This window comes from Pinus tabuliformis, chromosome 5_2 (genome assembly GCF_031772625.1).
Source record: "Pinus tabuliformis cultivar Carrire ecotype Pingquan chromosome 5_2, CPIR1, whole genome shotgun sequence".
NCBI lineage: Eukaryota > Viridiplantae > Streptophyta > Pinopsida > Pinales > Pinaceae > Pinus > Pinus tabuliformis.
In genome coordinates this window covers 331917143-332205500 of record NC_142306.1, presented here as the reverse complement: position 1 = coordinate 332205500, position 288358 = coordinate 331917143, and positions in this window count along the sequence as shown.

Sequence of the window (288358 nt, the reverse complement as noted above, 5' to 3'; positions counted from 1 at the left end):
GGCAAACAATGAACAAGAAGATATAAATGGCTACATACTGAAGAGGCTAGAAGAAAATAGATGCAGTAGGAAAACTGAAACAACTCATAAGAAAAGATTTAGAAGTGAGTCTCTAGAGAGAATTGAATCTATAACTTCGAGTGAGAGTCAAACACCTAAGTTTAATGATTAAATGGAAGAACAAAACTTTGGAACTAGTTTTTCTATGTCTTAGAAGAAAAAGGTTGTATCTACTTTACAAGGTGAATTTAGGATGATCATACCTCTAAACTTTGAAGGATAATCTGAAGAAGGGATGAAAGCTTGGCTTTTGAATATATCAAAATATTTTGAGGTTTATATTTACCCTAGTAATTTGAAGTCCAGATTGGATACATATAAGCTGACTAGCAAAGTAGCTATGTGGTGGGAAGAAAAGAAAGAAATAAAGAAAATTAGAGGTAAAAATTTGACTTGGAAATTATTCAAGAAGGAATTCAAAATTAAGTATTTAACAGAGAGGTACTTTGATGAGAAATCTATGGAGTTCCATGAGTTAAGACTGGGTCAATTTAAAATGAATGAATCCATGAACAAATTTATGATTTTATTGTTATATGTGTCGTATATTAAAGAAGAAAAGGAAAAGGCTAAATGGCTATTAGGTGTTTAGCTTTTTCCTATAAGGAGAGGATTAAATTTGAAATTTGAAAATAATGAAAGAAACAATAATAAAAGAGAAACTATGCTACAACCAAAACAAGCAGAAAAATGATAATTCTAAGAGTTGTGTAGCAAAGAAAAATGAAAAAGAAATGCTAAAAAGAAAGAATTTAAGAAACCTGTAGAAATTTTGAATAATATGACACTTATTCACAGAGATTATCCCGATTATACACTATTGCTGAATGCATGCATAATACATTACCTCCTCTACGTTGATCATCAATTTGCAGAATGAAAACATTCGCATGTGCACATTGAAACACATCAATAACACATATCAACACAGTATGTAACTGGGGAAAGCATACAACTGAAAACCCCTAACTATCTGTATATTATATTGATTGAGAACATGTAACAATACATAGTACAATACTACTCACAAGTACTCAGTACTATCTCCACCTGTTACACACAAACTAGCTCAGATCTGAATCAATCACAGGTTCAAATCTCCTCTGCTGCTTGCCTGCCTACACTGCGCAATCCTGCATGAGAATAGATGAGAATGGTTGATCCAAACTCGTATTTCCCTTGGATGAACCATGCAATCCTCACTGGTGGTACTCAATCCATTGATTGTGCAAATCTCATGCACAACTATAGTCACAACTGACATCTGTCTTTCCCTTTCACTCACCTCGAACACTTGTCTCCACTGAATTGTCCATGCACTGAGTTAACTGATGTATTCTTTAGTTGCTTTATGAGTTAATGATTAGTGAATTAATTAATAATTAATTCACATCGCTCATCACTAGTGTATTCTGTAGTTAGACTAATTACAACTAGTTCAACCAAGTCAAACTGAACACAACTCCATCAACTCCTTAATCAACTCCACCAAACTCAATCACTTGAGTTCTAACTGAATTCCATCATGCAATAGCTCAAATGACCCATAAGAAAAGCGTATTTCCTTCTGGCAGTTGCATGTGCCACATCTGTAGCTCGAACTGAAGTGCTCCAAGAGGATAAGATATTGTTTATAGTCCAAATATTATTAAGAGCTAATAATATTTGACTGTTCTATTTTTAGCCTGGCAGTCTAAAAATAGACTCTGCCCATATGTCTAAAAAATAGAAGTCCATCTATTTTTACCAACATGACCAATCATCCACAAATAGCATCCTGCAACTCATAGACCATGATCCATATGTCTAAAAATAGACAGTCTAAAAATAGACTTTGTGCCAAAAATACCCTGCAGGCCCACTTAGTGAAGGCGACTTCTTTTCACTAAGCTCCATCATCTTGTTGCATTTTCAACACTCCCTCTCAACAAGATATGGATTATCTGCAACCCCTATCCTACAACTCTGGAATGTTCTGCATGCAACACATTTGTTCGGTCCACTTGCTCCAAAAACAATTGGAACAAAAACAATCCCAATTGACCACTCTGTTGGGCTAGGAACATACTCTGATGTTGAAGCTCTACCTGCTGCTGACAAGAGTTCCCTCTCTGACATTTGTGCTACTGCAACATCTCCATGCATCTCGCACCATTGCACACCTCTCTATGCCACCTAGCACTGTGCAAAACACTTGTGCCTCTCGCATTGCTGCAGCCTGCTAGCTATGTGCTGTCCTGGGAATCCCTACACTATCGCTCTCTCCACCGCTCCATTTGCATCTGTCTCTACCCAATTAGTCAGTTCCTGCTACTCCACATTGGGGCTCCCGTAGCAAGGTCTCATCCAAGAGGTTGGGTACCTCAAGGATCCTGCCCCTCCTCCTCGGGACAATCAATCTATATCGCCCCACCTCCTACCTGGAGGTATGGCTGCATGTGATCCCTCAGCCCACCTAGCTCGAAGTTTCCCCCTAACGGAGGTCTCTGCATGAGTAGATGTCTTTACTCAATCTCCTCTCAGCTTCCCTTGTTGTGGCTGCTCCACAACCTCCTGAAGCTGTTGTACCAATCGTGGCTCCTCCACAATCGTCTGAGACTTCTTTTGGCTTTGCATGTTGAGAGGTAATATACACCCCCTCTCAACCACCAAGTCTCCATCAGTTGCCTCACTGCTTAAGGCTTTGCATGCATCTTGAACCTCAATAACATACAGGTTCTTGACCCGTGAACCAATTTGCTTCACCTGTCTAGTGATGATGTGTCTAAGGAAAACCTTTCCCTTACTGAAGACTACATCATAGCCTCTATCTTTCAGCATCGCGATCGACACCAAGTTTCCCTTCAGTCCTGGTACATACTTGACATCGGTCAAGGTAAGGCGAGCTCCATGCTCCCTCTGAAAAATAACCATGCCTACACCTGAGACACTATACTTCTCATCATTACCCATTGCTATGAGTGTCTGGAGATCTTTCTCCTCCAAAGTACTGAAAAAACTCTTGTCATCGGTCATGTGGAAAGAAGCTCCACTATCAAGAAACCAACCACTTCCCACCATGGATGAAACCATGCATGCGAAGAGTGTGAAATCCAACTCAAACTGTGAAGCAAGTGCCTCACCTTCAGATCCTTCCCCGGATCCCTTCTTGGATTTCCTTCGTGGACAATTTGAAGCATAATGGCCCACCTCATGACAATGAAAGCATCTCACCTTCGACTTGTCAACCTTCTTCCCATCATTGGAAGAACTGTATTCAGAAAGAGAACCCTTCTCCTTCCCCTTCTTTGCTTTGGCATCCAAAGCACAATTTTCTTCATCAGATGCCTTTGATGAAGATCCGTCCCTGGTATTCTGCCTGATCTCCTCTTGCACAAGATCTAACCAAAGTCTCTCCCATCCTGGCAATTTCTCCTAACCATTGACAGAGTCCTGATAAGAATGCCAACTCTTCGGAAGACCAAGGAGAGCCAAGCTCACCAAGTCCTCATCATCGACAATCACCCCCACACTTCCCAGCTCATCTCGACAATGGGTGAACTTCGTGAGATACTGGGGCATACTATCTCCCTTCTCACACTTAATGTTTCTGAGTTTATCCTTGAGCGCCAACTTCCTCTGGTCACTCTTGCTTTGGAATAGATCTATCAATGCTTTCCACATCAAGTATGGAGAAGCCTTTCCATGCAGGCTAGACACAATGTGATCCTTCATGCCCTCCAACAGAATCCTTCGAAACTTTGTTGTCTTCTTTTGCCACGCATCAACTTGCGCAGTATCAGTAGGCTTTGGGACCTCAGCCTCTATGAACTCCTTCAACCCATTGTCATCTAACACTGCCTCCATCCTGTCTTTCCATGCAATATAATTCGAGCTGCCCTCAAGAGCATACTCCAATCGCAATCCGTTGAAAGACATTTCAACTTTGACACCAAGAAAACACTGCTGCAAATTCGAATTCCACTAGCTCAAAACTCAACCGCTTCTGATCTAAAATTCGTGAGAACAAAGTATTTCTCGTACAGAGATTGACTGTATGGGCTTTTACCAGATATCTCACCTTCCAAAAGAAGGATGAATCAAGAGGCTACCTAGCCGGATTACAGACTCTGCCTGAAGAAATAAAATGTAAACACTTTCTGAATAATAGATCTGATGATCAACTCTGTTCTGATACCATGTAGAAATTTTGAATAATATGACACTTATTCACAAAGATTATCCCGATTATACACTATTGCAGAATGCATGCATAATACATAACCTCCTCTACATTGATCATCAATTTGCAGAATCAAAACATTCGCATGCACACATTGAAACACATCAATAACACATATCAACACAATATGTAACCGGGGAAAGCATACAGCTGAAAACCCCCAACTATCTATATATTATATTGAATGAGAACATGTAACAACACATAGTACAATACTCCTCACAAGTACTCAGTACTATCTCCACCTGTTACACACAAACTAGCTCAGATCTGAATCAATCACAGGTTCAAATCTCCTCTACTGCTTGCCTACCTCCACTGCGCAATCCTGCATGAGAATAGATGAGAATGGCTGATCCAAACTCGTATTTCCCTTGGCTGAACCATGCAATCCTCATCAGCAATTCTCAATCCATTGATTGTGCAAATCTCATGCACAACTATAGTCACAACTGATAGCTGTCTTGCCCTTTCACTCACCTCGAACACTTGTCTCCATTGAACTGTCCATGCACTGAGTTAACTGATGTATTCTTTAGTTGCTTTATGATTTAATAATTAGTGAATTAATTAATAATTAATTCACATCACTCATCACTAGTGTATTCTGCAGTTAGACTAAATACAACTAGTTCAACCAAGTCAAACTGAACACAACTCCATCAACTCCTCAATCAACTCCACCAAACTCAATCACTTGAGTTCTAACTGAAGTCCATCATGCAATAGCTCAACTGACCCGTAAGAAAAGCGTATTTCCTTCTGGCAGTTGCATGTGCCACATCTGTAGCTCGAACTGAAGTGCTCCAAGAGGATAAGATACTGTTTATAGTCCAAATATTATTAAGAGCTAATAATATTCAACTGTTCTATTTTTAGCCTGGCAGTCTAAAAATAGACTCCGCCCATATGTCTAGAAAATAGAAGTCCATCTATTTTTACCAACATGACCAATCATCCACAAATGGCATCCTACAACTCATAGACCATGATCCATATGTCTAAAAATAGACATAGTCTAAAAATAGACTTTGCGCCAAAAATAGCCTGCGAGCCCACTTGGTGAAGGCGACTTCTTTTCACTAAGCTCCATCATATTGTTGCATTTTCAACAAAACCTAATTTTCCAATACTTTTAAAAGTGTCCAAGGTGGGGGGGGGGATTATAGTAGGAAGGTGAATCAAGAGAAGAAAATGAGTTAGAGAAGTGGGAAAGTAGTAGGAATAGGGAACCGAACCATTGGTGAATCTACTAGGCCACCAATCAAATGTTGGGCATGTAGTGAAATTAATATTTGGAAGGATTGGACATGAAATATTTTGAATAGGAATGTAATAATGCATAATATTCAGGAGGCATATATAGTAAATGATTTTCCTCGCAATATTCCAAGGATTAATGTAGTGTTGGATGATACACAGACTAACCATCAATCCACGATGGTGGAGATCTAAAGTAAAATCTTTGAAGAGATTGTAATCATGTTAATAGATCCTACATATACCTTGAGTTATATTTCTACTTCCGTGATTAAAAAATGTGGTCTCAAAAAGGAAAAACTGTCTAAACCTTAGTTAGTGAAATTAGATACAAGAACTAAAAGAAGAGTTACTGATATTAGTAAAAACTATTCAATAGACTTAAACTTGGGTTGACCACTAGACTGAAATTAAATATTCCACCTTTGGGATCATATGATGTCCTTCTTGTCATGGATTGGCTAGAACAACATAGGGTAATATTGAACTGTTTGGAAAAATATCTCACAAATTCCAATCATGAAGGGAAGACTTGTAGAAGAAAAGGCATTCCAAGAGTCATTTCAGTGAGTCAAATATCTACCTTACAGTTAAATAAATGTTCCAAAAAGGGATGTCATTTGTTTATAATCCATATTAGAGATCATTCTAACTACAATAAAAACCCTTCTATGGAAGATTATCCTATTCTAGAAAATTATAGGGATGTCTTTCCCGAGGAAATCCTAGGACTACCTTCATGAATGGACATAGCTTTTACTATAGATATTGTCTGTGGAGTAGTTCTATCTTCTAAAGCTCCATACAAAATGAATATTCCAGAGTTAATGGAATTAAAGATACAACAACAAGGGCTATTAGACAAGAAATATATAAGACCTAGTGTGTCACCTTAGGGTGCACCAATATTATTTGTTAATAAGAAAGATGGAACCCTTAGGATTTGTATAGACTATCAACAACTCAAAAAATGACAATCAAGAACAAGTATCTCTTAACCAGGATTGATGGCCTATTTGATCAGGTCAAAGGAGCTATTATCTTCTTAAAGATTGAGTTAAGATATGTATATCATCATATTAGGATCAGAGATAAAGAAATTCATAAAACACCTTTTAGGACATGGTATTGGAATTATGAGTTTGTCGTACTTATTTTAAGACTCTCTAGTGCATCAACCACTTTTATGTGTCTGATTAATAGTGTACTCAAGCCCTATCTAGACAAATTTGTCATTGTATTTATTGATGACATCTTAGTCTATTTAAAGAATAAAGGAGGAACATGACTAACATTTGTAGATGGTTCACCAACCACTTAGATAAAATGAATTATCTCTTAAGTTTAGAAAAAGTGCATTCTATCAAAAATAGATTTATTATTTAGGGCATGTTATATCTAAATAGGTGATTGTTGTAGATCAAAAGAAGATAAACGCCATTATGGAATGGCTAGTACCTAAGGATGTGGCTGATATCAACTCTTTCATGGGAATCATAGGATATTATAGGAGGTTCATGTAGGGTTTTCCCAAATTATCTTATCCAATCACTTATTTATAAAGGAAGGGAAATTATTTTGATTGGAATCATAAGTGCCAAATCAAATTTTAAAAAGTCAAGCATTTATTGAATACTGTTCTAATTTAAAACTAGATGACCCCAACAAAGACTTTGTGGTATGTACTAATGCTTGTAAAGAATGTTTATGGGGAGTAATAATGCAAGAAGGTCATGTGGCAAGACATGCATCTTGAAATCTTAAAGGCCATGAAAGTAATTATGCTACCCATGATCTAGAACTAGTAGCTATTTTACATGCCTTAAAAATGTGGAGGCACTATTATATAGGGAGGAAATTCTAGTAGAAAACCAATAATGTTAGTTTGAAATATTTGTTTGATCAACCAAACTTAAATGCTAGGGAAGCTCAGTGGTTTGCATTACTCAGTGAATATGATTTTGAACTATTACACATTAAAGGAAAAGAAAACAAAATAGAAGATTCTCTCAGTAGAAAAATAAATCAAATTTATATTAATTTTGTAAGTAGCTGGGAAACAAATTTGACTGAAAAAAGTAAAGAGAATTGAAAATTTGGATAAATAAAATGTTTAAATAAAGGAGAAAATTCAAAAATTAGATTATATAGATGAGGAAGAGAATGGATTTTTAGTTAATTATTAGGATTTGTTGATGTATAGAGATAAATTTTATATACCCAATGACCAAAACATGAAAATGTTTGTCTTTGATGAACTACATAAAAAGCCTATACTTGAACATCCTGGATATCATAAGCTAATAACCATTTTGAGAAAGGATTTCTATTGGCCTAATATGAAGTCATAATTAACATAATATGTAGAAAAATGTTTAGAATTTCAACAAGTTAAAGCTTCCCATCAATACCCAATTGGATTATTACGACCTTTACCCATTTCATAATGGAAATGGGAGGTAAAATCTAGGGATTTTATCACTCGTTTTCCAAAAAAAGGAGACAACATGACTCTATAATGGTTATGGTAGACAAACTTAGTAAACCAACACATTTTATATTGTAAATTATACTTTCAAATCCATTAATATAAACACAATATTTATGAAGGAAATATTTAGATTACATGGTATGACTAAGATTATAATTTCAAATCACGATGCAAAATTTACTTCTAAGTTTTGGAAGGGATTATTTGAAGGAATGGATGCAAAACTAAAAATTAGCACAAATTATTATCCTCAGTGTAATGGTCAAATAGAAACGACCAATCAAATCTTGGAGGACATGTTGAGAATGTATGTCATGGATAGGACCAATAAGTGGGAAGACTATCTACCGTTAGCTGAATTTGCTACAATAATGGTTATTAGACTTCATTAAAGACGATTCTTTTCAAGCTAATGTATTGGAGACAATGTAAAATGCCTTTAAGTTGGGGTCATCCTAAAGATAGGGTAGTTTTAGGAGAAATATGTTGAAGGAAATGGAAGAAATGGTTAAGCTCATGAAACAAAATTTGAAAACAACTCAAGATCGACAAACGGATTATGTATATTTGAATAGAGTTCAAAAATAATTTAATGTGGGTGACCGCATTTATCCGAAAGTGACAGCCAAGAAAAACACTCTTATACTTGGTAGTTGCACCAAGATGTCCCCTAGATATTGTGGACCCTTTGAAGTGTTAACAAGGATAGGCCCAATTTCTTATTAGCTTTCTCTACGAGTAATGATAAAAGTTGATGATGTGTTTCATGTGTCTTTATTAAAGAAATATGTACATGATAGAAATCACATAATTAATCAGATTGTTGTATAGGTAGAATGAAATGGAGAGTTCCTCGTAGAACATCTATGCGTCCCATACTAGAGGGAAGTTATGCTACATAATATAATAAAATCCCAAGTCAAAGTTCAGTGGAAACATTTCAGGGAGAAAGAGGTAGCTTGGGAATTAGAAGATGATTTTAAAGAAGCATATCCATCATTATTTTGCAAGAATGGCTTGAAATCTAAAGTAGACACTAGGATGATGTCAAACTTAAGTAGGGGAGTGTGGGATATCTGCTGACAGAGTGTTTATTTGTAAAATTGTATATGTCATTTTTACTTGTGGTTCTGACATTAGGATAGAATTGGAACTGGTTTATTAGTATTATGTCACTGATAAATATTTTATGTAAATTTGTTTTGTTAATTTGTTAATAAAAAAATATGGAAAATAATTCTGAAACTACAATTGGCCAAACAGAAACTATGGGCTGCAAGTTAATGATGGAATTTAACTACCGTTGATGGAATAATGCCTATGTATCTAATTTCAGGATTATATTATTAAATTATCAAAAGTTAATTGTCAATAACTCTCCCAATAAGATAGGATGGTATCTAAGGTGGTTGGGGAAAGTGAGGCTCATTAATGAGCCAAGTAACTACCTGCCACTTGGTGGATAAGGAGCATGTAGTTACTAACTAGCAACTGATTTGGAAAAAGGGTATGTTTCTTTTCCTATAGGGGCTATAGACTCACATTGTGCTGAACTAAGGTGAAAAAGGTATAGCGAAAAGAAAAGAGAACGATGTATTAAAATTGACTTCCAACCTATTGAAGCTCAGGAGGACTCTTTTAGGAGAAAGATTCAAGGTTGGGTAGTTCTTGGTAGCTCCAACTTCATTTTCCAGAATAAAATGACAAGTCAGTACCTTGATTATCTTGTTATTTTAACAATATTTCATTTTCTAAAGTGTTTTTATTTTTGAAGTATTATGTAGATGAAATTTTTTGAGTAAACATGTAAGTAAAAATAAAAAGAATAAAATTTCCCTCTTTGAACATTAAATATGGTTCATTTATTTTATATATTTAGAATAGTGAAATGATTATACATATCTCTATATAGAGATCCATTTTTATTATTGTAGACAAACTATTTGTGGTATTTTTTTTATTTTGAATAGACAGATCATGAATCAATTTAGAATGTAAAGTATAAGCATTTGTAAATAGAGACTAATGTGATGAAAATTGAGTACAATATTGTTAGAGTAAAAAATTCTAGAAAATTCTTTCCTTTCTGTGTAAGTTTGGTTATACAAGAGTATAACCATAATACAAATGGAAAATTAAATATATGACTAAGAACAGTCTAACATGACAGTAAAGTAAAGTAAATACTGGTATTTACGTAGAGCTATTACAATTGAGAATGATATATTTCTGAGACATCTATAAGAAGTATAGAGGGAGTGTTCCATTTTTGTATGGAAGTATGGTTAGGGAAAATTTTCATAAATATATAGTGAATCATAACAACCCTCGTTAAAAATTCATGTAAAAAATATAAGACCAAGGCCAGGGGACACATATTCCAAGTTGAATGGTGGGCAAAACATCCTAATGGGTGTTCATTTGGTTTATTATGGATGAAAGAAATTGGAAAAGGAAATGGTAAAGGCTTTGGAAAGGCATGAGGCATTAATTGACATATTATTTATTAAAATAATGGAAATTAGGAGAAAACAAGTTGAAAGGTCATAGGTTTCATGTGAGGAGGAAATTGAAGGAAAATAATGGAAAATTAAGAAAATATAGGACTCATTGATCAAAGGGTTTCTAAGGATCAGTCGGTAACCTTTTGTTAGTTCTATGGTGGAGCTCTCTTCTATTCTCTTTCTCATACTCTTGGACACTTAGAGTTTCTTGGAGAAAGATTGGAGGAGTGTGGCATACATTGGATTTGGAGAAAGAAGGAAAAGGAAAAATAAGAAAGCGCAAGAGGACATCTAGATCAACAACTACAATAGATTTACTTTGCAGGTACTGGGTTGTGTGTATGATGTACTTGCTAGTTTTTGCATGCATGGCACATGCATGCGATTTGTTGGTTATGGTCTACCATTGGCATGGAGGATTGCCTAGATTGACAGTGGTTTTTCCTAGCCTTGCCATCTCATGGATCACTATGGTGTTCTGGGTTTACCTCTATTTATGGTTGGTGCTCATGTTCCTTATGGTTATGGGTTGAGTTATTAGTTCCTCGAACCCTAGTTGGATAAACACTCTAGAAGCCCTATAATAGCTTGGGTTGAGTTACTATCCCTAGAAAATTTGGTTGGACAAATGCTCTAGAAGCCCTATAACATCTTGGGTTGAGTTACTACTCCTGGAACTCTTGGTTGGGAAAACACACTGGAATCCCTTGTTGGATTGAGTTACTAGTCCTGGAAGCCTTGGTTGGAATAAGACTCTAGAAACCTGACGACGGTTGTGGGTTGAGTTACTAGTCTTGGAAGCCTTGGTTGGAAAACACTTTGGAATCCCAATGAAAAATATGGGTTGAGTTACTAGTCCTGGAAGACAGGTTGGAAAAATGCTCTAGAGCCTTGGAAAACTTAGGTAGAGACTGACTTGGTGATGGTTAGTCATGTCCGACCATGAGGTGGAATCACTAGTTGAGGGTTGAGGTGGTTTGGCCCTCTAGAAGCCCTGGCTTGGTTTTGGTTGGTTTATTCCATGAGATCCCACATTCATGCTTGGAATATAGCACGGGGGTGACTGGATGAAAGAGATATGTGGTTTAGCCTAGTCTATGGTCAGGTGGTATGTGGAAGTCCCAGACCTGGCTGGGTTTTCATTTTCCATAAGTTAATAAGGGTTTATTTGATCTTGTATTTAATGGGTAAATATACTTGTTATATGTGGTTTTTATGGCTGTTATATCACTCTTATGTCTATTGTTTATATACTAGTTATAAGCATGTTTTATGACAATTATGATGTATGGATGTAATCATGTTTTGATTAGTATGTGAAACTATAAGGAATAGATGACCTAATAGATGATAATGCAGCTACTATGAGAAGGCATCAATCCTTCTTGACAATTCTCAGATAAGTATTAGAACCCTATGCTTAGATATGTTATTATGACTTGTAGATTTCATATTTGTGACATGCTTGAAAAAATTCTTGTCATGGTTGGGCTTGGTTAGGTCAATTACTTGATTAAGTTTTGTGTTATAGTATTTTTCTTGGTTTCATTTATTATCTGAGAAAGTATAATCAAGTTCTGAGCAGTGGTTTGGAGACTAGCCCTAGAAAAGTGGCTTAAATCTCATAGTCTCTGGCACAAAATTGGGTGAAAAAGACTAAAATCTCTCCCTTGAAGGCATTGTGGGAGAGACTAGAGGGTCCTAATCACATGAATGCCCATGTCATGGGAGAGACTAGGGGCTTAATTCATTGAAAGGCTAGGTTAACTCAGGGGTTGGGAACCTAGAGTGGTGGATTAGCTCCTTGAGGTCCTGTAGCACCTTAGGGAGGTCTGTAAAGTGTTGGTTCTTCGGTTCCACTTCCTTAAATACACTTAGGGAGTTGAATCATATCATAGTAACTCTTCCTCACATATTTACCCTGGTAGATTGGTAAGTGTGGGAGGAGGGTGTTATAGAGTGGTACTAGAGCATGGTTGAACACATGGACTGGATGAGTAGAATGTGTTTGTCATGCATGCATGTAGGCTGTATATGTTCTTGTTATGTATGCATCGTATTATTCATTTCTACAGTGTTGTTTTCATGTAGGACTTGATGATGTTGTTGTTGGGATGTATTTTTCATGGATTCATTTCAATGGTATATCCATTTGTTATGCATGTCAATATCTATATGTTGTTATGCATGCATTATCATGGCTATATTTGTGCATGTATAGTAGGTCAAACATGTATTGTGAGGTAATTGTATGCAATTAGGCCATCATGATGCTATTGTTATGTTATGATGCTAATGTGTCGGTTGAGATAGAGTAGGAGATGCAGATCATGAAAGCGAGGTTGCAACACTACACTTTGGGGTAAGAGGAAATCATTATATATATTTGTATGTTGGGAATGTAGGTATGTGGTTAATGGTGTTATAAGAATTAGGGTTACTTATTTACTTTTCATTCTACTGCTGTGCTAGTTACATGCATGGTAGATGCTAGTTGATCAGTGTAGTCATATGCACATGGGTTGGATAGTCGTGCATGTGTTAGGCTTTAGAATTGATACATTTTCTTACCTTATTTTATGATATTTATAATTATTTTCCTAATATTTTTGTGTGTAGAATATGACAATTCATGTGATATAGATTACAGATAGGAGTTAATGGATTTTCATTACTTTATCTCTTTAATGAATCAATTTAAAATACAAAAGGTGTTGTTTACTTACGATTTGAACCGTTAATTGAACAGAGATATTTGATATCAGATGATGTTCCCTGGAATAGTTGAGGAAGAACCTATTATGAGGAGTTGTTTGGGTTAATTATAACTAGTTGAACGCGATCAACTTCTATAGTGGATGGATCAGTTGGAGAAGAGATCTTAGACCTACTATTCCGGGGAAATGTTGAAGATTTTGTAATTTGAATAAAACATCTTGAGAATATTCATATTCTCAGGATCGCTTTTCTATTTGAAAATAGTCTCACTTGTAATATAAAAATGAGGAATTGAACCTCAGTGGCAAGGGGGAATTTCGAGCTATAGTCATTTTGATCTATGTTATAAATTTTTATAGACAATCCTTGTAATTTACTCATGATAATTTAATGGAGACTTTTGCGGCTTGAACTTAAATTATTGTGCTAAGTTAGCTACGAGGCAGTTTAATTCCAGCAATGCTGGGCCCAATCCTGGAACTACCACCATCCTTTCTTGTATTATTGTGTTATGAAACCAACTCACAGAAAGATAGAAAAGATAGATTAATGACTTACAAAACAACCTCTTTGAGGGGGCAACCTCCTTTACATTACACAAATGAACAATTCTTGGATGATACAAATGAGAAAACCTCATTTTTATATATAGGAGTCTAAGGGGTCACAATATAACCGAAGCTGACCTAGCAATAATAATATAAGGACACAAAAATAACGATAGTGGGATTCTATGGGGCACAATAGGGGAACAACAATAACAATAAGGGATACAATGACAATAGTAATGGGGGAATCACTAGTATTATAGGGACCTAACATATTGAATTTTTATTTGTCTTTTAGTCTCTGTTCTATAATTATTCAATTGTGTTCTAGATCTAATTGTTGATTATCAAATTTGTTGTTACAATATGAGTTTTTGTAGTAGGCACATTGGAATATCTTAGAGTCAGATTTATTGTAATTGATTCTTTGAGTGTTGTCTTTCCTTGTTGTTTCCCGTGATTAGTGTAGAATTGTTAATTCTGAAGATTTGATATTATTTTTGGCTGATTCATTTCTAGTCATAGTTTTGTCCTTTCTTGCAGACGCAATGTCCTAGGAAACAACTTTGTATTTAGTTGAATTACTTCACTATTTTTTGTAGGAGACTTAATTCTTTGATTCTTTTAGCATTCTTGATTATTTAAGATTGAAGTCTAGAATCTATGATTTATTTGTTTCTTTTAGTAAGTCCAAGTGGTTCCTTTTATTCACATGTCCTTAATTTTCATTAGGATCATGTATATTAGATATTATTAGCACTACCTCTTACAAAAACCATGTGGACAACCTTGAAATAAATAGAAAAAATTTTGTGTTGATGATTTAATGTGTAGAGGTCATTTGGTCCTTTAGGAGCAACTAAGCGCCCCAACATTTTGGTGCCATTGTCAGGGAGGTTGTGAAAGAAGTGCTAACCATATCTCTGAAGGGTTGGGTATTAAATACAGAAGGTAAGAACCTTCACATGAATTGAGTAAAAATCTTGTGCCAGTGCCTACCCTCGGTCAATACATTTAGATTTCTTAGTGAGTATGAATAGAAAAAATTGTAGGACTACAAATCTGATACTTATAGATAAATAAATTACCTCAAAAACCACCAAAGCCCAAGGTCAGCCTGGCCTTGGAAGACCTACCTTCATAGATGAAATCATTCGCAAAACAAAGACTCAAGCATCGGTAGGTCCCTGAAAAATATCTGGGAAGGGTTCTACTATTGCCCCTCGAATAGTAGAGTCATCCACTATAGCTCACACTGAGATTCATGACAAAACTGTAGGATCTGAGAAAATCTTTCAAGATACATCTAGTAGGAATCTCACTCCTTCTAGTAAAAGTGAGGGTCACTCTTGCAATTTAAGGGAGGGGGATGCTGAAATAAGTGAGACATACCCATGACTTTCTAAGCCATAATTTCTTGCAACACTTTTTGTAAGGAAAGAACCTGAAGCTGTTGATCTGAATAGCGCCATGAGGCCTACTCAAGATCCGAAACCCTGCCAACATATTACTTTCATGATAGTACCTCCTGATCATGAAATTCCTGAGGATTGCTGACATATTTTTAACTAAATGGAAAACACGGCACCAAGAACAAAAAAATTAACCATAGAATATCCTATTGTTGATCAACATGGAAATGAACATATGAAGGCTATCCCATTACAAAATCTTCCAAATTTTCATGGAATGGCTTCTCAGGATCCTGACACATGTCTGTTTGAGTTTGATTTTTTATGCCGAGGTTATGACTATACCACTGACCCTAAAAAATTGAAACTATTTCCTTCTACCTTAAAGGGAGAAACGTTATGCTGGTCCACGGGACTATGAGGCGGTACCATAACCTCATGGGATCAAATGAAAGAAGCCCCCCTTACTAAATATCAAGACTATTTCTAATCCAGAAATTTAAAAGAAAAAATATTTAAAATGATGTCAAAAGAATATGAAACTTTGGAAGAATATGTTGAAAGGTTTCAATATAATTTGCAAAGATCAACTTACACTACCCTACATAGAGAAGTATTGAAAATTGCTTTGATTAAGGACATGAAATATGAATGGATAGAAATGCTTAATATAATGGGAGAAGATGATATTTATAAAGAAGAATACTACAATATCATAAAATTGTGTATGAGGTGCTCACGAGGAAGTACACGAACCAAATCTGGAATTCAGGATCCTCTCAGCAAAACTAGTAGAACTCTAGGCAGAGGAGTAAGTCAAGCAGAAATTGGTAATCTCTTAGAATATTTTAAAATTGATATTTTGAGTACATTAACTACACAATTGGATGTCCTATAGGTAAAGCAAAAACAAACTGATGCAGAGGAGGACTTGGCTATTTTTTATCCTCGTTGTCGAAAGAAGCACAACCGCAAACAGTACCTGTTCGAGACAGTTGAAATATGTGCTATCTGTGCTAAAGATCACTCAACAGAACATTGTACCTCACTCCCTAGACTGTAAGTTGTATTAAAGGAAGCTAAGGAAGATCCAGAGGCAACATATCTCATGGAACTAAGAAGGAAGTGACAGACTATTCCTCCAAGTATGATGTAGGATCCTTCTCTATTTTATTCCTGACAATATGCTCAACAACTGATTCCTAGATGAACGTGTCAGGGTCAGCAACATTTTAATACCACTTGGAAATATGAGGCATACTCCGCAGCACCCTGGATAAATCATCCATTCGCTGGAACCTTGTGGAAAATTCAACAATATCCTACATATTAATAGAAAATCCCATCGAATAACTCATACCCTTCACATTGGGCAAACTCATATACAAAGGGATGAATGTGGTCTTAGAACTAGAAGCGTCATGTGGGATCAATTAATCCATCTGTCAGAACGCTACCTCAGTCAAAACCACCATTGCAAGCTCCACTTAAATTTCCCTGAAATGTTCCACCTCCATTGCATCCTCAAGTACCTTCTCAGCCGAATCCTAATCCAAATAATAGACCCGTCCAATATTTGGAGTTTTCTGAAAACCCAGTTTGTAGTTCTACTTCCTTTGAATGTAATGAGCCATGACTGAGATCTAGATGGACTATCTTTCCAGAAGACAGTAAAGCAAACTGAGAGTAGGAGGACAATGAAAATCCTATTGAAGAGAAACCTTTAGTAGGAAACTCTTCTCCCACCATAGTTGTCACTGAAATAGAGTCACCTAACAAGCCAAACAAACAACAAGAGCCTATTAAAACTACGGATGTTGCTTCTCCATTCCCCAAGAGAATTACTATGTTCAAACCATTGGTCTATTCTGATTTCAATCTCGTAAGGGAACTAAAAAAATTATGTATTAAAATCCCTCTTCTCCAGGCTATTGAGGGTGTCCTGATCTATGCTAAAACCATCAATGAACTATGTGTCAAAAATCCTGGGAGAAAACCAAAAGACTCTCCTAGAGTCCATGTTCAAGGGAGACTTTCTGATCTTATTTTAGGGAGTAAAATATCTATTAAATATGATGAACGTGGAAACCTAGTAGTTACTATTCAGATTCAGGGTCATAACTTCCCAAATACCATAATGGACATAGGAGCCGTAATAAACATTTTGTTCATAGAAACCTGTGGGATCCTTGGGATCACATCATTGAAACTAAACGCCATTATGCTGGAATTAGCTGACAGATCGGTAGTAAAACCATAAGGAACTCTGGATAATATTATTGTTTTTGTAGATTCCTGGGAGTACCCAGACGACTTTCTGGTTATCAATCCTGGAAATAGGTTGGATAGACACCCTATGATATTAGGGAGACCATGTATGACAAGTGAAAATGCATATATAGGATGCCAGAGAGGGAATATGACAATTGAAAAAATGAATGCTATTAAAAATCTCATCTTATATCTACCTGCTAGACCCAACCCATCAGTAAGAAAATGATCAATTATTCCCTCCCAAATATCAAGAAGAAAATTTTTGTTCTCCTCTTACTCTGGATGAAGTTTTTATTTTCAAAAGGAAAATTGAGGATGATGTAATTAATGGATTTATTAACCAACTTTCTACTATTGAGAATCCAACATGTCAAATGTTAAAAGATATTCTTGACAATGAGGCCTAGGGAGATCCACTGGAGGTTATGAGTAATGATCATATACCCACAAATGTAGTTGATAACAGTGTTCCCATCGAAGTTAAACCGGGTAAGACTTTGAACACCAATGCTAATATCGATGACCTGCACCGTAGGAAATTAATTCAAATCCTCCAGAAATATAAAAAAACGTTTTCTTGGGAATATTCTGATATGATAGGCATTGATCCTCGATTGTGTACACATCACATTTATATAGAAAAAGACGTTCATGCCATTCACTAGCCTAAAAGAAGACTAAATCCACACCTTAAGGATATAGTAAAACAAGAGTTGCAAAAGATTCTTGACGTTAATTTTGTATATCTGATCTCTGACAGCTAGTGGGTTTCATCACTAATTTTGGTCCTTAAGGAAAATGGAAAATGGAGAATCTGTGTGGATTACAAAGAATTGAATAAAGATACAAAAAATATCACTTTCCCCTTCCTTTCATAGATAAGGTCCTCAAAACTCTTGTTGGAAAGACATTTTTCTCTTTCCTGGATGGTTTTAGTGGATATAATCAAATCCAGGTTGCTCCCAAAGATCAGGAGAAAATGACGTTCACCTACACATGGGGAACATTAGCATACAAAGTTTTACCATTTGGGATGTGCAATGCACCAACCACTTTTCGGAGGGAAATATTGAGTACTTTTTCTGACTTAATCAGTGGAATTGAACTATACATGGATGATTTCACTCCCCTACAAAATGTTCATGAACAATGCATTGCTACCGGATTATGCCTTAATAATGAAAAGTTTCATATGATGATGAAAAAAGGCATACTTTTGGGGAATTATATCTTTGCTGCAGGAATCCAGGTAGACCTAGAAAAGTTTGAGGTAATTCTTACACTACCTACTCCTCGTACACCAACTGAGGTGCGTAGTTTCCTTGGCTATGTTGGTTATTATCGTCGTTTTATAGAATTTTTTTAAAAAATAGCAGCACCATTGTATGTATAGACAGCAAATGTGGAATTTGAATGGAGTGACAGGTGTGATGCTGCTTTTGTAGATCTTCAAAAGTTGGTCTCAACAACCCCTGTGTTACGAGGGCCAAACTAGAATTTTCCATTCAGCATTTCATCTGATGCATCAAACAAAACAATAGGAGTTATACTTGGATAGGAAGAAGACAAAAAGCCTTATGCCATCTATTACATCAAAAATATCTTACACCGATAAAGCTAAACTATACAATGATGGAAAAAGAGTTCTTAGTTGTTGTTTATTCTATTAATAAATTTCGTCACTACATAACATGATACTCAGTCTCTTTATATAGTAATCATTTTTCCATTAGGTATTTAGCTAATAAAGCTATTACTAATGGTTGAATAACTCATTGGTTACTATTATTACAGGAATTTGTTATTACCATAAAGGATCGATCGGGGAAGGAATATCTTATTGCAGATTTTCAGTCCACAGTTCCGATAGTGGTTGATTCTTTACCTATGGAAGATCAATATCTAGATGAACATCTATTTTTGTGACAATTAAAACACCCAGGATGTGGCCAATTGCCTGGCAGCAGGAAAATTGCTAACATATTTACCATCCCGGGAAAGGAAGCTTATTGTTCAGTGTCGCACAGTTCTCCTGGATTGACGATTACCTTTTCCATACAGGGTCTTATTTTCAAATTCGTAGATACATCAAGGAAGATGAATTTTATGATATTCTTAAGGCTTTCCATGCCAAACCCTACAATTGTCACTTCTCTGATCAAATAAATGGACATAAATTGTTACAAATGGGTTATTACTGGCCCACAATATTCAAGGATAAAAGGAAATATGTCCAGAGCTATGATATATGTCAGAGGATGGGTCACACCATTCAAGTTGATGAAATGCCCCTGCAGCCGCAAATTGTACTCAAACTCTTTGAAAGATGGGCGTTAGATTTTGTGGGCCCCTTCAACCCTTCGTCAAATCAGAAGGTGTATATTTTGGTTTTCACGGACTATGTAACTAAATGGTTGCAAGCAATAGCTATCTTAAAGGATACAGAAGAGGAAGTTATTAGCTTTTTGTTTGAACTATTTGTGTGGTATGGATTGCCTAGAGAGATTGTAACATATGGGGGATCACAGTTCACTGCCCACAAAATTTCTACTACCTTGCATAAATATCAAATGAAACAAAAAATTACTTCCCCTTACCATCCTCAAGCGAATGGACAAATGGAAAGCACCAAGAAATTTCTGGAGAAAATTTTAACCGAAACAATATCTATGAACCACTAGAACTGGGTTGCCAAACTCCCTGAGGCCTTATGGGCCTATTGAACAACTTCGTGTAACACTACTCACTATTCACCATAACAATTTTTTTTTAGTAAGGAGCCCATTTTTCTGATAGAATTCGAAATTGAGACTCTCAAACCCACAAGGGAAGTATGATTGGATTTTATAGAAGTGAAAAAACAATGCCTACAATAGCTTAATGAATTGGACAAAATGCGCTTATCAGCCTTGCAACGTACAACTGTTATTCAGCAACAAAGGGGCAAATGGAATGATTGGATCATAAAGAAAATTTTTTTTTAGAATGGAGACTCGGTGCTATTATATTATTCCAGATTTCAATATTTTCTAGGGAAGATCTAGACAAGATGGCTAGGACCATACAAGGTCACCAAAGTTTAGGACAACGTACAATGAGCCTTATTATAATTGATGGTTCTAGCATCTCTTTCCTTGCCTATGGACACTAAATCCACTTGTATCACCATCCACTCACACAAGAGTCTTTTCTTTGCGAGGTAAGTAATGATTCCAACCTGCAGGTTATAGTTGATCGGGGAGGTAACCACACAACTGCAACCAGCTGAAGTGATTTTTAAAATTTCTTTCATTCTGTACATAATGTACATACTTTTGTGAAATTTTTTAATTGAAGTTACGTTTAAAATAAAAATAAAAAATAAAAAATGGGTTTGTTATTTCCTTAGTCGCAACTTCTCTTCCCTTAGTCATAGTTGTTGTTCCCTTGGTCGTGGTTTCTATTCCCTTAGTCACAACTGTTGTTTCCTTAGTCACAACTATTGTTCCCTTGGTCGTGGTTGTTGTTTACATAGCCACAACTACTGTTCCCTTAGTCACAATTGTTGTTTCCTTAGTCATGATTGTCTTTTTCTAGCCATAGTTGTTTCTTTAGAAATAGTTACTCTTTTAGTTTGATTTTGAAGCTCTTCTTTGATATCATGGTGAGATAATTAGTTCGCCCAAATGATTGCCATAACATAATGATTTATAAGAATTTTTTAATAGACTTATAAAACTACTAAAACTTTAAGAACCCTGATATTGTAAATACATAAAGATATTCATAATACATTTCTTCAATCACCAGCAAATGATTTTTTCTTTCTTTTTAGTTTCTTCTAATTCTTCGATCTCCTTGAAAAATATTTTTTTGGAAGAAAAATGGAAAGCTAAAGAGGTAATGATTACAATACATTTGACACCATCCCTAGCTCTTAAGGAGTTGATGAGCCACCCCATTCACTAATATTTTGTCATAACAAAACAAGAAAAAAAAAAAAATTAAAAACAGAAGAAGAGAATCAAACAAAGGATAGGAGGTCTGATCAAGAGTCAGGATACCATGATCATAGGAATTAATGAGGTGACATTATCACTCTGATCACCAATCCAGGGTAATGGCCTTCGATATTTGGGTCGAAGGAAAATAGGTCTCATCACGAGCTGTCTTGTTTGTCTCATCAGCTCTGGTGAATGGCATTGTTATCAACTGGTCACCACGATAATCAAAACATAAAGTCATGAATATTTTCGAGTAGAATGGGATATTGGCATATACATGGGTTAAAGGACAACCCTGTTGAGGCTTTAGATGCCTACTGGCAGTAGAGGACATGCCTATGGTATTAAAGTACATTTGAAATTACCATCTAAAATTAGCTATTTTTCTCTCCATTAGAAATAATAAAGGAAAGTCATTGGATTGCTATGGAAACTTATTATTTTTCCTTGGAAAGTGGTAACAATGAGTATGTATGAACGACTAATTTAATTTTAGATATCAGGGATGTAATCCATTTTTTAAAAGCTACTAAGTGTATTTTAAATTTCTTTTATTGTTCTCTAAGGGTAATCTTTCAGCAAAATTTGTCATATCCATGATCGGAGTTTAAAATATATCCACATGATTTTACTTCACTTTAATGATTTAGGTTCCGTAAATATCTAGTCCCGTTAGCATGCTTTCTGATTAATGCATTCAATAATTATGTTGCATGCCTCAGCTAGTATTTCTACTTTTTGATGGTTGCTCCATTATGTCTAATTAATACATTCTTATCTCATTGGTCATGTCAATTGTCTTAACAAATCAAATGCATGATGGAAGGTCATGGACAACATCTAATTTTATCGGGGAGGAGGGGGGGTTGAAAGGATAAACACATAATTGGATTCTTAAAATCTTTGTAACATCATTTCATGATATGGTTATTTGAATTTTCTACTCTGTGGAGTGTTTCTATCCCTGTATCTGCTGAACTTTGCTATTTCTAGCTCCAAATTTCTCCCTGTGGAACAACCAAAATGGGTAGCCATTCTGTACGTAGTGAACCTACCTAGTTGTGGATCTCTAAACAAGCACACAGTATTCTAGACCAAGTATGGTGGTCAGAGTGTTTCCTGTGAGTGCAAGGCTTTGATAATGAAGTTTCCTTGGAATTTACAAGGAATTTGAGCAATGGAATAATATTGGTAAAGGGTACACAAATACAAGAAAATGAAGAAATTTTAACAGAAGTGGCATGCCTTTCTAGAGAAGGCAAGAAGTGGTTCAAAATACATACTTTGCTACATAGCGCAGTGTCCCTATTTGTGAACCTTGGAGAGGAGCTGGTCAGAAAGGGAAAATGGTACAATCCTACCTCATTTCCAGAACCATGGAATGAGTTTTCATGCATCATCCAGAGGTAAATTACTTGTGATGGTTGGTACAACGTGGTAAGAGGATGAAATTTGAAGTTAACCGCGACATTGATATGGAAGGTAATCCCAAACCTGCCATATTTTCTAAATTCGTTACTACATGAAACTTCTTTAAGACTCAAAATATCTAAGGACCAAATCTCATTGGTGAGTCACCATGGGCTAAAACAATTGATAGTTTTCAGAGGTTTGAACCAAGAATAATTGACCTGGGAAGAATTCTTAGGAAATCTCGAGGCTCCACCAGAAACTGAGTTACCCGTTGAAGATTATGGAAACATCATACCTAATAATGAGCATCCAGAAGAGAATGAGGAGGAAAATATAAAATAAAACGTTACAGTAGAAGGTAACTTTCTAGGAAAAGCACAAAATACAACCCCCTAATAATTAACTAGGGTAGAGAAAATAATGACTTCCCTCTTGGCATGACTACCTAGAAAAAGGAGAATATTAGATAGGTTGGATACGTCATGAAATTCTATAGACTCCTATGAATAGTTGCTGGAGGAAAGTGGAACTTAATAATTTCTTGATACACAAGAAACCCATCAGGAGAATTCTCCTCAAGAGGAGGAAATGGAGGCAACCCAAGTTCTGGAAGGATTGGAATTTTTTTTGAATTCTATGAATTTCAAAGAAGCTGTAGGTTGCTCAAGAAATCCTTCTAACTAAAAGACGTCGCCCGATTCTCCAATATCCCCTCCTAATTCCATAGCCACTATAATTTTAGAACCCTAAGGAGAACTTGAGAATACTTTTCTTCAAGAACATTCTACAGATTCTATTGCATCTCTCCTGGAACCCTCATCCCCTAAAGAAGTAGCTTTACAGTATCCTTTGAAAAAAATTGGACAAGAAGTCAATATTGACTTTCCAGTTGAACCCCAAGTTGACAAGACCTTGTGGAACCCATAATTGATGCCACAATTGAGTCCACCAAGGAAATGATGATTGAAATACCTGAGGCCACAACTTCCATTTCGCTTTCCTCTTCTCCACTTACTCTAGCAAAAAAATTTACACAATAGATTAACATAGGATTGAAGGATAAAATGAAAATCAAGACCAGTAAAGAAACAAAGTTGTTGAGAAAGGGGAACATGAAGATAGAAAGGAAGGTATGACAACAAAAGAAATGGTTGTGAGATAGTAAGGCCCAAAGGCATAATGAGGAGATAAATGATAAGAAGAAGGAAGTTCTAGCGAATGAAAGTCATACTAAATTTGAAGACTTTTTTGTTACATTTACTGTGGGAACTCAAAATGAGTCAGACATTGATGTTCTGACTTCTGAAACATGGACCCAACTAGATTCTCAAACCCTCATTGTGAAAAGTGGCCAAATTAAACATGTGCCTCCATATAATCCTTTAATTATGGAAGCCACCATTAGGTTTCGAATAAAAAGTTGGAGGAACAATAAGAAACTTTAACAAGACATCGGAAAGAGGTAGTACCTCAAAAGGAGCATCAAGAAATGGTTCAAAATTTTAAGCTATTGATAGTTACAGAGGATGAAACTTATGCGAAACTGAGAGCAAATAGGAAAAAGGTTCAGTCTCTAAAAGGTTAACTTGAAAAGGCCACAAAATAAATGAAAGAAGTTTGTTCTATATATTGTGATACTCTATGTGCAGATCTCTAGCCAAAAATTATGCTTTATTTTTGTTAGAATGATATATATTTCTTAAAGTCGAGCCCATTCGGTCAAGGAAACCATATGAATTCAAAAACGTTTTAGATTTTGTTAATTCTTTTCATAAGTAGGATGATAATACAAAGTACTTTTTATGCGAACTATACATGCACAACTTCTTCCTAGATGAGCAAGTAGATGAGAACCATATTCCTTTTATCAGGGATGTGTAGTTTCAAGATTTTATATCATTCTCTAGAAATCAGATAAAGTGGGATAAAGCCTATAATATATTTCAAAGAAGAGAGCTTGGCCTCAACCTCTGGGTTAGAGCAGAGCCACAAAGCCTTATCTACACTTATTTGTCATAAGAGGTTTATGGAAAAATATGGTGTTGTTGATGCTTTGGCACCCATCCACAATGATGTTCTACAGTCAGGACCAAAGTACTTGGAAGATTTCAGGGTTGAAGCTATCCAAGGATCCAAGTAGAGATGACAGGCATCATCCAGTGAAATTAAAAATAGAGAACATTTTAACTTTCAGAATTTCTAGGGTTCAATGAGAAGGGCATGGGATTATGCTCATATGGTGTTGGAAGAAGGTCCTAGCTGGATTGGGTGCAAATACATGTGCCCCATAATCTGGTGTCCTCAAGATGATTACAAATATGAATATGAATTGACTGAGGCAGGTAAGTATGTTTCTTTTCAAGAAATCCAGAGTAGAAATGGATTCCCTCATTATGGAGAAAATACTTACCCAACCTATTCCCTAACTTATCTTCATGTAAATCACTTGTTTTCATGAGGTGATGCAAATAGGTAAGATGGTGGGTGATGTTGGGCTTTAGAATTGATACATTTTCTTACCTTATTTTCTTATATTTATAATTAGTTTTCTAAGCTTTTTGTGTCTAGAATATGATAATTCATGTGATATAGATGCTAGATAGGAGTCAATGTATTTTCATTATTTTATCTCTTTAATGAATAGATCTAAATAACGAAAAGCATTGTTTACTTAAGATTTTAACTATTAATTGATCAAGGATATTTGATATCAGATGTTGTTCCCTCGAATAGTCGAGGAAGAACATATTATGAAGAGTTGTTCGGCTTAATTATAACCAGTTGAATGAGTCGACTTCTATAGTGGATGGATCAATTGGAGAATAGATGTTGGCCCTGCTATTTTGTGGAAATGTTGGAGATTTTTTTAATTTGAATATATCATCCTGAGAATATTCAGATTCTCTTTTCTATTTGAAAATAGACTTATTTGTAATATAAAAATGAGGAATTGAAGCTCAGTAAAAAGGGGAAAGTTCAAGCTATAGTCATTTTGATCTATGTTATATTTTTTTACAGAAAATCCTTGTAATATACTTATGATAATTTAACAGAGACTGTTTTGGTTCGACCCTAACTTATTGCACCAAGTTAGCTACGAGGCAATTGAATTCCAATGATCTTGGGCCCAATCCTCGAACTAATACCATCCTTTATTGTTTTATTAAATTTGTATTTTGATTTCATTCTTTGTTCTACAATTATTCAATTGTCTTCTAGATCTAATTGTTGATTATCAAATTTGTTGTTACAGTATGAATTTTTTGCAGTAGCCACAATGGAATATCATAGAGTTAGATTTATTACAATTGATTATTTGAGTGTTACCTTTCCTTTTGATTTCCTATGATTAATGTAGAATTGTTAATTCTAAATATTTGATATTATTTTTAGCAGATTCATTTCTATTCATAATGTTGTTCCTTTCTTGCAGATGCAGTTTGCTAGGGAACAAATTTGTATTTAGTTGAATTACTTCACTATTTTTGGTAGGAGACTTAATGATTTGGATTCTTTTAGAAGTGTTGATTGTTTAAGCTTGAAATATAGAAGTTGAGAGTGAGTTTTTTCTTTCAGCATGTTCGTGTTGTTCTTTTTATTCACATGTACTTACTTTTCATTAGGATCATGTAGATTGGATAATGTTAGCAGTACCTCTTGCACAAACCATGTGGAAAACCTTGAAATAAACATACCAAACTTCGGGTTGATGATTTAATGTGTAGAAGCCAGTTGGTCCTTTAGGAACAACTAAGCACCCAAAGATCACGGTAGTAACTTGTTTTTTTTTTTTTTTATGTTAGTTAACTTGAGGATTATGTTATATGTTGTGGATGAGTATGTTAAACGTTAAATTGTTGTTGTTATATGTTAGTTAGCTTGATGATTAGGGTTATTTCATTTAATATCTAGATTTTATATGGATAGTGTTAAACTGGATTGGCCTATGCATATGCTTATGGTTACGATATTTAGGTATGAGTTGAGATATTTGTGATATTGTGTTGTATGAATCTAGAATGACTGTGAATATGTGACTATTATGCATGAATGATAATTGTTTATGATTTTATGATGTGAACATGTTTTCTATTTTGTATTATAGATATCATGATCTTATTTATGTTTGAGCTGATGTGTTGTGAATTTATATCATGGTAAAATAGATTGATTATGCAAACAAGATAGCCTCCCATGAGATACATCAAGGTATGTGTTTGATTATGTCATCCAGTTGATTTATTTAACATGGTATGTTTTCTAGTTGTTTAAATGATTGATTACTTGCATGATATGAGTATGTGTTTATAAGATTGCATGAAGGATTGATTTCATTTTAAGATGGTTGTACTAACACATATGTGCTGAGACAACTGATATGCGCTTGAGTGTAAGTAGGTGTTTGTTGTAGTAGTATGAGTAATGACTGTTAGTTGATTATGACATGGTTGTCAGTCTTGGCAAAGGTTGATTTCAATTAATAGATATGGTGTCTTTATATTTGGAACATATGATTGACATATGTGAATAGTTGTAGAGAAACATGCTTGGCTTGGTATTAGCACGACAAGGTAATAATTGATGTGTTTATATAACTAATAGTTGGATGATGTGATAGCGGATAATAAGACTCAATTGCAGCAAGATAAATGGTAAAATAAAGGAATTGGGTAACAATTCATTTGGCTATATTTGGAAACCATAATTCCAAATGAATGATTTCTTTGCATGCAGGAAGTCTTCTTAAGCTTGATTTTGTATGACATTATGTGGATATATGTTGTATTCATGAACATGTACTTGAGATGTATATTATCAAGTTTCTATTTATATCTAGGTATCTCGAGGTAATTAAAGTCCCTTGAAGAATGGCATGGATGTGTTCAGTTACAGGTAGTGAGTTTGGCACGACAAGATAAGATAATGGTATATTGTTATATTTGTTTATACACTGAAATTTATGTGTTTATGGTAGTATGATATAGGGAATTGCATGGCAAAGAGACTGCCATGAAATCTTGGAGAAGGCTCAGGTTGATATTTACCTTGGAAGCATTGGTAACCATGGGATTGAGTCATGGTATTTTTTGCTAGTTGTGTGCTTTTGGTGTTTTGTGATTTTCTTGAAATTGATTTGTAGTTTTGTTTGTATCTTGTGCATGGCCATGCCACTTTGTTTGTGCTGTTGTATTGCTATTGGTTTTCATGGTTTTCTTCTTGTTTTCTTTTTTCTTTCCTTTTTTTTTTTCAAGGTCTTGGGAGTTAGTTTGGGAAAGAGAAATTTAATGGAGTTCAGGAAGAGTTGAATGAAACCCAACAATTATTGTAAGGACAGGATGAACCTCAGTGCATGTGTAAGGGTAGTTGAAGGAAAGAATATGACAGTCGGTTGGACTAGTTGGGTCCATTGTGGTAAATGGAAAGTGGCAGTACAAACATGAGAAAAGTAATTAGGAAAGGTAAAGTAAATGGATTTGAGGTGTCATATGCCTAGGCTATGTTGGGAACTGTTGTTCTCAATGTTGTGTATGTTGTGCACAAATAATGGGAGTTATCATGGCCTAGACCTTATGATATTTGGTAATTATGTTGTGTTGATGTCTACATATGTATACATGTATGTATGTATGTCATTGTATGACAGGGTCGCTAGAAATCATGATTGTTTAATGCTAATATTTATATGTATATATGTATTTATGTATGTCATTTTCTGACCGATCATGATTGTTTTATGCTAATGTTTGTATATATGTAAGTATGTATGTATCTATGCCACTATCTGACAGTGTTGTCAGGGATCATTCTATGGAGGAATGATTACTTATGCAAGTGAAGGGCATGAAAGAAGTTCTTGGTCTTATGAGGAATCAAGTGGGAAGAGTAGCCTTGACAGATTTACGAGGTCAATATCATGTGGATACAAGTTGATATTATGTATTTATACCATGCGTATGTTTACGTTATGGATAGGTAATTTTGAGAGATACATAGGCAGAATGAAAGAAATATGATTTGCATCATGCTAGGATAAGCATAGATGACATAGATACACTAGAAGCAAGGTTGCTTGGTAGAGATAGTGTTGTTTTAGATGTGTAGTGCTATGGTTGTGTATATGTTATGCATATTGTATATTCAGTGATTGTACTTATTCTGTTGAATGTCTATTGTATATATGGCGTTGTGTGCATATTGCACATGTAGTTCTCAGTATAAGTGGTGTTATGTACATATTAGATATGTGGTGTTTTGTACATATTGTACTGTGCGCATGATGGATATGGAGTGTTGTGTTCATGTTGGATATGTAGTGTTGTGTACATATGGTTCTATGTACATGTTGTATATGTAGTGCTATGTACATATGTTTCATGTGCATGTTATTGATGTGGTGCTATGTACATATGGTTTTGCATGCGTGGTTGTATAAGTGGTGTTATGTGCATATGGTGTCTTGTACATGTTGTACATGTGGTGTTGTGTGCAAGTGGTGTTGTGTACATGTCGTGCATGTGGGTCATGTACATTTTGTGCATGTGGTGTTGTTTACATCTAGTGTTGTGTACACATTCTACAGATGATACGATGTACATGTGGCATTGTGTACACGTTGTGCAAGCGGTATCGTGTACATGTGGCATTGTCTACAGATTATGTACATGGTGCTATGTACAGGTGGTACTGTGTACATGTTGTACATGTGGTAATGGTGTACATGTGGTATTGTATGCATGTCGTACATGCTGTGGTGTTGTTGATGGTGCTAGACCCGCTAACATGTCAAAGGGATCCCCTCAGTAAGAAGTCTTAATTAGACCTCAGACCATTTGGTGTAGGAGTCCTAGCAGTGGGTCGTAAGGTAATGCCTTGACCATGATGTCACACAAAGGAAAGTAAGATAACTTTGTCAGTAGCAAGGGTGTGTTTGATGCAGTGAGTCAAGAAATGGGTATGAGAGGTTCCAACACTTCAAAAGAGGAGGAAGGTGAAGGTGAGTTCCAGGTTGAAAGGGATTAGTCCCAACTTGGCTAGGAACACACAACACAAAGGACATGCACAAATTCTAGTAGAGTAGTCAACAAAGATGCAAAAGTCCCAACATACAAGGTAAGATAACATGAACAACACTCACGGATCAGTCCAAGACGAGTGTGACAATTGATATAACAAGGTTCAGAGAAAGGTATGTCTGGTGTCCGATAGAGCAGTTGACATGGATGGTGACAAAATTAACAACATATGCAACAAATTAATAAAAACATTCATATAATTTCATGTGAATCAGTTTATACACAAGTACGTAAGTTAAACAACATATATCATTAAGGAAACCAGAGTAGTCCAACAAAAATAACAACATATGCATGAAAATGTGCTGGCGCTTATTATATAAAGAAGTGTAAGTCACAGTCATACAATACACCATGTAAACCTGCTAGTGCCATCAGTAGAATGTTATAGCCACATCCACCTACTCCCGAAATAGATGTACTATCTCCATGCACTGGAGAAGCCAAGGCGCATTACAATAATGTCCAAGCCTTCTTCAAGATAGTCTTAGTAGAAGCTTGGATCACCAAAATCCTATACAATGAGTTATGAGGGACTTTTATAGCAAAGGGTGGGGTTACCCTTGACATTCCCCTTTGTGACAGTTCAACTTCCCTCATCACTCTTCACCTACTCTATGACTGTTACATCCAAATGTTGACACTCAACTTACACTTGACATGATTCAAAATTACAATGCACATGTACTCATGTGAGATAGCATGGCTTGATAAAGCCTTGCAAGACATCACCGACACTCAGTCCGCTGTGGTGAGACCAACACTTTGACATGCTTATGATGGTGAAGCTGGTGAGATGATGCCAAGCTTGGTCATCCATGATGGTCTGCATGCACCTCATGGTGACATCTTGCTGAAGCGAACTCTTGCCTTCGTTGCATCCAGTGCATTGGTTCAACCCCTTCATCCAAATCGCGTGCTAACATTCACATGGTCTTCTTGGGTATGGTTGAACTGGAAACACACTGATGCATAGTGTCCATGCTAATCTTCAAGTGTGTGTTGGTGGTCATGCGCATCAACTTGCCAAAATGCATGTTTAGCCCCAGTTGGACTTGCTTCTTGTCTTCGCCTTGGTGAGTGTGTTGAAAGGGTTGGATTGCATGCGTGGACTCAACAACATGCATGCTATTGGATCCTTTGCATGTGATCAACAACACTGCTGACCATGTTTTCTCTGTATCATCCGCTGGGATGGATCCTTAACTTGTACTGGCTCAGTTTCATCCATGAGTGCATGTTGTGCCCATTGTTATTCCTATTCCTATTGCAACTCATTTGATTGTCTATGCATCATCATGTTGTTCCTAAGTTGCTTCTTCAACACATGCAACTCCTTCTTTGTTGCATCTTCTACCTTCTCATGATTTTCATGTCATGTCATCACTTCATAGCCTGAGTCTCCAAAGTTTCTTTTATTATTAGTGGGTCTGCTTGATCTTGCAACTTTTCTCTGCCTCTATGTTGTTAACAACCTTCCTCTTGCACTCATTGCGTTCACTTCATTTGCTACATTTGGTATGCTGACTTCAGCTGTTGTTCATGATGCTGCTCGATGTCCTTGTCCATGAACAACCTGATGTCTTCATGAGTAGGTAAGCCCATGGACACTTGATCGACTGCTTCCCCAAGCATGCTTTGAATGGTGTCTTCACCTCTACTCTCTTGGAAACCATTTTACTTGTACACCTGTGATACTTGGAGACATGGAAAAACTCATAGTAAACAATCTGTCAGTCGAAAACAAAAATGAACATGAGGACTAACTTGCAACATACATAGGTGAATGATGATGAATATTGTGCAATTTCGGTCGGGAGGTTGGGAGACCAACTGCCAAGACTGTAGAAGGCATAGTTCAGGCTGCTGAGAGACTCACTAACTGTTTGAACTATACCATACATAGTCTAGTCAGGCAGTTGGCTACTGGGATTGTGTAATGAGTAATTCTAGCTCGGAAAGACTGCTGGCCCAGTGACAGATTTGCACAATTTTTTGCACCAAGTAGCCACTCACATCCAGAAATGCATATATTAGTCTAGGAGGCTAGTGTTGGGACAAAATGTGAAAATCTGGAGAGGAAGGTGAGCCTTCCTTCTCCAGATTGCACAATGCAGCCTTGGTGAAGGCAGAGACTAGGCCAAGGTTGGCCCGACTCACTGACGGGCAACTGAGAGCAAGTAAGTTGATTGAAATGCATGGCAATGCTAAGTGATAGTAGAAGTGATAAACATTGCATGAAACACATGAATGGAGGATTGAGCAAACAGATCAACATGCATGTGGGTGAGGTCATTTTCTGGTTGGGCGAACGTCCGTACAAAATAGTTTCATGCATGTGATAACAGTGAGATAGAAACGAAAATTGAAACAAAGCTAGGAAAAGCTAGAATATATGTAAACAATAGTAGGCATTCAAAGAAATCAAGAAAATAGAACTCATACAAGCGAAAACCCAAAAAATGACAGAAATGCAACAGAAGGCATGGGAAGCGAGCTTACCCCAAAACAACTGATCTGAATGTGCCGACTTCCCCTAGATGTGATCTGGGATGTCAAAGCTACAAGGTTGATGTAAGGAATGAGCTCTGTAGTGTCCGGTTGATGAGTTTTGATGACATCGAGGTTGTGACACGCATGCCACGAATCTAGGGGAAGCGAAACTTGGAGGGAGGTTTTTGAATTGTTCCTTGCATGTAACCTCCAACTGCTAAACATAGATCCCTAAAACAAAGGATGCCTTTGCATGCTGCCTTGGGAGAATTAGCCTATGAATGCAAGTCTTTTTTGCTCAGTCATGTAGGGAACTGATTAACTCAGCTACACATGCAAGCGACTGCTCTACTATTGGACAAAAATGCGCATTCCTGATTGTCAGCTGGGCTGACTGCCCTAGGGGATTGCATAATTTCTAGGCCCAGTAGATGATTGCTGCCCATATTTGCACAAATCTTGGGCTAAACTGTCTGTTGATGGGAAAAATTGCGCAATTCCTGCTGGGAGGGTTGGCTGGTAGGATTGCGTAATCCAGGACGCCAACAAGCTGTCAGAGGGAATTGCATGATTTGTGGATGGAAAGGTGGGTTGCCCTCCACAAGTGTGCAAATTTCACTAGGAAGCTGCTCATCTTGTAGCTGGACCAAGTTTGGATGAGCAGCCTATGAAGGGAAAAGATCAAACTGTGATTGATAGGTTGCCTTTGAGCAAGAAAGACACTGAAGCTTGAGGACTTGACGAAGCAAGGCAAGCTGCTATGAATGTTGGTAGGGAGGCTCCAAAGCAGGCTAAGGAAAAATTTTGGAGGGTGGTTGAAGCCGCTACAACAGGTGTGTACATGTAGAACTATGTATGTGCATTGTGTAGTCGTGGTATGATGACATGTGTATTTGTTGTGTTTTACTTTGTGTACATATATGTATTTTGTTGTACACTAGATGTAGGTGTATGTGTTTTGTTGTACACCGAGTGTAGGTGTATGTATTGTGTTGTGTGCTAGGTGTGGTTTTATGTATTATGTGGTGTGTATGCCATGTGTGGATATATGTGTTGTTATGTACTTTGCGTTTATGTGTATATGATTGAAGAGAAGCAAAGGAACTCGGTGCTTTCCGTGTGTGGTAATTGATACAGTCGGTGTGTAGAAAGAACAAAGGCAGAAGTAAGAATCGATTGAAGGATAAGTATCAATATTTTATTTTAGTTTTAACTATGCATGTGATCTATGATTATGGTTTATAATGGTTACATGTCATATATGATTATGATTTATGATGGCTAAGTTTGAGCTAACTAGATGTGATATGTTTATACAAGGTGATTTTATCAAACAACTAGTTTGACTTGTTGTGACATGAAGTGAATAGGATTGCAAGTGTACCTTGTTGATGAGCTACCAATGAGGTATGATTTGATTTTATTTGAATTCATTTTGAGTTAATGGGAATTATGTCCTTGGTACAGGGATCATGGAAATGCTCAGTTGTGTGATTGGAAATGACTGCAAGAATTAGAAGCAACAACAAAAAGGATTTGAAACAGGGAATAATATGCTGGTAAAGCACTTTAGGAGCAGGGCCATCGTGTGACACTAGTACCCAATAATGTCCATTGATTTCCATGAAAATTTTATGATCGATATGATGGTTTTGAGGTAGGTATATGCCTTGGTTTTTTGTACCTTCCGATGCGAGGAAACCTTGCCAAGGAAGGGGTTTCCCGAGGGACTGTGTAACAGAGAAAGGGATTCCTATGAAACTTGGAAGGTGTGTGAATACATGGAAGGGGGTGACCAAATTTCCCGCAGGATTGTTTAGGAGAGAAGGGAAGGACAAGGACTATTTTTTTTGGTCATTAGCATTGCCAAATGGAATCAGATGCACATTGGGAGTGTGCCCTAGAACAATGAGTCGGTAACTGTTCACTGGGAGGAAAAATTGGAGAAGTATTATAGTGTTGGACACTGGATGTAGTTTGAATTTGGCAGTGGATTCTGGAGTTCCTTAGAAGGAAGTGAATCCTGACATTACTTTGAGGGTGGAGGTGTGAGGATCTGTATTCCCTTGTTGTGGATGTAGACATTGCATGCTTTTATTTGCTAGTTGAGAAAATATGCAGATATATATATATATATATATATATATATATATATATATATATATTCTCAACTAGAAAATAAATGGATGCAATGCCTGCATCCGCAACAAGGGAATCTAGATCCTCACACCTCCACCCTCAAAGTAATACGAGGATTCACCTCCTTCCGAGGAACTCCAGAATCCAATATATATATATATGTGTGTGTGTGTGTTTGTGTGTATTATTGTAAATATTATATCGATCTGGATTTATAAAACTCCATAGACAGTATTATTATTTGTTAGTTCAATAAAATGCGCATAAGTATATGTGGTTGTTATTGTAAATATTGTAATGAGCTATGTTATAAAGCTCCAATAAATGGTATGGTTTTTATGTTTTTAGCAATGGTCATTGTAAATACTCCAACGAGATGTGCTATAAATCTCCATGGGCAGTATGTTTTGCTTTCACCAGTCTTGTTGCTTGTAGGTTTCATTGAACACCGAGAACGGTGTTCCCCCAAGGGGGAGGGTTCTGTAACAAACCTGATGAAAAATTCATGTAAAAAGTATAAGACAAAGGTCATGGGACGCATATTCCAAGATGAATGATTGGAAAAACATCCTAGTGGGTGTTCATTTGGTTTGTTATGGCTAAAGGAAATTGGAAAAGGTAATGAAAAAGGCTTTGGAAAGGCATGAGGCATTAATTGGCATATTATTTATGAAAATAATGGAAAATAGGAGAAAAGGAAGGTGAAAGGTCACAGGTTTCATGTGAGGGGGAAATTGAAGGAAAATAATGGAAAATGAAGAAAATAAAGGAATCATTGATAAAAATGCTTCTGAGGATCAGTTGGTAACCTTTTGTCAATTCTATGGTGGAGCTCCCTTCTATTCTCTTTCTCATACTCTTGTACACTTAGATTTTTCTTGGAGCACTCATGGAGGAGTTCGACATACATTGGATTTTTGAGAAATAAGGCAAAGGAAGTGTAGGAAAGTGCAACATGACATCGGGATTAACAACAACAATAGATTTTCTTTGCAGGTACTGAGTTGCATGCATGATTTCCTTGGTAATTTTAACATGCATTACAGATTCATGTGGTTTCTTGGTTATGACCTGTCATTGGCATGGAGTATTTCTTGGATTGATAATCCTCTTTCCTAGCCTTTTCATTTCCTAGATAGCCATGGCATTGTGGGTTTACCTCTATTTCTAGTTGGTTCTCATGTTCCTTATGGCTATGGGTTGAGTTATTAATTCCTAGAATCTTGGTTGGACAAACACTATGGAAGTCCTGTAACAACCTACGTTGAGTTAGTAGTCCTAGAATCCTTGGTTGGACAAACACTTTGAAGTCCCTGTAGAAGCTGGAGTCGAGCTAGTTGTCCTAGAAGCCTTGGTTGGACAAACACTTTGGAATACCTCGGTGGGTTGAGTTACTAGTCCTAGAAGCCTTGGTTGGAAAAATTCTTTAGAAGCCCGATGATAGCTATGGGTTGAGTTATTAGTCATGGATTCCTTGGTTGGACAAAGGCTCTAGAAGCCCGACGACAACTATGGGTTGAGTTACTAGTCCTGGAATTCGGGTTGGAACAAACGCTCTGGAGCCTTGGACAACTTGGGTAGAGACTGATCCGGTGATGGTTAGTGATGTTCGATTGCGAGATGGAATCACTACTTGAGGGTTGAGGTGGTTTGGCCTCTAGAAGCCCTAGTTTGGTTTTGGTTGGTTTATTCCATGATATCCCACATTCATGCTTAGAATATGTCATGAGGATGACTAGATGAAAGAGAGATTTGGTTTAGCCTAGTCTATTGTTGGGTGGTACATGGAAGTCCCAGACATGGTTGCATTTTTCATAAGTTAATAAGAGCTTATTTCCTCTTGTATCTAATGGGTAAATATACTTGTTTATATGTGGGTTTTATGGATGTTATATCCCTCTTATTTCTATTACTTATATGTTGGTTATAAGCATGTTTTATGACAATTATGATGTATGGATCTCATCATTTTTTTATTAGTACGCAAAAAATGAAGGAATTTATGACATAATATATGATAATTCATATGGTGTGAGAAGGAACCAATCCTTCTTGATGATTCTCAGATAAGTATGAGACCCCTATGCTTAGATCTATTGTTTTGACCTGTAGATTGCATATTTGTGATATGTTTGACAAAATCCCTGTCATGGTTGGGCTTGGTTAGGTCAATTACTTGATTACGTTTTGTGTTAGAGGCTTTGTCATGATTTCATTTATTATCTCAGAAAGTCTCATCAAGTTCTAGGTAGTGATTTGGAGACTAGCCCTAAAATAGTGGCTTAAATCTCATAGTCTCTGGCACAAAACTGGTTGAAAAGGACTAGATTCACTCCCTTGTAGGCATTTTGGGAGAGACTGGAGGGTCCCAGTCACATGCATGCCCATGTAATGGGAGTGATTGGGGGTTTAATTCATTGAAATGCTAGGTTAACGCAGGGCTTGGGCAGCTGGAGTGGTGGATTAGCTCCTGGGGGTCCTATAGCAACTAAGGGAGGTCTATAAAGTGTCGGTTCATCGATTCCACTTCCTTAACTTCACTTAGGGACTTGAATCATATCACAATAACTCTTCATCACATATTTACTTTGGTGGACTGGTAAGCTTAGGTAAGTGTCGGAGGATGGTGCTACAATGAACATGATTGTATGTAAAGTTGAATTGACTCGAGATATTAGAAAGGAACAAAGGTTGAGAAACCGTTTAGATAAAATAAAATATAATTAGAAAAAAGTTAATTTGGACAATAACATTGTCTAAGAAAACCTTGAGAGGTTACATAATTCTCTACAGGAAAAATTTGACTAGGCTCGGAAAATATGTAAATAAAATAAATAGGAAAGGTAGTTAACCTTTAAAATTTAGGAATAAAAGGTAAAGAATTATAATAATGGGTATTGTTAACCTATGAAAATAAATCCAATATTCCATTAAGTATAAAATGGAATAATTTGTAAACAAATAGAAAAATATTTTGAGAATAGCAGTTATAGACAAAAAAAAAAAAAACACAAATTCCTGGAACAATCTTTAATTAGCAACAATATAAATGAATAACGTTCATCATATTTTATAAAAGAGTACATAATTGAATTCTAGTAATGGTCAACCAAGTTTTTAGTGACAATAATTAACACCATCTGATCGAAGGATTTCAATCAAGGTCATTCTTTTTATAATTGCATGAAATGCGTGGTGCCTTTAAAATACAAACCTCCTCTTAAGAAGTGTTCTGAAAAGTGTTCTTGGTTACTAAATTCAAGCAAATAGATTCCTGGTAATTTTCCACACCAAAGTTTAAGTAAGGCCTAGTAATAAAATAAGACAATAAATAAATTCTGAATGAAGGATCAACTAAGGGCTTAAATGTCAAAATTATCTAAAGGAATAATTCTACTCGAGAACCGATTCTCTATATTTGTAACAAATCATATATTGTGAAAAAAATTAGTTGGAATTTAGAGAACTACCATATTAATGTAATGTAACTTAATTTAGGGAAATAAACCCTACAAATGGATATTATAATTATGTAAGGAAAAACAATAAAACATAAATTTTATAACCACGATTATAATCCAAGGATTTAAATACGTGTTAATAGTGGCTAGACAAGTCGTGATAGGTTAGGGTTTTGGTTATGAAAAACCTTGAACTTAACCAAAAAATGTCGTAAGAGACAACTAAACAATAATAAATATGAAAAAACAGATAATCAAAGTATACATATGCCTATAGGGTTAAAATTTAAGTAATTCAATAATCTTTGTAAGAGAAATTTTCATTGCGGCATGGCCAAACATAGATGGCCGGGGAAAAATAAAATAGCCAGAGCATTTAACCAAAGTAGAACTGATCTATCAAATTTGGTTTAGGGTTTTAATTTTTAAATCATACTCTATAAACTGTTTATAAAATTACCAGGAAAAATGAGTAAAGGTACCAAATTCCTTTAGAATGAAAGAAGGGTAAAACTATTAGAGTCAATGCAAAGCTTTGTATACATCTTTGCTGAGAGCACATTCCACCAATAGAACCTAGAAGTCATACTACTGCTTCACAGGGAAACTGCACTCCAATGAAATGGAGTTTAACAAGCAACAACTCAGTGCGCTGCGTATATCAAGACCATTCGAGACCAACTGGAGGGAATCTGCGCCAAGATTGCCACGCCAATAGAGTGACTCGATGGCAAGTCACGATGTTTGTGTTGGGGGCCTTTTGGGCATGTAATCCCCCCACAACATGTTTTGGGCCTCAGAGCCCAAGTTTTGAATGATATTATTGTAAACCTCCGCAAATTACAAGTGCGAAATGTATGTTAAAGTCATAGGGATGTCCACCCTAAGTTTGAATGTAATGTTGACATACCCATGGTCCGCGAGCCATGGGATTGTATAAATAGAGAGAGACTCTAAGTTGTAAAGACATCATTAGATCATAGGAGAGAATATAATAGATAGAATGAGATAGTGGAGCATAGAATAAGAGTCTATGAGATCCCACATTCATGCTTAGAATATGTCATGAGGGTGACTAGATAAAAGAGAGATTTGGTTTAGCCTAGTTTATGGTTGGGTGGTACATGGAAGTCCCTAACATGGTTGCATTTTTCATAAGTTAATAAGAGCTTATTTCCTCTCGTATCTAATGGGTAAATATACTTGTTTATATGTGGGTTTTATGGATGTTATACCCCTCTTATTTCTATTACTTATATGTTGGTTATAAGAATGTTTTATGACAATTATGATGTATGGATCTCATCATTTTTTTATTAGTACGCGAAAAATGAAGGAATTTATGACACAATATATGATAATGCATATGTTGTGAGAATGAATCAATCCTTCTTGACGACTCTCAAATAAGTATGAGACCCCTATGCTTAGATCTAGTGTTATGACCTGTAGATTGCATATTTTTGATATGTTTGACAAAATGCCTGTCATGGTTGGGCTTGGTTAGGTCAAGTCCTTGATTAATTTTTGTGTTAGAGGTTTTGTCATGATTTCATTTCTTATCTCAAAAAGTCTCATCAAGTTTTGGGTAGTGGCTTGGAGACTAGCCCTAAAAAAGTGGTTTAAATCTCATAGTATCTTACAAAAAACTGTGTGAAAAAGACTAGAGTCGCTCCCTTGTCGGCATTTTGGGAGAGACTGGAGGGTCCATGTAACATGCATGCCCATGTAATGGGAGTGACTAGGGGTTTAATTCATTGAAAGGCTAGGTTAACTCAAGGTTTGGGCAACTGGAGTGGTGGATTAGCTCTTGGGGGTCCTGCAACAACTAAGGGAGGTTTGTAAAGTGTTGTTTCATCAGTTCCACTTCCTTAACTTCACTTAGTAACTTGAATCATATCATAGTAACTCTTCGTTGCATATTTACCCTGGTGGACTAGTAAGCTTTTGTAAGTGTGGGAGGATGGTGTTACAATGAACATGATTGTATGTAGGTTGAATTTACCTGAGATATTAGAAAAGAACAAAGGTTGAGCCACCATTTAGATAAAATAAAATATAATTAGAAAAGAGTTGATTTTGACAACAACATTGTCTAAAAAAATCTTGAGAGGTTACATAATTCTCTACAGGAAAAATTTGACTAGGCTCGGAAAATATGTAAATAAAATAAATAGGAAAGGCAATTACCCTTTAAAATTTAGGAAAAAAGGTAAAGAATTATAATAATTGGTATCGTTAACTTATGAATATAAATCCAATGTTCCATTAAGTATAAAATGGAATAATTTGTAAACAAATAGAAAAATATTTTGAGAATAGTAGTTATAGACCAAAAAAAAAACACAAATTTCTGGAACAATCTTTTATTAGCAACAATATAAATGGATAACATTCATCATATTTTTATAAAAGAGTACACAATTGAATTCTATTAATGGTCAACCAAGTTTTTAGTGACAATAATTAGAACCATATGATCGCATGATTTCAATCAAGGTCATTCTTTTTATAATTGCATGAAATGCATAGGTGCCTTTAAAATACAAACCTCCTCTTAAGAAGTGTTCTGAAAAGTGTTATTGGTAACTAAATTCAAGCAAATAGATTCTTGGTAATTTTCCACACCAAAGTTTAAGTAAGGCCTAGCAATAAAATAAGACAATAAATAAATTCTGAATGAAGGATCAAGTAAGGGCCTAAATGTCAAAATTATCTAAAGGAATAATTTTACTCGAGAACCCATTCTCTATATTTGTAACAAATTAGATATTGTGATTAGAACTAGTTGGAATTTAGAGAACTACCATATTAATGTAATGTAATTTAATTTAGGGAAATAAACCCTACAAATGGATATTATAATTATGCAAAGAAAAACAATAAAACATAACTCTTATAACCACGACTATAATCCAAGGATTTAAATAGGTGTTAATAATGGCTAGACAAGTCTTAATAGGTTAGGGTTTTGGTTATGAAAAAGCTCGAACTTGACCAAAAAAATTGTAGTATGAGAAAACTAAACAATAATCAATAGGGAAAAACAGATAATCAAAGTATACATATGCCTATAGGGTTAAAACTTTAAGTAATCCAAAAATCTTTGTAAGAGAAATTGTCATTGTGGCATGGCCAAACATAGATGGCTGGGGAAAAATAAAATAGCCAGAGCATTTAACCAAACTAGAACTGATCTATCACATTTGGTTTAGGGTTTTAATTTTTAAATCATACTCTGTAAACTGTTTATAACATTACCAAGAAAAATGAGTAAACGTACCAAATTCCTTTAGAATGAAAGAAGAGTAAAACTATTAGAGTCAATGTGAAGCTTTGTATACATCTCTACTGAGAGCACATTCCACCAATAGAACCTAGAAGTCATACTACCACTTCACATGGAAACTGCACTCCAATGAAATGGAGTTTAAGTTAAAAGATTGGTTACCAAGCACAAAGAATTATATACATAAGAAACAATAAAATAATTTATATATTGAAGTAGATGCCCTAAATAATACTTGAACAAGGAGAAACAACCCTCATAGCAAATTTCAAGGAAGAACCACGAGAAATTTAAGTAGCAAATGAAATCTCACTAGTAACATAGACATAACAAAGGCTCTGTAATCTCCCTATTAATTTTGAAAACATTAATTAGAACTAGTGGTGAGTTTGTTTCAAATTATATATGAAATACAAAGTAGAAATAGATAAATCCTACTTTAAATCTTAATACTTTGCAACTTACCAATCACATAAGAGAATATGCATAATAGCACCACCAAAAGTGAGGAGAACAAGCATGGAAAATAATAAAAACTTCCATTAAACTAAATTTGGTAGAGCATAGATGTTAATAAAACATAGTTGGATATGGCCATGCAAAAAGTACCAATTTATCTAGAAAGAAAATGTCGATATGGTCAAAACTCATCATCGTTGGATATGGCCAAGGTCGATATAGTCATCCTTGGATTAGAAAGATAAAACCACAAGGATTGATTATAAGTATTCGAGTTAAGAAATGTATGCATGTGAAGCCATGTGGGCTACCACATCCTGAACCAATGGAATGGCTCCACACAACTAGAGTTGGTCCACATATCAGTCTCAAATGATGATGTATGTATTAAACAAAAACAATGTTAGCTAGAAATCAAGTTTCTATGGTATGATGGCATTATATAACAAAATAAGGTTTGGCAAATCTTGGTTCGAATGACCCCGTTACAATATTAATATTATACTTCATATTGTCATCTTAGGAATATAAGGCATATCAAATATGTAACATATGTCATATGGCTTAATCTTAAAAAGGGTTAAACCCTAATTTTTACATACTTTGAATATTTATAAGTCTATGATGAATCGAAAGAGGGTTAAAACAAATTGTTTAAAGAGACAAGGTGAATGAGTAAATTCCATGATGTTTCAATAAAGTAATTGTGCAACAAACATCATGGATTGATTATGATAAATATAAGTTTGACGATCGGAACAAAAGGAAATAGTTAATTTATGAAATATTCATGTTTTAAATATCCCTGTTTTGGAAATTAAAAGTAGTTGTAATTGTTATAAGATATTAATAAAGAGTGTCTTCCATGAGAATATGGTTAGGAAAAAATATAAGAATTTATGAAGAAATGATCTTTTGATAAAATGTAGCAATCAAGGGATGATTTAATCCATTACATAGAGAAAATTTCTTGGTGAATGGGTTAGTAACAAAGTATGGAATTAGTTATAAATATCATATATATATATATATATATATATATATATATATATATATATATATATATATATATATATATATATATATATATATATATAGTGTGTGTGTGTGTGTGTGTGTGTGTGTTTGTGAGGTTCATTACAGGGAGGGAGAATCAACCAGAGGATCGAAAGAAGAGTCTAAGTTTTCACACATAAACCAAATTTTACCCAAAACCTATGACCAAAGTTTAAAATAAAATCCATGTTTTGAACAAGGGTAAAGAAAGGGATCTTCTTTTACTTGAGGCTTTCAAGAGACTAAAATTCATTTACACAAATAAACTAAATGAGGTTAGAAATGGTTGAAGTGAAAAAAAGAAAATATAATGGTAGAATGGCTCCTAAAAAGCATCATCTTCCATATTCCACAGGAACAATGATTATTACTGTAATGTTTAAAATTATAAAATAAAATAAAATAAAAATGAAAGAAACAATCAAACTAACTCACCATCCACTTGATATGAATATAGGATGGCAAGCCTAATGCGAGAGCAAACCCAACTAAAAGGTGAGGTCTATGCTCTACTCTAATTTTCTTAGTCATGAAATGTAAGTGCAACGAAAGTGGCGCTCAATATGGAGTTGTCGTGGACATTGTGGCTTTAATAGCCACTTAAAAATATTCTACTTCCTTTGTTATGTGTCAATATTCCATTTCTATAAGCTCTTCTCAATTATGGAACAATAAAAATACTGAAGAAATGGAACCCCTTCTCTTCCTAGCAACCCAATATTCAAGTTTGATAGTTTTTAAAGGTTAGGGTTAAGGAATTTGTATATCTACATCAACTAGTGTTATGATTAGGAATTAATCTTAAAATAGGCTATACAAGCCAATTATTCCAAAATTTTCTCTGAGAAAGTACCCATATAGATGAAAAATGATATAATGATGGCATTTAGGATGGATTTTGGTCCCCCAAAGTTGTCATTGAATGAGGTGATGATATTATTCTTCCCTCTTCTCTTATAGTACCATTTGGATTTTCTTATAAGTTACCCTTTCAGCGCTATCAAAACATAATTCATGTTGCACATGTATAATAGTTTTAGAATATTTTTACAAAACTATATATTCTACCAAATTTTCCTATGTCTTAAGCCATATTCTATGGTATGTAAAAGTTGCTCCTTAGTTTATTGATTCAACATGGAAGGCTCATAGAGTTTTAGGTTTTTCACATTCAATATTGAATGAATGCACATATATGTGCATACAATGAGTCATTAGAAATATCAACTTGGGACTTATTCGAAGAAGTGTGGATCACTCTATTATAAGTGTGTTGAATATCCTCTTGATTACTTCTATTTTCCCACATATTTTTGGAAGTAAAGTTGTAAATCTCTTCAATTTAGTGTTCATATTATCTCAAATTTTAGTCTAAAGGGCATCTAGAAATGTAGTATTGTTATTAGATATGATTCTCCTAGGTATCCCAAAATGAACCCGAACTTTGTCAATGGAAATTTTTGTTACTCAGAATCCTTTTATGGTCTTTCTATAAGACATAAGAATGTACATTTACTAAACTAGTCAGCTACAACAATTTGATAGTTATCTCCCTTCCTATTTGTTGGAAAGCCACCCATAAAATCCATGCAGATTTTATCCCAAGGTCTAGTGGGTGTAGGTAAGGGATGGCATAAAACTTGTTCTCTATTTCTAAGATTTATATTAAAACAAAGTATGCATCCTCTAATAAACTAAGCTACATCCCATTTCATTTTAGGTCAATACAAATGCCTCTATAGGTTTCCAATTGTATTATGAACTCCAAAGTTTCTTATAACTTTGGAGGTGTGATCCTCTTTAATAAGCTACATTCTTTAATCTTTAGGAACACAAATATTGTTGCGTTTGTAGAGGAATTTAATATGGAGATGATAGTTATCCTTACTATCAACTTCTTCTACACAAAATAACCTTGTAATTAATGAAATTATCATTAAATTCCTCATCTTTAGTGTTTTGATCTTTGTATGCGTAATGGGAGAAAGGATCCATGTGCATAAGAATATATAGACTTGTGACATTTGATCTGGGTAGTCTTGAAATTATGTATACCAACATATGAATGTTCCATTTCTTACATATGATGACTAGATGAGATTACTATAAAAGCACCATCTACTTATAGTGTTTGGCTTGTTGAAGCTTACTATAGGCTTGCAAATACTATATTTTCTAGTGATCAATGTGAATAACGGTTTCCATTCCCACTAGATTGTGCTTCCACTCCTTAACTATTAGAGATGGGGTATATATTTACTTATCTTGTGCATTGTATTTTAGGACTCTACCCTAAATCTTTTTAGAATGATATACCCTAGGTCATTCCCATAGCATATCCATTTGAATTTTTCTCCACTTCAATTTTTTTTTAAAAATAACTTGATGTAATAAGTAGGGCATGATTGATCTTACATTTGAACTCATCAATATTTTTTACTGATTCATTCCCCAACAAGAACTCATCATTTTTATTTATGACATAAAGTATCATAGTTACAAATGAAAATGATGATATAAACATCCCTACCATCTCATTGTTCTAAGAAATCTCCTAAATTTAGTGAAATTCGTAGGAATTGGTCACTTAAGGATGACCATCATCTTCAAAATATATATATTGAGTTTCACTCCACTAATTACATACCCTAAATACAAGAAGGAAAATGAAGCAACCTCACATTTTCAAAGGTTAGAATATCAAATGCTTTCATTAGAATCTCTACCACTTACATGAGATATGAGATATGATCTTCCAAGTAGAGATATAAAAGATATATCAGAAGTACATTATCGCAAATGAATATACAAGGGGTTTCATTACATCATTCATCAAAGACATAAATGTAGCTAGTGCATTGCATAAACCTAAGGACGTACTTTGCATGCTAAAAGTGATCTAGAAAATGATTGATGCTAGGAGAGGGTATGGATTCTTAAGCGTGAACTTGTTCAAATATTGGTTGTCAATCCAAATTTTCCAAGTCCCATATTTATTGGATACTGTGATGATAGGTGATCCACAAGTTATAGTGTTTGGTAAAATTAATTGCTAGAGTCAAGAGCTACTTCAATTATTTATACACTTCATTTTCTTTTAGGATGGATTTTCTTTATAGCCCAATATTTTGGAATAGGTATTAAGGAAACACGTATATCTCATGCTCCAATTCCATCTTCAGTAGTTGTTGGACTTCCAAATTGACATTACTTTCGTCACTTCTTCACTTTTGATGTCCCATATTTACTCTATCTTTCTACATTCCCATCAACCTTGTTGCAATGTTATTTGATGCATAAATGCCATACAAGGAAAAATAATTATGTTGTTGAATTAATGCCTAATTCATTTTTTTTTATGAATTGGAGATGCTAAAAAAAAAATTGTTACTAACAATGCTTTTTTCCTAGTCAGTTTTTGTAACCTATATGCACATTCAGAAACCAATGTTCACATTCGACATATTCGCGTGACCCTATGGAATATTCTGAGACATATTTTTGTTCCTAGCATTGTTGACATGGTTCCATTTTTCTTATTTCACATCTAGGTTGATTCTATAGGTCTCCAGGAAATAGTTAGGGGTTATGACAACCCATTCAAAGAAGAATCATGTCATCGAATTTCGACGTGATTTCCGATCAAACAAAGAAGAATCTAAAAAATATAAAAGATGGGTTTTTCTCAAGAAATCCCCAACTAGTTACACATGAGGATTTTCTCTATAAAGTACACATTTTGGGATATTTCGAAGCTCATTTCAAGGGAAAATCTATAATGAAACCAATGTTCAGTTGTGTCATGGAATTAGTTAGAAAATCAAATTAGATCCATGTTACCACTGAAAATACCTCCTCATTAGCTCAAAGGAGATCATTATGCCTTTCATCAAAGTTCACCCTTTTCTCTGGCCTAATTTTAACTGTAACACACACTATTTTCTAAGAATAATGCTCTATAATGCATGTCACTTACTATTTAGACAAAATTACCCTAGAATATAACACATTTTCTATTCATCTAGCTCGTTACTACTGAAAGCTCACCTAGTCATGAGAGAAAAATCCCAAGTTAAATCATTGTGACACTCTCCTTCATGATTAGAAACTCTTATACGTTGGAATGTGATCACCTCGACCTCATGCTTATCTTTTTCCTATACAAACAAAGAATCTAAAAGTAGCTCAAAGCGATTTGTATCAGAAAATATCACCCAAACAAAATTTTTGCCCATGTTATATTGGAGAGAAACAGACAATGCCCATAGCCTCCATTTACCTATAAATTGAGGGCTTGGCCATTGAGAAAAGGATCAAAATTTAGGATGTTGTTATGTTGACGAGATCATTATTGAGAGAGAGTATTGGGGCTAGGAGTGAGAGGAGGTTTTTCAATGTTCATTTCTATTATGTTTAACCAAAAATGATTTGGAAGCTTGAGTTACAGTGATTCATTCAACAATTTATAGTTGCTTATTCATTATGGTTTTGATTCATGGAATTATTATGCTGTGAAAACATTTATCTAGTCTTGTGTATGTGTAGGACCATCTTTTGGAGCTATCTAGGAGCACTTGTTGATTACTTTGACAAATCCAACAGATCTTCACATGAAGACAAACAAGTTCATCCTTCGCGTAATTTTTTCAATCTTCAATTTTCTCCTTGTATTGTTGAATGAGTCATGTCTTAGAATAGTTGATCCCTTGTCTTTTCTGTCTCGAGTTTCCAAGAAAACTTGAGAGGGTGCTTATTTTTTCATTTGAGAAATATTCCTTATAGAAGAATTTGTGACTCCATCAGGGAGCATATAAATTCCCAGTTTACTTTGTTTCCTAGATCCCATATCTCTAATCTTGTCACTATTTGCATTTCTGTCTTTTGCACACATATTGGTTTAATTGATTTGAGTTCTTGATTTTGAATCAGACTTCCTTTTTCTAAGAAAAACTCATCTACCAATTGCTATGAGTGGAAATAAGTTCATTATAATGCACTCTATCCTTTGTGTCTAATGTTCTACCATTGAGTATGACACAATGTCTCCTTCAAATCACTTAAATTTCTACCCTATTCCATGTTTTTGATATTTGTTGTGGAATTCATGTTTGTGGTTTGCCATGTTCTTTCCTTGAGTCTCTGTTGTCGTGAACTCTGATTACTTTTGCTACATTCATTTCTTCTTCTGAAGATTATCTTAGCTTACATTGCTTGCATCCTTACAAGGAAGAGGGGAAAACATTTCTTTCCTTAGTTGCTTGATTGTTCATTTTATAGTAGTGTGCATTTAGTTTTAAGTGAGATTGTCTTCATTTATTTAACGTGTTGGAATTTGCATTTTCTATTTTACTTTGGGAAATGTTGACTGTGCTGGACCCACCAACATGTCAAGGGGATCTCCTCGGTAAGAAGCCCCAATTAGACCTTGGACCATTTGGTGTCGGAGTCCCAGTAGTGGGTCGTAGGGTAATGACCTGACCACGATTTCGCATAGAGGCAAGTAAGATAACTCTGTCAGTAGTAAGGGTGCGACTAATGTAGTGAGTCAAGGAATGAGTATGAGAGGTTCCAACACTTCAAATGGGGTAGGAAGGTGAAGGTAAAGGTGAATTCTAGGTTGAAAGGGATCACTCCCAACTCTACTAGGAACACACCACACAAAGGACATGCACAGCTTCCGACAGAGTAGTCGACATGGATGCGGCAGTACCAACATACAAGGTAAGATAACCTGAACAACACTCACGGATCAGTATGAGATGATTGTGATGGCATGTTATAACTAAATAGGGGATTTTTGTAGATCCAAAGAAGATAAAGGCCATTATGGAATGGCTAGTACCTATGGATGTGGCTGATATTAGGTCTTTCATGGGAATCATAGGATATTATAGGAGGTTCATGGAGGGTTTTCCGAAATTATCTTATCCAATGACTTATTTATAAAGGAAGGGAAATTATTTTGATTGGAATCATAAGTGCCAATACAACTTTGAAAAATTCAAGCAATTATTGACTACTTCTCTAATTTAAAACTAGATGACCCCAACAAAGACTTTGTAGTATGTATTGATGCTTGTAAAGAAGTTTTAGGGGGAGTAATAATGCAGGAAGCTCATGTGGTAAGATATGAATCTTGAAATGTTAAAGGACATGAGAGGAATTATGCTACCCATGATCTAGAACTAGTAGCTATTATTCATGCCTTAAAAATGTGGAGGCACTATTATATTGGGAGGAAATTCTAGTAGAAAACTGATAATGTCTGTCTGAAATATTTCTTTGATCAGCCAAAGATAAATGTTAGGCAAGCTCAGTGGTTGGAATTCCTCAGTGAATATGATTTTGAAATATTACACATTAAAGGAAAAGAGAACAAAATAGAAGATGCTCTTAGTAGAAAACTAAATCAGATTTATATTAATTTTTCAAGTAGTTGGGAAATAAATTTGACTGCAAAAAGTAAAGACAATTGCAAATTTGGATGAAGAAAATGTTAGAATCAAGGAAAAAATTAAAAAATTAGATTATATAGTTGAGGAAGAGAATGTTTTTTCAGTTAATAATGAGGATTTGTTGTTGTATAGAGACAAATTTTATATACCCAATGACCAAAACATGAAATTGTTTGTCCTTGATGAACTACATAGAAATCCTATACCTAAACATCCTAGCTATTAGAAGCTAATAACCATGTTGAGAAAGGATTTCTATTGGCCTAATATGAAGTCATAAATAACATAATATGTAGAAAAATGTTTAGAATGTCAACAAGTTAAAGCTTGCCATCAACACCCAATTGGATTATTACAACCTTTACCCATTACATAATGGAAATGGGAGGTAATATCCATGGATTTTATCACTAGTTTTTAGAAACAAAGGAGACAAAATGACTCTATAATGGTTGTTGTAGACAAAATTAGTAAACCAACACATTTTATATTGTAAATTCTACATTCAAATCCATTAATATAGAAACAATGTTTATGAAGAAAATATTTAGATTACATGGTATGACTAAAATTGTAATTTCAAATCAAGATGCAAAACTTACTTCTAAGTTTTGGATGGGATTATTTGAAGGCATGGAAAAAAAAACTAAAATTTAGCACAAATTATTGTCCTCAGTCTAATGGTCAAATAGGAAGAACCAATCAAATATTCGATGACATGTTGAGAATGTATGTCATGGATAGGCCCAATAAGTGGGAAGACTATCCACACTTAGTTATATTTGCCTACAATAATGGTTATCATACTTCATTAAAGATGAGTCTTTCTGAGGTAATGTATGGGAAACAATGTAGAGTGCCTTTAAGTTGGGGTCATCTTGAAGATAGGCTAGTTTTAGGAAAAAAATATGTTGAAGGAAATGGAAGAAATGGTTAAGCTGGTGAAACAAAATTTGAAAACAAATCAAGATCGACAAACAAATTATGTAGATTTGAATAGAGTTAAAAAATAATTTAATGTGGGTGACCACATTTATCTGAGAGTGAAACCAAAGAACAATACCCTTAGACTTGGTTATTTCACCAAGATGTCACCTAGATATTGTGGACCCTTTGAAGTGTTAATAAGGATAGGCTAAACTTATTATCATCTTTCTCTACCAGCAATCATATTTCCTAATGTGTTTCATGTGTCTTTATTAAATAAATATGTACATGATAGAACTAACATAATTGATTAGAATGTTGTATAGGTAGAACCAAAAGGAGAGTTCCTGGTAGAACCTCTATGCATCCTATACTCGAGGGAAGTCATGCTACGTAATAGAATAAAATCCCAAGTCAAAGTTCAGTGGAAACATTTCAGCCGGAAAGAGGCAACTTGGGAATTGAAAGATGATTTTAAAGAAGCATATCCATAATTATTTTGAAAAAATGTCTTGAAATATAAATAAAACATTGGGATGATGTCAAACTTAAGCAGGGAAGGGTGGGATATCCCTTCACAAAGTGTTTATTTGTAAAATTTTATATGTAATTTTTACTTGTGGTTATGACTTTAGGTTAGAATTAGAACTGGTTTATTAGTATTATGTCACTGATAAATATTTATGTAAATTTGTTTTCTAAGTTGTTAATAAAAAAATATGGAAAATAATTTTGAAAATAGAATTGGCTAAAGAGAAACTATGGGCTGCAAGTTAATGATGGAATTTAACTACTGTTGATGGAATAAGACCTATGGATCTAATTTGAGGTTTATATTATTAAATTATGAAAATTTATTTATCAATAACTCTCACAATAAGATAGGATGCTATCTAAGGTGGTTGGGGAACGTAAGGCTCATTAATGAACCAAGTAACTACATTCCACTTGGTGGATAAGGAAGACGTAGTTACTAACTACCAACTGATTTGGAAAAAGGTTATGTTTCTTTTCCTATAGGGGCTATAGACTCCTGTTGTGCTGAACTAAGGTGAAAAAAGTATAGTGACAAAAAAGAGAGCGATGGATTAAAACTAACTTCCACAAAAAAGAGAGCGATGGATTAAAACTAACTTTCAACCTATTAAAGCTTGCGGTGACTCTTTCATGAGAAAGATTCAATGTTGGGTGATTCCTAATATCTCCAATTTTATTTTCTAAAATAGAATGAAAAGGATGTACCTTGATTATCTTGTTATTTTAACAATGTCTCATTTGTTAAACTGTTTTTATTTTGGAAGTACTATGTAGATGAAGTTTTTGGAGTAAACATGCAAGTAAAAATAAAAAGAATAAAATTTCCTTCTTTGAACATTAAATATGCTTCATTTATTTTATATATTTAGAATAGTGAAATTATTATACATATCTCTGTATAGAAGAACCATTTTTATTACTGTAGACAAAATGTTTATGGTATTCTGTGAATTATTTATTTATTTATTTTGAATACATAGGTCATGAATCAACTTAGAATGTAAAGTATAAGCATATGTAAATAGAGACAGATGTGATGAAAATTGAGTACAATATTGTTAGAGTAAAGAACGCTAGTAAATTCTTTCCTTTATGTGTAACTTTGGTGGGAAAAACATCCTATTGGGTGCTCATTTGGTTTATTATGGCTAAAGGAAATTGGAAGAGGAAATGCTAAAGGCTTTGGAAAGGAATGAGGCATTAATTGACATATTATTTATGAAAATAATGGAAATTAGGAGAAACGGAAGTTGAAAGGTCATAGGTTGCATGTGAGGAGGAAATTGAAGGAAAATAATGCAAAATGAAGAGAATAGAGGACTCATTAATAAAAATGTTTATGAGGATCCATTGGTAACCTTTTGTCAGTTCTATGGTGGAGCTCTCTTCTATTCTCTCTCTCATACTCTTGCACACTTAGATTTTTCTTGGAGCACGTTTGGAGGAGTGTGGCATACATTGGATTTGGAGAAAGAAGGAAAAGGAAAAGTAAGAAAGAACAAGAGGACATTGGGATCAACAACTACGCCGGATTTAAAATGGAGGTAGTTGTGTGTATGATTTCCTTGCTATATTTGGCATGAATGACACATGCATGTCATTTATTGGTTATGATCTACCATTGGCATGGATGATTGTCTACAGTGACAATGGTTTTTCCTAGCCTTTCCATGTTCTCGATAGCCATGGTGTTGTGGGTTTACTTATGTTTCTGATTGATGCTCATGTTCCTTATGGATGTGGGTTGAGTTATTAGTTCCTGGAACCTTGTTTGGAAAAAAATGTAGAAGCCCTATAATAGTTTTGGTTGAGTTACTAGTCCTAGAAGCTTTGGTTGGAAAAAAAACTTTAGAAGCCCAGTAACATCTTGGGTTGAGTTACTACTAATGGAAACCTTGGTTGGTAAAACACTCTGGAAGCCTGATGATAGTTTTTGGTTGATTTACTAGTCCTAGAGGCCTTGGTTGGAAAATGCTCTAGAAGCTCGATGAAAACTGTGGGTTGAGTTACTAGTATTGGATGCCGAGTTGGAAAAACACTCTAAAGCCTTGGACATCTTGAGTAGAGACCGATATGATGATGGTTAATGGTGTCCAACCATGATGTGGAATCACTAGTTGAGGGATGAGGTCGTTTGGCCCTCTAGAAGCCTTGGTTTGGTTTTGGTTGGTTTATTCCATGAGATCCAACATTCATTCTTAGAATATGGCGTGGGGGTGACTAGCTGATGTTGTGAAATAATACTGAGAGGGGGGGTGAATTAGTATTATGAGATCAATAATGTTTCTTTTTCATAATCAGATTTATATACGCTACTTCAGACAGGGGAACTAGCGTGTATCTGCAATTGTCTTTAAGGAAACCAAAATTTATGCAGTAAACTTGTGATTCAGTTAATTTATCATATGTTGATCTTTAGTTAGTGCATCAGTACTTCATCAATCATTAAACAATAACCATGTGCAGTATAAACATAATAAACTATTACACATAAGAAACACACATGAACAGCAAGATTTAAGGTGGAAACCCAAGTGGGTGAAAACCACCTATTGCTGTCATCTCTGTCTTCTTTTAATAATAAGAAAATCTGTTTACAATCTTGTACTGGTGCATAATCATACCAGTACGCAGGCTTCTACCTGCAGAAGGTTACAACCTTCTCTCATTCTCTAGCTTCTACTAGAAGGGAGCTACAACCCCCTAGCTCTTGTACTAGCCAATATGTTTACTAGTACATAGGTTCCAGCTTACAGAAAACTCCACTCTTCCACTAGGGAGCACATTTCATGAATTTTCAGACTGGATTCTCCTGGCACATATCAAGACATGTGAAGACCTTGACTCATCAATAACCCATTAGAAATATAGAAACTCAAACTTCATCAACGAACATGTAGTTAATCTGAAACAATCAGATCACTGTCATCAGAACATTGTGTTGAACCCAGAAACCTGTATCAACATTCAGAACCAACTGAAACCTCAAAAATTTGTGTGTTAGACTGTATACGCTACTTCAATGAAGAAAACCTCCATGTATATGCTACTTCCTTAATCCCAACCTGCGTATACCTCTAAAGATTCTGAATCATAAAATCTCTTAATCACAAACTGTACCAACTAGCAGCATACTAAACATCTACTATCAACTTACAGAACTTTACACAGGTAGGCAACAGAAAACACTTCTTCTCACTTATACAATCAATCAAATATCAACCTTCTTATGCATTCAGATTTACATTCAGATCTAAGAAGACTTCATTTACAGACAATAATAAAATAGCAGTAGCAATAAATTAGCAATACTGATATGATAGATCAGTCATCTCTGAACATCAAGCCTTTCTTTTGTATACGCTACTTGAAGGAACAGAACCTGTGTGTATACGCTCTTTTGCTAAGATGAACCTGTGTACAAATATGAAAATATTGACTCAGAACTTTGTTGCAATTCCAAACTTTAGACAAACCAATATCATGATAGATAACGAATAAAAAAGATGCAAAACATCAGATCTAGCCTCAACCAATATCAGATCATTCAAGAATAAGTCATTTCAGGTCTCATGATCCTGATCCAATATTGAACTCAAGAAGCACATAAATATTTCAAATCTAGTCCCAAACATAACCCTTCAACATAAAATATACTTCAGATAGAAGTATTCCTTAGAATCTTATTCACTTGCACATCTGGCCTTATGATCGTCTCTTCTTTATATGGTTTTTGGCCTTTCTTAATACCATGGACCGAATCCACTTAGGACCAATACCTTGGTTCAAATACCATGGAACAAATACCTCAGACTAAATGCCTAACGTCAATATCATGGTCCAAAGATACCTTGGACCAAATACCTCAGACCAAAACCATGGTTTTCAACATGTACATTCTTTGCCTTTTGTGGAAGTGCATGTGTATGTTATACATTATTTATGTTTTGAGTACCTGCGTGTATACGCTACTTGGACTAAGTGAAACTGCATGTATCTCTTAAACTGGTCTTACATCATATTCTTCCTTAAACTTCTTTATTCTAATCAATAGACCTTAGTTCCATCTTCCTGATCCTCTGTACCACTGCCCTATTACCCCTGAATATTCCTGTTAGCCTCTTATCAAAACTGAGTTGACCTATAAAGTTTCCATCAAGGACAATACTTGTATCATAATGCCAACAATCTCCCCCTTTGGACTTGATGGCAAACATGATGGTGTTGACTACTGCAAGCTGTAAAGACTGTTAGAGATACCATACAACATCAAAATACCAAAATAATCTCCCCCTTTGACATCAAGGGCAAAGGGCGGACCACTCTACTCTCCTCTTTGCATGATGCTATCCATACTCCCCCTAAGTACATGCTGAGTCTACAGAGAGATGATTCAATATAATAACTTGACACTATAACTCAAAAAAGTGATTATGACCTCCCTATGACCACGAACTCATACATACATCAATCACCCAACCAAGTGGGGATACACCATATTTGACTCATCTGCCTAACCAAGTGGGGATATACCAAAGTTTATACATGACAGAAATACAACAATTATTACATCATCCATCCCAAGGATATTGGGGAAAGAAATTACATCATATGACCAATAGAACTCATTGAAATATAGACCATGATAGAAGAAGTTAAATCACACTAATGACTGATACAACTAAGAAATAGTTGAGTTCAACAACCATAATGCCAACAATTTGGAATGTGAACGCTCCCCCTAAACCTATGCTACCACTTTATTTTTTTGTTAGAAAAACATATACGTGCTTTCAGCCAAGGCAACCCGCATGTAACCACACATATACTTCATGAAACTAGTGTGCAGTAAACCTCTGAAAAACTAGATTTAACGGCAGGATGATGCAACAACAACTCCCAACTTTTGTCTGAGATATTAAAATGTTTCTCTGGTAGTGGTTTAGTGAATATATCAGCAACCTGTTCTTTGGAGGGGACATACTCCAATTTTACCTTTTGTTCAAGCACTTGTTCTCGTAAAAAATGGTACTTGATGGGTATGTGCTTGGTCTTGGAGTGCATAATTGGATTCTTTGAGATATTGATGGCTCTTGTATTATCACATAGAATGGAGATGGGTGGAGTACATGTGATCTGAATGTCTTGCAAAGTTTGCATCATCCAAAGTAGTTTTGTGCAACAAGATGCAGCAGCCACATATTCTGCTTCAGCTGTAGATAAATAAATTGAATTGTGTTTCTTGCTGAACCAAGACACTAACTTGAACCCATATATAATGCACCACCACTAGTGCTTTTTCTATCATCAACACTTCCTACCCAATCTACATTTGTATATGCATGAAGAGTAAGATCTACATCTCTAGGATACCATAGTCCAAAGTCCTGAGTTCCTTGAAGATATTTGAAAATTCTTTTGACTGCCTGAAGGTGTGATTCCTTTGCATTTGCTTGGAATCTTCCAACTATTCCTACTGCATGCATGATGTCAGGTCAGGTACCTGTTAGATAAAGCAGACTGCCAATCATGGATCTGTAAGTTGGTTGATGTACTACTATTGATTCATCATTTGAGCTGAGACTACATCCTGTTACCATTGGAGTACATACAGGTTTGGAATCTTCCATTCCATACTTTTTCAAGATCCGCTTAAGATATTTGGTTTCTGAAAGAAAAATACCATCTTTGGTTTGCTGAACTTGTAGACCAAGAAAATAGGTAAGTTCACTAAGCAAGGACATTTCAAATCCTTGCTGCATTACTGAAGCAAAATTCTGACTCATGGATTCTTCATTGCTACCAAAAATGATATCATCAACATAAACAATAATAATTAACAATTTATCATTTTCAATCTTTATATATAAATTGCTATCCGCAAAACCTTTTGTAAAACCTTGTTGGTGTAGATATTTGTCAAGGCGGTAATACCAAGCCCTTGGAGCCCATTTCAGACCATAGAGAGCCTTCTTGAGTCTGCATAAAATTTTTGCATCATTTCCAAGAATGAATCCTTCTGACTATTCAATATAAACTTCTTCTTCTAAATCTCCATTAAAGAAGGCTGATTTTACATCCATTTGGTATACTTTGAATTTCTAAAAACTGGAAAGAGCAAGAAACATTCTTATGTTTTCAAGTCTGGCAACAGGTGTAAAATTTTCTTCAAAATATATACCTTCTTGTTGAGAATACCCTTTACAAACAAGTCTAGCCTTGTTTCTAATGACTTATCCATTTTCATTTAGCTTGTTCTTGAATATCTATTTAGTTCCTATAATATTTTTATCATGAGGTCTAGGAACTAATTCCCAAGTGTCATTCTTTTCAATTTTCTCAAGTAATTCATCCATGGCCTTGACCCAACATTCATCTTTGCATCCTTCATTTACATTTTGAGGTTCAGTGGAGGATAGTAATGCTAGATAGCTTGAGGTGCCTGTAATAGTTCTTCTTGTCTGTATACCAGCCTCCCTTTCTCCTAAAATTTGAGTTTCTGGATGTTTTTTCTGAACATACCTGGATGGAGTCTTTTCTTCTACAATTATATCTTCTTTTGGTGCTTCATTGGTTTCTTCTTCAATATAATTTTGATTTGATGTGGGAAAGTAATCCCCATCTTCCTCATTGTCATAATCTTCTGTTGATTTTATCTGTTTTGGATTTCTGCATGCTTCATCAACTACAACATCAATGCTTTCAACAATTTTCCCAAGTATTTTATTATAACATTTATATCATTTACTTATGGAAGAATAACCAAGAAGAATCCCTTCATTTGATTTGGGTTAAAACTTACCAAGTTTTTCATCAATCCTTTTGATAAAACATTTTCTTCCAAAAAATTTAAAGTATTTTACAGTAGGAGTCTTACCATACCAAAGTTCATGTGGAGTTTGAGTGCTATTTACCCGAACATTTTCTTTGTTGAGAATATTCACGACAACAAATGCAGCTTCACCCTAGAAGGTTGCAGGAGTTCGAGATTCATCTAGCATGGCTTGAGAACTGTTCTGTTCATCTTTTCTACTACACCATTTTGCTGAGGTGTTCTTGTAGTGGAGAATTCCCTTTTTATCCCATGTTGTTCACAAAAGTCAAAGAATTCATCCGATATAAATTCCCTTCCTTGATCAAATCTGAGGCATTTGATTTTTCGATCTGATTCATTTTGAACCAAAGCTTTGAAGGCTTGGAACTTTTCAAATGCTTCATATTTATGCTTTAGAAGACCTATCCAACACATTTTGGAAAAATTATCAATGAACAAAATAAATTATTCCTCTCCACGAGGTGACTTTTTCCTTGTTGGTCCACATAAATAAATATGGATAACTTCAAGAGGCTTACTAGCTGACCCTTCTTTTTCCATGAAGTGAACTGTGGTTTCCTTACCGATTTGACATGGTTTTCATATTGTATTTTCTAGGATGTTGTTATCTAGAAGATCACGAATAGCATTGAGTTTGCATGCTTTCCTTATTTGAGAAAAGCTTAGATGTCCCAATCTGCTATGCCACAGCCAATTTTCATCATTTTTTCTTAGATAACACTGTTTTTGTCCTCCTTTGAGTATGTATAAGTTGTTTGGAGTTCTTGTACCTTTGATCACAGTCTCTCTTGTATCAAGTGCATGAACTACACATCTGTTTGGTCGAAACACCACTTCATTTCCTTGATCACACATTTGACTAATACTCAACAGGTTATGTTTTAAACCATCTACATACATAACATTTCTAGCTTTAACCTTTTCTTTAAAGAAAACATAACCTTTACTTTTTATGACAGCTGGAGTGTCATTTCCAAATGAGACATTCTTTTCCTTTTCTAAGGAATTATATGAGTGAAGTTTCCCTTTGTCACCTGTCATATGTTTGGAGCATCCACTGTTGATATACCATTGATTTTCTTGTCCTTCTACATACAAGGCTATACCACATCTTTCAGTTTGAGATTCTTTCCTTCTCCATATCTTGGGATTTAATGGCGTTTGCTCCTTTTGAGGTGTTTGCCGAAATTTGCTCTTGCATTTAGATTCTTCATGACCAAAGTTGTTACAAATTGAGCATTCTATTTAATTTTGAAGAGGAGAATAGTTATTATAGGAACTTCTCTTGATCCCTGTTACAGTCCTTTGATTCTGTGCTTCTCTAGTCATGATGGTATTGTAAACAATGCATTGAGAAACTTTGTGCCCAAAATTATGACATGAAAAACATTTCACATTAAATTCTATGACTATCAAATCTATTTACTTGTTGTTTGTAGTTTCTATTAATATTCCTCTTTAGAGCAAATTGAGTATGATTTGCCTGAGGTTGGTTGTGGCTTCTATTGATATTCATCCTTGGAGAAAATTGAGTATGATTTACCCAGTGATCATCTTTATGCCTTTGCTGACGATTGTCATATTGTTCACTGGTCTTTGCTGCATCAAGATAGCTTTTGGTGGAGGTTGATGGCTTTTGTGATTGAGATGCTTCTTCAGTATATCCATGACCTGTCTTTATCAGAGGAGAATGCTGAACTTTGATAATTTCATTTAAAGTTTCTGATCCTTTAGCAAATCTAAGATTGAGAGATTTTGTTTTCTCAAGATCTTTTCTTAGACCCACAATTTCACATTCTAGTTTTTCATTGTGTTTTTCATTTTCAGCAATTTGGTATGTCAAGGTATCTATGATCATATTCTTTTATTCTAAACATATTTCGAGTTTAGATATTTCTTCATGAAAGCTTTCCTCTTCTAAAGCATCACGAAAATCATCATTGTCATAAGCCATGAGAAGTCTATAATCATCACTATTAGATGAACCATCACTATCCTCTTCTAAACTATCCCAAAAAATCATCGCTATCATAAGCCATGAGAACTTTGTAAGCTTGACCAGTTTCATCTTCATCACTATTAGATAAACCATCGCTATATTCATGAGTATAGTAACTCCTATTCACAACTTGTTTCCTATTCCCTTTTGCATATTCCTTTCGTTTTTCATATTTATCTTTATGAGGACATTTGGTAGCATAATGACCGACTCTACCACAAGCAAAGCATTTGAAAGGTAGCTTACCTCTGAACCTTCCAAAACCCCGTTGAAGCTTCTTGAAAAAATTTACCTCATCTTCTTCTTCTGAAATGTGTCCTGATTCATTGTGTTCTTCCTTTTCTTTTCCTTTTGTTGAAGATTTAAATGCATCTTCTTTCATATCTGATGGACCTCCTTTTCTCATCTCAAAAGCAGTTAGGATTCTGTGAAGCTCTATCATAGTGATATTTTGCAGTTCCTATTTTTCTTCTATGGAAAACACTTTTGATTCAAATTTAGTAGACAAGGATCTCAAATTTTTCTCAACTAAGGTAACTTCCTTTATTTCTTCACCCAGATTCTTCATAAAATGAACAACCTCATCTATACGTAAGAAGTAACTAGCTATATTCTCATCACTATGCATCTTAAGAGTTTCATACTGGATTCTGATAGTTTGAAGCTTAGCACATTTTACCTGAGCATCTCCTTCGTAGCTCTGAATGATTTTGTCCCATATCTCTTTGGCTGATTTGAGCTGCATGACTTCGACAAACTCTGATTGTGACAAACTTCCTAATAAAGTATTGATAGCGTTGCGATTAGTTTCATATTGCTTTTTACCTGCCGTGTCTGTAGGAATTGTTGTTGGAAATTTATATCCTCCTTCCACAATCTCCCAGATGTCTGTTCCAAGAGATTGTAGATAGGTTGTGGTTCTTATTTTTGAATAAACAAAGTTGCTCCAATGGAAGATTGGCAGTCTGATGGATCCCATGCTTTCATGATTATTCATCTTGATGGATCTTCCTTCAACCGATCAAGCTTGTTTTTAAGAACATGGCTCTGATACCAATTGTTGTGAAATAATACTGAGAGGGGGGGATGAATCAGTATTATCAGATCAAGAATTTTTCTTTTTCATAATCAGATTTATATACGCTACTTCAGAGAGGGGAACTAGCGTGTACATGCAACTGTCTTTAAGGCAACCAAAGTTTATGCAGTAAACTTATGATTCAGTTAATTCATCATATGTTGATCTTTGGTCAGTGCATCAGTACTTCATCAATCATTAAATAGTAACCATGTGCATTATAAACATAATAAACCATTACACATAAGAAACACACATGAACACCTAGATTTAAGTTGGAAACCTAATGTGGGTGAAAACCATCTATTGTTGTCATCTCTGTCTTCTTTTAATAATAAGAAAATATGTTTACAATCTTGTATTGGTGTAGACTCATACAATACGTAGGCTTCTACCTGCAGAAGGTTACAACCTTCTCTCGTTCTCTAGCTTCTACTAGAGGGGAGCTACAACCCCCTAGCTCTTGTACTAGCCAATATGTTTACTAGTACTTAGGTGCCAGCCTACAGAAAACTCCACTCTTCCACCAGGGACCACTTTTCATGAATTTTCATAATGGATGCTCCTGGCACATATCAAGACATATGAAGACCTTGAATCATCAATAACCCATTAGAAATTTAGAAACTCAAACTTCATCAACCAACATGCAGTTAATCTGAAACAATCAGATCACTATCATTAGAACACTTTGCTGAACCCATAAACCTCTATCAACATTCAAAACCAACTAAACCTCAAAAATTCATGTGTCAGACTGTATACGCTACTTCAATGAAGAAAACCTGCATGTATACACTACTTCCTTCAGCCCAACCTACGTATACCTCTAAATATTATGAATCATAAAATCTCTGAATCACAAACCGTAGCAACTAATAGTGTACTAAACATTTACTATCAGCACACAGAACTTTAGAAAGGAAGGCAACAGAAAACACTTCTTCTCACTTATACAATCAATCAAATATCAACCTCCTTATGCATTTAGATTTACATTCAAATCTAAGAAGACTTCATTGACAGACAACAGTAAAATAGCAGAAACAATAAATCAGAAATACTGATCTAATAGGTCAGTCATCTCTGAACATCAAGCCTTTATTTTGTATACACTACCTGAAAGAACAAAACCTGTGTGTATATGTTATTTTTCCAAGACAAACCTACTTACAGATCTATAAATATTGCTCAGAACTTTGCTACAACTCCAGACTTCAGACAAACCTAGATCATGATAGGTAACGAATAAAAGAGATGAAAAACATTAGATCTAGCCTCAACCAATATCAGATCATTCAAGAATAATTCATTTTAGGTCTCATGATCCTGATCCAATATTGAACTCAAGGTGCACATAAATATTTCAGATATTGTCCCAAACATAACCCTGCAACATAAAATATACTTCAGATAGAAGTATTCCTTAGAATCTTATTCACTTTCACATTTGGCTTTATGATCCTCTCTTCTTTAGATAATTTTTTGTATTTCTTAATACCATGGACCAAATCCACATAGGACCAATACCTTGGATCAAATACCATGGACCAAATACCTCAGATTAAATACCTAGGGTCAATATCATGGTCCAAAGATACCTTAGACCAAATACCTCGAACCAAAACCATGGTTTTCAACATGTATGCACTTTACCTTCTGTGCGAGTGCCTGTGTATGTTATACACTTTTTCTGTTATGAGTACTTGCGTATATACGCTGCTTGGACTAAGTGAACCTGCGTGTATCTCTTAAACTACTCTTACATCATCTTCTTCCTTCAACTTCTTTATTCTGATCAATAGACCTTAGTTCCATCTTCCTGATCCTCTGTACCACTACCCTGTTGCCTCTGAATATTCCTATTAGCCTCTTATCAAAATTGAGTTGACCTGTAGAGTTGCCATCAAGGACAATACTTATATCATAATGCCAACAGCTGAAAGAGATATTTGGTTCAGCCTAGTCTATGGTCAGGTGGTAAGTGGAAGTCCCATACTTGGTTTCATTTTGCATAAGTTAGTAACGGATTATTTTCTCTTGTATCTAATGGGTAAATATAATTGTTATATGAAGTTTTTATGGCTGTTATATTCCTCTTATGTCTATTGTATATATGTTGGTTATAAGCATGTTTTATGACAATTATGATGTATGGTTCTCACCATGTTTTGATTAATATGTGAAACAATAAGGAATGGATGACCTAATAGATGATAATGTAGCTACTGTGAAAAGGCATCAATCCTTCTTGACGATTCTTAGATAAGTATTAGAACCCTATGCTTAGATATGTTATTATGACTTGTACATTTCATATTTGTGACACGATTGACAAAATTCCTATCATGGCTGGGCGTGGTTTGGTCAAGTCCTTGATTAAGTTTTGTTTTATAGGTTTTTTTTTTGTGTCATTTATTATCTCAGAAAGTCTCATCAAGTTTTAGACAGTGGTTTGGAGACTAGCCCTGAAAAAGTGGCTTAAATCTCACAGTATCTGGCACAAAAGTGGTTGAAAAAGACTACAGTCTCTCCCTTGCAGGCATTATGGGAGAGACTGGAGGGTCCCAGTCACATGCATGCCCATGTCATGGGAGCGACTAGGGGATTAATTCATTGAAAGGATATGTTAAATCAGGGGTTGGGAACCTGGAGTGGTGGATTAGCTCCTTGGGGTCTTGTAGCACCTAAGGGAGGTCTGTAAAGTGTTGGTTCACTGGTTCCACTTTCTTAACTACACTTAGTGAGTTGAATCATATCATAGTAGCTCTTCCTCACATATTTACCTTGGTAGACCGGTAAGCTTGGGTAAGTGTGGGAGGAGGGTGTTACAGAGTGATACTAGAGCATGGTTTAACACTTGTATCGGATGGGCATAATTTGTTTGTCATGCATGCATTTAGGCTATATATGTGCTTGTTATGTATGCATCATAGTAGTCATTGTTACAATTGTGTTTTCATGTAAGCGTTGATGGTGTTGTTGTTGGGATGTATTTGTCATAGATGCATGTCAGCTGTATATGCATTTGTTATGCATGTCAATATCTATATGTTGTTATGCATAAATTATCATGGCTATAGTTATGCATGTATAGTAGCTAAAACATGCATTGCGAGGTCGTTGTATGAAATTAGGTCATCATGATGCTATTGTTATGTTATGATGCTAATGCGTTGGATGAGATAGAGTAGGAGATGCAAATCATCAAAGCGAGGTTGCAACACTAGACTTTGGGGTAAGACAAAATCATCATATATATTTGTATGTTGGGTATGCAAGTATGTGGTTAATCGTGGTTATAAGAATTAGGGTTACTTATATACTTTTCATTCTATTATTGTTGTGGTTACATGCATGGTAGATGCTAGTTGATCAGTGTAGTCATATGAACATGTGTTGGATAGTCATGCATGTGTTGGGCTTTATAATTGATACATTTTCTTATTTTTATAATTAGTTTGCTAAGATTTTTTGTGTTTAGAATATGATAATTCGTATGAGATAGATTCTAGATAGGAGCCAATGGATTTTCATTACCTTATCTCTTTAATGAATCAATTTAAATCACAAAAGGTGTTGTTTACTTACGATTTGAATCATTAATTGAACATGGATATTTGATACCAGATGATGTTCCTTGGAATAGTCAAGGAAAAACAAATTATGAGGAGTTGTTTGGGTTAATTATAACCAGTTGAACGAGATCAAATTCTATAGTGGATGGATTAGTTGGAGAAGAGGTCTTGGCCCTGCTATTCGACGGAAACGTTGAAGATTTTGTAATTTGAATAAAGCATCTTGATAATATTCATATTCTTAGGATCACTTTTCTATTCAAAAATAAACTCGTTTGTAATATAAAAATGAGGAATTGAACCTTAGTAACAAGGGGGAAGTTTGAGCTATAGTCATTTTGATATATGTTATAATTTTTTATAGAAAATTCTTGTAATTTACTCATGATAATTTAATGGATACTTTTTCGGTTTGACCTTAACTTATTGCACTGAGTTAGATACGAGGCAGTTGAATTTCAACAATCTTGGGCCCAATCCTAGAACTACTACTATCCTTTCTTGTATTATTAGTTTTTTATTTTGCTTTCAGTCTCTGTTCTATAACTATTCAATTGTGTTCTAGATCTAATTGTTGATTATCAAATTTGTTGTTAGAGTATAAGTTTTTGCAGCATCCATAGTGTTATATCATAGAGTTAGATTTATTGTAATTGATTCTTTGAGTGTTATCTTTCCTTGTTGTTTCCTGTCATTATGTAGAATTGTTAATTTTAAAGATTTGATATTATTTTCTATAGATTCATTTCTAGTCATGGTGTTGTTCCTTTCTTGTAGACACAATTTCCTAGGAAACAACTTTGCATTTAGTTGAATTACTTCACTATTTTTTGTAGGAGACTTAATTCTTTGATTCTTTTAGTAGTCTTTATTATTTAAGCTTGAAGTCTAGAAGCTAAGAGTGAGTTGTTTCTTTTAGTAAGTCTGAGTTGTTCATTTTATTCACATGTCCTTAATTTTCATTAGGATCATGCAGATTAGATAATATTAGCACTACCTTTTACACAAACCATGTGGACAACCTTGAAATAAATAGACAAAATTCTGGGTTGATGATTTAATGTGTAGAGGTTAGCTAGTCCTTTAGGAACAACTAAGCACCCCAATATTTTGGCGCCATTTCCAAGGAGGTTATCAAAGAAGTGTTAACCATATCTCTGAAGGGTTGGATATTAAATATGGAAGGTAAGAACATGCACATGGACTAATTAAAAATATAGTGTTAGTGCCTACCTTCAGTTGATACATTTAGATTTCTTAGTGAGTATGAATAGGAAAAATCCTAGGACTACAAATCAGATAGCTATAGATAAAAAATTACCGCGAAAACCACCAAAACCCAAGGTTAGCCTGGCCTTGGAAGAATGATCTTTATAGATGAAATCATTCATAAAATAGATACTCAAGCATTGGTAGGTCCCTGAACAATATCTTGGAAGGGTTATACTATTTCCCCTTAAGTAGCAGGGTCATCCGTTGCAGCTCACACTGAGATTCACAACAACACTATAGGATCTGAGCAAAACTTTTAAGATACATCTAGTAGGAATCTCAGTCCTTCTAGTAAAAGTGAAGGGCACTCTTGAAATTTAAGAGAGGGGGAAGGTGAAACAAGTGAGACATACCCATGACTCTCTGAGCCATAATTTCTTGTAACACTTGTTGTAAGGAAAGAACCCGAAGTTCCTTATCTGAATAGCACCATGAGACCTGCTCAAGCTCTGAAACCCAACCAACATATTACTTTCATGATAGTATCTATTGATCACGAAATTCCTAAGGATTACTGGCATATTTTTAACCAAATGGCAAACTGAACACCAGGAACAAAAAATTTGACCATAGAATATGATATTGTTGATTAACAAGCCAATACACCAATCAAGCCTATCCCATTACAAAATCTTCCAAATTTTCATGGAATGGCTTCTAAGGATCTTGATGCACATCTATTTGAGTTTGATTTTTTATGCCAAGGTTATGACTATACCACTGACCCTCAAAAATTGAAACTATTTCCTTCCACCTTAAAGAGAGAAACGTTACAATGGTTCATGGGACTAGGAGGTGGTACCATAACCTCATGGGATCAACTGAAAGAAGCCTTACTTACTAAATATCAGGACTATTTCTGATCTAGGGATTTAAAAGAAGAAATATTTAAAATGATGTCAAAAGAAAATTAAACTTTGGAAGAATATGTTGAAAGGTCTCAATATAATTTACAAACATCACCTTACACTACCGTACCTAGAGAAGTATTGAAAACTTATTTTATTAAGGGCATGGAATATGAATGGATAGAAAAACTTAATCTAATGGGAGAAGATGATATTTAAAAATAATATGCCAATATCATAAAAATGTGTATTAGGTGCTCACAAGGAAGTACACGAACCAAATATGGAATTTGGGATCCTCTCAGTAGAACTAGTAGAACTTTAGGCAGAGGAGTAACTCGAGCAAAAATTAGTAATCTCTTAGAATATTTCAAAAGTGATATTTTGAGTACATTAACTACACAGTTGGATGTCCTACAGGTAAAGAAAAAAAAGCTGATGTAGAGAAGGCCTTGGCCATTTTATATCCTCGCTGTCAAAAGAAGCCCAACAACAAGGAGTACCCATTGGACATGGTTGAAATATGTGCTCTCTATGCTAAAGATCACTCAACAAAGCATTGTCTCTCACTCCCTGGATTGAAGGTTGTATTCAAGAAAGCTAAGGAAGATCTAGAGCTAGTATATATCATGGAACAATGAAGGACGTGGTAGACTCTCCCTCTAGGTATGATGTAGGATCCTTCTCTATTTTATTCTAGACAATATACTTAGTAACTGAGTCCAGGATCAACGTGGCAGGGTCAAAAACCTTTCAATACCACTTGGAAATATCAGGCATACTACGCACCACCCTTGATAAATCATCCATTTGTTGGACTCTTGTGGAAACATCAACAATATCCTACATCTTCATGGAAAATCCCATCAAATAACTCATATCCTTCACATTGGGAAAACTCATCTACATAGGGACCTATGTGTTCTAAAAAATGGCAGTGTCCTATGGGACAAGTTAATCCATATGTCAGAATGTTGCCTTAGTCACAACCACCATTGCAAGCTCCACTTCAATTTCCCCCAAATGTTCCATCTCCATTGCATCCTCAATTACCTGCTTAGCCAAATCCTAATACAAATAATAGGCCCATACAATATTTGGAGTTTTTTGAAAAATCATATTGTGGTTCTAATTCCTTTGAATATAATGAGCTACGACTGAGATCTAGATGGATTATATTTCTAGAAGACAGTAAAGAAAACCGAGAGAAGGAAGACAATGAAAAACCTATTGAAGAGAAACCTTTAGTAGGAAACTCTTCTCCCACCATAGTTTTCACTGAAACAGAGTCACCCGATAAGACAAAAAAACAACAAGAGCCTACTAAAACTATGGATGCTTCTCCTCCATTCCCTGAGAGACTTACTGTGTTCAAACCATTGGTCTATTATGATTTCGATCTCATAGGGAAACTAAAAAATTTATGTATTAAAATCCCTCTTCTATAGTCTATTTAGGATGTCCCGATCTATGCCAAAACCATCAAAGAAATGTGTGTCAAAAATCCTAGGAGAAAACCAAAAGACTCTCATATAGTCCATGTTCTGGGGACACTTTCTAATCTTATTTTAGGGAAGAAAATACCTATTAAATATGATGACCCTGGAAAACTAGTAGTTATTGTTCAAATTCAAGGTCATAAATTCCAAAATATCTTAGTAGACTTAGGAGCCACAATAAAATTTTGACCATACAAACTAGTGGGATCCTTGGGATCAAAACATTGACACTGATCTCCATTATTGTGGAATCAACTGATAGATCGGTAGTAAAACCAAAAGGCACTCTGGATGATATTATCATTTCTATAGATTCCAGGGAGTACTCCGTGGAATTTCTAGGCATCCATCCTAGAAATAGTTTGGATGGACACCATTTGATATTAGGGAGACCATGGATGGAAAGTGCAAATGCATATATAGGATGCCAGAAAAGGAGTATGAAGATTACAAAAGGGAATGATGTTAAAAATATCATCTTATATCCATTTGTTAGACCTAGCCTATTAGTCGGCAATTACAAATTATTCCCTCCCAAATATCAGGAAGAAAATTTACATTCTCCTCTTACTCTGGATGAAGATATTATTTTGAAAAGGAAAAATGAGGATGGTGTAATTAATGGATTTATTAACTAACCTTTTACTGTTGGGAATTCAACATGTCAAATGTTAAAACCTATGCTTGACAATGAGGCCCAGGGAGATGCACGGGAGGTTATGAATAGTGATCATATAACCACAACTGCAGTTCATAATAGTGTTCCCATTGAAATTAAACCTTGTAAGACTTTGAACATTAATGCTAATATGGATGACCTACAATGTAAAAAAATAATTTAAATCCTCTAGAAATATAAACGAGATTTTTCTTGGGAATATTTTGATATGAGAGGCATTGATCCTCAATTGTGTACACATCACATTTATATAGAAATATGTTCATGTCATTCGCCAGCCTCAAAGAATACTAAATCCACACCTTAGGGATATAGTAAAACAAGAGTTGCAAAAGATTCTTGACATTAATTTTATATATCCTATCTCTGACAGCCAGTGGGTTTCACCACAGATTTTGGTCCTTAAGAAAAATGGAAAATGGAGAATTTGTGTGGATTACAGAGAATTGAATAAAGCTACACAAAAGTATCACTTTCATCTTCCATTTGTAGATAAGGTCCTTGAGACTCTTTCTCAAAAGGATTTTTTCTCTTTCCTAGATGGTTTCAGTGGATATAATCAAATCCAGATTACTCCCAAAGATCAGGAAAAAACCACGTTCACCTACGCATGGGAAACATTTGCATACATGGTTTTACCATTGCAATGCACCAACCCCTTTTTAGATGGAAATATTGAGTATTTTTTCTGAATTAATCATTGAAGGACTTGAAATATTCATGGATGATTTCACTCGCTATGTCAATGAATTGACCAAGACTTACAGAATCTAGAAAAAATTCTTGAAGATGCATCACTACTAGATTATGCCTTAGTAATGAAAAGTTTCATATGATGATGAAAGAAGGTGTAGTTCTGAGGAATTATGTGTCTGCTACAGGCATCCACGTAGACCTAGTAAAGATTGAGGTAATTCTTACACTACCTACTCTTCATACACCAACTGCGCTGCATAGTTTCCTTGACTATGCTGGTTATTATCGTCATTTTATAGAAAAAATTCCAAAAAAGCAGCACCATTGTATGTATTGATAGTAAATGTGGAATTTGAATGGACTGGTAGCTGGTCTTAACAACCCCTGTGCTATTAGGTCTAAACTGGAATTTACCATTCACCATTTCATCTGATGCATCAGACACAACAATAGGTGTTGTACTTGGATAGGAAGAAGACAAAAATCCTTATGCCATATATTATATCATAAACAATCTGACACCAACAAATCTAAATTATACAGTGATGGAAAACGAATTCTTAGTTGTTGTTCATCTATTAATAAATTTCGTCACTACATAAGAGGATACCCATTATTTTTATATATTGATCATTACGCCATTAGGTATTTAGCTAATAAACTTGTTACTAATGGTCGAATAACTCATTGGTTACTGTCATCACATGAATTGGATACTACCATAAAGGATTGAGTAGGGAAGGAGAATATTGTTGCATATTTTCTGTCCAGAGTTTTGATAGTAGTTGATTCCTTACCTGTGGAAGATCAGTATTTGGATGAACATTTGTTTGTAGTGATAGTTAAAAATCACTGGTATGCTGATGTGGTCAATTACCTGGTAGCAAGAAAACTTCTAGCATATTTACTGTCCCGGGAAAAGAAGATTATTATTTAGCATACTGCACGGTTCTCCTAGATTGACGGTTACCTTTTCCATACAGGGTCTGATTTTCAAATCTGTAGATGCATTAGGGAAGATGAAGTTTATGATATTCTTAAGGCATGCCATGACGAACCCTGTAAGGGTCACTTCTCTGATAAAGAAACTGGGCAATAAAGTGTTACAAATGGGTTATTACTGGCCCACAATATTCAAGGATGCAAGGAAATATGTCCAAAGTTACGATAGATGTTAGAGGATGGGTCACAACATTCAAGTTGGTGAAATGCCCCTACAACCCAAAATTGCACTCGAACGCTTTGAAAAATGGGCATTGGATTTTGTGTGCCCCTTCAACCCACCATCAAATCATAAGGTGTATATTTTGGTTTGCACAAACTATGTAACTAAATGGGTGGAAGCAGTAGCTCTCTCAAAGGCTACAAATGAGGCAATTATTAGCTTTTTCTTTGAGCTATTTGTGTGGTATGGATTGTCTAGAGATATCATAATAGATGGGGAATCATAGTTCCCTTCCCACAAAATTTCTACTACCTTGCAAAAATATCGCATGAAATAAAAAATTACTTCCCCTTACTATCCTCAAGAAAATGGACAAGTGGAAAGCACCAAGAAATCTATTGATGAAATTTTAATGAAAAAAGTATTTGCGAACCGCCGAAACTCGGTTTCCAAAATCCTTGAGGCCTTATGGGCCTACGAACAACTTGGCACAACACTACTGGCTATTCACCGTAACAGCTTGTTTTTGGTAAGGAGCCCATTTTTCTGATAGAATTCGAAATTAAGACTCTCAAAACCGCAAAGGAAGTTGGATTGGATTTTATAGAAGTGAAAAAAATGCCTATAATAGCTTAATGAACTGGATGAAATGTGTCTACTGGCTTTGCAATGTACAACTATTATTCAGCAGCAAAGGGCCAATTGGCATGATTGTCTCATCAACAAGAAAACTTTTCAGAAGGGCGATTGGGCACTATTATATGATTCTAGATATCAATATTTCCAGGGGAAGGTCTAAATAATATGGCTGGGACCATATGAGGTCACCAAAGTTTATGAAAATGGTATGGTGAGCCTTTCTACAATCAATTTTTATGGCATATCTTTCCTTTTCAATGGACATCGACTCCACCTGTATCACCAACCACTCACATGGGAGTCTTTTCTTCGCGAGGTAAGTAATGGTTCCAGCCTGCAGGTTATAGTTAACCGAGGAGGTAACCTCGCAGATACAACTAGCTGAAGTACTTTTTGAAATTTCTTTCACTCTGTACACAATGTACATACTTTTGTGATTTTTTTTTAATTGAAGTTACATTTTTAAAAAACGGAAAAAATAAAAAAGGGGGTTGTTGTTTCCTTAGTTACTTGTTGTTCCCTTAGTCATAGTTGTTGTTCCCTTGGTCACGGTTTCTATTCCCTTAGTCACAACAGTTGTTTCCTTACTCATAGCTCTTATTCCCTTGGTCGTGTTGTTTCCATAGCCACAACTACTATTCCCTTAGTCAAAATTGTTGTTTCCTTACTCATTATTGTTGCTTTCTAGCCATAGTTGTTTTTTTTAGAAATTGTTATTCTTTTAGTTTGATTTTGAAGCTCTTCTTTGATATGATTGTGAGGTAATCAGTTCACCCAAATGATTTCCATAAGAGAATTCTTTATAAGAATTTTTTAATAAACTTATAAAGCTCCTAAAACTTTAACAACCCTAATTTGTAAATACATAAAGATATTCATAATTTATTTTTTCAATCACTGCTAGAGGAGTTTTTTTTTCCTTTTGGTTTCTTATAATTCTTCGATCTCCTTGGAAAATAAATTTTTGGAAGAAAAATGGAAATCTAAAAGGGTAATTATTACAATACTGTTGACACCATCCATAGCTCTTAAGGAGTTGATGAGTCACCACATTCACTAATATTTTTTCATAACAAAAAAAGAACAAAAAAATAATAATTAAAAACAAAGGAAGATAATCAGACAAAGGATAGGAGGTCTCATCAAGAGTCGGCATCCCATGATCATACGACTTAATGAGGCAACATTACCACTTTGATCACCAATCTAGGGTAATGGCCTTTGATCTTTGTTCGAAGGAAAAGAAGTCGCATCACGAGCTGTCTTGTTTGTCTCATCAACTCTAGTGACTGACATTTTTATCAAGTAGTCACCACAATAATTGAAAAATAAAGTTATGAATATTTTCTATTAGAATGGGATACTCACATATCAATGGGTTAAAAGACAACCCTGTCGAGGCTATGGATGCCTACTGGCAATAGAGGACATGCCTATGGTATTAAATAACATTTGAAATTACCATATGAAATTAGCTATTTTCCTCTCCCTTAGTAATAATAAACGAAAATCATTGGATTTCTATGGAAAATTATTAAATTTTTCCTTGGAAAGTGGTAACGATGAGTATGTATGAACGATTACTTTTAATTTTACATATCAGGGATGTAATCAATGTTTTGAAAAGCTACTAAGTCTATTCTAAATTTCTTTTATATTTCCCTAAGGGTAATCTTTTGGCGAAATTTATCATATCCATGATCCGTAAATATATAGTCTCGTCAACATGCTTTACGATTAATGCATTCAATAATTACATTGCACACCCCACCCGCTATTTATATTTTTTGATGGTTGCTCCATTATGTCTAATTAATACATTCTTATCTAATTGTTCATGTTAGTTGTCCTAACAAATCAAATGGATGATGGAAGGTCATGGACGACCTATAATTTTATCGAGGGGGGGGGGGAAGGCTAAACACATAATTAGATGGTTAAAAACTTTGTAACATTATTTCATGATATGGTTATTTAAATTTTCTACTCTGTACAATGTTATTGTCCATGTATCTATTGAACTTTGTTATTTCTAGTTGAAAATTTCTCCCCATGAAACAACCGAAATGGGAAACCATTTGCTTCATAGTGAACCTACCCAGTTGTGGATATCTGAACAAGCACATAGTATTCTAGACCAAGTATGGTGGTTAGACTATTTCCTACAACTGTAAGGCTTTGATAATGAATTTGCCTTGGAATTTACAAGCAATTTGAGAAATGGGATAAAAGTGGTAAAGGGTAGAAAAATACAGGAAAATGGAGAAGTTTTGGCAGAAGTGACAGGCCTTTCCACAAAAGGAGATAAGTGGTTCAAAATACATACTTTGCTACAAAGCACAACGTCCCTGTTTGCGAACCCTATAGTGGAACTGGTCAGAAAGGGAAAAGGGTACAATCCTGCCTCATTGCCAGAACCATGGAAGGATTTTTCAGGCATCATCCAAAGGTAAATTATGTGCAATGGTTGGTACAATGTGGTAAGAGGACGACATTTTAAGTTAATGGAAACATTGAGACAAAAGGTAATCCTACACCTTCCATATTTTCTAAATTCGTTATTGCATAAAAGTTCTTTAAGACTCAAAATATATAAGGACCAAGTCTTAGTGGTGAGTCACCATGGCTCAAAAAATTAATAGTTGTCAGAGGTTTGAACCAAGCACAATTGACCTGGGAAGAATTATTAGGAGATCCTGAGGCTCCACCAGAAACCGAATCACCCATTGAAGATTATGGAAACATACTACCTAATAATGAGCACCCAGAAGAGAATGAGGAGGCCAATATAAAAGAAAATGTTACGGTAAAGGGTACCTCAAAAGGAAAAGTACAAAATCAAACCCTCCAATAATTAACAAGGGTAGAGAAAAGAATGGATTCCCTCTTGGCATGCCTACCTAGAAAAGATAAAAAATCAAATAGCTTGGATAAGTCAGGAAATTCTATATATCCCTTTGAATAGACGCTGGAGGAAATTGGAACTTGATAATTTCCTGATACACAAGAAACCCATCAGGAGGATTCTCGTTAAGAGCAGGAAATGAATGCAACCCAAGTTCATGAAGGATTGGAATTTTTTCTGAATTCTATGAATTTCGAAGAAGCTGCAGGTTGCTCAAGAAGTCCTTCTGACTAAACGATGTCACCTGATTCTCCAATCTATCCTCCTGATTCCACAACCACTATCATTTCAGAACCCTCGGGAGACCTTAAGAATACTTTTATTCAAGAACATTCTTTAGATTCTATTGCAACTGTCCTAGAACCCTCCTCCCCTGTAGAAGTAGCTTTACAGTCTCCTTCAGAAAACATGGGACAAGAAGTCAATATTGACTTTCCAATTGAACCCCAGGTTGACAGATACCTTTTGGAACCCATCATGGATGCCACAGTTGAGTCCACCAAGGAAATTATGATTGAAAGACCAGAGGCCATAGTTGTTGATTCCATTTCTTGTGCTCTATTTAGTTTAGTAAAAGAATTTACACAAAAAGATTAACATAGGACTGAAGGATAAAGGAAAAGAAAGACCAGTAAAGAAAAAAAGTTGTTGAGAAAAGAGAACAACAAGCTACAAAGAAAGGTATGAAAACTGAAGAAATGGTTGCGGAACGGTAAGTCCCAAAGGCATCATGAGGAAAGAAATGATAAGAAGAAGGAAGTCTGGGTGAATGAAACTCAAACTAAATTTGAAGAATTTTCTATTACCTTTATTGTGGGAACTCAAACTAAGTTGGACATTGATGTTATGACTACTGAAGAATGGACCCAAACATATTGTCCAACCATCATTGTGAAAAGTGTACAAATGAAACATGTGCCTACATATACTCCTTTAATTGTGGAAGCCACCATTCAGGTTTTGAATAAAAAGTTGGAGGAAGAACGTGAAACTTTAACACGATATTGGAAAGAGGTATACCTCAGAAGGAGCATCAAGAAATGCTTAAAATTTTTAAGGCATTGACAGTTAGTGAGGATGAAACTTATGCCAAGATGAGAGTAGCTAAGAAAAAGGTTTAGTCCCTTAAAGGTTATCTTGAAAGGGCCACATAATAAATGAAAGAAGTGTGTTCTACATATTCTGATGCTCTGTCATGCAGATCTCTAGCCAAAAATTCCAGCCAATGCATTACAAGATATGGTCAGATTCATTTCTTCTTTTTATAGGGTTTGTTCCTAGCGTATATCCTCTTCTTTTGACATTTCTTTTTCCTTTTCTTCCTCCTCTTCACAATCTATGTAAAATAATTTCTTCTCGGCACACTTATGACCTTTAGTGTATTTGTTATAACAACTGTAACAAATCCCTTTTTCTCTTTTTTCTTCCAATTATTATGGTGTCAATCTTGTAGGTTGTGGATCACTAGGGGCAACAACACTTCCATATTTATGATTGCGAGTGCTAGGCTTCCTTGTTGCCATAATGTTGCTTTCCATTTTTCTTGCCACCCCAAATGCCTTCTCCAATGAATCTGGTTCCCAAAGGCGAACCTCATGCTGGATGTTATCTGTTAAAGTACCTATGAACACATCAATCCTATGCTCCGCTAGAATATCTTTTACCCTTGTATTCAATTTTTTGAAGTCCTCAATGTGCTCCATCATTGAACCCTTTTGTTTGAGATTTATCAATTGGCTAAAAAAAGTGTTTCCTTTGTATCCTCATAATGTGCTATCATTTCATCCATAAAAATGGACCAAGTGACAATTTGTTTATGAGAGCAAAGCCATCGATACCATATAAAATGATTTGGTTCCAAATATAAAGTTGCAATGCGCACCTTTTGTGTGTGTTGCACATTATGGAGATCGAAAAATTGCTCCATCTGTAGTATCCATGTTCTAGGATCCTTGCCATCAAACTTCCTCATATCGATCTTTGGAACGTGGTGGTGTTTTGATCCAACATTAGAGTCTATGAAAGCATGATTAACATTTGTTTTGTTCTCATCATGAGTTTCCTTTACTACCCTTTCGCCATTAGTAAGAATTTCTTGTAGAAACTTTGTCAAATCTATCTTCAAATCCTCCATGCCTTTCTTTAAATCATCCATCTTAGCTTCCACACCATCCACCTTAGCTTCCACACCGTCCATCTTAGCTTTCATGTCATTCATCTTAGATTCTACACCTTTCTTTAAACCATCCATCTTAGCTTCCATGCCATACATATTAGCTTTTATGTCTTTCTCTAAACCATCCATCTTAGCTTCTGCTACTTTTTGTGCGAGTGAAATTTGCACTTGGTCTCGTAATTTTTATATATCATGTTGCATTTCTTCCTCTTCTTCACGATTCATCTTAGAGCTTTCAGGTTTCTTACTAGGTGTTTCCATTTTATTTCTTTGGGGCATCCATTATCGATAATAATGCTTCACTATGCCCTTTGAATTCCTTCAAACTAATTTTTCAAACCAAGCTTATGCAAAAATTTAAAAAAAATTACACACCTTTTTTCACTTTGTAGGAGCTCGATATTGGATCTGATGTACTTCTATAATTTTGAATTTCCAAGGTCTGAAGTTTCTTCTTGCGGTAACCGTCTAAGTAATCTTTCAAACCCTGCAAGTCTAATCAAGATTGAATTCCTCAATGAAGAGTTATGTCAAATCTCCCACGATGACCTGATTATATACTGGTTTAGTAGAGCGAACTTGCATGACGTGCTGTGAGTCACTATTTCAACCTTAGGTTCTAAAAATGATATCCAAAAAAATACCGTTTATCCTCTTTCTGCAACTTCTTAGGAAAATTCAATCTGATGCTCAGAGTGAAAGTTATGACAATTTTCCCAAGGTCACCTATTTGGAATGTAATTCGGGGGTCTGGAAAAAACCCTAACTTCCTTAGATTATATCTTAGAAAATATAGCAAGACAATATCTGAAATTTGAGCCCAAGGTTCAGATCGATTCCATCTCAAATGTTTTTTTTTTTAGATTTTGAAACTTTGTAACAAAAAAGCTATAGTGAAAATATCACGATGACCTATTTGGAGCAGCGAAACCCTAGAATCCAAAGCTCTGGTACCAAATGTTATGAAACCAACTCACAAAAGATATAAAAGATAGATCAACGCCTTAGAAATAAGCCTCTTCTAGGGGGCCACCTCCTTTACATTACGTGAATGAACAATTCGTAGATGATTCAAATGACAAAACCTCATTTCTATATATAGGAGTCTAAGTGGTCACAATATAACCAAAGCCGGCCTAACAATAATAATATCAAGGCACAAAAATAACAATAGTGGGATTCTATGGGGCACAATAATAACAATATGGGGACAATAGGGGCACAACAATAACAATAAGGGATACAACGACAATAGTAATGGGGGAATCACTAGTATTATAGGGACCTAACACTATGTCATCTAGTTGATTGATTTAACATGGTATGTTTGCAAGTTGTTTGAATGATTGATTACTTGCATGATATGAGTATGTGTCTATAAGATTGCATGAAGTATTAATATTATTTTAAAATGGTTGTACTAAAACATATGTGCTGAGACAACTGATATGTGCTTGAGTGTAAGTAGGTGTTAGTTCTAGTAGTATGAGTAATGAATGTTCGTTGATTATGACATGGTTGTTAGTATTGGAAAAGGTTGATTTCAATTAATAGATATGATGTCTTTATCTTTGGAGCATATGATTGACATATGTGAATAGTTGCAGAGAAACATGCTTGGCTTGGTATTAGCGTGATAAGGTAATAATTGATGTGTTTATATAACTAAAAGTTGGATGATGTGATATTGCATAATAAGACTCAATTGTAGCAAGATAAATGGTAAAATAAAGGAATTGGGTAATAATTCATTTGGCTATATTTCTAAACCCTAATTCCAAATGAATGATTTCATTGCATACAAGAAGTCTTCTTAACCTTGAATTTATATGAAATTATGTGGATATTTGTTGTATTCATGAACATGTATTTGACAAGTATATTAGCTACTTTCTATTTATATCTAGGTCTGTCAAGGGAATTGGAGTCCCTTGATGAATGTCATGGACATTTTCAGTTAGAGGCAGCGTGTTTAACACAACAAGATAAGATAACTGGTATATTGTTATATCTGCTTATACACTAACAATTATGTGTTTATGGTAGTATGATATAGGGAATTTCATGGCAAAGAGACTGCCATGAAATCTTGGAGAAGGCTCAGGTTGAGATTTCCCTTGGAAGCATTGGGAACCATGGGATTGAGTCATGGTGTTTGTTGTTGGTCTTGTGGTTTTGGTGTTTTTTTATTTGCTTGAAATTGATTTGCAGTTTTGTTTGTATCTTACACGCAACCATGCCAATTTGTTTTTGGTGTTATATTACTATTGGTTTTCATGGTTTTCTTCTTGTTTTCTTTTGTTCTTTCCTTTTTTGTTTTGAGAGTCTTGGGATTTATTTTGGGAAAGAGAAAGTTAATGGATTTTGGGAAGATCTAAATGAAACTCAATAGTTAATGTAAGCACCGGATGAACCTCGGTGCATGTATAAGGGTAGTTGAAGGAAATAATATGGCAGTTTGTTGGACTAGTTGGGTCCATTGTGGTAAATGGATAGCGGCAGTATAAACATGAGAAAAGTAGTCACGAAAGGTAAAGTAAATGGATTTGAGGTGTCATATGCCTTGGCTATGTTGCAAACTTTTGTTCTCAATGTTGTGTATGTTGTGCACATATAAAGGGAGTTCTCTTGACCTAGACCTTATGATATTTGGTAATTATGTTGTGATAAGTATTACGTTGATGCCTATATATGTATACATGTATGTATGCATGTCATTGTCTAATGCTAATAATCACCTAATTGTTTAATGCTAATATTTATTTGTATCTATGTATTTATGTGTGTCATTTTCTAATAGGATCATGATTGTTTTATGTTAATGTTTGTATATATGTATGTATCTATACCACTATCTCACAAGGTCTTCAGGGATCATTTTGTGGAGGAATGATTGCTTATGTAGATGAAGGGCATGAAAGAGGTTCTTGGTCTTATGAGGAATCAAGTGGGAAGAGTAGCCTCGACAAATTTATGAGGTTAGTATCATGTGGATATGAGTTGATATTATGCGTTTATACTATACCTATGTTTAGTTATGGATAGTAATTTTGAGAGATACATTAGCAAAAAGAAAGAAATATGATCTGCGGCATGATGGGAAAAGCATAGATGGTAGAGATACACTGGAAGCAAGTTTTCTTGGTAGAGACATTGTGGCTTTGGATGCAGTGCTACTATTGTGTATATGTTGTGCATATTGTATATTCAATGATTGTACTTATGGTGTTCAGTGTCTATTGTATATATGATGTTGTGTGCACATTTCATATGTAGGGTTGGGTATAGATGGTGCACATGATTGATATGCAGTCTTGTTTGCATATGGTGTTGTGTGCATGTTGGATATGCGGTGATGTGTACATATGGTGCTTTTTACATATGTTGTTGACGTGGTGCTATGTACATATGGTGTTGCGTGCATGGTTGTATAAGTGGTGTTGTGTGCATGTGGTTTCGTGTACATGTTGTATATGTGGTGTTGTGTGTAGGTGGTGTTGTGTACGTGTGATATTGTGTACATGTTGTAGTTGTGGTAATGGTGTACATGTGCTATTTTATGCATGTTGTACATGTTGTGGCATGTACATGTAGAACTATGTCTGTGTATTGTGTTGTCATGGTATCATGACATGTGTATTCATTATGTTGTACTCTATGTATGTATATGTATCTTGTTGTACACTCGATGTAGGTGTATGTGTTGTGTTGTACACTGGGTCTAGGTGTATGTGTTGTGTTGTGTGCCAGGTGTGGGTGTATGTATTGTGTGGTGTGCATGTTGTCTGTGGATGTATGTGTCGTGATGTACACTGCGTGTATGTTCACATGATTGAAGAGAAGTAAAGGAACTGGGTGTCTGCTGGGTGTGGCAACTGATCTGGTGTGTGTACAAAAAGAACAAAGGGGGAAGTACGGATCGATTGAAGGATAAGTATCAATATTTTATTTCAGTTTAATTATGCATGTGATCTATAATTATGGTTTATGATGGTTACATGTGATCTATGATTATGATTTATGATGGTTACGTTTGAGATAACTAGATGTGATATGTTTATACATGATGATTTGATCAAACAACTAGTTTTACTTGTTCTGACATGAATTTAATAGGATTTCAAGTGTATCTTGTTGACGAGCTACCAATGAGGTATGATTTGAGTTTATTTCAATTCATTTTGAGTGTATTGGTAATTATGTGCTTATTACACGGAGCATGGAAATTCTCAGTTGGGTGATTGGAACAGATTGTAAGAATTAGCATTAACAAAAAAGAGGAATTGAAACATGCATTAGTATGCTCGTAAAGCACATAAGGAGTAGGGCCATCATGTGGCACTAGTACCTAATAGTGTCTATTGATTTCCATGAGCATGTTATGACTGGTATGATGGTTTTCAGGTAGGGATATTCCTTGGTTTCTGTACCTTTTGGTGTGAGGAAAACTTGCCAAGGGAGGGGTTTCTTGAGGGACTATGTAGTAGAGAAGAGGATGCCTGCGAAACTCGGAAGGTGTGTGAATGCATGGAAGGGGGTGACCATATTACCCGAGGGACTATGTAGCAAAGAAGGGAAGGACAGGGATGGATCTTTTTTTGGTCATTAGCATTCCTAGATGGAATTAGATGCACATTCAGAGTGTGCCCTAGAACAATGAGCCGATAACTGTTCACTGGGAGGAAAAGTGGAGAAGTATTGTAGTGCTAGACATTGGATGCAATTTGAATTCAGCCATGGATTCTGGAGTTTCTGGGAAGGAGGTGAATCCTAGTATTACTTTGAGGGTGGAGGCATGTGATGAGCCTCAGTATTGCAACAAGAATGATGCAAATCCCAAGGCTACAGAATTTAATTATGAAACCAGGGTGCATACAAACTTAAGAGGTGTTGGCACTATATGTGTAGCATACAATGTGTCCTTCCTTTGTTGTCATGATGTAATAGAGTGCATTTACTCAAGTCAAATCCTAAAATAATTGCAAAAAACTGAAATGTTCAAAATGGAACCTTGACCTATTGCAAGAAGGAAAATACAAGGAAAGAGAATGAAATCAAATGCTAAAACACACCATTTTCTAACTAACTGCTAAGAGGTTTTCTTCAAAAGAATGCTAAGTTAACATGTATGCAATCCTATTTTCCTAAGCGTGTAGATTAAAACCATCAAACCTTCTACTACTATGCAAGTAAATGAATAAAATATATTTGATTTTCTTTTTGTCTTTTTTTCATGTGAGAGTGTGAAAGCTAATCACTTTTGGTGATGTGGCAGGTGGATTGGTCATGATGGTGACTGATAGGAAGGTTTGGGAGACAAGTAGGGACCATTTTCTATATTCCTATAGGATCTTTCCTCAATTCAACCTCAAAACAGTCTTTCCTACAGGATGCTACAGTGATTTCTTACAGGATCCCCTGATTTCCTACAGGATGTACAAATTTACAATAATTCATCGAATGACCAAGAAAATCAAATACAAATTGGATGGGAAAAATTTTGGTATTAACTAGGATGTACTAGGTCCCCATTCCAAGTGGAATCACTTAAAAAGACCTCTGTTAACCCATGCAAAAAAAAATAAAAACATTACTAGTCGTAAATCTAGAAATTCGAGAACTAGTGAGCTAGTAAATCTAAAATATGCCTAACCAAATCAAGTGAAAATGAAATGGGGTGATTTTTGTTATAAATTAGAATGTTTTTTTGATCTGATTAAAGTGGAATTAATTTGATTGAAGCTCGTTAGCATGCTCTAAAATATATCATAAATTTATTGTTCTTATTTAAAAAGGAGGTCCAACAATCTAGATTTGGGAATAAGAAGACTAATCCAAGCAACTCAATGATTATTATGAACTTAAAAATATTTTCCAATGATGAAATAGTGCTTTTGATCCTGAAAAATAACTTACTTCAACTATTTAACTCAATCCTACAATAAGAAATCATTAATACTAAATGCAGAAGTAGAAAGAAATAAAAACTAGAGATGCATGTGAATAAGCAGTGAAAAGAAGGAAAGAAAATTATACAAAAGGGCTCTAAGGTTCTTGGGATGGCAAAGCCCAAGTAAAATCAGAGATCTATGGAGGAGAACAAGATTTAGAAGTTGAACATGACACCAATCTTCATTATTTTCATCAATAGAATTACATCCCTGCAAGAAAATACAATGGAGCTGCAAAAATACAAGCTCTCTCCATAATCACACTAATGAAAACCCCCCCTAGAGGAAAATTCGACTTGGTACTTATAAAAAATGATTAGGAATCATTCCCCATGAATGGAGGAAGCTTTCCCCACCAAAATCCCTTGATTAGTGGATCTAGTCCCTACTACTAGGAATTTACATTAAATGGCAGGGAACACATTCCTAGATTTTCTCAATCATTCCCGAGAGGAAAATTCGACTTGGTACTTGTACAAAATGATTAAGAATCATTCCCCACGGTTGGAGGAATATTTTCGTGCCTAAATCCCTTGATTAGTGGATCTAATCCCTTGATTGGTGGATCTACTCCCTTGATTAGAGGAACACATTCCTAGATTTTCCCAATCATTGGAGTTCCATAATTTGTGCCATAATTCCATAATATCTTGTTGACTTATTATTTATTATTGATCCTCCATTAGTAGGGAACAAGTCCCTAAATTATCTCCTCCTCCAACTCTTCATAATCTGCCCAATATTCTCATAATATTCCACAAAAAATAAATAATATTAGGCACAAATATTCAATTATTCATAAACCTTCCTAATAAATATATTAAAGTTAAAAATAAATTATCTAATGCAAAAAGAGAGGTTTAATGTGTTGAAGGATGGCCATAGGTCTTAATTTATGTTTTAATTTAGAGGCACACGCCTTAATTTATGTCTAATTTAGAGGCCCATCAGCGTGAACCTCTAGATTCCCTTGTTGGGGATATAGGCATTGCATCCTTTTATTTGTTGGTTGAGAAAATATGCATATGTATATATGTGTATATTATTGTAAATATTGTATCGAGATGGATTTATAAATCTCCATCGAGAGTATGACTATTTGATGGTTGAAGCAAATATGCATAAGTATATGTGGTTGTTGTTGTAAATACCATAATGAGCTGTGTTACAAAGCTCTAGTAAACAATATGGTTGTCATGTTTTTAGCAGTGGTCATTGTAAATACTACAATGTGATGTGTTATAAATATCCATGGTTAGTATGTTTTTCTCTCATCAGTCTTGTTGGTTGTAGGTTTTATTGAACATTGAGGATGGTGTTCCCCCAAGGGGAGGGTTTTGTAACAACCCTGGTGAAAAGTTCATGTAAAAAATATAATACCAAGGTCATGGGACACATATTCCAAGCTGAATGGTGGGTAAAACATCCTAGTGAGTGTTCATTTGGCTTATTATTGCTAAAGAAAATTGGAAAAGCAATGAAAAAGACTTTGGAAAGGCATGAGGCATTAATTGGCATATTATTTATGAAATTTTGGCTTGTTGGGGCTTGACCCAGGTTCAGAGTTAATTAGCCAAACAAATCCCTATACTACTAGCCCTTTAGACAATAGTCCACAGAGCACGGACTGGGGTCTCACCCTAAGTAGTATGAGGGATGCTGGAACTAGGTTTCCGCACCCTTGAGATGTCTGAGGGGTTGATTTGGTCCAACGGAGAGTCTCTTCGCACACTTCCCTAGCCTTTGCGCAATGATATATTCGCCTTTGCGCAACCCTAACTAGGGGATGTGGGGCTTTCGTGCTATTGGGGCAACAATCTGCACTATTTCCCTAAGTCCCACTTGAGATCTTTACCTATCTTCTTATAATAGTTAGTTATCTTCGTGTAAACAGATGCCTTGTATTATATTTACTTATTCAACACATTAACATGAGTTCGCACAGTGAATAAACAATAAACTTGCAATTCATACCCAATAATACATAAAATAGGAAAAGATACACAGAAATATGGTAAAACTTCTCTTTTATTAATGCTTCCAATGGTTATAGACTTGACCTGCCCTGTGAACTTAGCTGCGAACTACTAGGCCTCTACGCACTCAACTGCGGAGCCTTCTCCTACTCTACAACCCAAAGACATGACTTACACTTAACTCACTGCTTCATCAATTCCTTAGACTCATCATGTTTCCTTAGATTAATTGTTTTCTACACTTAGAGCCTCACTTTATTTATACAATCCCATGGTCGCGAACCATGGGTAGATATTTCAAACCAACATTACATTACAAAAACAAGGGTAGAAAACCCTATGGCTCTATTATGACTCCACGCTCCACGCCCACAATTCGTGGAGTCTTTACAGTGGACTTAGTCAAAACTTGGGCTTTAAGCCCCAAAACATGCCTTCGGAGGACTCCACGCCCAACATGAAAATAATGGAAATTATGAGAAAAGGAAGGTGAAAGTTCAGATGTTTCATGTGAGGAGGAAATTGAAGGAAAGTAATGGAAAATGAAGAAAATATAGGCGTCATTGATAAAACTGCTTCAGAGGATTAGTTGGTAACATTTTGTTAGTTCTATGGTGGAGCTCTCTTCCATTCTCTCTCTCATACTCTTGGACACTTAGATTTTTCTTGGAGCACTCTTGGAGGAGTGTGACATATATTGGATTTGGAGAAAGAAGGAAAATGAAGCATAGGAAAGCACAACAAGACATCAGGATCAACAACTATAACATATTTTCTTTGTAGCTACCGAGTTGCATGTATTATTTCTTTGGTAGTTTTAGCATGCATGGCACATGCATGTGGTTTCTTGGTCATGATCTATCATTGGAATGGAGGATTTCTTGGATTGATAGTGGTTTTTCCTAGCCTTGCCATTTCTTGGATATCCATGCCATTGTGGGTTTACCTTTGTTTCTGGTTTGTGATCATGTTCCTTATGGCTATGGGTTGAGTTATCAATTCCTATAGCCTTTGTTGGACAAACACTATGGAAGCCTTGTAACATCTTGCATTGAGTTAGTAGTCCTAGAAGCCTTGGTTGGAAAAACACTTTGAAAGCCCTTTAAAAACTAGGGTTTTGTTACTTTTCCTGGAAGCTTTGGTTGGACAAGCACTTTGGAAGCCCTTACTGGGTTGAGTTACTAGTCCTCGAAGCGAGGTTGGAACAAACATTCTAGAGCCCTAGACAACTTGGGTAGAGATCGATTTGGTGATGGTCAGTGATGTCTGAATGTGAGGTGGAATCACTGGTTGAGGGTTGAGGTGGTTTGGCCTCTGGGAGCTCTGGTTTGGTTTTGGTTGGTTTATTCCATGAGATCCCGCATTCATGCTTAGAATATGGAATGAGGGTGAAAAGTTAAATAAGATATTTGGTTCAGCCTAGTCTATGGTTGGGTGGTATGTGGAATTCCCTGACTTGGATGTATTTTTCATAAGTTAATAAGAGCTTCTTTACTCTAATATCTAACAGGCAAATATGCTTTTTTATATGCTGGTTTTATGGCTATTATAGCCCTCTTATTTATATTTCTTATATGTTGGTTATAAGCATGTTTTATGGCAATTATGATGTATAGATATGATCATTTTTTTTTATTATTATGTGAAACAGTAAGTAATGGATGATCTAATATATTATAATGCATATACTATGAGAAGATATCAATCCTTCTTAATGATTCTTAGATAAGTATGATACCCATATGCTTAGATACGTTATTATGACCTGTAGATTTCATATTTGTGACATGTTTGACAAAATGGATGTCATGGTTGGGCTTCGTTAGGTCAAGTCCTTGATTAAGTTTTGTGTTAGAGGCTTTGTCTTGGTTTCATTTATTGTCTCAAAAAGTCTCATCAAGTTCTGGGCAGTGGTTTGGAGACTATCCCTAAAATATTGGCTTAAATCTCGTAGTCTCTGGCACAGAACTGGCTGAAAAAGACTGGAGTCACTCCATTGTAGGCATTGTGGGAGTGACTGTAGGGTCCAAATCGCATGCATTCCCATGTAATGGAAGCGATTGGGGGTTTAATTCATTGAAAGGCTAGGTTAACTCAGGTATTTGATACCTGCAGTGGTGGATTAGCTCATGGGGATCCTAGAGTACCTAAGGGAGGTCTGTAAAGTGTTAGTTTGTCGGATCCACTTCCTTAACTACACTTAGAGAGTTAAATCATATCATAGTAACTCCTGGTTGCATATTACCCCCGGTGGACCGGTAAGCCTAGGTAAGTGTGGGAGGATGGTGTTATAGTGAACATAATTGTATGTAAGATTGGGTTGACCCAAGATATTATAAAAGAACAAAGGCAGAGCCACCATTTAGATGAAATAAATTACAATTAAAAAAAAAAATCAATCTTGCAATAACATTGTCTAAGGAGATATTGAGAGGTTACATAATTGTCTACAAGCAAAATTTAACTAAGCTAAAAGATTATGTAAATGAAATAAAGAGGAAAGGTAATTAACCTTTAAAATTTAGAAAAAAGGTAAGTAATTATAATAATGGGTATTGTTAGCCTATTAATATAAATCCAATATTATATTAAGCATAAAAAGGAATAATTTGTAAGAAAATAGAAATTTTTTATGAGAATAGTAGTTATAGACAAAAAAACACAAATTCCTGGAACAATCTTTTATTAGCAACAACATAAAGGAATAATGCTCATCATATTTTTATACAATAGTATACACTTGAATTCTATTGATGGTCAACCAAGTTTCTAGTGACAATAATTAGCACCATCCAATTGAAGGATTTTAATCAAGGTCACTCTGTTTATAGTTGCATGAAATTCATAAGTGCCTTTAAAATACAAACTTCCACTTAGGAAGTGTTCTGAAAACTACTCTTGGTAACTAAATTCAAGCAAATATATTCTTGATAATTTTCCTTTGTCAAAAGATTCAAGAACAACCAAATTAGCAACTAGGAGTTTACAGACACCATACCTAAAGATTATGAGTTGAAAATCTATTAACTATTGGAAAGATCCATAATATATTTACGAAGGAAAAACTTTCAAAATTTACCATAGTTTTATTATATCTGTGAATGTCGTAGAAACCAAACTTTAAGTAAGGCCTAGTAATAAAATAAGACAATAAATTCTAAATGAAAGATCAATCAAGGGCTTAAATGTGAAAATTATCTAAAGGAATAATTTTACTCAAGAACCCATTCTTTATATTTGTAACAAATCACATATTGTGACTAAAACTAGTTGGAATTTAGAGAACTACCATATTAACATAATTTAATTGAGGGATATAAACCATACAAATGGATATTATAATTATGCAAAGAAAAATAATAAAACATAACTTTTATAACCACAACTCTAATCCAAGGATTTAAATAGGTGTAAATAATGGCTAGACAAGTCGTAATAGGTTAGAGTTTTGGTTATAAAAAACCTCAAACTTTGACCAAAAAAATGTAGTACGAGACAACTAAACAATAATAAATAAGAAAAAACAGATAATCAAAGTATACGTATGCCTATAGGGTTAAAACTTTAGGTAATTCAAAAATATTTGTAAGAGAAATTTTCTTTGCGCATGGCCAAACATAGATGTCGGGGAAAAATAAAATAGGTAGAGCATTTAACCAAAGTAGAACTGATCTATCACATTTGGTTTAGGGTTTTAATTTTTAAAAACATACTCTGTAAACTATTTATAAAATTACCAAGAAAAATGAGTAAAGGTACCAAATTCCTTTATAATGAAAGAAGGGTAAAACTCTTAGAGTCAATGCAAAGCTTTGTATACGTCTCTTCCGAGAGCACATTCCACTAATAGAACCTAGAAGTCATACTACCGCTTCATATGGAAACTGCACTCCAATGAAATGGAGTTTAAGATAAAATATTGGTCACTAAGCACAAAGAATTATATACCTAAGAAACAATAAAATAATTTATATATTGAAATAAATGCCCTAAATAATACTTGAATGAGGAGAAACAACCTTCTTAACAAATTTCAAGGAAGAAACACAAGAAATTTAAGTAGAAAAGGAAATTTCACTAGTAATAGAGATATAACAAAGGCTCTGTAATATCCCTATTAATTTTGAAAACATTAATTAGAACCATTGGTGAGTTTGTTTCGAATTATATATGAAATACAAAGTAGCTTACCAATCACATAAGAGAATATGCATAATAGCACCACCAAAAATGAAGAGAACAAGTATGGAAAATAATAAAAACTTCCATTAAACTGATTTTGGTAGAGCATAGTTGTTAATAAAACATAGTTACATAGTCGAGTAAAGTTGTGTTAGAATGCCATGCAAAAATGACCGATTGATCTAGAAAGAAAATGTCGATATGGCCAAAACTCATCATCGTTGGATATGGCCAAGGTCGATATAGTCATCCTTGGATTAGAAAGATAAAACCACAATGATTTATTAGAAGTCTATGAGTTAAGAAATGTATGCATGTGAATCCATGTGGGCTACCACATCCTGAACCAATGGAATGGCTCCACACAACTAGAGTCAGTCAACATATCAGTCTTAAATGATGATGTATGGGTTAAACAAAAGAAATGTTAGCTAGAAATCAAGTTTCCATGATATCATGGCATTATATAACAAAATAAGGTTTGGCAAATCCTGGTTTGAATAACCCCGTTACAATATTAATGTTACACTTCATATTCTCATCTTAGGAATATAGGGCATAACAAATATGTAACATGGAGAGGAATGAACTATATATCTATATATGTATGTATGTATGTATGTATGGCTTAATCTAAAAAGGGTTAAACCCTAATTTTTACGTACTTTGAATATGTCTATGATGAATTGAAAGAGGGTTAAAACACATTGTTAAAATACAGAAGGTGAATGGGTAAATTCCATGATGTTTCAATAAAGTAATTGTGCAATAAAAATCATGGATTGAGTATGATAAATATAAGTTTGACGATATGCACAAAAGAAAATAGTTAATTTATGAAATATTCATGTTTTAAATATCCCTCTTTTGGAACTTAAAAGTAGTTGTAATTGTTATAAGATATCAATAAAGAGTGTCTTCCATGAGAATAAGGCTAGCCAAAAATATAACAATTTATGAAGAAATGATTTTTTGATAAAATGTAGGAATTAAGGGATAATTTAATCCATTACATAGAGAAAATTGCTTAGTGAATGGGTTAGTAACAAACTATGGATTAGTTATAAATAACACACACACACACATACACATATATATAGTGTGTTTGCGGGGCTTATTACAAGGAGGGAGAATCAACTAGAGGATCGAAAGAAGGAGTCTAAGTTTTCACAAATAAACCAAAGTTTACCCAAAACCTATGACAAAAGTTTAAAATAAAATCCATGTTTTGAAAAAGATCAAACTCAAATATAAAATAACCCTTTGAACAAGGGTAAACAAAGGGATCTTATTTTACTTGAGGTTTCAAGAGACTAAAATCCATTTACACAAATAAACTAAATGACGTCAGAAATTGTTGAAGTGAAAAACAAGAAAATATAATGGTAGAATGCCTCCTAAAAAGCATCATCTTCCATATTCCACGGGAATAACGATTATGGGAGCTTATTGAAAAAGAGATGGGCATAATGGGGAACATTCTACACAATATCATTGAAAGAAGATTTATCCATATTACCAATAGGAGGAACAGATACAAATATGCAAACATTAGCCATATTGGCAACTGAGGAACAAGATCTGTGCAAATTTTCTTCCGTAGGATTCCAAAAGTCACAAAGATAACATTTTTAGTGAGAAATGGGAGAAAAAAAGATGGGGGTCATTAGGGAAATTGAAATAGATGTCACCATGCTTGGAACATAACTGATAAGGAGGAAACCTCCACAATAAATTGAAGCCCAAGAAGAGAATGTAAGGAAAAATGATCTCGAAGAAGAGAGCGAGACCATACAAGGATAGATCGAAGCATGGGACAAACTACCTCCTAAGAAAAGGAAAAAACTTAGCTACAACAAAAAATCCATGTGCCAACATTCTTTCTATTAAATGCTTCCCATATTTTATTTTCTTACCGTAAAAAAGGCATCGAATTTGTATCACAATTACTATAAGGTTCTTTGGAATTTGGCCAATCTATGTAGTAAAATATATATTAGATTGGTTTTGTTTTTTTAAATATTGGGTTTGTGTTTATTTTATATTAACTTTTACATTATTATTATTGAATATATTTATTAATTATAGTTTTAATCAATTTTAATAATGATTTATTTCTGTTTCTTTTTTCTTAATATACTTATATTGCATATGAAGAATATACATGTTTCATGTCCTCAAGGTACTACTTACACAACAAGTCTTTAAGCCATTAAAAGAAATACCTATTACAAGATCTTATAAATGATTTGTATATTATTATGTATATTTGACTAAAATGGTTTCTCACAACATAAATTGCTATATTTTAAAATATTTTATTACATATGTTATTACTTTAAATACTACTTTTATTATTATTAGTGTAACTTTTAAAATTATAAAATAAAACAAAATAAAAATGAAAGAAACAATCAAAATAACTCACCATCCACTTCATATGAATATAGGATGGAAAGCCCAATGCGAGAGAAAAACCAACTAAAAGGTGAGGTCTATGCTTTACTCTGATTTTCTTAGTCATGAAATGTATGTGCAAAGAAAGTGGCGCTCGCTATGGAGTTTCGATGGAAATTGTGGCTTTAATAGTCACTTAAAAATATTCAACTTCCTTTGTTATGTGTCGATATTCAATTTCTATAAGATTTGCTCAATTATGGAACAATAACAATACCGAAGAAATGGAACCCCTTCTCTTCCTCGCAACCCAATATTCAACATGGCTTGATAGTTGTTAAAGGTTAGGGTTAAGGAATTTGTATATCTACATCAATTAGTGTTACGATTAGGAATTACTCTTAAAATAGGCTATATAAGCCAATTATTCCAAATTTTCCTCCCAGACAGTACCCATATAGATGAAAAATGGTGTAATGATTCCATTCAGGATGGATTTTGGTCCCCCAAAGTTATCATTGAATGAGGTGATGATATTTTTCTTCCCCTTTCTCTTATTGTACCATTTGGATTTGCTTATAAGTTACCCTTTCAACCCTATCAAAACATAATTCATGTTGCACATGTACAATAGTTTTAGAATATTTTTACAAAACTATATATTCTACCAACTTTTCCTACGCGTTAAGCCATCTATGGTATGTAGAAATTTCTCCTTAGTTTATTGATTCAACATGGAAGGCTCATAGAGTTTTAGGTTTTCCACATTCAATATTGAATGAATGCACAAATATCTGCGTACAATGAGTCATTAGCAATATCAACCTGGGACTTATTCAAAGAAGTGTGGGTCACTCTATTATAAGTGTGTTGAATATCCTGTTGATTACTTCTATTTTCCCACATATTTTTGGACGTAAAGTTTTAAGTCTCTTCAATTTAGTGTTGATATTATCTCAAATTTTAGTCTAAAGGGCATTGGGAAATGTAGTATTGTTATTAGATATGATGCTCCTAGGTATCCCAAAATGAACCCGAACTTTGTCAATGGAAATTTTTGTTACCCATTATCCTTTAATGGTCTTCTTATAAGACATAAGAATGTACATCTTACTAAATTAGTCAGCTACAACAATTTGATAGTTATCCCCCTTCCTATTTATTGGAAAGCCACCCATAAAATCTATTGACACCTAATCATAGGGATTAGGTGAACAACTATAATTAGTGTAAATAAATAATAGAGGAAATGGAGAGTCATCGAGACATGAACTGAGTAGTCACTCGCTCTTGTATATAATAACAAACAACTTGAATGAATAATACAATTGAATTTGAGGAGTTACCTCTTGGTCTGACATGGTATCAAAGCCAGTGCCATTTTTGGCTTCCCTCTCTTCATTGTAACTCCCTTCTGCCTATTTTGCTTATGTTCTACCTATTTTGCAGAATTGACCTCCTGCAACCACTCCACAGGTGTGCCTCTATCAAGATTTTGATAACCCTTTTGCAAGTTGTCCCCTCTCCGGCAACTGTTGCAGACATTCAGCTAGTTATGTGAGGAAACTACTCCATGGTGTTGGCCCTCCACCTTCCCTAAACAAAAATTCATGGGTACTTTCTTTGACATCGAGTTTTAGACTGTGACTCTCAGATTAAACGTGAAGAAAACCTGTAGATTACATGCCTTATTATCTATTTTAATATGTTTTTAAGTGGGTTGTATTGGTGAATTTTGAAAGAGGAATTTTATTTGAGTCCAGTATAGGATGTTTTTAAGTGGGCTATGCTGGTGAATTTTGAAAGAGACATTTTATTTTGTCAAAAATGTGCTTGTTTTCATCAAAGATACAGGTCCTGAATGTGTGCTTTGTTGATAGTTAGACATTGAGGTTCAATTTTTGTGTGGACCATCTCTAAATCGAACCTTCTGAAGTGGAAGCCTTACATATGTACTCACCTGTTGGGTTTTGTGAGCATGTCCATACCTTTTTTATATTCATTAAAATTGAAGTTTTTTTTTACAAGAAGAAGTGCAATTTCTTACAGCTTATTGGTAGCAGAAGTATATTAAAAAAAAAAAAATGCACTCATTAATATCTATTGTGGGAGTGGTCCTCAATGGGAAGGAAAATTATCCTAAGTGGTCTCAGAAAATCAAACACACTCTCATTTTTAATGAGCTATGGAAAGGAGTGTGTGTTGGAAATGGAGATAAAGAGCAAGAACAACCTACCTTAGATAAGGAATTCACCATTTGGGAAAATAAGAACAGCAAGGCTTATGCATTGATTTCAGGATCAATAAATGAAGAGGTGAGTCGCCATATTTTTCCATTTTCAAATGCTTTCGAAGCATTAAAAAAACTGAAGGAACTCTATGACTCACACTCTGCACTTGAATTTCTTCAACTCACGATTAAATTGTTTAGCCTTGAATTACAAAATGATGATCCTCTTGCTCTTGCATCAGAAGTAAAATCTATTATGCATGTATCAAAGTCACTAATGTTGAACTAGACATTCCTCTGATAGCTTTTCTAAAGGTACTTTATACCACTTACTCAAATTATCTTAAGTCATTGCAAGCAAATGGAAACCTCAAAGATATTACATTTGACTCCCTTGTTAAAAAATTCACTAAAAGAGAGAAAGATTTTGGGAAGAAGACAACTCCTCAATCTTCTGAAGGGGCTATGTGCCTTGCACATAGAGAGAAAAATCTTGCTCAATATTCTTCCAGAGGAAGAGGTGGTCAAAGAGGAAGAGGAAGAAATTTTAGAGGCAGGGGGGGCAAACACTCTCAAGGAGAAAAGTTAGATTTGCACTACATAAACTACAAAAGAGATGGACCACATGACGCATCCACATGCAAGTTTCCTTTGGACAGAATTGAGCATAAAAGAAACCAACCTAGAGTTAAAAATAATGACAAAGAGAAAGGTAAAGCACCTGAATCTGCTCACTATGTTGTGGCACACTGTAATATTGGAGTAAATGAAGACTTATTTAATGCTTCAATTGCTTCTTGGAAAAATGATTGGTTGCTTGATTAAGGAGCAACTTTCCACATGAATTTTAGAAGAGATTTTTTTGAAGAATTTACTGACAATGTTGATGAAGCAGTATACTTTGCAGACAAATCAAAAATCAAGCCATCAGGGCTTGGTACAATCAGGCTTAAATTGCGTAGTCTTCCAGACTTTCTTTTGTATCATGTTTTATAGCTCCCATAACTGAGAAAAAACTTCTTGTCCTTGGTCCACATTTGCCAACAAGGACACTCCATTCATATGTTTGATGGAAATCTTGAGGTGAGAAAAGCATCAGACCACCTTCTCAAGCTGCAGGGTACCTCTGCTTGTGCACAAAATTTCTCATACAATTCTCATTAAGAAGAAGGTACATTTCCATCAAGTTTATTATGGCATGCTAGATTTGAACACTTGAACTATGACAACCTCCACTTGTTGAACAAAAATGGTGTTACTGGTTTCCCTGCAATTCCTAGGAAACTTAAGCAATGTGATGCTTGCATTATAGGAAAGCATAGCAAACAATATTTTCATGATTCACATTCCAAAGCACATAGAAAACTTGAACTCATTCATTCCAATTTATGTGGTCCAATGCGTGTTCCTTCTGCAAATGGAAATAAATATATGAAGACATTTATTGATGACTACACTAGAATGTGTTGGGTTTATTTATTGAAGAACAAATCTGATGCTTTTCAAAGATTCAAGAACTTTCATACATGGATTGAAAATGATGCACAATCTCATATTGGCTCTATTCGCACTGATAATGGAAAATAATACACTTCAAATGAATTTGAAAAATATCTTCACCAACATGGGATCAAAAATCAAACAACTGTGCCTTATAATCCCCAATAGAACAGAGTATCTTAATCAATGAATAGGACAATCTTAAATATGGTGTGCTCCATGATGTTTTTCAAAAATGTAAAATTGATGTTTTGGACTAAAGTCAATAAAAAGTTTGTTGTATCTAGAGATGTAATCTTTCTTGAATCATCCAAAACTGATAATGTTGTTGAGAGAGAACTTGATCGCTTGGATAGATTCACAAATGCAAAATCATTTCAAGAATTTGATAATCAGATTCCACATCTTGAAGGGGGGATTCCTATACTAGATGAACCTGTGGAATCTTCTTTTGAAGCACTCTCTCCCCCACATGAGAGACCAACAACGGAGGATACTTTGAGTGATGTGATTGACGGAATTGGGAGACTCAATCTTGATTCAGTCCCAACTGAATCAACGAAGCAATCTGCACCATCTTAGAAAGGTCCCCCAAACTAGATGACAAAGACACTTGAAATTCTTCATCTTGATGAGGTTGGAAAGACAGGAACTAGAAATTCAACCCAGTAAAATGGAGGTGATGTAGATGACTCTGATTCACCTATTGATATGGATGTTTTTTATGATTGTGAATTGAATTTGTCTATAGATTTTGAACCAAATTCCTTCAAAGAAGCTTCTTCTCATGATGAATGGAAAGAAACAATGCAAAAGGCATATGATGCCTTGATAAAGAATAGCACTTGGAAGCTGGTTGATCCTCCATTGGGAACCAAACCAATTGGCTGCAAGTGGGTCTACAAGAACAAGTATAAAGCTGATGGCTCATTTGATAATCACAAAGACAGGCTTGTGGCAAAAGTTTTTCCACATAAGGAAGGGATCGATTATGAGGATAATTTTTCCCCCACAACAAAATGGGCTACCATCTAGACACTCTTTGCCCTAGCAGCTTAGAACGGTTGGAAAGTCCATCAAGTGGATGTAAAAACTACTTTCTTGAATGGAGATCTAAAAGAGAATGTTTTTATGTCCTAGCCTAAAGGATTTGTTGTAAAATGACATGAACATAAAGTATGCAAACATGTGAAATCCTTGTACGGCCTCAAACAAGCATCGTGAGCCTGGTATGAAAAACTAACTAAGCATCTTCTGAAACTCAATTTCAAACATTATGATCTTGATGATGCAACTTTGTTATCAAGAAGGTTGACAAAACAATTGTATATCTTGTGGTGTATGTAGATGATCTTTTGATCATAGGGAACAATGAGAGCTACATTGCATCCATAAAGAAGGAATTGAGGAAAGGTTTTGAAATGACTAATTTGGGCTATGCTCATTACTATCTTGGTATTGAAGTAACTCAACATGCGAAGTCCATATTCCTTTCTCAAAATAAGTACATTGGGGATCTGTTGAACAGATTTGGCATGACTGAATGCAATCCTCTGACTACTCCAATGGAACAAAACTTAAAGCTCACATCCATTGAAGGAAAGGAATTTTAGGATGCAACAAAGTATAGACAACTTGTAGGAAGTCTCAGATACCTAACAACTACTAGACTAGACATTTTTTTTGTTGTTGGAACCCTCTCCAAGTTTATGCAAAAGCATTTTGAGGGACATTGGTCTGCTACAAAAAGAATTCTAAAGTACTTGAAGGGAACTCAATACTTTGGAATCAAGTATACATAGATGGGCAACTTCAGCTTGATTGGATACTCTAATTCAGACTTCGATGGAGACAAAGAAACTGGGGTATCTACTACAGGTTATGCTATAAGTCTTAGATCAGGAGTTGTCTCCTGGAGATCATGCAAACAATCAGTTCCAACAGATTCCACAACAAAGGCAGAATATGTGGCAACAGCTAAGGCAACAAAAGAAATTGTGTGGCTCAGAAAAATTCTTAAATATTTGCAGGTAAAACAAGTACAATTGACTCCACTAATGATTGACAATACATTGGCAATAAAGTTGGCCAAGAACTTGTTGTGCTCTACAACAACCACCCATTTCATATAAATTTTTATTTTCATAACTATAGTATGGAATGGGTCCCTTTTCATTTAAAATTGGTATCAACTTATTTTTATTCAAAAACGTCCGAAACGCAATAATACATTATAAAACCTTTTTGATAAAAATATTAATTGGTCTTATAATAAAAATGAATAATATTTTATCATTGCGATAAATTGATCGCAAGATCGCATATCGCAATGACAAGGGAGGCATGGCTTAAAAGACCCATTGATTTTCCCTGACGCGACAATGCACAAAAGGCTATCGGATATCGGGAAGGTAAGCAATCATAGCAAAGGGCCCCTCTTTGCTCCGATGCGATATCGCTATCGGCGATCAGGGATAAACCATGCCTGCATCTAAAGCCCTCGCTCAAAACTCCCGATGCAATATCGGCAATATCGCTATTGGCAATGGAGGATTCCGAAAGGAACCAATATAACAACTTAAGCTTTCCCCCGATCGCCGATTGCGATAAAGATAAAAGCGCAGATTTCAAAAAAAAGATTGGTAAAGTCGGGATATTTTATGGTTATTTAGTATTAATGGCCTTTCTTTTCCCGATAGCGATTCACTTGAACTAAACCGCCAAAACATCAAAGCCACGCTTAAATGAATCATTTGGCCAATAAACGACATAATGAGCATTTAAAGGATTGACAGGTTTAAACGGCCATTTAATGAAACAGTAAGTCTAAAATCTCTTCAGAGATTGCATTCGTGGCCACCTTGATTTAAATCCTCCACTATTCCTTGATTAATATATCTCGTTCTTCTTTGGTTTGCGCTATCAATTCTCTGCATTACGTTCACTTTCACTCCTGTGCAGAGCTCTTCCGAAGCAGTAAATTCAAACAAAATGGGGAAGAAATCTAAAAAAACCGCAACAGTTTCCGCTTCGCCAGCTACAGGGAAACCCACTGCCGATCCAGGAATAAACAGAAAGGGACTGATATCCGACACTACATGTCTAGGACTCGGAAAAACTACTTGGCTAAGCACTTATAATTTAATTGAGGCTGAAGAGCCTGAGGTAACAACAGTGCAAGCCACAGCAGACACGACTCAGAAATCTGATGCTAATCTAAAGGATTTAGCCGACTCTTTCCTTCATCGGATAGCAACCCGGGAACAAATTCTTCCATATACAGATGTGGTGAAGTGGGAAATTGAAGAAATGCCAATCACAAATAGAACATTTTGCACCATGGACGGGAGAGTCTTCGGTTCATTTCAACCTGATGATTTGAGGCAAATGTACCATTTGGCTGTACCGGAGAAGAAGTACAACAAGGCATTCTTGGAGAAATTCAGAAATGAGAATGAAATTGAATCTGAACCCATTCGGGATTGGAGGCAAAACCCGACAAATCACAAGCATGAGTCTTCGGGTAAGTACTCTGTCGATTCTTTGTGTTCTCCTTATTGTTATGCCGGGATAATGATGTGTAGATTGTGGGGGTTACATAATTCCACAAACTTCACTATAAAGATGGTTCCATTGATGGAGGCGGCATGCAATAGTGAAATAATGGATTGGGCAACTATACTCTTTGATAAGCTAGCAACCACAGTCCTTGAATTTAGAAATAAATCCCGCATTACTGAAAGGGTCATTCCCCCATTCTACTATAGTGCCTATATCTTGGACACCCTGTGTTTTAATTTTGAATTTCCTATGCTTGGATGGAGATGGACTCCACAAGACCCCATGCCCATTCATATATACCATCATAAGTTATGGAAAGCCCACTATAAGCACCATTTATATCAAGTTTGCAATGGTTTTATGTTACCCATTCACTTTTCCATTTTTGATAAACCTGCTCCTAAGATTTCCTACCAAGCGGAGGTTGACTTGACATCCGTAGGAAGATGGTTCGGAGAAGAAAAGTTCGAAGAAGAGTTTTCGGTAGCCAAGCCAAGCCTCATGTCCTACCTTTGTACATACCCGATAAACTGTTAGCCCCGGAGGTAGCTTATCGGATTACATCCGAAGGAGTTACACACACTCTAAAGAACAAAAAGAAGCAGGTTTGGACTCCTTTTCCTCTAAGATGCAGTGTCTACGCTCTCCATGACTTTAAACATGCAGAGAAAGAGGCTGATAAGATCAGGGCACTAAATCTAGCCACTCTTCCTAATAGGCGATTTGATCCAAACAAAGTCGCCTACAATTCACTTGAACAGGCAAAAATTAACTAAAATTGACCATAAAGAAGATATGTTTGATGACCTGTTCTCCTCAGCCAAGTCAATATTCCAAGTTAAATTGCTGGCCAAAATGAAATATCAGGATGACGGGTTAGCTGAATTTAACAGACTTAGAGAACAGAGGTTGCAAACTCTGCCTCTAGATCTGTTAGCAACAACCCCGATGACAGAGTCAAGCGAGCCTGAGCAGCGACTCACTAAGGAACCTCCTGCTACGTCAAAAGAGCAGGAGGAAGTGCAGGGAAAAGAGCAGGAAGAAGTGCAGAGAAGAAAGCAAGAGGAAACCCAGGAAAAAGAGTAGGAGCAGAGAAGCACAGAGCTGAATGTAGATGCCCAGATTGACCCGAAATTGCTCCAGGGATGGCAACAATTCGACTCAATCATAAGCAATCTTGAGAGCTCAAAGGAAGCCGAAACATCAAAAGCAGCTGACACACAGGATACAACATCTAAACAGGTTCCAAGTGGAACCAGCGACCTACCTAGTTCTATAGGAACAGAGATAATTCCTAAGGATCCTTCCGATTAGATTGTTTTGCAAGTGGAAGAAAAACCTCCATTGGATGTCTTTTACAGCCCAATGCACAGGGCTATAATAAAACGACAGCGGAAAAGGAGAATGACTGATCAACCTTCCCTATTCCCGGAACAAATAGTGACAGCCAATGTGGTCTGGAAAGAGGAATTTAATCCTTCTAATGACCTTACTAAATTGTCCCAATACGCTAGAGCCTATTCAGCAGCCACCATGGACAAGGCATCAGAAGTGACTAATCTGCTAAGAGAAAAGGACCAATCAATCACCTCGCTACAAGTACAGTTATTGGAGGCACAACAAAAAGCAGAACAAATGGAGCAGCAATTGTACACACAACAACAAATAAACAATCAATTGAATAAATAATTGCAAGAAGAGAAACAGAGAATTGATTAGAGTGCAGTTCAAAAGCAGAAAGAGCTATCGGAAGCATTGGCAAAACTAAAAGCAATGAATGAATAGATGGTGAAGTCGAAAGATGAGAAAATTTCTCAATTATCAGCACAAATAGAGAAAACCAAGAATCTTCCATAGCCAGCTGAATTCAGAGCCGAGGCATTACAGATTAACAAGGCATTGGTGACACAAATAAGGCTGTTATGTCAACAAATCGCCCAAGGAGAACGTCTATGTGCCTTAACAGCATCAATAAGTGATAAATTGGTTGATGCTAGAACAAACTTGGAGCAGGCCAATGAGACCTTGAATAATTTTCTTGAGTGGCAAGACACTGATGAGGGACAGGCAGCTAATTTGCCAAAAATCCTAGAATCACATAAAGAGATATTATTTATGGAATGGCAGTCCCAGTTAATGAAAGCAGAGAGAGCAGTTTCCAGATGCAAGTTAACCACAAGTAATTTGGTTGAATTGATTAATGATACTCTCTACTTATCTAACATGATCTCTCAATGTACCCCAGCTAAATTTCTATCGGCTAAAACATTAGAGCAGTCATGTTATCAAGAGCAGGAGAAAAATGGGAGATTAATCGCAGGAATTAACATTTTTACATGGGACACCTATTGGTTGTTCCTAGTCAAACCATACAGCCAGAGAGCCGCCCTCAAGTTCCTCACAGATGCAATCGGGTGTATCATTCTTGATATACAAGATGCCACCTATGCTGCCCAACTCAATTCTCGTCTCAACCGACCACCAGCAGTGGAACCAATGCTTGCAATATGCCAGCTCAGGTCTAAAGGCAAATAGCCTAAGTGATGAATCATGCTGCCGACTGCCAGATTGCCGTGAGGAAGATATTCCGAATCAAGTTGTACCAATCAAGTAGGATTTTAGTTTCATAGTTAGCTAGTTTTAATCAAGTATTTATAGACCCTTTCATGTATTTAGAAAGGGTCATAAGTTTTTGTATATGACTTAAACCTGAAGTTGCACTACTGTACTTCAGGCATATTCTTTTATAAAGACTGGGCCAATTATTCCAATTTTGATAATGAAGCTTTTATGTGAATGTGCACTACTGCCTTTGTTTAAAAGAATTTCTGCATCGGAAGAAGGAATCCAAATAGTGATTAATATTGGGAGTGATTTGTAGTTCATATGGTACTACTATCTATGTCTCAGTTCATTCCTTTTATGTGAATTGTTGTTAGATCGCTCTTGCTATTATCAGATATATGCATGTGTTTTTAACAACATTCTTTATACTTTCCACTACTGGATGTTTATAGCACGCTTTTCTTTTAATCATACATGTATCGGTAATATAAAAGGATAAGTGTAACAATGTGTTAATCACTTTGTTCAACTATTTGAACAAAGTAATCATTAAGTAAATAAATGTCTATGTTTATTGCTTAGAGTCATCTATATGCCTATCAATGAACATAGATCATCAAACGTTGCACTTCAAAGAATAAAAGGCTCCCGGGATAGAATAGTTATTTATATTTTCACTGATAGATTAAGTCATCCATTCATTATCATTTATTAGAAACCAATCACTCATCCATCCCCTTTTATTCATTATTGGGAAACTGGTCCCATTATATCCAGTCGGAGCCACCATTCCAAATGGAAAAGGAGTTGTATTAAGGTCCGGACCGGGTGGTTATCCCCCAATGTTGATACAACGATTTTCGGGTCATCAACATTTTTGGCGCTAGAAGGAGGGCCTGAATTATGAATGGTGAGCAAATCCAAATCTACAGACCATTCTCAGAGTAAATCTCCCTCCACATCACCTCGTACTTCCAAATTGCATGCTGGTTCTCCAGTATTCAAGCAAGAAGAAGAGGAATCAACTACCATTGCTCAAACCCATCATACTCCAGAACGATTAAGTCCTGAGTCTCCTGAAGTTCAGTTACTCATCCAAAAACTTCAAGGCTTCTCGATAACACCACATAAATCTGAAGTATCTCAAAGCAGTGAGACTTCACAATTCAATTTACCTCATCCCCTCACTAGACTTCAGAGCGGAAAGCTCGGTATTGAACCTACTGAGTTCCCTTTACCTAAAAGAAAAAGGGCCAAGAAGAACACTGAAGGATCTGACAGTGAAGCACTTTCATCCACATCCTCCATCTCATCTTCCCCTGTGTGAAGTCAACCATCCACTCCCTCATTACATATTGTTGTTCATCAGGGATTAGGAACTTCAACATCCCAACCTGCACAATCCTCAATATCAACTCCTTCCTAAACATCTGGAATTTCAACATTAATATCATCCACTACTGGTGTTACAATGGCAGATCCATGGACCAGGCCTGGTGCGGTCAATATGCCTGCACCATTACATGCATTACCTGATGCTCCTGAAAAATGGCTACCCAAGTTTAACCCAAATGATGGAACACAAGCTGAGGAACATATTAATAACTTCACGTTATCAGTTAATCTCAAAGGAGTAACTGAGGAAGATGTTGTAGTTAGGATTTTCCCCTATACTTTGCAAGGATCAGTAGGATCCTGGTATTTTTCCTTGCCATCTAGTTCCATTACTAGTTGGACCACTTGCTAAGAACAGTTTCTCACTAAGTATGGTGATGATAGATCTTTAGCCACATTAATAAATGATCTCTCCAATCTTAGGATAGAGCATAGGGAATCGATTAAAGAATTCAATGCACGATTTAATAAACTCTTGAATAAAATCCCAACGGCCTCCAAACCAAGTGAACAAATCAGAAGCGAATGGTATATAACTTCCCTACCTGCCAATATAGTTATTTTTGTAGACAGGGCAGGAAAACCAACTTTAGCTGAAAACATGAAAGAAGCACTTGCTCTGGAGAAACGTATTAATGATCTAGAAAAGAAAGCTACTCTTGAAGATAGAAAAACCAAAAAAGTTTCTTTTAAAGATGATTCAAAGAAGAAAACCCCAAAAGATCCATATGACATGGAGGGTCTACAAAAGGTCCTCAAGACTATGTCAAATGAAATGGTTGAAATAAAAAAGCAAGTAGCAGAAACCTCAACTAAAAGGCCCTTTAAAACTTTCAATAAAACTGAATCAAAACCACAAAATGTTATATCTAATGCAGATTCAGATCCTGAGGAAGAAGAAGAAGAGGAAACAATCTCACCAACTGATGATGAAGAGGAAGTTGTTGAATGCCATGGAATGTGGGATTTCATACTGCCTAACTCCGATACAGAAAATGAAGAAGAAGCTTTTCCTGTCACCACTAGGAGTAAAGGTACCCCTGAACCCGTCCAGGCAACTTCAAAGAAAATAAGTGCAAGTGCTACAACAACAAAGGAAAAGGTATCCACAAGGAAGCCAGCTGCTACGGTTCCCCAAAACCAACCTTCAACCTCAAATACACCTTCAACATCTAAAACATTGGTAGTATCTGATTCAATGGATTACAATATTGTTGATGATATGAAGAAAACAAAGGCAAACATTACTATGTTTGAACTTAGTAAACTAAAACATCAGCAGGAATTGCTTCTCAAAGAATTGAATGATGTTCCTTCTTCACCTCTTCCCAGTGCTAAGGCTGCAAATGATTCAGGACAACCACCTTCTAGTAGGATTGAAGCTACTGATACGATTCTGATTGGAGACAGATCCAATTCCCATACTCCTCCTTTCCTATTAACCTATGAGATTTATAATCGTAATCTGCACAATTGTTTGATTGATTCAGGGGCATCCTCAAATATAATGCCAGCTTCGGTTTGTTCCAAACTGAACATTGAACCCCAGAAATCTGCAATTCACATTGTACAGTTAGATAGAACCAAGGTACAGGTTGTAGGAGAAATTAACTCTGTAACTATCAGGTTATCGGCCGATCCGCGAGTAGTTCAAAGAATTGATATCCTAATCGTCGATATACCTGAATTTTATGGTTTAATCTTAAGTAGGGATTGGTCTGAGAAGCTCCATGGGTATATTTCTACCGATTGGTCCCACATGTGGCTACCCTACCAGGGAAAGCCAAATCAAATAAAAATCAATCGGGAAAAGCACATGACCCACATTGTCACAGAGTTCGAATAGGAAAATCAACCCATAGAATTTAATAACAACATCTTAGGGAATTATTCGTCAGAATCATTCTTTGGCAACTTCATAGCCCAATCATCTCCTTTCTCAGTAAACAATTTTATATCTCAGATCGAAAATTATTCACAAATAGATAGGTCAAGATGTTTTAATGATATTGAGAAAACTGTAAATAAAATTGTTGATAATTCTTTATTTTGGTCTTTATATTTTGATGGCTCTAAATCTAATGAAGGCTCGGGAGCAGGATGTATCTTGGTTAGCCCGCAAGGAGAAAAAACAATGCTGTCCTGTAGGTTGGAGTTTGAATGCACAAACAACACAGCCGAGTATGAAGCCTTAGTCCAAGGACTGTGCAAAGCGATTGGCCTTAAGGTGCAATATTTGAAAGTGTTCGGAAATTCTAAAATTATTAGCAAACAGGTGAGAAATACGATTCATTGTCTTTCGAATCACCTCAAGTATTATCAATCGCTGGTGCAATAACTCACCTCACACTTTTCAGCATTCAATATCTCTTCCATCCCTAGATCTCAAAATTCGGTAGCCAACTTGCTAGCCAATGTTGCTTCCAAACTCCTACCTTCCGAAGATTATAGCCCAGATAGATTTTCAGTAGAATTTCTTTTTAGGCCATCAATTCCTGACAATATCACTAATTGGAGAGTATTCAATCACGATGAAGACATTTTACAATTTTTGACTTCCGAAAAGTTCTATGATGATCAGATTATAGAGGAAAGCAATCATGATCTTTAGATGAGAGAAAAGCATGAGGAAAACTCAATACCGAAGCCTGTGGTGAAGCTGGAGGATCTTTATGATATTAAAGATAGTTTTAAACTTGTGATCAATACAAAGCTCCACAGTTCCACCTTGAGGTTTGAGTTGATTAATCTTGGCACTGAACAAAATCCTCAAAACATTAATCTATGATTAGGACTTTCTCTGGAAGAAAAAACGGCGTTCATTAGACTATTAAGAAAGAATAAACATGTCTTCGCTTGGAAGTTTGATGATTTAAAGACATATGATACATCTATCATCCAGCAGACCATTCAATGCTTGCAGAACAAAATCCAGTTCAACAAAAGCTCAGAAAAATACATCCAAACCTAGAGAGTCAAATAAAGTCAGAACTCAATAAACTCTTAAAGGCTAAGATTATTTTTCTTGTTCGGCACTCAAATTGGGTCTCTAATATGGTGCCCGTTAGGAAGAAAAATGGCGATATCAGGATTTGTATAGATTTCAGAAATCTGAATAAGGCAAGCCTAAAAGACAATTTCCCATTACCTATTATGGAGCAGATACTCCATTCAGTAGCAAGCTCTGAATTGATGTCCTTTTTAGATGGTTTTTCAGGATACAACCAAGTTTTGGTTCATCTTGATGACAGACTTAAAACTACATTCAGAACAAAGTGGGGAACTTATGCTTATCAGAAAATTCCTTTTGGACTAATTAATGCAGGAGCCACGTTCCAAAGAGTGATGGATATAGCTTTCAAAGGACTAATCAATAAAACAATAGTTGTCTACTTAGACGATATTACTGTATTTTCTAAAAAGAGATCCAATCATTTGCATGATTTAAACCAAATCTTTGAACGCTACAGAAGGTACAGTATTTCACTCAATCCCAAAAAATCCTTCTTTGCTCTTGATCAAGGAAAGCTCTTGGGCTTTATTGTGTCCAAAGATGGCATTTATATTGATCCGAATAGGATTAAGGAGATCTCTGAAATCCCTTTTCCTCATGATAAAAAATCCATGTAGTCATTTTAGGCCAAGTCAATTTTGCCAAAAGATTTGTTCCAGACTTTTCTCACATTATTTTCCCATTACAAACTATGATTAAGAAAAGTTCAGTTTTTAGATGGGGATCAGCAGAAAAGTAAGCATTTGATTTAATCAAACAATCAATAATAAATGCCCCTGCTTTAAATACTCCTAATTTTTCTAATCATTTCACATTGTATACTATCACATCCGATTTGTCTTATGCAGCAGTACTCACTCAGATTAATGATCACAACTTCGAAGCACCCATTTCATTTTATAGTTTGAACTTGTAGGGTGTTGAACTGAATTACTCCGAAGTAGAAAAACAAGCCTTTGTTGTATATAAAGCTGTCAAACATTACAGACCCTTCCTTTTAAAAGCCCATACAAAAGTCATAGTTCCTTTTCCTGCAGTAAGGCAACTATTAATCCAAAAGGAATTAGGTGAAAAAAGGGCAAACTGGGTTACAACACTTCAAGAATATTACTTGGAAATCAAGCCAACAAAGATTGTTAGAGGCCAAGGTTTTTGCAAGTTATTGGCAGGAGCTTCCAACATTCAACAACCAGGTGATACAAAACATATCGAAGAAATCAACCAGATAAGTATTGCTGATTCTGAATCACAATATGTAGACTTGATCTTTTATTTGAAAAATGGATATGCACCTCCTAACCTGTCTTATAAAAGTAAGAGGGCCATTAGATTGAAAGCAAGAAATTTTACAGTTGTTGATGATGTACTTTTTAGGCAAAATTATGATTCAATCTTATTAAGATGGCTAGACAAACCTGAAGCACAAAAGGTTTTGCAGGAATTACATGATGGACTAGCAGGAGGACATTTTGGAGCTGACACAATAGCCCACAAAGTCATTCATGCTAGATATTATTGGCCCACTCTATTTAGAGATGCTCATGAATATGTAAGGAAATTCCAAAGTTGTCAAACTTCTAGTGGAAGACAAAGAAAGCCAGCTTTCCCTTTGCAACCAGTCAACATTGAACAACCATTTGAGCAATGGAGATTGGACATCATCGGAGAAATCACTCCACATTCTTCCAAACAGCATAAGCATATCCTTACTGCCATGGATTATTTTACTAAGTGGGTTGAAGCAATTCCTTTAAAGACAACAAATTCTGAGGCAATTATAGAATTCATAGATCAATTCATCATTACCAGGTTTGGTGTCCCAAATGCTCTTGTTTTTGATAATGCATCTTACTTCTCTGGCAATGCTATGTTTGATTTCGCTATTAAAAGAGGATTTAAATTGAAATATTCTGCGAATTACTATCCCCAAGGTAACGGTTTAGCAGAATCTACCAATAAAAATCTAATTAAGATAATTAAGCGAACTATCGAACAGAATCATAAAAACTAGCATAAGTCTTTAATATTCGCACTATGGGCCGATAGGATAACACAGAAAGCTTCCATAGGTTCTTCTCCATTCAATCTTTTGTATGGAAAAGAAGAAGTGCTACCAACAAATCTTGTCCTTCATTCTCTAGCCCTAGTTCAGTTTATTGAAGAAAGCCCTTCTTCTTCTATTCAACTTAGACATGATCAAATCCTAAATTTAGAAGAGGAAAGAGAAAAAGCCAAAGTTACTCATGCAAAAAATCAGCAAATTATCAAGTCATCCTTTGATTCAACTTCATCCAGTTCAAAATAGTTGCAAGTCGGTGATTTAGTTCTGAAATGGGACAAAGCCCATGAGGATAAAGGAAAACACACCAAGTTCCAGAAAATGTGGCTTGGGCCATTTCAGATCTGCGAGAAGATAGGCCATTCGACCTTCATATTAAAAGATTTATCAGGTTTGAGAGATTCTCTCCCTGTTAATGGCCTTATCTTAAAGAAATTCTTCAATTGAGGAGGTAACCCCTTCTCCTTTTTTCTTTTCTTTTTTTTTTAGTTTAGTAAAATTCGTAGTTTGTAGGACCATTAGGAAATAAAGTTGTAAGGTATCTTCCATTGACCTTTGTTGTATTTAAAAGTTTCTCAAAGAAGTAGTGTTGATATTTGCTTTTAAAATAATAGAAGTCTTAGACAAAAGGGACAATTTCTAGGAAACTAGGTATAATTGCATTCTGAAACCACATTTCAATTTTTGTGAACTCTTCTCAAGATTTAGAAGTATTGTAAATCATTTTATGTTTTCAAATTGGTCACAAAAAGGTTATCAATATCAAAATAGAAACTAATCCAATTTAAGCATCTTCAACTCTTACCTTGTCATCCATACTCTCTTAAGGAGAAAATTGTCCATCCCATTCATCGAAGTTTGTAATTACTCAGAGTGTAATTCTAAAATATTTGATATAAAAGATAAGGGGTCTTATTACAAGCCTTCTTACCATGATCATCGGGAAATAGTTTAACCGACATTACCAACACTGCATACCAAAACAGGGTAATGGCTTAGAATTATAAGACAAGGGGTCTCATCACGAGCCAGCTTGTTCGGTTAAATTACTACCAGTGAATGGCATTGTCACTCAGCTGGCCACCAAAACAGGACAATGACTTTTTATCTTATAAAATAACAGATGAGTAAAAGAGATACAAAATATGAAATCATGTTTTGAATTCATTCTGTTAATCATACTCTAAAGTGGATGGGATAATGGACAATAATGTGGTTAAAAGGTATCCCTGTTGAAACTATGAACGTTTGCTGGCAGCAGAGGCTCTACCTATGACAAAGGAGTTAATTCTAAAAGATGATTTGGAAAGGTTTTCTTTTTTATCATTATCAATCAATAGAGGCCAATTTAAAACTTAGAATGTATCTAAGTTTAAACAAGAGAGGAAATTAGAAAAGATAGTTTTATTTTATTTCGAATGCATATATACCTAGTTATATTAGAATTTTCCTCTTTGATGAGATTCCTATTTAGAGAAAGTTCAAGTATTTCAGTACTTTTCATAGATAACTGTTTCTTCCAGCGAATCGTCAATTGTTGTGCTTTACAACAACCCCCCATTTCATATAAATTTTTATTTTCATAACTATAATATGGAATGGGTCCCTTTTCATTTAAAATTGGTATCAACTTATTTTTATTCAAAAAGGTCCGAAACGCAATAATACATTATAAAACCTTTTTGATAAAAATATTAATCGGTCTTATAATAAAAATGAATAATCTTTTACCATTGCGATAAAGCGATCGCAAGATCGCATATCGCAATGACAAGGGAGGCATGACTTAAAAGACCCATTGATTTTCCCCGACGCGACAATGCACAAAAGGCTATCGAATATCGGGAAGGTAAGCAATCATAGCAAAGGGCCCCTCTTCGCTCTGATGCGATATCGCTATCGGTGATCAGGGATAAACCATGCCTGCATCTAAAACCCTCGCTCAAAACTCCATATGTGATATCGGCAATATCGCTATCGGCAATGGGTGATTCCGAAAGGAACCAATATGACAACTTAAGCTTTACCCCGATCGTCGATTGCGATAAAGCTAAAAGCACAGATTTCAAAAAAAAGATTGGTAAAGCCGAGATATTTTATGGTTATTTAGTATTAATGGCCTTTCCTTTCCCGATAGCGATTCACTTGCACTCAACTACCAAAACATCAAAGCCACGCTTAAATGAATCATTTGGCCAATAAACGACATAATGAGAATTTAAAGGATTGACAGGTTTAAACGGCCATTTAATGAAACAGTAAGTCTAAAATCTCTTCAGATATTGCATTCATGGCCACCTTGATTTAAATCCTCCACTATTCCTTGATTAATATATCTCGTTCTTCCTTGGTTTGCGCTATCAATTCTCCGCATTACGTTCATTTTCACTCCTATGCAGAGCTCTTTCGATGTAGTAAATTCAAGCAAAATGGGGAAGAAATCTAAGAAAACCGCAACAGCTTCCGCTTCGCCAGCTACAGGGCAACCCACTGCAGATCCAGAAACAAACAGAAAGGGACTGATATCCAACACTACATGTCTAGGACTCGGAAAAACTACTTGGCTAAGCACTTATAATTTAATTTAGGCTGAAGAGCCTGAGGTAACAACAGTGCAAGCCACAGCAGACACAACTCGGAAATCTGATGCTACTCTAAAGGATTTAGCCGACTCTTTCCTTCATCGGATAGCAGCCCGGGAACAAATTCTCCCATATACAGATGTGGTGAAGTGGGCAATTGAAGAAATCCCAATCACAAACAGAACATTTTGCACCATGGACGGGAGAGTCTTCGGTTCATTTCAACCTGATGATTTGAGGCAAATGTACCATTTTCCTGTACCGGAGAAGAAGTACAACAAGGCATTCTTGGAGAAATTCAGAAATGAGAATGAAATTGAATTTGAACCCATTCGGGATTGGAGGCAAAACCCAGCAAAACACAAGAATGAGTCTTCGGGTAAGTACTTTGTCGATTCTTTTTGTTCTCCTTATTGTTATGTCGGGATAATGATGTGTAGATTGTGGGGGTTACATAATTCCACAAACTTCACTATAGAGATGGTTCCATTGATGGAGGCGGCATGCAATAGCGTAATAATGGATTGGGCAACTATACTGTCTATTAAGCTAGCAACCGCAGTCCTTGAATTTAGAAATAAATCCTGCATTATTGAAAGGGTCATTTCCCCATTCTACTATAGTTCATATATCTTGGACACCCTGTGTTTTAATTCTGAATTCCTGTGCTTGGATGGAGATGGACTCCACAAGACCCCATGCCCATTCATATATACCATCAGAAGCTATGGAAAGCCCACTATAAGCACCATTATATCAAGTTTGAAATGGTTTTATGTTACCCATTCACTTTTCCATTTTTTATAAACCTGCTCCTAAGATTTCCTACCAAGCGGAGGTTGACTTGAAATCCGTAGGAAGATGGTTCGGAGAAGAAAAATTCACCCATGTAAGAGTTTTCGGTAGCCAAGCCAAGCCTCATGTCCTCCCTTTGTACATACCCGATAAACTGTTAGCCTGGGAGGTAGCTTATTAGATTACATCCGAAGGAGTTACACAGACTCTAAGGAACAAAAAGAAGCAGGTTTGGCCTCCTTTTCCTCTAAGATGCGGTGTCTACACTCTGCATGACTTTAAACATGCAGAGAAAGAGGCTGATAAGATCAAGGCACTAAATCTAGCCACTCTTCCTAATAGGCGATTTGATTCAAACAAAGTCGCCTACAATGCACTTGAACAAGCAAAAATTAACTAAATTTGACCATAAAGAAGATATGTTTGATGACCTATTCTCCTCAGCCGAGTCAATATTCTAAGTTAAATCACTGGCCTGAATGAAATATCAGGATGACGGGTTAGTTGAATTTAACAGACTTAGAGAACAGAGGTTGCAAACTCTGCCTCTAGATCTATTAGCAACGACCCCGATGACAGAATCAAGCGAGCCTGAGCAGCGACTCACTAAGGAACCTCCTGCTACATCAAAAGAGTAGGAGGAAGTGCAGGGAAAAGAGCAGGAAGAAGTGCAGAGAAGAAAGCAAGAGGAAACCCAGGGAAGAGAGCAGGAGCAAAGCAGCACAGAGCTGAATGTAGATGCCCAGATTGACCCGAAATTGCTCCAGGAATGGCAGCAATTCGACTCAATCATAAGCAATCTTGAGAGCTCAAAGGAAGCTGAAGCATCAAAAGTGGTTGACACATAGGAGACAACATCTAAACAGGTTCCAAGTGGAACCAGTGGCCTACCCAGTTCTACAGGAATAGAGATAATTCCTAAGGATCCTTCCGATCAGATTGTTTTGCAAGTGGAAGAAATACCTCCATTGGATGTCTTTTACAGCCCAAAGCACAGGGCTATAATAAAATGACAACGGAAAAGGAGAAGGACTGATCAACCTTTCCTATTCCCGGAACAAACAGTGACAGCCAATGTGGTCTGGAAAGGGGAATTTAATCCTTCTGATGACCTTACTAAATTGTCCCAATATGCTGGAGCCTATTCAGCAGCCACCATGGACAAGGCATCAGAAGTGACTAATCTATTAAGAGAAAAGGACCAATCAATCGCCTCGCTACAAGTACAGTTATCGGAGGCACAGCAGAAAGCAGAACAACTGGAGCAGAAATTGTACACACAGTAACAAATAAACAATCAATTGAATAAAAAATTGCAAGAAGAGAAACAGAGAATTGATTCGAGTGCAGTTCAAAAGCAGAAAGAGCTATCAGAAGCATTGGCAAAACTAAAAGCAATGAATGAACAGATGGTGAAGTCGAAAGATGAGCAAATTGCTCAATTATCAGCCCAAATAGATAAAACCAAGAATCTTCCACATCCAGCTAAATTCAGAGCCGAGGCATTACAGATTAACAAAGCATTGGTGACACAAATAAGGTTTTTATGTCAACAAATCGCCCAAGCAGAACCTCTATGTGACTTAACATCATCAATAAGTGATAAATCGGTTGATGCTAGAACAGACTTGGAGTAGGCCGATGAGACCTTCACTAATTTTCTTGAGTGGCAAGACACTGATGAGGGACAGGTAGCTAATTTGCCAAAAATTCTAGAATCACATAAAGAGATATTATTTATGGAATGGCAATCCCAGTTAGTGAAAGCAGAGAGAGCAGTTTCCAGATGCAAGTTAACCACAAGTAATTTAGTTGAATTGATTAATGATACTCTCTACTTATCTAACATGATCTCTCAATGTACCCCAGGTAAATTGCTATCTTCTAAAACATTAGAGCAGTTATGTTATCATGAGTTGGAGAAAAATGGGAGATTAATCGCAGGAATTAACAGTTTGACATGGGACACCTATTGGTTGTTCCTAGTCAAACCATACAGCCAGAGAGCCACCCTCAAGTGCCTCAGAGATGCAATCGGGTGTATCATTCCCGATATACAAGATGCCACCTATGCTGCCCAACTCAATTCTCATCTCAACCGACCACCAGAAGTGGAACCAATGCTTGCAATATGCTAGCTCAGGTCTAAAGGAAAACAACCTAAGTGATGAATCATGCTGCCGACTGCTAGATTGCCGTGAGGAAGATATTCTAAATCAAGTTGTACCAATCAAGTAGGATTTTAGTTTCATAGTTAGTTAGTTTTAATCAAGTATTTATAGACCCTTTCATGTATTTAGAAAGGGTCGTAAGTTTTTGTATATGACTTAAACCTGAAGTTGCACTACTATACTTCAGGCATATTCTTTTATAAAGACTGGGCCAATTATTCCAATTTTGATAACGAAGCTTTTATGTGAATGTGCACTACTGCCTTTGTTTAAAAGTATTTCTGCGTCGGAAGAAGGAATCCAAATAGCGATTGATATTGGGAGTGATTTGCAGTTCATATGGTACTACTATCTTTGTCTGAGTTCATTCCTTTTATGTGAATTGTTGTTTGATCGCTCTTTCTATTATCAGATATATGCATGTGTTTTTAACAACATTCTTTATACTTTCCACTACTGAATGTTTATAGCACGCTTTTCTTTTAATCATACATGTATCGGTAATATAAAAGGATAAGTGTAACAATGTGTCAATCACTTTGTTCAACTAATTGAACAGAGTAATAATTAAGTAAATAAATGTATATGTTTATTGCTTAGAGTCATCTATATGCCTATCGATGAACAGAGATCATCAAACGTTGCACTTCAAAGAATAAAAGCCTCCCAGGATAGAATAGTTATTTATATTTTTGCTGATTGATTAAGTCATCCGTTCATTATCATTTATTAGAAATCAATTACTCATCCATCCCCTTTTATTCATTATTGGGAAACCGGTCCCATTATATCCAGTCAGAGCCACCATTCCAAATGGAAAAGGAGTTGTATTAAGGTCAGGACCGGGTGGTTATCCCCCAATGTTGATACAATGATTTTCGAGTCATCAACAAAACCCAAAGTTCCATGATTGAACGAAGCACATCAACACAAAATATCATCTGATTCAACATCATGTTGAGGCCAAAACAATCCATCTTCGCCATTGTTCCAGTAATGAGCAGATTGCAGACATTTTTACCAAATCACTTGGAAGAGAAAAGCTTGAAAGATTCAGAACAATGCTTGGACTCACCAACATCCCTTCAGATTAAGGGGGGGAATGTTGACACCTAATCATAGGGATTGGGTGAACAACTCTAAGTAGTGTAAATAAATAATAGAGGAAATGGAGAGTCATCAAGAGATGAACTGAATAGTCACTCCCTCTTGTATATAATAATAAACAATCTGAATGAATAATATGATTACATTTGAGGAGTTACCTCCTGGTATGACAAAATCCATGGAGATTTTATCCCAAGGTCTAGTGGGTGTAGGTAAGGGATGGCATAAAGCTTGTTCTCTATTTCTAGGATTTCTATTAAAACAAAGTATGCATCCTCTAATAAAATAAGCTACATCCCCTTGCATTTTAGGTCAATACAAATGCATCTATAGGTTTCCAATTGTCTTATGAACTCCAAAGTTTCTTATAACTTTGAAGGTGTGATCCTCTTTAATAATCTACATTCTTTAATCTTTAGGAACACAAATATTGTTGCGTTTGTAGAGGAATTTAATATGGAGATGATAGTTATCCTTACTATCAACTTCTTTTACACAAATTAACCTTGTAGTTAATGAAATTCTCTTTAAATTCCTCATCTTTAGTGTTTGGATCTTTGTATATGTAACGGGAGAAAGGACCCATGTGCATAAGAATATATGGACTTGTGACATTTACTGTGGGTAGTCTTGAAATTGTGTGTGCCAACATATGAATGTTGCATTTCTTATATCTGATGACTAGATGTGATTATGACAAAAGCACCGTCTACTTATAGTGTTTGTCTTGTTGAAGCTTACTCTAGGCTTGCAAATACTATCTTTTCTAGTGATCAATGTGAATAATGGTTTCCGTTCCCACTAGATTGTGCTTCCACTCCTTAACTATTAGAGATGGGGTATAGCTTTACTTATCAGTTCTTTTTTATTCCCCAGGAACATATGCGTTCCCTTCACACCAAGCTTGCCCTTTCCGTTCCGTTTACGGAAGATTAGAATCAATTTATAAAAGACCGAGATCTCCGAAGGGCTCTTCCAGCAAAAGGGATTTGCAATTATCAAGAAAGTTTTATGTTGTTTTTGTTTCCCATTTTCTCTCCTCTTCTTCCCTCATGAAAATTGAATCGTTCCATTCAATCAATTAATTTGTGCCTCCTCCTTTTTGTTCTATCGAATAAATTCCCTTCTGTTTAGGTTGTCTTGTTCATTGTATTTTAGGACTCTACCTTGAAGCTTTTTAGAATGATATACCATGGGTCATTCCCATAGCATATCCATTTGAATTTTTCTCCACTTCAAAATATTTGTAAAAATAACTTGATTTAATAAGTAGGGCATGAATGATCTTCCATTTGAACTCATCAATTTTGTTTACTGATTCATTCCCGAATGAAAACTCATCATTTTCTATTATGGCATAAAGAGTCATAGTTACAAATGAAAATGATGATATAAACATCCTTACTATCTAATTGTTCTACGAAATCTCCTAAATTTAGTGAAGTTGGTAGGAATTGGTCACTTAAGGATGATCTTCATCTTCAAAAGATATATATTGAGTTTCACTCCACCAATTACATAACCTAAATACATGAAGGAAAAGGAAGCAACCTCACATTTTCAAAGGTTAGAATATCAAATGCATCTATTAGAATCTCTGCCACTTGCATGAGATATGAGATATGCTCTTCCAAGTAGAGATACAAAAAAATATATCATAGAAGTACATTATCGCAAATGAATATACAAGGGGTTTCATTACATCATTCATCAAACACATAAATGTAGCTAGTGCATTGCATAAACCTAATGACGCACTTGACATGCTAAAAATGATCTAGAAAATGATTGATGCTAGGAGAGGGTATGGATTCTTAAGTGTGAACTTGTTCAAATATTTGTTGTCAATCCAAATTTTCCAAGTCCCATATTTATTGGGTACTATAATGATAGGTGATCCACAAGTTATAGTGTTTGGTAAAATTAATTGCTAGAGTCAAGAGCTACTTCAATTATTTCCACAATTCATTTTCTTTTAGGATGGATTTTATTTATAACCCAATATTTGGGAATAGGGATTAAGGAAACAAGTATATCTCATGCTCCAATTCCCTCTTAAGTAGTTGTTGGACTTCCAAATTGACATTATTTTCGTCACTTCTTCACTTTTGATGTCCCATCTTTACTCTATCTTTTTGCATTCCCATCAACCCTATTGTAATGTTATTTGATGCATAAATGTCGTATAAGGAAAAATAATTATGTTGTTCAATTAATTCCTAATTCAATTTTTTTTTATGAACTAGAGATGCCAAAAAAAAAATTGTTACAAACAATGCTTTTTTCCTAGTCAGTTTCTACAATCTATATGCACATTCAAAAACCAATGTTCACATTCAACATATTCACATGACCATATGGAAGATTCCGAGACATATTTTTGTTCCTAGCATTGGTGACATGGTTCCATTTTTCTTATTTCACATCCATGTTGATTCTATATGTCTCCAGGCAACGGTCAGTGGTCATGACAACCCATTCAAGGAAGAATCAGGTCATCGAATTTTGACGTGATTTCCGATCAAACAAAGAAGAATATAAAAAATATAAAACATGGGCTTTTATCAAGGCATCCTCAACTAGGTTACATGTGAGGATTTTCTCTATAAAGTACACATTTTGGGAGATATTGAAGGTCATTTCAAGGGAAAATTCTATAATGCGGCCAATGTTCAGTTACATCATGGAATTAGTTAGAAAATCAAATTAGATCAATGTTATCACTGAACATACCTCCTCATTAGCTCAAAGGAGATCATTATGCCTTTGGTCAAAGTTCACCCTTTTCTCTAGCCTATTTTTAACTATAACACATGCTATTCGCTAAGCATAATGCTCCATAATGCATGTCACTTACTCTTTAGACAAAATTACCCTAGACTATAACAGATTTTTTCTTCATCTAGCTCGTTAGTACCAGAGATCACCTAGTCATGAGAGCAAAAGCCCAAGTTAAATCATTGTGACACTCTCATTCATAATTAGAAACTATTATATTTTGGAATGTGATCATCTTGACCTCGTGTTTATCTTTTTCCTATACAAACAAAGAACCTAAAAGCAGCTCAAAGTGATTTGTATGAGAAAACATCATCCAATGAAAAGTTTATTCCCATGTTATATTGGAGAGAAACAGATAGTGCCCATAGCCTCTATTTACCTATAAATTGAGGGCTTTGCCATTTAGAAAAGGATCAAAATTTAGGGTGTTGTTATGTTGATGAGATCATTATTGAGAGAGAGTATTGGAGCTAGGAGTGAGAGGAGGTTATGCTGAAACTTTGGCATCTTCTAGTAAACATCCCTCTTCTTAATAATATATCAATTTATTGTTCTTCCTTCTAAATCATTTTTCAATGTTCATTTCTATTATGTTTAACCAAAAATCGTTTGGAAGCTTGAGTTACACTGATTCATTCAACAATTTATAGTTTCTTTTTCATTATGGTTTTGATTGATGGAATTATTATGTTGTAAAAACATTTATCTAGTCTTATCTATGTGCAGGACCATCTTTTGGAGCTATCTTTGAGCACTTGTTGATTTCCTTGACAAATCCAATAGATCTTCATGCGAAGACAAACAAGTTCACCATTCACATTATCTTTTCAATCTTCAATTTTCTCCTTGTATTGTTGAATGAGTCATGTCTTAGAATAGTTGATGATCCCTTGTCTCGTCTGTCTCGAGTTTCTAAGAAAACTTGAGAGGGTTCTTATTTATTCATTTGAGAAGTATTCCCTATAGAAGAATTTGTGACTCCATCAAGGAGCGTATAACTTCCTAGTTTATTTTGTTTCCTAGATCCCATAGCTCTGATCTTGTCACTATTTGCATTTCTGTCTTTTGCACGCATATTGGTTTAATTGATTTGAGTTCTTGATTTTGAACCAAAATTCCTTTTTCTAAGAAAAACCCATGTACCAAAACCTATGAGTGGAATAATTTCATTATAACGCGCTTTGTCCTTTGTGTCCAATGTGCTACCATTGAGTATAACATAATGTCTCCTTCAAATCACTTAAATTACTTCCCTATTCCATGTTTTTCAACTTTGTTGTGGAATTCATGTTTGTGGTTTTCCATGTTTTTTCCTTGAGTCTCTGTTGTCCCGAACTCTGATTACTTTTGCAACATTCATTTTCTTTTGAATATTAGCTTAGCTTTCATTGCTCACATCCTTGAAAGGAAGAGGAAAAAAAACATTTCTTTCCTTAGATGCTTCATTGTTCATTTTATAGTAGTGTGCATTTAGTTTTGAGTGAGATTGTCTACATTTATTTAGCATGTTGGAATTTGCATTGTATATTTTACTTTGGGAAATGATGACCATGCTAGACCCACCAACATGTCAAGGGGATCTCCCCAGTAATAATTCCTAATTAAACCTCAGACTGTTTGGTGTAGGAGTCCTAATAGTGGGTCGTAAGGTAATTCCCTAACGATGATGTTGCATAGAGGAAAGTAAGATAACTCTTTCAGTAGCAAGGGTGTGACTGATGTAGTGAGTCAAGGAATGAGTATGAGAGGTTCCAACACTTCAAAGCGGGGAGGAAGGTGAAGGTGAGTTCAAGGTTGAAAGGGATCAGTCCCAACTCTGCTAGGAACACACCACACAAAGGACATGCACAGCTTCTAGAAGAGCAGTCAACACGGATGTGGCAGTCCCACATACAAGGTAAGATAACCTGAACAAGACTCATGGATCAGTCCAAGACAAGTGTGACAGTTGATATAACAAGGTTCAAAGAAAGGTATGTCTTTTGTTCAGTAGAGAAGTCGACATGGATGGTGATAGCATTAACAACATATGCAACACATTAACAACAAGATTCATATAATTGCATGTGAAATAGTTCATACACAAGTACATAAGTTAAACAAAATATATCATTAAGCCAACCAGAGTAGTCCAACTACAATAACAACATGTGCATGAAAATGTGTTGGCTTATATTATATAAAGAAGTGTAAGTCACAATCATACAATACACCATGTAAACCCACTAGCCCTATTAGTAGAACGTTACAACCACATCTGCTTGCTCCTCCAAAGAGATGTACTAACTCCGTGTAGTGGAGAAGCCAAGGCGCGTTACAATATTGTCCAAGCCTTCTTCAAGATTGTCTTAGTAGAAGGTTGGATAACCAAAAACCTATACAATGAGTTATGAGTGACTATCTATAGCGAAGGGTGGGGTGACCCTTGAAATTCCCCTTTGTCACAGTTCAACTACCCTCATGACTCTTCATGTACTCTATGACTATTACATCCAACTGTTGACACTCAACTTACACTTGACATGACTCAACCTTACAATGCACATGTACTCATGTGAGACAACATGGCTTGAGAAAGCCTTGCAAGACATCACTGGCACTTGGTCCATTGTGGTGAGACCAACTCTTTGACATGCTTGTGATGGTGAAGCCGGTGAGTTGATGCCATGCTTGGTTGTTCGTGATGGTGTGCATGCGCCTCATGGTGGCATCTTGCTAAAGCGAATTCTTGCCTCCATTCCGGCCTGTGCATTGGTTCAACCCCTTCATCCAACTCATCTACTAACATGCGAATGGTCTTCCTGGGTATGGTTGAACCAGCAACACACTGATTCATAGTATCTATGCTGATCTTCAAGTGTGTTTTGGTGGTCGTGTGCATCAACTTGACGAAGTGCATGTTCAGCCCTAGTTGGACTTGTTTCTTGTCTTCACCTTGGTGAGTGCGTTGAATGGGTTGGATTGCATGCATGCACTCAATGACATGCATGCTGCTAATTCCTTTGCATGCGATCAACAACACTGATCACCATGTTTGTTCTGTGTCCACTACTAGGATGGATCCTTAACTTGTATTGGCACAATTTCATTCATGAGTGCATGTTGCGGCCACTGCTATTCCTGTTGTTGTTGCAACTCGTTGGACAGTCTGTGCAGCTTCATGTTCTCCCTTAGTTGTTTCTTCAGCACATGTAGCTCCTTCTTTTTTCCATCTTCTATCTTCACATGATCTTCATGTCATGTCGTCACTTCATATTCTGAGTCTCCAAAGTTTCTTTCATTATCAGTTGATCTGCTTGACCTTAAAACTTTTCTCCACCTCTGTGTTGTCAAAAACCTTCCTTTTGCATCCACTACATTTGGTATGCTGCCTTTAGCTGCTGTTCATGATGCTACTCACTGTGATGCTACTACTTGATATCCTTGTCCAAGAAAAACTTGATGGCTTTATGAGTAGGTAAGCCCATGGACACTTGATCGACTACATCCCCAAGCGTGCTCTAAACAATGTCATCATCTCTGCTCTCTTGGGAACCATTGTACTTGTACTACTGAGAGGTAGATGAACACCTATGATACCTAGAGACATGGAAACAATCATAGCAAGCAATCTATTAGTCAAAAACCAAAATGAACATGAGAACTGATTTGCATTCTTGGGTGAATGATCGTGAAGGTTGTGCAATTTCAGTCGGGAGGTTGGGAGATTGACTGCAAAGACTGCACAAGGCATAGTCCGGGCTATTGGGAGACTAACTGACTATTGGAACTACAAAATTTGCAATCCAGTTGGGTAGTTGGCTATTGGGATTGTGTTATGTGCAATTCCAACTAGGAAAGACTATTGGCCCAGGGACAGATTTACGCAAATTTTTGGGCCAAGGAGTGACTGACCACGAGAAATGCACAATTCAGTCCAGGAGGTCAGTGTTGGGCTAGAATGCACAAATCTGGAGAGATAGGTGAGCCTTCCTTCTCTAGATTGTGCAATGCAGCCTTAGTGAAGGCAAAGATTGGGCCAAGATTGGGCCGACTTGCCGACAGGCAACTAAAAGCAAGTTAAGTCGATGAAATGCATGGTGAAACTAACTAATAGCAGAAGTGATAAATAGTGCATTAAAAACGTGAATGGAATATTGAGAAAATAGATCAAAATGCATGCGAGTGAGGTTGTTCGGTGGTTAGGTGAACGTCTGTGCAAAATAGTTTCATGCATGCAATAGCAGTGAGATAGCAACGAAAATTGAAATAGAGCTAGGACAAGCTAGAATATATGTAAATGACAAGAGGCATTCAAATAAATCAAGAAAATAGTACTCATACAAGCGAAAACCCAAAAAGTGATAGAAATGCGGCACAAGGCATGGGAAGCGAGATTACCCCAAAACAGCTAAGATGAAAGTGCTAACTGCTCCTAGATGTGATGTGTGATGTTAGAGCTATAAGGTTGATGTAAGGAATAAGCTCTGTAGTGTCCAGTTGATAATCTTTGATAATATTGAGGTTATGATGTGCGTGCCACAAATCTAGGGGAAGCGACACTTTGAGGGAGGTTTCTGAATTTCTCCTTGCATGTAACCTCCAACTACTAAACATAGATCCTTGAAACAATGGATGCCTTTTAATGCTGCCTTGGGAGAATTAGCCTATGCATGTAAGTTTGTTTTGCTCGGTCCTGGAGGGAACCGGTCAACTCAGCTGCACATGCAAGCGACTGCTCGACTGGTGGAGAAAAATGTGCAGTTTCCATTGTCAACTGGGATGATTTCCTAAGGGGATTGCACAATTTCTATGCCTAGCAATTGACTGCTGCCTAGATTTGTGCAAATCTTGGGATGAACTTCCAGTTGATGGGAAAAATTGCACAATTCTTGCTGGGAGGGTTGGCTGGCAAGATTGCGCAACCTAGGAGACCAAGAGGCTGTCAGAGAGAATTGCACAATTCCTGGAGGGAACTGCTGATTTCCCTCCAAAAATGTGTAAATTTCACTGGGAAGCTGCTCAACCTACAGCTGGACCAAGTCCCGATGAGCAACATGTGAAGGGAAAAGGTCAAACTGTGATCGATAGGTTGCCTTTGAGCAAGAAAGACACTGAAGCTTGAGGACTTGATGAAGCAAGCGAAGCTGTTGTGAAGGTTAGTAGGGAGGCTACAAAATAGGCTAACACAAAATTTTGGTGGGTGGTTGTAGCCGCTCCAACACTTGGCGACGCACTGTAGGACTCCAGCTCTCTGAATGGACCTTGTTCGTGAGAAGCAAGTCTAACACCTCCAAATGTATTGTTTAGTTCTTAGCTCATCTTGGTTTCACACTAACTTGATTGTAAGATGTCTCATCTTCCAGACTCTTGGTCAATTGAGACACATTCCAAGCCAAGGAAACATAGTTGTTTTGATTGGGGTTGAGGGGTATATATGTGCATAAGCAGTATAGTTGTTAGAGTCTAAGTTTCATCTCTGGTGTCGCTCCACTTCTAGCAGGCCTGAATAGTACCCCGATGGAGTCACGTAGGAACACAAGCATGGCTCCGCTGCCAGTGAGCCTAGTCAGTACCTCGTTCGAGTTGCTTGCTTCACCTCCCTGCATAGGAATCATTTCCCTTCTTTCGCCTTATTCATTTTTCTTTTTTGAATTTTTTTGACTTTTCTTTTTTTTCATTTTCACTATGCATAGCACTTATTCATTTCAGAAGCAGAAGAGGGATCCCAAATTATTGAGGGTAGAAGAGGTTGTTCCAGTAGAGTAGTTTATTGTATCTTTGACATGCATGTTAAGGTTTTCCCCCTCACCTTACTCTACTTGATTGAGCTGACAAGGGTTAACCAAAAAACATTCAAATAGATAAGGTGACACTAGTTAGCAAACAAGTGTTGTGCTTACACCAAGGTTCACTTTGAAGAGTACATATTTTCCTTCGATCTATTATGGACTAACAGTAACAAGTTCATCATATAGAGGTAAGATGACAGATAACCAAGTAGTGATAGTTGTACAAACCCTCTTGTACTTTACCCATCTCGTTTCGTGAGCCACACATGGTTTCATGCAAACTAACCTATGAACAAAACAAGTGAACAAACTAACAATCAACAAAGGAAAGAAAGAGTAGAAGTGAAAATGAAAGCGAATCAAGTAAACAAACAAGCAAGAAAATTTAGGGTTCTCAGCACTCTTGCCACCCGTGTTCTAAGAATCTCTGAGGACAACCACCTCGAACAGGAGAAATCTCATCTTCTTGAAGTTTTTAAAAATAATGGGTACAACAGGCCTCTATGTCTTAAGGCCTTTCTCAGGGCCAACAAAGCACCTTGGTTAAACCTGCTTGTTCTGATCCTATCTCTTAGGTTCATCTCTCAGATATCCAAGGAACCATGGATAAGATTGCCCATATTCTTAATAAGAGTAATTTCTCTTCTTCATTCAAGCCTCGCAATACCATTAAAAGTTCCCTTAGATCCTTTAAGGAGCCTATCGACCCTAAAGACACAAAAGGGCTTTACCTTATCCCCTACTCCTGTGGTATCCCCTACATTGGAGAGACAAGTAGGTCTATTAAGCAGAGAATCAATGAACATGTAGCTGACATTAGACACAATTTCTCTTGCACATCAGCCCTTGCCGAACATTCTGTGAAATCGGAACACCATGTCTGCATTGAAGAATTCAAAGTCATTGCTAGGGTTGATCATTTACACCATAGGAATCTCAGAGAAGCGATTGAAATAGAGAGGCATCCCAAAAACCTCAATAGGGATGATGGCTGGAAATTGAGTAAAATTCGGATTCCAACTCTCTCCTCGTGACTCTTCTTCCCTTTCCTCTCCTCTCCCTTTCCATTCTTGATTTGACCTCCCTTCTCACTTTCATGGTTTTTCTCCCTTCTGTATTAATTTTCCTTTAATTCCCCTATTTTTTTTTTTTTTAAGATTAGTTTTCCGCCAGCCAATTTTAATCTTTTTTCTTATATACAAATTATTAATAAAATAATACTATTATATTTGATTATTATAGAAAGCAATAATATTATTAATGAATTAAAATATTAGAATGATATTATTAATCTCTAAATCAATAAAAATAATAAACACCATCAATATATTATTGATATGATTGAATATCTTTTGGTCTCCTCCAACAAATTATAGTCCTTCTATAATATTGCTATACGAATTAATAATATTGAATTATAAGTTAATCTCTAACCCACCCTTGGACTAGTCAAACCCTAACAAATTACCCTTTTTAAACTAATTATTTTTAGATGACACTACTATTAATACATTTAACTTATGATTATGAAATAAAATATTCAATTACTTATAACAACTAGTTTCTAATATTATGAGTCAAAACCTAACAAACTATATTAGAAAAATCAATTATTATTATAACATTTGAAACTAATTATTTCTAGATAATTTTAAAATAAATATTAATAATCTAATTATAATATTGAAATGAAATATTTATTTATTACCCAACAGTTATTTCCTAACTAAATTTAATATTATTAATTTATAATATCGAAAATAAATATTTACTTTTTACATATCAGCTAATTTCTAACTAATTCATTAAACAATGTAACAAATTACCTAACAGCTAATTTTCAATGGCTAACTCTGGGTAGTGATGCATCCTTACTATTTATTCCATCAGATCTATTGATTTCTCACCTTTTCCTAAGGATGAACCACATTAGTTGGTTCAAAACTTCGACCAAATCCTAACAATGTGATTAATCAGAAAGACTTATATCTACATTATGGATCACAAAAGTCTTAGATCTAACAAACAAAGCATGTAAGAAAACAAGCATGCAAGAAAAAAATTGAAAGAAAACACTACTCCTACTCCTACACTAATAGTGCATGGGCCTAATCACGTGAAGTGATACTTCCAATGCAGCCATTGGCGCATTGGTAGACCCATGTGAGTGAAGAATTGGTTCGTAACTAACCCAGTTGTGCAGACCAGCATACAAGAAAGATATGACAGTGAAGGCAAACATACTTCGTGTTTCAAAGTGCGCACGGGACATGCAAGCAAATGAAAGAAACAATGATAACTTGTGTCGCATGCAAGTGCTTGCAATGTAATACTCCTCCAATGCATGAGCAATGGGATCGTGCAGTTTGAGTGGATGAAGTGTGATATGTGCGTGAGATGGATCTTCAATGCATACAGATGAGTGATGAGGAGCCTTGGGTGATTTAACAGTTTCATGATTGGAAGTGAGACTAACCCCAAGAGAGCGAGGACCTGACATAACCGTTAGCTCAGGTTGAAGTGCCTCGATAGTCTTAGGTGTCTCAACTTCATCATCAGGTAGGTCATCATAAACCGGTGGCTTCAAAAGATCAACTGCGACAGATTCATGATCATGATAAAAAATGGAAGAAAATGGATCACAACCACCACAATTAGGAAAATCAATGAATTCTTCAGCATCCTCATGATCAAATGAATCAAACAAAGGGGTAGATGAAAATCGAATGAACTCATCCTCTAGTTTTCTGGAAAAGATAGATGAAGGGTCAAGTGGATCTTCAATGAATAATTTATCCTCTCCTTTGTTGAATGATGGACTAGCATCCAGTGAGTCCTTTGAGTGATCAACAATGGGTGCATTTATAGATGAAGACACACATACAAAATCATGGATGGCAGGTTCACCAAAGAAGCTAGGAAGTAACGGAGGAGGCTCAGACAGAAGGGGGTCATCCTTCACAGAGTGTTGATGTTCAAGCTCCCACTCATACTCTTCATGAGTGACAGTGCATGTTGGTTGTGCAACACCAAATTCATCAGTGGGTTGTTCCTCATTCACAACAAGTGAAGAGTTCGGAATGGATGAACACAAGACAACATCATCCGGATGAACACCTGGGTGTGAAGATGGAGGTCTAAGAAAAGTATGCATATGGGAACTCAAAGGACTAACAACCAACTTTGCACAAAAATTGAGTGGAGTGATGTTGGTAGGTTTTGAAGAATGAACAAATGTGCGAACATGGTCCTCAACATCACTGGACGATGGTGGAACTGCTGAACGAAAGGGAGGTAGGAAATCCATTGAGACAGTGCCTTCTCATACATGGGATTGTGCAGTTCCATCAACAAAGAAGGTTGAGCAAGGTTTGACATCAATTTTTCTCTTGGGACAGGAAAATTTCTTAAGGCGGTACCGGAACCGGTCCCATAGATAAGAAAACTTCATCTGGCTCTTCGGAGCTTGAAACTGTAAGTCACAAAAGCATTGTCAAAAATCAATAATGGATTCATGCGGAGCCCTCTGTTGCTGTAATAGTTTCTGGTCAAGATGGTCTAGATCAAAATTATGGAATGTGTCTTCAATAAGATCACAAAAGTGCTGACATGAGTGCGCGGTGTCAGTCGGTAGGCTGAGCACCCAACGAAATGGGAATTCATGAAGTGTGAATGTAAGCACCTGATCGACATGTTTGTCAGTGAACTCATCTTCATCATAAATCATGGAAAGGAAGTTATGTAAGTGCTCAGGCTAGGCCACTTTGCCTTCACCATCATACTTGTGAGTGGAAAAGAGATTGAAAATCTTCCCCGAGATGGAGACATCTTCACGATTAGAAAAACACCTCGGGGGAAGAAGAATGCAAGACTCCATGAAAGATATGCAAAGGTTCAAAACTAGATGAGAGGACACTACTTGTCATTAGGCCCTCCTTCTAGCGCAAGAAATGTTGATGGTACTAGACCTGCCAACATGTCAAGGGGATCCCCCCAGTAAGAAGTCTCAATTAGACCTCAGACCATTTGGTGTAGGATTCCTAGCAGTGGTGTAGGAGTCCCAGAAGGTTGGATGACCAAAAGCCTATACAATGAGTTATGAGGGACTATTTATAGCAAAGGGTGGGGTGACCCTTGACATTACACTTTGTGATAGTTCAACTACCCTCATGATTCTTCACCTACTCTATGGTTGTTACATCCAATTGTTCACACTCAACTTACACTTGACATGAATCAACATTACAATGCACATGTACTCATATGTGACAACATGGCTTGAGCAAACCTTCCAAGACATCACTGACACTCAGTCCAATGTGGTGAGACCAAGTCTTTAAACATGCTTGTGATGGTGAAGCTGGTGAGTTGATGCGAAGTGTGGTCATCCATGATGGTGTGCAAGCACCTCATGGTGACATCTTGCTGAAGAAAACTCTTGCCTCCATTGTAGCCAGTGCATTGGTTTGGCCCCTTCATCCAACTCATCTGCTAACATGCTTATGATCTTCTGGGGTAAGGTTGAACCATCAACACACTGATGCATAGTGTCTGTGTTGATCTTCAAGTGTGTGTTGGTGGTCATGCACATCAACTTGCCAAAGTGCATGTTTAGCCCTAGTTGGACTTGTTTCTTGTATTCGCCTTGGTGAGTGTGTTGAATGGGTTTGATTGTGTGCATGCTCTCAACAACATGCATGCTTCTGGATCCTCTGCATGTAATCAACAACACTGCTCACCATGTTTTCTTTGTGTCCACTGCTCGGATGGATCCTTAACTTGTATTGGCACAGTTTCATTCGTAAGAGCATGTTGCGCCCACTGTTGTTCCTATTCCTACTACACCTCATTAGATAGTCTATGCAACTTCACGTTCTACCTAAGTTGCTGCTTCAACACATGCAACTCCCTCTTTGTTCCATCTTCTGCCATCACGCAATCTCCATGTCGTGCCGTCACTTCATAGTCTGAGTCTCCAAATTTTCTTTCATTATCAGTGGATCTGCTTGATCTTGCAACTTTTCTCCACCTCTATGTTATAAACAACCTTCCTCTTGCATCCATTACATTCGCTGCATTTGGTATGCTGCCTTTAGCTATTGTCCATGATGTTGCTCAATGTGATGTTGTTGCTTGATGTCCTTGTCCAAGAACAACTTGATGTCTTCATGAGTAGGTAAGCCTGTGGACACTTGATCGACTGCATCCCCAAGCATGCTTTGAATGGTGTCTTCGCCTCTGCTCCCTTGGAAACAATTGTACTTGTACTACTAAGAGGCAGATGAACACATGTGATACCTTGCAACATGGAAACACTCATAGCAAGCAATTTGTCGGTCGAAAACCAAAATGAACATGAGAATTGACATGCAACATACTTGGGTGAATGATCGTGAAGGTTGAGCAATTTTAGTCAGGAGGTCGGGAGACCGATTGCCAAGACTGCACAAGGCACAGTCTGGGCTGTTGGGAGACTAACTGACTGATAGAACTACAAAACGCGCAATCCAGTTGGGTTCTTGGCTGTGGGGATTGCGGAATGCACGATTCCAGCTTGGAAAGACTACTGGCCTAGGGACATATTTGCCCAAATTTTTGGGCCAAGTAGCCACTGACCTCAAGAAATGTGCAATTTAGTTAAGGAGGTCAGTTCCGGGCCAGAATTTGCAAATTTGGAGAGGAAGGGGAGCCTTACTTCTCCAGATTGCACAATTCAACCTTGGTGAATGCAGAGACCGGGCCAAGGTTGGCCCAACTCACTGATGGGAAACTAAAAGCAAGATAAGTCGATGAAATGCATCGCAACACCAAGTGATAGAAGAAATGATAAACAGTGCATGCAAAACATGAATGGAAGATTGAGAAAATAGATCAGCATACATGTGGGTGAGACCAATCGTTGGTTGGGCGAACATCCATGAAAAACAATTTCATGCATGTGACAATAGTGAGAGAACAACGGAAATTGAAACAGAGCTAGGACAAGATAGAATATATGTAAACGACAGTAGGCATTCAAAGAAATCAAGCAAACAATACTCATACAAGCGAAAACCCAAAAAGTGACAGAAATGCAGCACAAAGCATGGGAAGCGAGATTACCCCAAAAAAGCTAAGCTGAAAGTGCCAATTACTCTTAGATGTGATGTGGGATGTCAGAGTTACAAGGTTGATGTGAGGAATGAGTTCTGCAACATCTGGTTGATAAATTTTGATAATATCAATATTATGATGTGCGTGCCACAAATATAGGGGAAGCGACACTTGGAGGGAGGTTTTTGAATTTCTCCTTGCATGCAACCTCCAATTGCTAAACATAGATCCCTGGAACAATGGATTCCTTTGCATGATACCTTGGGAGAAGCAGCCTATGCATGCAAGTTTTCTTTGCTCGGTCCCAGAGGGAACTGGTCAACTCAGCTGCACATGCGAGCAACTGCTCGACTGTTGGATAAAAATGCACATTTTTGAATGTTAGATGGGATGACTTCCCAAGGGGATTACGCAATTTATGGGCCCAATAGTTGACTGCTACCTAGATTTGTGCAAATCCTAGGCTGAACTACCCGCTGATGGGAAAAATTGTGCAATTCTTGTTGGGAGGGTTGGCTAGTAGGATTGCACAATCGAGGAGACCAACAGGCTGTCAGAGGGAATTGCATAATTCATAGAGGGAAATGCTAGTTTCCCTCCAGAAATGTGTAAATTTCATTGGGAAACTAGTCATCTTGTAGCTGGATCAGGTTTTGATGAGCACCCTATGAAGGGAAAAGATGAAACTGTGATCGACGGGCTGCCTTTTAGCAAGAAAGACAATAAAGCTTGAGGACTTGAAGAAGTAAGGAAAGCTGCTATGAAGGTTGGTAGAGAGGCTCCAAAATAGGCTAAGGGAAAATTTTGGAGGACTGTAGTTGTAGGCGCTACCATAGGAAACAAATTGTGTTTCTCTCTCCTTATGGAAAGAGTCTTCATTGAAATAATTTTTTAAGAAAATTGTCTATATGGTTTGAGTTAGGGTCATCACAAATTTCATATTTCAAAACCCCTAATCAAGAATTTTAAGAAGTAGCCTAAAAGAGATCACAGTAACTAAAATTTATTAGTAACTCTTTTAGCAGGGAAAACACAAAATAGTTTAGCCTAGGACCTTGGGTTAGGTTGTGAAAGTCAACCCTTCAAGGCTTCAAACTAGACTAAAGTCACTAGAGAGATAAAATCCTACTACAAGAGCCAATTTTGAGGCAACATCGAGTGTACAAGAGGGTAGATTGACTTCAATTTCATTTTTCTTAACATTCCAGGTACTGGGGATTCCTTCAGGAATTTTAGGGTTGAGTCGGGGACTTAGGTTCCCTTCTCGCATGGTGTGATGCCTACAACCCTGACCCCACTGGCTATGATAGCCATTTGTAGGTAAAGTGTAGTGGCAAAAATTTTAGGGAACATATGTTATCAGTCTATTTAACACCCTAGGGTTAGTAACTATGAGTCCTTATGCTTATTGACCTTTTTTCGAGCCTTAGCCACTCTTTTTCCTAGTTTTTACCACCTCCTCATGGATCTAGGCTTATGCATGTGTTTGGATCCTTCTATATGCATGGAGAACACCTTGTGCATCTGGCTATAATCGAGATTACGTTGTTTTGTCCATACGGTGGAGGGACTTCTTCTAGAGATATGTGGTTCCTAGGTGACTAGTTCGACTCATCACCTTATCCTATTTATTCGAGTTTGATGAGACTCAATATTGAGAAGCTTCTCTAACTTCTCTTTGTCCTGATCGTCTACATTTATCCTCATAGGATTCCTATTATTCCTATTTATTTCGGATCATATTCTAGGGTGAGGTTAGTTTTGGATAACCAAAGTTTTGGAGAGTGAGATTTAGAAAGTCTATGCTACCATTGTGATTCAGATTTGAGGGCTTCATGTTATTGTGATTCCTTATTCATTATAGTGGGGAGACTCTACCAGGATGAGGATAGGAGAACCAAAGCTTGAGGTATATTGATGTACTTTCATTTATATGGTTAATGAAATCTATTTTCCTTCCCCTTATATAAGCATTTGCAGTGATTTATATGTGTAATTTCTAGATGTTTTGAGTTGATGATCTTCTGCGGAAGATCACTTGTCGTCTTCATTTTTTTTTGTTTATGTGAAGTATTTGAATTAGAAGAATATGAAATGGATCATATGATTAGAGCACAAATATTTTCCAGCAGTCCCAAAATCCTTCACCAACCTATGACTATACAAGGTACTCGATCATATTTTATAGCATTAGAATTTTCATAGAAGTTGCATCCATGGCCATATGGTTTGGGAAATTTTGTTGGATTGTCTTAGCCATTCTTTCTGCTATATGTTGATCTTAATTGGGCATAATATCATTGAGAAATATCCGCTTTCATGTAAGATTTACAATAACAAAATTGGTGCTTTCAATGAGATATTTCTTTTTCTTTGCCTGCTCCACTTTGGAATTTCTTTGATTTTCTCCTATTCTGGTTTTTGGGGATCTACCAAATTTTTCTAATCATTGATGACTATTTTTGGGGTCTATTTTTCTGAATAATCATCTTTTATGTCCTCTTGAGCATGTTTTTTCAAACAATTTGGGATTATTCCCCAACCACACACATAGAACTTTAAGCCTGCAGCTATAAGGATTCAACTACTATCTTGTCGTGTCAAGCGTGCCATTATAACTATAAGCAACAAAGCTCATACATGTGGTTATTTATTAAACTCTTAAACTTAAAATTTTCCCTCTAAAATTTATGGCCTCTAATCTGGGCTTGTTCTTGGCTTTCTATCTATGGTCTGAGTCCATTTCCAAAACTGATTTTCCTGACTAGTTATCTTGCATTGAGCCTTTCATTTTTGAAAAGGTTTATTACCGTGTCTTGGATTTGTATCATTATTTTCCTCCATTATCTATTGAGACCTATTGGATTGTTGATGTTTGTTGTTTCTAGCTATTGATACATCTTTGATCTGAATCTTGAATTTCTTAGTGTGTTTGAGGTCTCGCATTGTTGGTGCCCTTCAAGATTTTCTTTGAGGGCTTTTTGTGCTTTGGTTGAAGCTAGTGTCCTCATATTGAGATATCACCCTCGCATATATGTTTGGATGCTTGAGTGACTGTTTGAATCTATTTTGCATGTTGGATCAACATCTTTGCTTCTTTTATTTTTGTTTTATCACTTGACTTTTAGTGATTTCTCTTGTTTTTCTTGTTTGTATCATAGTTCGTGGTGTTTTGTTTGGTTGTACAACCGTCATCTAGAAAATTTTGTTTGGGTGTGTTTTGATTGTCTATTTTCTCTCCCATTTAATATTTTTTAGGCCTTCCTACCTCTAGGGTCTAGTTTTGACCTTTGTAGAACATTGGTTGTTGTTGATTCATTATGCTACAACCCTAGCTTGTTGACATTTCCTTCCTTTTTCACTTTTGGATTTCTTTTTTATCTCTTGAGAGTGTTTTGTTTCTTTTGCTTTGTTTCCTAGATTTGAATCTTTTGAAGTGTTTTTCATTCTAGCTTGGGGACTTTTCTTTGGCCTCTTTTTAGATGTTTTGTCTTTTTGGTTTGTTTTTGGGTCATAATTTTTACAAATTTGGGGATTTTCATTTAAATAATTTAATGAGAGGTGCATTATAATAGACATTAACATGTTGTGAAAAAACTTTACCCTCCTATAGTTAAAATTCATCAAAAGGAAAAGAATAATTTGCATATAGCTACATCATGGTTACTAACAAGATTCATTCACACCATCTAAGTTTCACGTCGCATCCAACTATGTAAACAACAACTATTTAAAATTAATGCGATGATATAAACAAATAACTCGTCTTTTATTTTTTCTGGAAACACAATAACATTAGCTTAGGTTAGGATATTGCAGATAGGAGTGTAAGTCAACTACTCCAAGACTACAAAACAAACTTAGCAAACCTAAGTTAAGGAGTTAAAATCCTTCATCATCAGATGGAAAATTCAGAGCGTTCCATAAACCTAGTTCAAAGGGGGTTAGACTAGGTCATAGTGCAGGTCACCCACCTCATGGTAGGGAATCTCGTGTTGTGGATGATCACCAAGAAGCTCTAGATTCACTCACCCCCATAGGATGAAGGCACCATATTGGCCATTCCTAGGAAAACTATCCTATAGGTGGTAGTTGTAGGAGGAAACATACCTATTCCTTACCTTCCTCTAGATATTTATTCTTGTGGAATTTGGACCCCACAAGTAAGAACTCTCTTCGAAGGCCATCTAAAACATGGACTAAGATTGGTTAGTGTGTGTGTTTACCTTCTAGGAATTTTCTAGTGCATGTTATTTGGTATGCGTCAGTAGTCTTGGCCTTAGAGTGTTTGCACTAACATAATTGTGTGAATTTACCATTTTTCACCCTCAATGAACATAATCATCGTCAGTCACATTGTATTCATGGTTTGCACATTGAACGAGGTGGAATTTTTACTACTGCATGGAGAGTGCCTGTAGATGCTCAAGACCCTGACCAAACCATAGTTGTGGAGTCTACACCCGGTCTTTCTAGTAGTAGTTTGATTTCTATTGAAACATTTGCAGACAAACCATCTTCTCCCGCTAATCGACCTTTGACTGATCCTCCAGGACTTGAGTTATTGCAGCTAAACCCTGAAAATTCTACACCTACCTAGACTTATTTTACCTTCTCTGTATTTTATCCTATGGAAGATTTTAAGTAATCTTTAGATTCTGCATCAGCAATTTATTCTGAAATGTCATCATTTCTATCACTTAGTGTAGCTACACCTACTCCTCCATCTATGCCTCTCATATATTCTTGGGGAATTCTACAAGTCTCATCTATAGCTCCAACAAATTTCTCTAGTATCTCCTGCTAAGAAGTGTAGCAAGAAAGTCTCAATTTGACTTTACCTTGGTCAAATTGAGTAAATCTAATTTCCATATTAGTAGGAAAACTTGGAGGAAATTAACTTGTGTGACATGATCCTTGTTACTGATCTAAAATCAATCATCTTCTAACACTTTGTAAGTTTTGAGAAATTTGGGTCTTCAAACAATTAGTTAGAATATTTAAGTTTTAAATGAAATTAAAGATGAAGTAAACACATATGAAGAACTTAGTGACAACGAGGTTCATCCCATTTTGACTACTTCTCTGGGCCCTACTCCAATGGCTAGGCCACTTTATTGGTCTCACCAACAAAAAGAGTACATTACAAATATTTGACTCAAAGTGTAAAACTCCTTCTCGAGTGCCACTCTTTCTCCTTCAAAGAAATCTCACTCACAAGTTGACTCCATTTAGAAAAGAAATGATGGTGGCAAAAGAAAATAACTCTCTCACTGAATGTGGCAACAGGTCCTCATACTCATTCTAAGATCAAAAAGGACAAATTCAACTACTTCATAACGAAGTGTCAAAATGATCTTTCTCCACAATCATAGTGAGAAACAACTGGAAATTGGCTACTCCAATGAATGAATAGATGTTGTAGATGTGTCGAAAAGGTTTCAAAACCCCTATATAGGCTATTCTTAGGCTCAAAGGGTTGAAAAATGTCCAATATAGGCCTCCTTGTTCCTTTCTCTGCTATCTAACTTGCAAATTCACAAAACTAGAAAAACTGGCAATGTTTTCCTCCTTTGCTGTATCTTCTAGGGGAAAATTTCACATGGAAACAGTGCTCATTCCACTACAAATGGTTAAATATGTTGAAAAGTTAAGCAATTTTGAGCACTTTGATTTTTTAACATATTTTTTATCCCCTAGATCATTCCTCCCCACTAGAAGCTTTTGGACCACCAAAAGTCTATTTTTACTCAGCAATTAAGTGGGGATAAAACTCCCTCACTTTCCTGATCTCAATCCACTGGATTGGTACTTTTGAACCCCAATTGAAGATACTCCACATTACCTATGTGTGAATTCCTTATTCTCCTCTCCACAATTGAGTCTTCCTGCAACTCATCTAAATATTCAGGAGAAAATTCTTCAATAGAAGTAACCTTAACATTCTCTTCATGATGATCATTGGAGGCTCATACAATCCCAAGTTTTCCACATTCACAATAGAATAAAATTTTGATATAAGGCAATAATTCTAATCGAAAAATATTGTTACCGATCTTCTCCAAAATTTTGAAAGGACTATATCTAATTGGCTTGAGATTTTTACCTTCACCTTGAAGTATTTCCTTACTAATATACAACCAAACTTGATGTCCCACTTTGAAATCTGTTGGGTCCCTATAATACTAGTGATTACCCCATTACTATTGTAGTTATACCCCTTATTTATATTTTTGTGTCCCTATTACCCCCATATTGTTATTTCTGTGCCCCATAGAATCCCTCTATTGTTATTTTTGTGGCTTTATATTATCATTGTTAGGTCGGCTGGATTATATTGTGACTCCTTAGACTCCTATATATAGAAATGATGTTTTGTCATTTGAATCATCCAAGAATTGTTCATTTATGTAATGTAAAGGAGGTTTCCCCCTCGAAGAGGCTGAATTCTAAGGCGTTGATCTATCTTTTCTATCTTTTCTTGAGCTGGTTTCATAACATTTCGTATCATAGTTTTGGATTCTAGGGTTTCGCTGCTCCAAACAGGTCATCGTGGAATTTTCGCTATAACTTTTTTCTGTGATGTTTCAGAAGTTGCGAAAAAAACCCATTTGAGAAGAAATCGCGCTGAACCTTGGGTAAAAATTTTAGAGATTTTCGTGCGATATTTTCGGAGATATGATCTGAGGAAGTTGGTCTTTTTGCAGACTCCTGAATTACATTCAAAACATGTGACCTGGGGAAAATTGTTATAACTTTCTCTCTGAGGATCAGATTGAAATTTCATAAGAAGGTATAGAAAGAGGATGGACTGTAGTTTCTTGCAGGCATTTTTCAGATCCATAGGTCGAAACAATGACTCGTGGCATGTCGTACAAGTTTTCTCTATTGAACTAGTCTATAAGCAAGTCACTGTGGGAGATTTCGCATAACTCTTCCTTGGAGAAACCAATTTGGGTCAGACTTGTGGCATTGGAAAGAGGACTCATAAGGCTACTACAGATCAAAATTTCAGCACTGAATGATCCTAAATTACAGAGATACATCAGATTCAATATCAGGCTTCTACAAAGTGAAAAAAGGTGTGTAGTTTTTTTAAATTTTTGCATAAGCTTGGTTTGAAGGAATTCAAAGGGCATAGTAAAGCATTATTATCGGTAACTGATGCCCCAAGGAAAGAAAATGAAAACACCTAGTAAGGAACCTGAAAGCTCTAGCATGACTCATGAAGAAGAGGAAGAAATGCTACATGATATATCAAAATTACAAGAACAAGTGCAACAAATGTCACGCTCACAAAAGCTAACAGAAGCTAAGATAAATGGCGTGGAATCTAAGATAAAGGGAATGGAAGCTAAGATGGATGATTCAAACATAGATTTGAAGAGAGACGTGGAAGATTTGAAGACAGACATGGACGAATTGAAGATAAATATGAATAAGTTGCTACAAGAAATGGGCACTAAGGATGAAAGGGTACTAAAGGAAACTCATGATGAGAATAAAAGAAATGTTAATCATGATTCCATAGATGCTAATGTTGGATCGAAGACTCACCATATTCCAAAAATCGATATGAGGAAGTTTGATGGCAAGGATCCTGCCACATGGATATTACAGATGGAGCAATTCTTCGATCTCAATAATGTGCAAAACACACAAAAGGTACGTATGGCAACTGTATATTTGGAACCAAATCAGTTTGTATGGTATCAATGGCTTTGCTCTCGTAAACAATTTATCACTTGGACAATTTTTACGGAAGAATTGATAGCACATTATGGGGATACAAAAAGAAACACTTTTTTAGCCAATTGATAAGTCTCAAACAAAAGGGTTCAGTAATGGAGCACATTGAGGAGTTCCAAAAATTGAACATAAGGGTAAAAGATATTCCAGAGGAGCATAGGGTTGATGTGTTCATAGGGTCTTTAAAGGATAATATCCAACATGATGTTCGCCTTTGGGAACCTGATTCATTAGAGAAGGCATTCAGGTTAGCAAGAAAAATGGAAAGCAAAATTATGGCAGCCAGGAAGCATACCACTCACAACTATAAAGATGGAAGTGTTGTTGCCCCTAGTCTTCCACAACCTATAAGGTTGACACCACAAAAATTGGAAGAAAAAAGAGCAAAAGGGCTTTGTTACAGTTGTGATAGCAAATACACTAAAGGTCATAAGTGTGCCGAGAAGAAATTATTCTACATAGATTGTGAAGAGGAAGAAGAAAAGGAGCAAGCAAGGTCAAAAGAAGAGGATATACTCCAGGAACAAAGCCTAGATGAAGAACAATTAAATCCGACCATATCTTGTAATGCATTGGCGGGAATTACCACTCCTCAAACCATCAAGATAGAAGGACAAATCAAGAAGAAAAAAGTAATAGTGTTGATTGATTCAGGAAGCACCCACAATTTTATTCATTGTAGGGTAGCAAAAGAATTGAATTGCTTCCTATATCCAGCACCAGAGTGTCAAGTGATGATTGCAAATGGAGGAACAATAAATTGCTCTGGAAGGTGCCATAATATCAAGCTATCCATGGGAGAATATGTATTGACTAGCCCAATGCTTTCCATTCCAATGGGAGGTGCTGATGTTGTACTAGGAGTCCAATGGCTACAATCCTTGGGTACAATAGCTTTTAATTTTCAAGAACTTTTCATCAAATTTTCTACGGAAGGAAAGGAAGTTGAATTAAGGGGTATTGCAGGGAAACCAGGAAAGATAATCAGCTCTAATGGTATGACAAAGCTTCTAAAAAAGGAGCAAAGAGGTGTAATTGCACAATTATGTTCGCTAGATGTTTCCACATCGAAATCATCTATTTCTCCAGATCTCCAAAAAGTCCTGGACAATCATTCCAGGTATTTGAGACTCCCAAAGGTCTCCCACCTATGCGTGATCATGATCATGCTATTCATCTGATTCCAGGAAGTGTTCCTCCAAACATCAGGCCGTACAGATATCCCTATGTCCAAAAAAGTGAAATTGAACGTATGGTTGCAGAAATGCTAGAGGCTGGTATAATTCAACCAAGTCAAAGTTCTTTCTCTGCTCCAGTAGTATTGGTGCACAAGAAGGATGGATCATGGCGCATGTGTCTGGATTATAGGGAGCTCAACAAGCTCACTATTAAAGATAAGTTCCCCATTCCTGTCATTGATGAATTACTGGATGAATTGCATGGATCAATTTACTTCACAAAGTTGGATCTTCGTTCGGGATATCATCAAATCAGAATGAAGATTGAAGACATTCCGAAAACAACATTTAGAACTCATGAGGGTCATTATGAATTTTTGGTCATGCCTTTTGGCCTTACCAATGCACCTTCAACATTTCAAGGTTTGATGAATTCAATTTTCAAACCATTCCTTAGAAAATTTGTGTTAGTATTTTTTGATGATATACTAATCTACAACAAGTCTTGGAAGGATCATGTTGAACATGTTGACAGGGTGCTACAACTATTGGAGGAGAAACAATTATATGCAAAAAGATCCAAATGTTTCTTTGGAGTCCAAGAGGTGGAATATTTGGGTCATATTGTATCTCATGAAGGAGTTAAGGTAGACCCTAGCAAAATTAAAGCCATTAAGGAATGGAAAATCCCCACATCCATAAAGCATCTGCGAGGATTTCTTGGGTTGACAGGGTATTATCGCAAGTTTGTTAAGAATTATGGGAGAATAGCAGCACCTCTAACAACATTATTGAAGAAAGATGCATTTTCATGGACTCCGGAAGCAACAAAGGCCTTTGAACATCTTAAAGAGGCAATGTGCCAAGCACCGGTCTTAGCTACACCATACTTCACAAAAACCTTTATTGTGGAATGTGATGCTTCAGGAAATGGAATTGGTGCTGTTCTAATGCAAGATGAAAGACCCATTGCTTTTGAAAGTCATCCAATCAAGGGAAAGTTTCTAAGCAAAGCTATTTATGAGAAGGAAATGTTGGCAATACTCCATGCACTTAAGAAATGGCGACCCTACCTAATGGGAAGACACTTCAAGGTAAAAAAGGATCATGATAGCCTTAAATACTTTTTAGAACAAAGATTATCCTCTGAAGAGCAACAAAAGTGGGTCACAAAGATGTTGGGTTATGACTTTGAAATCATCTACAAAAAAGGGAAGCAAAATGTGGTGGCAGATGCACTCTCAAGAAAGGATGAGGATGTGGAAGCATTGTTGTTCACCATTTCTATTATCCAACCAGATTGGATAAATGAAGCAAGGGAGGAATGGAAGAATGACGAAGAAGTTTGGGCACTTATTTGAAAGCTACAACAAGATTCCAGTACATCTGATACATTTAGCTGGAAAAATGATTCGTTATGGTACAAAGATCGCTTATACCTCTGTAAGAATTCCCAGCTAAAACAAAAGATTCTTATGGAATTGCACACTTCTCCCTTAGGAGGGCACTCAGGATTTTTAAAAACTTACCACATGGTTAAGAAGGAATTTTTTTGGGATGGCCTTAAATCAGATATTCAAAAGTTTGTGGCGGAATGTTTGGTTTTCCAACAAAATAAAGTTGAAACAATTAAGACATCGGGTCTATTACAACCTTTATCCATTCCAAGCCAACGTTGGGAGGAGGTTTCAATGGATTTTATCACAGGTTTACCCAAGTCTGAGGGAAAAAGTGTCATCATGGTGGTAGTTGATAGACTTACCAAGTATGCACACTTTTGTGCATTATCACATCCATTTAAAGCCAGTACAGTTTCTACTGCATTTATGGAAACAATTCAAAAGCTACATGGAAACCCAAAGATTATTGTAAGTGACAGAGATCCCATTTTCACTGGAAATTTTTGGACAGAGTTATTTTCTTGTCTTGGTACTCAGTTAGCTCATAGCTCATCTTATCATCCTCAATCTGATGGGCAAACTGAGATAGTAAAAAAATGTTTGGAAGGATATCTTCGTTGCTTTGTATCTGATAAACAGACACAATGGGTCAAATGGTTGCCTCTGGCTGAATGGTGGTATAACACTTCCTTCCATACAGCAACAAAAATGACCCCATTTATGGCACTTTATGGGTATCAACCACCATCCATCACATCATATTTAAGAGAAAATTCTAAGGTTCAGGCAGTGGAACATCACATCGAACATCAACAACAAGTCCTCCAACTCTTAAAGGATAACCTCGTGTTGGCACAAAATAGAATGAAACAACAGGCAGATCAACATCGCAGTGAAAGAAGTTTTGATGTAGGTGATTGGGTATTCCTACGGCTACAACCATATAAGCAAATGTCCCTAAAGCAAGCTAAGAAGGATAATAAATTATCACCAAAGTATTATGGTCCGTACAAGGTGTTGCAAAAGATTGGTACTATGGCATACAAATTGGAGCTTCCTGCAGCTTCTCGATTGCACCCAGTTTTCCATGTTTCATGTTTAAAGAAGGTTATAGGCGACAAGCTCCCAGTTCAAACAATATTGCCAGAACTTGACGAGGAAGGAAAAATTATATTGGAACCGGAAGCAGTCATAGAAACAAGAACTCGACAGCTACGAAATCGATCAATTTCAGAGTATCTTATCAAGTGGAAGAACTTATCCGCTGAAGATTCCACATGGGAGGATGAGAATTTTATGCAGAAGTATCCAGAAGTACTCAAGCATTGAGGACAACACTTTTTTGAAGGAGAGGGGCATGTTGGGTTCCTATAATACTAGTGATTACCCCATTACTATTGTAGTTATACCCCTTATTTATATTTTTGTGCCCCTATTACCCCCATATTGTTATTTCTGTGCCCCATAGAATCCCTCTATTGTTATTTTTGTGGCTTTATATTATTATTGTTAGGTCGGCTGGATTATATTGTGACTCCTTAGACTCCTATATATAGAAAGGAGGTTTTGTCATTTGAATCATCCAAGAATTGTTCATTTATGTAATGTAAAGGAGGTTGCCCCCTCGAAGAGGCTGAATTCTAAGGCGTTGATCTATCTTTCCTATCTTTTCTTGAGCTGGTTTCATAACAAAATCATGATCAACTTGATTCTTATCATTACTTACTTTGTACTTTTCTTTTCTTTTCTCAAGATTCTCTTGCACTCTTTGATGCACTAGCTGAATTTGTTCAATAAAATGTTTGGCTTTGTCCACATCTCTATGTCTATCTACTATGGTATCTTTACCAAATATGAAGTCCAAAGGAGACTTTGCCAAATAACCCAAGAAATATTCAAATGGAGGTACTTGTGTAGATGAGTGTTCGACATGATTGTAGGCATGCTAGGTGTGATGCAAATGCTCATCCCAAAGTTTAGTATTCTTACCACAATATCCTCTAAGGAGATGCATTTTTTACACTATGTAATAAATTCAACTCTTAAATTCCCATACAAATTGAGACAAAAACAATCCAGAATAACATAAAATGCCAAAGAAAACATTGTTGCATATAAATTATTTTTTCATAACATCATTTTTAAGAAATACTTGGCTATGGGGATATGCAAGACATGGATTAGAAGAGAAATGCAATATTTAACTAGACAAATAGTCCAACCATTTATTACCCAACCATGATAAGGAGTTTTATTTCTTCATGTCACTTTCTTCTAGAGTTGCTCTAAGGATGGGCACAACGTGCTTACCACTTTCATATGATTTTTATTGCTTAGGTGATTTCATAATTGGTTTGTCCTCTTTAGATGAATATGTAGATGCATCTTCTGACATTTCTCGATCCAATTCCCAATTCTATTGCAATTATTACAAAAGTTTTTGTGAGAATTTGTTGGAAAAAATGTCTTTGAACTTTGAAGAGGATCTTCCTTCCTTGTCTCACTTCTAATTGACATATTAACTTTCTCGAAAAATGATTTCATTTTTTGGCACTTGGCTACAAAATGGTTAGGTGCATGACAAAAAGTACAAGGAAACACATTCCACAAAAAATTATTGAAATCATCATGCTTCTTATAGCCATAGAGGGATTTTGAATAATTAGGATGTTTATAACTTTTATGATTTTCCTTTGGATTTTGAGTCTTGCGAGGAAAACTTTATTGATGAGGAGAAGTTGACTTAGTTATTCCTTTGAAGTGCTCATCTCTCTTTGGAGATGTTTTTCCATCGACATCATCATGTCAATGTTGTGTTCTCACCTCAATAAGATTAATGATACCGTGACTATGAATTCCAAGACCCTTACGATTGTATCCCATTTTGGTAAAAAATTTCATACCAATATCCTTGGTATGTTTCTAAAATTATGGTAAAGAAGCATTTAAATCATTGTTAAGAGTTAATTGAACATGAAGCATCTTTTACCTCCTTTTCTACTTGCAACTCTTGGTCCTCTTCTTAAAGCTTAGCCATCTCTTCCCTCTTCTCTTTTGTAGACAAAGTGGTAGATGAAGATTCAAGAAAACCACTCTTGTTATTTAACATATAAGTAGTGTGATTCAACTGACAAAGATTACAAACATTAGGCATCCCATGACCACAAACTTGTCGAGTCTTGGGGGAAGCTTCGATAGTTGAACATTCCCCAGTTTTCTCTTTAATGATATTCTACAACATTAGGTGAAACTTCATCTTCTCATCCTTTTCTTCTTCGAACAATCTTCTTAGTTCCATGTTCTCCACTTGAAGAGAGGAACTCATCTCTTCCACTTCTAGGAGCCTTGCATGCTACAAACTTTTTCCCATGCTTGCAATCTAGTTAGAACCTGCTTTGATACCAATGATATGAAAATCGATCATCCTCTGACACATTGAGAGTTTTCATAAATGTTGATCTTCAAATGGTCACTTAAAATTTTGGCATTATGGTACATGTGTTTTCCTTGATGGAAACCCACCCACAGGTCAAATCAGAATTGATAAAGGGAAACTCACATTGTAACAGGTCAATTCAAATGTAAGAGAGAAATGGCACAAAAGAATAGGATGATGGAATAAAGGATTATGGATCAAAATCTAGCAATTGAAGAAGAAGAATTATTTAAGTTGTATTAAGTTGTATATGTTGTTCCACCTAGTCCAAGTAGTGTATACAAGAAAGTTCACAGAACAAAAGGAGTGTATATGTATGCACACATTTTCGCAGAAGGAAAAGTGTGTATGAGATGGAAAATTAAGGTTAAAAAATACCAAGGGTCAATACCATGGTATTAGTCCACAATATTGAGCGGAGTAATGGTTACTTGATCTCGTCTAAGAATACCATAGGTTCTAAGTGTTGTTTTGGTCTAAGGTATTGCAAAAGACTCTAAGTATATAAGGAGGAGAAGATTAAAGGGCTAGGTGTGAAAGTGAAAGGGTTTTACATGAATACTTCTATCTAAAGTATATTTTTGGTTGTAAGGGCTATGGTTATGATATAGATCTGAAATATCTTGTGCACGCTTAGATACATTATTGGATTAGGATCAAGAGACCTGAAATGACTTATCATTGTATGATCTAATAATGGATAGTCTAGATCTGATTGCTAATTCATATTTTAACCTTTATATGGTATGATCTAGGTATATATAAAGTCTGGAATAACTTCGAAGTTATAAGTTATTGTTTGCATATCTATATGCTAGTTTGCCTTGGTGAAGGTGTGTATACATGCTAGTTCAGCACTTCCAACTAGCGTATGTAGAAGAAAATCTTGTTGTTAAGAGATGACTGATCTATCTAATCAATACTGTTATTTTACTATTGTTTTTCAACGATGTCTTCATTAGATCTGAAAGTAAAACTGATTGTATAAGGAGTTTCAGTCTAGTTGATTGATTGTTTGAGTAAGAAGGGTGATGTTTGCTGCTATCTATTTAGAACTCTATAACATGACAATAGATCTTTAGAATGTCTTTGGGTAGTATAGTTCTTGGTTCATAAGCTTTATGATTCAGTATCTTTAGAGGTATATGTAGCTTGGGTTACATAAAGTAGCATATACATGTAGGTTGGCTTCATTGAAGTAGCGTATACATTCTGACATATGATTTTTGAGGTTGCAGTTGGTTTTGGTCGTTGATGCAGTGTTCTGGGTTCAACTCTGTGTTCTGGTGACAGTGATCTGACTATTCAAATTGACTGATTGTTGATAGATGCAATTGTATTTTATGTTTGTATTGCAGTGTTGATTGGTTTTGAGCTTCAATTTTACTGATGTGTCCATTATGAAAATTTGATGAAACATTGCCTACATATTGTGTTGTTGTGTACACGGAGTATCTAGACTTCAAATTTATGAAACGGGGTCTCGGGAGGAAGAGTGAAGGTAGTAGCCTTCTATATGTCGTTGCCTACATACTAGTAAACATATTAACCAGTACAAGAGATAGGGGGGTGGAGCTCCCTTCCAGTAGAAGCTGGAAAATGAGTGAAGGTTGTAGCCTTCAACAAGTAGATGCCTGTGTACTAGAAAAATTCTACACCAGTACAAAACTTGTAAACACTTTTTATTATAAGAAGATTGAAGATTGAGATGACAACAACGATGGTTTTTTCCCACATTGGGTTTCCACATGAAAAATCCTAGTGTTCATGTGTGCTGCTTATGTGCATTGATTTATTCTATTCTTACGACATTTGTTTACTACTTAGTAAATGCATCACACTCCGGTTTAAGACAATGAATTAACTGTTTATAAAAGTTTATTATCTATAAGTTGGTTTCATTCTTTATAGGCATAGACATACGCTAGTTGGTTTCAGTAAAATAACGTATATAGTTTGAAAAAGAAAAATCGTTATAGTGAAAGTTTAAAATACTAATTCACCCCCCCGCCGACCCCCCCCCCCCGCCGCCACCCCCCCCCCCCCCCCTCCCCCCGCCGCCACCCCCCCCACCCCCCTTAGTATTTTTCCCAACAATTTGTATTAGAGGAAGTTGTTCAGAAGAAGCTTGATCTCTTGAAGGAAGATCTCTCAAGATGAGCAATCAAGAAGGAATGGGATCCATCAGACCACCAATCTTCAATGGAGATAACTTAAAATTTTGGAAGAAAAGAAATAGAGCCTATCTTCAGTCACTTGGAGTTGTTGTTTGGACAATTGTGGAAGGAGGATATCAATATCTAGCAGTAGTATCCAAAGATCCAATAGAAAAGAAAGAATATGAAAATAATGCCAAAGTCGTCAATGCATTATTGGGAAGTCTATCAAAATCAGAATTCATCGAAGTCATGCATCTCAACACATCCAAATCAATATGGGACAAAATCATTCAAAGCTACGAAGGAGACTCCCAGGTAAAATGTGCTAGGCTCCAAACTCTCAGAATTCAATATGAAACTCTCAAGATGCATAGTTATGAAGGTATTGCTAGTTACTTTTAACAAGTAGATGAGATTGTAAACTATATCAATAGTCCGGGTGAAGAAATAAAGGAGGCTACTATGGTAGAGAAAATTTTAATATCTCGATCTACAAAATTTGAGTCAAAAGTATTTGCCATTAAAGAGAAGCAGGATTTACAATCTATTACTGTTGTTCAACTTCATGAAATTTTAACTACATTTAAAATGAGGAAAGGAGGTCCATCAGAAATCAGAGAAGTCGCTTTCAAAGCCTCTGCAAAGGGAAAAGAAAAGGAAGATCTCAAGGAATCAAGATATATATCAGAAGAAGATGAGGTAAACTTTGTGAAGAAACTTCAACTGGGTATTAGAAGATTCAAAGGTAAGCTTCCCTTCAAATGTTTTTCTTGTGGTAGAGTTGGTCATTATGCTACCAAATGTCCTCATAAAGATAACCATGACAAAGGAAATGATTCTGAAAAAGGTAATAGGAAACAATTTGTTAATAGAAGAAGTTATTATATTCATGAAGATAGTGATGGCTTGTCTAATAGTGATGAAGGTGAATCTGAACAAGATATTAAACTACTCATGGCTTATGAAAATGATGAGTTTATGGATGCCTTAGAAGAAGAAGATTTTCTTGAAGAAATCACTCATCTTAAAATCTGTTTGGAAGAAAATAATATGGTCATAGACACTTTGACACATCAACTCACTGAAAAAGAAAAGCAAAATGAAAAATTAGAATGTGAAGTAGTGGGTCTAAGAAAATAACTTGAGAAGACAAAATCTTTGAATTTTAGATTTGGTAAAGGATAAGAAACCTTAGATGAAATCATCAAGTTTCACTGTTCTCCTCTTATGAAGACTCGCCTTGGATACACTAGAGAAACATCCCAACCATAAAATCCTTTAGCCATCACCATATGTTATCCAGATGTAGCAAAAACCAGTGAACAATTTGTCAATCCTCAGTAAAAGCCAAAGGTACTCCCCAGGTAAATGAAGCTCATTTTACTCCAAAGGTGAACATCAATAGAAGCACCAACCAAAAGGTGAACAATACCAAAATATGTTATGATCATAGAAACATCTTCTTTAATGCATAATGTTTTTCATGCCATCACTTTGGTCATAAGGTTGCTCAATGTGTTGCTTACAAAACTATCATGACTAGAAAAGCAAGAAAACAAAGGAGCGTGACCAAAATCAAGAAGAGCTCTTATAATAACTTTTCTCCTCTTGAAAATGAAATTGAATGTGCATTTTGTAATAACTTTGGTCATGAAGAATCTGGATGCAGGAGAAATTTTTTGCCAACGTATCAAAAGGAGCAAAAGTCATCTGACTCCAAGGTATGGAAAAAGAAGGAACTACAGTCAGAAAGATGTGGCATAGCTCCGTTTACAGAAGGACAATAAAATTAGTGGTGCACTGATAGTGGACGCTCAAAACACATGACAGGTGATAAAGATAAAGTCATTTCATACGATGCTTTAGAAAAGGAAAAGAATGTCTCTTTTGGAAATGACACACTAGTTTTCATTAAGGGTAAAGGTTCTGTTTTTATAAAAGAAAAGGTTAAAGTTAGAAATGTTATGTATGTTGATGGTTTAAAGTATAACTTTTTGAATTTTAGTCAAATGTGTGATAAAGGAAATGAAGTTTTGTTTCAATCAAAAGAATGTGTGGTTCATGAGCTTGACACAAGAAAGACCATAATCAAAGGTACAAGAACTCCAAGAAATCTATATATACTAAAAGGAGGTCAAGAACAATGCTATCTAAGAAAAACAAAAGAGAATTGGTTATGACACAGAAGATTGGGGTATCTAAGATTTTCTCAAATAAGAAAATCATGTAGGATCAAGGTGGTTCATGATCTTCTAGATATCGGCATCCTTGAAAATACCATCTGCAAACCATGTTAATTCAACAAGCATACTAGAGTTCAATTCAATGCAAAAGAAGGATCGACAAGTAAGCCTCTTGAACTCATTCATACTAATTTGTGTGGGCCAACAAGGAAAAAGTCACCTCGTGGAGAAGACTACTACATTTTATTCATTGATGATTTTTCTTGAATGTGCTGGATTGGTTTACTAAAGCATAAAGATGAAGCATTTGAAAAGTTTAAGGTCTTCAAAGCTTTAGTTGAAAATGAATTAGATATAAAAATCAAATGTCTCAGATCTGATTAGGGAGGAGAATTCATATCAGATGATTTTTTTTTTAAATTTTGTGAACAACATGGAATAAAGAGAGAGTTCTCTATTGCTAGAACTCCTCAACAAAATGGTGTGGTGGAAAGAATGAATAGAAAATTTCAACAAGTGGCTTGAGTTGTGCTTGATGAGTCGGGAACTCCTAACACCTTCTGGGGTGAAGCTGCACATACTGCAATGAATATTCTCAACAAATCTCATGTACATGTAAATAGTGAACAAAATCCATATGAACTTTGGTATGGTAAGCCTCCTACTATAAAACACTTCAGATTTTTTGGAAGCAAATGTTTCATGAAAAATATTGATGAAAAACTTGGTAAGTTTGAACCTAGAGCGGGCGAAGGAATATTTCTTGGTTATTCATCTAGAAGTAAACGATACAAATGTTATAATAAGAGACTTCAAAAAATTGTTGAATTAATTGATGTTGTAATCGATCAAGAATGTAGAAATCCAAAATAGTTGACATTAGCAAAGGAAGATGATAATGATGAAGACAACGAATGCTTTCCCATATCAAATCGAAATGATATAGAGGAAGAAAACAATGAAGCATAAAAAAAGGATACATCTGAAATGGAAAAGACTCCATCTAGGTATGTTCAAAAGAATCATCTAGAATCTCAAATTCCAGGAGAAAAAGGGTTTGGAGTACAGATAAGGAGAAATCTTGTAGGAGCTTCCAATTATCTAGCATCACTATCCTCCATAGAACCACAAAATGTAAATGAAGCTAGCAGAGATGAATGTTGGGTTAAGGTCATAGATGAAGAAGTTGACCAAATTGAAAATAATGGTACTTGGGAATCAGTTCCTAGACCTCATGATAAAAATGTTATAGGAACAAAATAGATATTCAGGAATAAGTTAAATGAAAATTGAGAAGTTATTAGGAATAAATAAAGGCTTGTTTGTAAAACTGCTAAATTGTTTTTCTTTTATCTTGAATTGTTAGTATCTAGTCTAGAGTTTGGCATGCATGTATGTTCTGTGTATTTTTAGTTATAGTATTGTTTGGAGTATTTTGAAATAGATTGTTTTAATTAGGGAAGGGACTATTTGTTATTGCATTTAGGGTGTCCTTGTTGATCATTGCTCAATAAATTGTTACTTATATCCTTAGGACTTAACATATCACCCTATGTGCATACCGTGTCTTATTGTCTGCTATCTTATGTACTAAATTTGACCAAACATATTATATCAAAGAAGTGTGCACTTACAGCTATGAAGTGATATTAAGGGAAATGTATAAACACTATAGTCATCCACTTGTTGTATTGTTGTTGTTATGGTTAGTAGGAAGTTATGTATGGACAGGGTATAAATAAGGAGAGAATCACCCATTTTGGGGGCTTTCATTTTATAAGGGAATTTTCTTAGGTTTATTGTTTGGAAAAGATTTAGCTCTCCGGATATATATACAATATTGATCACATTTGTGCAGAGGCGGATGATGGTAGAAGTAAACCAAGATATCTAATTTATAATTCATTTCTCACTTTGTTGCTTGTTTCTCCTGTGCTTCTGCATTAGCAGTTTTCATGGTTTGTGCATGAGAAATTTTAAAAACTCTTATATCAAATTAAAGTCCACTCGTTTTAAGATAGGTTTATTAATTAGCCACTTGAGTTATCATGAGTTCTTGAGAACTACGAATAGGAAACAGGAGGTTTCAAGTTCAAGTCCCTAGTTGATTCCTCATGTGAACCTTACTTGATATCCCTATCAGATCAGAATACAGTGGTATACATAGACCAATTTACACCCAAGTCACATGGTTTGCATTCGATTTTGAGTTCAGCAATGATTAGGAACCATTAGAGTTCGAATTTTTTGATGAGGTTTAGATGAGATTCACCATTACGTTCATCTACAGATATTTTCTATATATATATATATATATATATACATATATTAATTTAAAAAATGAATAATAACACAAAATACTAAGAAATGAACATCAATAAACATAAAATTAATGTTATCTTGGACTTGGAAACTACAAGGGTTGATTACATATTTGAATTGTGACATGAAGTTATGAGTTTTGAGCCATGGACTTCGTTAATTACAATGAGGTTTGATGAGGTTTTCCAAACTTCAATTTTCTTTTTAGGGTTGCCAAATTTTGAACCTCAAGGTTAAGTTCAAAAAACCTTGTGACATAGCTTTACACTGGGTACCATCCTTGGAATGAGGAGAAGTGCATGGGGCTTTCTTGGGGATGTATTTTTCAAGGAAAAACTTATCAATTTATGGTTTGCTATATAAAAGATCCTAAGGTTTGTGAGTCGTAGAAATTTTGTATGATAGTCCTAAGATTTCACTATTCTATCCATTTTCAACAATTGATTAGACAATAGGTCTTGTTGGAGATGCATTTTTTTGGTCAATTGGAGTCCTCATTGGAAATAATTGAATTTCTTGGTTCGATTATGAGGTATGCGCAGTTGGTTTTTTAAAATTAGTTCAGATAAACTATACTAAGAGATTATCAACATGTTGATACTGGAACATTCTGTTTTGAATCATATTCAAGAGCTTGTAGCAATTTGTGTCTTGAATTCTATATTTTTTTCTTGAGGGAAGCTATCTTTCCAAAATTTGATCCTATTGGTTAGTTTTTCGTGATTATTTTCATTGTTTTAACCTTTATTCCAAGGGAATGTTTTGTTACAACATTATCTAAGGGGTTTTATTTTACAAAGATTTTTATTTATGAGTGAACAAATATGAGTGTGATCATCCCATGATAGTTGAGCTTTTATTTGCTTATTGTTTGAATTGAATAATTAGTGTGATGATATTATTATCCACAGTGTATTATGACTTGTTTTATAAGATTTTTTTTATATATGAGCCAAAATTTTGTTCAATTTGAATACTAAGGTTGGTTGTTGGTTGAGATTTTAGCTTCTTAATGTTAGAAATATAATTCATTGGCATGGTGATAGTAGAAGAAGTTGTTTCAATTTGTGTACATTGAAATAAATTTGAACTTCGTTTTCACCCTAACAATATTGGCATGTAAAACTTTAGTTGAAGCTTATTTCTAAGGTTATCAACTTATCAAGATTCTTGAAAGTTTTTTAACAACATTATAGATCCGTTAATTCTAGAATTTTTGTTTGATATTAGATCCTGATCATCTGTTCATAATCTGTTATGAAACCAACTCAAGAAAATATAGAAAAGATAGATCAACGCCTTAGAATTCAGCCTCTTCAAGGGGGAAACATCCTTTACATTACATAAATGAACAATTCTTGGATGATTGAAATGACAAAACCTCCTTTCTATATATAGGAGTCTAAGGAGTCACAATATAACCCAGCCAACCTAACAATAATAATATAAAGCCACAAAAATAACAATAGAGCGATTCTATGGGGCACAGTAATAACAATATGGGGATAATAGGGGTACAACAATATTAATAAGGGATGCAACTACAATAGTAATGGGGTAATCACTAGTATTATAGGGACCCAACATGCCACTCTCCTTCAAAAAAGTGTTGTCCTCAATGCTTGAGTAGTTCTGGATGCTTCTGTATAAAATTATCATCCTCCCATGTGGAATCTTCAGTAGATAAGTTCTTCCACTTGATAAGATACTCTGAAATTGATCGATTTTGTAGCTATCAAGTTCTTGTTTCTGTGACTGCTTCTGGTTCCAATATAATTTTTCCTTCCTCGTTAAGTTCTGGAAATATTGTTTGAATTGGGATCTTGTTGCCTATAACCTTATTTAAACATGAAACATGGAAAACTGGGTGCAATCGAGAAGCTGCAAGAAGCTCCAATTTGTATGCCATAGTACCAATCTTTTGCAACACCTTGTACGGACCATAATACTTTGGTGTTGATTTATTACCCTTCTTAGCTTGCTTGAGGTACATTTGCTTATATGGTTGTAGCAATAGGAATACCCAATCACCTACATAAAAAATTCTTTTGATGTGATGTTAATCTGCCTGTTGTTTCATTCTATTATGTGCCAACACAAGGTTATCCTTTAAGAGTTGGAGGACTTGTTGTTGATGTTCGATGTGATGTTCCACTGCTTGAACCTTAGAATTTTCTCTTAAATATGATGTGATGGATGGTGGCTGATATCCATAAAGTGCCATAAATGGGGTCATTTTTGTTGTTGTATGGAAGGAAGTGTTATACCACCATTCAGCTAGAGGCAAACATTTGACCCATTGTGTTTGTTTATCAGATACAAAGCAATGAAGATATCCTTCCAAACATTTGTTTGCTATCTCAGTTTGCCCATCAGATTGAGGATGATAAGATGAGCTATGAGCTAACTGAGTACCAAGACAAGAAGATAATTCTGTCCAAAAATTTCCAGTGAAAATGGGATCTCTATCACTTACAATAATCTTTGGGTTTCCACGTAGCTTTTGAATTGTTTCCATAAATGCAATAGAAAATGTACTGGCTTTAAATGGATGTGATAATGCACAAAAGTGTGCATACTTGGTAAGTCTGTCAACTACCACCATGATGATAGTATTTCCCTCAGACTTGGGTAAACCTGTGATAAAATCCATTGAAACCTCCTCCGAACATTGGCTTGGAATGGATAAAGGTTGTAATAGACCCGATGTCTTAATTGTTTCAACTTTATTTTGTTGGCAAACCAAACATTCCGCCACAAATTTTTGAATATCCGATTTAAGGCCATCCCAAAAAAATTCCTTCTTAACCCTGTGGTAATTTTTTAAAAATCCTGAGTTCCCTCCTAAGGGAGAAGTGTGCAATTCCATAAGAAACTTTTGCTTTAGTTGGGAATTCTTACAGAGGTATAAGCGACCTTTGTACCATAAAGAATCATTTTACCAGCTAAATGTATCAAACATACTAGAATCTTGTTGTAAATTTCGAATAAGTGCCCACACTTCTTCGTCATTCTTCAATTCCTCCCTTGCTTCGTTTATCCAATCTGGTTGGATAATAGAAATGGCGCACAACAATGCTTCCACATCCTCATCCTTTCTTGATATTTCATCTGCCACCACATTTTGCTTCCCTTTTTCGTAGATGATTTCAAAGTCATAACCCAACATCTTTGTGACGCACTTTTGTTTCTCTTCAAAGGATAATCTTCGTTCTAAAAAGTATTTAAGGCTATCATGATCCGTTTTTACCTTGAAGTGTCTTTCCATTAGGTAGGGTCGCCATTTCTTAAGTGCATGGAGTATTGCCAACATTTCCTTCTCATAAATAGCTTTGTGTAAAAACTTTCCCTTGATTGGATGACTTTCAAAAGCAATGGGTCTTTCATCTTTCATTAAAACAACACTAATTCCATTTCCTGAAGCATCACATTCCACAATAAAGGTTTTTGTGAAGTTCGGTGTAGCTAAGACGAGTGCTTGGCACATTGCCTCTTTAAGATGTTCAAAGGACTTTGTTGCTTCTAGAGTCCATGAAAATGCATCTTTCTTCAATAATGTTGTTAGAGGTGCTGCAATTCTCCCATAATTCTTAAAAAACTTGTGATAATACCCTGTCAACCTGAGAAATCCTCACAAATGCTTTATGGATATGGGGATTTTCCATTCCTTAGTGGCTTTAATTTTTCTAGGGCTACCTTAACTCCTTCATGAGATATAATATCACCTAGATATTCCACCTCTTGTACTCCAAAGAAACATTTGGATCTTTTTGCATATAATTGTTTCTCCTCCAATAGTTGTAACACCCTGTCAACATGTTCAACATGATCCTTCCAAGACTTGTTGTAGATTAGTATATCATCAAAAAATACTAACACAAATTTTCTAAGGAATGGTTTGAAAATGGAATTCATCAAACCTTGAAATGTTGAAGGTGCATTGGTAAGGCCAAAAGGCATGACCAAAAATTCATAATGACCCTCGTGAGTTATAAATGCTGTTTTCGGAATGTGTTCAGTCTTCATTCTGATTTGATGATATCCTTAATGAAGATCCAACTTGGTGAAGTAAATTGATCCATGTAATTCATCTAGTAATTCATCAATGACAGGAATGGGAAACTTATCTTTAATAGTGAGCTTGTTGAGATCCCTATAATCAGGACACATGTGCCATGATCCATCTTTCTTGTGCACTAATACTACTGGAGTAGAGAAAGAACTTTGACTTGGATGAATTATACCAGCCTCTAGCATTTCTGCAACCATACATTCAATTTCACTCTTTTGGGCATAGGGATATCTGTACGGCCTAATGTTTGGAGGAACACTTCCTGGAATCAGATGAATAGCATGATCATGATCACGAATAGGTGGGAGACCTTTGGGAGTCTCAAATAGCTTGGAATGATTATCCAAGACTTTTTGGAGATTTGGAGAAATAGATGATTTCGATGTGGAAACATCTAGCGAACATAATTGTGCAATTACATCCCTTTGTTCCTTCTTTAGAAGCTTTGTCATTCCGTTAGAGCTGATTATCTTTCTCGGTTACCCTGCAATAACCCTTAATTCAACTTCCTTTCCTTCCACAGAACATTTCATGAAAAGTTCTTGAAAAAAGCTATTGTACCCAAGGGTTATAACCATTGGACTCCTAGTACAAAATTATCACCTCCCATTGTAATGGAAAGCATTGGGCTAGTCAGTACATATTCTCCCAACGATAGCTTGATATTATGGCACTTTCCAGAGAAATTTATTGTTCCTCCATTTGCAACCATCACTTGACACTATGGTGCTGGATATAAGAAGCCATTCAATTCTTTTGCTATCTTACAATGAATAAAATTGTGGGTAGTTCCTAAATCAATCAACACTATTACCTTTTTAATCTTGATTTGTCCTTGTATCTTGATGGTTTGAGTAGTGGTAATTCCCGCCAATGCATTACAAGATATGGTCGGATTCATTTCTTCTTTATCTAGGCTTTGTTCCTGGAGTATATCCTCTTCTTTTGACCTTTCTTATTCCTTTTCTTCTTCCTCTTTGCAATCTATGTAGAATAATTTTTTCTCAGCACACTTATGACCATTAGTGTATTTGCTATCACAATTGTAACAAAACCCTTTTCCTCTTTTTTCTTCCAATTGTTGTGGTGTCAACCTTATAGGTTGTGGAATACTAGGGGCAAAAACACTTCCATCTTTATAGTTGTGAGTGGTATGCTTCCTGGTTGCCATAATTTTGCTTTCCATTTTTCTTGCTAACCTGAATGCCTTCTCTAATGAATCAGGTTCCCAAAGGCGAACATCATGTTGGATATTATCCTTTAAAGTCCCTATGAACACATCAATCCTATGCTCCTCTAGAATATTTTTTACCCTTATGTTCAATTTTTGGAACTCCTCAATGTGCTCCATTATTGAACCCTTTTGTTTCAGACTTATCAATTGGCTAAAAAAAATGTTGCTTTTTGTATTGTCATAATGTGTTGTCAATTTGATGAGCCCCAAATTTGGTAACTTGTTGGGCTCATTTGGCCTAATTATCCTTGTTCAATCCTTCATTTTTCATAGCTTATGCATTATTTTTCAGTATGTTTATGCCATTCTTACGAATAAGGGTAGTCACTCTTCCTAGGTAGCGAACATGTACTCATTTCAGGTTTTTTTGACACATGTTGGAGCAAAACCGAGCAACCATGGGCTGGAAGACAACCAAGCTTGGGGTGAGGATTCATAGGGGGGTTGTCTATGGCATTAAATGGCTTTCCTTGGGATCTTCACCCCCAACTCCGAGCTCCAAAGGCCACCAAAACTGGATCTAGAAGGAAGCCAAGCAGATTTTGGAAGAAGTTGTCTACTCACAGTTTGGGCAGCCAAGTCCCGTAGATTTAGGAGGCCAGCTAGGGCCCTCGTGGCGTATAAATGTTAAGGCCTCAGCCTTCATGAGGGACTTTTGGAAACCATTGCATATTTTGCACTACAGTGCTGCTAGCTTTACTTTGTTCTCTTGTAGCCATTGTGGCATAACTCTTGACTTATGACTATTTTTTTTATAATGAGAAGCAGTCCAATTTTATATCAACTCTGAGTTTCCTATAGGAGACATAGCTCTCATGGTTGGGCCCAACCTGATAGCCTAGGGCCTCCTTATTTTTACTGTTACCTTTCCTTTATGCATCGTTGTTCTCCTTTTATGCATTTGAAACGTATTTCTGTTGGGCAGATTTAGGTGTGTTGGTTAAATAGGTCACTGTTTATGAATAGAATTGCTTCAGATGTTTAACATGGATTGGTAGGATAATAACAGGAAGAAGATCCAAAAAAGGGGTCAACAACACTCTCTGTTTCACCTCATCCTTATTGGATCAGAGGCTGGAACTGAAGGAACAATGCTGCCCCAACAAAAACACTAGTTTGCTTGACCATGCAACCCTTAGTGTACTGTTTTCATTTGCAGAAGTTAATTATGGGTTTAGATCTCTGAAATGTTCTCTACATGATTGATGTACATTGTTTTCTTTCCCAATAACACTGTTGTTCATTCGTTTTATTGACAGTTAGAGTAGATTAGCTAGGACTTTGATTATTTGTAAGACGTTGTTGATTTGGTTAAATGTACATTGTGCAGGGCATCTTGACCACTCTCTCATCCACCTAAGCCTCATCAGAGCCAGTTGTTCCATCTCCTAGCTAGGTTCCTTGTCTCACATCTGTCCTCTTGCCCACGTAACCCTACCTTTTTGTACAATCATTGTTTCAGCCTCCTTTGAGCCAATTTATCCCTCCACACCTTCTCGCCACTCCATCCACCAGTCCCTGGGCCACTACCAGACCCCTATCCTACCTCCATATCCATTAATGCATCCCCCCTCACTCACCCATCCACCAAAATCCAATTTTTAAACATCCTGTAGGAATTTCTGAACATCCTGTAGAAAATCCTGAACTTCCTGTAGAACCCCTGCAGACTTCGTGTAGAAGCTCACAAATGAGGTTTCTTGAGAGCCAAACTTTGTTAAACTCTCTGGAAGGGTGTTAGGGACTCCTTAGACCCTCTCTGAACCTTCCCAACCTCTTCCAAGCATTTCTCCTCCTTGATCCACACCTGCATAGTAGAAAGCCAGTCAGAGGCACATGCATGATAATTCTTATAACTTATTCAAAAATACGAAAATATGTTTTCTTCAGGTAGAGGTAGTCTGGAATAATGTATTTTACCTTCATAGAAGTAATGGCATTCCTTCTAGTAGTTTGAATTCTCTCCTTTGCATCAGTAGGACTAGCTGGTAGAATTAGGGTTTGCTAGGGTTTGTGTTACTTTTTAGCTTTCAGTTCTTTCCGCAAGTAGATTAGCTTCCTTTGAGTTAGCTTTCGTCCATAAGTTAAAAAGCTTCTTCTAAGAGCTCATAGAAGTTGGCTTAAGCCCCTAGCAGGACTTGTGCCAGCTGACCAAGTGACAACTGCGGCAAGAGCTAGTACTTGTGCATACAGCACCGTCGCTTCCAAGTTTGTTACGAACTACCGGGTTGATATAAGTAAAGAAGGGAGTCCCAGGAGTCGTAGCATTATTGCTGCAATACTAGAGCCCACCATCTTTTTGGCGCCGTTACCGGGGAAGCGTCAGAGTATTTGTGATTGCTGCTTTTTTTCTATTTTCCTACTCTCACCTTCTGCTAAGTAGTTTATTTCATTTCCATTCTTCAATTTCATTTTTGCAAAAGTAAAGTAGACACTTCCTGCTTTCATAGATTAGACTTTCAATTCTGAAAGCGTAACATAGAATTTCAATTTTGCAAGCGTAAAATAGAATTTCAATTTTGCAAGCATAGTCTAGTATCTCTTTCTCGCAATTTGGTTTCAGCAGAATAGATTAGACCTTTCCTTCTTTCATTTCAATTCCGCATTTTCATTCCCGCAAAATAGAATCCAGTTAGTTGCAATTCCATCTGTTTCAGTTTTGCAGGTACAAGCATAGGAAAAACAAAAGCAATCAAAAGTCTTTCCATTTCATGCCTCGTAGGAACAGAGATAAAACCAGAAAATTCTTGCCCAATACCTCCACCACATCACTGAGTCAACCTTCTCACTTCTTTGGTGGTAGTGATCCAGAAGAACATATAGGTGAACCTCCTAAGATATACGAAGATCCTATAACAGAAGAAGAGTTAGAGAACACTCCATCTGAAGCCATGGCTGAAAATTGAAACAGTAGAAGAGAAGATGAGAGAATAGAAGGTGCCTTTCCCATCCGAGAGACAAATGGAGACATGATAATGAAAAACATAAGCCCCTCCGCTTTACCTCACTTCCATGGGTTGACTACTGAAGACCCTGATACCTTCCTGTTTGAGTTTATTGTCCTTTTTCGAACCTATGATTATACAGAAGACAAGCGAAAATTGAAACTCTTTCCCTCTACCCTCAAGCATGCAGCACTATGCTGGTTCATGGGGTTACCTGGAAACAGTATCACCACTTGGGCTCAGATGCAGCAAGCTTTCAATACCAAATACCAGGACTACTGTAGGTCCAAGGAAGCCAAGGGAGAAATCTTCGGGATGACCATGGGAAACAATGAGTCTTTAGAAGACTACGAGGAAAGGTTCCAACTTAGCTATAAACGGGCCAGGTGCACATTTGACCCTGAATCTCTAACGCTGGTCCTGCTCTGAGGAGTCCATGAAGACCTTCTAGATACTCTTCACATGCTAGCTGGAGGAGATATTTACCAACTACCTTATGAGGATATAAAGACTGTGTTTAGAAACCACTCTAGGGCAGCCTGGAAAAGAGGTAGGGGAAACCCACTTTCAGCTAGTACTACTTTCTCCAAGCATGAGTTTGCTAATCAACTGGAGGACCTCAAAAGTGATGTGAGATAGACCATTGCCATGCAACTTGATAAATTCCAAATCTAGCAAAAGAAAGAGGAAGCTGAGAGGGCTTTGGCCATCTTCTGTCCTAGGTGTACAAGGAAGCACCCTAAGAACAAGTGTCCATTGCACTCAGTAGAGGTATGTTTCGTTTGTGAGGAGGACCACCCCACAAACCAATGCCCAACCTTACCAGGATTTAAAGCCATATACCAAGGGACAGAGGCACCCACTGAACCTCTCTACTTCCTCAACCAAAGGAGGCCGCATGGACCTAGACCTTACTAGCAGGGGATGCAAGGGGCATCCCAAGCTTATTATAGCCCCAACCAATCTGCTCCTATGCCTTCTTGGGGTCCCCCTACTCATCCTTCCTGGTCTGCACCTCCTCCGTGGTCTTACCCACCTCAATACCATCCTCAACCCACTACTCATTCGTTTCACTCACATGTCCAGCCACAGCCTCAGTGGAATGCACCTCAACTGGGGTGGAGGCCCCAGTACAACACTCCTCCCGCCATTTTGCCTCCACCACCGGCTCAACCGCAAACATTACCTCCTGCTCCTCCAAGACAACCCCAAATGCCTGCTCAACCAAACCCGAACCCCAACAACCGACAGGCCCAGCAGGTATATACTGGGGAAACAACATGCCCTACCTATGCTGTGGAGATCCAGGAGATCAACCTGCGATCCGGGAAGACTCTTCCAGATCGCCAACCTCCTCCCCCAGAGGACAAGGAAGACAAACAGGAAAGTGAACCCAAAGCCATTCCACCCTTTCCTGAGAGACTAACAGTAACCACACAACCCAACCCAGAAGAGAATGAGCTTCTGGGAGAACTCAAACAGTTGTGTGTGAGAATACCACTTCTCCAGGCCATTAAAGATGTACCGATATACAACAAACTGGTTAAGGAAAAGTGTTTCAGGCACCCAGGCAGGCGAAAAAGAGATGCCTCAACTATCAATGTCATAGGGCAACTGTCTGATCTTATGTTGGGGCAAGTAATCTGTCCAAAGTATTTGGATCCTGGGAGTCATGTAGTTGATGTCCACATCAATGGCACCATCATACCCCACACCTTGATTGATCTAGGGGCTGCCATTAATGTGATGACCAGGGACACCATGCTCAAACTCAACCTTCAGGGTTCCTTAAGGAAGACCTCGACAGTCCTGCAGCTGGCAGATCGCTCCACCGTGACTCCCGAAGGGATTGTGGAGGATGTCTTGGTCTCTGTTGACTCTTGGGAGTATCCTGTGGACTTCTTGGTCCTTCAACCAAAGGCAAAGCTTACTAGATACCTCCTTATTTTGGGAAGGCCTTGGTTAGCCACTATGGATGCTTACATAAGCTATCGAGCGGGAAACATGACCATAAAAAATGGTCCTATGTCCAAGCAGCTAGTCCTATACCCTCCTGCCCAACCTCTGTTAGAGCATGACTTACCACTTTGGTTGGAAGAAGGAGAAGAGGACGAGGTATACTCTACACCCTTGTGCACCTTAGAAACCACCAGGGGAGGTCTTCAAACTGAGGATGATTTGATTGAGACCTTGATTCAGAATCAAACTCTCAATGCATTGTCCTTAGAGGAATTGGTGGAGGATACTCAAGCCAGTACCTTAGTGGACCTCTGTGTGACTGATCCAACCTCTCCCAGAGTTAAGAATGTGGAGTTTGGTCCCGAGAGAACTTTAAAGATCAGCTCCTCCCTATCCCCTTCGCAGGAAAAGGAGCTGTGTAGCTTGCTGGCCAGTCATCTAGATGCTTTTGCTTGGAGCTATAAGGAGATGAAAGGAGTCCATCCTTCGGTCTATACCCATCACATCTACATTAAAGAAGATTGTAGATTGGTCAGGCAACCTCAGAGGAGAATGAATCCAGCCCTTAAGGACATTGTCAAAGAAGAATTGCAAAAATTGTTGGATGCAGGATTCATCTACCCCATCTCGGACAACGAATGGGTTTCCCCTCTGGTGTTGGTACCCAAGAAAAATGGGAAGTGGAGGATCTGTGTGGACTATAGAGAACTGAACAAAGCCACCAAGAAAGACCACTTCCCTCTGCCTTTCATAGATCAAGTGTTGGATGGACTGGCAGGAAAGAAGTTTTTCTCTTTCCTAGATGGGTTCAGCGGGTATAATCAGATCCAAATCAGCCCGTAGGACCAAGATAAGACCACCTTCACTTGTCCTTGGGGTACCTTTGCCTACCAAGTCCTTCCCTTTGGGCTATGCAACGCTCCTGCCACTTTCCAGAGAGCAGTATTGAGCATCTTTTCTGAGCTGGTCCATGATTCGGTGGAAATCTATATGGATGACTTCACTCCTTATGGGTCCAACTTCCAGGAAGCATTGTCCAATCTGGGAAAAGTTCTAACCAAGTGCATTGAGATGAACCTGTCCCTCAGTCCTGAAAAATGTGAATTCCTGATGACTGAAGGGACCGTGCTAGGACATACCATTTCTCGCCAAGGATTACAGGTGGATCCTAACAAAATTGCTCTCATCAAAAAGGTTCCACCTCCTCAGAAGGTAAGAGATGTTCGGAGTTTCTTAGGCTTAGCGGGATATTATAGAAGATTCATTAAAGACTTCAGTAAGCTAGCCTCGCCATTGTTTGGCCTCTTAGCAAAAGATGCTGAGTTTAAATGGACTGATGACTGTCAGAGGGCTCTGAATGAATTAAAGGATAAGTTGGTGTCTGCCCCAATCTTGTGAGGTCCAAACTGGGACCTACCTTTCCACATCCACATTGATGCCTCGAACAAAGCCATAGGGGCAACCTTAGGAAAAGTTAAACAAAAACTTCCATATGCCATATACTTCTTCAAAAAAACTGATCCAAGGCAGAAATGAATTGTACTGTAACTGAGAAAGAGTTCTTGGCCGTAGTCCATTCCCTGAACAAGTTTCGACACTACATCACTGGCTATCAAACATTTGTACATACTGATCATGCTGCAATTAGATATTTAATGAATAAACCTTATGTGAATGCTCGTATTATTAGATGGTTACTTTTGTTGCAGCAGTTTGATTTGACTATCGTTGACAAACCAGGTAAAGAAAATGTTGTTGCTGACTTCTTGTCTAGATTGGATTTACCTGCAGGTGAAGAGGGGAAAGTGGATGACCAGATGCCAGATGAACAGCTGTTCGCTATCTCATTACTCTCTCCCTGGTTTTTTGACATAGCAAACTACCTGGTCTCAGCACAGTTCCCTCCGCATCTATCCTCAAAGGAGAAGAGCAGAATCGTGAGGAAAAGTGCCTCATTCACTTGGATCGGGGGCAACCTGTTCAAACTTGGCCCCGATCAGATCTTAAGGCGTTTTGTAAGGGAGGAGGAAGTCTTTGACATCCTCCTAACCTGTCACGATGGGCCTTGTGGAGGACATTTTGCAGCCAAGAGGACTGCCTTCAAAATTCTACAGGCAGGCTACTATTGGCCCACGCTTCATCAAGATGTTAGAAGATATATCAGCCAATGTGACCGATGCCAAAGGATGGGGAAACCGACTCCAAGGGACGAAATGCCTCTCCAACCTCAAGTGACTCTTGAGCCATTTGAGAAGTGGGGTATGGATTTTGTGGGTCCTATCAACCCTCCTTCAAGGCAACAGTCTTACATCATTGTGTGCACAGACTATCTGACAAAGTGGGCGGAAACCAAGGCAATCAAAGCAGCGACAGAAGAAAAGGTGGCTGAGTTTTTGAGAGAAAACATCTTCTACAAATTTGGCTACCCAAGAGAGTTAGTCACCGATCAAGGAAGCCAGTTCACCTCCAACTTAATTGAAGACTTGCTCGCTCATCACAAGATCAAGCATAGGACTTCCACCCCATATCATCCTCAAGCAAATGGGCAGGTGGAAGTCACCAATAGAGCATTAGAAGGGATTTTGACTAAGGTGGTGAGCAGCAGCAGAAAGGATTGGGCAGATCGCCTGGTTGAGGCCACTTGGGCTTACAACACCACCTAGAAGACCACAACCAGCTTCACACCTTATGAGCTGGTCTATGGGAAGAAAGCTTTGCTGTCAATCGAGTTCGAGTACAACACATTGAGGATGGCAGCTCAGCTGGACCTAGACCTCAGCCATGCTCAACAAGAAAGGTTATTGCAGCTGAATGGGTTAGATGAACACCGAATGCAGGCCCTCCTTCACTCAGAAGTGGTTCAACTTCAGAGGAAGATATGGCACGACCGACACCTCAATGACAAACAATTCCAGCCGGGAGATTGGGCGCTGCTGTATGATTCTAGACATAAGGATTTCAAGGGGAAGCTGAGGACAAGATGGCTAGGACCATATGCAGTGGAGAAGTGTAATGACAATGGTTCTATCCTTATTCAGACCATTGATGAAGAAGCCATCCCCATGCTCGTCAATGGGCATCGACTAAAGATCTACAGGAAACCTCTTTCGAGGCAAGAGTTCATCAAAACTGTGGAAAAATCAGTGCTGGTCATAGAGAAGGGTTCTGCCTCTATTTTTGGCATACCCTGAGCATCATCATATTAAAAAAAAAAAAAGATCCTTGGGTGAAAACCTTTTTGAGGTGCCCAAGGCAGATGGTAGGGGTGAAAACCTCATTGAGGGGCCCCTGCTGTCTCTCTGAAAAAGAATTGGAATAAAAAGATCCTTGGGTGAAAACCTCTCTGAGGCACCCAAGGTAGATAGTAGGGGTGAAAACCTCATTGAGGCGCCCCTGCTGTCTCTTAAAAAAAAAAAAAAAAAAAAAAAAAAAAAAAAAAAAAAGGAAGAAACAAAAAGAAAGGAAAAGAAAAAGAAGAAGGAAGAAACAAAAAAAAAACAGGCTTAACCTCTGGAAATTGTTGTAGGTTGTAGGCACACAATGCAAAAACGAGGCCTCTCAACTCAAGGACAAGGGTCCCTACCAAGCTACCAGGCGACCTCACATACACTCCCTCCATGAACCCTCATTTTTTCCAAGGTTTGGACACAATCTGGTCATGGGTTAGCCTTCTACAGGAAGCTACAGGACTTTCTACAGGAAGTTTTGTATTTCTACAGGAAACATCTTGTAGAGCCTTTGGGCGGGCCAGGACCGATTATGAAGAAGAATTTGAAGCTTGAAGCCCATTGAGGAGGCATGCAACCACTCTTTTCTTCCATCCTTCACCTCCTTTCACCACCATTGCTGCTATATGGCCGAATATACCTGCACAGTCATCCCAGAACTTTGTTTTGTTAGAGAAAAAAAGAATTTTTTTAGCAGGAAATAAAGCATGCAGAGGCTCGCACACCTTACCTGTCAAGGCAATCTCAGGACCCTGCACCTGTGAATTCAACTCAATTCTTTCGGCATGCACCCCAAGGGGAGAAACAGCTACAGGATGTCCTACAGGAATCCTGTAGCAGCTGATCCGGCTGGAGCACATACCATGGAGACACCAGCAGCTCGTAAAACCGGTGCATGTAGCCTACATCACCAGGAAATCGGGTCTTAAGGCCTCATAGCCAGCAGCAGCCAATGAAGAATAGCTCCAGCACCCGTACACGAAACAACAGCAAGCAGATCCAGCATTCCTCGTCCTGAAGCCTGAAAAAACCACGTCCACGGCCGCACAGGTAAGTGCCTAACCTTATTTCGTCAAATTACATAAGCTATACTCTAAATGTGCACGACTGTGAGAATGAATGGATTGAACAAGTCGGGTAGCCATTCAACTGGCCACCACAACCAGTCTGACAACCTTGTCGGATCCGAATGGCCTTGGTTATGTCGAAAAGACGGGCAATTGACACGTGGGAAGCGTCCAGTCGGAGAGAAGCGGCAGTATAACAGGAATGGCGGCGGTGAATGCAGAGGGAAGGATTCGGCGGTCAGGGACATGCCACAGAATGATGGCTGTGACGTCGGCCAACGGATCGACTGGGACAGCTCACCCCCGCGCCATGAATTCCGCAGCAATTCAAAATCGGCCGGCTAAATCACTTATGATACACTGCAGTCATTTACTCACAACCGTTTGGCAGCCGAGTACGCATCCTCAATCCTCTGAAGGTTGTTAGCCCGAGTTCTCGGCCTGTTCCAACGTCCTGTTGCTGCTCAGAAAGTCCAGAACCATTGTAACGTTCTCCAGAAGCCGTGCACGATTTCTACAGGAAGTTGCGCTACAGGAAGCCCGGCATTGCGGGGAAGCTTGGACTGTTCACGTCGAGGGTGGCAATTCTTAGTGAGGTAGGCCTGAACATAACTTTCCCATGCAAATAATTCAAAAGGTGGTGAATTCGACGTGTTGAGAGTGTGAATCAAGTCTGTTTATGAATTCAAAAGCCGTTTTCTTATCGCTGCATGAAATTGTCATCGTAGTCTGCATGCAAGATTTTCTCCAGGGTGTTGAATTAAAATTGAGCCACTGTCAAGGCTCACCGGTGGGAAATTGTGAATTTTATATGACTGTGTGCATAACAGAGACATAGCTCTGCGCTCTGTGTAGAAAAACCCCGAAGCTCTCCTTCTGTACACGAGCAGGCAAGTTCAGAACAACAAAAACGAGTTTTTTACCATGCCGGGAGGGTTCATTAGAAAAGAGCCTTCAGACTCCAAGAAATTACGGGAAACCCCTGAGGTGGTGGACTTGTTTTCCCGTGCACACTGGATGTCATTCTGTGACAAGCTTCAAGGTCACGATGACGAAATTACAGAAGAATTCCTAAGGTCCTTGAAGCCGAAGTCAAAGACATTGGCCGTTGTCAACTTCAGAGGATTGACCCTCAGGCTCACCCCACAGTTCATTAGCAGAGTAACTGATCTACCGATGGGGGTACCCTGGGATAAGGAAGAGAGGAAATTGGGTCAGAAAGCTAAAAAAGAGTTCTTCTTGCCAGAGGAACAATTTTCAGAGGACAAGAATGGAGTTCGAAGAACTAGCCTACAGCCGTTCTGGAGTGAAGTCAGCCTCCAAATTATGAAGTATATTACGTGTGAGGGGTGATTTAGCATCGTGTATGGCTATCATTTCCGGTTGCTCACAGAACTCAGGCACCAAATGGACCTACCCTCAGAGCAAAAGTTGAGCATTCCTTACTTCCTCCTGCAGTCCATGATTGAGTGTGCCACCAAACTGAGAGAGGGGACGCCAGACCAGCTAGCCCATCATGGGCTTATCAAGCTCCTCGTGGAAGATGCACTCCACACTTACACCGTCCCTCTCTCCTGGGAAACTTTTTGGAATCTGTCTAAGGGTGATGACATCCAAATTTTGGCTGAGGAGCTCACTTCCTCCAGCAGCGAGGAGAAGGAGCACACTCAGGCAGAGAAGAAAGTTAAAGGACAAGAAACCCCGGGAAAAACACCAAAGAAAGAACAGAAGGGAACACAAGAAAAAAGCCAAGTTGCCAAAACAGGGGGTGGTAAAATTACACCAACACCCAGGGAGAAAAGACTACAGAGCAGGGTAGAAAGGACTGAGAAAGTCCAAGCCAGTGAGGGCACCCCTAAGGCAGCCTCAGCCAAGCTAAAGGAAAAAGCACCCTCCGCCAAGCAGGCTAAAACGGTGCCATCTGCTTCTACAAAAAACCAAAAGGCTATTTCTACAGGAAGTTTAAAAACGGCTTCTACAGGAAGCCAGAAACCAGCCACTACAGGACTTTCTACAGGAAGTCTGGAAAAAGGAAAGCAGAAGGAGAAATCGGCCAAAATTCTAGCTAGGGAGGCAGTAGCTGTGCTGGCCACCCTAGGTACCTCTCCCAAGCCAAAGGAAAAACGAAAGAGGGAGACTCCTCTGTATTTCAAAGCGAGAAGAAGTGTAAGAATTAAAATTGGCAGACCCCAACCTCCATCCAAAGACCCAATTACCATTGAAGACACCCCTACCTCGCCAAAGGAGAAGTCCCCCTCCAAAGCATCAGTCACTTATGAGCGGGGGAGCCTGAAGACATCTACCTGGAGGGAGAGAATGGAAAGATTGGCTTCAAAAACCTCTCTACAGGATGTTGAAGTTGTTCTACAGGAAACATTGGCCAGGCTCAAGGAGACCGAAAGAATGGAAGGGGAGGCAGCCAAATCACCACAAAAGGAAGAAGAGGTAGAGCACATTATGGAACCTAGCCCCCAGCCCAGCTTGGGCTCTTATTATAACTTTTTGGAGGCTGGAAAAATCATTCCACAGAAATTCACAGTGCCACTTTTCTTTGCACTAGAGGAAGAAAGAGTGAGGACCCACACATGGATGAGAATAGCCAAGTCTAAAGGAGTAGTAGATATAGGTCCCTTGGAGGAACAACTCAAGGAGGCAAGAAGAGAATTGGCTATGGCAAAACATGTGGGAAACTGCCAGCGAGTATTTCTACAGGAAGAAAATGAGCAGCTCAAATGACAGCTACAGCTACAGGGATAGAGGAAAGAAGAGGACACAGCAGCCAAGGACACCACAACAGAACCCCAAGAAAAAGGAGTGCAAGATGATCTTGAGGAACTAAACTGGCAACTACAAGAAAGGGAATTGTAGGTAAGCATACAGATACAATCTCTAAAACAACAGATGCAAGAAAAGGAGGCACAACTGGCCTGCATGGCCAGTTGGGCAATGGACGCTCTACAATGTAGGTAGCCGGCCAAATCCTATGGCCTATACCTAAGAGATCAGTGGCTGCAATTCCAAATTAACACATTGGCATAGAGGGGTATCTCCCAAATCCAAAACCCCCAGCAGTTCATGGATTTATGTAACAATAGTTCATTAGAAGACAAGGCCAAGCTATCAAAGTTCTACCTGCATAATTTGGTCCTTCCAAATGTAACCTCATGGGACCCCAACACAGCAGTAGGGGATATGTAGCTCATGGCAATGACCTCATGGTTAAACCAGGAAGAAAAGAGAGCAGCAGAGGTCAGAAATGTCATGAACCGGGAACTACATGAACCACTGCTGATTAGAGCAGAGCCAGGGGACCCCACAGCGTTGATATCAGCCCACCAGCACCTAGCAACAAACTCTCAGGCTTTATTAGAGTACATGGATCGGCAGGCTCAGGCCATAGCACACTTTGAGGATATGGAGCGATTATTAGGTGACAATTGTGTTCATGCTTGCACCTGTAGGTGGAACACATTGTCCCACAGCCTCAAAATCAGGGAATATCACACTCCAACTAGAATGAGGGAGGCCTTGGCACGAGTGCCTCCCTACAAGAAGTCTATGCAGAACCTCCAGGCCAACTGGATCGGCCTCAAGCTAAGTCCACCTTTGCTTTTGGGATTGTTAGAAGGAAGCATAGAAGAAGAAGAGCATAAGCAATGGGCAGAGGTGGAAAGGAAGGCCGGATTCCATGACAATGAGGAGGATACTACTTCAGAAGCCTGGGATGTGAGGGTGTCGATTAAAGAAATGAAATATGAGGAGTTGGACTAGTTGCTCAGAGGATGAGCAACCCTTTTAGTAGGGGGGTGATGATGAGCCCCAAATTTGGTAACTTTTTGGGCTCAATTGGCCTAATTATCCTTGTTCAATCCTTCATTTTTCATAGCTTATGCATTATTTTTCAGTATGTTTATGTCATTTGTACGAATAAGGGTAGTCACTCTTCCTAGGTGGCTAACACGTGCTCATTTCAGGTTTTTTTGACACATGTTGGAGCAAAACCGAGCAATCATGGGTTGGAAGACAGCCAAGCTTGGGGTGAGGATTCGTAGGGGGGTTGTCTATGGCATTAAATAGCCTTCCTCGGGATCTTCACCCCCAACTCCGAGCTCCAAAGGCCACCAAAACCGGATCTAGAAGGCAGCCAAGCAGATTTTGGAAGAAGCTGTCTACTCACAGTTTGGGCAGCCAAGTCCCATAGATTTAGGAGGCTAGCTAGGGCCCTCGTGGTGTATAAATGTTAAGGCCTCAGCCTTTGTGAGGGATTTTTGGAAACCATTGCATATTTTGCACTACAATGCTGCTAGCTTTACTTTGTTCTCTTGTAGCCATTGTGGCATAACTCTTGACTTATGACTATTTTTTGATAATGAGAAGCAGTCCGATTTTATATCAACTCTGAGTTTCCTATAGGAGCCATAGCTCTCAGGGTTGGGCCCAACCTAAGAGCCTAGGGCCTCCTTCTTTGTACTGTTACCTTTCCTTTATGCATCGTTGTTCTCTTTTTATGCATTTGAAACGTATTCCTGTTGGGCAGATTTAGGTGTGTTGGTTAAATAGGTCACTGTTTATGAATAGAATTGCTTCAGATGTTTAACATGGATTGGTAGGATAATAATAGGAAGAAGCTCCAAAAAAAGGGTCAACAACACTCTCTATTTCACCTCATCCTTATTGGATCAGAGGCTGGAACTGAAGAAACAGTGCTGCCCCAACAAAAACACTAGTTTGCTTGACCATGCAATCCTTAGTGTACTGCTTTCATTTGAAGAAGTTAATTATGGGTTTAGATCTCTGAAATGTTCTCTACATGATTGATGTACATGGTTTTCTTTCCCAATAACACTGTTGTTCATTCGTTTTATTGACAGTTAGAGTAGATTAGCTAGGACTTTGATTATTTGTAAGACGTTGTTGATTCGGTTAAATGTACATTGTGCAGGGCATCTCGACCACTCTCTCATCCACCTAAGCCTCATCAGAGCCAGTTGTTCCATCTCCTAGCTAGGTTCCTCGTCTCACATCTATCCTCTTGCCCACGTAACCCTACCTTTTTGTACAATCATTGTTTCAGCCTCCTTTGAGCCAATTTAGCCCTCCACACCTTCTCGCCACTCCATCCACCAGTCCCTGGGCCACTACCAGACCCCTATCCTACCTCCATATCCATTAATGCATCTCCCCTCACTCACCCATCCACCAAAATCCAATTTTTAAACATCCTGTAGAAATTTCTGAACATCCTGTAGAAAATCTTGAACTTCCTGTAGAACCCCCGCAGACTTCCTGTAGAAGCTCACAAATGAGGTTTTGTTGAGAGACAAACTTTGTGAAACTCTCTGGAAGGGTGTTAGGGACTCTTTATACCCTCTCTGAAACTTCCCAACCTCTTCCAAGCATTTCTCCTCCTTGATCCACCCCTGCATAGCAGAAAGCCAGTCAGAGACACATGCATGATAATTCTAATAACTTATTCAAAAATACAAAAAGATGTTTTCTTTAGGTAGAGGTAGTCCGGACACATGTATTTTACCTTCATAGAAGTAATGTCATTCCTTCCAGTAGTTTGCATTCTCTCCTTTTCATCAGTAGGACTAGCTGGTAGAATTAGGGTTTGCGTTACTTTTTGGCTTTCTATTCTTTCCGCAAGTAGATTAGCTTCCTTTGAGTTAGCTTTCATCCATCAGTTAAAAAGCTTCTTCTAAGAGCTCATAGAAGTTGGCTTAAGCCCCTAGCAGGACTTGTGCCAGCTGACCAAGTGACATCTGCGGCAAGAGCTAGTACTTGTGCATACAACACCGTCGCTTCCAAGTTTGTTACGAACTACCGGGTTGATATAAGTAAAGAAGGGAGTCCCAGGAGTCGCAACATTATTGCTGCAATACTGGAGCCCACCACAATTCTTCCATAAAAATTGCCCAAGTGATAATATTTTTATGAGAGCAAAGCGATTGATAACATACAAACTCATTTGGTTCCAAATATAAAGTTGCAATATGTACCTTTTGTGTGTTTTGCACATTATTAAGATCAAAAAATTGCTCCATTTGTAATATCCATGTTGCGGGATCCTTGCCATCAAAATTCCTCATATCGATTTTTGGAATATGGTGGGTTTTCAATCCCACATTAGAGTCTATGAAATCATGATTAACATTTATTTTGTTCACATCACAAGTTTCCTTTACTACCTTTTCACCATTACTAAGTATTTCTTGTAGAAAATTTGTCAAATCTGTCTTCAAATATGCCATGTCTGTCTTCAAATCTGTCTTTAAATCTGCTATGTATCTCTTCAAATATGTCTTCAAATCTATCTTCAAATCATCCATCTTAGCTTCCGCACCCTTTATCTTAGAGTCCACGCCATTTATCTTAGCTTCTGTTAGCTTTTGTGAGAGTGACATTTGTTGCACTTGTTCTTGTAATTTTGATATATCATGTAGCATTTATTCCTCTTCTTCATGAGTCATGCTAGAGCTTTCAAGTTGCTTACTAGGTGTTTACATTTTCTTTCCTCAGGGCATCAGTTACCGATAATAATGCTCTACTATGCCCTTTGAATTCCTTCAAAATAAATTTTCAAACCAATCTTAAGCAAAAATTTAAAAGAATCTACACACCTTTTTTCACTTTTTAGGAGCTCAATATTTCCTCTGATGTATCTCTGTACTTTTGGATCATCCAGTTTTGAAATTGTGACTTGCAGTATCCCTCTATGTCCTCTTTCCAATTCCACCAGTCTAATCCAAATTGGATTCTCCAAGGAATATTTATGCGAAATCTCCCACAGTGACTTGATTATAGACTAGTTCAATAGAGCGAACTTGTACAACGTGCCACAAGTCACTGTTTCGACCTTTGGCTCTAGAAAATATATACAAGAAACTACAGTCTGCCCTCTCTCTGTACCTTCTTATGAAATTTCAATTTGATTCTCAAAGAGAATGTTATGGCAATTTTCCCCAGGTCACCTGTTTGGAATGTAATTCAGGAGTCTGCAAAAAGACCAACTTCCTCAGATCATATCTCCACAAATGTAGCACAAAAAGATCTGAAATTTGGACCCAAGGTTCAGCTCGATTGCTTCTCAAATGGTTTTTTTTTAGCTTCTGAAAAATCACAGAAAAAGGGTTATAGAAAAACTGCCACGATGACCTATTTGGAACAGCGAAACCCTAGAATCCAAAGCTCTGATACCAAATGTTATGAAACCAACTCAAGAAAAGATAGAAAAGATAGATCAATGCCTTATAATTTAGCCTCTTCGAGGGGGCAACCTCCTTTACATTACATAAATGAACAATTCTTGGATGATTCAAATGACAAAACCTCCTTTCTATATATAGGAGTATAAGGAGTCACAATATAGCCCAGCCGACCTAACAATAATAATGTAAAGCCACAAAAATAAAAATAGATGCATTCTATGGGGCACAGTAATAACAATATGAGGATAATAGGGGCACAAAAATATTAATAAGGGATGCAACTACAATAGTAATGGGGTAATCACTAGTATTATAGGGACCCAACATAATCCATGGAGAAAAATCATTCGCTGCCTGGTCCAAAATTGTGCAACAATGCCTGAAAGAATATGATATGCACTTAGACAAAGGTTTGAGTTCTCATGAAGTGGAGAAACAAAATAAAAGGTATGGATCAAATAATCTACAGAAAGAAACTGGTAAACCTTTATTAAAGTTAGTTTTGGAGAAATTTGATGATACGCTCTTAGAAAAACTTCTATTGGAATATGGCATCTCATTTGTTCTTGCCTACTTTCATGATGATGAGTCATCTGAGGAAGTTATAGCAACTTATTTAGAGCCCCTCTTCATTCTATTTATTCACATCCTTAATTCCATTATTGGAATATGGTAGGAGAGTAAATTTGAGAAGGTTTTGGAAGCTCTCAAAGAAATGAAATATGAACAAGCAAAGGTGTTGACAGATGGATGTTATGTTCTAGATCTTCCTTTCTGAGAACTTGTTATAGGAGATTTAGTTTAGCTGAGGGTGGGAGATAAGGTTCCTGCAGACATGTGAATTGCATACCTCAAGACATCGAATTGCAGGATGGAGCAGAGCTCCCTGACTGGAGAAAGCATGGCTGTGCCTAAAATCACATATCCAATTCCCATGAGTGACTATGAGTTGTAGTCAAAAGATTGCATGGTGTTTGAAGGAACTACAATTTTCAATGGCTGTTGTCCTTGCATTGTTGTGAGCATTTAAATGTCTATAGAAATAGGTAAAATTCAAACACATATTTAGGAAGCTCCTATGGAAGGTGTTGATATGCCTTTGAAAAGGAAATTAGATGAATTTGGGGAAATACTGACAACAATGATTGCCATTTTTTGTTTTATTTTTTGGATCATCAACTACAAACATCTTCTTTCAAGGTACATCATAGATGGCTCACCAAAAAAGGTCAGATTATCATTTAAGAAGTGTACATACTATTTTAAAGTTGTTGTAGCTCTGGAAGTTGCATCTATACTAGAGGGCTTGACTGTTGTCATTACTACATGTTTGGATCTTGGGACTTATAAGATGGAATAAAAGAATGATAATGTGTGTAAGTTTCCTAGTGTGAAGACATTGGGCTACACAACAATAATTTTCTCTCATAAGGCAAGAACACTTACAACTAATCATATGCCGGTCACTAAATTTATAACTTCACAAAGCATCGTTGGTTCACTTCAAGAGTTTCTTGTTGAAGCAACAACATATAATCCTAAGAATGGTAGCATATTAAATTGGTTGGCACATAGTATGGTTTCAAATTTGGAAACTCTAATAGGAATTGCTATAGCTTGCAAGTTGTAGGGATATCTTATCAAGGTCACCAGTTCCATGCTACTGGAATGCCAACCGAGGAAAATCTAAAGGTTAGTACTTAGATAATTTATTGATTTGTATATGGCTATCATGTCATATTCTAGCATTGGAAACTGCCAGGGTCAATTTGGAAGTACTAAAAATAGGTACTGAAGAGCATTACACAGAGGATTAATGAGCTAAATGATTTATTTAGTTTGTAGTAACTATAAGGGAATAATAAAAGTGCCATAATGATCTGGAAATGGGGCACTTAGGCTTCATGTCTAACTTACAAGAACCTCTCCCACTTCCAAAGCTCTAAATATTCCCAAGTCTTAATGATTAACCAATGTGGAATTAAAATATGTGCTTGAAAATATGGGTGTATGCTTATGTTTGTTTTAAATTGATTATATGCTTTAAAATTTGTTGTTTGTGCTGATATGTAAATGCGCTTGAACTGATATATAAATACATATAATAGTAAATAATGCAGTAGTAAAAACAAACACATAAGGCAACAATTTAATTAGGAGTTCACCCAAAACTCTTGGGCTACGTCTCTGTGAGCTCTAGTCAACTCAACTAGGCTCTCTGGGATTATGGTATAAGTCATTTTTGCAAGATCTTGGCTCAAATCCTACTTTTTTACACAGAAATAGTGGGTTCAGACACCATGTTATCCCCTCGCTCTTGAAGCTCTTGCTCTTGGCTCTGGCTCTTGGCTCTAGCTCTTGGCTATGGCTCTGGGCTCTTAGCTTTGGCTCTTGGTTCTCTATCAGTTTACAGCTCTCTTAGCTTTTCACTTGGCTCCCGAGTGACTCCCTCGGTTTCTCTTTTTGCTTCTTCGCTGCCTTTTTAGCCTTAGCTTCCTACTTTGGCTTATCTTTTTCTCTGTTTTAGCAACAAACACCAACAACCAACCTATGTCTCTGACATTCATGGTTTTTAAGCCAATCGACACTTTTCTGTTCATTTTCCCCCTCAGCTCTCTATCTTCTAGCCTCAGTCCGCTCAAATCCACTCTCTAAGCATTAACAATCATTGCTAAAAGCCTTCAAGGATGGTGGCCATCTGTTCTATAATGGAATGGAACCATCAACGCTTGAAATTCCTAGAAACAGTCGTTCCCTATTTACATAGAGAAACACTATAAAACATGGGAAAACTCACCAAATCATTGTTTATCAGACTTTAAATATTATGTATTCCACCCTAAAATCCTATCGGATCTGCCTTTTTATCACTTATCGCATCTCCACCGTCGATCTGAGAGATCTTGATCCAACGCCTCAGGTTCATTCCGGGCGGCTCATGCGTACTGGGCTTAACCGCCCGAAAAGAGTGGTTTTCTCTCTCTGGTGCCTGGTCACATGGCAGCCAGTGTATGGGCTCAGGTGGAGCTCGGGAAAAACCACTTACTACCTACGGCTCGCCCAAAATCCTACTCGTTTCGGATCTCAAAACATATATACCTGCATGTATAAACCCTTTCGGGTTTGGTTTCATTGCTTTATTCACATTTCTTTGGTTTTTCATTTATTTAAAGAAAATTTGATTTACATTGAAAAAACCCTTTTACCGGACTTGAAATATTATCAACTATCACCCATAATCCTATTGAGTCTGGCTATCGTAGTCGCATGCATCGGCCCCGCTCCTTTGTGTTTCTCTAATGCGATATTGCGATGCGACTTGTCGCAATCGCATAAGCACACGGCGCAAGGGTTCTGTCCATCACTGATGCTGATGCATTGATCTTGGTGATTGCATGATTGCATCAGCCCGGTCCTATCATGTGTCTGCCTTCAATAGCCTCCGCCTGTCACCGCCGATTGCGATATGCCGATCGGATCTGGACCATTGATCAGCCAGATCCAACGGCTCCTTTGCAAAGTTGGTTTGACCTTCGATAGGCTCGATTTCACTATTTTCTTCATATTTTTTCCTCCTGATAGTGTTATCCACCATTTTTAAAGGTTCTCCTTTTGCGATAGTTTTTGGATTTTGAAGACTTAGAGGGATTTTTAGGACCCATTTTTAGGAGATTTTGCCCCTTTTTCCAAAGGATAAAGGGAAACTTCTTTTTATGATAACTTCCGCATCCTATGTCCATTTTTCCCATTCAAGTTGCAGTAGATTCAGAATGAGATGATCTCTACAATGGAGCTATTTCCAGGAACTTCCTTGGACTTTCATTTTTCCTCTATGAGGAACACTTAGACTTAGGAGCCTATCCAAAATACATTTTGGATCACGCCTTCCCACTAAAAGAACTTTTGGTCTCCAAAAGACTGATATACTAATCTGAATAGTAAATGAGAGTGACTCATCATATTCTGTCAGCCTCCCTACACTTGCCTTGCATAGTGCCTCTAAACCAAAGTTTCTAACCACTTCCCTTCTTGGATGGGCTGGTCTTCCTGGGAAGAGCTCCCTTCTTCTTTGCCTTCCTGTAGAACTCCTACTTAGATGGTCACAGAAGGTAGTTTGAAATTCTCTTCCTTGATCATTGATCCAAGGTAGCTCAATCAAATGTGAAGTACACCTGCTCCACAAAACCTTCACTTCTACCCGTTTGACAAGATTTCAACAACAACTGTTAACAACAATAGAAATATAAACAACAACTGGATGGTCTAACTCCTGCTTCAACAAAAGAAATAGATTTCCCATCTACCTCCATGCCTTACATCTACATACAAATGATGGACTAGGTAACAAGCCCACAAAACATGCCTTTAAAACAAATGACCCTTCAAGTCAAGCATGTAGAAGAAGACCAGTTGGACTCTTTTTCAAAAGATGAAACACTTCATTATTACCTCCATCTTGGAGACCAATCAACTTTTTCGAAGTTAATATTGCATTACATGCATGTTTACAAGAAAGCAATCAATCCTTCAAGTTAATTACACATACATGTTCAAATACAAGGAAAACATCAACATCCCTATGTTCATGCATCTCATGCTCATGCATGCATTTCATACTTCAACTTTCACTTAAGAACACTGTACTTTTGAAGCTGAAATGAAATATAATGTTGCAACAACAAAGTGAGTCTCCTACCCAACCTTTTTCCATTCACCTTCTTGGTAGAAACTTGCAACTTGCATTCAATTACCACATAAATGCAAATAGATGCATCAATAGACATGCAATTCTTAATTGGATAAGAACTCTAACCATTTCTTACCAATCCATTTCAAAGGTCCTTCCTTTGTCTGCACATCAGCAACAATATGTGAATCATATTGAGACACATCATTCATGGAATCTTCCTTTCTATTTCTGCCATCTTCTCTTTCCACTTTCTTCAGCTTTTGTGGAAGAATTACTGGATTCAGAGTCCAACACCTTTTAGCAAGATGCCCTTGCTTATGGTAGTAAGTGCAACACATGTGCATCCTCTTGACAACATATTTTGCCTTGTCCAATGGACCTTTGACTTCTTGCTTCTTTTCCTTCAAAAGTTTTCTGTATGTGGCCATTCTCTTCCAACATCTAGAAACATGATGGTTATCCAAACCAAAAAAGGAACATGCAACTCTTTTCCCATGCTTATGTGGAAATTTACCATGCTTTGCAAAGTCAAAAGGAATATGTTTAGAACCAGATTTATACCTGCCTCTTTCACCTTTATTGCCTTCATGAGGAGGTGAAGCAAATGAAGAAGTGGCTCCCTTTGGAACACCATCAATCCCTTCAAGGCTTTCAAAGTTTCCACAACTCTGTAGTTCAAGTGTGTGCTTCTGAATACCTTCACCATGAAAATGATGTTTCAAGCCATTACATTCCTCCTTAATACAATCTTCACTCTCTGCAATGCAACTCCTTCTTGGAGTTGTTCTAATGGTCTTCATGGAAGCTTTGGAACTCTCTCCATAAGATTGTCCATAGCCAATAACCGAATATTTAGGCCTTTCCTCAACCATTATTGGTTCAATAATACCTTGTGCATGCTTTCCCAAGCCTTTTCCTTCATATCCCATCTTGGACATTAGCTTGCAACCTATGCCTATAGTATGTTTTTCAAAAGAAGCAATACAAGCATTCTCAAAAGAATTTGAAGACAAACTGGAATGGTTTACCTCTTCTTCAAGCTGATACTTGACCAAGGCTTCTTTGGCAACAAAGAGCTATGAATCCAACTCATGCATCCTTTTTAGGTTCGTATTTGCAATATGAAGTTGCCTCTCCCTTTTCTACAATTTTTCAGAAAGCAATTGCTTGTCTTCCTCCATGGAATCCAACTGCTCTCTAAGTATGGTGCTATTCATTCCATCCTCACACATTTCTCTCACTATGTCCATCATGATGAACAAATCTTGCTTCATGTCTCCATCAAAGAGTCTTGTGATGGAGAAGGAATTTGAGGATACACTTGAGGAAGTTGTCATTATGCCAATGAACAAGAGAACCTCAACAAGATCAATAAAGAGCTTATTTAAGAAATCTTTTGCAGTGAACCTCTTGTGCTTCAAGGATTTCCTTGAGAGCCCTGGGGATAGAAGAACGCCTTCATCCCTTCTTCCTATTTGTCCTTCCTGGACTAAGCTATTAATAGCTTTCGCTTCACCTATGCAAACTAAGAAATTAGTCAGTATGCAAATAGCATACAATCAACCTCTGACTGTTTAAACACCTTTTAGACAAGAAATATTTGCTCTATCAATCAAGCATTCTACTATAACCTCCTTTGAAGGTGGGTTTAATCAAACTTAGGCTCTAATACCACCTGATCTGAAAATGGGGCACTTAAGCTTCTTGTCTAACTTACAATAACCTCTCCCACTTCCAAAGCTTTAAATATTCCCAAGTCTTAATGATTAACCAATGCGGAATTAAATATGTGCTTGAAAATATGGGTGTATGCTTATGTTTGTTTTAAACTGATTATATGCTTTAAAATCTATTGTTTGTGCTGATATGTAAATGTGCTTGAACTAATATATAAATACATATAACAGTAAATAATGCAGCAGTAAAAACAAACACATAAGACAAAAATTTAATTAGGAGTTCACCCAAAACTCTTGGGCTACATCTCCGTGAGCTCTAGTCAACTCAACTAGGCTCTCTGGGATTATGGTATAAGTCCTTTTTACAAGCTCTTGGCTCAACTCTTGCTGTTTTACAAAGAAACAGTGGGTTCAGACACCATGTTATCCCCTAGCTCTTGAAGCTCTTGCTCTTGGCTCTGGCTCTTGGCTCTGGCTCTCGGCTCTTCGCTCTCGCTCTTGGCTCTCTATCAGTTTACAACTCTTTTGGCTTTTCACTTGACTCTTGAGTGACTCCCTCGGTTGCTCTTTTCACTTCTTCGCTGCCTATTTCACCTTAGCTTCCTACTTTGGCTTAGCTTATTCTCTATTTTAGCAACAAACCCCAACAACCAACCTCTGTCTCTGACATTCATGGTTTTTAAGCCAATCGGCGCTTATCTATTCATTTTCCCCCTCAACTCTCTATCTTCCAGCCTCGGTCCACTCAAATCCCCTCTCTGAGTGTTAGCAATCATTGCTAAACGCCTTCAGGGATGGTGGCCACCTGTTCTGTAATGGAATGGAACCATCGGCGCTTCAAATCCCCAGAAACAGTTGTTCCCTATTTACACAAAGAAACACTGTAAAACATTGGAAAGTTCACCAAATCATTGTTTATCAGACTTAAAATACTATGAATTCTGCCCTAAAATCCTATCGGGTCTTCCTTTTTATCGCTTATTGAATCTCCGTCGTTGATCTGAGAGATCTTGATCCAATGGCTGAGGTTCATTTTGGGCGGCTCATGTGTATGGGGGTTAACCGCCCGAAAGGGGTGGTTTACTCTCTCCGGTGCCTAGCCACATGGTAGCCAGTGTATGTGCTCGGGTGGAGCTCGACGAAAACCACTTACCGCCTATGGCCTGCCGAAAATTCCGCTTGTTTCAGATCTCAAAACATATATACCTACATGTATAAACCCTTTCGAGTCTGGTTTCATCGCTTTATTCACATTTCTTTGGTTTTTCATTTATTTAACAAAAATGTGATTTGCATTGAAAAACCCTTTTATCGGACTTGAAATATTATCAACTATCACCCATAATCCTGTCGGGTCCGGCTATCGCAGTCGCATGCATCGGTCCTACTCCTTTGTGTTACTCCGATGCGATATTGCGATGCGACTTGTTGCAATTGCATATCGCATAAGCACATGGCCCAAGGGTTCTATCCATCGCTAATGCCGATACACTGATTTCGGTGATTGTACCATCACATCGGCCCAGTCCTATTGCATGTCTGCCTCTGATAGCCTCCACTTGTCACCGCCGATTGCGATATGATGATTGGATCTGGACCGCTGATCAGCCAAATCTGACAGCTCCTGTGCAAAGTTCATTTGACCTCCGATAGGCTCGATTTCACTGCTTTCTTCATGGTTTTGCCTCCCGATAGTGTTATCCGCCATTTTTAAAGTTTCTTCTTTTGCGATAGTTTTTGGATTTTCAAGACTTAGAGGGTTTTTAGGATCCATTTTTAGGGGATTCTACCCCTTTTTCCAAAGGATAAAGGGAAACTTCATTTTATGATAACTTCTGCATCCTAGGTTCATTTTTGCCCATTCAAGTTGCAGTAGATTCAGACTGAGATGATCTCTGCAATGGGGCTAGTTCCAGGAACTTCCTCGGACTTTCATTTTTCCTATATGAGGAACACTTAGACTTAGGAGCCTATCCAAAATCCATTTTGGATCACATAAAGTATAGATGACACTAGATTGAGATATATAATTTTTATTTATAATGATACGTGGATTCTTGGAGAAAACAAACATGTGATTTGTCTTGCAATTTGTTTTTCTAGCATAACCTGCCTATTTATTTCTCGTTGCTTCTATGAAGGTCTTGATTGAAAAGATGGGAGTTCCATATCCAAGGGAAAGTAATGAAAGTGTCATTGTCAAAAATATTGAAGTAAAATTATGTGAGTGCTTATGCGCATGTTTTGATTTAATCATGTGATTTAGAATTTGTCGTTCTCGTATTTATGCAATAATGAATTGTATACAGGAGTTATATTCTCTAACTTGTTGGGCCTCTTTCTTTGTTTTTTATAGGTAATTTTGATTGGTGGATACATAGATAATTTTTTTTGGCTTTTTTGGAGTTTGATTGTTATTGTAAATCAATGAGTGTTATTATTAGGGAACCTTCTAGACAAAATCATCTCTTAGCAAAGGCTATTATTTGCTAAAAATGTTGTGTTATCACCCTTTTCAATCCTATATTAAATTTTTTTTATCTAGCATGTGACATGCTTCTGTAATCTCTCAATTTCCATTAATATATATATATATATATATATATATATATATATATATATATATATATATATATATATATATATATATCTATATATATATATCTATATATATATATATATATATATATATATCATTTTTGTTGATATATCTTAATTTTTTGTTTTCCTTACATGCCAATCTTAGTTTGAAACATTTGTTTTGTGTTACTTTGTATTATATCTTACTTGTAAGTTGTACCATGTACCATTCTAATGTTCAGGCTTGAGGTATCTTGTTAAAGGTTAACAATAAAATGTGTGACTTGAAAATGTCTATTGCATATTCCCTTCACTCCTGGGTGCAGTATATCTTATATCTTGAGGTATCAGTGTTAATATGAATAGCTATATGCCTGAAAATATTGCCATGGGAATGATCATAGAAAAAATATTATGATATAGACATTGGAAACAATATTCAAAAGAAATAAAGATCGTGGATATCATGTGGGATGATATTTTTTCATTTCCTTTCTTAACTTGTATGTTTCACAAGAAAAATAGTTCAAGATACCTTTCTTCGGCGATATCAATGTCTAGCTTTTTTGTAGGGTGTTGTTGAAAATATACTGTAAAGGAGAGAATATAGGATTTTCAAAATGCAAGTATTTAAGTAATGGTGATTACTAGTGATAAAAAGTCCATAGTTGAAGCCATATGTTGGGAAGTTGGTGTCTTCTTGGTAAAAGTTTTACTGGAAGATAATTCATGGCATTTTCTGTGGATAAGCATGTTGAAATGTTTGCAAAATCTAGTGGTCGATTTTCCTCTTTAGCAGAGCCAAAGCATAAACAATATATATTTTTAATGCTAAAAAAAGTTGGCAAAGTGGTGGAAATAATTGGAGATGGTGCCAACAATGCACCTGGCTTGAAGCTTGCAGAAATTGGTATTTCCATGGAAATTGTTGGAACAGAGGTATGTTGGTGTTCTCTTTCAGATTATTTTCCATTTATTTCATTTTGTCTTTAGCCATTCACCCACTGCTTTATTAGGTATTTTCTCTACCACAATATCTTAATTAATGAGTGGTATCCCTAGCAGTGTTAGGCATTAATTTATTATGTATATGAGCTATAGTAATGACAAAAGATGTAATTGGATTTCAGATAGTGTTATGTTCTAACATCTAATGTATATGAGCTAACATGTGCACTGTCGATTATAAAAATATAACTATATCATCTATGTATTAGAGGATGCTTGGCACTATCACTTGTGTATTTATATGGATTTTGGAATTCTATTCTCTTAAGCATGTCATGTTTATTTCCAATAGAGTAGTGGATGTGTTTTGTCTTCCGTATTCATTTCAAATCATAGTGGGCAAGTAAAATAAGAAGACAAAGTATCAACTCTTATGTCCATATGAAAGCAATGTGTATTGCATCTTGTTAAATGGATGTATCATTGGTGGAAAATCCATCTAGATACCAAGAAATGAACCCAACCATATCAAGCATTCAAGCTTGGAGAAATAATGGCCATTAAGAAGCAAAGGAGACTAATCTCAAATACCCTTGTTAATGACACCTCTCCAAATTGAATATCTTCCACAATGAAAATGTTCTGAATTTCAAGCTTACTAAGAATTTTAAAATACATAATTTCTCCTTAGAAAAGTTACATCTAAGATATCCATGAAACTGTTGGAGAAAATCACATACTTGTGTTTCGCCTTGAAACAATGCAGAATCGTATGTGGGAAATGCCCAAATAATGGGCAAAATTAGTTGAGGCTCTGGTTTATTTTGAAATGTCCTAGAAAAATGTATTGGTAGATGGTTTGATACTTGCATTAGTTTTTATTTTACAGTTTCCCATGTGTATATGTGACTACATCCTATAATTTTTAGCAGAATCTAATAATGACATGATTAATTAATTGTACCCATCCAAAACCTAATACATCCAAACTTGGTGAACCAAATTTTATTATTTTTATGTTATTATATCTCATTGTGTGAGATGCGCTCTCTAGCCCAGTATGCAAGAGATGTTGTAATGCTATGTTATGTCATGACTTGTTAAACATTTTGACTCATTCAAATTACATAAAAATAAAGACAAAACAAAATAATAAAATTAATAATTATATTTATAACTATAATTAATTATAGTTTATAATTAAACGAGCCTAGATCCATCTTAGTTGTAGATCTACCTAGTGCCCAATGGGATCAAATCTGTTGAGGTGAAAACCTCTTTTAGAGTGAAAAGATACTTGATCCCTCTTCGCACTTGGTAGATCGAGAGTTAATATTGATCTAGGCTAGTTTAATTGTCAATTATAATGAATTAAATAGGTCATATTACAGTTTTACTATCATATAAGGAATTTGATCCTTATAAACCATGTGCACATTTCATTTGTGTTTCAGGTCGCCAAGGAAGCATCAAATATGGTTTTAACTAATGATAATTTCAGTACTATTTTTTCTGCCATTTCAGAAGGTCGTTCCATCTACAATAACATGAAATATTTCATAAATTATGGATATTTACTTCTAGAAATACAAATTTGAAATTAATTTGAAAATGTATTATTGTTGATATGGTAGTTCTTGGTAGGTTCATTTTTCTTGGTCTGTGGGTTTGTTTTTCTCTTTCTGGTCTAGCATACTCCTTTGCCCTAGTCTTATTTTTTGAACATTTGTTGCAGATACATGTTATCATATAATATGGGTGAGGTGGATTCTATATTTATAACTACTGCATTAGGCATTCCTGAAGGATTGATTTATGTGCAACTTCTATGGGTCGACTTGGTCACTGATGGTTCTCCTGCAACAACTCTTGGATTCAATCATGCTGACATAGATATAATGAAAAAAACACCAACATAGTAAAAATATTACACTTGTTAAATGAAACTTTAGGGGAAACTTGTTCACACTTTTTAGGATAGAACTATTGATTATAACCAGCAAGAACCACAAGAACTAGAAATGCTAGTCGATATGTGGCTAACTGTTTTACCTCAGTTAGTAGTTGTTTTAGATAGGTTATTCAAAAGTATGTGTCCTTGCTAATACTTTCCTGGAATGAAAATTACTTTGGTCTGTGCCCACATTAGGATTATTTTTCCAATTTAAAATACCATCAACCATAACCATCCACCAAATAAGAGTCATTCCTCTCCAACTGAAAACACCAACGAAACTAAGAAGTAGCATCTTCAAGAAAAGAAGTAGTGTGTAGACCCAATCTATCCAAAAATCTCTAAGGGTACCAGTTGTATAATCCATCAATGTGATGAAAATCACAATATGGAACCTCATACAATATGAAGTGTAGAGTAGTTCGATCTCATATCTCTTCGAGGCCATAGAATGATTGTTAAGGATTGGTTCCTTATTAAAGGTAGTGTACCCTAAAAAGGGAGGAGAAGACACTTCCATGGGTAGGCCAAGATGAACAATAGTTCTTTCAATAAGATGTTGGAGGGAGCTTATTTTTTAAATAAGCTTCAAGTGATGTAGAATGTGCCTTTTAGAGTTGATCACATAGTTATCTTGGAATTGTTTTCTTGCTTAAGCCAGTTAGTAAAGCCATCTTTCTAGCAGTTCTAGCACATCGTCCAGTTTAGAACACCACATTGGGCTTCAACGAAGTCCTTTTTATTCTTCTTAGTCAACATTATACCATGTTCAAATTCATTGAGTATGCAAAAACCTTGGATATGGTGATAGTTGGCCATCATGATTCCACTATACTCTATTTCCCTAGAAGCTTTCCCAGGCTTCACCCAATCTCTAACCACCATGCAATTAAACTTGCAAAAAAATCACCAAAAAATGAGAGAGTAGGACTATTGGCCTTGTTCCCAATTCCAACCTCCAACTACATGCATGGATATTCATGGACATAGATGCTTTCATAGATAGTAGAGAAGAAAATATCTGGCTAGGAACCAAGCTTTAGGGAAACACCTACATACTAGTTTCTAGGTCCAATTGATAGGATGGAAGGTGACCCTTCCAAAATGAAAGTCACGGGGATTAAATTCCCAGATTTATCATTGCAACGACCATTATACAATGTATTACCTCTATCTACTAAGCTATAGGTAGGAAATAATGATGAAGATGCCAATGCATAAATTCTTGATTTGCATGTTGAACTATGTGTCATGGTGATGGCTGCACTCCATTTATAAAATTATGGTTATAGGGTAGTATAGGGATGAAGTCCCCATTTATCTCATAGAAGCCTTCCATTAGCCTAGTTCCTTAGTTAGCTTCAACATTTCTCACTTGGATTGATCTTGGAGAATGTGAAAAAAAAACTCTATATGCTCCATGACATGAATTTGAAAAAATTGTTTTGGACAAGACTATTCAGGTGAAATTCCCCTCTATGAGAATATCATAGCTTTGATTATTAACACTGAGTGCCCCACTACTGATGCTTGTCAGATTTCTTTGCCTTCCATAAGGACACAACCTTGGAATAAAGGACTTCCACTTCATTCTAAGGTGAGAGATTCAACTTCACTTCCCCCAACTAATGGTAAGTTCTATATTTCCACTTAGATCTAGTACAATGCCCCCTGACACCCCTAGAAAGTAGCTTGTTGTTACAGAAATAATAATTTTTGGTTTATGATTGAAAAATTGTTATTTTCCAGATCTACAGTTCATCACTTTCCAAATGGCTCTAAGATTCATATATGAAGTATCTAATATATTAATCTACACTCCCATGCTTTTAGTTTTTGAAAATAAGAATATTTATTGCTATTTTTTAACACATTAAATCTCAACTGCAGAGTAGAATCTCTTAGTGTAGGTCTACTATCATGAACATAGAATATCAACACTTTTTGTGCTAATGAGTTCTACAGTTTTAGCAAGAAGCAACCTCCAATAAGAGTAATTCTAAAGCTTCTAGAGAAAGGGAGAAAGAGGGCACCCATATCTTATCCCACTCAAGATTATGAAAACAATTGATGGGGATCAAATGATAAGCACAACAAAGGGCTCTATCTAAAGAATTCATATAACCAATTAAACCTTCTAACCAAAAGTATGATTTAAACAAAAGCTTATTTAAAATGCCTAAATTTATGATATGTTTTTGCAAGGTCTAATTTCAAGGGCATACATTTATCTTTGGTGAGATTTATGCAGTGAACATTTTCTTGGGCCATTATAAGACTCTTTAATTTATCTTTGTGTCAAGAAGTGATCGTGTTACTCTGAATGCATCTTACTCAAGTGTTGCTTAAGCCTTCCATCTATCTTTCTAGATATTATTTTATGAATTGTATTATAAGAATTTCTTAATCCTTCTAGTTATCTTCCTAGATATTATTTTGTGAATTGTATTGCAAAGAGAGACAAGCCTGAACGATAACAATTAATATGCTTCATACTTATTTCGAAGGAGTGCAATAAAATTCTTCAGGGTTTTAAGAATCCACCTCGAGGCTCTTGAATTTCTACTACATACACCACATCCCATTTAAAAATTTCTCAAAAGAACTTGAAGACCTTTGCTCGAAACACATATGGGGTTGGGGACTTGTTCCTCTTTGAGGGAAAACTAGTTCTTCTATTTATTCATCCAAAGTTGGATTAATTTAGAAAAAAAATGTCAATGACTTGAGGAATTAAATCCAGTATGAGATTTTGGATTTCACTTTTGCACTTTCTAGGATTTGAAAGAAAATCTTTAAAGAAATGGTTTGCTTCTGCTCTAATTTTTTATTTCTCTTTTGGAAATTTCCCATGTTTCCTTTTAATGCAAAAAAATTTATTTATCCCACTTCTTTGTGTTAGAAAATTATATATATGACGGAGAAATGGAACACATAAAATATATTGTAGATAATACAAACATAGAAAATACATAAAACAAAAGAGACACAGATATACATGGTTCATCCAATTTGGGCTACTTCCATAGGGAAACAGCGAGTCCTTCCTTTTATATTATCCAACGAACTGAAGAGATATAACTTACAGTAGATCTGATGTAATTCCCTCTTCACTCTCACGCAATATCCTCTCTCTTTCTCACTTAGAATACAAATGTCCATAAACACAATACAAATCCCTCATATATAGTGAGGGGCTTCCTTCTAGGGCAAAAAACCCTAAACTAAACATAACATCTACCATCAAATCTCTGCCTAATGAAAGGCCTAGATTGACTACGAAATTACAACATTTTACAAGGCCTTTTTACATCTATTTTTTAGCTTCGAGGGTGCTGCCCCTAATTCCCTGCCGGAGGGGGCTCCCAAAGGTCGCAGCCACTCCCCTATAGCATATATTTTATGGGTGTATTTTCCACCCCATTACAAACTGGGGTGCAATGTAGCGATACCTTTGAATACAAAAGATAATCGGGTTCCACACCCAACAATTTTACTGGAAGGCTGGTAAAGGGAGTTTTTATTTCACTCCCCTCCTTGAGCCCTTGACTTCTCAAATTTTGATTTCAAAATATTTCTTCAGGCAAATATTATTCAGCATTTTCAAAAGCTCCCATTCTTGGTCTAAATGGTCCTACAAAATACCTTCCCCATAAATTATCAACTGAAGTGAGCTATCCCATATTTTATTATCCATAATTTTTTATGGGGGCATAACATCCACTTGCTAAAAGGGCTTGGATCTTTATTCCACCATGCTTTTATTCTAGTTTTCAAGTATGGATGGGTAATCCACATTTCCTTGAATTTTATAGGACAATTCCTTGGCTTTTCTCTCTTCATAAGATCTAAAGAGAGGGGAATGATCCTTGAATGAGAATTCTGCTGGTATCAGTGGCATGATCCTTGATGTTTCTAGGTTCATCCATCATTTACTAATGAATGATGGCCCCATAACTACCCCCAGATAAAATTTCTCCATTTTCTTTTGAAATCCTTCACAACATTAGCCCAAATTAAGTATTACACTTGTTATGTTTTCCTTTTCCTTTCTGTGTCTCACTCCATTAAGTCAAACACTAAATCTCCAAACATATATGAATAGACATTTCATGAAAAATGATGGAATTATCGCTTTTAATGGCATCTTTTTGACTAACTAATAGAAAATCACTTTATGTGCATCGAGAATGGAATATATATATATGTGTGTGTGTGTGTGTGTGTGTACATATATGTATATGTATATATATATATATATATATATATATATATATATATATATAGATATATATATATATATATATATATATATATATATATATATATATATATATATATATATATATATATATATATATAGATTAAGACTAGTGGGTTAATCATAAGAGAGTATTAATTCCTATGGTTTGTGGCAAATATGGATGAGTTTGAGGATCCGAAGATATTAGGGTTGTCTTGGTTTTCTAAATGGATATTTTTCAGGATGTAAATAAATATGAAAGAAGAAAATCAAGTCAGTACATTTGGTCAGATACATTGGAAGGGGGTGTAAATGACATAATTTTAGAAATAATAGAAAAATTCCTTTTGTTTGGCATATTTGACATTTTTGGTGGGTATGTGGAGATAACATGTGAAAAGGATACTATGGAGTACAACTAGTTAAGGATGTAATTATTTTTATTTTCTGGACTCACAAAGGAGAGGCAATGCCAAGATGCAATATGTTATTAGGAGGTTTACTTCCTTTCAACCCTAAGGATCATGGAATATCGCGGCATGTTACCCACCCACATGTATGGATAAAAATAGGATTTTTTTTCCTTTTATGATGCAATTTTCCTACCAAGTGTCATACGTTATTTATTATATGTTGTTTTTTTTCTTTCCATTTGTTTTCACAAGTTATCTACTACTTGATATTTTTAGCAGGTAACTTAGTTGCAGTGATTGTGCCTAAGCTTTTTGTGAAGGTTGAATAATAAGTTCCAAAGGTTTTCTCTTTTATGGTGATGTTTTATTTTCTTTGCATATACAGGTCATATAGCCACATAGTGACCACTATCCCCTAACTAAATAACACTTGTTTGAGTTTATTTCTTTTCTAGGGAAAAATGACATTGACATTGTTGATGTTGATGTATATGTTGTATAAATTATTTATAGTCTACTTTAGTTTATATTCCATTATTCATCCTCTTTCATGTTTTATACTTTACATTATATCTTCTTTCATTTTTAGGAGAGGAACTCAATATTGATGGTAAGAAGCAAGAATTGAAGAAAGAGGAGAATTAATGACTTGGCTTATAGCTAGATGGGAGATCAGTCTTTTAGTATTATAGATTGGTCACATACCATTTTACTCTTAAGAATTAGGGTATGTTTTGCGGAAATAGTAAATTTCTATATAGTATATATGTGTTAAGTAATCTTACTTATATAGTACAAGTGTTTGTTTTTATCTGGTTCTCATTGCCTATGTCAATTTTCAACAACTATTGAATCATAGGCTACTTCTCAAGGAAAAAAATGAAGGATAAATATTTTAAACTAGCAATGTACGTGGAAAATTCCCTGAGATTGGTTCCTATTATTATGATTCTCCTCTCCTTATATGCCCTTTCATTTGACCTTGGTGGTATCTTTTTCTCTGATAATAACATATTAGTTCTAGAAGATAAAACATCACTTGCCCCTCTACAAGTTGGATGCAATTTTTCCGAAGTGAAGCTCATGACATTTGAAGAGTGCAACATTGACTACCAAGATTACACTCCATGCATAGATCCAAAGGTATTTGTACTGTGATAGATTGTGCTATAATAATTTTAAGATTTTGAAATGTAGCTTGCCCGATTTGGACATTTGACTCCTTTGAGGAGCTAGAATTACATAAACCTTCCGATCTATAAATGATACACAATTTTTGTTACATTTTAAGCTAAATATAACTAAAATATTAGTTTGTATTTCTTGGTGAATTTACTAAATGATTTAATGTCTGTGAGCTGGTAGATCACATAATTTCTTGTTTGTTACCAATCAACCACATTGGAGGAACTTGTTAGGTTTTCCCTTATTGGTGCACTTGATGCACACTACTTATTTTATTCTCTATATTGTGATGTTTTTTACTTTCTAGTCCTGTTGACCTATTTTGGTCATTTGTGGGCATTAATCTCTTTTTTTCTAAGACAAGGCCTAGTGAACTACTTGCAAGTCTTCTCAGTGATTTTTTCATGGGAAAACATTACTATTGAAAAACGTTTAAGATTATTTTTCATTGTTAGTTTGTAGTGAAATGGTGTTTTTTAGGTTGTTTTGTATGCCTTATGAGTTATGTCAGTCAATTTTGATCTACTAAAATGGTCTAACTCTCATTTTTCTAGAGATGGAGGAAGTATGATGCTCACAGGCCTGCATTTAGGGAGTGACAATGCCCACCACTTTCCGAAAGCATCGAGTTCTCAATTCCTCCACCACAAGGCTACAAGATACATATTATATTCCCAAATGGCAAGTATGAGTGTTGACATAGGTACATACTTGATCCATATTTATTGTTTCTTCCATCCCTGTAAAAAGAGTACAAAAATATTGAAGTTCTAAAGCTGTGGTAACTCCATATTATTTCACCCAATGTTGTAGAGGATCTATGATAAGAAATTGGCATTGTTTCTAGACTCACTTCTTCTTAAATGTTTTTATTGGAAACCCTATGAATGGATTAATAATGAAAAATCTAATCAACATTGGTTGAGGAAAGAAAGTGACAAATTCCTCTTTCTAGGTGGAGGTACAATCTACATTGTTTATAGGCATGTTTTGTGTTAACTTGCATTCACATTTAGTGTTTTGTTATGCACACTAAACTTCTAAGTAATATTTATGAAGATGCAAAGTTTTGTATTCTCTTAGTTATTCTTAAATTGGTTTACTTAAGGTATATGTGGTTTCCACATGTGATTCCCGTTTCTTCTAATCTTTTAAATATTTTCTCGAAATATTTTTAGTGGTTGTAAACGTTTATTGGATTTAGATAAAGAAAGACTTCTGATTAGTGTATTTAATATATTTTTTATTTTAGAGGCATACAAATCTTGTGCACTCAGTTTGCTGAGATACAAGTGGAGAATATTTTGTAGCTATGAGGATTCTGTTAGGGTTTGGTCTTTTCGTTATGGAAATGGTGGTGACTATGTACATGAACTGAGCTATATTGGAAATAAATTCCATTCATGTGTGTTTCATTCAATATATCCAAAAATTTTGGTAATTGGATTCTATTAGGTTAGTGACATTGAGTATTTGACTTCAAAACTATTACTTATTTAATATGTGATTTTTTCCTTGTAAGAGTTGGTAACTTTTGGTAATTGGATTCTATAGGTTAGTCACATTCGTTATTTGACTTCAAAACTATTACTTATTTAACATGAGATTTTCCCTTGTAAGAGTTGGTAATGATAAACGTTGTGATTGAGATATGTGATTTTTTTATCTTTATTGTGTTCGATTGCAGTCATTGGAACTATCGAATATGGAAGAAAATAGGAGTATGACCCTTCTTGCAAACAATAACCAAGAAGGAATTGAAGAAAGAGGATAATAATAACATTGAAGTGGCAAATGAAAAAAGAGAAAGAGAAGAGAATCGGTCTAGTGATACCCTTGAAGCCAATATCCCGCATGAGATACACACATACATACTGATGGTCAAGCCTTTAGAGTTGGTGAATTCAATTGCAATGTATTGAAAACACAATTATAATGTTTTGAAGTCATGAAACAATATTCCATGTGTAAATTATAGTCTAACCAATATTAAGCTGGAAACTCATATTGTAATACTTGACATTTAATATAATATAAGTTATGTGGTTGAAGTTATTTATAGTCATACTTGATATTATTTAGTGTTTTAATTAACATATATAATTTTTTGTTTTCATATTGGATGAACATACACATTGTATGATTTTTTTTTTTTAAATTTAGTCGCAAAATAATTCTAATTAATTTATGTTGTGTTGGCTTGATGGGCCATGAACCAGGTTCAGTGTTGGGTAGCCAAGCAAATCTCTACACTACTGGCCCTTTCGGCATCAGTCCGTAGAGCACGAACCAAAGTGTCACTCGAAGCAGTATGGGGGGATGCAGGAACCAAGTTTCTGCACCCTGAGATAGTTGAGATGTCGGTTTTCTACCTTAATCCCTACCTTTGCGTAGATCGATAAGCCTTTAGGGCTTATCGATGTATTTCTTCTTTTGTCTTTCAGAAGCTCTGTGAAGGTATCCCATTGTCCTTCGCGCAACCCTAAACAATGATTAGGAACTTATGCGCCTTTGTAACTATGTTATTGTCTCGTTCCTTAATTATCTTAGTGGTTAGCCAACTTTACCATGCAATTAAGATTACCCTCGCGTAAATATATATTATTACTTGCATTCACATAACAGATAGAGGCATATACATTTGCGCATAAATTTAACATTATAATATAAACCCAGAACTTAACATATCATAATCAAATGTAATAATCAAAGATAGAAAACAGAGTGATTCCAGAATACTCTCTTTATTTATGATTCAAGTTCCCAATACAGACTCTACCCATCCTGCGCACACAGTTGCGAATAAATTATTTCTCATGGGGGCTTTTAGTTTCTATGAAAAATAAAAGAAATCACAGTGGGAAAGGTTCCATACAAAATCCCGGAGACAGTAAACGCGATTGTATAGACAGAGTTATATGAAGGTAGGGCTCCACGGACTCAAACTGATCCCATACCCATTCAACCAGTCATCATTCAAGAGGAACAACATGCAATTTTAGTAGACATAGCTACTCAAACAAAGGATGTACCCTCTTATAGCATGGCTACTCAGATGGAGGCTTGGATCTCCCATAATAAAGAGATTCAAATAAAAAGCATCCTTTCTCATAGCATAAGCACTAAGAAAAGTGTACAAGCTAAAGATGTCATGACACACAATGACCCCATTAGACTGAATCTTCAAGAAGAATTAGCATATGCTCAGCTCACATTAAAATGGCTTGAATAAGAAACCATTTCCTAGCAGAAATATCAAGAGTTGCAGAGACAACTTCAGGAAACGAATGCAACAGAGGGCGAGACCTTCGATAGATACAGAAAAGAAGAAGAGAAAATAGAGAGAATCAAGCTCAAACTAGATAGGGTCATAGGTCGGACGGACACCATCTTCTCGTTATATACAGATGTCTTGGCATGCAGGGCTCTTGCCACCAATTATGCCTTGTTTTTGTTAGAACGATACTTGCTGTTGAAAATTAAAGCCATGAGAGCTATAAAACCAATTGAATTAAAAACAGTTGAAGATTTATAAATTGCTTCAAACAGCATGGTGTAAAGGTTCAAAGGCTTGTTTGTGAATTTTACTTGCATAATTTTGTATTAGAGGATGAGGTGGAAAAGAGCCCAAACCTTTTTGTGGGATATGTTCAATTCCAGGCCTTTATCTCATTTGCAATTAACCAACTTCAATGGTTTAAAGCTCATATCACATTCCAATGACAAGAGCGTGGATTGGGTCTCTAGGTAAAAAGTGAAGCCAAGCACCCTTTGCAGATGCTTGCCAACCATAAGAGTCTAATTACAAGGGAAGGGGTGATTAAAATTTTAGGGCCTATTCATAAGGATATTGTATAGAACGGAGTATCATATTTTCAATCCATTCAAAAAAGCTCTCTGGCTGCATCCAAGCTTAGGTGGACGGTCTCCACTAGTAGTGTGCAGGATAGGGAGCCATTTAATTACAGAAATTTTAAAGCAGCTGCGGCCCGTTTTGTCACCTATAGAAACCTTATTTGGAAAGATGGACCTTATTGGTTAGGATGTCGGTTTCATATCCCCATCATTTGGTATCCTCCTGAAGGTTATAAGGCTATCTACGAATTTCCTGAAGGAAAGGAAGGGCCCACCTTTGTTCTCCTAGCTCAACATCATGGTTTCAAACCAATTTTTGATGCTCCTTCTCCAGCCTACTCTTTAATTTCACTCCATCAGAATTACTTACTTTTCATGAGGACATGAAATAGGGTAAGTAGGGGAGTATGTTGAGTTACGAAATGGGTATGTATTTACTATTAATTTCATCATCATTTTCCTTGATTCTTATCTTTTTCATATCTTAATGCACTAATATATTGAGGAATTATGGTAAGAAACAAATGAATTATTTTCAGTTACGATTTAGCTAACTTTTACCCTTCTTTATGTAGGAAAGCGACAAAAAAGAACGATTGTTATTCCCTAATGATGGAACAAAAAAAACTGACAAACAAAGGAACACGTTGGTTGCGGAAAAGGCTGAAGGTGAATTAGAAGGATTAGCGTTAAATAGGAAAGGTGTCTAAAGTTAGAAATCAGTTGTGAATCCCTCAGGATTGGGAGATCGTAAGGGATCGCATTTACCATTTACCCTTTACCCCTTTCTGATTATAAAAGAAAACGATTGTAGGAAGAAAGGAGAGGAATGTCTGTTAGTTTTCAAATTGTAAAATTAATTACAGACTCGTGCTGTTGGGGAATGTAATTATATTGTAATGCTACTTAAGTTCGATGATTAATATATAATTGAAGTTGTTGTTCCCTTGCATTATTTGAAGTAGCTTAGCAGTGTTCGCTGGCGGCTAAGGGCCCGGCCTCTGGTGGATTGAACTGCTTTCTTGTGTTATATTTCTGATTCTTCTAAAGTTTGGTTGGTTTGATAATTTCTTGTTTCTATGAGTTTACTTTATTCGATGTTTATAATTCCTTGTATTGAAGTAGTGTATGTTTTCTCTATACTTTACAACGCTGTCATTTGATTCGATTTGTGTTTATTACAGAGTAAATTACTTAGGCAGTGAATCACATTGATTTAATCAGCTGCAAGAGTTTGGTTATCGCTATTGGACTCTCAGAATTGGTATCATTTCTATTTTGATTTCTTTATAGAGATTGAATATGATTTAGATTGAATCAGCTAAGAAGAGGTGTGTTATTGCTACTATGCTCTCAACTGATGCTACTATTACTTAAATTGCTGTAAGATTTGATTTCAATAGAGGATTGAGTTTTGAAGCTAGATGTCATATTTCCTTTAATAATTCCAATTTGAGTTTATTAGATGCATCCATTTACTCTTGTGTCAAAGATCTATACTATAATTTAAGAAACATTACTCTCTGAATTTATAGCATTTGCATATTGTGTACACTCTTGAAGTAAGAGGACTTGCCCAGGTTGATGAATAATTTGGGATAATTAGGAGTTTTAAATGACACCTTTTATCAGCCAGCAATCATGATCTCATAGGCCTCATCTAACCAAGGCCTTAAGTGAGCCTTCATCATGACTTTCTTGTGCTGCATTGTGTCTACCTATTCCTTTAGTGCCTTGGCCTCCTGTATCTTCACGAGCATTTGCATGATGACAATAGTTTGCATTTTTTTCCTTAACCTTGTCATAGTGTTGTTGTAGTTCCTACGCTTTTGTCTCCAGCCTTTATACATTGGGGTCCTCTTGCAGGCTAGTGAGAACCTCAAGCGACTGCTCAAAAAGTATCGTGCAGTCTGTCACTGCACTTGCTACCATTGCTACCACATCAGCCATAGCAGTCGAACGCTACTCCCTGATTTCTGGTGGATACAAAGGCTGGGCCTTCAACTACAACTCCACGATCTTGAGATTCAACTCCAGCTAAAACTTTACAAACTCTGTGCATGTAACGCGCACTCCCGTAATGAGTTTTCAAACCTTCACATCGACTGGCTCAGCCTCAGGGATGTCCACCTCTATGAAAGTCTGGCATGCCTCATCCACAACCTTAGTGAGGCACTGATTCTTATCTATGAGGTCAGTCACAAGGTCGATGGCGGAGTCGTGCTATACAACCATCTGAGAATTGTTGACCATTTTCTCATTAATCACATGTAAATCACGGTGATCGTGGGCTCGAAGTTCAGCGATCACACCATCCTGCAAAAGTTAAAACATTTCGCTAGGAAGCGCTGCCAGATTAAGTACCACATCCTTGAGAGTACTGACAACAGGTCTGACAGCGAGTCATTCAACATCATTCATCGTCGTCAATGCTCCATCTGATAACACTATGGCTCGGGGGTCCCTACCGTGCAGTAACTCCATGGCTTCTAAGGTGCCAATATACACAGTGGTGGGTGCGACGATAGTCTGCATGTGTGAGGCATGGATCTACAACTCACACAAACCCATATGAATAGTGTCCAATTCCTGCTGTTGTCGCTACTTGAACTGCTGTAGTAGTTTTGCGATGGCATCCGACACCGTATCCCCTATATCATTCAGATCGGATCCAAAGACCTCTTGTTCGCTTTAGAAATCTTTTGTGGCTCTATCTTTTCTGTACCCCCCATGCACTTAATACAGAACAGAGTCATTTTTGGGTCCGCTCCTCCCTGCTCTGTCTATTTGTCCTCTTCTTCCTTTAACTCTGGTAAGGGTGATTTCTCTTTGTCAGAGTCGCACTCCTCTCCTCCTACTTGCTCGCCTATCTCCTGCATGGCAGCGTGCTTTGCCTTAGCCTTAGCATTGGCCTCCTTTCTCCTTTTCACAGCCAACAACTCCATCTTCAGCTTGGCTTCTTCCTTCTTCTGTTGCATGATAGTCATGCTCGATCCCACAACCAAGTCTAAGGCAGTGTGTCATTCTGCTAGACAGTGGCCAAGGACCACATTGATTGCATCATCTGTCACCAAGTAGGGAAAGTCATGCCACTTCTGCTTGGGGTCCTTCTATGCCCTTATTGAGACGTGGTGGAAATCAACCTTGAATTCCACATACTCCTGCAATCTGTCAAAATTAGTGGGCGACAACCGCGGCATGCGGTTGATGGCCATGTGCACGATCATCTCCATCAAGGTCCAAAAGATTTTTTTGTCCTTTATCTAATGAGGATCCTTGGTCGCCCACAGCGAAGCATACTTCGCGGCCTCTGGTAGGTCCAGTGCAACCAAAGGAAACTAACTGTCTTCAGGTAGCTCCCATGCTACCAACAGTATGGATAGCAAGAGCCATGCATAGTGAAATGTCTTGATGAGATTTTGTGCGTCATGGAAGTTCGTGAGGAACTCACCACAGAGGTAGCGCAACCAATTAAATTTAACTCCCTCTGTGCATTGGGCTGCTTAAGCTACGACTGGTGCCGACACTTCATCTGTGCAACACTTTTGCCTAACCTTTCCTTCTAAGAGTTGTGTGGGTACTTTGACGGCAGGTTCATAGATGCTCAAAATGGCATAGCCACACAACTTCTTCACTAAATTGAACTTTTCCTTCATGGCCTCCATGAGGACATGCTCGCCAGCCTTTTTGCCAAATGCCATGGCTGTATTTTCCCCTGTGTATGGCAGTCACATTATCCTATGGATTAGCCTATCAATGATGGGTATTGGATCCTCTAGCCACAAACACCCATCGTGTACCAAGAACAACAACTTCTTGATTACCACCATTGTGGTTGGTGCACGGTTGTAATGTGAAACCCATAGTAGATTGAGCAGTCCTGCCTTATGCACACCTCTCAGCCACTTATTTGGCTCTAACATGGTTACTCTAGTGATTTTGTGGAACACGCGGTGCATGGGTTGATCCATTGCTAGGTGAGGAAATCGCTCTGTGTCTGCAAAATCCTAGACTTCTAATTTCAAAAGGGGGACACGCCCCAAGCGCGGTCCTTCAAACACAATTTGGTCTGGCAAGAGGGGTGTATGCAGGGTGACCTTACTTTCGTCAATGTCTTTGGGCACCTTGGTCTTTCCCTTATGTGGAGGAATGTAGTCAGGCAGCTTAGTGATGGGGTCAGACCCCACAATTTCGACATCCTCCATTTCCATTCCAATATCCTCATCATCCATTGGGATATCCTCAAAATCCTCTTCTTATGGCTCTAGGTTAATCATCTTTCCCTTTTCCTATGATGTGGGCTTAACCTTCTGGGGTTGTTTCCAGGGAGATGCGTGCACTGACTGCAATGGCATGGCCTGCTTTCCCTTCTTGATCTTGGGACCCTCCATGGTCAGGGTAGGTCTTGGCCTAGGCGTCCGTGGAGACTTTGGTACTTCAACTGGTATTTCTACAAGCACACCCTCCGTGGTAGCTCCTTCTGCTACCATAGCCACCTCTAGGACAACTCCCTCAGTTTTCGCTACTCCCATTCTCATAGCTTTAGTGGGCATCAACATAATGCTATATAATAACTCTTGATTTAGCTGTGACAATGTGTCAAACATAGAACTTGCTAGCAAAAGTTTGAAGGTTGCATGGTTCATGTGTGCCTGAGAGCTCAACAACTCAATTCTCAAAATGTCAAGTGTTTTTTGTTGGTCAACCACATGTGATTTACATGCAATTTCAAATTCAAATTCGAATGTTCCCCCCAAATTAGATTCAATAATGCTATATTGGCAACATATTTTCAGAGATCTAGTCCGTAAAGTTTGACTTAAATGCCACCCTCCCCCACTCCATTTGGCCATGTTTTCATTGTAAAATCATGAACAGTGACTTTAACGGTCACTTTCCGGCTAGTCTGCGCAGTTTCTTCCTTGGTAGTGCAGCCCCTTATAGGCTTCCATGGGCATTGTGACACATCTTCGTTCCGCGCAGTTCCTAGTTCACACAACTCTCCGATCCAAGCAGTGTAGTTTATAGTCCCATGCTTCCTTTCAGCTACCTAGAGCACTAAGGCTGTGCTTCCCTCATATAGTCACCTAGTTGGATCACGGGTGTATGGCTTCAATCAACTGCCATTCACCTTCCCTGGGAAGGGTTCTCCATTCAATTTGACCAACTAAACTGCTCCACCACTGGTAATCTCCTTGATAACATACAACCCTAGCCAGTGTGTCCTAAATTCCCTTGAAATTTACCAAATATACTGCCATATATCAAGACCAGATCATTTACCTTGAAGGTGTGTAGTTTGATGTGCCGATTGTGCCATGCCTTTTCATGCTCCTTTTGAACTTGTTGACGAAATCCAGCTAGAAATCAGTTCTCCTCAAGCTCTTCTAGCTATGCGAGCCTGTCTTCCAGTGCTTTGCAGTCTGCCATTCCTATGAATGCCACTATCCACAGACTGGGTACAATGTATTCCATTGGCATCACAGCATCTATGCCATACACGAGTCTAAAAGGTGTTTTTCCAGTCAACTTCTTGCAAGTCGATCTGTAGGCCCATAGCACCGCTGGTACATGGACATCTTAGTCATTTCTCTGAGCAATGCAGAACTTTGTCAGTGCATTCTCTGGTATCTTATTGAATTCCTCCAAAATTCCATTGGCCTGCGGGTGATAATTCATACTCTTCTCATGATACACTTGGAATTCTTCTGTCAACACGCCGATTGTTTCGTTAAGAAGGTGCATAGCACGATCGCTCATCAAGATCTTTGGACAACTAAATCTTGTCAACAAATATTCAAAAATAAACTTTGCTACTCTCACACCTGTATAGTCCTTCACAGGCTGCGCCTCTGCACACCTGGTCAAGTACTCAGTCACGATGATGATGTATTTCACACCTGTCTTCTTTCCTTGAGGCTGAATTGGACCCACAAAGTCAATCAACCATTTCTCGAATGGTTGTAATGTCACATATGGCATCAAAGGCATTTCATCCCTCTACGATGGCCTACCAGTCCTTTGACATGAGTCACATGCCCTACAATATGCTTTTGCATCCTCATGTAGAGTTGGCCACCATAACCCACCACGCAGAACCTTCTACGTTGTTTCTTTTCCTGCATAATCTCCCTTTGCAGCTCCTCCATGAGCCTCCACGAGAATGTTACTTCATTCAAAGTTAGGTACATAATGTCATAATATTTCATCTAACCCCATTTTGTACAAGTTCCCTGCAATGAAGGAGAAGTTTGCTGCACGCACCACTAACTCCTTCTTCTGCTAGCCTATATACCCTTCTGGAGTAGTTCTTGTTGTCAGGAAATGTATGATATATTGAGTGACTCTCTGCGATGTGCACTACAAAGAGCTGTGTGTCAGGCAACCCCTCCTCCAAATTAGTAGGTTGCTCTCCTGTTTCAATGCACGATAGATGATCAGGTCCCACATTCAATTGTCCTGGCTTCACAATAACTTCAAAGTCATACTCCTGGAACAACAACAACCATTTGTAGATCTTCCCCCCCAACACAGGATTATTGACCATGTATTTGAACACGGAATGATCCGTATACATCTTAAAATATCTACCTAGAAAATAGCTGCTAAACTTTTGGAGTGCGTACACCATGGCTAGTCCTTCGCACTCTGTAGTTGAATAGTTCTTCTCATCCTTGGACAACTTCCTTCTCACGAATGCTATAGGATGGTCCAATTCCCCCTCCCCCACCTATGTCATCACTGCCCCTAGTGAAATACATGAGGCATCCACGTGCACATGAAATTCCTTCTTCCAGTCCAGGAAGACTAGGATTGGTGTGGTGACCATTTTCTCTTTTAGCACGTCCAAGCTTTTATGGTATTCATCACTCCAACATAATGTAGCATCCTTTTTCAACAATTTCTCCATGGGCGCGGTGATCTGCGCATAGCTTTTGATGAACTTCCTATAGTATTTGCTATGCCCTAGAGTTGCATGCAGTTGTTTCACATTCCTTGGTGCCTCCAAGTTTATTATCACCGTGATATTTTTGGGGTGTACCATCAATCCTTGTCTGCATACCACATGACCCAGCGGATCCCAAAAGGGACACAAAAGAGACACTTCTTTAGATTAAGTGTGATCTGGTATCTCTAACATGTATCTAACATTAATCATAGACTTGCCACATGACACTTGACCAATCCAAGCATTGTCCAATCATCAAAGTATACCTCCATAAACTGATGAATAAAGTCATTGAATGTTGCAATGACTACACATGAAAATATTGCTGGCACATTGTTCAGCCCAAAAGGCATTATGGTGTACTCAAAACATCCCCATTCAGTCACGAAGGTCGTCCTGATTCTATCCTCAGGTGCACTTTTGATCTGGTGGTACCTAGAGAACCCATCAGTGAAAGAGTATGCTTCTTGGCCACCTACATTATCCAGGACCTCATCAGTGAATAGGGTCAGGAAGGGATCATGCACGCAAGCATCATTCAGCTTTCGAAGTTCCACGCATATCCTTATTTCTTCCTTTTATTTCTTTTCCTGGACCACTATCAGTCTTACCTAATCAGATTCCTCCACTAGATCAATAATTCCTGCCAAGACCATCTTATCGAACTTAGTGCAAACCCTTTCCTTACACTTAGGATTAGGGCGGTAAGGTCTTTGTTTTTCAAGTTTCGCGTCCAGTTTCAGGGTGATCTTCATGACACCTAGGTCTCCTATTATTCCTTTTAAATCAGAAAACTTCATGGGGAACAAATACTAATATTTGCGGAGGAGTTCAGCAACCTTGTCTACAGTTGCATCATCCCAATAGTCCCCAATCTTTGAAAATTTTAGTTTTGCCTCTATTCCAATGTTGAATTGCCTAGTTTTCAGTGATGTGGTTATGTCTAGATCTACTATCTACAGAACTTTGACCTCGTGATGACCTTAAGTTTCCAGACTATTAATATTTCTAGGATCCTCATCTTCTTCTTCAATGATAACGTTATAGCATTCCAGCGCATGACTTAGCTGGGTAGTCCAATCAAGTTGGACCAGGTCCAGAGGATCTTGTAGTATCCTAAAGATCGTTGCTTTAAGATCCTATAGCACTGTGTTAATACAGTCAAACCCATGCTCAAAGCTCAATGTCATTATAAATCCCTGGCACAAGATGTCTCATTTTTTAGTGCCATGGCAGAGCTCTGTTTCTAAGTACCAATTCATTGGTATGATGTCCAGGGTATGACAAAATAGATGCATCAATTTAGGTTGGGGCTCCGCTCCATAAGCCTTAGTCCATTTAGCCAGGTGATCATGTGGATCATTCCTTTCATCATAATTTTTTGTCATCTGCACTTTTGGCTGCCCAAAACGTATTCTCATCATCCTCCTATAGTCACGCCAATCACCGAAATTATCCTTGTGCGTACCGCACCATCTTGCGGGCGTAGCGCACAACACCCAGTCCAAGGCCTGGAAGCGATGTTTCTCTGAAACTTCTCTCTCAAATGCATCCAAAAGGTGATCAACATCAGTTAGCCAATCATAGTGAGGTAGATACCTGAATTCATATGACATGTAGCGCAATGACTTGGTGTGTTGGAAATAATACTGAGGGGGGGGGGTGAATCAGTATTATCACATCAATAAAACTTTTTCATTTCCATATTCAGATTCATATATGCTACTTCCACAACTTCTTATGATTCAGTTAGTTGATCCTTAATGAGTGCATTAGAACATTATCAACCATATTAATAGTAAACAGGTGCAGTAAAATAGAACAGATCATCACACATAAGCCACACACATGAACACCATGATATAAGGTGGAAACCCAATGTGGGAGAAAACCACCTGCTGCAAGTCATCTCAATCTTCTTCTTAATAAGAAGATCCTTTTACAATATTTTATGTACTGGTGCAGTCTTATACCAGTACGTAGGCTTCTACCTGCAGAGAGCTACAACCCTCTCTCGTTCTCCAGTCTCTCCTGGAAGGGAGCTACAACCCCCATAGTTCTTGTACTAGCCGATCCATTTACTAGTACGCAGGCTGCTACCTGCTACAATGCTCCAAAGTTTTCAACTGCTACTGGAAGGGAGCTACTACCCCCTTAGCTCTTGTAATAGCTAAGATACTAGTACGTAGGCGCCGGCCTACAATCTTCTCTCCTCCAGGTACCACGTTTCATACATTTTCAGACTGGATATTCCTGAAGCACAACACATAATCTGAAAGGTCACGTTTCATCCAATTTTCATACTGGACCCATTAATATCATTGAAGCACATAATTAATCAATCTTCTGAATCACCCAAACACCAGATCAATACATATACAAGGATAATATATGTGTTAGCACCCAGATCTAGTCCATCAGATCACACAAATATTCATTATGATCCTGATCCAATATTAGTTCTCATCCATCAATACTGAAGCTAAACACAATCAACCAAACAGGATATGCAGAATACTGACACCTTTAAACTGTCATCAGAATCCATCAACAACCAGAACCACCTGTGACTTCAAATATCATAGCTCAAATTGTATACGCTACTACAATGAACCAAACCTGCATATATACGCGCTTACACCAAAGCCAACCCATGTACAGATCTATAAATATTCAAACATTACTTGCAGCGATTTCAAACTTAAGTTATACCCAGTTCAGATCATTTTTCAATATACAGATCTAGAATAAGCATAATCAAATATATAGAGATAGTTCATTTCAAACCATTTGATCCCGATCTATCCTTAGATCTTGTTCTCCATCAACCAGTGAGATCCCTCTTTAGCTCAGATCCAGATCTGCACCATAACCCAATCACAGTATTCCAGATCTAGCACTTTCTCAGATATTCAATAATTCAGATGATGCTTTGCCAAATGATCTCCTTCCTCTTTTATAGTCTTAGGCCTTCCACAATACCACGGTCCAAAACCATAGGATCAAAAAGCTGTTGGACTAATACCATGAACCAACCATGAAAGTGCGTGAGATCAACACTTTTGGATGCAATACCACGGGCCAAAACCATAGGATCAAAAACTGTTGAACTAATACCATGAACCAACCATGAAAGTGCGTGAGATCAACACTTTTGGATGCAATACCACGGGCCAAAACCATAGGATCAAAAACTGTCGGACTAATACCATGAACCAACCATGAAAGTGCGTGAGATCAACACTTCTGATGAGGTACCATGGTCCAAAACCATAGGTTCAAATACCAAGGACTAACTACCACGGACCAAAGGTAAGTTCTCCAACATATACGCGCTTTTCTTTGCATGAAAGTGCGTAAACTTTTCTCTGCATAAAAGTGCGTGAACATTTCTCTACATGAAATAAACTCTTCTCTGCATAAAAGTGCGTGAACTTTTTTCTACATGAAGGAAACTTTGTTGCACTATAATTTATCAAATAAATTTGCTGCACTACAATTTATCATTTGTGTGATTTGCCATCAAGGACAAAACTTGTCTCATAGTGCCAACAATCTCCCCCTTTGGACTTGTCATACTGAGAATTGTCATCTGATATCTCTTTCGTAGATTCATCTAGATATATATAAGTGATTTGATCTTCTATGAGTTGTTTGCCATCAAGTACAACACATGCATCATAATGCCAACATGGTGATCATATTACAACCCATCATAGATACTTCATGCACCCGGTTCTGCCAGTACTTTAATACTTCGTTCGAATCTGACATGTAGGAGCTCTCATGGTCCGATGCAATACATCCATCCATTGTCGGATTTACCCAATCCTAGTCTCGTGCCGTTATCTTGTAAATATGGTCTAGATCGTCATCACTCTCATAATCTTGGACGGGTTCTGTATAGCACGGTCCTTCCATAGGATCTAGCGCCACCACCACATGGAGGGACTTCTTTTCAATTATCATCTTTCGATTCTTCAGGTTTATTACCCCATTCATGTCAGTGGCCCAATCGATTCCAAGGAGCGCAGGGTAGGGATTTCTATCATCCACAATTTTTATTACTTCAAAATCCACCGGTGTGCTCGCGCCCTCGATGTCAGCTGTTACCCCTTGCAACCTCCCCATTGGGATAATTTTTTGTTGATTTGCCATTCTTAACTAGATCGGAGACCACTGGAGCAAAGGTCTCCCCATTCTTTCCCAAGTCTGTTTTGGCAAAACATTCGCATCGGACCCCAGATCCAAGATAACTTGTGTTGGGTGCGGGATCCCCCAAGGAAATTTTTGGGGCTTAAAGCCCAAGTTTTGACTAAGTCTAATGTAAAGACTCTGAGATTTGTGGGCATGGAGTACGAAGTTGTAATTGAGTCATAGGGTTGTCTGCCCTTACTTTCGTTATGTAATGTCAGCTTGAGAATTCTACCCATGGTCTACAGACCATGGGATTGTATAAATAGAGTGACGCTCTAAGTTGTAAAGACATCTAATCCAATGAAGTAGAGTCATGAATGAATAGATGAAGCATTCATTCTAAGCTGAAGTGTAAAGTCGAGTCTTTGGGTCGTAGAGGAGGAAAAGGCTCTGCAGCTAACTGCATAGAGGCCTAATAGTCTGCAGCTGAGTGCGCGGACCACTGCAGCTGAGTGCACAGGGCGGGTTGAGTCTGTAATCTTTGGAGAAGTAACAAAGAGAAGTTTTACATCATTTATGTGTATCTTTTACTATTTTCTACATTGAATGTATTGGGTATAATTTCCATTTCTGCTATTTGTATGATGCGCAAACTTATATGAATGTGTTGATAAAGCGAATATAAGGTAAAGTCTCTGTTTACGTGAAGATAACTAACATTTATAAGAAGATAAGCAAGATCCATGGTGTATCATGGGGAAATAGCATAGATCGTTTCTTTAGCAATGTGAAAGCACCTCAACCACTGGTTAGGGCTACACGAAGGCGAGTATAAGAGAGCGTAAAGGCCTCACAGGTCAGGATAGTTTGCCAAGTAACCTGTGCAAAGGTATTCAAATTTGGACTAAACCGACCCCTCAGACATCTCAAGGGTGCAGAAACTTGGTTCCAGCATCCCCCCATACTGCTTCGAGTGAGACCTCAGTCCGCGATCTGCGGGCTGTTGCCGAAAGAGCCAGCAGTACAGGGATTTGTTTGGCTAAATAACTATGAACCTAAATGAGGCCCCATAAAGCCAACAAATGGTTCCATTGCCAGGACCAAAGTCTCCATAGAGATGTCTGATGTCATATCATTGGAATCCAACTAAGAAGGAAATTGAAGTTTGGTTGGACAGGAGAATCCATGAGTTCGTGGTGCAGGAGAACAGGAATTCGTGACTGAAAAAAAAAGAGTGGTTAGACTGCCACCTGTACACAGAGATACACGAAATTTTCTTTGCATCTTTCCCTACTGAGCTTTATGAGTGGATCGCGAAGCTAGCAGATAGCCAAGGAAGGTGGAAGCTCGACAATCCTATTGTGTGGACCCCAATGTTGGTGCATAGATTAGAAGCATCGGAGGATAAGATCACACGCGCTGTTGACCACTGGCTCAATTGGATTATAGGAGGATTCATTACTGAGTTCATGGTAGATACTTCAGATAGCTATAGCGAGGCAGAGTGACACCTTCTCAAAGGACCACAAGGTAAGTACGTAAAGTCTCTGAATACTTGGATTAAAATGTTATTGTTTGAAAAAAGATTTATGTAATTACCTTGATGTCTGGAGCTATGCAAAGTGGAAAAACCTACAAAAAAGAAGGAAGTAAGGGACCAAAGAATAGCCCTTTGATCTCACCTCCACGAGGAGACGAGGAAGAGCTCGCGAAGGTCTTGCCACGAAGTGGGATCAATTTGATAAGGCAAAGGATTCAATGCATACCACCCCCACCCACACCACCACCAACTTCACCACTTTCACCTCCATCTTCACCCATGCCACCTCCACCACCACCACGAGTCAATATGGCAACCGCGATAAAGTTTCCTGTGTTCAAGGGAGTAGGAAATGAAGATCCAGACCAATTTTGGTTCGTAATAAACGCTATATGCGAAGTGCAGGGAATTACATATGATAATATAAAGAAAGTGATATTGGACAATGCTCTGTAGGATCACGCACTGACCTGGTATATTAAGCATTCTAATGAAAACCCGAATGTGGGAATTGCAGATATCCAAATTGCGTTGAAAAAAGAATTTAGTAGGCCAAAGTTAGAGGTGCACTCGATCATTAGGTTCAAAGAGATCACAATGCTACCAAGTGAGAATCCTTGGGAGCTGGATCAGAGGCTAAAGTGCATGATTTGCGTAGCTAATATGACTTTGACGGATGGACAACACCGCGAATGGTTTGTAGCATCGTTAATGCCGCATTTGAGGAACACGTTGTCACAACAGAGGTTAACAACTCAGGTAGAGGGCTTGGAGATCTTGATGAGGCTACATGAAACCCCGATGTAGGATCCTAACTTGGGAGTTCAACAGACCCACGAGCAGTTGAAAAAATTATGCCTTGAGATGTAGAGTCTGAAACAGGACAGGACAACTCACCTAGAAGTGCGCGAAGAGGTATGGTGCATTAAATGTGAGGGTCAAGGTCATGACAAGGACCACTGCATGGTATTCATGAATTACCTCACGAGAGGAGGACCGATGCCGTTAAGACCAGAGGCATAAGCAGGACCTAGCGCGATGACTACTTTGTGGTGCGCGATTTGTCAAATAGGAGGAAAGCATGCTACGAACAACTGCCATTTGTTACAAAAGTACATGCAAAATTCACAACATCTATTCTATAATTTTCGTAGATCGGTTGGACACGATGAGGGCATTTGTAGAAGCTACGAGCTAATGATGGATAGAACTACCACCTACAGAGTTCAGGCCAAATCGCGACCCCTTGACCAAAATGCAGGAGTGGCACGAACTAGATTTCAGGGGTGTGAGAAAGGAAGAGGTGGAGGAGGACTTGGAATAGGTCGCAGATAGCTGATATGTTACAATTGCAGAGGGCCAGGACATTATGCCCATGATTGTGTGAATCCTATGCATCCATCATGTTTGTATTGTATCTTGTTTGATCATCAAATGAAGGATTGTCCTATGTTGATAGCTAGGATATGCGACAAGGAAGCGCTACCACCTCCCCTGACTCAGAACCTGCAGATGATGAGGTTTGAGCCGTGTGAGGAAGATCCAAATGTGAAAATTGTGCTTCGAAGTGGAATCGTGATGGGAGATGATAAAGGCAAAAAACCAAAAGATAGTACTTGGGTTTGCAAGGCTCTGACGAAAGAAGCAAAGTTTGATCTGGAGCGCGCTAAGGAAACCTTCATGGAAGCTAAGAAGAGCTTCGCTCATGCCTCCACTTCAGGAAGCAAAGATAGATCAGAGCCGGAAATGGACCCATCTATGCTTATGACATTCATGGAAACATTCATGAAGCTACTACGTGACAATAAGGTTGTAAAAGGATTGCAAGAACTCATTAACAGATGCTCTGGGACTGTGCCGAAACAACCGCGCGTAGTCCAAAAGATTGGAAAGCATGTAACAAGGACGGGAAGAGAAATGAGGTTGACTAAGTAGATTGGAGACTATGAGATGGACCCAGTAATTCTAGACTTAGGATCAGACGTGAACGTTCTGCCAAAGCAAAAATGGGAGCGCATCGGAAAGCCTACGCTACAATACTCTCGTATCCAACTGCGAATGGTGAACCAACAAAAGATAATATCTATGGGGAGAACGTAGGGAATCATCATGGATATTGAAGAAGTGAGTACGCTAGTAGACTTTGAAGTGATAGAGATTGTTGATGACAACAATCCCTACCCCGCGGTCCTAGGAATTGATTGGGCCACTGACATGAACGAGGTGATAAATTTGAACAAGCGAAAGATGATTTTTGAGAAGAAGTCTCTACACATAGTTATACCCTTGGACCTTGCAGAAGTATCACGCTACACCAAGTTGGTGCGTGACTATAAAAGTGATGATGATCTGGATAACATCTACAAGATAATCGTGCGAGAGAAAGATTGGGTAAATCCCACTATGGATGGATGGATCTCATGGGAGTATGAAAGCTCCTGTACTTTGGATTCGGATGAAGAGATAGAGCGATGGCATAACCGGTTACACGAGGTAACCATGTTGAACTGTAATATGATGACAAGATTGTTTCCCTACGTATCAACAGAAGTGAGGTAGATGATTTCCTAGATAAGTTCGAAAAGGAGGTGCCAAAAAAGCAACGTTTCCATACCTTGAATTGAGTATTGCACACTACGCTCGTGAGGTGGTGGGGTACACACTGAGGAAGCTTTGAGGACTGGTGAGAATGAAAGAATGGTCTGCATGCATTTTGGGAATCCTAAGATGTGACTAATAGATAAATACAATGGATGGGATGGTTTGTGCGCACAGTTGTCCGGGTGGGTATAGGCATATGGTAAACAACCTGTGTGGATGAACATGAACTTCACATTGGGGAATATGGTCAATAAGCATGTGTTGGGTGGTAAATTGTGTGAATGATCCCTTGAGTTGGAATGATAGAAAGTGGAAAGAATGAGTGCGCATAAGGTTACCCACACAGAAGCATTTAACGAAGTGTACAAAGCACTGAACAAGGTATGTAATGCGTAGCAAAGTGATTGGGACCTGCACATACCAGCAATCTTATGGGCTTATAGGAAAACATGCAATAAGGTGATGGGGCAGACGCCTTCCAGACTAGCTTATGGAGCACACACTAAAATGCCGATGGAGTATACCATGCCTAGTCCACACATAGCAATGCTCGTGGATATGACTGTTTTGGGAGCCTTGGAAGAAGGGATCGCATAGTTGGATGAAGAAGAATGCTTGGGACCTGATGAAGAGATCCAACAGGGTGATCTTAGGTTCCAAGAACTCATGAAAGAAGGAGTACGGTTAAGGGATAAAAGTGCTCTGGTGGAAGCAGAAGTCAAGAAGCTTGACGAAGGAATAAGGAATGATTTTCTCAATAAGAAAATTGTGGTGATAAAACAGGATGCACATGATTACATTGGAAAATTTGGGGACTACTGCCAAGAGTTGATCAACTTGATGCCTTGGATTGGATCGTATATTACTAGAGGGATTACCGATGGTGGCATGATGCAGACAGTAAAGTTAAAAGGTGGACTTTTCCTAGGAAAAGTGATTGATGATCGATGGAAGCTGTATACAGGTGGCCCAACCACCTAACTAGCAATGGGAAGCATAGTCTTAGCACTCTAGGCAATTGAAAGGAGGCGCAGGACTATAAACTACCCTGCCCGAGAGTTGTGCAATGATGAGAATGTGTGTAGGAGCGAAGTATCACAAGGTCCGCGATAGCGCAAGGGTGGCTATGCTGATGCATGGGTTGGCTGGAAAGTGACCATTATAGTCACTATTCATGATGTGATTCTTGGTTTGTGATCAAATGGAGTAGGCGACAGGCATTTAAGGCAGACTTTATGGGCTAGATTTGGGAAAATCTACCGCCAAGGGAGCATTAATGAATCAGATTTGGGGGCAATGATCATATTCAAATTCATAAGGTGCTATAAATTGCAAAGGGCTACCTAGCAAACAACACTTGGTCATTTGAGAATTGACTTATCGAGCACCCACAGTATTCTGAAACAAGACCTGTTTAACCTGTTGAGAGCATTGTTTGAGCACTCGGTTGGCCAATTGAGAGATTTCTAGACAAACAAAATGGCAATGTCTGAAGAAGCTAGGAAAATCGGAGAAAGGACCACCGTAGAGGCTGCGCAGGCCATGGCAGTAGAAGATGCCCCTGAGAGCACCAGGATAGTTGCTGAAATCACTAATCACCGCGCACGCTGAGACCCAAAAAGGATAAGCAGCCTATGATTCCTATGTGCATGTCACCTAAAAACACACTGAGAACTAAATTGACCATGGAAGAAAAAGGGAAAGTGGTTAATTTGGAAACTAATGAGGAGGAGGAAGACCTTGAGGAAATCTTGGTGGAAGAGGAGGAGGAAGAAACCGAGGTTGTAGACCCTCTGACCAGACTACCCATGTATGTTCCTCCATGGAAGGGAAAGGAAAAGGTGTCCAATGACCTAGATGAGTGCAAGAGCTCTCAATAGACTCTACTGCTATTTGACGATATCATTTTTGAAGGAGTGCACTTCAGGCAGGTGCCGAGTCTAAAGCTCGAAGAATGTGATCTTGCAAACCACAAAAATTTCCCACACTTGGAAACCACGTAGCTCATGAAGCCAAAGAAAAACACTATAGTAGGAGTTGTAGAGTTAGAGCCGCACAAGTGGTTGCACGGGGTAGAAAAAGCATGGTTGTTGAACCTGCTCTGGGTGCCACATTACCATTGCGCCCTAGTAATTATCTTTGTCATCACACAGCAGCTTTGTCTGGTACATGATGGTGTTTGCGGCTGGAGGATCCCATCCCCATCACAGACCAGTTGATTCATAGAATTACTTGACTCCCCTGTAAGGGGGAAGACCCAGTAGACATTTTGGAGGGTAAAAACAGTGATTTGGCCATCGCTGATGCCATGACAAAGAAATATAGGCTGGAGAAGAAATAGAGGGGCTACGTGATCTCCAGTACCAACAACAAGGTAGTCAAAGCTGTGACTCAGATATTGGCGAGTAAGGTTATGCAGAAGCGTCACGCAGATGAGGTGCCCGTGCCGATGGTTACACTTGCCGAGCAGTGCGTAGAGGGGGTCTAGTTTAACTGGTCCGAATTCTTGTGCAAGGAGATCCTGGAGAATTTCCACACAGCAAAGGAATAGGGGAAAACCTTCCACTATGCATGGCTTCTACTGTCCATAGTGATGGCGGCTATGGAGTTTCCTAAGGAAATTTAGTTCCCCACAACTGAGAGGGATCTCTTGGAGGCCACGAAGTACGCTTCGTTGTGGGCCACTAAAGATGTGCACTGGATCCGATATAGTAAGATATTTTGGGTGTTCATGGAGATGAACAGAAGAATGGGGATTAGTCACAAGTCGTGGTTATCACCCACTACAATAGCCTACAAAGCTTCACGGAGTTCAAGGTGGACTTCCACCACGTCTACATTAGGGCATGCAAGGACCCCACGAAGAAGTGGAATCAACTCCCGTACTTGGCCATGGATGATGTCATATTCATCGTGCTAGAGTCATGGCCATCGGAGTGGTGTGCTCCAACCATCTCCACAAAAGAAATGAAAAAGTATGCAGCATAGCAGAAGATGGAGGAGGCAAAACTACAGATAGTGCAGTTGGCAAAGAAGAGAAGGAAAGAGACAGCAACAGTTGAGCAGCAATAGGCAACAGAGAAGGAGCACGAGGGCCATAAGTTTCCCTCTCCTGAGGAAGAGCCCAAGACAAAGGAAGGTGGTGCAGACCCAGAAACAACATCTACACATTTAAAGCGCCAGTTCCCGAGAGAGCAGGTGGGGCCGTGAAAGAAGCTGAAAGCGTCTAAGACTTCTTTTGACCCGATCACCTTCATGGAGGGAGATTTGCATGATATAGGGGAGATAGTGTGAGACTTCACCACACAGGCCCTCCAACAGTTGGCAGAGGAGAGACAGATCATGTTGGGGGCCCTCTGGGCACAGATTCAGGAGTTGTAGGTGCGCACTCCTCAGGCTGGTACTATCTCGACCAGTCTCGTAGTAGGAATGGCCGTGGTTGAGGAAATGTTGCATGCCCGCATGACTAACACAATAGTGTTGCCAGAGGTGGCATTGGTTATAGAGAACAAGGTTGATAGGCCTATCGTCAGTGCATTGAAAGGAGTAGGAATCAACATGGCTGCGCTCCCTTGGGAGATGCTCTATGTTCTATTGGACGGAGTGACTATGGAACCGCGGGCTAGGGAGGGACATGCGCTATAGGTGTTGAGTGAACAAAGAATCAACATGGAAAAACTGAGCCTACAACATGATGAGGTAGTGGCACATAACCGACAGATGGTGCAAGTGGTTGAGGAGGCCTGCCAGATGGTCCTTGAATGGGCCATCTGAGCAGAGGAACCAATAGAGGCATGAATCCAGAGGTTATCATCGGGGGTGCGCAAGGTGCGAGAAGAGATGTGTAAGGTTCAACTTGAGCTGAACCTTTAGATAGCAGAGTTGTTGTTGAAGGCACAGCCTTCAACTCCTCCAGAGGTAAGGTATTAGTGCAACAACACCATTACATCAGGGATGGAGGAGATCAATAGTGCAGTGAAGGAATGCACCAAAATTTTGGAAGAATCATTCGAGATCCTCACCACTCTGCAGGAGGACCTAAACATACAATGCTTGGAAACATAGGCACGTGAGATATAGGAAAGATATGATGATATAAAAGGGACCACGCAGACGGTGGCCCTTACATAGAGGCTCGTACAGATGCAACAGGAAAAAGCGCTTAAGGAACAGGTAGATGCAACGCGACACAAATAAGTGGTTCTAAATGTGAGCATCCAACCATGGATCGGCGAGGCCTTCGTCATCACAGCAACAATTGAAGGAAAGATCGCGCAGATGCAGGGAACATAGGATCAGATATAGGGAAGCAGTTTAGACACCATAGTATTTTAAAAGCATGTCCAGGAGATACAACAGGAAGATGCTTAGTGTGCTCTCTACCTTGCAGCAGTCTGAGTAGAGTTAGGAGGTCTCTGCATGAAGATCTCCACACTAACAGAATGACTCGAGGGCGATTCATGATGTTTGTGTTGGGGGCCTATTGGGCACGGGATCCCCTAAGGCAAGTTTTGGGGCTTCAAGCCCAAGTTTTAACTAAGTCCGATGTAAATACTCCATTATTTGTGGGTGCAGAGCACGAAGTTGTAATTGAGTCATAAGGTTATCCACCCTTACTTTTGTAATGTAATGTCAGCTTGAGAATTCTACCCATGGTCCGCAGACCATGGCATTATATAAATAGAGCGAGGCTCTAAGTTGTAAAGACATCTAATCCAATGAAGTAGAGTCATCAATGAATAGATGAAGCATTGAGTCTAAGATGAAGTGTAAAGTCGAGTACTTGGGTCGTAGAGTAGGAAAAGGCTCTGCAACTAAGTGCACAAAGGCCTAGTAGTCCACAACTGAGTGCGCAGACCCCTGCAACTGAGTGTGCAGGGAAGGTTGAATCTTTAATCTTTGGAGAAGTAATAAAGAGAAGTTTTACATCATTTCTGTGTTATCTTTTAATGTTTTCTTCATTGAATGTATTGGGTATAATTTCCATTTCTGCTATTTGTATGATGCGTAAACTTATATGAATGTGTTGATAAAGCAAATATAAGAGAAAGCCTCTATTTACGTCAAGGTAACTAACAGTTATAAGAAGATAAGCAAGATCTGATGTGTAAGTTGGGGAAATAGCACAGAGCGCTACTTTAGCAGTGCGAAACCACCTCAGCCCTTAGTTAGGGCTATGTGAAGGTGAGTATAACAGAGCACGAAGGCCTCGCAGGTCAGGATATTGTGTGAAGTAACCTACACGAAGGCATTCACAGTTGGAATAAACTAACCCCTTAGACATGTGAAGGGTGCAGAAACATGGTTCCATCATGCCTTTATACTGCTTCGGGTGAGATCTCAGTCCACGCTCCATAGGCTATTGTCTAAAGGGCCAATAGTACAGGGATTTGTTTGGCTAAATAAATATAAACCTAGGTCATGCCCCATAAAGCCAACAACTTGGTCCATTTCGTATTTCCCTATCTGTGCGGTGAGTCTCATTTCACGCCTTGTCCTTGCCTTGTGCTTGCCAAGCTTCCTAACCACGCATGGTTCAATAGTACCACAATCCTTACCAGGGCACAGATTGATCATTTCTTATAGGCCCTTCATAGCCTTACTATTGTGGAGCAGTGTCATGTAGGTATCCAAGAATGCAGTAATCATGGATGGGTCCATTTCTTCAACTAGTTTCTCCTGACTTCCTAAGGTAGAGGCCTTAGTGAAGCTTTTCTTTACTTCCATAAATGTTTGTTTTGTGCGCTCTAGATCAAACCTAGTCTCTTTTCCTAGTGCTTTGTGGACCCATTCGCATTCTGCAGGCTACTTAACTTTATCCTCCCCCATCATAGTTCTTTTCGCAGCATAATGTTTACCTTAGGGTCTTCCTCACGAGGCTCTGTCCTCATCATATACAGGTTCTGCGTCGGCTACGAAGGTTATGCCCCCTTTTCCCTAATCTTAGCGAACAATATATGGCAATCCTCAGTTGCATGGTCAAACTGAGTACAGTAGCGGCATGACAATCGCGTCAGATTCATACAGTCCCTTGCGTAGTGTCCTTCGCCTCCACAATTGTAACAAATTAGTTGTCCTCAACCTCTACCAGGCCCTCCTCCACCTCGGCCTCGATCGTGCCGTTGATACTCACCTCGCATTTCCCAAATGCCTTGGTCTAGGGGCCACATTTTTGCTTGCACCCTGTATGTAGGTGTCCTATGCATCATCAATTGGTAACTTCAGTAATTGCACTTGTCATGACCTACTGATTGACAGAAGTTGTAGAAGAGTAGTTGTGGTGTCTCTATGAATTTTTGCAATAGATGGCAATTGTCGGTCGCATGTTTCTTAGCCACCTGGCATATAGCACACCATAACACGGGCCCTGCACTTTGCTTTGCCACAGCCTCCAACCGTAGAGGAATTAGTCCCCCTGCTACAACATAGTTCGGGAAGACTAGGTACTGATCCTTGTCATGCCCCTGATCCTTACATTTTAGGCATCAAACTTCTTTGCATGGCTCTAGCCGAGCTGTTCTGTCCTTCTTCAGACTTTGCATTTTGAGACATAGGTTTTGAAACTACGCATGAATCTACTGAACCCCCAGATTAGTCTTTAGTCAATTTGGTGTCCTAAATTGCTTTTCATAAATTATCAACAAAGGTTCATAAGCTGATGATGTGCAGTGCACTGTATGTGCTTAGTTAACCCTTCCTACTTCGTTGTTTTGTATTTTATATTGTTTTGGGGGTTTCTGTTCTTTGATTCCTAATGACGTACAATTTGAACTATGAGAAACTGAATGCAAACTTCCTAAAGGTGGATCAAGAGCTTAAAACTAGTCAAAAACTAAGTTAAAAGAAGGAAAAACAGAGCATCTATCCTACCTTTTCATTTGTCCTAATCCATGAATCTAGTTATTAAAACCAGAAGGTAAAATTGTAAGTCATGTCGAAATAAATACAGGGAATGAAACTAACTGAAGTACTTATAGTTACCCTAACCTTCAATTTTGAAAGATAACCTCCTTGATATGGAATTAAAGCAACTTTTGTACTTCATGATCTAGAAAAAAATAAATAAAAACATGTAGAAGCTAATTGATTGGTTTCAACCCTTATGTAAAGTGAATGTTTTAACCATTTAGTTTAGGATGGATATTAGCTTGAAATGGTGTCCAAAAACATTCATTAATAGAGTGTATTGACAACTTAAAATAGGAAATAAATAAAAACAATAGTGAGTAAACTTAATCAAATGTGCATCGTCATTACTTTCAATCTTACTCTATTTAGAAACAAATTTGTTTCCTTTATGAAATGCATTGGAGAAACAAGTTGCACAATTTAATTCTAACTTTATGCTACTGATTACAACTAAAAGAAATCAAACTACAAGAAATCTTCCTAAGTTACAAACATTGCTAAAATTAAATGATGAAATTAAAACTGAACAGAAAGAAGAAAACAAATGAAAGGAAAACCTCCTTCAGTGCAGGGGCCCTCTGCAACTGACTGAGTTAAGCTGGTAACTTAATTCAAAACGCTCCTTCAAATAATCATCAGTCAACACACAACTTTGTATTATAAAACAGGAACAAAGGTCCAAAATTACAGAGCTGATAAGTTTAAACTCAGTACATCCAAAAACTTCGAACTCCTTTCGGTTCTGTTCAACTAGTAGTTAAAAGAAAATATTCATAACAAACTTTTGAGGGAAATTAGCTACAAGTGGTCTACATGTATTACAATTGGTCTGCATGACTGTTTGATTAGCTACAGGTGACTTGAATTCGAACAAGGTGGTTGCACATAACCATTGACACAGGTGGCTGATCCAAGTCAACGCTTCAACAAATCTGTTGGATTTATTAATTAACCATGAAAGGGTAGACAAAGAGTCCTATTGCTTCCAGGTTTCATATGTTTGACTCCACCTTATACTGTGGTCTTGATCTAGCTTTTTTATTGATCTAGGCTAGGTGATTAGGATAGGATCCATGTTGAGACGTTTCCAGAGATGCCCATGTGGCTAGTTTCTTCGTTTGACACCTGCAACCTACTAAACCCTGGAAGTAGCTACGGAGCACATAGTTAGGTACAGAATAGGCTGCGTTCTGTATCTAATTTGCAAAAACTTATTCAAATAGAAAAAACATAAAAGTATAATATGTCAATTATTTAATATCCTCCTTGAGACAAAATCTATTATTTATTAGTGATGGGGATCTATCTTTTTATGGAAAACAAGAGAAAGAAGTGAGAAAAGTTGTCAAGGAGAGAGTAATTCTGAGGTTCAACATACCTCCACTGCAAAATCATTGCATGTCCCCATGCAATTTTTCCAAAAATGTGAACTCTTCTTTCCTATTGCATTTGCTCAGATACTTCTGCTAGTACATCTAACATTCTTCTCTTGCTCCACTTTGAATTGATTCCCATCCTAGGTTTCTTCATGAGAAGTTTGTATTTAAGGTTGATGACTGTTCTGTTCAAGTTTCTATTCTTCCTCTTCAACTTCCTATTCTTCTCGTACCATAGCCCTAGGTGCGGTATTGTATTATCATGAATGGCTTTATCCAATTTTTTTTGTTCCTTCAGGGTTTCATTTTCTTTCTTGATACGCATGTTCAATATCTCTAATTCATAGATTTCCTGTTTGAGAGAGTCAGTCAAAGGTTCTTGTGGATTGACAAGTTCTTCTGGATTGGCTAAGGATTTTGGATCCATTGAGGCACTATTCCTTTCCAGTGTTTCTATGTAATCATAAATTTGTTGCTACACTGGGTCTATGCCTGGAGATCCTGTGCTGGGCTACCTTTGAAATACTACTTAAGAGATTTTTGAGGACTGTATGCAAATGGAACATTATTACGAGATGGTACTGGGGTTTCTTCTTCAAGATTTATGAACTCTCTTCCCTTTGATGGCACCTTCTTTACCATCCCTTAGAGTCTAGAGCTCCTTCTAAGTTGTAGGGGGCTTATGTTCTCCTCCTTTGTACCCTTTTTCTCCTTTCATATCTTTTCCTTCCTCTTGATTTGTTTCCTAATCTCTATTAATTTTCAGAGATTAGCTGTTCATCATCTTGTTGTAATGAAGATTCAGTTTGTTCTCAGTAATTCCACCAGCTTTCTTTTTTATCTTCCCTTTTTTCCTGATCTACTCCCTGATCTCTATCTCAGAGACTAGCTCTTCATCATTTTTATGTGTGGAGGACTCAGGTTTGCTTTGAATGGTTATACTAGTCTTTTTCCTCTTACTCTTTCTGACATTACCCTCTTTAGGTGATTCTGGTGCCTCTTGGAAATAGTTTCTTATTAAGAAGTTTTCCCAAGTATCTCCTATTCTTTTCAAATGAAACTCAACCAGTATTTTTACCAACCCGTGATGGTACATAGTTTTGTCTATGAATTCTATTTTCTTCTGTACATTTGAAGCCATGCTCCTTAAACTATTTAGAAGGAAGAAAGGGGGGTTGATGTTTCCATTTTCTAGAAATTTCATCAATAAACGTATATGATAAACATGCATGCATCCTAATCTTCCCTCACAGAGAATAAATTTTTGTAATATCAAAAGCATGCTTCTCCATTTATTTTCAAGTGCTGAAATATGAATTCCTTTTCTAAACACAGTGACATCCATACCTGGGTTCTTGAGGATTACCTTCCATGATTCACTGTGAAATTATCTATTTTTGAACCATATCTCTCCAAGTCTTGGTAGTTCTGTAGCCTCTGCTATGTAAGATTTTGTTACTGCAAACTTAATATCTCCAATCTCTACTTTTGTACCATCGAATGATCTAGAAAAATATTTTGTGATCTCTTTGTGATATCCATCAAATTTTACAATGAAATTGAGCCATCCAGCCTTCGGTAGCATCTCCTTGAGTTGTGGGTATCCTTCCATATATTTTTCCCCTACGGGCTCTGCCCTGACAATAAATCCCATGGCTTATGTTTCGTAGAATTTTCTAACATTCAAAATTACTCTCTTGGTCTATGAAAAGGATTGACTATGGGTATGGTGAAAAAGAACTATGGGTTTGCATGGAATAAGTAGATGGTGAGGGTTTGGAGAGACATGAATATGTTGGTCGCATCATAGTTTTGACCGTTAATAGATCGAGTTAGCAGTCAAACCAAATGATGACTTGTTAAGGAGAAATATGATCATTCATATTATACATGACTTATGTTTGTAACTTGTTGTTTAAAATAAATTTTGCATTTTACCTTTACAACTTAACCTTTTTCTTGATAATTCTTTTGGTGTTTTTCCGTAGGTACTTTGAGCATGGTTGATCTCCAAAACTTGATTCTTAAATTTCCCTGCATTCATGATTTTTTTTTTGTGAACTGTATAATTTTTGCCAGAGATGATAAGTAAGTTGTAGTTGTAGAATCAGATTAGGTGCGGAATGGAATTGGCTGTAGAATGTGAAAAGAGGGAAAAGTGAAATATGGCTATGGAATATGAATGTAAAAATAAAATGGAAATGAGTTATGATAGTGAGATGGAATGAGGTGTAATATAAAATGAAAAATGGAGTAAAATTGTAAAAAGATAAATTGTAACTGAAATATGACAGTGAGATGAAGTGGAACTGTAAAGAAAAATGAAAACACAATGAGATGTAATGAGATGATGAATTTGTAGACTCTAAACTGCAAATGAATGTAGATTTTTGTCACTACTTATTACAGAAAGGAAATGGAAAATATAGGATGTCAAAAATCTCTGATTTTCACGCTGTATTTTTTATATAAGTATGCCAATCAATGATTGGTTTTCAACCTCATACAATTATTTATTTATTTATTTTTTATCAATGTTTTTTTAGGAAAAATAAAAACTAAGTTAGTGGAGAAGAAGAATTCTTCTTCACTAGCTTCATTTCAGAGTCATTCTGGAAAATCTTAATCAACTCCTCTCTTGAAATTGGTTTTTGATATATCTTCAACCCATGACCATTCACAAGAAGAGGTATTTTTCTCCCATTTATCATCCTTATCCTCACTACTCTGTTATTAAAGAGTTCTTCAATCTCATATGACCCAAGCCAATGAGTTTGAAACTTCCCTTGAAAATCTTTGAACTTTGAATCAAACAACAATTCCCAATCTCTTGCTTGAAACTTCTTCTCCTTAATATATTTATAATGCCATTAGCCCTTTTTTGTTGAACTATACTGGTTCTTTGAATTGCATCTCGCCTGATTTCATCAAATTCATTGAGTTGCTCCAATATATGTTTCTGTGCCTCTGATAAATCCAGTCCCAATTGGACTGCCACCTTGAAGGTTTTGATTTGGAACTCTATAGGGAGCAGGACTTCTTTCCCATAAACAAGTTCATAGGGTGTATGTCCCGTTGTGCTCCTCCATGTAGTTATATAGGCCCATAAGGCTTCAAGAAGCCTTTCTACCCAATCTCTTCCATGTAGATGCACAATCTTAGTGAGAGTTCCTTCAATTACCTTATTTGTAGATTCAACTTGACCATTTTCTTGTGGATGATAGGGAGTAGATTTCCTATGTTTGATCTTGTAATCTTCCACAAGACCATTCACCATTTTAGATGTAAATTTAGATCCCTGATTTTTCACATTTTCTCTTGGAACACCAAAACAAGTGAAGATGTCCTAAAAAAGAAAGTTAACTACATATTTTAGAAAAAGGTAATTCTTTGGCATCTACCCATTTAGTGAAATAATCATTACATACCAATATATACTTTTTTTTTTAGATGGAGTATTAATTGGTCCAACAAAATCTAAGTTCCATTTTTCAAAAAGTTCAATGAGTACCTGAATTTGTAGTGGCATTTCATTTGAAGGAATAGGTTTCCCTACCCTCTGGAAGTTGTCACACCTCCTAACATATTCTTTGGCATATCTGAAGATGGATGACCAATAATACCCTAAAGAAAGGATTTTATAGGCTATCCTCTTGTCAGCAAAGTGTCGACCACACATCTCATCATGACATGCCTTAAGAATCTCAGGAATTTCATCTTTCCTAACACATCTTCTGATCATAAGATCTGGGCCTGTTTTATACAATTCATTAGTGATCCATGAGTATCTTGCACTTATCTAAATGATTTTTCTTTTTTCTCTAGAAAACAAATGTGAAGGAAATTTCCCTATGACTAAGTAATTAGAAATATCTACAAACCAAGGAGTTTGAGTAGTCACTACAAAAATATATTCATAAGGAAACTTATCTTCAACTAGAGTGTCATCTTTGATATTTTGAATTCTGGACAAGAAATCAACAACTATGTTTTGTTTTCCAGATCTATCTAGCATAGTAATATTGAATTCTTGCAAGAATAAGGGCCATCTCGTAACTTTGCCATTAGTAATAGGTTTATTCATTAAGTATCTAATTCCAGAGTGATCTGTATGAACAAAGGTTTCATAGCCTGTTATATAATATATGAACTTGTTGATTGCATGAACAACAACTAAAAATTCATTTTCAGTTACAGTATAATTCAACTTAGCAGGAGTCAAATTCTTACTTTTATAGTAGATGGCATAGGGAATCAAATCCTTTTGCCCTAATACAACTCCCAGAGCTGTATCTAAAGCATCTGTTGAAATGTGAAAAGGTAGTTTCCAATTCGGACCTCTGAAGATGGGTGCTTTAGAAATTTTTGTTTCTAAAGTCCCAAATTCTAACTAGCAGTCATGATTCCAATTGAATTCACAATCCTTGGTGAGTAATTTGAAGAGTGGGGATGCTATTTTAGTGAGATTTTCTATAAATCGTCTGTAGTATCCTGCAAATCCTAGAAAACTTCGAACATCCTTTTGGAAATTTCGAATTGATAATTTAGAGATGACTTCAACTTTAGATTTATCAACTTTAATCTCATATCCTGAAATGTGATTCCCTAAAACAATACCTTCTGTAAACATCATTAAACATTTTTCATGGCTTAGTGAAAGGTTTGCTTCCTTACATCTTTTAAGAACCTTTTCCAAATTTTCCAAAGCTTCTTCAAATGTATTCCCGTAGACTTTAAAGTCATCCATATATACCTCTACACAATCATGTATTAGATCAGAAAAAATTCCTAGTACTGCTCTTTGGAATGTTGCAGGTGCATTACATAACCCAAAAGGAAGTACCCGGTAGGCATAGGTTCCCCATGGACAATTAAATGTGGTTTTCTCTTGATCTTCAGGTGCCACCTGAATCTGATTATAACCACTAAAACCATCCAAGAATGAGAAATACTTCTTACCTGCTAATCTATCTAACACTTGATCTATAAAGGGCAAAGGAAAATGATCTTTAAGGGTAGATTTATTCAATTCTTGGTAATCAATGCACACCTTCCATTTACCATTCTTTTTAGGCATAATCACTAAAGGGTAAACCCATTGGATTTCTGAAATTGGGTAAATGAAGTTTACATTCAACAGTTTTTGCAGCTCTTCTTTCATAATTTCCCTAAGATTTGGATTCATCCTTCTCAGAGGTTGTATGATAGGTCTACAATTTTCCTCAATGTAGATGTGATGTATAGAAGTCTTAGGACTAATTCCTTTCATGTCAGTATATTCCCATGCATATGCAGCAAAATGTTGTTGTAATATCTTGATTAGCTTTTCCTATTGTAATTTCTCCAAGTTATTGTTTATGTTCAATGTTCTCCCTGGAAAGATTTCAATTGTAGAGCTACCAAATTCTTCCATAGAATAAAGAGACATCTGCCTAGATGATAAATATTCAATATTGGATTTTTCTTGAAATTGATCATGTTCATATTCTGGAGATGACTCAAAATTTTCCATTGTATTTAAGATTTGACTATCTTCACTAATATCTGAAATAGTAAAGAGAGGCTGAATGTCATTTTCATCATAAATCCATTCTTTTTCATCTATTTATGTGATTGTTCTTACTAGAGGATATAGAGTGAATTTCTTTGTTGAATTCTGATCAGAAATATATGTATCACCAGATCTATAGCTAATGAAAGCATCATCTATGGTCAGCCAAGGTCTTCCTAATATGAGTGGATGTCCTCCTAGATTGTTCTTGGGGGTTAAGATCATAAAATCAACATGATATTCCTAAGAATCTAAGGACACTGAAATATCTTCTAAAACTCCATCTAGTTTGATTACAGATTTGTTCGCTAATTGCAGTAATGGAGGTGTGTAAAGAAGATTAGGAAGCTTGAGCTATCCATGGTTTGTTTGCTCATGATGTTTATTGCTGCTCCTAAATCAAACAATGTATTTGGAATTTCAACTCCATTAATATGTGTTTTCAAAATTGGACTTTCTGGATCTACATATTTTTGTATGGCAATTTTTCCCATCATTATATCTACTATTTTTCCTACCAAGTGAATTTTTTTTGTTTCCTTTACTTTTCTTCATGGTTTATTTATGCTCAACTCCTTTATTGTTTTAGCTATGGTTGGAATCTCCTTAATGGCTTGTAACAAAGGGATCTTGATACAGACATTTTTTAATTCATCTAGAAAATCATAACTAGGCAACATGATCTGCTTTTATACTCCTCTATCAACTTGTAATCTTTTAGGAAAAGGAGGTGCAGAAGTAGATACTGGTTGCTCAATGATAGAAGTTGAGTTTACTGTTTCTTTATGTTTTTCATTTTCAGTATTTTGGTTTTGGAGAGATGTTCCCTCAAAACTTGGGCTATAAAGAATTTTCCTCACAATTGTCTTGTTCCTAAATAACTACAAAAGGCCTTTCCTTTTCTAATATCCTACCAGATCCTAGATGAACATGATTGAGATCTAGAGGAGTGATCATATAAGTCGGAAATTGTTTTCCTTCCACCATGTAAGTATTCTGAGGATTTTTATTGTTGGGGTTTGGTAATGGTTGGGCAGGTAGTTGATTTGGTCTCTATTGAAATGGCAACAAGAGTTGAGGATTTTGGTTTTGTTGTGGAAGTTGTTATGGAAATGGTAATGAAAGTTGAGTGTTTTGATTTTGAATTTGTGGTTGCTAATTTTTTTGTGGAATGTGTGGGGGAGGATAATTCTGATATGATGGAGGATATTGATAATATCTAGAAAATCTCCCATAAGGATTTTGTACTCCTTGAGCCCAAGGTTGAGATTAAGATTCAGGTTGAGGCCAAGGTTGAGATTGAGGCTGAGGCAAAGGTTTCTGCCAAGAATTCCAATTTGGTGGGGGTTGAAGATACATTTGATTGTTAAATCCCATATTTTGTGGCCCTTGCCAAGGTTTTCTAGAGACAAAGCAAAGAGGTTCTGCTAAATTTGGGAGTGTTTCTTCTTGAAAAACAACCTTAAGACTTGGAATCGAAGGACAACCCTTGGTCTCATGATTTTCTGAGCAAATGATACAAGTGTCTATAAATTTTTCATCCAAAGGGCATTCTCTTAGAGCATTTTTTTCTGCATTTTGGACAGAAAATAGCTAAAGCATCAACCTTGGTTTTCTGCTTGTTTTGCAACTTAAGGGTGTTTATTTGCTCACTAAGACTCCCTAGAATTTTGAATTCATCAAGCATATTAACAATTTCTGTCCTACTCACTGATCCAGTTGCAAATTTATTTATTCTAACAAGAGAAGGATCTGTTGGACCTTTCCCAGTTCTGGATTTCCCTCTTGGGAGATGAACACATAATTTTCCTATGTCATTTAATGGAAGTTGAGAGGTATCTCCCTTCCCCATCATGTTAAGGATATCTATCCACTCATCTCTAATGGGTTTTAATAAAAGAGCTTTTAAGGTATCTTCATCTAAATTGTCCATCTTTGCTATTTTCAAATTATAGTTGAATCTCTCAATTAAATCCTCTAAATTTTCATCCTCTCTTTGCATCATTTTGAACACTTCATCTTTGTGATTGGTAAGCATGCAATAATCCAAATACCTATCCAAAAACACTTTTTTCATGTCATTCCATGTTCTAATGGACTGGGTGACTAACCCCACGAACCACTTCAAAGTAGCTCCTTTTAGTGTTGAAGGGAACAAATTAAGTTTTTGAGAGTCTTCTAGATAATCATAGGTTCTGCACAAGACTTCAAACCCAAATAAAATTGTTTCACGATCCTCACTTTTTAACCCATGGAAATTTGGGAGGACAGAAGGTGAGATGTTTTTCATTGTGGAATTTGTTTCTTCATCCAAAAGGATTATCTATTTCCCTATTTCCTCTACCTTCTCCATTATTTCCTCTACCTCTTCCTCTACCCCCTCGTCCAAATAGTGTGAATTCTCCATCCTCTCCTTGTTCTACCATTATAGTTTCTTCAGTGTCAGTATAAGGTTCAACCTGCAAGGTTACTTTCTCTTCCTCTAGTTCTTCTATTAATGGGATATGGGAGAGAGGTTCTACCTTTTCTTCCTCACCAAGATTCCTAATTCTTCAACTAAAATGTGCTCCCCTATGGAGGTGAAAAAGGCTACTCCTGCTATTGGAGACCCAAGATTTTTCTCCTCTAGGTCTTCCTTGGTAGATGAAGTAGGAGATTCTTTTGATTGGATTTCTAACCCTAGAATTTCAGGGGTTCTATGGCTGGGAGTATGGGCTTGAGATGGAGGTGTATCTTTTCTTGTTCTTGATGGAGTAGGTGGTGTTTTAGGAATTGAACTCTTGCCTCTAGCTATAAATCTACCCCTAGAGTCTCTTTCTCTATGCATATCCTTTTTTTGAATGTAAGAGATACGCTTACCTAGTTAAACTTCCCCGGCAACGGCACCAAAATGTTTAGTCAATTTAGCGCCCTAAATTGATTTGCATAAATTATCAACCGAGGTTCGTAAGCTATTGAAGTGTAGTGTACTGTATGTGCTTAGTTAACCCTTCTTACTTCGTTGTTTTGTATTTTATATTGTTTTTGGGGTTTCTGTTCTTTGATTCCTAATGATGTACAATTTTAACTATGAGAAATTGAATCTAAACTTCCTAAAGGTGGACCAAGAGCTTAAAACTAGTCAAAATCTAAGTTAAAAGAAGGAAAAACAGAGCATTTGTCATACCTTGTCATTTGTCCTAATTCATGAATCTAATTACTAAAACCAGAAGGTAAAATTGTAAGTCATGTTGAAATAAATATAGGGAATGAAATTAACTGAAGTACTTCTAGTTACTCTAACCTTCAATTTTGAAAGATAACCTCTTTGAGATGGAATTCAATCAACTTTTGTACTTCATGATCTAGAAAAAACTAATAAAAACATGTAGAAGGTAATTGATTGGTTTCAACCCTTATGTAAAGTGAATGTTTTAACCATCTAGTTTAGGATGGATATCATCTTGAAATGGTGACCAAAAACATTCATTAATAGAGTGTATTGACAACCTGAACTAGGAAATAAATAACAACAACAGTGGGTAAACTTAATCAAATGTGCATCCTCATTACTTTCAATCTTACTATGTTTAGAAACAAAGTCGTTTCCTTTATGAAATGGATTGGAGAAAAGAGACTGCACAATTTAATTCTAACATTATGCTACTGATTACAACTAAAAGAAATCAAACTACAAGAAATCAACCTAAGTTACAAACATTGCTAAAAGTAACCGATGAAATTAAAATTGAATAGAAAGAAGAAAACAAATGAAAGGAAAACCTCCTTCAGCGCAGGGGCCCTCTACAACTGACTGGGTCGAGCTGCTAACTTAATTCAAAATGATCCTTCAAATGATCATAAGTCAATACACATATTTGTATTATAAAATGTGAACAAAAGTCCAAAATTATAGAGCTGATAAGTTTAAACTTAGTACATGCAAAAACTTCGAACTCCTTCTAGTTCTATTCAACTGGTATTTAAAAGAAAATGTTTTTAACTGTCTTTTGAGGGAAATTAACTATAGGTGGTCTACATATATTACAATCGGTCTATGTGAATGTTTGATCAGATCCAAGTGACTTGAGTTCGAACAAGGTGGTTGCACATAACCGTTGACATAGGTCGCTGATCTGAGTTAATGCTTCAAAAGATCTATAGGATTTATTAATTAACCAAGAAAGGGTAGACAAAGAGTCATATTTCTTCTGGGTTTCATATGTTTGACTCCACCTTTAACTGTGGTCTTGAACTGGCTTTTTTATTGATCTGGGCTGGGTGACTACGATAGGATCCATGTCGAGATGTTTCTAGAGATGCCCATGTGGCCTGTTTCTTCATTTGACACCTGTAACCTGCTAAACCATGGAAGTAGCTATGGAGCAGATAGTTAGCTGCAAAATACGCTATGTTCCGTAGCTAATTTGCAAAAGCTTATTCAAATAGAAAAAACATAAAAGTATAATATGTCAATAATTTAATGTCCTCCTTGAGACAAAATCTATCATTTATCAGTGATGGGGATATATCTTTTTATGGAAAACAAGAGAAAGAAGTGAGAAAGTTGTCATGGAGAGAGTAATTCTGAGGTTCAACAATTAGCATCCTGCATTGGTGTCTCATGCAGCCTCATCGTGATTTCCAGAGCTTCTTCCTAGGTTCCAATCTTCTATTCTGATAGCGAAACCCTTAGGTGGGGCAGGAACAGGGCTACAAACCATTTGTGGTGCTTCCCATCAGTTAGGTTCATGTTGGCTTCATGGATCATACACTTCAACCTTTGGTCTAAATCCCAAGGCATCTCCCCAGGCTTCATCATGATCTCTTCGAACCCCATAATCGAATGTGCTTGAGAGTTAGGTCTACTGAATTCTCTATTCAGCACAGCCTAGATATCTTCCAAAGTGGACATTGGGTTATCAGTAACGTACTTAATGTACCATGTTAGTGTGCGGTCCTGCAAGCAATGACCAGTTGTTAACGGGAAAAGTGTCTACTCAGAACGCCCCTATACCACTAAGGTGTGACAGTACCTTAGAAAAAAACAGAGAAAACTACTTTCATATTCTTCTTTATGAACAATAAACGAAGAGGAATAGGATGAACCAACCTATGTCTTGCGCTAGTCCTTTGATCCAATCTCTCTCCTCTTTGACAGCTTCCAGCTACCTGCTTCCTTACTTGCCTGGCTTCACCAAGTTCCTGCAAGATCACAGAAGAGGAAAACTACACAAAGACATGGATTTATATTCATAAATAGCTTAGGATCAGATTTAAGCTAAACATGCAAATATAACAAAACATCATTGATACACAAGCATGTAGGAGAAACTCAAATAGTTTTATTGATATAATAAGAAGGTCCAGGAGGAGTTACAACCGATGATTCCTGATCCAACATCAACCCCCCAGCAAAGGAATCCCCTCTTCACCTCCAACAAAGCATAAATCACCCAATACTCTGATCTCTATCTCAAAACCAACAGCAATTCCCTGCAATGTACAAAATTCCAGCCTCTGGATCTCTGGGATGAGGGATCCATATATAGATGTATGCAAAGAGGATGAGTCAGCTTATGATTTGACTAGTGGCTTCTCTCTATCAGTTCTTGCTTCCACTTGGAGACTGAGAGCTTCTTACTCATCCTTGGTCGAACTCAGTGAGGCAAGTGTCATTGGGGAAGATTCTGGAAGCTTCCATTGTCTGTCCACCTCGCGGAATGACACTGCCATTTGTCATTTCCCGCTCAGCGCACCCTGGTAGTGCATTTAGGTGCGTTGCAATGCACCTAGCTAGTGTACTTGGGTGCTATGCAACGCAGCTAGCTAGTGGAGCAGCTAAAATGATCCTGATTTGACTGATTCTGAGCAGTTTCTGGTGGAGAACTTCTGGGAGAAGCTGTAATTGGTTGACCTTGTTCCTCTAGGGGTCGGAACAACACTTTTAGGGACTTAGGATCCCTTGGTTTATGGACATTTCATGCTTAGAGTTGTAAGGCACAAAAATGTCTATAACAGTTGCCCCCTAAAGTATGAGGCCGTTTATCGGGTGAAATGCTTTATTAGGAGGATCCGAAGTTCTTTCAATGCTGGGAGGAGACCTGTAATAAGATACAATACAATACATTATCTTCATACTATTTTCATGATGTAGCTGAGGCGGGCATTCCCATGCTCAGCTTTATAAATTCATTTTCATGTACATAGGACAGACAATCGTCTGATGGTAGACTGATGATTCTGATAGAGCCATCATCCTTTTGGTAGGATGATTATCTGTGCTGCAACGCTGTACATTTCGATGTCTTTATTCTCCTGAATATATATCGCAGCCCGGATGGATGAAACTAGATCCGGGGTCTTCAATCTCATCCGATCTTCACTCGAAGTACAAGTCGATCCATGTGAGAAATGTTTTGAAGTCGAACATGGAAAGACATCGCTTGACTACCAGTCAATGATGTAAACTGTTAACAAGCGCGAGAGGAATCACCGATAATGATGATGACCCTCAAGGTACTGCAGTACAATTCACGTGGTGTGAATAAAGGACTTGGCATCGAACACCATGCAAAATCTTTCAGTCGAAGGTCATTGATGTATACCTGTTGCCGGAAGTGAGAAACTTGCCATTGAGGCATGCAAGCTTCAAAGTACTGAATGGGGTGTTCCTAGATCAACTTCTTGGATAATGAGCTGATGTCGAAAAGAAGCGATCCGTCAAAGGAGGGCCTTGATGAATCCCACATCAATGACACGGAACAGAGCAAATGATTTTGATGGAGGTGAAAACGATCTGATGATATATGGTTCAGGATGGCGGTCATGAAAGAATGAAGTATAATGTATGGTAGTGGATGGGACACGGATGACTTCACTGGATGACTTCTCTTGAACATGTCGGCGACACTTATGTGATGGATTGGTAGCATTTACCCCAAATGTGGATGGTATGGCGTGACCATGGCGATGTGACCAGTGAATGAAACAACCCAACCCGACTCAGGCACGGAGTGTAAGTGTCATGTTCAGGAGCGACTTGCTACCAATAAAGATTCTTTGAGTTTCATCCCAATTTTTCCCCAGTCATTGCTGACCAGTACCTCTTTATTTTTGTCAAGCTTGAGGAGGATAACATATGCTTGTTCTATAATTTTCCCTTCGGGCAAACCCATCGCTATGTTTTAACGAGCCTAGCGATAGTGAAACTTGTTCTCGTCTAAAGACAAGTTTGTCGCTATTAATCTTTTTAACGAGTTTAACGACAAAGATAACTTGGTCCTTTTCATTTTTAGAGAGTCTGAAAAGGAACGTAAAGGTAACTCCGAAATTCCTTTTTCATCATCTAATCCCTTAAGTCCGAAAAAGTATAAAACAATATAGAGGGGATGAATTTTTGATAGTTTTAACGAGCCGAACAAAACAAGCGCTCGATCTTTTTGTGCAATAATCCCTCAGGTCCAAAAAGATTAAAATCTAGAGGAGGGATAGCACTTTCGGTCGCTTTAACGAGATGGAAGGCCAAAACTCGGCAATATTTTCATATTTTACGAGTCAATTGAAAAGAGCTTAAAGAAGACTCGTCTTTTGAAGAACGAGTGATAAAAAGGGTAGTAGCTGATTCCAGGTAAGGGTTGGAATTTTCCAATCACGGCAGTGTCACAAGGATGGCTAGTGAAATCACTCTTCGCAGCTGTTCCTCAAAATGGGTAAACAATCAAATGGAGGTGAATGCTCGGCCAATGAAAAGTGGAGGTGACGGTGCAAACACGACCAAGGCTTTAATGGCTGAAATGCTTCATTCACGGTGGTTATTTACTGGGGAATAGTTCATTTTTTAACGAGCTTAAATGCGGGTAGAAACATTTGCTCATGTCTTATGTTTATTTTTTAACGAGCTTGAACTATGTGCTAAAATTGCTCGATTAATCCAGTCATATGATAAGAATGTCTCATATAAAACGGCAACTTTTAGATTTTTGCCCCACATCCTTTCTTTATGTAAGTTAGGTGACGACTAATCCTACAAGTTTAAAGGGTTAGAGGTCCTAAAAATTTAAAAAATGAATAGCCGCCCCTCGCTTGCACTCCAAAAGGTTTGCATGCCCCCAGGTATAAAGTATGGTTTCAAGGTTACCCCTTCTTTAGTCCAATAAAACATTTGTTTTACCGGGAGAGGTCTACCTCTTACAAGTTACCCAAAGATTGCTCGATTCGCGGTGCAAACAAAACACTTCTTCGGCGATGTCTACCGAGATAAACAAAGGTGAGTGACTCAGTTCTGTCAACTCACATAACTTTGACAAGAGAATCCTATTCTAGAATAACCCCTCTTCCACCGACGGACGGGGTACATACTAGTCATATTCTCCCACGGAAACCTACCCTATACCCGAAGTTTTCCTGCCGAAGCAGACCAGGATGCATGCCCCCTGGGTTTCAGTCATATCCCTCCGAATTAATCGTGCTCATCGGGAGGACGGACTGGGGATTGAGACATTTCTTGCGTGAAGAGACCATTTAGGGATGGTATATGACTATTTTCTATGCGTGATCCGGGAAACGAAAGCTGGTCCATGAGCTTGACCACTCTTCCTTCGTGCGGAAAACACATTACTCTAAAGAGTGAGGAGACGATGGCTCCCATGCAATAAATATAGTCTCATCCAAGGAGTAGATTGTAATCTAAGGGTCCTTGAACTACCATTACATTCATTTGAACTGTCTTCCTTCTCAATGTTATGGGCACATCGGGAAGGATCCCTAAAGGCCAACTGGTTCCTTTATCAAAACCTGTCAGATTTCTCATCTGAGGCAACAGCGATGGCGAACCAAGCGCTTTCCAAGAAATAGAGGAAAGGATACTCACATAAGCCCCCTCATCTATGATGGTACCAGCCATGACCATTCTATATATTTGAACGATAATTCGGAATGGTATGCTTGCTGGTAAACGGGGTCTGCCTAGTTGATTCCAATCGAAGGAGACAACTAGGTTGCTTGGAGGTGGGACCGAGTAGATGGTCGGGTATGGCTCTGACGAACTTCCCTCCTGCAGTAAGGGAATGGGTAGATTGCCCCCATGTTCATCGGAGTCTGTGTTGATGAAGAGAATTTGGACGGCGTCATCCTTGTTCTCTTCAGTGACTGTATCATCCAAAGATAAAACCTCTAAAGGCAAGACCAGGTCAACTGCCGCCTCGACCCTTTGACTTTCGTCTGGTATGGATTCAGATGGTTTATCTTTGATGATAGACGCTTTAGCCGACCACTTGAGCGGGCCAGCTGGATTCTCAACTAGCGATGAACTCGGCAAGAGTTTTTTATATCCAGGAGGAAGTCGTAACGGTGAAACCGGACGATCATCCAAAACTCTTTTCGCTTCGTCTAAGAAGGGACAACGGTGGACGGCATGATTGCCTTCGCACAGTTTACAGGGAAATCTAGCTTTCCGTTTTTGTCCTTGGGCTTCACTTTCGCTAGTTGACGGTGTGCTTTCAACATGATCATCAGAGGTTGATGACACCAGATTGTGCAAACGAGGAGACCAGTCCCTTAGTATCCGAGGGATGCAAGGAAAATCTTTGTGAAAGTGGTCTCCTTTGCAAATGACACATGGCGATTTAGGCCTGGTCGGTGCAGTGTGTGGATTTTCGTTAGACGACACTCGTTTTCCCCCATTCGCCTTTGGCTCCTTCTTCTTCTTCTCTTTCCTCTTCTTCTCCTTCTTCTCCTTAGGAACTTGACTTATGGCTTTGCCAGCCCCATCAAGCGAAGAGGAAGGAGGAGAGGAAGAATTAGAGGAAGTAGAAGGTTGGTGGGCAACTCTGGACTCGTCTAATTGCTGATTCGATTGTTCGGGAATAGTGGTGTTCTGAACGGCATTGGTTGAGAAGAGCCATACTGGCAAGCCAATTGTCAGTCCTGGAAGCGACAATGTGGACATATGGGGTGCACCAACATCTCCCCAAGAGGAGAAGGGACTAGGATTTCCACCAAGGGGAATTCCTTTGTTGGTAGACTCCATCTTCTCAACCTAAGATCAACGTGGGAAAAGGGTAATGAATATTCCGTTTAAAATAAATTTTTAGACGCTTTGACACAACTTGTTTTTTCAATTTTTAAGAGTCGAGAAAAAACAAAAGATGACTCTAGTCTCCTTCGATTTTTAATGAGCCTGAAGTGACAAGTGCTCAGATGGACCTTTTCCGTTAAGGAGTCTGAAAAGGAACGAAAGGGACTGCTCTTGAGATCTAGGTAGAGGGAGTACTAAACTAATCGCAAAACTGAAGAATACTTTTTACGGTACGGTAGTCAATCTTCCCGAATGCTGTGTTCGGTGCATTGCGATCAGTAGGGCGGCCGACACGGCTTCCTATGGATAAAAGGTTTTAAGCCTATAGGGGTCTCCCAATATATACTCGACGATACGTGGGAGCACAAGTCTGTACTAGCACTTATCGTCTCAAAGTGGAGGAATCACCCAACCATCAGTGAGGACAACAGTTACCAGGCTTTACGACGCCGGAATACGTCTCTAGCCTAGACCTCTAAATGTTGTGCGTTAAGTTCCAAAGCGTTGTTAGATTCATTCAATTTATTTTAAGTTGATCTTTCTTAGAAGTTTGCCTTTTGGGATCACCACGAGATGTAGATGTAATTCCTAAAATGCAATCTAAAGATGATAAGCAAACTTTTATCTCTTTTCAGCAATGAAAATCCTAGCTACAAGGGGAAAAGAAAGACACAATCTTTTCTCAAAGAGCAAAGAGCACACTATAGATGCACTTTTCCTAAATCAAGCCAAACAGAATATCAATATGCAAATGCACATATGCATGTATTTGTTTTCACTTTCTTAATATTGATGCCTAAAAAGAAAGTTGATGTACAAATCTGAATTTGCTTTCAAGTGACAAACACAAACAAGCTTCTTTTCGAAATCAAAAGGTAGAGATGATTACGACACTTTATGATTTTGAAATAAACACTCGTTTCGACACTAGAAAGTCTCAAATTCAAACCAAAGGCAAAAGTAAAAGCATAATCGACTGTCAACAGCAAATAAACTTTCTCCTAAGATCAAAATCGACACTTACGACAGATCTAAATCCAAGGAGGACAATATGACTATTCTACTCTTTCAATGGAAAACCGTAAATGATGTAACAAACACACAAAAAACATCTACAGTCTTTTTGTACAAAGGAGGCGGAATTAAGGCAAAGAAAAGGGGTTTTTAAACAGACACACACTGATCACAGGCTACAAAAATCAGAGACAAAACTGAAAAAATGAAGCAAAGAACCTCAGCTGCACAGGGCTAGGCTAATCAGTGCATCTGTTACACAGAGAAACTAGATTATAGCGCAGGTAGCCCTCTCGGGAACTGCGTTGAAATGCAGAATCTCTTCACAGTGCCTGCACTGGGGGCAGAAAGGAGAATTCTATCCGGGTTCTGGGTCACGGTTTGCAATTTAATCTATGGTTTTTGGCCGAGTAAAAGCAATCAGTAATGCACAATCAGAGGGTGGATTTAAAGGAGGTCTAAGAGCTATCACAATGGGTAATCAGATTATTTGTGAATCAGCTGTTCAAATCATAAACAAATCCAGTGAATGGATTGAAGTAGCAGGTGTCTACTTTGCATTTGATAATGGCAAATGCAGTTCGATTGCTACTTTTGTGTTTATGAAACAAACAACAAGAGAAACACAAACAAACTAACTAGACACGATCCCCAGTGGAGTCGCCATTTTGTTAACGGGAAAAGTGTCTACTCAGAACGCCCCTATCCCACTAAGGTGTGACAGTACCTTAGAAACAAACAGAGAAAACTACTTTCGTATTCTTCTTTATGAACTATAAACGAAGAGGAATAGGATGAACCAACCTGTGTCTTGTGCTAGTCCTTTGATCCAATCTCTCTCCTCTTTGACAGCTTCCAGCTACCTGCTCCCTTACTTGCCCAGCTTCACCAAGTTCCTGCAAGATCACAGAAGAGGAAAACTACACAAAGACATGGATTTATATTCATAAATAGCTTAGGATCAGATTTAAGCTAAACATGCAAATATAACAAAACATCATTGATACACAAGCATGTAGGAGAAACTCAAATAGTTTTATTGATATAACAAGAAGGTCCAGGAGGAGTTACAACCGATGATTCCTGATCCAGCATCAACCCCCCAACAAAGCAATCCCCTCTTCACCTCCAACAAAGCATAAATCACCCAATACTCTGATCTCTATCTCAAAACCAACAGCAATTCTCTGCAATGTACAAAATTCCAGCCTCTGGATCTCTGGGATGAGGGATCCATATATAGATGTATGCAAAGAGGATGAGTCAGCTTATGATTTGACTAGTGGCTTCTCTCTGTCATTTCTTGCTTCCACTTGGAGACTGAGAGCTTCTTACTCATCCTTGGTCGAACTCAGTGAGGCAAGTGTCATTGGGGAAGATTCTGGAAGCTTCCATTGTCTGTCTACCTCGCGGAATGACACTGCCATTTGTCATTTCCCACTCAGCGCACCCTGGTAGTGCATTTAGGTGAGTTGCAATGCACCTAGCTAGTGTACTTGGGTGCTATGCAACGCAGCTAGCTAGTGGAGCAACTGAAATGATCCTGATTTGACTGATTCTGAGCAGTTTCTGGTGGAGAACTTCTGGGAGAAGCTGTAATTGGTTGACCTTGTTCCTCTAGGGGTCGGAACAACACTTTTAGGGACTTAGGATCCCTTGGTTTATGGACATTTCATGCTTAGAGCTGTAAGGCACAAAAATGTCTATAACACCAGTGTAGCTTTCTTCATCTGGTCATCCATGATACCTTAAGGTTCCCATACAGCCTTTGCGACGAACCAAAACTAGTCCAGATCTTCAATTCCTACGCCCTTGAATATAGGTAGTTTTATGGAGTTTGTGATATTAAATAGTGGTGGAGGTGGCGGCGGTGTGGGTGATGGGGTGAGCAGTGGAGGCGAGGATGGAGGTGGTGTAGATGGATGGGATGAGCGTGTAGGTAGTGTAGGTATTCGCGGGAACCGTTGTCTTATCAACTAACTACTGCTCAGGGGAGAAGTCTACAGTGCTCCTTCGTCATCACTCAAAGGAGGCCCGATTAGTGGGCTATGCTTAGGACGTTTTCTTCCCTTGTACCTGAAATACTTCTCAACTCGCATAGCTCCAAACATCAAGGTAACCACATAACCCATTTTTCACACAAGAGCATCTTAATCTAAGTATTTAACGATTTTAAATACTTACTTCGCAATCCCTTAAAGAAGTAGCAATCTACTTCATTGTAACTAACAGAGGTATCGACCGCAAACTCTGTCACAAATCCTCCTATGATGTGGTCAAGCCAATGGTCGAAAATGCACACGATCTTATCTCCTAATGCTTCCAATCTCCTTGCTAACTCAGGTGTCCAAACAATTGAAGTGTCAAGCCTCCACCTTCCTTGGCCATCTGCCAACTTCGCGATCCACTCATATAACTCAACCGGGAAGGAACAGAAGAAGATTTCACATATTTTTGTGTACAGGTATTTGTCCAACCACTGTTCTTTCATCAATCATGGATTCTTGTTTCCTTGCGCCATGAATTCATGGATCTTTCTATCCAGCCAGTTTTTGATCTCTTTCGTAGTTGGATTTCAATGATATGACATCACACATCTCATTATGCAAATCTCGGTCCTGGCAATAGAACCATTTGTTGGCTTGATGGGCCCTGACCGAGGTTCAACATTAGGCAGCCAAGAAAATCCCTACGGTATTGGCCATCTCGACATCAGTCCATGGAGCGCGGACCAAAGTCTCACCCAAAGCAGTATTGGGGATGTAGGAACCAAGTTTCTGCACCCTGAGATGGTTGTGATGTCAGTTTTCTACCTTAATCCTTGCCTTCGCACATATCAATAAGCCTTTAGGGCATATTGATGTATTTCCTCTTCCATCTTTCAAAACCTCTGCGAAGGTATCTGACTTTCCTTCACACAACCGTAAAAAATGATTCAGGCACCTATACACCTTTGTAACTATTCTTATATTCTTTCCATGACTAGCCCATGTAGTTAAATAGGGGGTTAGGAGGGGTGTGAAACCCCCCCTTTGTTGCGTCGATTGCGTAGTAGGGGGGAGTCATAGGGGGTTTGAGGGGTGTAGGTAACCCCACTCTATGGGGTCTGGGGTAGCGCCCCAAAAAATTTTGGTTTTGGACCCTATATTAGGTTAGGTGGACCTACCTATGGTTTTGTGCATGTTTTTTGCAAATGGTTTTGGACGTGACAGTTTTCAGTCCATGGTACTCAATGCTTTGACATGTATAAATATGTACTGTAACATTGAAAGGGGAAAATCTATGTGTATATGTGTTTTATGTGTTATGCTCTTGCATTGTTTATTTTTTGTGTTCTAGAATTCGTATGCAGGTAATTTCTGTATGGGGTTAAAACCTACATTTGGGATCAGAGTTGTTTTGGCTTCAAGGGGATGTCTTTGTTGCTGAGGGGTTTCGCTTGGGCCTGTGGTAAACCCTATTCAGTGGGACATCTGCGAGATCTATTTTGGTGGTGAAAGAAGATGGTGAGCAGTGGAAAGATAGAGATCGATAAATTTAATGGTCAGAGTTCTGAGTTGTGGAAACTCAAGATGGAGGATCTATTGGTGGATAAAGATTAGTGGATTGCGGTAGATCTGGGTACTAAACCAACGGGAGTGTCTAAAGAAGACTGGAAGAAGTTAGATCGGAAGGAAATGAGCACAATAAGATTGTGTGTCTCAGATTCAGTATTGCTGAATGTATCAGGGGAAGCTACGGCGAAGGCATTGTGGAACAAGTTAGGGACTTTGTACCAATCTAAGTCTCTAGTGAATAAAATGTTCCTATGGAAAAATTTGTATAACCTGAGGATGAAAGACTGAGACTCGGTGACATAGTATCTAAACGCATTTAATACTGTGGTAATTTAGTTATTATCTGTTGATATTAAAATTTCAGATGAAGAAAAGTGCATCAGTTTGTTGTGTTCTCTACCAGATTTGTGGGATAGTCTAGTTATTGCAATAGGTAGCAATACAACCGCCTTGCAAATTGATGAAATAGTATCATCCTTGCTGATGGAGGAGATGAGATGGAAAAATATGGAGAGCTAGAATGGCTATGCCTTGTCTGTACGAGGACGGTCCCAGAACAGAAATAAAAAACAAGTCATCGAGTGGGAGATCTAAATCTAGAGGGAGATCTAAATCTCTAGGAAAACCTGTAAAGGTGGTGTGCTGGAAATGCGAAAAGGAAGGGCACTACAGAAGGGATTGTAAATCTAAATCTCCTGATAAAGAAAAGGGATCTGATGATGCTCCTTCTGCAAAGGCGAAAACCACCTTAGATGAAGGTGGGCATGTGTACTTGGCTTCTTCAAGTACACATGTAGATCATGAGCCATGGTTGATTGACTCAGGTGCATCCTTTCACTTCACTCCCCATAGAGAGTGGTTCTGAAAGTATGAGAAATATGATAGTGGTGATGCCTTCTTGGGGGATGACAGAAAGGCTAGAATCATTGGTCGCGGAAAAGAAAAGTTGAAGTTGCAAGGTGGAAGGGTTAGAAAACTTCCGAGTGTTTTGCATATTCCTGCATTAGCCAGGAATCTGATTTCTGTAAGCAAGCTGAATGTTGTAGGTGTAAAAATAGTGTTCGAGAAGGATACCTACAAGATGGTTCGGGTAGCATTGGTATTGATGCTGGGATTTCGGATTGGAACTCTGTACAAGCTGCAAGGTAACACTGTTGTTGATGGGTGCAACAGTTCTGTGGTTCCTGAAAGTGGAGCAGAAAATCTAGTGGTCTCTGGAGAGAAGACCATGTTGTGGCATCAAAGGATTAGACATATTGGAGAGAACCGCCTTCGAATACTTCATGGTAAAGGTATGGTAGAAGGTATGAGTAATAGATCTCTAGATTAAATTTGTTTTCTGTGAAAATTGTGTATATGGGAAACAGAATCAGGTGAGTTTCCCCTCTGGTGGTAAGAGGGCAAAAAAAATATTAGAGCTTGTGCATTGTGATGTGTTTGGACCTATGAAGGTTCCATCATTAGGTAAGTTTGTGTATTATGTATCATTTATAGATGACTTCTCAGGGAATACATGGATATATTTCCTTAAGAAAAAATCTGAAGTCTTTGACATGTTTAAAGAATTTAAGGCTTTGGTGGAAACTAGACAGAGAAGAAGATAGAGGTGATGAGGATAGATAATGGTGGAGAGTTTTGTAGTAAGGAATTTGAAGAATTCTGTAAGAAGTGTGGTATTGCACGGCATAATACTACTCCATATACACCTCAGCAAAATGGAGTTGCAGAAAGAATGAACAATATGTTAATGGAAAGGGCAAGAAGCATGCTTAATGGTGCCAAGTTAGGACATCAATTCTGGGAAGAGGTGGTGGAGACAACATGTTACCTAGTTAACATATCACCTTCATCAACATTGGAGGATCAGACTCCACAAGAGGTATGGACTGGTAAGAAACCCTCTCTATCGCATTTGAGGGTATTTGGATGTGATGCATATGTACATGTTCCAAAGGAGAAACGAACCAAGTTGGATAGTAAATATGAAAAGGACATCTTTATTGGGCATAAAGATGGTTTAAAGGGCTATAAGCTTAAGAACCTAGTAACAAGGAAGGTGGTGTACAGCTAACATGTCGTGTTCAGAGAGGTGAAAGATGTTATTAAACATGAAGGCTAACCAAAGGAACCTAAGAAGATAGATTTTGATCCAAAGGAGGAAGAATCAGACTCTACAACAGAGGAGGAATCAGAAGATGAAGAGCCACAAACTCCAGATGTGAGAAGATCAGTTCAAGAAAGAAGGCAGTCAGAAAGGTATAGTTCATCTGCTTTCTATTCAAATTTTGCTTTATCTATTACTGATGATGATCCCAGAACTGTGAGGGAAATAGTAGATTCAGAGGATGGAAATCTCTGGAAAGAGGCCATGGTTGTTAAAATGGCATCTTTGCACAAAAATGAGGCTTGGGATCTGGTGGAGTTGCTGGCTGGAAGGAAACCCATTGGTAGCAAACGGGTGTTCAAGAAGAAGACAAATGCAGAAGGAAAGGTGGAGAAACACAAAGCTCGTTTGGAAGCAAAAGGTTATTCCCAAGTGTCAGGAATTGATTTTGGTGATATTTTTTCTCCTGTTGCCAACGTAACTTCTATTAGATTGCTTTTATCTGTTGCTATTGCTTTTGATTTTTAGGTAGAACAGATGGATGTGAAGACAACATTTCTTCACAGGGATCTAGAAGAGGAGATATACATGAAGCAACCTGAAGGTTTTGCGGTGAAGGGTAAAAAAGAACTGGTATGCAAGTTAAAGAAGTCTATATGGGTTAAAACAGTCACCAAGGATGTGGTACATAAATTTGATACAGTTATACGAGGACTTGGCTTCACTAGAAGCAAAGCAGATCACTGTCTATATTTTAAATTAATTGGTGACTGTGTGATCCAGGTGGATCTTACTGGCCACCTGCCAAGTCCACTTGGACCCCCACCATTGTTTTTCTCAGCATTTTCAGTTTCCTTAATTGTAGCACAACTTACTATTTTTAGCAGTTTTTCGGGTCCTAAACTTCTGGAGCCGTTTTGAGGCCCTAAACGACGTTCTTTGGGAAATCTAGGGGCAACATGGGTCCATGGACCGATGTTTCCCTTCCTAAAGTGGTAGTTCTCAGATAGATCCTTCTAATGAGCTATTGTATGCATCAAACAGAGATCGTATGCCAAAGTTACGACCCCGTGAAGTTGATGTACCAATTTACACAAACGGGGCCCACAGTTTGGTGTTACATCTTCTAGGGTTAGGTTTTGGAATGTTAAGGGTTTTCCATTGTTTCTCCACAATAAATAGGCCTTTGAGCCTCATTGTAACACAGTTCAGAGGCATGTAGCCACAACATATCTTCTCAGAGATAAGCTACCATCGCCCTAGCTGGTTTATTTCCATTATTGTTTGTTAGCATATTTCAGTATTTTACATTAATGAAATGAAGTATTATTCCGCTGCATATCTGTGTTTATGGTTATCTATGTAATTTGTGGTGTTTCGGTTTAAGTCTGGATCAGTGGTATCAGAGCGGTCTGCTTTTTCTCTGTTTTTCTTTGCATGTCCCCAATGAGGTCGGGATATAAGGAGTTAGGGCTTGAACTGGTCGAACCTTTCCAAGACCAGCCTCGCAAATCCCGATGGCCTCCCATGGTGGATGATAAGAAAGACAAGGGGGCAGGAGATCCTATCAAAATCTTGCTCGAAGAAGCCCTTGGGCAACAATGGAACGCGATGATGGACAACTTTGCCCAGATCCTTCAACAGCTACCCAAAAGCGATGCATCGGCTTCCAGCAGCTACTCTAGAAACGCCACCCCTTTAAGGTACAAGTTAATTTTGAAATCCCCATATTCGAGGGTCAGATAGATGCAGATGCCATATATAAATGGTTAAATCTGCTAGCAAGTTATTTTTATGTTCATGAGTTTTTGAGTCAGGAAAATATTGTTTTCACTATTCTCAAAGCAGCCCCCCACGTCAAGGACTGGTGGGAAACCTACTGCGAGCAGAAGGATGAAAGTACCGGCTCACTATTTTTAGGCGCACCCACCTAGAATTCATTCCGGGATGCCATCAAGGAGTAGTACTACCCTGTCAAAAGCTATGAGGATGAATACATAAAGTGGACCATGTTGCGGCAGGGAAGGGACTAAGACATGCCAGAGCTCACCAATCTTTTCCATACCCTTCGCACAAAGTTGGGTATCAAGGATTCGGAGCAGCATTTGATACTCAAGTACCATGGCTGCCTGCACAAGTACATCCAGGAAGAAATAGAATTCCTGAACATCTCCTTGCTTGGCACAGCATACCGCTATGCCGTCAAGGTCGAGCAGAAGTTTAAACAAAAGAAGCGAGACTTTGGGTCTGCGAATCCAAAGTAAGGGAAAGGTGCCCCTAAACCACAGAACAAAGGACAAAGACAACGCGGAGCAGCCCAAGACAACTCGCCAAAGCTACAAGCAAGGAACAACGCCATGAAGCTGAAAAAGGACACGGGAAAATGGTGTGAGTTCCATAAGAGCTCCACTCAGAACACAAGTGAGTGCCGGGCCAAGCAGTCACTGGTGGCTGAGCTAAAGGTCTCAGAATTAGATGTATGTTCCAACTCTGAGTTAGAACATGACAAGGGGAATGACAAAGGGAAGCAGATCATTGATGCGGATCCCAATGCCGCTATTGCTACCGCCAAGATCTAGAAAAATTAACTAGATGATTCATAGGAGGAGGAGCGTCTCTTCCACTCCCAAATGTGGGTAAAGGGCTCCCTGCTACAGTTCATTGTCGATAGTGAGATCCAAAATAACCTCATCTTGGCAGAGGTCATGAAGCGGTTGGGCTTACCGACCACAGCACATCCACAACCGTACACCATCGGGTGGCTTCACCAAGGACGGGATATTTGCGTGAGCCAGCAGTGTCGCCTTCCATACAACATTAAGCCCTTCACGGATGAGGTATTGTGTGACATTGCTCCCCTTGAAGTTTGTGATGTATTTTTAGGTCAATCATACTTGTGGACGTGACATGTTGTGTATGAATCAAGGCCTCGTGCTATTATTATTACATTCGTAAATAAGTTGTACAGGATACCAGAGGTAGCACCGCCAATCTCTTTGATTACTGCAAAACAATGCAGTAAGCTCATTTCCAAAACCAAGAAATTTGTTTTCCTGATGATACGCCCTCAAGGAAAGAAGAAGATGGTGGCCATGGCCTCCAGACAGGGCCCCTCCAAATGACAACTACAGATGGAAAAGTTCATGGAGGAGTACGAGGACATCTTCACCTTCCCCGCAGGGGTTCCTCTGCACTATTAGGTCAAGCACTCCATCGATCTAACCCCAGGTGCGCTACTACCCAATAGACCAATTTATCAACGCTCCGTTCTGGAGAACGATGAAATCAAGAGGTAGATTCAGGAACTCCTCCAGAAAGGTCACATCCACCCGAGTTCATCAACTTGTGGGAGCCCGATCGTGTTGGTACAGAAAAAGGATGGGACTTGGAGACTCTGTATTGACTATCGAGCGCTGAACAAGATCACTGTCCGTAATCAGTACCTGATCCCACGAATTGATGACCTCATAGACCAACTAAAGGGGGAGAAATATTTCAAAAATATCGATCTGAAGTCAGGATATCACCAATTACCAATCGAACCGTCTGATGTGTGGAAGACTGCCTTCAAAGCCAAGGAGGGCCTTTTCAAATGGTTGGTTATGCCTTTCGGATTAAAAAATGTTCCTGCAACCTTCATGAGGCTAATGGATGACATCTTGTGGCCATTCACCAACACATTTGTAGTGGTATACTTGGATGACATTTTGATCTTCAGCCAGAGTTGGGAAGAGCACCTCCACCACATCCGACAAGTTCTCCAAACACTGCGGCAACACAAACTACGTGCCAATTTGGAGAAATGCACTTTTGGCATGACCTAGGTTCAGTATTTGGGATACATTATTGATGAATAGGGGGTGCATGTGGATCCACCCAAGATCCAAGTCATTCGGGATTGGCCATCTCCAACCACTCTGACAGAGCTCTGCAGCTTTCTAGGTCTTGCCAACTTCTACCGCAAGTTCGTGTTGGGGTTTTCTCATATCACTTGGCCCTTGAGTCAAGTCACCAAGGGAGGAGCGAAAGAAAAATTCTTTAGGTCTGAATCTCAATAGAAGGCATTCATAGAGTTGAAGGATCACCTCTACATGGCGCCAGTGCTCGAATTACCAGATTTACAACAACCATTTGAGGTCGAGATAGATGACTTTGACTATGCTATTGGGGTAGTCCTTACTCTACATGGGCATCTAGTGGCATATCACAGTGAAACACTTTCAGACACAGTCCAGAAGTATCCCACTTATGATAAAGAGATGTATTCCATTGTGCAGGCCTACCGACAATGGAAGCATTACATTTTGGGGAAGGAAACAGTTATCCACATAGACCACCGACCCCTGTAGTTCATACAAACCCAAGGGAAATTGTAGAATGATCGCCATCAGAAGTGGTCTACATACCTGCAACAGTTCCACTTGAATATCAAGTATAAGAAGGGTAGCACCAATAATGTTGCAGATTGCCTCAGTCGACCACCAATCATGGCGTTAACCACCGTGCTCAACTCTTGTGGGCACGAGACTTCTGATTGGCCACTTCTCTACAAAAGCGACCCAGAATTCAGCCACACATCCCAGACACTCTTGGAGGGTCGGCATGTTCTATATTTTCACCTCCAGGATGCCGTGTTATGCCACCTAGGTCACCTTTGTGTTCCTTCAAGTGAGCGTGCCAAGATGATTTGGGAAGCACACTACAGTCGGGCTGATGGGAATTTTAGGGTCGAGAAAATAGTGGCAGTACTGCAAAAGTATTTCTATTGGCTGAATCTTCGACAGGATGTTGGTAAGTACATCAGATCATGTACTGCCTATGCCATTGCCAAACCGACCATCAAGAAGCAAGGCCTCTATGCCCCACTTCCCACCCCTAGTCGACCTTGGGAATCCATCTCCATGGATTACATGTCAGGCCTTCTTTCCACTAAGCATGGAAATGACTGTGTTATTGTGGTCATTGACAGGTTCTCGAAGATGGCCATTATGGCAGCCTGCAAGAAGAATATCATAGCAGAAGCCACTGCTTAACTCTTCTTTGAAAAAGTGTGGGTGCACATTGGGATCCCACAGTTTATCATCTCAGAAGGGATAGTCGGTTCCTCAGCACATTTTGGTCCAGTCTCTGCTCAATGTTGGACACCAAACTCACTAAGTCCACAGCCTTCCATCCTCAAACTGATGGCCAGGCAGAGGTTCTCAATAGGATGATTGTGCACATTCTGCGCATGTACAACTCAAAGCATCCACGCACATGGGATGAGAGCCTCCCCTATGTCTAGCACAGCTACAACCAAGCTCTTCACAGCTCGACTGGCCACAGCCCTTTTCAGGTGGGCTTGGGATTCCAGCCACTATGCCCCATTGATGTGGCCATGCTACTTGCAGCTACTCACATAGATTTGGCTCATGTCGAGTCTGAAATAGAAAAGGAAACCAGCTTCATTGAGCAAATCCAACATATTTGCGAGCAGGTCCATGACATTCTGGAGAAATCAAATTCCAAGTACAAGCAACGACATGATCAACATCGGGTGCCACACAAGTTTCAGGTGGGTGACAAAGTCTGGTTGCATTTGCAAAAGGAACGCCTTACTGGAGCCTATCAGAAACTGAGACCATTCCGATATGGTCCTTACACCATTACTAAGGCTGTGGGAGACAATGCATTTGAGCTCAACATTCCCCATTCCTTGGCCTGCACCCAGTGTTCAATGTGGATCGCTTTCAGCCATACTTTCCACCATTGCTAGACACATCCGACATTGCAGAACAACTCACACCCACAGAATTAAATCCAGATTGCATGGAATAAGTTGCAACTGATTGGATCATGGAAACACAGATCAAGAACACTCTACAACAGAATATTCAACTGTATCGAGTTGTCAAAGCAGGCCAACTCCTTCACCAGGGCAAGTGGCTCACCAGGGACCAAGTTCAGCAAAAGTTTCCTCATCTCATGGAGGAACTCAATGCAATGGGGACCATTGCTTCATAAGGGGGGAGGAATAATCCAGGTGGACCTTGGTGGCTACATGCCAAGTCCACCTGAATCCCCACCATTGTTTCTCTCAGCATTTTCAGTTTCCTTAATTGTAGCACAACTTACTATTTTTAGCAGTTTTTCAGGTCCTGAACTTTTGGAGCCTTTTTGAGGCCCTAAACGATGTTCTTTTGGAAATCTAGGGGTAACATGGGTCCATGGACCAATTTTTCCCTTCCCAAAGTGGTAGTTCTCGGATAGATCTTTCTAACGAGCTATTGTACGTGTGAAACAGAGATCGTATGCCAAAGTTACGACCCCCGGACGTTGATGTACCAATTTACCCAAACGGGGCCCACAGTTTGGTGTTACATCTTCTAGGGTTAGGTTTTGGAATGTTAAGGGTTTTCCACTGTTTCTCAACAATAAATAGACCTTCGAGCCTCATTGTAACATAGTTCAGAGGCATGTAGCCACCACATCTCTTCTCAGAGATAAGCTACCATCGCCCTAGCTGGTTTATTTCCATTACTGTTTGTAAGCATATTTCAGTATTTTACATTAATGAAATGAAGTATTATTCTGCTGCATATCTGTGTTTATGGTTATCTCTATAATTTGTGGCATTCCTATTTAAGTCCGAATCACTGTGTTATTTATCTAGTCTTGTATGTGGCTGATATGTTGCTGGTTGGAAATGATAAAGAAATTAATGAGGATTTGAAGACCTAATTGTCCTCCAAATTCTACATGAAAGATCTTGGTGCTGCAAACTCTATTTTGGGCATGGAAATTAAAAGAGATCAGGAAAAGTGGAAGCTCTAGTTAAACCAGAGGAAGTATGTCGAGACAATACTACAGAGGTTTAATATGCAGGATAGTAAACTGGTGAAGGTTCCTATTCCTATAGGTGTGAATTTATCTGCTGAACAGTGTCCTAGGACACAAGAGGAGGAAGAGGACATGTCCCGTGTTCCATATGCAAGTGTAGTCGGTAGCCTGATGTATGCAATGGTCTGTACTAGACTAGACATTACACATGTAGTGGGAGTATTGAGCAAGTTTATGTCAAAACCAGGGAAGGAGCACTGGACAACAGTGAAGCAAGTTTTCAGGTATTTGCGTGGCACTAGTGATTATGGTTTGTGCTACCAAGGAAGACCAGGATTGGACAGAGTGTTGGATATTCATGGCTTTGTTGATGTAGACTAGGCTGGAGATCTGGATCAGAGAAGATCTGCAGGTGGGTATGTGTTTAACCTACTTGGAGGTGCAGTCAGTTGGATGAGTAAGAAACAATCTATAGTGGCACTATCAACTATAGAGGCAGAATACATGGAAGCCACTCATGCAAGCAAGGAAGTAGTTTGGTTGCAGAGATTGTGTTCAAGTATGGGGTTAGTATAAGGAGCTATAAGGATAGATTGTGACAGCCAAAGTGAAAATTTCTTGCCAAAGAACCCTGCTTACCATTCAAAGACAAAGAACATTGATGTTCAGTATCACTTTGTGAGGGATATGATAGAAGACAAAAAGGTGTTGCTAGTAAAGGTAGACACTTTGAAGAATACTGCAGATGCATTAACAAAATCTATGAGCTCTGAGAAGTTCTCTTGGTGTAGAGGAATAATGGGTGTTGTAGGGATGGATAAATGGCTAAGCTCTCTTGTGTCCCCCTATGGAAAGAAAAAAGCAAGTGGGAGAAGGGTTATGGGCCCACCATGCTTCTTCCAATTGTGTAACAGGGGGGAGTCCCAAGGGGTTTGAGGGGTGTAGATAACCCCACTCTATGGGGTCCAGGGCAGTGCCCTGAAAATTTTTGGTTTTGGACCCTATATTAGGTTGGGCAGACCTACCTTAGTCTCATTCCTTAATTATATTAGTGTTTAGCCAACTTTACCATGCAATTAATATTACCCTCACGTAAATATATATTATTACTTGCATTCACATAACAGATAGAGACAGATACATTCACACATCAATTTAACATTATAATATAAACCTAGAACTTAATATATCATAATCAAATGCAATAATTAGAGACAAAAAACATAGTGATTCCAAAATACTCTCTTTATTTATGATTCAAGTGCCCTGTACAGACTCTGTCCACCCTGCGCACATAGCTACAGGGGTCCACGCACTCAGTTGCGGACTTCCACCCTAGGCCTCTACGCACTTAGCTGCAGAGCCTCTTCCTATGGTAATACTCTCGCTCTTAGCTCACCCAAACTTACCAATGACTCATGACTTCTAACTTACTTACTGTATTGTCTTGTTAGATCTTATAAGACTTCCCCTTTTATATAATCCCATGGTCTGCGGATCATGGGTATATCTCCAAAACTGAAAAAACTTATCTAGACTAATGGTTGAAAACCCTTTTAACTTTAGACATATTCATGCTCCATGACCACAAAATGTGGAGACTTTACATTACTTTACACGAAATTCGGGCCTTCTACCCTGAAACTTAGGTGTTTAACCCCAAAACTGACTCCCAGGGGACCTGTTCCCAACATGGTGATTAATAATGAACATATAAAATCAATCTAAAACTATTAAATTAGTAGTTTATGTTAATTAACGATGAGCACAATCATAATGAATATATAACGACTAAATTAGTCATTTATAATGATTATTAATTAAAGTAAATGAAATGAATATAGACTACTATATCAATTGTTTATATAATGAATATGAAACTACTCAAAAAAATAAATGACTACTCCAAATAATTAATTTGTGATTACAAATGATGACTAAATTTTGCATATATATGACTATTAGAAGTTAATTTAGAGTATATTATAACAAGACCGAAATTTATTTATATTTATTTGATCATTAATTGGTTTCAAACAATGACTGAAAACTGCATATATATGACTATTAGTAGATAATTTATAGTATCTTATAAGACGACCAACATTTTGGTCACATTCTTTTGTCATGAATTGTTTTTTTTGGGTGATCATGTAATAATATATTTTGTTTTGTATTTGGTCATTAATTATGATAATTAATAACTAAATCAATGACTAAAATAATGACAAAATTTATGACTAATTATACAACTAGAAGATAAAATTGAGACTTAATGACTAAACTCATTATGACTAAAAGTGTGTCGCATTATAAGATAGTGTAAATTAGCCACTATTGGTCACTGACTAAAAAATGGTCGTTTATATGCAAATTTTAGTCATTTTTGTGGTAACTGATTAGCCATATTGTACTAGTGAACATTGTTAGGGATATTACAAGCACCCATTTAATACGAAGGAAAATTTAACAAAAAGAATAATAGCATAAATTTTACATCAAAATAAAACTATAGAATATGTACTCCAACCATCTTCATCGAGAATATAGTTTTGTGACTATGGTTTTTGGCTAACTCATTGGAAGTTGAAGCCAAGTCTTAACATTCCTCTAGGAAATATTTCAATCCTTCATTTATCAAATAATTTGCATTCATATTCCATCTCAAACTCAACCATAAAAGTATTGACAATATAAACTTCCAAAATGAAATCTTTTTCTAATTCTATAATTATGAACCCGCCAGGTATTCTTAAGGGAAGTCCAAGGATATTACCCCGACTTGGGATTTTATCAAGCAATTTGTTGCATATTATCTGTAATTAGTTTTAATTCATTAAGAAAAGTCATAAAGGCCATCATATTAATGGAATTTATTTCAAATTAAAACAACAAAATTGATTCACATTATTTAAATTTTGTTAAGTAAGAACATAATTGACCCAATGCTCTAGGCTCTTTTTTAGATATTTGTCAAACAATTGGAAACCTCCAGTTTTACTCCTATGGATAATTGTGGCCCTCTGAGGTGATAATCAACCATTTTTCCTCCATTTTTCCCTACAATTCATCAAATTTGATTCCTTCTAAGCCATTCCTACTCCTATAACTTGTTTTCTGAGTGATTTTAATCATACTACCATTGTGACTTCTGTCAAGAATTTGGGAACAATCCTTTTGTTAAACAATTATCCTATAACTTGTAATATGTAAGGATTTCCCCTAAAATACTCCAATTTAATTTCCTTAAACTAATCCATTTTTTTTTTTTCTGAGTAATTTTAATCATACTACCACTATGAATTTTCTCAAGAATTTGGTGAACAATCCCTTTGTCAAACAATTATCCTATAACCTGTAATATGTAAGGATTTTCCTTAAACTACTCCAATTTCAGCCCAATTCACACCCAATGTTGTAAACTGGCTTGTGATGCCACTTTGTAATGTCCATGACCACAAATTGAGAAACACTACGCACTCAAAACTAAAATTCATTAATTAAATTATTTGATAATTCCATCAATAAACCTATGGAAGTTCATAATCTAGATTTATCTTCATTAATCCCTAGTTCTCTACTAGATGTTTCCTGTAATTCGATTATTTAAGTTCAACCTTAGAATAAAATTTATCAACCATAATTTACTATAAAGAAACACATATTTATGGCTTCCATAGTTATAGTTTATAATAAAACTGACAAATAAATAGCATATTACACGCTTGTGAAAGATGGCACAACAAATTTACACATTTCACATAAATTGATACGTTCACTATTAATGAACATTTCAAGGCATTTAACTAATTATAAGTGGAAGAATATATATATATATATATATATATATATATATATATATATATATATATATATATATATATATATATCTGTGTGTGTGTGTGTGTGTGTGTGTTGTGTTAATTTATTCGTATGTGCAGTGATGTGCTTGGAACCGTAGTTTCAGGGTTCTAAGCATATGTGTGCATATATATATATATATATATATATATATATATATATATATATATATAGATATATAAATGCACACATATGCTTAGAACCCTGAAACTAGGGTTCCAAGCACATCACTGCACATACAAATAAAATAACACAACACATGAGAAAGAACACTTGTATGTATAAAAACACTGATTGGTTGTGGGATCTCCACATTCTACCCTAATATAGACCATGTGGTATGTCAATTTAAACCATGGGTCACTCCTAAGTCAGGTCTGCAATATCCATGGGCAATAGTAACTGAAAATAACAAAACATCTATGGCCAATGTACCAATTAAATATTCATCCTCTATAGGGCTCTAGGCACCCTCCAAGCTAACTACCATGGTTCCAAACTACACCCATGCCACTACAATTATCTAGGAACCTTTTAGGCCATTAAAATAACATAGCTCTATATCCCCTGAACTCATGCCCAAATGACGCCTTATGGCTAACCAGAAGTGTCTTAGTTGCTTCCCTCAAACCTGCACTGAAAGAGTGCCTTACAACTAGCTAGGAGGTCCTGAACCATCAAGATCATCATAATGATAATGAGTAAGCCCATGCTAGGGGAAATATGTGTGTGTGTGTGTGTGTGTGTGTGTGTGTGTGTGTGTGTGTGTGTATTATTTCCCCACTACATGGATATCTCTGTCATATGGTACTCCCAAAGCCATGTGAGCACTAGGTACCCTCAACACCAACATCTATCAACAACATTGTTTCCTATCATCATGGAGTTGCATGGCCCCCATACTCTTTACTGTGGAGTGGGCTATGCATGTAGTATTTATATATTATTAAAATGTTTACATATTCCATTGTAATAAAATCGTGACCCTCCAACCACTTAACCAACATTGGCATATATGCCCGGGTATGCTGGCCCCACAATATATATGTGTGTGTGTGGTGGGTGGGGGGGGGGGGAGTTAGGCCCACAATATACGTCTGACTCACCACTCTAATAACAAGTACATATATTTACATCATAAATTGGTGGGGGTATTACATTCATGCTATGTTGAATTCATCCCTATCCACTTTTTGTTGTAGTAGTTATATATTTCAAGTTTGAGAAATTATATATATGGCAACATAGGCCCACAATATACATTTGTCTCACGAGCCTAATAAAAAGTACATATATTTACATCACAAAGAGGAAAGAGTATTACATTCATGTTGTAATGAATTTTTCTCTATCAACTTTCTATTGTAGAAATTATCTATTTGAATTTTGAGAAATTTCTTTCAAATAGCTTTTAATGGGTCCATGTTTTGTTGCGTAGTTGATATCCTCATAAGGGTTGTTAAAATAAATCCTTTTAGATAAACTATTTCTAGGGGATAAATTGTATCATATACTTCTCCTTTTGTTTCTCATAACAAGGTGAATGTCATGGTTACATCCATGACAAGATGAAACTGAATGAAAAATCATTGATTTATATAGGCCCCTGATTTTATTTGTGTTACTGTGTTTCTAGAATATCTTTTTTTTTAATAAATGAATTGTGTGTACATGGAACTTACTTTAAAATATGGATTCTATTAAGAAGGATGGTGTCAAATGCATGAAAAGGAATCATGCCCACTTTGCAAGTGTTTTATCAAAAGATAATGGTGTAATTAGCGGTATGTATTCTGCTGAATTGCTATATTTACGGAATAATGAAGGAATGAGTAAAATTAATCTTTAGACCTTATGGTCTTTTAATACTATGTGTATCCTATGGAAAATAGGTAATCCATTACAAATAGGATATGCTAGTTATATATGAAATACATTTATTTTCTGATTTCTTGGTTGATGGTTATATTTTTTATGATAGTTTAACTTTGGGAACATGTTTTATGGACAGGAAGAATGCATACCATGCATAATTAGCTAAAATATTAGAAACATTTAAAATAAATTTATGGAGACCTTGGACACACACACATATGCATTATACTAGAGTAGGTATATTTTAGTTGGAAGAAGAACAATATTATAATTTTACTTCAAATCAACAACTTGTGAGATGTAGCTTACACATCACATACATCACACCATATCTAAAAAAAATTATATTTACTATAAATTCTAAAACTATTATTTTTTTAGACTTGATAGATCTTTCTTTTCAATGTATTTTTCATCTTTCCAAAAATGTAGCAAGTTAGAGGATGGAAATAACCTTTCCCTCTTCTTTGATTTCCCATTTCCTATTTTTCCCCATAAGAAAAACATATCTTTCTAATATGAAAATACATATTGGGAACCCCTTCTAGGTCTAACTAGAAACTCAAAAGACTTTGGAATCTCTTAGGTTGTCTAAGCAAAAAAGCTCTTTACATGGTTATAAAAAAAAATAATGCAAGTTTGTCTTTAGTTTGACGAGCTTAGAAATTTTTTTGTGTCATTTAAACTTTACTATTATTTAAATTTTATTTCTACTAACATTTATCTACATTAAATTACATTTAAATCTCGTACTCATTCACGGATTGACATAGGTGATTTCCTAACTAATTCTTATGAACTTGTGCATATGTACATGAATATTATCAACATCATTATAAACACTTGTGCATATGTACATGAATATTATCAACATCATTATAAACAGCATGTACATAACATATTCAAGTAGGCGGATTGACAATATGGCTGTCAAAAACCATATTACTGATACGAAAACAACCCTATCATCTTCAAATGCAACAACAACAATCTACAATCCAATTACTATATCATGTTGGCAAAAAGACTTCTTTCTATTTTTGGATTTGCGTAACAGGTTTACTAGTATTTGAAATTTCACTTTCCATTTTTTTAGCAATGTTTTATATTATACCAAAAATGACAAATTTTTTTCTTCAATAGTTAATATCATTGAAATTTTCACATGTTTTTTCCTATTTTATGCACAACCAACAAAAAATTAGGTGCAATCTCAACAAAAATCACAACGGGGCCAAGTTAAGGCTCTTTTTATTATTTTAGAAAGATATTTGTTTGAATAAAATATTGTGTGGTATATGGTATTTAAACTATTGAGAAGGGACAAGCTTATATTTATCTTTAAACTTTCTATAGTGTACTCATAATACTTCATGCTATGAACAACAACCCACCGAGTACGAACATGTATTGTGAATGCTTTTAGCCATTATGCTTAATGTTATTGCAAACTAATGGATTGATTATATTGTAGGCAATAAATTTTCTTGTTTATGGTAGCTTCCTAGAATATATTGATCATTTTTTTTCTCTCGGTAGGTCTCAATGATGAATACATCCACTACTGGGTTTTGTTATGATCCTGACTATGACTTGAAATTCTTCGATGTTTCTGCAAACCAACTGGGCTTTCTATTTTATGCTTTCTATAATAGATGGTACTTTGGTACTTTCTTAATGGCTATTCTATTTTCACATACGTGGCCTTCTCGCACATTTTTTTATTTCAAAATTTAGTTCCTTAACTGATAGGAACGTTTTTCTCATGGTTGTTTCTTTGAGAATTTTTTTTTTTTTGTGGGGTATAAATGGGTTGTATATGTTTCATTGTCTTAATTGTTAAAAGAAGCATTAAGTTATGAAATGGATGATTTTATACTATTGTTTATGTTTGTATAGATATACATATTCCAAAAGGTTTTGTGGAACGTGACATATCTGGGTATGCATGCTTTGTTTGTATTGAATTTTGTTGTAAACCTTTCCATGTTTTGTAAAGGAAGTTCTAATGTGAAGTTATAATTATTCACATGTGTTTTCATATGAGATGAGCATGAATATTGTATGATATTATTTTAATATAGTCACAAATTCATACTAATTCATTTATGATGATTAATAATTAACACAAATAAAAATAATATATAATGAATAAATTAGTCATTTATAATGATTATTAATGAAAGTAAATAAAATGAATATACACTACTAAATAAGTAATTTATATAATGAATATGTAACTATTAAAATAGATAAATGACTATGGAAATGACAAGTTTGTGACTATAAAAATTGACTAAAATTTGTATATAAACAAATATTAGTGGCTAATTTACAATGTCTTATCTCACGACCAACATTTTGGTCATTAATTTGTTTCAAACAATGACTAGAATTTGCATATAAACGACTATTAGTGACTAATTACAATATCTTATCTTCCAACTAACATTTTGGTCACATTTCTTTTGGTCATTAATTCATTTCCTCGAGTAACCATGTCGTAGTATATTTGGTCATTAAATGTGGCAATTAATGACTAATTCAATGACAAAATTCATGACTAAATATACTACTAAATGATAAAATTGAGATAGTTAACAACGACTAAGTTAAATACAACTAATTGGTCACATAGATAAGATACTGTAAAATAGGAACTAATGGTCACATGAACAAACATGGGCATTTATATAAATTTTTTGATGATTTTTTGAGTCACAATTTTTTTTCTACTAATGATTATAATTTGAATGTGAGCATGTCCTTCGTAGTTAGTTGGGTCCTTATCCTCCTTGTTTACTTAGTATGATTGGGTTCACCACAACAATTCAAAGAAGTATTCCTAAGATATCTTTCGAGCATAAAGGTACCACCCAATATTTATCTCCTCCTCTCTCCCCTAGAAGGGTCTCATTATATAGGCTTCTCATAGATAAAGGAGGATGAATTTGGAAACTTAGGGATAAGATACGTTAGCGTTAAACATTAATTACTAGACTATTGTTAAGTCGTCATATGCCCCGTTGAGTTGAAGACTTTGGAAGCAACACATTCTAGACTTTTACCCATCTTTTCTCCCTTGATGAAGGAAAAAGGTGGTGATGACAATTTCATCCCTCTCTACTCTCTATCATAGAATGATGCATCTCTCAATTGTTGAGTATTTAGATTGACAAGGCATAAAAATGTGTCTATCCATTGTTACCAAAGGTGCACCTCATTCCTCAATTGATGTAAGCCAAGGTAGGGTCTCTCTCCATCCTAAGAGTGATGAAAAATATGTTAACACATTTACATGCCCACACAAATATCATGAACATAATTATTATAATATCAATGGGAATTAAAAGATAGGGTGACTTTTGTTGAAAGCAATTTATCTCATGAAAATGTAGCATAAATACATTTGAAGAGTTATACATATATATACATTTAAAAGAACATGTAATAATATTCTTAACCATGGATATTCACTATCATTTTACCATCACAATTCCTAACATATAAATAGATTTTGTTACAATACAATGGGACAATACAATGGTTTATCAATACCACATGTCCAATATGGCTAAGTGTTGATATGACATTTTATTTAATTAATTAATATGAGATGAATTAATTAAAATAGCTAACTAACTTGTAGATAAATCCTAATCCTTAATTGATATATACTACTATGAATATTTTGAGATATTCCATGGAAGTTAAATATCTACCATCTACATAATAATTTTTGATAATTAAAATAAAATTTAAAAAATATACTTTTTAAAACAAATTTGATGTAAAATAAATATAAACATGTCAAAAGAGTAATTTTAAATAAATTTAAATTTAAATTTACAAAAATATTATTTTTATATAAACTTTGAATTTCATTTTTTCATGTATACTCCCCTTTCGGAAATGACAATATATATAAACCCAGGCTAAAAAAGTGTCAAGATATTCAAAGGGTAAGAAAGTCTAAAATAAATAACAATCAAAATTTTACTAATTATCTAAAAGTGATAAATGAAGAATGATAAACAAGTGGAAAAATCCTTTAAATATAATGATTACAAATAAAACCAAATCCACCCTATTAAAACATATACATAGTGTCAAGATATTCAAAGGGTAAGAAAGTCTAAAATAAATAACAATCAAAATTTTACTAATTATCTAAAAGTGATAAATGAAAAATGATAAACAAGTAGAAAAATCCTTTAAAAATAATGATTACAAATAAAACCAAATCCACCCTATTAAAACATATACATATGCATCCAGTAATTCTAATTGGGATAGGGAGTTAGGACCCCTTTTACTTTAATGGCTTGTATTTTTTCCTTTTCTTTTTCTCTTGGAAGAGTCGTGCCTTCTATTCCAAATGTTCAAAGGGTAAAATTACATAAAATACAAACAACCACATGCTAAACCTTTTAGCCCTAGGGAAAAGCCTCACTAAAATAAAAAACCTGCCAACTAGGTCATAAAGACCCAAACAACAGACTTGAAGTAACTCAAATCCAAAATAAACAATGCGTGAATGGCCATCCCGATCACCTTGTGACCCACCGTGCAATAAAAGACCCAGCCCCACCAACATGCACGTTGTTCCCTGACTGTTGATTCTCCTCGACTGATCCAACGGTGGAGGATCATATCACATGAACCAAAAGCATAGAGAATTACCGCGCGATGAGGGTGGTATTCTCTCCCCAACCTTGGCCATGTGTTGCGTGGTGAGTGGAATCGTTCCTAACTTCGAAAAACCGCTCCTAGCTTTAAGGGCATGCGATAAACCAGAAACCACCCCGAGGGTGGTATTGACACCATGGGAAGTAATGCGGGGGTTTTGAGTCTACTGAGAAAGCCAAGACTTCGGTCCCTCGCACCATCCCAACTCCTCAGGTGCTTGAACCAAAGGAAGATGAAAATCTTCTTATCATTCTTGATGTTCTCCATCCGGTCATCTGAGAACCACTGTCTACCAAGCGACTTCCACCTGAGACTTCTGTGTTTGCATTTCAAAAAACCCTAAGGGGGAGGATGTCAGCAGTCTGGATTATTGACCAGTTTCTTTACATTCCTGTCCATGCCCTGTGGTATAAGCCCCTGCATACCCAACTGAAGAAGTATATGCATTTCAGCTTCTGAAGGTGGATTCTTTGGGGAAGTTCATACTAAAGTTCCCACCGTCTCCTTAAGCTGTCTTAAGATCTGCGCAATAATGTGCTAGGAGCAACTTTTTTCATTTTTGAAGATTCTGTAGTTCCTCTCTTTCCAGACAGTCCATATTATGAAGCTTGGAGTTAAAGCCCAAGCTGAGCAAAGAATTTCATAATCACAGAAGTTTCTTCTCTAGTTATCAAGGGTATTGATAATGCTTCCTTTGTCCCTGTCTGTCTGTTTGAAAATTGTGGCAAAAGTATCCCACAACCTGGAGGTGAAAATGCAATTATTGAGAAGATGCTCCATCGTTTCCTCTTGGGATTCACAAAGCTGGCATCTAGAAGGTCCCAGAACACCCCTCTTCCAAATGTTTTCCCAAGTCATAATTTTCTTATGATGTACTAGCCACATGAAGAGTTTGATTTTCATCCATCCTTGATGCCTCCATAGGTTCTACCAAACCCTGTCTGGTTCATTGGAATCCAGCTCCAGGATTATGCGCTTTACCTCCTTAAGATTGAAGGTACCTTCATTATTGTTGCCCCATCTAAGTTGGTCCTGCCCCTCTAAAACGAGAATTTTCCTTTGGTCCAACATTGTCAGAAGTGCATTAGCTTTTGCTTTCAAGGGGATATCATCCCTGTATTCCATATTCTTCCATATTCTTCCAGGTTCTCCATTTTCGTTCACTATTGGTTTGATCCCAAAAATATTTTACCCTAAGTAACCCTTTGGTATCAGTTTCTTTCTTGAGGTCCACAAAGTCCTCTGTTAGCAGTGTAGGTTCTTGTTGCCATTTATCCTCCCAAAACAAAGCAAGATCTCCCTCTCTGATTTCCCAAAAGCTATTTTTTTGCACCAAGCCTCTATTCTCCCAAGCTTTATTCTAGATGTAGGAGCCCTTTATGACGCCAGTCATCCTTATGTGATCACTATCTTGCCAATTGTTGGCGTATTTTTCTTTCCAAATACGAGCCCACTGAGCCTTAGGATCTTTTACCCAATGCCACCATAATTTTGGCCCTAAAACTATGCTTAGCACTTCCGGATCATCCAATCCAAGACCTTCGTGGTTTTTCGGTTTGTGAATCTTATCCCAGGCTACCAAGGCCCATTTCTTTCTCTCCTCCTCCTTACCCCATAGAAAGTCTCCTTGAATGGTTCTAAATTGTTGCAAAACTCCTTTTGGAGCTGGAAGGTCTGAAAGCATGAAGATGGGGATTGATTGAAGTACAACTTTTGTAAGCACCAATCGGCCTGCCAAGTTTAAAGATCTAATAGTCCATTTTCGGGTTTTATCCTACACTTTTTAATCACTAGCTCCCAAATGCTCTTATGCAAAGGTTTATCAGTTAGAGGAACTCCCAAGTATTTGGAAGGAAGGACATCCCTTTGAAAGCCCAGAATTCTGGAGATATTCCTCTGAATAGCAATATTAGTGTTAAAGAAGAAAATCTTGGATTTGGAGAGATTTACCTCCATACCTGTAGCCATGGCAAAGTCACTCAGGATTTGTTTATAAGCTAGCACTTCTTTGACTGTGGGGATGCCCTGCAGCATGGTGTCATCAACAAATTGTTGATGGGTCAAAGCCTATCCAGTCTTAGAGAGTTGGAGACCCTTGATGTTACCCACTTCTTTAGCATGCTTGATAGTTTGACCAAGTCCCTCCATCATGAAGATAAATAGAAAGGGGGAGAGTGGTTCTCCCTGCCTGAGGCCTCTTGAAGGAGTAAAAGTCTTGGATGGAGAACCATTAACCAGAATTGAAAAGCTAGAAGAAGTTACCAGGGCCATAACCCATCTTACCCAGTTATGGTCAAATCCAAAGGCTAGAAGGACCTTCCTAATATAGGTCCAATTCAACTTATCATAAGCTTTGGCTAGGTCCAATTGCATAATCATTCCCGCCTTCCTATTTCTTAACAATGAGTGAACCACCTTATGTGCTTGAATGATTTTATTGAGAATTTGTCTACCCTCCACATGCCTTGATTGCTCGACAGAAACTAGAGTAGGAAGAAGGGGTTTGAGTCTGTGGGCAATAACTTTGGATATAATCTTGTACACCACATTGCACAAAGCTATGGGTCTAAATCTATCTGGAGTCTGAGCAATGTCTTGTTTGGGGATCATAGAGATGAAGGATGTATTGAGCACCTTCAAAATGATTATATTCATCTCGGAATCCTCCACGACATTCAGAATATCTTGCTTGATAATGTTCCAGCAAGCTTTAAATAAATCCACATTGAAACCATCAGGGCCTGGTGCTTTACCATTGTGCATTTCTTTAATGACCTCACTAACCTCCTCTTCAGTCACAAGACTATTGAGATTGAAATTATCCTCTCTTCTGACTAGCTTAGGTATGTACCTTGTTAAGTCCCTGATAAAATGAGCTCTCTCTAAAATGGTCTCCCTTGCGATACTTCGAAAGTGCTGAACCAACACAGCCTCTATATCTTCATGGGTATTGAGTAGTTGACCTTCGACGTCCTTGATCAATGAGATCCTGTTATGAGACCTGTTCGCCATGGTGGATCTGTGGAAAAACCTAGTGTTTCGCTCCCCTTCTTTTAGCCATTGAACTCTTGATTTTTGTCTCCAAAATATCTCCTCTTGTTTACATAAGTTCTCCTAGTCTTGATGATGCTTGGTGACTTGATCATTTCTGACTCTATCAAAGCCATCTGTGATAAGGGCTTGATTAAGTTCCTGCATTTTATCTTCAACAACTTTTTTCGCTTCAAAAATATTACCAAATTCATTCTTGTTCCAATCTTTGAGTCTGAGCTTGATGTGTTTTAGTCTTTTGTGTAGCAGAAACATTCTTGTACCCTGAATATGCAGATCTTCTGTCCACCATTTTGCAATGTTATTGATAAAATCTGGGTGGGTGAGCCAGATATTCTCAAATCTAAAAGGTCTGTTCTTGGGGGTGCCGATGCCCTGAACCTCACGTTGTACATGCCAATGGTCTGAGCCTCTAAAGGGGATAATTTTCACTGTCATTTCCTTATCTGTGAGCATAAGGTCCTCTGAGATTATGAATCTGTCTAACTTTGAGGCTAGTTGAGACTCTCCTCCTCTCTTATTGTTCCATGTAAAGAGGCCATTACCCATATCAGTGTCAACTAGCTCCATATTGTCTATAAAAGTTTGAAATGCTATAGAGTCTATGCTTAAAGTTTTGGTTCCACCTTTTTTCTCCAACAGTGATTTGAACATGTTGAAGTCCCCACCCATGATCCATGGTACTCTTGCATGTCTATCTCCTAGTTCCACAAGAGAATCTAGAAGCCTGAGTTTATCATCCGGTCTTTGGGGGCCATAAACATTTGTAATCAAATAAATCTCCCTGTCTCCCACAGGCTGAATAACCACTGATAAATAATTCTTATATGCCTCAGCATCTATTATGCCAATCTTTTAGGGGTTCCAAAGAGTAAGTATACCTCCTGTTGTTTTATCTGCTTTGACTTCTAGAAAATCATATTTATTGAGCCATTTACTGTGTATTTCTTTTATTTTTTGAATGGAACATTTAGTTTCCTGGATAAAGATCATATCCGGAGCTTCTTGTTTCATTTTATTGCTAAGTATTCTTTGTTTCCTTTTACTTCTTAGACCTTGGATATTCCAATATGTGAATTTCATTGTGAAATAATTGTAAAGGAGTTGTTGGTTAGATCTTTCATCTTACCTGAATCTATCATTAGCTTTCCACATTCCATCAATAACTAATTTTGCTTTTTTCTGCCTCTTTTCCTTCCTAGATTTCTAGGAGCTAATCTTGGTGAGATTTTCATAGTTTTCACACCTTCGTTGCCATGCCTATCATTGTTTCTTTTCCTTTCTAGCCCTTTAGCCTAAGTTTTCCATAGGAACAACTGTTGTACTCTGCTAAACTCTTCTTGAGGTATTGAGTCTACCCCTCCCATGGTCCCTTGTTTCAAGAACACTTCAAGATCTAGGTTTTCTCTATCAAAAATATCCTACAGTTCATGCTTCTCCGTTTCCATCTCACTCTGGGTCATTTTTTGGTCCACTTCCAGTTCTCCATCGCTCAGCGTAGTCTCTTTTTGTTTATTAATATGCTGTGTTTGCCCACTATTTTCTTCTTTTTCCTTCTCCCCTAGGCTGCCTTCCATTATTTGATCTACCTTTGTTGTCTCTTCCTCTTCTTCTAGTACTTGGAACCTGTTTAGACTGGCATGTTGCCCTTCTGTTTGATGTTTCTTTGCCCCCTTTTGCCGCCTTTTCCTTTATATCCCACTTTGTGAAAGTTTTCAGTGTCTTTCACTATGGTAGCTTTACTTTTGTTCTATATTTTACTAAGAGGGCAGTCTCTAAATAGGTGCCCATGCTCATGGCAACTGCGACATCTGAAAGGAATATGTTCATAATCTACTATTTGCACGCATTCTTCATCAAAAACTTCCAAGATGACCTCATCCGGTAGAGCTTCAGAGAGATCCATCTCCACACATATTCGTGCCAAGGAAGTATATTTTCCCCTTTTGGTGGTCTCAGAAGCTTTGATAAAATGCCCTAATTTATTTCCTATGGCAGATAAAGATTCAGTTTGCTAGTAATCTAGAGGTAGGGAATAGAGTCTTACCCAGACCGGGACCGAAGTGAAAGTCTTTCGCTCCGGGACAAAATTCATCATCCAAGGCCGCATGTAGAGCCCTGCAGCTGCATAAAAGTTGGGCCCTCCTTCAAACACCCCGTCTTTGTCGTTAATATTTGTAAAGACCACAGTGAAGAAACCCTTTGACCCAAGATGTATGTTTATTCCTACTTTCGGTTTCCCGTGGTATTTAATCCACGCTTGTAGCGCCTTTTCTGTGGGCCATAATCCCATGAATTTACAAATGATAGCATAGGTCCACATGTGGTCCCTGTGTACCTGCAGAGTAGGATCATTTAAAACTACTCTGGGTGTGACCTCAGCCTTAGGTTTACATGGCCCCTTTTGCGTTTTGTTTTCTGCTTCCTGTTTCTTGTCTTCTTCCTCATTTTCTTTTGTTCTATTGTCTTCCCTTGCATTGGTCAAATCCTGTTCTTCTTCAATGTTCCTTTTCCCTTCTCCTAAAGGACCTCTAGCAGTTTCTATCAGTTTCTTACCTCGGTTGGCTACGGCCTCACTGTAGGAGGGAGCGGAGCTCCCCCCTTGGCGGCCCTCCATGGAGTTCAACGCTTGTAGAAGCTTGAAACCCTAGCTCTTCGTAACAACGTCTTCTAATGACTTGTATTTTTCATTTGAGTATTTTATTTTTAATTTACAAAACACAAAATATTTATTATTTTGTAATATTATTATTTAATAAATAAATCAATTTTAACTAAATATTGTTTTAATTAATTCACTAACTAAACTTTAATGATTAAGAATTAACTCTAGAACCTAATGCATTCTTTCTATATAGTTTTTAAGAATGGTTTGATTTGATCCTAATGAACCATATTAATTGGACCAAATCCTAAGATATTAATGGCTATGATATATTGGATCTTAGTTCTCTTGAGAAATTACACTTGTACTATTGAAATAGTGAATAACCACGCCAGCTATATTATATCTTGATTGTCTTGATATATGAGACTTGTTCATCATCATTTATCTCGAATCTCATTTCATGTTTGATATATGGCACTATTGTGGTATTCAGCTTTCTAAATGAAACTTTTTTGGCCAGCTTGATATTATTTCACCTTTGTAAATGATATTCCTGTAACATCACCATGTTGGTTATCACCAGGTTGGGTATGTTGGATTTTGGTGCATCTTTGGTAATTGAAATTCTTAGATAGTGAGCCTGGAAACAACGAATGGCTATCTAACTTTTTATATTCGTGACTTGGGGACGCAGTTACAATCACACTTGTCGTACCCCACAACCAGCTTGTCCACGTTGGATTTTGGTTCAATCTTCATGATAAATATTGACACCATTGATGTGGCCAGCACCAATGGATTTTGGTTCATGGCACCAAATTAACATTGTGGCACCTGTAGCCACTATGGAGGTTGGTTATCTTCTCGTATGTTTCTTGCTCCCCATCAATCATCTGCCGCATCTAAGAGTCAATGAAAGTTCTGCAATCGAAATAATTGCATTAGTGATTGTCATATGTGGAATTCTTTCCTCCGATTTGTCACCTCATTTTCTTGAAAACCAACCAGCATCATTACTCAATAATACGGGTCTAAGAACGCACTAATGCGGTTCTGTCCAGGTCCCCACCACTCAGACTTTGTCGTAGGAGTTGAATCACGTATTTTCTCCGCCAGGAATTGCGGAGAGAGGCTTCTAGATGTTGTAGTAGGTTTAGAAATTGAAATATTGCAGATCTATTCAGACCAGAAAAAAATTAGGTTTTATGTGTTGCTGCGACTTAACCTATAAATTGACTTCATATATTGCGTGTTGCTGCAATTTATTAGCAGTCGCCAGCCACTGAAATAAGCGCATAGTCTTATAGTCGAACAATCAGCGGCACAGAAGACTACCAAACGACTTCCTTTAGCTCTCCATGCATATCAGAATCAGCACACTGAATCTTCATAGTTGTAAGAAATATAGTGTAGCCATCATGAAACTTGTTACATCCAGAGTTCTGAAGTCTATATTGAATGGACTGAACTTAACTGTATGGTTGATTTTGGAAATATTTCTAGAACCTACAATACATATAAAGATGGCTCAGTTAGTTAGGTAAGTGATTTGGTTTTAATCGTAACAATCAAATAACTTAATAAATATCTAGTTGTAGCATTTAGACAATTTGTAATGAATAATAACTATCTTAATGTCACTCGCCTCAATTTGAATCCTTATAAAATTTATGAATTATATATTACATCCTAAATTAACATAATAAGCACTAAAAACAAATTTCTATATACAAAATTGATAGTCTCCTACAAATTTATGAATTATATATTAAATCCAAAATTAACATGATCTGTACTAAAAACAAATTGTATACTTTCTATGTACAAAATTGATACATTCCTACAAAATTATGAATTTCAAACCAATTGACTTGAACAGAAAATATAAAGATATTGCTATCAACCTAGTAATCTTAATATGATATTGACTCTCTCTTTAATGATCTCTTGGAATTGATCCTTTCAAGCTACAATACAATATGTCTGCACAAAACAAAGCAATACCAAACTAAATAAGAATTTTGTGCCAGGATTGACATGGAAATGGCGTAACTGAATCGCAACGTCTGTAATGTGGAAGTGTCATTTATCTTCCTCACTCCCGTTTTCTCAAAACAAAAAAAAATCTGATTCAAAAGCATGCTCTCCAGTTGTCATTATGGCCACTTATTTTTAGGTGAGCCCCATTTTTTTGTCAAATATAGAATGAGTCAAAAGTGTACTATACATGTTAAACCGTTTTCCATTAATATGTTTGGTCACTATTCTTGCAGCTAAACAAGTATTGTCATGTCATATTCTTGTAACTAATAGCAAGTATTGTCCATCCATTAGTGCCTCACCTAACTCTCCTGTCACATTCTCTAATGTTTTTAAATCAAATTAAATTAGGATTTGGCACTAACTATTCTGGCACATTCTCTGGAATGTTTCTAAATCAAATTCGATAAGGATTTTATTAAGGATTTTGTGGATGTAAATGAACAATGACAAATTAAACAATTATTAGTTGACTTTGTTCCATGACCATGTCCAAATTTGTGAATTTTATCTTATTTAAAATATAAATTAGGGAAAAAAGTAAAATAATTATTAGTTGAATTTTATACCATATCCAAACTTACAATGAACATGAACTCACATCAACGTATTTTATGTTTAATCAGGCCACAACTTTAACATCACTAGTCACAAATTTAACAGCAAAAATACATACAACTTTCCATTCATTTGTCGAAATCATGTAGAGTGGAAAAGGACCAAAAACCGGACACCCTCACCATTATCGGTGTAGAATTTAGGGGAATGGAGACTTGCTTTACGTGTTAGGAACCTTTGAATTTAAGAATTGCCTTATTTTCCATATTGAACCAATCAATATTGGAGCAGCATTCACACAATAAATTTATAGCGTTTGTAAAATCATTATTATTATGGATTGTATTTATGTAAAGAATATAAAATTTATAATGAGATTGAATTTTCACATATTAAGATTTGGTGGAAGTTTGGACCATCTAATGTGATTTATCGATAAAAGTGAAAATGTTTAAATAATATAGATGCCTCCTCATATAGAATTAGCTGTAGAACTAGTCATTATTACGAATTAATTGTTAGAAGAATTGAAATACTAAAAAGAATTTTATTATTATTATTTTGATATTAAAAAATATTAATTAAAATAAATTAAATTAAAATCTAATTATAGAGTAAGAATTGACTCTTAGTAATTAGGTTACGATTTAGTTTTTTGTTATTCTCGTTCTTCAAAAAACCTAATTCCTAACCGCTAATTCGTAGCAATTAATTCTTACTCTATAATTAAAGTTTAATAAATAATAATAAAATTATTTTTAGTATTTCAATTTTTCCATAAGCTAATTCACAACGGCTAACTTTGGACTTGGACTATTTAAACATTTGGAACCATATTAGATGCTTAGAAAAGTCCACCAAATCTTAATAATGTGATTAATCCAAATGGCAATCTCATTATTATCAATATGTGTCACAAAAAAGATTAGATCGAGACTCACAGAGGTCGAGGATGGCTAGGGTTTCTGTAATCTTCATCGCCGCCGACACACAGCAGATCTGCATAGAAGCTGTGACAGCAGGGAGTCCCCGCAGCAAACCAAGTGCTGGATTCACCAAATCGCAGACGCTGACAAGGATCTGGCTCCGCAGCGGACCAGATAACAAAACCCATGCGGCTTATCGTTCCCTGGAGGCGGATCGAACCTCACACAGGTCAGGGATGAGCTTTCTTTACCTGTTTCAGAATCCTTCTTGCTGTGTATCGTTTGCTTTCATTGCAACAGGACATAGCAAGGGCTGCGCAACACACCACAGACCAGATTTGCAAGCAAAAATACATTTCTACCCTGAACCTGTGCATTTAACTGAGCTCAAAGGCAAGGATGGGGTGATCTGGCCGGGAATGGTAAAGCGAACAGGAGCCAAATAGAAGGTCATGCACTTAGCTCCCATTGGAATATTAAGGGGTAACCCAGCTCTGATAACTGATGTGAATGAACAACAGAAGGGAAAATCGCGAGCAACCGGGCATGAATCAAATAGATCTCACGATAATACTATCGAAGGACCTGGGCCAGCAGAGGCACACCCGGGAATCACAATGGCTGCACTAGAAAAACTACGGACAGGAGGGGGAAAGCCCTTTTATGAAGCAGGAAGACATATAAACCCCAGATCCACCAACAATTCGCCAGATCTAGCGATCAATCTAATAAAACGGGGCCTGCACAAGGCTGATCCGTCCGACCTGAAGCAAATCTTTATCAGATCGATAGAAGGCAGACATTGTTGTGTACAGATCAAGGAAGAGATGAGTGCGTTGGAGTTAAAAAAGGAGATCCAGATCAAGCTGGGAACCCCATTAATATACCAAAATCTGTTATTTTCAGGAGTCTGCATGCAGGAACAACACACACTCCAGCACTATGGAGTTGTTAAAGATTCAACGATCATCCTCAATCTGAGACTGCGAGGCGGGTGCAAGGGAACTAGCTCAAAAGCTACAGGCTCCTTCCGCGATGCAGTCAAAGGAAAGGAACCATTGCAATACAGACCAGCACCCACATCAGAGCTTCCAGGCCCCTACATTGTGGAACAGAAGCCAGAATCACCTATGCTTACTGTATCGCTGCCAGAGGTAACAGATCTATACACAGATTTTATCCACAAGGTTGTCATATGCAGATTTAATGGTTATTGGCCCAAAGCGGATGCACTGCATCAATGGGTTTTTACATCATGGTCACCTAAATGTGAAATATATCTATGCCCTAAAGGTTTTACATAGTCAGATTTAGCACAGAACTGGAACGAGACAATATTATTAATCAAGGGCCGTGGTTTTGGGGTAGTGCTGGCCTCTTTATCACCCCCTGGTTCCCGGACATTGATGCCAATACCATGGTAGTTTCAACGATGCCAGTGTGGGTAAGGTTGCATAATCTCCCACTGCACTTTTGGCACCGAAAAGCTTTAGCAGCCATTGGGAACTCCTTAGGAAAACATTGTTAGAAATCTGCTATTGGAAACAGCAAATGCTTTTAACGTTAAAGCAGTTTCTAATCTTAATGTGACCCGATCTAATCTTAAAGCATTTAGATCTTATCTTAAAGCATTTTCTAATCTAAAGCATTAGATCTTAAGCGTTGAATTGGTATATGATGGACGTACCAGATTAGAGTTAAATAATATATAAAGGATTGGGTCCTCTCTCTCCCACACAAGAGTTGTATTCTTCTCCATCAAGAAACACATAAGGAAGTGAGGGCAAGAGGAGAGAAACCGAATTCTGAAGACAGAAGACAGAAGATGGCATCCATTACATCTTCCGCTGCTAGTCAAGGTATGTCATCTTAAACAACATATTAAGTTCTGAATGTGAAATATTTGGTGTTGATGATCTTTGGGCTGTTAGTAGCTATATTTTACATTTGGTATCAGAGCTTATGATTGCAGACCCTTTGACGAAAGGGTTACAACCAAAATATTTCACCAACACCAAATATTTCACAAACATATTAAAACAGATGAAGACAGAACTATCCGGGGAATTTTCACATATGCCAGAATATGTGTAGAGGTGGATCTAAGTCAAGGACTTCCAGATCACATCACATTGAATTTTAATAATTCACTGTGGATGCAACAACTTGACTACGAGAACATGACATTTAGATGCAGCGGCTGCTTGCAGACAGGGCACCTTCAATATGCATGTCCACTGGCTAGTAAGGAGCCAAAAGGGAACAAGAAATAACAGAAAAAACCCAAAGGTTGGCAGCATACTGAACCACTGGAGGAGGAGGCACTGAATACAGAACCCACAGACGTGCAAAGGAAACAGGCAAAAACAAAGGAAGAGAGCACCGAGGGGCCCAATTTGGAGCCAAATGGCTTGGTACGGCAAGAATTACAGCTGGAAATAAGCAGCGCCAAATGAGCACATAGCTCTGAAGGATCGGACTCTGATAAAGAACAACCCATGTACACAGAGGAAAACCAACTTGCTATTATTGTCCCCACTCCCAACACTGGAGTCTGGCGCAAAGTAGAGAAGAAAAAAGACAGGAAAATATAGGCCTGCTGGCACAACTTTTTTTGTTCTGTTTGTATTCCTGTCATTACAGGAACAACCATCTCCTATTTTTTGTTTCTAATTTTGTTAGTTGCCTGTCATTACAGGTTTCTATTATTGTTTGCTGCCTATCATTACAGGAACAACCATATGCATATGCGTCAAGCATCTACAAAATGTAATTTTATCAATATGAATAAAATTACAATTTTTTTCTACGGGAAAAAAATAATGTGTCACAAAAGTCTAAAATCTAACAATATAAATTTTAATTTATGATTACAATCACTTAAATTGATTTTAATAATAAAAAAAATTAAACCTTAATTTCTAAATAAAAATATACTTTAATAATAAAACACACCCGATTAAACTAATTCTAAAAAAAATATCATTAATAATATTTAATAAAAAACAATATTATAAAATTAATTATATTTTTAACATTCGTAATAACTATTAAAAAAAAAAATAATACAATTACATTTAACAACGTAAAGGGCCATCTTTACCCTTTACGTTCAACCAAAATAGGAATAGCGATTTAAAATAAAACGGAAAATTGATCATATATTGACCAAATCTGTCACATGCTTATTGAGTCTAATATGATTATAATAAATCACTTGTTCAACAATAATAATATAGTCAAATAATGAATACAAATTATAACTTTTATTACCAATTAATTTAGAAATGGTATATCAAAACATTGTCAATAAGTTAATTATTTATCTATTTTAATACCGCCAATCTGGCACTTCAGGACATTTTTTACCGACATATGAGATTAGGAGGACGTGATGGTTCATAGTTTCTATTCCAAACTAAATAATATTAAATCTAAATCATTAAATTATATATACATAAATTCTTTTATATGGATAATTTTTGTAAAATTAAAATCTATTTATAATTTTTTTTGTAAAATTGAAATTTATGTAAAAGAATATTAAATATAGGTAAATGTTTTTCGAATTAATTACATCATTAAGATTTAGTTGATGTTTCTAACCAATTAATGTGGTTCATCTTCGGATAAGGTGGAAAAATCATACAATCTTCATGAATAAATAGCAAGGATGCATCATTGTGACAAGATCAGCACAAAACTAGTCATGAAAACTGCTCATAACTAGTAGTTGAAAGCTAGCCTTTGGAGATCAGTTAAAATACAAATTCTAAAATGTTAGAAAAGAATTATATAATATTTTAAATATAGATTATTTAATATTATAAATTATATAATATTCTAAATTTAGTTATAAAATAGTAATAAATTGTTAAGAAATTTAATAAGGGGGATAAGAATAAAAATAAATAATAAAGTTTAATAAGTTATAAGTGTTAAAAATAGTTGTTATATAATTAGTAAGGTTAAGAGAGGTTAAGAATAAGCTTCAAAATATTCTAAAATGGGGGAAATTATTTAATACAATTGAGTCAAATAGGAGAATACTCCTTACATTAATAAGAGGGTTAAGAATAATTTATACATATTAAAAAAAAAGGTTTTTAGGAGTTTTCAAGGACTAGTTTTCAAGGGTTAGTTTTGAGCGGCTGGTAAATTGGCACAATGATGCATCCCTACTATTTATTCATGAAGATTGAATGGTTTTTTCACATTGTCCTGAGGATGAACCACATTAGTTGGTTCGAAACTTCACCAAATCCTAATGATGTGATTAATGAGACATTTATTTATAATATGGATCACACAAGTCTCGGATCTAATATTAAATCTAGTTAAAAATTTTAGTTAATATGTGTAATAAATAATATCATTCAAAAAAAAAAATCATATAAAAGAAAAATAAAGAGAAAAAAATAAATCTTACTATTTAAAAATAAAATATTTTGTCTGAGAATTTATTTATAAAATCGTCATTACAATATTACTCAAATTGTGTAACATTAAATTTATTTTATAAATAAGATGATTATATTCTATAATGATAGTGGTAAATGCTTTTTCTAGAGATCTTAAAAGAATTTGTCTAAAGTTTTGGGTGGACATTCCAACCATTCTTAGGGAGAAAGGAAGCAGAATGATTAAAAGATAGTGCAACTAGGTTTTTATAGATGCAAGTTGAGGCAATATGAAAATTAGATTTCAAAGCTCATTTAGTCAAAATTTTAATAACCGAGTTGACCAATGATATTTGAAATCTAATGTTCTTGTTGTCTCACCTCCCATCTATATAAAACTAGCCGCACTCTTCTCTAATCATTCTTCCTGCTTTGGTCCCTAAGGATGGGTGGAGTGACATTCTTGCATTTACCACTAAGATGATTACATATTTTTATATTTTGATGTGAATTGTTTTACTCTGAGGTGGATGCTCGAAATATTTTGTCATGGACTCTTTTTACTTTGTGGTGGACGTTTTTAATATTCTACAGTGGATTTATTTTACTCTACCATGGATGTTTAATTATTTGACTATGTGGTGGATATTTTTACCCTATGTTGGATTCTCAAAATTACTCATAACCAAGGTGCATAGTTACTTTATCTATTTTCTTTCTTCCTTCTTTTTATTTTTATTTTTATTTGTAAACAAATTATGAGTAATTTGTCACATATGTCAAAACCTCAACCTAGCAAGGGGAGGTTGAGAAAAGTCACATTAGAAAGAGAAATGAAACATAAAATAGAGTTAGTTAGAATCATTGAGACCAAATTCAAATTGTTAGAAAATATAATATTAGATTTTGAGACAAAGCTAAAAATAATGGAAGATAGATTCAAGAAACGGTAAAACCAAAACAATCAACGATTGAAGGAAATTGCACCTTCATAAATAATATTTAAGAGTTAAAGAAAAAATAGATAACAATATGGCTCTCAGTTAAAGATAATACATAAGACATCAAACCCATCAAAAAGGAAATGAAAAAGCTAATTGAGCTAGATGATCAGTACAATAGAAGTGACTTGAAAATTATAATTATTGGTATAAAGGAAAAGAAATATGAGGAAACCTTAGCAATAGTAAAATAAGATCTAAAAGAAAAGTCACAAATTAAAAGAACTTATCTCGTAGAAGCAAGAAAGTTGTGAAATATACTTGAGCATAATGATAGATTGATCTGTGTTAGCATAAGTTCTAGTGACCATAATTTTTCCATATTGAGTAGTTCACCAAGCCTAAAAGGGACCAGAATATTTATATCGAGGACTTCATCCCAGTAGGTCAAGCTGAATTAAGGAAGGAGATTCAAAAGAAGCCACAAGGGAAGGAAACCAAGAAATCATTAGAAATAGAAAAGTTATTATCAGGGATAGAGACCAAAAGCAAAGTGATAAATAGGAATTTGTAGCACTCTGGAGCCTTTTTTAGAATTTTCAAGGCTTTCCATGGCTTAAATGTCCTATGTCAAGTTTGACCTTGAGTGAAATTAATATTGTCTTTTTAGTTGAAACTTGGGAGAATGACGATTCTAAAGTCCCTCACATAAATGGACTCATTTTGTGGTCAACTTGGAACAAGAAATCCTCTTGTAGGGAAATTAGAGGAATAGTCTATTATATAAAAAAGATTATCTCTCTTCATACACAACTACATAAGATAAACCCCCTTTGAACTGATAATGAGATCTAAGACAACAATAAGGTACTACGGACTTGTGTGCATGGATTAGTCTATGTCATTTTATGAAATGGATCGATAAGATTGTGAAACGCACAGAAAATGAAGCAGTAAACAAAAAACATAATAGGCAACACATGACACAACAAATTTAATGAGGAGTTCACCCAATACTCCTGGGCTACATCTCCTGATCTAGCCTTCAGTGGTGGTCTCTCTATTATGTCTTCAAGTAGAGTTCTTTTTACAACAATGAGCTCTATTTGAGCCTCACACATAACAGAATAAAATAACAAGAGCTTTACTTGAACCTGTCAAGTTCTCTATGAGTACACAGACTCCCTCAATGCTCTCTGTCTCTGTGCTAACTCCGTCTCAGAATTTTCCTGCAATACTGCCTCCCTGTTGCGCTCTTTGTCTGTGGCTTTAAAGCCAATGCTGCCTGTTCGTTTCAAGGTCCCATCTCTCGGTCTCCCTAGCCTCTGTCCACTTTGAATCCCTCTACCAGCATTATACAATTATTGCTTAATGCGTAGAGAGGAGGTGGCCACCCATTCTGAAATGTAAGAGTGCCTCAGGCCTCTGCAACTCCTAAAACGGTCACGCTCTATTTTCACAATGAAAATGTGTTTTAACAGATAAATTCCACCAAAACTTAGTGTATCGGACTTCAAAAGTCCTTAAATCCATCATATTCTCCCATCGGGTCCGTGTATTTGTCGATGTTGCTTATCACAATGGCTCTGTCCCTTTGTGTTTCATGAATATTTTAAAAACTGCGAAAATGCATTAGAATTGGCTTTCCCCGGACTTGAAATTATATATAATAGCCTTAAGGTACCCTTTCAAGTCTGGCATATTGCATCGACACTTTCCCCAATTTTGATATCGCAATCGCTCATCGCAATAACCCCCGGGTCATTGTAAGCACTCCTCTGATGGTGATCCTGTGATTTAATATGGGCCATCGATCTACGTGCTTGATCAACAGTCCATATTAACTCCACCAATCGTCGTCGCCACATATATGTGTTAAGCGCTGATATCCCTATTTCTTCGTCACATTTCTTAAGTAGATCCCACCAATCTCTACCGAAGCTTACCACTGATTGTGATTGCCGATCAAATCTAGACCGTTGATTGGCCAGATCTGACGGCTACAGTGTATTATTTGTTCTGCGTCCATTACTTTGTTTTTTTCATTGATTTCACGGGTTTTTCCTGCCGATAGTGTTTTAAAAGGATTCCTTACGCGATTTCCTTTGGTATTTGGCATGATTTTTGAGTTTTTGAAGACAGAGAGAGTGATTCTTAGATCCATTTGGATCACGCCTTCCCACTGAAAAGGCTTTTGAACCACCAAAAGTTGGTTTCCAAGAATTATTTAAGTGAGGATATAACTGCCTCAATTGCCCAATCTGTATCCATTTTGCACTGCTAGGTTTTGAACCTTTGAGTCTAATTCTAAGGTACTCCACGTCCCCTTTGCGTGTTTTCCTCACCTTCCTGTCCAGAACTATATCTTCCTGTAGCTCATTGAGGTATTCAGGCAATAGATCATCAATGGGAGGCAATTGACTTTGCTCTTTAGGATCTTTAATTAATGAAGGTTCAAACCATCTTAAATTTTCTGCATTTACTACTGAATAGATGCGCATGTATGCTGGCAGATCAAGGCGGAAAGCGTTCTCACCAATTTTCTCAAGTACCTTAAAAGGCTCATACCTTATTGGCTTAAGCTTCTTTCCTTCACCTTGCATTCTGTCCTTACTAATATATAGCCAGACTTGATCGCCAACTTGGAAGTTGTGCTCCACCCGGTTTTTATCACGACTTGCCTTGTATTTGGCTTGGCTCTTTTCCAGCTGTTCCTGCACTGCCTGGTGAATTTCTAGGATCTGTTCAATGAATCTGGTTGCTTTGTCCACATCACTGTGTCCAACAACTGCTATGTCTTTTTCAAAGACAAAATCTAAGGGAGACCTTGGTATGAAACCAAAACAGGTCTCAAAAGGAAATTTCTGTGTAGAAGAATGTTTAGCACGGTTGTAAGCATGTTTCACATCACATAAGTGTTCATCCCAAAGCTTGGAATGCTTGCTGCAATAACCCGTGAGCAACTGGATCACTATCCTGTTGACTACCTCTGTTTGGCCATCTATCTGTGGATGAAAGTTTGTGCTTTTCTTTAGTTTGGTGTCCATAAATTCCCACAGAATTGACCAAAAATTCCAAAAAAATCAGGAGCCTCGATAAGATATTATGGAAGTGGGTAACCCAAAATGCACCCTGACATGTTGAAAGAAAAATTTCGTTGTTTTTTCAGCTGTAACCTGCTTATTACAAGGTATTAAAATACACATTTTTTTTAACCTGTACACAATAACATATAAGTTGTCATGTCCCTTTCTAGATTTTGGAAATTCCCCAACAAAGTCCATGGAAACACTTTCCCAAGGATGGGAAGGAACTGGTAGTGGGGTGTACAAGCCTAGTTTTCTATTGTTGGGCTTGCTTTTAGTACACATGGTACACCCTCTTACATATCTAGAAATGGTTTCATGCATTTTTGGCCAATAACAGTATCTTTGTAGTTGTTCAACGTCAAACCAAAGTAAGACCTTACCTAAATCACCTACCCTCAAAGCCCAGTATATCTTCGGTACTTTCTCTACAAATTGGCTATGAAACTACCGAATCATATACATCTTCGGTAAGTATGTGCCTCCCTAATTATGCTAATTCTCTCTATTTGTGGAATGCATAGATTTCCCAAATGATACAAGAGTCGGTCCTTAACATAGTAATCCAATTCTTCTACCTTTTTTCCATTACTTAAAGCTGCATATACATCTTTAAAGTCTATATCTTGAGCATATTGTTCAATGTAGCTTTCATGCATTACTGAGTTATTCTTAAGTATAGTAGATGCATTTATGATTGGTCTGGATAACATATCTTTTTCTTTTTTTCTAGTTAAGACTAACCTAAGTACCCACGGGGGATTTGAACCGGTGACCTATCGCAAGGAGTGCCTTAACAGCACACCCATTCACCATCAATCCAAAGCCCCGTGGGCCTGGATAACATATCTACAACATTATTGTGTATGACCTTTTTATATCTGATGACTAAGTGAAACTGTTGTAGGAAACCCATCCACCTATAGTGTCTTGATTACTGCAATTTAGTTTGTGAGTGCAAGTACTGAAGTGGCTGATGATCAATATGTATTATTGTTTCTTTGCCCATTAAGTAATGTTTCCACTTCCTCACACTCTGAACTAATGCATACAATTCTTTATCATATGTAGGATAATTAACTACTGTAGAATTAAAAGTCTTAGAATGATAGCATATGGGTTTACCATGTTGTATCAACACTGCTCCCATGGCATAATCACTGGCATCTATTTTGATCTCAAATGGTTATTGAAGATTTGGCAATGCTAGTACTGGTGCTATACTAATTTTTTCTTAAGGTGTCGAAGGCTTTCTGCTATTTGCCTCCCCACTGAATCACCTTGTTCAATCCTGTCAAAGCATGTAAGGGAGCTGCAATTAAGGAAAAGTTAGCAATAAACTTTCTCCAATATTGTGTATCCCTACGAAACTTCTAACTTCTGTAGCAGAATTGGGTTTAGGCTAGTTTACAATGATTGCAACCTTAGAGGGATCTATTTTCAGTTCACCACCCCCTACAATATGTCCCAAATAATTCAAAGATGTTTTACCAAATTCACACTTTGATAATTTAACATAAAGATTTTCTTTTTTCAAAACATCTAGAGTCTGCTTTACATGCTTCAAATGTTCTTCCCATGTTTTACTGAATACAAGAATGTCATCTAGATATACAATTACAAAATCATCAATAAAAGGCCTAAATACATCATTCATAACCCTCATGAAAGTGGCAGGAGCATTAGTTAAGCCAAAAGGCATAACTAGCCATTCATACAGCCCTTGCTTTGTTTTGAAAGTAGTCTTCCATGCATCTTGCTCTGCTACTCTAACCTGATGGTAACCACTACGTAGGTCCAACTTGGAAAAATAAACAGCCTCTTTCAACTGATCCAATAGATCATCAATGCGAGAAAGGGGATAACAATTCTTGATCATTATTTTATTCAGTGCTCGGTAAACAATGCACATCCTCCATGAACCAATCCTTCTTTCTCACCAACACTACTGGAGACTCACATGGCGATGTGCTTGGTCTTATGAACCCTTTCTTGAGCAACTCCTATACCTGCTTCTTGATTTCTGCATTCTCTAAAGCGGATAACCTGTACATTCTGATGTTAGGCAATGGAGCATCTTGCTGCAAATTAATATCATGTACAATTTCCCTTTCTGGTGGTAGACCTTTAGGTTCTTGAAATAAGATATCATATTCTGAAACAACTCTTTCTAATTCATCTTTTTGTTTAGCATCACAGCCACCAAATACAATGGTTTTTTCAGGATTCTTTTCCTTTACAACCATCAGTAAAAATTGTTTGCATGAATTTACAATCCTTTTCATTTGCCCTGAGTTTATGAGAGTATAATTATTTTTGAGTTTGTGACCTCTTACAATATATTCTATTCCATCTTTATCAAGTTGATACTTCTTTTCAGCTCTATAGAAAATGGATTCTTTATCATACAAGTAAGGACTTCCTAAAACAATCGCACATATATCCAAGGGAATTACATGTAACTCAACCTCATCTACAAATGCGGAACCAATGGCAAACCTATGTTTACATTTTCTAGTCACTTGTAGCTTTGCTTTATCACATAACCAACCCAATGGATATGGCTTCTTGTGAGGTGTGGTTAGTAATCCCATCTTCTTTACAATTGCTTCAGAAATTAAGTTTACTTGTGAGCCACTATCAAATAAAGTATCAATCTTTTGATGCTTGGAAATAACTCTAATATGAAAAATCTCATGTCTTCTTCTCTCATTTTCTTCACTATTAATAGTTTGGGCAGAATTACTAGTAGATGCTTCAAATTTTTACCGTGTATACCTGTGGTTGTGATGGTTGTTTCATCACCTGAGTCTAACCCCAAATCCTTCTGAACAACAGCAACAACCTTCTTCTTCTTGCCATCGAACTTCTTGGGTTTCAACTCCGGATAGAAAGACCAACAATGTTCATCATCATGTCCATCCTTCTTGCAGTGAGTGCATGAAGGTTTGGCCTTTTATACAACATTTTTCTTCCCCTCTTTCCATTTCTTCTTCCTCTTTTCCTTGTTCTTGCTTGCAGTGGGTTTTTATGATCCCCCAATCTCTGGGTTCACATTCTTGCCTCTAGCCTTTAGATGGGTAGCTTGAACAGATACCTCATCTATGCTAGTAGGGTTAAACATGAGAATGGTGTGCCTCAAATAACTATGTAGACCACCTATATACCTCAGCAAAGTTTTAGGTGAGTCTAAAGAAATGCCTAGAATCAAAGCTCTTTTTCTAAATTATTGGGTGTAGCTTTGTACACTCTGCCCTTTTAATTGGCGAAGAGTTTGCCAACTCATCATAGCTTGCTGCATATAAGCTAGTGGATAGAATTTTTTTTTATTTGCGAAAACAAATTCACTCCAGACATAAAGAAGTTTACCATGCTTCTTCAAGTTAGTTTGTGTCCTGCCTTCCCACCATACCAAGGCAGTTCCTCCAAGGTGTAGGCTGGCCAGCTGAATTTTACTCCTGTCTAAATCAATGCTCTGCACCCTACAATACACATCAATCTGTCTAATCTAGTTATCTAGCTTCTCTGCATTTAACTCTCCATCATATATTGGAAAATCAAATTTAACATCTAATTTAATCAAATATGTTTTCTTCTTTGTATTTTCAAGGCTATTAAGAGGTGTGGATAGAGGAGCCTCTTTTCCTTTCCCTTTACCTTAAGAATGGCCATCTATAAGAGATTCTCCTGTTCCTTTGTCTTGTTTGGAAGTTGAAGAATCTTCACTTTGACCTTTCTTAAATTCTCTATACATTTCTTCTACCATGGCTCTCATGGTGATGAAACTGTCCATGAACTGAGAGCCTGATTCTAAGGGAATTTCTTCTGCCATTTTCCTCCTAGGATAGACTCTCCCAATTTCTGGGTTAGTTTCAACCAATTCTCCTTCTCCTAATTTAAGCTTTGACCTAGTTATCATTCACAAATAGTCCAGCACACCCTTGTCTAACCTTAGCAACTTAAAGCTCTGATACCACTTGATCTGATAATGAGATCTGAGACAACAATAAGGTATTAGAGACTTATGTGCATGATCAGTCTATGTCATTTTATGCAATGGATCGATAATATTGCAAAATGCACAGACAATGAAGCAGTAAACAAAAAAACATAATAGGCAACACATGACACAACAAATTTAATGAGGATTTCAGCCAATACTCCTGGGCTACATCTCCAGGTCCAGCCTTCAGTGGTGGTCTCTCTATTATGTCTTCAAGTAGAGTTATTTTTACAACAGTGAGCTCTATTTGAGCCTCACACACAAAAGAATACAATAACAAGAGCTTTACTTGAACCTCTCAAGTTCTCTATGAGTACACAGACTCCCTCAATGCTCTCTGTCTCTGTGCTAACTCTGTCTCAGCATTTTCCTGCAATACTGCCTCCCCACTACACTCTATGTCTGTGTCTTTAAAGCCAATGCTACCTGTTCATTTCAGGTTCCTATCTCTCGGTATCCCTAGCCTCTGTCTGCTTTGAATCCCTCTGCCAGCATTATACAATCATTACTTAACGCATAGAGGGGAGGTGGCCACCCATTTTGAAACGTAAGAGTTCCACAGGCCTCTGCAACTCCTAAAATGGCCACGCTCTATTTTCAAAGTGAAAATGTGTTTTAATAGAGAAATTCCACCAAAAATCAATGTGTCGGACTTAAAAAGTCATTAAATCTATCCTATTCTCCCATCGGGTGCACCTATTGGTCGCTGTCGCTTATTGCAATGGCTCTGTCCCTTTGTGTTTCGTGAATATGTTAAAAACTGCAAAAATGCATTACAATTGGCTTTCCCTGGACTTGAAATTATATATAATAGCCTTAAGGTACCCTTTCGGGTCTGGCATATCGCATCGGTGCCTTCCCCATTTGCGATATCACAATCGCTCATCGCAATAACCTCGGGCCGTTGTAAGCGCTCCTCCAATAGTGATCCTGCGATTTAATATGGGCCATCGATCTATGTGCTTGATCGATGGTCCATATTAACTCTTCCAATCACTGTCGCCATATATATGTGTTAACCGCCTATATCCTTATTTTTCCATCACAATTCTTTAGTAGATCCCGCTGATCTCCGCCGAAGGTTGCCGTTGATTGTGATTGCTGATCAGATCTGGACCGTTGATTGGCTAGATCTGATTGCTACTATGTATTATTTGTTCTGCCTCCATTACTCTATTTTTTTCATTGATTTCATGGGTTTTTGCCTCTCGATAGTGTTTTAAAAGGCTTCCTTATGAAATTTCCTTTGGTCTTTGGCATGATTTTTGAGTTTTTGAAGATAGAGAGAGTGATTCTTGGATCCATTTGGATCACCCTCAAGTGGTACATTTGGACAAAAATCTCTCACATTAACACTAAGAGGATTTATATCACAATTTGTTACTTCACACCTATCAACTCTACCTTTTATAAGAAAACACTCAAGAGAAGAATTACCATAATAATACCTTATAGAAAGATATTCATAGTCCAAGGAATGAATATAACGTGGATCCTTTTTTAGAATTTTCAAGGCTTTCCATGGCTTAACGGTCCTATGTTAAGTTTTATCTTGAGTGAAATTAATATTATCTTTTTAGTTGAAACTTGGGAGCATGATGATTCTAATGTCCCTCACATAAATGGACTCATTTTGTGGTAAACATGGAACAATAAATCCTCTTTAAGGGAAATTAGAGGAAGAGACTATTATATAAAAAATATTATCTCTCCCCATACAGACCTTCATAAGATATACCCCCTCAAGCAGTACATTTGGGTCAAAATATATCACATTAATTCTAAGAGGATTTATACCGCAATTTATTTCTTCACACTTATCAAATCTACCTTTTATAAGAAAAAAACTCAAGAGAAGAATTACCATTATGATAGCTTAGAGAAGGATATTCATAGTCCAAGGAATGAATATAATATCATCCTATTAAGATACTTTAATACTACAACTGCATCTTACCAAGCTACTCTTTTGAGTAATGATTCGAAGTCTAATCCTCTCTATCTAGATGAGGACCTTGATTTAGCTCGTATGTTCAAAAGAAACTCTAAATACCCAACTGAGAATTTATTTGATACTGAGTTAGGCAAACTTCATAGTTCTAAAGACCTTATAATTCACAATGGTGTAACCATGTGGACAGACTCTAACCAGATGACCTGCATTCATGGGCTTGGAAGTAATGTTGTAGATTATGTAATATTTGATATCCCTATTTCCAACCAAATTGTAAACTTTGACTTCTTAATTGACCATGACCCTTGTTATGATAATAGAAATTTAACGTTAACTATAAAAAAAATTCATGAAAAACAAGCACATGCATGAGAATTGGGAGAGTCAAATCCACCTAACTTTTGATAGGAATAAAATGGTTCTCTTCTTAAAGAATTTAATTTGGGATATACACCTCTTAACTTATTAGGATAACATTGAAAACCTATATAATAATTTTACTACAACTCTTTATACTACCATTAGCAATTTCTCTACGAAGGTGTCAATAAAAAGAATAATGGAACCAACAACCCTTGGTTTGATAATAAAGAAATTAGGGATACTTGTAATGAAACATTAAGTCTTCATAAGATATATATATATATATATATATATACAAACTAAAAGAAAGAAAACCTCTTATATAAGTAGAAAGAAAGCGCAATCACTGCACCTCTCTACATCTTATCCTAGAAAGTTTTGGAGGGAAATTATGATTCCTAAGAGTAAATAAAACCATTTAATTCTCTTGAAGAGTTGGAATATATACTTTTAAAACATCTATGAATCACCTAACGTCATGGAGACAATTTTGAATTCCCCTATAGAGTATGATATAATTTGTTTGGAAGACTTTTATGTTGGGGTTAAAAAACTTGCTAATGGGAAATAAGGACATTATAGGCTACCAAACATAAGTTTTTAAACTAGGAGAATCTTTCCTCATCCCACTTATACAAAAACTCTTAAATTTAGTAGTGAAGTAATGCTTCCCTAAGCATTGGATGTAGACCCTTATTATACCTATCTTTAAATGTGGGTATAACACCATTCCTTGTAATTATAAGGCCATTGTGATTAACCACATTTTAGCTAAGATGTACAAGCTTATTTTTCAAAAGGAGGATTAACCTTTGGCTTGAAATCCATTATAAAAGAGAAAATGACTAACCTAGGTGTTGAAATATGTAACTAGGTTCAGTCTTAATAATGACATATGTAATCATGATTTTATGTTTTTGATGTAGTGAAAAAATAAATTTATTATTGTTATTTTTGAGGCATGAGTTTCATTCTCATGGAAATTTATTTGATAGGTCAAACTCCCATTCAGAGCTTCTAGGGCTTGTCATTATGTTTATAAGTCAAGAAAGTCATTGTTATGTATGTAAGATCCATTTGGGCATGTTACATATTGTAAAAAGATTTATTTGAGTTAAAATAGAGTCAAAAGGCCCTCTAAGATATCATAATGGTGCAAATATCAAGTCATCCTACATGAAGGGACAACTTGGCCTAAAGATAAGAATTTGTACCCTTCAAAGGCCTATAAATAAGAAGTAACCCAACCTCATTTGGACACACTCTCAAGCAAGTTCGATCTCCTCAATATGGAAGATGGAAAAGGATGAAGAAGAATAAGAAGAGAAAGATCAAAGTTGTGAGCCTCTCCCTCTCTCTCGCTTGTGTTAGTGTTTCCACAATTATTGGGCAAGTCAAAGTACTGAAGAGTTTCTAAGTCGAAGTGCTTGAAAATTGTTGGGTCAAAGTTCTAGAAGAATTTGTTGGGCAGGTCAAAGTTGAAAAAGAATTTTCTTGGAAGGTCCAAGTTCCAAAATAATGTTTTGGGTAGGTTGAAGTTCCAAAAGAATTTTCACGACAGGTTGAAGTTGTAGAAGAATTTGATCGACAAATCAATGTTCCAGAAAAATTTGTTGGGTAGGTCAATGTTGTAGAAAAAATTTCTGGGAAGGTCGAAGTTGCTACTCGAAAAGGAAATTGTAGAAGTTGTTGAAAAGAAATAAATATTTGACTTTGGCCTGAAGGGTCTTGGTTAAAGGTCATAGGTAGTGGAATTAGCCAATTGAATTTCTATAAGAAGAGAAGGATTCTTGTGTGTTTTCCTCTTAGTTGGAGAGGTTTTGGCCCTAGTTGATTGCATATATCTTGTGTCCTTTGTCTTGTTGTTATTTATGTTTTGGTAGTTGTTTGATGAAGAGAATACTAATAATAATAAAGTGAAATAATAAAATAAATTTAATTAAAAATACATCACAAGAAGTTATCAAATTAAGATATATCATATACTTTAGTTGCCCCTAGATTTGTCAACATGGTATCAGAGCTAAGGTGACAAGACAAGGAAATGAAGCTTAAAGAAGGACACTCAAGGGCCGAAGCACTAGAAGGTCATTAAGAGCATCAATCATCAAGAAGGACCATTCATCTCAAGGATCATCACATCTCAAATAAGGAAGACCTCAAAACCCTATCTCATCCAAAGAAGGGTTATACACTTGAAGCAGTGTTGAGAAGCTCACATAATTATCATAAAGAAAATGTCTCAACAAACCTACCCCCACTTAAATAAGGACTAATCATTTAATATCTTGAAGTATATTATTATAACGGTAGCAAGAAGAGGCATTGCCATCATCCTCTAGGAATCAAGGTGATCTCCCTCTCCTTAAAGGATCAGTTTTGAAGGAAGTCATCTTCATCAAGAAGACATCTTCCATTATCAACGCCATCATCAAAATAAAGAAGGCACCAAGTTTAAGATATTTTCATGAAGGAGTATATTCACAAAAAAGTATCTTTATATATATGTCGGAATTTGTTAAAATGACTACATTTTTTAAGGAAAGCAACAAATTGGTAAGGTCATAAAACTTTCTTGAATGGAAGAAGAGAACATATTTGATCCTCATAGAAAATGAATTCATTGAACATGTTAAGGGTTCAATCACTAAACCTCCAAAATAAGAATCTCAAGCCCTAGCAAAATTTATGAAAGGAGAAATTAGGGCTCAAAGGATCCTAATAGAATCCATCAAGGATCCCCTGATACCATATGTTGCAAATTGTAGACATCAAAAGAAATATATGAGAACTTAGTAGAATTATTCTCCGTAAGTACTAATGGAAAAGTAATATCTTTGAGAAACGAGTTGTAGAAAATGAATATCTCAAAAGAAGAGGGAATAACCTCATACTTTATGAGGGTACCATAAATAAGAGACCAAACACAAGAATTGGGAGAAATAATGTCTGATAAAGAAATGACCAGTATGGTGCTCAATGCCCTACCATAGGAATGTAATAACTTTACATCAAGAATGTATAAAGAAAGAAGATATCCCATTCAATGAACTTTGGTCATTATGTGAAATTGAAGAACCAAGTTGAAGGAAAAAATTGATGTAGGATCAAACGAGCAAGTTCAAGCATTTGCTACCATGTCTAGGTGGAAAGGAAAGTTTGGAAAGTTTGTTCCTTAGAAAAAGAACAAGAAGGATATTTCAGAGATACAATGTTATGGATGTCATGAAGAAAGGAACTACAAGAGAAATTATCGTAAAATTAAGAAGGACAACAACAAAAGAGGAAGGTAAGAAGCCCATATCATTGAAGAAGTGGAAGAAGCTAAAAGGAAGAAATCAAAGAAGGAGGAAGTGAAAGATATCTACTACGACTGAGATATCCTTCACTATTTTTTTCTTTAGTTTTCATGAAAGATAGCTATCATGATAGAAAGCATTGCAAGAATGATATGATGCATCATATTAGGATATGGCATCATGGTAAAGGCATGTGATTGAAGCAAGAGCTCATTGTAGAAGCTTGAAAAGTATAGTTAAAGTAGAAATATACATGTATGTAGAAATAATTATATAAAGAAAGTAGCTCTTAGTAACCTCATTGAAAGCATGTGTAATGCATATACATGATAGAAGGTCATCTAGCATGATATAATGAATTCATCATACATCATCATCATGAGAAAGGAGCTTCTTTCAGAGGAGGATAATCAAAATCCTCCACTGCAATCTTCATTAGAAGGTTCACCTATCTTAGAGGAAGCAAGTGTCTCGTTGATCATTTCACCATGTGGAATCCATTGTTTAGAATGATGATAATATGGTGGCAAAAGGAATGCCACATATCAATATGATTGAACTAATTTCAATCAAGGAAAGGAAGTCATCGTAAGAAGTCTAGATGACCAAAAGTGGAAAAGAGGAATGTATATATTTCACAAATAAGTAATGTAATCCTATAGTTTCATACAATATGGAGAAATACTCTACCTCATCAGAATGATTGAAGAAAAAGGGGATTGTTTCCTTCGAAAGATGCATGAAGGCATGGTTCACATATTGAAAAGATGAAATCAAGATAATATGTCCTCATATGAAATATGTGGTCGTTGAAAAAGATAAAGGAACTATGGATGAAAGTTCCTGGGAAGAAATATGTTAAGAATAAAAGAAGAGATCATGAAAGATGCAACTATGGTCACATAAGGAAATGAATCAACATCTGATGACTAGAAGGAACTAATATGACATGTCTACGGAAACTGTATGAAGATTCTAATGAATTATGTAAAGAAAAGAGACCTTTGAAACTTTAAAGTCTTGGAGATGTGTTTATGAATGTGCAGGATGTTGCAAGAAAGTAAATGTCATGATGAAAGGCCATCACAAATGGTAACCTTGATTTGATATTCATTTTTTATTTTTGAACAACATCTGGATGGGTTGGTACAGGGCTACCGAAGAGAGAGTTGTAGATGTCATATACAACTAGCACTCGTGTTGTCGGATGAAATATCTTGAAGGAAAAATCCTTCAAAGAGGTATTAGTATGAAGAAAATCCAGATGTGGACTAGAAGATCACTTCCCAAAGAAGAGAAGGATGGCATGACCGATATCATCCATGAAGGAGGGTGATGGATGGTCAATTCCCTACAAATGATGAAGGCGCTATAATAAAATGATGAACTTCATGACATTGAAAGAAGGAGCTCTACAGGAAGATGAAGGTCCCATGATCTCCACCAAAGAGTAGAAAGTTGTTGTTGGAAAAAAGTCCCTAGTTAAGAGGGTGCTTAGGAAAGTCCCTAAATAAGAGGGAACTTGGGTACATTGCTTTTATAGGAATGGGTATATATTCCCTAGCTAAGAAGGAGGTCAAAATAGAGTCAAAAGACCCTCCAAGACCTCATAGTGCAAGGATCAAGTTGGACTACTTGAAGGGATAATTCGGCCTAAAGGTAGCAATTCACACCCCTCAAAAGCCTATAAATAAGAAGGAAATTCACCACATTCGGGTACATTCTCAAGAAAATTAGACCTCCTCACGATAGAAGCTGGAAAAGGATGATTAATAAGAAGAAGAGAAAGATCAAACTTTTGGGCCTCTCTCCCTCTCTCTCCTATGTTAGAATTTCTACAAATGTTATGAAACCAGCTCACAAAAGATAGAAAAGATAGATCAACACCTTAGAATTCAGCCTCTTCGAGGGGGCAACCTCCTTTACATTACATAAATAAACAATTCTTGGATAATTCAAATGACAAAACCTCCTTTCTATATGTAGGAGTCTAAGAAGTCACAATATAACCCAACCGACCTAACAATAATAATATAAAGCCACAAAAATAACAGTAGAGGGATTCTATGGGGCATAGTAATAACAATATGGGGAAGATAGGGGCACAACAATATTAATAAGGAATACAAATACAATAGTAATGGGGTAAGCACTAGTATTATAAGGACCTAACATGCCCCTCTCCTTCAAAAAAGTGTTGTCCTCAACGCTTGAGTAGTTTGGATGCTTCTGTATAAAATTCTCATCCTCCCATGTGGAACCTTCAGCAGATAAGTTCTTCCACTTGATGAGATACTCCGAAATTGATTGATTTCGTAGCTGTTGAGTTCTTGTTTTTGTGACTACTTCCGGTTCCAATATAGTTTTTCCTTCCTCGTCAAGTTTTGGCAATGTTGTTTCAACTGGGAGCTTGTTGCCTATAACCTTCTTTAAACATGAAACATGGAAAACTGGGTGCACTCGAGAAGCTGCAGGAAACTCCAATTTGTATTCCATAGTACCAATCTTTTGCAACACCTTGTACAGACCATAATACTTTGGTGATAATTTACTATCCTTCTTAGCTTTCTTGAGGGACATTTGTCTATATGGTTGTAGCCGTAGGAATACCCAATCACCTACATCAAAACTTCTTTCACTGTGATGTTGATCTGCCTATTGTTTCATTATATTCTGTGCCAACATGAGGTTATCCTTTAAGAGTTGGAGGAATTGTTGTTGATGTTTAATGTGATGTACCACTGCTTGAACCTTAGAATTTTCTCTTAAATATGATGTGATGGATCGTGGCTGATATCCATAAAGTGCCATAAATGGGGTCAATTTTGTTGCTGTATGGAAGGAAGTGTTATACCACCATTTAGCCAGAGGCAACCATTTGAACCATTATTTCTGTTTATTAGATACAAAGCAACGAAGATATCCTTCCAAAAATTTGTTTACTATCTTAGTTTGCTTGTTAGATTGAGGATGACAAGATGAGCTGTGAGCTAACTGAGTACCAAGACAAGAAAATAATTTTGTCCAAAAAGTTCCAGTGAAAATGGGATCTCTGTCACTTAAAATAATCTTTGGGTTTCCATGTAGCTTTTGAATTGTTTCCATAAATGTAGTAGAAACTGTACTGGCTTTAAATGGATGTGATAATGCACAAAAGTGTGCATACTTGGTAAGTCTATCAACTACCACCATGATGACTCTCTTTCCCTCAGACTTGGGTAAACCTGTGATAAAATCCATTGAAACCTCCTCCCAACGTTGGCTTGGAATGGATAGAGGTTTTAATAGACCCAGGGTATTAATTGTCTCAACTTTATTTTGTTGGTAAACCAAACATTCCCCCACAAACTTTTGAATATCCGACTTAAGGCAATCCCAAAAAAATTCCTCTTAACCCTGTGGTAAGTTTTTAAAAATCCTGACTGCCCTCCTAAGGGAGAAGTGTGCAATTCCATAATAATCTTTTGTTTGAGTTGGGAATTCTTACAGAGGTATAAGCGATCTTTGTACCATAACGAATCATTTTGCCAGCTAAATGTATCAGATGTACTGGAATCTTGTTGTAACTTTCGAATAAGTGCCCACACTTCTTCATCATTCTTCCATTCCTCCTTCCAATCTGGTTGGATAATAGAAATGGCACACAACAATGCTTCCACATCCTCATCCTTTCTTGAGAGTGCAGCTGCCACCACATTTTGCATCCCCTTTTTGTAGATGATTTCAAAGTCATAACCCAACATCTTTGTGACCCACTTTTGTTGCTCTTCATAGGATAATCTTTTTTCTAAAAAGTATTTAAGGCTATCATGATCCGTTTTTACCTTCAAGTGTCTTCCCATTAGGTAGGGTCACCATTTATTAAGTGCATGTAGTATTGCCAACATTTCCTTCTCATAAATAGCTTTGTGTAAAAAGTTTCCCTTGATTGGACGACTTTCAAAAGAAATGGGTCTTTCATCTTGCATTAAAACAACACCAATTCCATTTCCTGAAGCATCACATTCCACAATAAAGGTTTTTGTGAAGTCCAGTGTAGCTAAGACAGGTGCTTGGCACATTGCCTCTTTAAGATGTTCAAAGGCCTTTGTTGCTTCTAAAGTCCATGAAAATACATCTTTCTTCAATAATGTTGTTAGAGGTGTTGCTATTCTCCCATAATTCATAACAAACTTGCAATAATACCCTATCAACCCAGGAAATCTTCGCAGATGCTTTATGGATGTGGGGATTTTCCATTCCTTAATGGCTTTAATTTTGCTAGGGTCTACCTTAACTCCTTCATGAGATACAATATGACGCAGATATTCCACCTCTTTTACTCCAAAGAAACATTTGGATCTTTTTGCATATAATTGTTTCTCCTCCAATAGTTGTAGCACCCTGCCAACATGTTCAACATGATCCTTCCAAGACTTGTTGTAGATTAGTATATCATCAAAAAATACTAACACAAATTTTCTAAGGAAGGGTTTGAAAATGGAATACATCAAACCTTGAAATGTAGAAGGTGCATTGGTAAGGCCAAAAGGCATGACCAAAAATTCATAATGATCCTCATGAGTTTTAAATGTTGTTTTCAAAATTTCTTCAGTCTTCATTCTGATTTGATGATATCCTGAATGAAGATCCAACTTGGTGAAGTAAATGGATCAATGCAATTCATCCAGTAATTCATCAATGACAGGAATGGGAAACTTATCTTTAATAGTGAGCTTGTTGAGCTCCCTATAATCTGAACACATGCGCCATGATCCATCCTTCTTGTGCACCAATACTACTGGAGCAGAGAAATAACTTTGACTAGGTTGAATTATACCACCTCTAGCATTTTTGCAACCATACGTTCGATTTCACTCTTTTGGGCATAGGGATATCTATACGGCCTAATGTTTGGAGGAACACTTCCTAGAATCAGATGAATAGAATGATCATGATCACGAATAGGTGGGAGACCTTTGGGAGTCTCAAATACCTTGGAATGATTGTCCAAGACTTTTTGGAGATCTAGTGAAATAGATGATTCCTGTGTGGAAACATCTAGCGAACATAATTGTGAAATTACACCTCTTTGTTCCTTTTTTAGAAGCTTTGTCATATCGTTACAGCTCATTATCTTTCCTGATTTCGCTGCAATACCCCTTAATTCGACTTCCTTTCCTTCGGCAGAAAATTTCATGAAAAGTTCTTGAAAATTAAAAGCTATTGTACCCAAGGATTGTAGCCATATCACTCGTAGTACAACATCAGCACCTCCCATTGGAACAGAAAGCATTGGGCTAGTGAATACATATTCTTCCATGGATAGCTTGATATTATGGCACTTTCCAGAGCAATTTATCATTCCTCCATTTTCAACCATCACTTGACACTTTGGTGCTGGATATAGGAAGCAATTCAATTCTTTTTCTATCTTACAATGAATAAAATTGTGGGTACTTCTTGAATCAATCAACACTATTACCTTTTTCTTCTTGATTTGTCCTTCTATCTTGATGGTTTGAGGAGTGGTAATTCCATCCAATGCATTACAAGATATGGTTGGATTCATTTCTTCTTTATCTAGGATTTGTTCCTGGAGTATATCCTCTTATTTTGACCTTTCTTGCTCCTTTCTTCTTCCTCTTCACAATCTATGTAGAATAATTTCTTCTCAGCACACTTATGACCTTTAATGTATTTTCTATCACAACTGTAACAAAACCCTTTTGCTCTTTTTTCTTCCAATTGTTGTGGTGTCAACCTTATAGGTTGTGGAAGACTAGGGGTAACAACACTTCCATCTTTATAATTGTGAGTGGTATGCTTCCTGGTTGCCATAATTTTTCTTTCCATTTTTCTTGCTAACCTGAATGCCTTCTCTGATGAATCAGGTTCCCAAAGGCGAACATCATGTTGGATATTATCCTTTAAAGTCCCTATGAACACATCAATCCTATGCTCCTCTGGAATATTTTTTACCCTTATGTTCAATTTTTGGAACTCCTCAATGTGCTCCATTATTCAACCCTTTTGTTTGAGACTTATCAATTGGCTAAAAAAAGTGTTGCTTTTTGTATCCTCATAATGTGCTGTCAATTCTTCTGTAAAAATTGCCCAAGTGATAATTTGTTTACAAGAGCAAAGCCA